Source organism: Gambusia affinis, linkage group LG17, assembly GCF_019740435.1.
Source record: "Gambusia affinis linkage group LG17, SWU_Gaff_1.0, whole genome shotgun sequence".
NCBI lineage: Eukaryota > Metazoa > Chordata > Actinopteri > Cyprinodontiformes > Poeciliidae > Gambusia > Gambusia affinis.
The window spans coordinates 17,198,702-17,423,527 of record NC_057884.1 but is presented as its reverse complement, the minus strand read 5'-3'; the positions used below and the strand labels follow the sequence as shown (position 1 = coordinate 17,423,527).

Sequence of the window (224,826 nt, the reverse complement as noted above, 5' to 3'; positions counted from 1 at the left end):
TCACAGGTATTCGCCACAAAATGTGACCACAACTCCCTTTGATTTGCAGAAAAACGCAATTGTTAAATTTCCACAATATGTCAGAAAAACAAGCAGGTTTTCATAGACTGTCCTAAATTTTGCATGAGTAAGAAGTACAATCTAGAATAATACTATTACCATAACTTTGATATTCCTCTAGCTATTAGATGAAATGTTATTTCACAATGAAGAGCTGTAAAATAACGGTCTGTTTACGTTGACCTCTGTAGGCGGTGTGATCCCTTATCAATCTCAGGAACATTTTATTTGTCACATGATTCACAACACAACAGATCCCCTGTTCTCTCTGCAGCACACCCTCCACCCCCCACCCCCCCCACACACACACACACACTCCATTGTAAAGACTGTATCCATGCCTGCCCTGCTCGCATCTCTGAGTTGTCAGTGTTTCTCTGTTTCTCATGTGCACACACTCGCGGACATACATCACATAGGATCTGGCAGAAAATGGGGTTCTTGTGAGCGAGGCTGGTATGACTCATTGTTCCTCCTGCACTTGGCTGTCAGCTAAAGCTTCTGTTAGCAACTGTTTGGGACAGGCAAAATGACTCATAGTGAATCTTATGCATAGGACCACATGGCTCTGTTTTATTTGGTTATATCCTTTTTTTTTTTATTTCACTTTTTGCTTTCTGTAGAGCAGGAATAAGAAGAATCTGCACTCAGTAATGGCTGCAAATCATTTTTATTATTCTTGAACCTTTTCACATTATTACATAGGAATTTAGTTAACTTGGAATGTGCATGCCAGACCACCTCTTCACATATTCAGCTGCATTTATAAATAAGTTGCCTGTGCGGTCTTAACAATATCCTTGTGAATTTCGCATTGAGTGCATTTTAGGAATGTGCTGAGCAGAAGTGTGTACAGACTACAATGAAGTGCAACTCACTGAGAAGTAGGCTAAAACCTTAGCATTCATTATGCAGATAGGAATCCTGTAATTCAATGCACTGTGTGCGTCATTCGTATGTAAGTAGTGTGTAGGAGGTTACAGCAGGAAAAAAATGCATTAGGCTAATGTGCAGAGGTAAAAACTAAGGGCTCATTGTTTTTCAGCAGCATGATTATTTATAAAATTCCAGATCTCTAATTAAATATCAGAAAAGAAGCTGATAAAATAAACAGAATAATGTGCCAGGGCTCATTTTCTGTCCTTTATCTTTAAGAAAAACTAGAGTTTGTCAGTCAGTCTCGCACACAGGAGGACGAATGTTGGATCCAGATGGCAGAACAAAGCCTGAGGTCGGGTTTAATGAGCAAAGTTAATTACCACATGACCGCTCTGCCGGTCCACTCGCAGTGGACTGATTGGCCGTTATGGTGTGTACAGCACAAGTGAAGAAAGTGCATCCTACCCCCTGTAAGTGCGACACATGTTTGGACAGAAAAACAGCAGGTTTACCTGTTCAGCCAACAAACTCCAACATGCAGTCAAGGTAAACGAGGCCCTCAAAACAGACGGAGTATTCACAACAGGAGGTGCATCAGAAAGATTCATCTTCACCATGTTAATTGATGCATATTTCTGCACAATAACAGGTGCAGAAATATGCTATCATGTTATCTAAGCTGTGTTGAGATTAGATAACAGAGAAATCAACTGTTATTTCTAAGCATGATAAATTAAAATTAGCTCAATAATTTCCTTTTTGATCTATAATATTTTTTTGAAGAACAATTTAAGCCATTATGAAAATATGATTTGAAACTGATAACAGTTAATGTTTATCAATAACCTTAACTGTAAGTAAGGTTATTTATCTGGTGAAACTGGTGAAATTTATTGTCTGTAAAAATGTGTTACTGTGACAGGCCTAGTTTAAAATAAAGATAAACATAAGAGGATTTTTTTTTTTTTTTAATCACACAGATATTGCAGGAAAAGAAATTAAAAATGGTTAAAAAAAAAACAAAAAAAAAACTCCATTTATTGTTATATCTGTACTTAAAAATATGAACGAGTTCCTTTTAAATTTTAGCCAAAGGTATTAAGAGCCATTATGTGGAGTCACAGGTTTCAGACCTCTGATCTGCCAAAAAAAAAAGAAAAAAAAATGCTTTAAAAAGTGCTAGAAATAAGCACAATATGTTTTGATAAATTCAATAACTTAAACTGATTTTGAAAAAGGTTTGAAAAGATTGCATCCAGAATGAGTTGTGCTCAAAGATTAATTTATATTGAAAGCAATAAAATAAGAAAAAACGTAAATGAGGGTGAATACTTCATATAGTTTACCAGTTAGTCACAACATAAAAGCTGTTTTTCTTACTTATGTGACCTACTAATAAAGAAAAGTCCTCCTGTGTATGCAATTAATTCATATAAAACCCTCAAAGGACACCAAAATACCTCTTTGCTCCTTATTTAATGTTTGTCTGTGCTCAGACAGGCAGCAAAGGAAACCATTAGTCACAGAGGTGTTATCAAGCTCTGTTTAATTGTCTCATTCATCTTCCCTGAGCTGCTGAGTCCTGCACAGCTGCCCAAATCCACCGGGGACCCCTCAGGCGCACTCCACCAAAAGAACAAGTTCACTATCACTTACGGCAGCAAGTGGTCCCATAATCTCCCTGTGTGCGTGTGTGCGTGTGTGTGTGTGTGTGTGTGTGTGTGTGTTAGAGGAACTCAAGTAAGGTCAGGAGTATTTCCGGTTTTACTGTAAATGAGCTTCTGGCCTCACATCTCCACAGAACATCAATGAACTTCCTGCTGAGGGTTCAGGAAGTTCATGCATAAATAAAGCAATTTATAAGAATCACATTTAGAACTGATCACACACCTAAGCTAAACTGTGAAAGCTTTCAGAGAGTGTGATGATTGCCTCCACATTTTAAATCCCTTCCACTTTCGGCAGCCCACTAATAAATGTGCTGTACTTTTAGAGCCCAAGCTAATATTTCAGGGTGTTGTCAAGGCGAAGCTTCAAAATATATAGCAACTTTATATAGTTTACCATTTACTGCAGTGAGACAAGTCACAACATAAAAAGCTGTTCTTCTTACTTATGTGACCTACTAAAGAAAATCAGGAAATGAATTCATACACAGGCTGGAAGTAAGAATATCTAAAATTTTAAAACAACTTTTTTTTTTTTTGTTCCTTAAAACTGTAGTATGACTTTTGCAAAAAAAAAAATATATATATATATATATATATATATATATATATATATATATATATATATATATATATATATATATATATTCCCTTATATTAAATACATATACCTCCTACTGCCTGCAAAAATGCACCACTCTGTCACAAACAACCAATCAGGGCTAAAAGTAGGGTCTTAGCAGTATCGCTCAAGCTTGTGTATGTGCTGCTAAACCCTGAGAAACAATTCACCATTACAAAAAACTGTTTATTTGCTGTCATTGGTGGCCAAGCTAACTAGCCTTAGCATGGCGAATTAGCACCAACTATAGGGAAGGAGAAAAACAGGTGCAAGGGGTGAGGGGGGGCATACACAATGAAAATCAACAGTGCTAAGGCCCTCCTCCTGGCTCTGATTGGTTGTTTTTGACTGAGTGGTATATTTCTGCAGTTAGCGCTGGGAAAAGAAAGAGGAGCTCATTTTTGTTATTTTTTTTCACAGGTTACATGTCTTATACTGTCACAGCATAATGATAATTTTAACAAATATGTGAAAAACTTTTTTTATTTTTCAATAAAAGTTACGTACTGAAGCTTCCCTACCTCCCTACTTGTGCCCACAATGATAATTGGATAATCCGCCCTTGATAGGAGCCACATGGTTTTTCTAATTGGTTTATTAAGCATTTCTAATTGGTCTAATTGGTTTTTAGTGATAAACCCAATAATTTCTACTGGGATTACCACATAATTTTCTTTTACTTAAATCTTTTCTCTACTTTGTTTAAAATGACATTATTTCTACTTAGTTCCTTTCTTTTTTTTTCCTTTCTTTCTTTCTTTTTTTTTTTTTTTTAGCAATAACCTTTTCAATGAAAGCTTCTTACATAACACACTCCCACTAAAAATAAACCAGTGGAATTCATTATGATTACATTAATGAAATGATGCGGCCCCTGTTAGTTCTCTTTCATGCTTCCACCCTGACCTGAGCGCTCCTCACACTGAAATAATGCCACAAATAACTACCCACAATGACTATTTCGGGAGTAGCCATGATCCTCTAGTGAATTTATTGTAATTTCAAAATTCAGCACAAGTATCATTCCATGATGGTGCAGATGTGATTTCAGAAGCAGAGTGGGAGGAATGGAGAGGAAATAAGTGGTTTGCGGCAGAGCTGGATAAAGCGCGCCGCTCTTCAAACTCGCCCGCTGCATCTCACTTTGTCTTTCAAACAATGTGAACCACCCTGGCTCCTCCCGTTTCCCATGATGCTCGTTCTCTCATGCTCTCCTTCTCTCCTGAGGGCTGAGGTTAACAATTTCAACATCACGGAACAACACTTGACCTGTTTTTAGCTGCCGGGGTGATGGCTTTGCCCCCAGTGACGTTCAGTTTGGAGGAAGTAGAGGAGGTGGAGTGTTGCACGACGGAACCAGGGGAAGGGAACAAACAAAACATGTTGGCAAGCAGCACTGTTGCATGGGCCTCGTCTGTGCCTATTTACAACCAGAACTACAACTTAAAAGTTCACATCATGTCGTATTGTTCTCAGTGCATAATAACACTATCAGGTTTTGTTCAATTCTGTAGGACATACTGCACAACGTATGCCAAAAATATTTTGAAACTCTTTATTACAGTCTCATTTACGCTCATGAGAGCGACTAAGTCACCAATAGAAGTAATCTTGCTCTGTCTTCAGGCTGAATGCCACTGGGAGACATGTTTGTTTTTACCCAATTAGTGACGATACCAGCGCTTGCAACATTGTAAGTGCCAGCAAAAGTCCTCTCTCAGTTGCGCAAAACTCAAACATATTTTTAGACACTGCAACGAGGGCTCTGTGTTTTGGCTTCAGTGAATGTACTGAGTAGGAGTTGGGCTGTGAGCTCCAGCAAACTTTCACTTCGTCCTTCTCTTGGGGTTTGCTTGGCTCCAACAGTTGAAGACGTAACAAACTGCCCAGAATACTGCCTGCCTTTAATGTGATGAACATGACTTTTAAAAGAGCAGGAAATACAGCATTCAATCAAAAGAGTCATATTCTCTAAAATGTTATAAAGTGTTTCCTGGTTAGCTTAGAATTTAAAGTGATAAATGTTTGGCAGGCTACAAGCAGCAGAATATTTTGTAGAAGGAAGCATTTTCTTTGCAGAGGGAATGTGATTTACTCCAACGTATGTAATCTGATGTGATGTCCATCCATTTTTTGAAACATAAATACTAAACCATATTTTGTGACCACAATTGAGTCTGTGTTATCTTAAAATTATATAACATTCTATAAATAGAAGTGAAAGAATTGAGTTTAACCAAAATGGCAGCTAAATGGACAGTGTTTCAAAGCAAAGGGCATAAGCAGAATGCCTCCCAGCAATAAGACACAATTAGTATCCATGACAAAGTCAAAGTGGACACGCCAGAGTGCATTAAAAAAAAGCGAAATATCATGACATGTCAGCCAAAATGCAATGAGACTAGTTGAGAGGTCCAGTAAATGTGGCTTGACCCTTTTTATCTGACAAGTAACTCTATGTAGCAGCTCACCTGAGTAAATGTAGATTTGAGCCTGAAAACATTCAATCAAACATGGTCAGGGATCCAAATATTTGTTTTCACCGTATTTTGAATATATCTTCTTCTAAAAGTTGATCTAATCTCAACTCAACTGCCTTTAATTGACATTATTCCCAGGAGAAAATAGTTTTCACACCACCTGTAGCAGTAAGTAATGAATCAGTTCAATGCATGACCATTTAAAAAGAGTTCAGAGCTCAGTAATTCCCATTCTGTTAATATTTTTGGAGGGCAATTTTATTTATAGATGCATCACCATCCATTTAATTTATGTTTATGGTTGTGAGTGTTTCTTATGTCCATTTTATTTATTGTTTTTGGTTGTAAGTGTTTCTTATGTCCATTTTATTTATTGTTTTTGGTTGTCATATTCAGATTTTATTGTAGATATTTAAAATATATTCCAGTTCCAGTGTTAATTGTACCATTGTATTACTTGCAAATGGTCTCAAAACAACATTATATTCATCACATTAACTACTGGGACATTTGTTTTTGTTGCAGGCCTAGTTGCATGCAAAGTCAGGAAATAATGTAACTGAAAGACAGCAGTCAATCTGCTTTGATTGCAGAGATATAGAATATATTTTGACATATCTCGAAAATGATCAATCAACAAAAGTTGGAGAATAAAATGAATCTGTGTTAAAACACATTTTCACTGAGTTTTTTTTATAGCTGCATTTGGGAGCAATGATTAACATTTCTGCCCTGGAGAAGCAAGACAACTGGCATGTTTTTCCTACGCAAAACTAGGTTTTATCCAGGTACTGGTCTCCTCCCGCACATGTTAATCTAACTTCACAGTAACAAACCTGTTTCAAGGAAACAGCAACTTCTCCTACTATTGTTTTTTCTAGGCCCTGAATGGTGGAAAAAACAAGCAAATAGTGAAATAAATCAATCTAATTCTCAATATGACTGATTTATTTCCCTGATAATATTTTATGTAATACATTTGTTTACTTATCAGCTTATTTATTTACTTATTTTTGGTGAACGTATATTTATGTGGAGTTGTGTGGGAGCCTCCCTATAAATAGTTTTCAATCTGCTGATTCAAAGTGTAGGTGAAGTTGCCCTCTGCTCTACTGTGGGTTCTCAAGGCAGTACAAAAATGAACCATCGATTTTAGAGAGAATTAGAAATAAAGCCCTCGCATTGGAGTCAAGACTGTGCTGCCTTTGGCTCCATCCTTGTAGTAATTTTAGCTTTTTGTGGATTTAAGCTCGTGATCTGTCAGATACAAGTTCAATTTCACGGTCTGCCTTCTGTTCCAGATATGATGCAGAAAATGTACATCTCAGTGTGTAGGGTCACATACTGTATTAGAAATGGATGTCTGAAGGACAGTTATTACAAGGGGATTTGAGATAAATGTTTATATTGAGAATTAATTGTACTTTTTTCAGTGTTTTCTGATTAGCTTAAAATTTTGGTTTTTCTCCATAAACACAGCTGTGAGAAAGAACTGCAACCTACAGGGTCTTTAAAAAGTATTCATACTTATTGAACTGTTTATTGTTTTTCACTTTATAATGTTTTTGGAATTTTAGAAGACAGACCAGCACACAGCTGCAAAAGCATTATTGAGCAATTTTTTTTGTTTAAGTGGCCCAGTCCAAATCCAAATTGACATTACCTGATGCTCAATCTCCAGTTTAAATAAACTGGTGCTACTTTACTGGTACTTTTGCAAAGAAGTGCAAGCAAAGAAATATGTCTGTATGTTAAACGTTAGTAGAGACACCTGCAGCTGCAGTTTCAATGAAAGGTGGCTCTACATATATCTGTGTCCTGTTTGTCTTGGTTTATCACATGAAATCCGATTAGTTCCACCTTTCTCACGACTATGTTATTTAGAAACTCTCTCATTGGACACAAAGCTAAAGTATTCAAAGCCCTGGTAATATTTTAAACTATACGTTTCTACATTAATCTACAATCAACAGTTGTAAACAAATTCTTAAATTATTTAAAGGACGTAATAAATAAAACAAGTGAGATTTAAAACTACACAGAACAAAACAGCTTTAAAGAAAAACTCTGCTTGTTTTTCTTGTTTCTCCTAAGCTCCTAAGTGGACTCAGGGTTAAAGTTTGGTAATAATCTACTCAATCTTGACCTTTCACAACTGAGCCGGATATTTCAAAAGAATCCAAGCAAGCGGCATGAGTCAAATTTGGTGACACAGTGTGATTCAGCCGTGTCACATTGAAACCCACTGAGATAACGCCACGAGGAGGCGAGTCTTCGTTGTGCTTCCGGCAGCTTCCCTCGAGGGGGAGGGGAGTGTTTTAAGTGTGTGTTTTGTGACTGATAATCATGTTGGCTGTTAAGCTATTGGGCAATTGACTAGCTACGCTCCTAAGCAAACACATACACACACACACACACACACAGTTACAGGAAGTTCAGTCTCTTAAATGTGACTGTCACATTAGCAAGGACATCACTCTTCCTCTTGATCATCCTCTAGGACTCTTGTCCTCCCTTCCTCTTCCTCTCCTTAGTTTTTGCTCTCATGATTGGTTTTTGTTCCTTTATGTTCACTTATCAATGATAAAAGAAAGACACATTCTGCTATGTTGATAAGTTTTTATTTCTGCATACATTATATTTTCTCTGCCTGCTACAACTTTCATATTCAGACAAATTAACCATGCTGTTTTTTTTTGTTGTTTTTTTTTTAAATAAAACTGATCCAATATGCAAAAGGTCTGCACTGCCATAGTCAGAAAATAAGCTGCAGTTAAATTTAAATCAAGTTTATTTATTTGTATAACACAAGCAGCAACAAAACAGTTCAAAGCCATTTTATTCAGTGTGAATCGGCAGAAGCTGGCCTGTTTGGTGGAGAGAGCCACTCCGTCATGGATTAACACAACACCAAGGAGAAAATACTTTGCTGATGATCTCCAAGAACCCATCATTACCCCTTCCCAATCTGACCATTCTTTATAAAACTGAAGGTCCATCATTCTGTAGTGAGAAAGACAACAATCTTCAGAGACAGTGGCAGTTCTTAAGAATGGGAGATGGCTCACTGCTCAGGGCAGCATCTACTTAGGGTCAGCACAAGATGTGACAGAAAAATGTCTGTCTCCACAGACACAAAACGATGTCTTCTAAAATGGCTGAAAATGTTCTTAGATAGAGACTTGTCGGTCTCTCTTCTGATGGATTTGCTTAGAGGAAGATCAAGATTTGGGTAAATAGGAGTGAACGTCCCAGCAAGTTTAACCTCAGATCGAGCAATGTAAGGATCAAAGAAAAACAAAAGCAACTTGTAGAAGCACCATCTTAGACTCAACAGTACCTGGTTGGTACGTTAAATGATAAACTTAATGTCAGCAAAGTAAGAATTAGAACAACTGGGTCATGTTTAGAAATATTTTGCAAGGATAACAGGACATGGCAACCCAGTGTAGGTATGTCAGGTTGCATGTGAGGCAGCTAAAGAAAACTTGCTGTCCTTTTAGGCCAATTAGACAGAAGTGCAAGATGTCTGGAGATAATGAGCAGTTCTCCTCTGTGTAAAAAAGAATTGAAGCAAATTGAAATGATTTTGAGCCATTTGGGTTCTATTATCAATCTGTAGCTGGTGTTTTTTGTGTTGTGCTTGGTTTGCTTGTTGCTTCATGTCAGATTACCTTTGCCCCTTTACAGTGAAAAGAGCGCTGGGTTGTGTTACAATGAAATGTGACTTTAAATTGTTTAATTTAAGAATAACAGTGAATGTCCTACATATATAGCAACTATAAATGTGAGTGGATTTGTTTGCAGATGAGGGAAAACACTCAAAGCTTCCTGTTTCCTGTCTTTAATCCTTGTGTCTGTTCTGCTTACACTGCATCATGTCACCCAGACATGCACACACACACACACCCACCCCTGCCCAAGCCCGCACACACACGCACAAGTTGTGCTCTAGTCCTGGCATGATTTGACCTAGAGCTAATCCTGCTCACAGTCTTCATTCATTCATTTGTCCATTTACAGACACGTTAAGATGGTTGGAGGGAAAACCACAGCCGACTGAATAAACAGAGGAACTAAGAATTCTAAAAGTAGCGGCCCAAAAACGACCAAAAACATACATATTGAAAGACGATAAAAGGATCTCCAAGGTTAATCCCTAAATCCGGTCTTGTCCCTTCTAACATGGATGATAAAAGGCAAAACAAAGTTTTATTTCCTGTGCAAAACCAGCTTTCTGGATGTTTTTCACAGGAAACAAGGCAGCACAGAGACAAATAGGAGAAAAAAAACCATGCGCCCTGACCCACACAAGAGTAAATAAGAGAGATTAGTTAATCTAACATTCAGGTATTTCGAACATGATGAGATTATGCAAACTCCATGTAGCAAAGAAAGACCCCTGACTAGAACATGAACCTAGAAACTTCTTGTAACAGTGCAAATTATTGTCATTTACATAAAATCAAGGGTTATCCTTGTTAAGTGTGGTGTATATTTAGATTCAGCCATCCTGAGTTTATAATTTATAGAAAGACATAGAATACTTCCTCCTGCATTGTGTGACATTGGTCCAAGCTGGAGCTCATCTGGAGCTGCAATGCAGCTGAAGCTGCATTTAGAGGAGTGGTTTCCCTGAGGCAGACACAGACAATTCCAGCTGGTTCTATTGGATTTTATTTGGTGGTATCAGAATAAGAGGGGGTGAATCCACACCTTTCAGAATTGAAGCTGTAAATAATTTTGTCACATTTTTTTTGTTATTGTTGTTTCTATGGTTTTGCACTGCTGTGTGTGAGTCTATCACATAAATTAACTCTAAAATACATGAACATTTCCAACAGGATCAGAATCTATAATTCTGGTACGGTATCATGCTGAGCGTCGTCCAATGCAATAGATCTATATTTAGACACAGACGGAAACAAACTGTTACTGTCAGTCATAGTAATACGACCTAATTTGCATGTTTTAACACACCTTTGATAAGTTTTGGTCAGTAATGTGTTTAAAAATACACACACATTTTTTAAACACATTTCCAAAAACAAAAATAGTCATAATTGCCTTAATCTCTAAATAGCAAGAATTTGTTTGGCCAAAATTATCTTGGTCTTTGTTAAGAAAAATTTAATAATTTCAGGATCTTTTTTTTTCGTACAGAAAGGTAGATGAGGAGAATTAGTGGATATGAAGTTAAGAAAATTATGGATAAGTGTAGAACACAACTACATTTCCATAGAAACCAAAAAATCTATGTTCCGTTAGATGTACAGCTTTCCTCTGAACCAGACACGATGTTAAAGTTTTGACTCATTTTGGCATGTCACTTTTGTATAAACGTCTTTCTAAGCACCAGCCTGTGATATTATCCAGTGATGAGCTCATGCCCAATTTGCAAGACAGTATTTATAAGCGGAGGGCACTAAAAAATATCACTTCCTTCTGGTTATGATCATAAGTTTCCTCCTTGTTCTCGGAAGCTAAACATTTGTATTTTGTCTGAAAATGAGATTTGCATGTAGTAAAAAAGGACAGTGTGCTTGCAGAAGTTTATGTTTGGGCAAAATAGCTTTGGATGTGATCTACCGACTTCATCCTGAACTGCTTTGAATATTCAAAACATAAAAAGAGATTTGAATAGTGGAATTTTTTGTTGCTGCATGTGAGTGAGACTGAATTAAGTGATATCTGTTTTGACTTGTTTTTTTTTTTTTTTTTTTTTTTTTGGCTTTCAATGGAAAAACAATATAATAAAATGAAATGTTATCTGCTTAGAAAAATACAGATCTGATTTCAATCTTCATGGATCAAGTCATTAAAACATTGTCACACATCTTCTATCTACGCACTTCGAAAAAAGTATTGTCTCCTTTTTGTATGCTTGCAAACAATGATTTCATTTATTGTGGAAAAACCCTTTTAAAGCCAACTGGGCTTGATGGTTATATATATAATCTTTAATATAAAAAAATATATGGATGGTCTGAAACAATTTAACAGAAGTTCTAGTTTGTTGATTATTTTCACCGATGGCGTTCCAACATTTATTTTTTTGTGTATTTGTCTTTCTTCTTTTAAGGACCAACTTTTACCCTAAAATGATTGCCTATTTGCTCTTTATTGATCATTTTAGTCAAATACAACTTTGACCTGAAAAATAAACAAAACATTTCTCCAAACGGAAGCTACACTATCATGACCTTAAACACCTTTAAAAAAAATGTTACGCTGCAGAGGAAAAAAAGAAGACCAGTAAGGGTTCATAGTAAGTAGGTAGGAGAGTGCTGCATAGAAATTAGGGTAAATACTTTGTGACCTTTTGAGCAAATTACTTATTAACTCTCACAGTTGCCACAGACTGCTTTGGGCAAACAGGATGGTGGTTGAGAAACAAGCCTGCAGAGTTTTAGCCTTAAACTCTGCTGTGGAAGCTCTCTGAAATGTCCTTCACAGAAAGATAAATCGCAGAACAATGACATCTATTTTTTTGCAGACATAATATTAGAAGAATGTATCAAGCAACAACATAATAATATTCCAACTAGTGAATTTACGGAATGTTCTCTCATATATATTTGAAAATGACCCTGATTGGACCCTAACGTATTTTGTATCAGGATGGATTACTTTCTTAAATGTTAGACATCCGTTTATTACCAGGCTCAAATAGTAGCATACTAGCAAAATACCACAGAAAAAAAAATAAATATTTTGGAGGAAATTATGCTTTAAGGTTTCATCAGCTCTACTGAGTAGGTGAAACAGCTCATAGTGCCAGCTATGAAAACTCATATTGGTGCTGCAGAAGCATCATTGTGCCTCCAAGAGAAAATATAGATCAGCTCCAAACAGAGTAACAGCCCCCACCATGCCACTTCTCGCCCACTTCCGCTGCTTAGCTCATCCCGTTTCTCTCTCTGCTGCCATCTTTCCATAACAACCGTTTTTTCCCCTTTATTTTTAATACAGCTCTCATCTTTCGTTTCACTTGGACTCTTTCTGCCTGTCTGACGATAAACACAAACACGTGATAAAACGATACAAACTGATTCATGAAAACGCGGCAGTCAGTCAAAGCTTAATCGTGGATTATGGGATTAGACAGAGGGAGAAATTCAGAATGTGTATGTAGATGTTGTAGCAATACAAGTGGATGCTGGTGTGTTGTTTTTATTGATACATTAGCCTAGCTTGTCTTTACTGATTTGGATTTGAAAACACCAACCTGCTAATTGTTCTATTGATTACCCAGAGTTCATTAGCTGGGCCTGCAAGACAATTAGTGGCTTTTATTAGACACAGCTGTTACTATCAAAGAAATAGTTCAGTTCAGGTCATTTCTCATCAGGCTGCAGGGCTTACAGCAAAACCTAAATAAAAGATTAACATAGCCGCCAGGCTTGAAACAACGACAGAGCCTTAAAGGGTTAGAGCAGTTCATCACATTTTTATGTTAGGAGTTATTCAATTAATATATAACCTGCAGAAGATACATCTTTTGTTGTTTTTTCTACAAATCCAGATTAGTTGAACCTACTCCAAGAGGGTTTATAATTATGCTAGTACAAATTTCCTTAAAACAGCCTCAAATAGTCTCAAAAACTTAAAAATGGTGTAAATGAAGGAAATATTTGACCAGACATGATTAGTTTTATCCTGTGTGAAACACATTCATGAGAAAGATTTCTTCTCTGACACCTAACAGATTGAATCGCAGTACTTCAAATCCCCTTTTATTGATTATAAAGTAGCATTTGCTTCAATGTATACCTGATTTGCATGGAGTTTTATTTTCCTGTTGGATGCTGATTCTGACTGGAGACAGTTTAAATGTTTTATTCTCTGTACATGTTTTGCCCAGGAGGGTAAATGATGGCGCGCTGCCTTCCACCTCCTTTTCCATTGGAAATCAAAATAGCTTCTGAGTGAGTAACTATTCAATGGCATTAACCACGCAAGACGTATTATTGCAGGAACCGGTTTGAGTACTAGGAGCAATCTGTGTTGTATGTCTCGCTCAAGGACAAGAGGACATAAGGACAGCAGAAATTAGTGTTTGATAAGAGGAAGTGCTCCACCAGCTGTGGCACAGCTGTAAATTGTTACATTCTCTAATAACCTTGGGCTGCTTTAGGTATATGAGCTGGGTTTTTTCCAACTGTGTTGTTAAATCAAACCAAATGGAAGTGACACGTTTTGTGTCACACTGACATTAGACCTCGCCTATAAAAATTTCGGCTTCAAGGTCAAATTCAGCATTGCACGATATCATGAGAAGAATCCCGGATGCTATTTGGTTGCATACTAAACTGTGTTCTGTTATTTACTGAGAGGATGAAAACGGAGCAAGTAAGAGAGGAGAAGAATGGTAGCTGTTTACCCCGTCCTCTCCCTCTTGTCCACTGTATTGACAGATGAAGGAGTGCAGATGGGGGATGTGATGTGATGGGATGAATGGATGGACACCAGAGAGCAGCGGGAGGGAGAGAGCGATGACATCACCGTAGAGTCTCTTTCCGGCCAATCCCCTCAGAGTCCCTCCCCATCCCAACTCCCTTCTCTCTCCACCCTCCCACACTTCTTTGTTGTTGCTACGGCAGCAGCAGCATCCCGCCTGGTTAAGGCATTGTTTGGGGTTGATAGTAATGCAGCATGGTGTACATGTGATGCGTCAGTATCTGCAGTCCAGCAGAAGAAGTCGTCTCCTGTCTTTTCTGTTTATATTCTATCCGATCCAGTCATCCATCTCTACCTCTGACTCCTTTGCTTCGACTCTTCTCCCTACACCGTTCTGCATCTCCATCTTACCATGTCCATGTCAGAGTAATTTTTTCTGTGTATTGTTGTTTTTATTGCCTGTAAAATGAAAATAACAGAATCAGTTATTGGCCCAAATTAGGACACACAGAAAGGACAAATTGGGGATCAAATCTGAATACATTTTGTTGGTATTCAACAACAGTCAAATGCAAATGTGAGATGTTCTTTCAGCTGTTGAATATTCCAGATTTTGAGAGCATTGATGGTAATGTGCAAAAGTTTCAAATGACTCCTTATCTGAGGTTTTTTAAATTTTTTGTTTTTACTTGACATATCTTGAAGTCCGCTCAAAGAGAAAGTGGACAATAAAAAATAAATTTTATCTTTCACTCAAATAATGTCATTGTTTTGTAACAGTGGGTTTATGATGCAAATGTCACTAGAATCCTGTTATGTAATATAGTTGTAGATAAGTGTGTATTATAGCAGGGTAAGTCGTGATACTGAACTTAAAAAAATCCTGTTACATTTAGTATTAGCTAAAGGGTGTACAATATTTTCCAACCAGATTGCTACAGCTTTGTTATTTTTCACATTTCCCCTCTAGCAGTTTTTGTTGTTGTTGTTTTGTTTAAATAAAACTGCTTTCCACAGACATTAAAGGTAATTTTCAACATGGTGTCCTTCTTAAGATATAAAAACCTTATTTCACAGATGAGTGTACGTTTTTCAAATCCACTGTAAAAGAAGCAGTGAAGGCCCGAGAACAGAAACATGCGGTACACCGTAGGCCAGAGGGGTGGGAGATAATATTTACCCCAAATTAATCATAGAGAATGTTTGATGGGACAAATAAGAAAACAAACTCCACTCAGTATCTCAGTCTATTGAGCAGGCCAACAGAAAGACCTTAATCAGCTGATTTTCTATTGTGTGTCTAGTTTTCAGTTAAAAGCAGTTTGCAGTTTATTTCTAATAACTAATAACAGTTGTATTTATGTTGAAACGTTGCTCTCACTGTACAGTATTTTCATTGTATTCTGTATTCTGTTTTTATATATTTTATATTCTGTCTTTGTTTGAATCTACTTGCTTTGATTGCTGTTGGCACTTTGATATTGTTGTGCAGAAATTTCCCCCCAGTGGGACAAAAAAAGGATATTTCTACTCTTCTTTTCGTAGTAGTTTGACTGTTATATCTGTCAAATGTTTTGTTTTGTTTTGTGTTTTTATAACCTTGACAAAGAAAAACAACTGTATTTTTGCCAGGCTGCTGGCAGTGAAACTGGCTTCTTTCTGAGTTGTAAAAATAGTCCGTCTCTTGAGTAATTCATAGAGCTTCTCATGACAAGAAGCATTAGAACCATTGTGACCTTTCTATTGTAGCAAATTATGTTTGTAGAATTATCTATTTCTGTAGAAAAACACAGAATTTTGAGGTTTTATAAAAGTCTTTTGAACATCTCACAAATGCGTCACTGCCATGAACTTCTGCTGTCTTTTCCTTGCATTTGTTGTTCTTTGTTTATTTGCATCTGACAGTCAGACATGACTCAATTAGATGGGAGAATTTGCAACATAAACTAGTGATTACATGAGATATACCTCTAAGTATTTCAAACCCGATTAGACTGTGAACATTTAAAAGCGTCTAACACAGATTTGGATCTGCATATAAATCATAAATCAAATACATTTGCATATTTTGCCACATTTACCCACCCATATTTGTCCCTCCACCTGCTCTCTCTCTCTCTCTCTCTTCCAGGTTGAGCTTGTTTTGCTTTCAGTCTGTTTTTGTCTGAATTCTCTTCCTGTCATCTGCTGCCTCGCTGCTCTCTTTCCCCTGTAACCATGGAAATGAGATCAACATGCAAATACCTGAGCACGCTCTGAGGCTTGTGTGATGGGAGATGCAAATTGCATCCGCTTGTAGGATTACACACCCACGTACACCCAGATGCGCGCTCAGACTTATGCACACACAAGCACATGCACGCAGGGACGTAAGCACTCCCACCTGCGGTCCCGTACCACCGACAACAGACAGAGCCGATGTTATAGATGAGTTTTAAATACTACATGATTAGATAAAGTGTTGGGGAATGTAATAAAACTAAGCACATAGCAATGATAATATAATGATCTATGTGTTTTTTTCCCTAATCTAAAGCAATTTATACTTATATTTATACTTACTTAACTTCTTGAAACACAAGTAATATTAATATTTAAGTTAAGTACAGATTGAAATACCTGAAGTTCATGTCTAGTGCATGCAGGAACATCTTACCGCTTATGAATGTTACTTATGTGATACAATTATAAGGTAATTATATAAGGTAGATTAATATCCATGTTTAAAACTACTATTCACAAATAACAGATATTCATAAACAGCCTCACAGCTTTAGAGCTAGAGGCTCATTGGATGTTTAAACTTACCGATATTCTAAGGTTCTGCTGCAGCTAGCTGTACTGCACTGCTAATTCTAGCCTGTACAGACAGGTCGAAGTCTGGTGAGTCAGTTTCAGTTCTTAATTATGCTCTCTTCTAGGGTTCATCACACTGTTTTTGAATAAACGGCACAGGGACGAACAGAGAACACAGTCAAAAAGGTCAGGAATAAAGTTGTGGTAAATACAAAGTATTGACTCTGGTGGTCTAAAAACAAATACATGATGCACTTACTAGATGTTTGTGCATTAAAACAAGTTTTAAAAAGTAAATCATTCATTTTTTGTTTTTTGTTTGTTTTTCTTATCTTCAATGCCATAAAGTGTAGTATGGTGACGCATATGGTTCTTAATTTAATGTTTTCAGGCTACATAAATTTTGTTTTTCCTAACCCAAGTTTCATTTTTGGCCAAGAAAATTGGATCATTAAATTTTCTTTTGATGAGTCTGTGAAACATAATATTGAATTAAGTTGTTATGACATTTGGATTTTTTCAAGAGTTTAAGAGCTGTTGACTTCTGGTGTTTCATTGTCGCCTTCAGTTTCATTGATGTCTTTTTCTTTTTCTTTTTCTTTTTTTTCAATGAATAAACGAAGACTCTGTGATTGGCTGCTGCTGGTTGACGTCACCTCCGCCGTGACGCGATGTACCCATTCATAAAAAAGAAAAAGAAAAACAAGAAAGAAGAGTTCTTAGGATAGACACACACCGAGGAGGAAACAAGAAGCTGAATGGATACGGTGATGCGCAGATAGAAGAGAGGCGCGAGGGGGGAATCCACCACAGCTTTCTTCAGCTTCGGAAGGCGAAGAGATAAACACCAGAGAAACCCCCGTACCCTTATTCACTCAATCTGCATCGAGGTGCCATGGAAGACCTGGGCGAGATGGACTGCACGGTGCTCAAGCGGCTCCTGAAGGACGACGGCGGCCGGTGCTTGGTGCTGGACTGCCGCTCCTTCCTCGCCTTCAGCGCCGGGCACATCCGAGGCTCCGTCAACGCGCGCTGCAACACCATCGTTCGAAGGAGGGCGAAGGGCTCCGTGCTGAGCCTGGACCAGGTCCTGGCCGGGGACGAGGAGGTGCGGGGCCGCCTGCGCTCCGGGATGTACTCCGTCGTGGTGCTATACGACGAAAGGACGCCGGACTCGGACTCAGTGAAGGAAGACAGCACGGTGACCCTGGTGCTCAACGCGCTGTTCAGGGACTCCCAGGGAACACTGGTGTACCTGCTCAAAGGTAAAATACCTCCCATCTAGACCACCTTTACTCATTCGCTTGGGGATGACTACTGTAAATAAATCAATCAATAAATTAATAATGATAATAATAATAATAATAATAATAATAATAATAATATGCACAGTTATCACGATTATTTGACATGATAATCGATTAATTGATGTCAGATGATGTTAGGTAATATGGAAACATCCATCTGTATGTATATATATATATATATATATATATATATATATATATATACATATATATATATATATATATATATATATATATATATATATACACAATCTCTCACATCCACACGTTCGTAGCTCAGTGGCTGAGTGGATGAGGTAATGCTGATGCGTTGAAGCCACATGAAAACCTCGGTGACACTCTGCACAGCCTGTGTTATTTCACAAGGATTCCTCCGTGGGGAGTGAATAGGGACAAATTGAAACGAGTAATGATAATTTAAAAACATGGAAAATTGGAAAGTCAGGTCTTTAGCTTTATATTCTGAAAGCAGAAGCTGCTGCAAGCCGTGGCGCATCCCCTTTCTTCTGTGTGTGCCTGCATCCTAATGATGCAGACGGCTTGAAGCACAAGAGTCTGAGCGGCTGGTAAACATGACACATCACAGTTAATACAGTTTGACACAAGCCGCTGTGGTCAGACTGCAGTTGATTATTCCCTTTTGAAGGAAATGTTTGAAATCAATTGAAAGATGCTGGTAGATCCTGCTGCACATTCAGTTTGCATGTCTTTATTACTGGTAAATGTGTTCATCAGACATTATTATGATGGTTAATGATATTTTTTTTCTTGTTTGTTTCTAGGGGGATATGACAGATTTTACGCAGAGTATCCCGAGTTTTGCTTAAAAAACAAATCATTGCCGTCCTTCACCAGCCAGTCCAGCATCGACTCCTGCTCATCGTGTGGGACACCACACAACGATCAGGTAAAACTGTCACCCTGTGCTTCAATACATTTCCTGCATTAAGAAAATTAAAACAAGAAACCTTGAACACATTGAAAAACATTGACACTTTTGTAAGGCATCATTGTGATATTTCCTCAAATATTTAAAATATCAGAAATGTATAACATGACCTAATGTGTTTCTGTGTTTCAAACCAAAAACTAACAATGATCCTTAGATCTGTTGAAATAATATGACATATTTATCATTTAGAAGAAAACTGAAAACAAATTTCATGGTAGTTTTGCTTTTAGTTTAGGTGAGCTCATGTAATAATATCCACCAGTTATCACATTCTTATCAATTTGGCTGTAATATTTACAAATTTTGATCGGATTTTCTATATTTTATAAATTTTTACATTCACAAGTTTTATATTCACTTTATTTGCTTGATTTATTAATTTTTTCTTGCAACATTTTAATGTACTAACAGCACGTATGGTTACATTTGTTTTTATGAAAACACTTCATAGAATGACTACTTGGAAAACGTAATAATAATTTTCAGCTGGTTATTGTGCTTCTGTTCCTTGTGGTGAACTGGCTCTTCAATAGCCTGCTTTCAGCTCATAAACAGACATAACCTTCATAAGAGTGATTAGTTTCCAGACTGTATTTGTTTTACGTGACCAGAAATATTGCTAAAGAGCTATATTTGTCTTTCACGAAGACAAGAGAAAAGTCTTGCCGCCTATTTTTAGCAAGTAGGAACATTCATTGTTCTACACAGTTTTCTGGAATCATCCAACCTAAAATTTGTAGTAAATTTATTAGAAAATTGATTTATTCATTTTCCTGAGATGTCAGAGAAACTCTTCTCTTGGTGTGCACTGGCTGCTACCTAATTTAGCTTGTCATCATTACATATTTTGCTAAAGTATACAAATAAAATAAAACAAATAAATGTTACAAATAAAATCCTATGTCAGTTCAGCAGTAGCCTAAATCATTGTTGCTTTTTTTGTGGTGTTTTTAATTCAGGTTATTCTACAGTAAGCGTGTCGGACAGATCCGTGCCTTCTTTCAGACAGATCCCAGGGTTATAAGTGCTCTATTGAAGGACTCATGTTTTATACTAACTTCCATATTTTTACCAGTCTTGGGGCTACTTTAAATTGATTAAAATGCTTTGAATAAGTCACCTAATGGAGTGGGCTGAAAGTTCGGCATCGATTCAGCTCTCGATGACTTCCTGTGACCTAGCTGGCCTTGTTTTTTGTTGGACAGTGATCTGTTTGTTTGAGCCTGCGGATTTTACGCAACTCTCGCAGTCACATGTGCTTTGGGTTTAATTCCCCTGGAATTCACGAGGCCAAGAGACTTAGACAACCCAGCTTCTGTGTGCATGTCTGTGTTCTCATAGAAAATCGCTTCATTGTCCTGTCAGGTGCATTTTTTTTTAATTAGTTTAAGAGAAGGATGCAACTTCCTGTGGCAAATATGATGGAGTGACTGGCCGAGAGCAATGCAGCCCACTCTGCCCCTCCCTGCTCCGCATCTCTTAGCCATATTGATCATTTCCTGACTCTGTGTCAGTACTGAATTCGTCAGCGGCAGTGACATAAACAGACAGAGGTTTTGTCAATAAGCTGTGCTGCCGGTATGGACGGCTGCTGACCCGTTGACCTCTCAGGTCCGGTAAAAGGGGGGCCCACGTTCATTAGGTAATGTGTTCACAAGGGGCTCCGAAAATAAAAGTGAGGAAGAAGTTTTCATAAAGATGGTAGCCAACATCACATTCAATGTCTGATCAACAAGTCATACTTTACAAACAAGTCAAAGCCAAAACAACCTTTATGTTGCTGTTGATTTTTTTTCCATTCTCAAGGAAGTTTTATGATTATTCATAATAAGTGCGTTAGCTCCTTGCCTGGGCATTGCACATGGCACTGAGATGCTTTTGCTTAGAGAGGAGCAGCTGCAAACATGGTCTTCTCAGAGCAGCAAAGCTCTGTGAAACCACATTAAAAACACGTCGATATTTCAGCTGAATTATGTGGCTTCATCAGGGGATCGACATGACCTATAAATATACAACCTAAACAGTTCGACTGTGTTTCTCACACACATAATAAACCCATTTCTATCTAATAAGGAGCTCTGTTAATGCGATTTAGAAAATATAAAGCTGTAGTCAAGTCACTGGGCCTTTCTTTCCAACATGAGCCATTTATTAATAATTCAGGGATGGTTAATGAAGATCTTCCTCATGTTGGTGTCTCCAGGGTGGCCCCGTCGAGATCCTGCCTTTCCTCTACCTTGGCAGTGCCCTTCACGCCTCCAAGAAGGAGGTCCTGGACAGCGTCGGAATCTCCGCCCTGCTGAACGTGTCGGCCGACTGTCCCAACCACTTTGAGGGCACTTACCAGTACAAGTGCATCCCAGTGGAGGACAACCACAAAGAAGACATCAGCTGCTGGTTCCTGGAGGCCATCGAGTTCATAGGTCAGTGTCTGACGGGAATGTGCTTGCATAATGTGACGGGCTGCAATGTTGATGTTTTGCTTTGTGCTGAGTGGATTCCACACAGCATGATGAAAATAGAAATTTTAATCAATATTAAGGAATTATTGAATTAAAACAACATCCTACATCTTCCTGATGATAAGTTATTTTTGTCTTATTTCAAATGTACTAAAATATCTGCACCACACACTGGAACAAACACACTTGGTAAAACGTTGTTTTTGCAGTGCTTGTAACTCATTTTTGATTTTCAGTGCATTATGTATTCAAGTGTGCTTTTATTTTGCATATTGGTGAGTTAGTGTTAGCATGGGCTCTGGTGTCTGTGTGTGTGTGTGTGTGTGTGTGTGTGTGTGTGTGCAGGTGAAGGTTGCTGGTATGCGTCATAGTTAGCTGCTGTGGGACTAGAGTCTGACTCATCCGGTGTTACCAAGTGAACAAACGCGATGCTGGAGTTAGCTTTCAGTCTGTTTGAATGAGAGTGTCTGTTAAAGAGACAAATTAGGGCAAACTATTAAAGAGTAGTGAATTTCAATGCCAGTCTACCTCTTGTCTAATTTGTCTGTAAAAAAATTGAGAAAATTCTTTAAAAATACTGCAAAAATAAAATCCATCCTCATACTTTAAGGTTCACACTTTGTGCATTCAGCCACACAAGATGGAAAATCCAGTTCTTGTAAATCCTGTAATCAAGCCATTACCTAAATCGTTTTTTTTTTGTTTTGTTTTTTTTTTCATGAGAAAGCTAGAGCGCGTATGCACACTGAGAGGGAGCCATAAATAGGCCAGAGGAGGAAGTGTGAAAAAGAGAATGATTCAAATTTTGCACTTGTGTGTTTCAGTTACTGTAAATGTGATTTGCAGCGTTCTCACTTTGAGGTTAGTTATCGGTTTGAGAGTGCAGAGAGGCATAAAAGTGCGTAGGAGAGAAAAACGAAAGTGGTTTTTAGACGAGGCGCCACTGTACATCTGGTGCGGTAGAAGCTACTTGCAGGGTGTAAAAATAATGCACATAAAGGGAGAGGAAAGCGTTAGAGGTTTTAAAGTATGACTTTTAATACATAGTACACATTTACTTGTATATTTATTTAGTGGGAAAATGCATTGAAAAAGCAGAGACATTAGATAATTAAAGGAGCCAGTTATATTGACACCAGGGCTGAGTTGGAGATCTTTTTCCCTTATAAACTAAAAAATAATTTTGAACCTTGTTATCTGTCTGATATTAAAATCTATTTGGTGTTCCTGAACAACTAATTAAGCATGATAAAAAGCAAAACAAAGAAGTAAAAGTGGGCAATACTTTACCGTGATAAATTTCATAAAATGGTAAGAATTTTGATTTATCGTTATCATGATAAATTCCAATTACTGATGTTTAAAATTCCCTCGAATCTATACCTGTTGTCAGGATTGATCATTTTACCATTTGTTCAATGAAAGCATCAATGAATACTAATAAATTTGAAAACGCAGTTACAATATGTAGTTTAGTGACAGAAATTATACTCATTAATGTGATCGGTATCCTAAAGAAGTGCATTACTAATTGGAATGTTTTTCAAGAGAATTATTTGTGTTTGTGGGGCTATAATTGTTACCTAAAAATTCATAATAAATAGTTGTTATCATCACTTTTATCATTATCACAATATTACTGCAAAATATCGTGATAAACTTTTAAATCCATATCGCCCACCCTCCCAAAGAAGAGATCTGAACTTTTCCAAATAACAGTTTTTCAAAACAGGACAGAAACCTGGGCCTTGTGTCAACATGTTTTGGATGGAGATTTGATTGTTTTCATTGTTAGTAAACGTCTCCGAATTGTGATTCGTCTGTTTCCCCAGATTCAGTTCGAGACTCAAGTGGACGAGTGCTGGTCCATTGTCAAGCAGGCATCTCCCGCTCCGCCACCATCTGCCTGGCGTACCTAATGAAGAGGAAGCGGGTGCGTCTGGATGAAGCCTTCGAGTTCGTGCGCCGCCGCCGCAGCATCATCTCGCCCAACTTCAGCTTCATGGGCCAGCTGCTGCAGTTCGAGTCGCAGGTCCTCGCCACATCCTGTGCCGCCGAAGCAGCGGCCACAGCGAGCCCGTTGCTCGGACCCAAGTCCACGGTGGCCAACAGCTCGACGGCCGTCACGCCCACGTCTCCGTTCATCTTCAACTTCCCGGTGTCGGTGGTGAACCCGGCCTACCTGCACCACAGCCCCATCACGACCTCACCCGGCTGCTAATGGACAGCTTTACCCCATATCCTGACTCAAAGGGAGAGCAGACCGGGCTGGAGGAGCTCTCGGTGTCACTGACCTCTGCAGTGTGTCCGTACTTCCACGACACGGAGGCGAGAAGCGTCACGGTGCCTGAAAAGGACCTTTTTTTTTTTCCTTCTTTTTCTTCTTTTTTAATTTCACAAACCAGCCAACACTCAGTCAGTTTTCACGAGAGATTTATTCCAGTTGACCAAAAACGAAATGTCTTTTCTAGACACACGGAGTGTTGGACTGACATCGACTCAAAGACACACTTTCCTTCCAACATGCACAGAGACACACGCGCCACACACACTCACAGAAACCTAACACGGTGAGGCCTGAGCAGCAGCGAACCTATCTTCCCCTCTCTCCCACGCACACTTTCATGCCTGCCGACTGAATAAGCTCAGTATGAAGATAGCTTGTTTCTATGGAGACGAGGTCTTTAGGAGAGGAGATGGACACAGGAAGGAAGGGGGGAATTTTAAGCACTCCCTCTTTCCTCCTCGGGTGTCCCTCCTGTCGCCGGACAAAGGAGATGGATGGAGAAGGAAAGAGGGAGGGAAAAAAAAGAGGGTGACAGAGAGCAGGAGCCTCTTCAGTGACAGGTGTTCTGCCAGGGATCCGACCGGAGCTTCCTGCCCTTCACACGTCCTCTTCCTCTCCTCTCATCTCTCTTTTCATCCTTTTATGCTTCCTCCCTCCTCCTCATCCTCTCATCTCTGCCTCTCATGTCAGACTTGTCCCCCTCCCTCTTTTTTTTTCTTCTCTGGTCTTCGTCTTCTCACTGAGGAGGTTAAAAATAAATAGAACTCGATGCCAAATAAAAAGGCTGGGACCCCTTGTAAATGGACTGGGAAACCCCTGACACCAGAGAAAAGCCCTTCTGCATTATATATAAATATTTTTAGGCTGAAAGGGCTGATATTTCTGGAAATAGGAGGTGTTTTCAGACGGGAAGAATGAAAAGATTTTGGGGATACTTTGCAGAACTGTTGGGATTCTCCTTTTAGATGGAACTCCCTGGAAGATAATCTGTTTAAGTATCGTTCCTTTTAAACATGTGCACGGTGAAATACTCACATTTTTCCCTAAGTTAAAACAAACTGGGTTTCACTTCTTCTCAGCAATGTTTTATCTCTTACAGTGATTTGACATGAAGAACAAAGTGGCTCCTGCTTGGTGCCTTGAAAAAGGTTTTTCAGATGAAAAGCAAAAAATAAGCATTGGTGTCAGTGGATGGTCCATTAAGATGTTTGTGCCTTGTTCATGAAGGTATCCCCCAGTAAGGTTTTTTTGGCATTTATTTTCTGTTTTGTAACTAGAAGACAGTAGACTGATAAATGTTTGTCAGACCCCTGAAAATCCTCAATAGGCATGGGCCGGTAGGAAATTCTCACAGTCAAGATTTTTCAGTAGACTATCCAAAATATATATACATATAGAGTTAAAGTGTAAGTAAATATCTAGAATAAACACCTGCACAATCTTGTTTTTCATATTACTTTTATTAAACCTCATAGATGATTAAACAAATTAATTCACTTGCAAGCTAGCTGACCAAGAACCAGAGCTAGAGTTAACAAGCTCATTTGTGTGGGTTTACTAAATGTTATTTTAAAGGTAAAGTGAGAGTAAACTTCAGGATTTAACTTTTGATGTTTGTAAAATGTTTAGTTTAGTTTTAAAGTCTAATTGTAACAGCAAAATAACAGCTAGCCTACTAAAAGCATGCTAGCAAGCTCCCGAATAGGCCCGGCTAGCACGTTGCCTTAAATTTCAATTCATCTTTGCTAAACAAGTGGTACAATTCTTACACAAGTTTAATGGCACAAAGCACAGAAAGAGACCATGAGACAATTTAGATCAGTTTGTTTACATTGTAAAATATCAGCTTTTCATTCTTAATAAATTAGCAGTGATGTTCCTTCAAAACAGAGGAGTTTAGCTTTCTTGAAAATGAGGGCTAAGTGTGGAATCTTCACAGGAAGTGAACAGAAACAGGTTGGGGATGGACAATGGTGCGTCACTATTCTTTCCATTTTTTACTGGTATCTCTCGATAAAGACTTTAACCACTAGGAATTGTATGGAAATTTTTTTTACAAGTTTTTAAATTGTATCTTTGTCATCCCTTAAAATTGGTACCCGACCCATGCCTATTTCTCATACACATAGAAAATTACTATTTATTAATGCAATTAATAAATAGGTTATTAATAGTATTAAATCACCCAAACGAGCACTTTTATATACATAGAAAAACACAATCAGGAATTAACTGTTGTACTTCAAAACCAGTCAAGCACAAAAAATATATACATCCTCACATCACAATTGGTGGGCACTCCTGCATCACTAACGTTTCAGGCTAAGATGAACACTGTGTTAGACAATTAAAGGCAAAAAAGTTCATTTTTATACTAGACTCAAACCGGAACGCCCATACAGACTCACAAACATGTTTAAGGTTTCTATACTTTTTATTTTTAAAGATTGTCAGCACCTCTTTCTCTCTGTGTAGCACTTTGAAGTGATGCAATACCGTATTTGTAATTTTATTGGTTGATTTGCACATCGTTGGTGATTCCGGACCGGAGTCGATCTTTGTACTGAGAGATGGACAAAAAGGGGGCCAGTGGATGAAAAATGCAATACTTTGTACAGATGTGTGTAGTTTGTATCTGTACGTCTTAATATGCCTCTCTGTGTTCAGTCCCATCTGCATCTCTCTCTCCGGTTCACCATGGCAATATCGACCCTTCAAATGAAAAACATGTTTCCCTCAGTTTCATTGTGGAATGACTGACCTGTGCATTTATTTATTACTGAAGATCTACTGTTGAATAAATACTGTTCTTACATAACTTGAAAGTGACTGTTTTGTTTTATTCACATCACTAAATGATGGAGGCATCATTTAGTGCCTCCATGATGGCCTCACTAAATGATGGCAATTAAAAGTGATAGAAATGCAGCAAATTGTTTATCAGTCATGGTAGCATTCAGGCAAACACAAAGATAACTATATCAGCTGATTTATTTATTTGCATATTTTCCTTGCATAACTTCCTGTCATTTTATTTGGGATTAAAATTGTGATATTTTAACAGAGACAATAAGGTACAGATTTATTTCACTTTCCACAACTATTAGAAGTCTTAATTCTGAAATTGATTGATCAGTAAGAAAATAAAAACAAATGTTAAAAGGAAAAGATTTTCACATATAAAATGTTTTCCTTTGACAAACTGGAAATATTAGCCATTATTTTTGAGACCTGAATGATTCTGGAGTAATTGTTAGCTAGCAGCGCCACCCACTGGTAAGAACATGCAACGGTCATAACTTCAGCCTTTTATGAGATGGCAACGGAACAAAAACAAATATTATCACGATGCTGTTAGGTTAAATGTTGCAACTTCTTTAAAAGTTTAAATTATGCTAAAATCAAGGTATTTACATATAGATGTATCTAACTGCAAACATTTTCCTAAAGATTATTTCCAAGACTAAAAGATCTGACTAATCTAATTACATACTGTAACCCGTCACTAAATTAGGTATAGCTGTAGTTCCAACAAATGTTCTTCCTTAATTATCAACTGTTTTGCGTAAAAAAGAAAGAGAAAACCTCCACTGTAAAATAAAGTTAAAATGATTTTTTATTAAGGATTTTCTTCTGTACAGGAGTTTTTGTGTTTCACGTTAGATCTGTACAACCATTTGTACAACAGCAGGTCGGACATAACGGATAAGGAAATGTGTTATTTCATCTGATGCTTTGGGCAGGCAGAAAGTGAACACGGATTTATTTTACAAACAAACACACAGACCCTCCAGTATATACACAAAAACATGGCTGACGGAGACAAAACCAGCAAGACAGACCATTTAAACTCAACAGCAATTAGTCATAAAAACTGTTTTTTTACAGATAAATCCTCCATTAAAAAGCCCGTCTGGAGTTTTACCAATGTTTAATGAAACAATGCTCAGCTTAATAATGTCATTAAAAATTCTGCATGAACCAAAAACTAATTAAATTTTAGACTGACAACATGGTGATACACAAAAGATTTGTTTACACAGCTTCTTCTTCTTCCTCTCTTAATGTGAGCAGTGTTCATCAGATGGACATTTCCATGCCAACCTAATTTCATGCTTATCAGTTTTTCCCCATTTTCTCCTGCGGTAATTTATTCTGTCCACAGGTTGATTAACGTTCTGGTTTTTTCATTTAATAATGAATTGAATTTTTATTCGTCAAAGCATCTTATTGCTCACTGGATTTATGTCGTAAAGGAAAACTGTCTGATTTTCCCAAAGCGTTGGAATGCCAAATAATGACTTTACTTTCTAAAAAAAATTTCTAATAAAACATACACACACCATTAGTATAAACATGAATGAAATCCTACAGTAGCAAAGAAACTTCTCAGTAATTTAAAAAGAAATGTGTGAAACCAGCAGTCTTTTTTCATAATTTAGCAAAACAAACCAGGTTTCTAAAAAGGCATCATGTGGGAACTCCAGACTTTTTTTAACTTTAAAACTTTGTGCCAGGCTCTTCATATGAAACCTGGAAAAATAAAAACTGGAAGAAGACAAAGGAAGAACATAACAGGGAGGAAGTAAGGGAGGGCCAATGGTATAAAAAATAAAATCTGGAAACATGTTTTTTTCCACAACTGGAAAATGTTGAAGTCAAATTATGCTTTTAAAAAAAAAAAAAAATGCAGGAATAAACAGTCAGTCTGGCTTAACTCTGCAATTGCTTTAATGTGGTCCCATCTAATGTAAAGTATCATTATTAGAAAACAGCCAACAATCAACAGGAGAATATGGTCAGAAAATAAAATAGTATGTATTGTGTACATATAAAACGCTGGAAAACTCTCTGTGTGTGTGTGTGTCAGCCTCTGCTTCATGTTATTGAGAACTTGTGATCACACCAGTGATCTGTTCAGTCTGTGATCTGAATGGCTCAGTGAAATACAGTGAGAAAATTATTTACAACTAACCCACCACCCGAAAGATTTACAGTAATGCCCTCCTGAATTTTACAACTGAAAATAAAAGCGTACCCTTTCACTCGTTAGCACAAGCGGGCGGTTACACTGTTCGGCCACTGGGGGGCAGCAACAGATAACAGCCAGAGAAGAAAGGGACGAGAAGGCAGCAGGTTCATGTAAACAAACACACCTTTCAAACATCTCGGAGACAATACGTGATACAGAATAGTAGTAGTAGTAATAATAATAATAATAATAATAATAATAATAATAATAATAATAATAATAATAATAATAATAATAATAATAATAATAATAATAATAATAATAATAATAATAATACAAAACTAGCTTCACATGTGAATCTGAATGAGTAACTGAGGAGAGGCACCTTTTATCTTCCATCTTTAAATCCGGTACATTCAGTTTCTTCATCTCGATCTTAAACTTTTTTCTTTAAAAAAAGTGAAAATCCATTCAAGAAGGGAATAAACTTATTAAAATTTCACCTCTGAGCTTTGGGTGTTTCTGGCTTTTAACATCAAATTTTAGCAGTAGTAATTAAACTTGGAGCTGGTCTATCCCGCTACTACAGTTTCAACACTTACTGGTGGAAGATGCATGTTTAGGATGTTTACACTGAAATGAATTGTGAATGTTAAAGTGACTGCACTGAAAGTTATGGTCTGGAAAGGCACCAGTAAGTGTATTTTTACATTTCTAAACATTCTTATTGATAAAGTTAGAACTCTTTTAGGTGATTCTCAGAACAGAGAGGAGAGATTTAACACCCAACACCTCAAAAATCTCATATATACTCTCAGATTTAGCCCAGACATTGAGCAGAAACACAATAAAAACATGCAGTACGCTGCAAAAGTCTTCAAACCAGTTAAACTTTCTTACATCACAAATCGTACAGCTACAAATTCCAATGAATTTCAAAAGAAATTTCTGTGATACTCCAACTACGTAGCAGAGGATAACAGTTCAGTAAACAGAAGAATAATCAACATTTTCTGTCCTCTACAACTTCCAAGTTTAGCCCTCTTTACCCTGTTACTACAAAATAAAATCCAATGCAAGTAACTCTCTTCATGTTGAGAGTAGAAGGCCTTGAATGTTTATTGGGGAACATTAGAGAACAGACAGACAAAATAACAACTTTTAAAAAAATTGGGTCATTTCCCTTCGACTTTAAAATAACATACTACTCCCTGTTGGTCTACAAAATAAAATCCCAATTAAATACATTGAGGATTGTGGTTTATAATGTGAAATTGCGAAAATGCTCAGTGGCTATGGATACTTTTGCAAAGTACTGTATGTATTGTTATTTTATTATTAGCGTCCATATTTTTCAGTTTAATGTTTTCCAGCTACTCTGTAAATGAGCCGATTTATCTCAACACTTGCTGCAAAGCTGGTCCCTTTAACAGAGTGCAGTGGAACGTCTGCAGCGTTGGATTGTGGTCCGACTGTGTCCCGTTAGCCTTTGGTTTTTCGCCTCCGGGGTGTAATTTGTCTACAGCGCTCTTATTATTTCTGTTTAGACTCATTTCACGCTGTCTTCTTCTGTCTTGTTCAGTCCTGCAGGGTGGAAATGTTCAGATTAAACGCTCTGAATTTCTTTTCTCTCAGCATGACCGTTGCTAAATTTCTCGTCGTGAATGATTCAAAGCAGCAAAAGAGGACCGGCTGTCAAAACAAACCATTCAAATGTGAGGACAGAATGGATGAGCGGCACACAGGTACCAAAACACTAAACAGTCCGTTTGGTTTTTGTGACTAAGCTGCAAAACGGCTGAACAACTCGTGTCTCCTCCATATTATCACGCTAAATAAGAATGGATTTCTGCCGTCTGCTGACTTTAGACTGAACTTACAGGTAAAGCCCGACTCAGCCTGCTCCATTTCAGCATCTTTTGAGGGATTATTTCACACCGACCCCCTTAGACTCGGCTCCAAAGACTTCAAGCCCGAGGTGTGAACTGTTTATCCCCTCCTTCGCTTACAGTCCGTTTAGGAAATTGTTCTGGTCATCTTCAGTTCCAGCTGTGATGGTCGTTTAGGACTTCTGCTCTGCAGTGGCAGCAGGTGCAGCCAGACTCTCTGGCTTCATAATCTGATAGGTGATCAGGTACTCTGGGTAAGCCTGAAGAACACAGAAAACATGAGCGCGGATCTTAGCTGTGTTATTTCAGCACAAACTGAATCGTTTCCAGATGTAGAAGTGAAAATTCATAAAAATATTTGGTGCTTGATATATATTAGCATACATTAGTGAATTCAGAAATTGCTAAAATTTTCAGGAAAAAACATCATATTCAGAGTTGTAATTAAGCTAAATATACATTTTGCATTTAAGGTAAAAACACCTTTGTCTTTAAATATATTTACCCAAAACTCCTCAATTGACAGCAGTTTTAACTTCACCCAGTTCCATCTCACTAAATGGATGCTATTGAACTGCATTTTAACCACTAAAACGTTTATGTTTATAGTTAAAAAAGGAAATGAAGAATTTGTTTATTTACATCTTTTAATGTATTACTGATACTATGTAGAAAAGCTTAAATGGTTAAACAAAACGGAATAATTGATTACTAACATAATCGTTAGTCACAGTACTAGTGCAGACAACGTAATACCTGAAAATCCAACAGAAAGTATTTAATCTGAATCGTTTTTCAGTTTTGAATTTTTAAAACTGATGCAGTCGCTGCACTGACCTGCTCCCCTCTGTAGATGACGTACTCGGCGTACGCCAGACCGTTGACGCTGGGTCGCCCTATGACTGAGTGGTGACCCGGGGGGGCGTGCGCCATCTTCATGGCGCTGAACTGAAGAAACGATTTACCCAGAGTCACCCGGCAGAACAGCATCTGTCTGCAGACGGAAGGGAAAAAATACATATAATTCCCCACCCAGTGTGCTTCAATCTTCAGTTCACCGATTAAGAGTTGAAGTCCTGAGGAGTGGCTGACCTGTGGCACACGTAGCAGGAGCGGTCTTTGTGAGTGGGACACCCCGTCCCCCCGCCGATCCCGTAGACGTACTGGTTGCTTTTAGAGGAGTTCTCTGCAAAGTAGATCCCCGCCCCAAACATGCCGCCGATGTAGGCGTGTCGCTCGTCAAAACCCTTATGGATGATCGCGTTGATGAAGGGAGAACCTGGGGAAGTGAGAAACTCATTGTTGAATCAGTTCATCCTCTCGATTTATCTCCTTATGGACATTTAAAAAAAAAATAAAAAATCTGTTTAAACCTCATTTTCTGCTTTAGTCAGAAACTTAAACACAAGTTGCTCTGAATGCCTCAGTAAAAGATGTGAAGGATCGCCTCTGATTCACAAAGTTTGAAAGGCGGGGAGCATCACGGGATGTTTTTCCTGGGAAATCTACAATCTGAGAAGGATCTAAGATTACTGGAGCCAGACAGGCCATTTCAGGCATCACAGAAGCCAGATTATTTCCTGGGATTTGCAGCTCTGCAGTGCGCCGCCTTAAAAGAACTACACTACGCTGCGGTGCGGTCCTGAGGGCGCCGTCCCCATCAAGCCGTGTGGTTGAAAGGGGAAGGATGATAAACGAGATCCAATCAAGCTTCCAGTCACGCTGGAAGAAAGAAAACGTGGGAGTACAAAGTTGATCTTCCGGAGCACGAATGGCTGAACCTTTTTGCCAAGCTGCGTTTTGTATCCGTCAACTAGCAGAAAGTTACTACAAACTCCAGGGAATCTCCAATATGGGTGGGAAAATTCTGCCTCATTTTGTTGCTCTTTCTCTCAAATAGTGAAAAGTTTGTAGCTTGGGACAAATTCTGAGGTTTAACTTGTTTTATGGTCATAGTTTTTTGGTTTTTTTTTGCTTTCTGGATCAAATCAGAAAAATAAATATTTTAGAACCTTGAAGTGTATAGTAACCACTGCCTACCTTCACATTACCTTAGAGTGAAAATAACCAGTACAAAAAAAAACACCTGGCCAAAAACTGGCACTGCTAAATTTACTTCACTTAAATAAATATAAACAAATAATTGAGCCACAGGGAAATCCTAACTTTGGCACATAACTGTCAATTTTGACCAAACAAATTGACAGCTGAAGATCTAAATACATCTACATTTATTTTGAGTTTTTAATTGAAAATTTTTTTTATAAATTCATTATTGTATAAATTATTAGCAATAATATGCTGTGTGATACTATTTAAATTAAATAGTTTTTATAAAGCAAAGATATGTTTTCTATACAAAAGTTTACAGTATAACTTGAACCGATGGATAAATTTAACAAAAATAAAATAAATCATTTCTTTTATAAACGGATAAACAAAGAAATTCATTGTTTGAGATAAAATTATACATAATTTTTCATGTTTCTAAAAAATTTTTGATTTTATTTATATTTTTTAATTTAATTATTAAAAACTTGATAACAGATTTAAATGATCTAGATAACAAAATATGTGCATTTATTTCAATCAAAAATCTAAAACTAGGTAACATTTAGATTTGATTTGATTTTTTTAAAGTTTTAATTAAATACATCAACATTATTTTCATCTCATTTATTTTTTTACCATGAAACAGCATTCGCTCATTATGGTGGTTGTGATTCTCGTCAGCGATTTCCTTCTGCCTGTGTGCGTATCTCTCACGCAGCTTCTTGTTCACAACCTTCTGAATCTGCAGAGAGGAAGAAAGTCAGCGGGGAAAGTTGGCAGAAAGTTTGTGCAGAAGTTTAAGGATTTGACTAAATCTTAATCTTTAAGCAGTAGCCTGGTTAAAAAAAGTGATAGTACGTGTCTTTATGTGCGAGTGCAGGCTGAGTGTGAGAGCGTTTCCAGTCTGCACCTTAATGATGTTGTACCGGCTGAAGACTCCGCCAGCGTTGCCTCCGTCGCGGTGTTCTCTGATCGTGCTCTGCAGCTGAGGGCGACATCAACAAGCGGCGGCGCATTAAAAACAAGAACAAAGCAGGCGGGAAAAGTGCTGCTTATCTGCTATCTCAGCTGCTGCAGAATCCATATATTTACTGCGGATGTGGAGCAGTAACTCATTAAACCAAATACCTGAATGGGACCCGAGGGAAATTTAGAGGAATTCAGCAGCAAAGGTGAAGCCTCAGCAGGAATGCAAGAACTGAGCTGCGCAGACTTACAAAAGTATGGAAAGTAGCGATGGAAACGGAGCCGTAATGAGCGAATCACAAACTGGAGTCAAGTCATCTTACGTCAAAAATTACCTGTGAAATTCCAGTTAACATCTGTCGCTTCTCATTAATTTAGGCCCGTTTACACAGATATCTGCTGTCTCCTTCAATCACTTCTTCTCCATCACCGCAGTAATTCAGTCACTGATACTCGGAGTGGCTGCGACGCTGTTTTTTTGTGTCCCGCCTACTCACTCAAGTGTTTTCCGAGGAGAAACTAAACACATATTCATCCTTGAAATGGGAACAGGCGGATGGTGAAGTGAAACGTGAGGACGTGCTTACTTCCTCTTCCACAGATTGGAACTCCTTGTCGTCCGGCGCCAGGTCGATCAGCACCGTGCCCTGGCTGGAGCAGTGGAACGTCAGGTATGGGTTTCCACCTGAACACACAGATTAGAAAACTCAGAACTCAAATGGTGCAAAAGGAAAAAAATCTGAGCATACAATTAGAAATTACATGCAGTATTCTGTTGCACTCTTAAGAATCAAACGCTTCGTTCGTCTTTTAGCTTAAGATCTAAAAAAGCTAATGTGAGGGCAAAGAAAAGCCACACAAAAAAAATATCCAGACTAAAATCATCCCATTTGCAGCAGCAGCATCCTTCTGTTCATCATTATTATACCTAAAAATGTCATGTTCAGTATAAACTACACCAAGATCCCATCTAAAACAATGTCATACGGTGGTGGCAGCATCATGCTGTGTAAAATCTAAACAGGCCAGAATGGAAACAGAACCAAGGCGAGTTAATTAAAAGGAATCTCTTTTGTTTAGACGTAATTCTAAAATGTTATCAAGTTTGATGGATGGATTGAAGAGTGGATATTTATTTTTTTTCCTTTTTTTTTTACCACCAAACTGGGAATAAAATTTGTTGAAAAATGTATTCCACCTTTATGGCTTCAACACAGAAAAACACAAAAGTGTCTAAAAAACTTTATAAAAAACATAAGCTGAGACTTAAAGATTCAGATGATGCTGCAATCTATCACTCTTCCAACATTTATCAGGAACATGAGATTATATAAGCAGTAATTAAGCAATAGGGGTGTGTGTGTGTGTGTGTGTGTGTGTGCGTGGGCGTGTGTGTTGGTGTATTTTCCTGACCCTGCTGGCCGCCCAGCAGTCGCTCGATGCCCTTAATGAGTTTGTGTCTGTGGCCGTAAGCGTTTATGCCGATCTCCTTCAGCTCCTCGTGGCCCATGTCTGCAAGAACATCCAGCGAAATCTGCCCGGAGACAAACGACACGCCTCGTCAGATTTATATTACCGAGAGAACACAAACTGGAAAATAACACACTGTGATGGATCTACCATACCCACAGTAGCTGTACATTTGACAAATACATGCATGCGCATCATTTTAAACCGATCGTAACGAAGCAGCACTCATTAATAACGACAGCAAGAGAGATTCGTGACATATTGGAGGAAATAGGGCTGAAATATTCATGAAATGGGAAGGAGGAATGACGAAAAGGTCACCCAATGGTTGGCAGTAATCACAGAACTGATATGCAAATAAATTATGGCGGCTTTTTCTTCCTGCTCCGCAAATTTGTTCACGAAGATCAGATGGGAGATATGGCTCCTCGCTGATAACGGGAATAAATCAGCGCTTCCTGAACGGCGGTTGTGGGGAATCTACTCTGGCACTCGGCCCGGTCTTTTCTTCCTGTGGAAAAACGGTCGTCTTCCTCTCCTCCTGTTCGTTTTTCTCCATCTGTCTCCTTCCCGTCTCTCTGCCCGTCTTAGCTAGCTCGAATTTTCTAATTAGGACTAAAAACAAATTACAGATGAGGCAGATGGGAATGCCAGGAGGTTTGCAGATGCGTGCCCACAAAAACAAACCGTAGTAAAGAAGACTCATTAAAATGTTTATAGCCCCAGAATAAAAGGTTACAAGATAACCACTGTCTTCAGGTTTGTGGGATTTAAAATGTTTTTTTTTAATCCCGGAGGAAAGAGTCAGTGCCTGTAATTAATAACAAATATGCGCAACGTAAAATGGAAGCAAAACACAAATGAAGTTCCAGAATTGAATGAGTTGAATGAGGGTTTTTTCTAGGGTACCTGCTCTCTCTGGAAGATGTCTCGGAGGTGTTCCAGTCCCAGACTCTTCAAGAACTGGTTGATGGTCATGTCGAGCAGAGCTGCACAGACAGAGACGTCAGTAGGTTCACCAGAGGCCGTTACTCGTTTGAAAACAGCCTAAAACATCATTTAACATCATTTTCCAAAAACTTTTACTGGATTTTTACCCAAAAAATAAGCTTGACCCTTTATATGTTTTCAATATGCAATGATTTACAGATTTACTACGTGTTTAGTTTATTACTAAGTTGATAAAAAAAGGGGAAAAAAGTCATAATTAATTAATTTTTCTGTTTTTATATCAAACAGAGTCAGAATTTGACAGTTTGGACACTGTCTGTGTTAGTATTTAGTCTGTTTAATTCTTAAATGAACATCGGTTGGTCAAATAAGTAAAAACAACACAACCAAGACTTTTGAAACTAAAACCGTTGGCGTACATTCGCCCTCCTTCCTGTCGGACCCCGAAGCTCCGTCAGCGACGCCCGTTGCCCCGGCTGCGGCGATGTCACCAAGAGGCGCGGTCAGGTTGTCGATGCTGCTCGCCGCCGACAGGCAGGATGGAGACGGAGACGGCGAGATGACCACGCCAGCTGCTGCACCTGAACTCACCACTCCTGCGCTCACCTGCGTGAGAAAGGGAGATTTGATTGTTTTGTTGAAACTGGAAGCTGAAGCCAACAGAGAAACTTCACAGAGCGCTCACATACATCAACCAGTTTGACACTCCGGCTGAAGTTTGTGCAGCTTTCATGTCCTGCTGCTGAGCTGCCAGTTTGACTGACGGCTCCGCTGCTTTCATCTCTCTCGCTTCTGTGCGTTTCACACGTCCGATTAGTTTTAGTTTGCATCTTTCACTCCCAATTAAACTGTCTGTAGAGTTCAAGCTCGAGTCTGAAATCCTTTCAGATATTACGCTGGAGCTGACTCTTCTGCTTCTTTTTTTTCTTTTCTTTTTTTTTGGTGCTTTAGCTCAAAGTGCGCCTCCTAAAGATGGCTGCACATGCTGAGATCTAACTGTCTGCTTTATGTGTGTTCAGAAGCCTTCACTTAAACACCGCTGATGGGAACTCACCACAGTGGCCTGCGGTTTCAAACAGCTCGGCAGGGCGTCCGGTGGCATGGCGTCAATCAGCAGCGCTCTAATGTCATCCGCCTGCAGCAGCAAGAAAGGGAAAGTGTGATGACTTGGTAACTTATAAAGAGTTAGATTCCATCTTTGTTTTTTATGCAAGTCAAATAAAGTAGATACAGTTCTTTAAAAAAAAAAAAAAAAAACTGAGTTCATGTTTAAACTGCAGGTTTCTATGTATTTTATTGGAGAACTTTAAAACAGAGATAAAACAATGTGAATGAGCTTTGAAGATATTATAGAGAACCGATTAATTCAGATAGAGAGGCGGAAAACTACAAGTCTAAGCCACCACTTTCAGACTTTTAAATAATAATAAAATAAATATTTACAAACTTGTATCAATAACCTACTTTTGCTTCGCATCTACATCTTGTAGATCTAGCTCAGAGATCAGCAACTTTCTCCATTCAAAAGCCACTTTTGTCCCCGGAGCTACAAAATAAAGCTCGCCTAGAGTCGCAAAAATCAGTTTTCTAAATATGTACTACATAAAATGCTTTAAGAAAAAAAAGCTAAACTAAGATTTTCAAACAAAATAAATCCACAATTACCAGAACAAGTATTTTTCTATAAATACGAAAAATAAAGAAAACTGGGTAACTTAGTCTGAAGCTAGTTACTTTTAAAAGTTTGTTGTTGAACAGGAATTTGCGGGAAAAACTCCTAAAAATGATGGAGGGACCCAAAGAACCACATGTGGCTCCGGAGCTGCAGGTTGTCGCCTCCTGGGCTGATTCATAAAATCCCAATAAAACATTTTGCTGCTAAAGGGGTATGAATGTTTTTACAAAGTGCTGTAATTAGGGAACACCTCTTGCCCACGGCAGCAAAAGGTTTCTGTCCAAGACGAGCTGTGGATTCTCAAATCAAACATGGAGTCAAGGTAGGGAGCATCATTAGTGAAGAAGTACAATCGTTACTCTTACATGTTGTTCACCTGGTGCTCCAATGGTAAAAATAATGAGCTATAATCACTTGGAGACGGTTTTATTTTCATACAGGGAAAGTTTGGACGGCCTGTTGTTACCGTGGCCAGGTCCAGCGGCGTCTGTCCCTCCTGGTTCTTGGTGGTGGGATCGGCTCCGTGGGCCAGCAGCAGGGCACAGAGCTGGGTGCGGCCTTTCTGCGCCGCTTCGTGGAGGGGCGTGAAAGCCCACTTGTCGGTGGCGTTCACACACGTGTTGTACTTGATGAGCAGGGCGGCGATGTCCACGTGCTACAAGGAGAAGTGAAGAGGGACGAGAAGAGAGCGGGGATCGAGACAGACGAAAAAACAAAAAAGGATCAGAGTGGTATGGTAACTATCTGATGTTATGCTGAACAAAAATAACAAAAAAAAAGGATTCTTGTTTCACTCCATGGCTTCCCTCTGTTGTTTGTCCTCGATTTCCTTCCTCAGCATCAAACACACTGTAACGTGTTTATGAGGAACAGTGGGGGATGCCCTAGTGTGTTTACGTTTGTGTTCTACAACGCAGAGCTCATAAAGCTTTCATGCAAACATGTGCTTCATAAGTTTTTTAGTGGCGCCATGCTGACTAAAGAGAACTGTTCCGCTGCAAAACCTCGTGGGATTCCAGATGAAGGAGAAAAAAAAATGACTAAATCACACAACTTTTCTAGAGAATCTACACATAATAGCACCGATTCATACAGGGGGGCAATCAAAGAAGAAATAACCAGATTTGTTGTTATAGTTATCACATTACACCATTTTATGTTAAAGACCAAAAATGTAGTGAATAATTGTGACAAGGAGGAAATCTTACACATCAAAGTTTTGTTTATAATTCAACCCAATGAACATACTTCAATTGAAGTAATAAACTTTGTTGCTTTTACAAGGACTGCAGTAAAATAAAGTTGATTTAAATTTAAGGTCTACAGCATTAAAGCAAATTTCACAACGTATAAAGCTAATTTGTTGCTAAGTCTTAAATCATAGGTCAAAGTTCAAGATGTTAATATTGACCTTCAGGTTTGAGCAGCTCAAATAGATGAGCTGATTAGGGTAGTTTGTAGAATGATCAGGGAGAACGAATCAATAACTTTTATCCCTAATCTCATATAAATGCTAGGTGAAGCATCTCACCCCGTATGAAGCCGCGTTGTGTAAAGGAATCAACCCTCCTTTATCCTGAGCGTTCACGTCGGCTCCGTGCTCCAGCAGATACTCGGCCACCTCCAGGTTGTTGTAGCCAGCTGGAAATCAGCAAACAGCAGAGAAGAGAGAAGAAGCAACACTGTGACGTTAGAGATGAGGAAGCTGGATCAAATATCCATCTGTATGAACTGAAAAGGTAACAGAACATTTAATGTTTTTTTTTTTTTTTTCCTTTACAGGAAAGTGCATTGAGGCAGAAAGTGTACCAGTGTTTAAGAGTGTTCCAGTCTACTGGATGAATGAATGAATGATTGCAGAAACTATGGATGCACCAAATGCTTAGATTTTGAATTGGTCAGATTTTCAGCTTGACCAACTAGTAAGTCTGATTTGATGCTCTGTGGAAGATTTTCCTGAGCGAAGAAAAACTCTTAAAGGTTTGAATGAAGTCCGGGGAAGCATTTCAGGTGGAATTTAAAAGTAAACTGGATTTACATTGAAATAAAAAAATTTAAAAAATTAACATGTCTACATTTGTTAATATTTTTCTTAGCAATTGAAGCTATAATCTCTGTTACAATTATAGCAATAAAATCCTTACAATGGCTGATCAGCTTTTTGCATGATTCAGGAGATATTTTGATGATATTTCTTTGGCGATGTACTCCAGGTCTACATCTAAAACCTAAATTTGCCAGTTTAGGTACTAACTGTAAGGTATTCTGAGATTATTAAACAGTTAAAATCTCATATGTTGACAGAAAAAACAATTAGGTGGAAATCTTAAAAATAAAGAGAAAAAAGGTTTTGAAGAATCTTAAACAAAATCTTTGGATTTTACTGAAAATTTTAAATTAATAATAAGTAAAAAAAACTTGGTTACTTCATGATGTGAATGGTTTTGATTTAAAGGCAAACTAAAGATATATCAGTTATTTATTTTTTTTTTACTAAATTTCCTTTTTTTTCTTTTTTTTACTAAATTCATCTTATTGTTGTTTATGTTTGTTGCAAACTGTTAAAATGTATCACACACACAATACTATTTGTTCAGGAAATGACTTTAAAACTAATATTTTTTAAAGAGACTCCAAAGTTATCTAAAATTCTTAGTGCTTTACAAACATCAGAAATGAAAATTGGCTTAGACAAAAAACTGTAAGCAAAACATTTATCTAAAATATAACTTCTTCTCACAAAAAACACAAAAAAATTAAATTAGATGATCATTTTGAGGAGCTCTATAGAAAATCATAAAAATAAAAACAAAGAAGAAGAAAACAAACTGCAGCTTATTTTTGCAAAAGGGTTTTTTCTATTCATGCTGTTCGTTGGTGTTTACATCCAATCCGTTTACAGCACAGATTTTTATGCCAGAGTTTGGTGCTAAAAGCCACTTAATGCTGACAAAAAGAGCAATAAAGCCAGTTAAAGGCCAAACAAACCCTTTCTGATTTTATACGTCTATAATTTCTATTAGAAACAAAAGCCTTCTCTCGTTTGTACAGATGGATGTTCACTTAGGTATGAATCTCATTAAGCCATTGCTCGTGCCTGTTGGAGTCTGAGAGGTGTCTTTGGTGGAACAAACAGATTTGTTATCGCTCTAACTGATGACACGATGATTACAGATGCTGAATATATAAATAACAATGGGGCTTGTTGAGCCTCGGGGCCAAAATAACATTATTTCTGGCTGGTGAGACTATTTGAGGTCGCCTCGCCTTATCTGTGAGCACAACAGAACTATAAATCTTTAAACATTTGGCTAATTGGGGCATGATTTTAAATAAATACTTACATTTGTAGCTAATATTTGAGAAATTGTACAAGATGCCCTCATGCAGCTGTGTCTGAATGTTATCAGCAATCAGAAACTAAAAGAACATTAGCTTTCTTATGCTGCTCAGACAAATAGGTGAATTCTCCTCTTTTAGCCTCATTTTTACTGCAAGAAAATTTATACCACTACATAAAAACATGAGTGTCAAGTCCTAAAGATAGAGGAGTTCTGGTAAAACACTGATCTAGATGTAATTACATAACTGAGCCTGCTGGCCAGTAGGATGACTTCATCCTGAAGGCTGCAGTTGCGTGGTTGTGTTTACTTCCTCACTGTTGGCAAGACGCAGCGCCGGAAAACAAAGGGCGGCTTTGACAGACAAACTGGAGGAGACTGAGGGAGTGATTGGCATCAAAAATACACCAACTTTCACTTTCTGACGTGTTAAAGGAAACACATTCCTGGCTGCAGTCTAAGACGAGGTTTCCTACATTTCCATTTACATGCTGCAGCATTCTCAGCCCTTTTAGCCCTTTTAGACTTTCTCTTTGGTTGGATGTTGAAGCATGTTGAAGCTTCACTGGACAAACCAAACACCTTCTGCAGAAATCTTCTACATTCAGATGAAACAACAAATTGGAATCGACGTGAGAATTTTAAATTCAAGAAGACGGTGGTGGCAGTAGAAGGCTATGGAACTATTTTGCTGCCCGTAATGCTGGAGCATTGCACAAAATGGAATAATTAATGCCAAAATCCTTAAAAATACAAACCGTAATTAAAAGGCAAAATAATAAATTTAAAGCAATTTGACTGCATTATGTTTGTATATAAAAAATAAATCATTTATGGAGCCAACACACATTGCAAGATGTTGCAATTGGTGTTGGCAGCATCATGTTGTTAGGCTGCTATTGATACACTGCAATAAGTGGACAGTATTGTTGAATTTCAACAATAATATGTTTGAAACTTGGAGATAAACTGGGTGTTTCAACAGAAAAAAAGTAGTAGTAGTCATTTTAAACAGAAAAAGCCTGTTAAAATTATATTTCTGCACCAATATTGTGTGCGCATGTGTGTAAATAATTTTACCTTGAGGACTAAAAACAGCAGAATATATTCAAATCTGTTTCCAGTTCTTAAAATTCACTGCCAACGTTTGTTACATAAGCAACATCACACCACCAAGAAATATTATGAATCATTAAAAAAAACACAGAAATTATTTTAATTCTGATGTTTATGTAAACTTCTGACTGCAACTGCATGCCTTGTTCAGCACTGCAGTCTGCCTGATGAATATTTATAAAAGCTATTCCATAGTGAAAATCCCTGATTTATGTAAACATTTCTCAAATTAATGTGCATAACACGTAGCTTTGATAATATTGACAATTTGGAGAACTATCATTGTGAAGTATTTTTTTTTTTTATACAAAATGCTTAATTTTATGCTTATTATTTTGCAATCCATCTCTTCAAAAGGCAATAATGTTCCATATATATTCATATATATCATTTGTAACCTAATTTTACCAATAAGACCAAATCTGAATATCTCAGGATTAACGGGCCTTTCTGATCTACAGTGTATTGGAAACCTTTGTGATGCTCATTCGACTGGAACATTGTATTTTCACCCACTAAAAGGGATACGAGTGTGTGTGTGCTTTTGAGAACACACTACCTGCCAGGTGCAGCGGCGTCGAGTTGCGTCCCTGCGTGTCCCGACAGTTGATGTTGTCCGGGCTGCACAGCTTCTGCACCCGAGCCAGGCAGCCTTTCTTCGCAGCGTCCAGCAGCGCGGCGTCTCCCCGCAGCAGGTCCTGGATGTCTGTGTCGCCGTCCTTCACCAGGTCCAGGGGCGTGTTCCCGTCTCGGTTCTTTTTTGTAGGATCTGCGCCGTGCTAACGGTGGGGAAACAAAAAAAAATTAAAAATCAGCTAACACAAGTTGGAAAATGCTCCAGAATTATTCATTATAGAAGAAAACACAAAGCCAGTTCAAATGCCAGAGCCCTGATGCCAATAAGAATAAGAGGATGACATTTGATGAGTAAGATGAAGACATTGGACAGTCCTCAAGGAGTTTGTGAGACGGAGAAATGATGATAAAAAGCAAAGATGTGAGGACGAGATGCTCAGTGAAGCAGAAACCACAAGGGAAGAAGACAAAGCAGACACTCTCATCGCTCAGCGTTCTCCTAGGTTACAGTTTTTACTTGTCACGTAATTGGACAATTTAAAATGTCCTCATTAGGACTGGATGTTGTGGGACCACTCCACTGGGTGTCCACCGGTGTCCTGGAACTGTCCATTACCCCACTGCTGGTTCTAAAGCTGTTTGGATCCTAAAATCTAGTGGGAGTTTTATTCCCTACTTTATGATTTCATTCTGACAAAATAATTTATCATCTGTCCAGGAAAAAAAAACCAGCAAAGAAAAGAAAGAAAATGACAAAGAAAAGATGAAATATTTTTGGATTTTAGCAATTGTGACTAAATGAAAGACCTGATGCTTGTCAGGCATCCCAAATAGCAAAACCAGCATCTTTTAAGCTTCACTGAACTGTAAGTATGTTTGTAGGAGTCAAGGTGAGGCTTTCAAAGCTAGAAACACTGAACAAACTGTCAAGCAAGGTGGTGGAAGTATCATGCAAATAGAGAACAGGGTAAAACAAAACGAAGGATGACCAACTAGGAAGAAAAAAATTGAGTAAAAGGGAACAACTTCTTGTTGACCACATTTGCAAAATTACCACATATCAGCTGTTTTACGAAGCCGATTCCATACAAACCAAGGATTGTATTGAAAGTCCTTTATCACTATTTAGTAGTTGAAGGTATGCCTAATTCCCCTAATTTGAATCCTAAATACTGAAATTTACATGTAGAAAATGTAAAAATCTGTACTTGATTCAGTCTGACAGCAAAAACATATTATGTTTTTCAGAAAACATCAAGCGCGTCCATCCAACAACACAGACTGATCTTTAGTTTAGCCTGATTCATGATGCTTTATCAGGGTAAATACAGGTTCAAGACAGATTCAAGATTCAAGTTCAAGACAAATTTAAATTTTTTTATAACCTCTTTAACAGCAACTAAAATAAAATTAAAGACAGAAAAAAACTATAAATATATGGGATGGTTGGGGTGTCATCCAGTCATCTGGTGACAGGTAGGTAGCTGCCAAAGCTATATTAGCATCTGGTGACAGACCAAACTTAAGACTTGTGATTAGTGAATTTAAAGCCAACTTACATTTTTTAAATGACTATATAGACTTGGCAGCTTCTGCATAATAAATATCCTAAAGCAACTGTGAAAGAGCAGCATTTCAACAAGGTAATTTCAAAAATGAATGCCTCTTATTTGAAATCAAAGAGAGTGTTTCACTAGTTCAACCAGAAAACAGTTTAACGTGCAACATTGAGTTTAATAAGCTGAATAAAACATCATCAGATGTGATTAAGAGTGTTAGTAAAAAGGAGTTTTTACACAGCTTTGACAGCAGCTCTCACTAGACTCTCGCTGTGTCGACTTGTGTGGACGTGTCAGGGGAAAAGGAAGCAGTTATTCCAATTAAGAGTTACTTTTAGTCTGATTTAATTGGTCTGCAGTCTGGTCAAGAAAATGACTTATTTAGTGATTTCGCTGGCAAACATTCCACTAATACTGAACAATGAATAATTGATTGTTTTATCAATACAAGGCAGGAGATGTTGTTGAATTTCAGTAAGTGTGCTTGTGCTTCAAAGTCACTTTGATTTAGTCTCCAAAGACAAGTTTGAATGCAATCTAAGATTTAAACGGCCAGCACAACAAACCGCCGTTAAAAGATCTGAATTATTTTTGATGGACGAGGAGTTCTGAGTCCAACCTTTAACAGCAGCTTGCAGATCTCGTATTTGCCCTTTGCTGCAGCTTCGTGAAGCGGCGTGAACTTCCACAAGTCGGCCACATTGACTGAGGCGCCGTGCCGGACAAGCAGCTCAGCCACCTCGTAGTGACCGTAGGAACAGGCGTTGTGAAGAGGAACCAGGCCGCTATAAGGGGGACAGTGTCAAAAATAAAACTTTCTTTGCTAAAACTCTGTATGCAAAAACAATAAATAAATGGAATGTTTCTCATATATTCACACACCCTTTATCCTTAGCATGCACGTCAGCCCCGTGGTGCAGCAGGTACTCCACCACTGACACTCTGTTGTAGCCGGCAGCGAAGTGGAGAGGAGTGGAGTGCCGTCCCTCTAGATCCCTACAGTTCACATTCTGAGCTGTGCACAGCGACTGCAGAGAAACAAGAGGGAGTAAAGAATCAATAAAATCAACATGCACACTGAATTGAAAGAACACAAATGCTTAAAAAATGAATGCAATAACACAGTTCTTTGTTTCAGGGAAACATTTTGAACTTAAACTTAAAAGATTACAACAGGTTTCGAGTGTTGATCCTAAAAACTGTCAGGTAAACAGCATAAGTTGATATCAACGTTCCGATTGTTACTGAATAGAGTAAAATACAGCAGGATCCCATATCTATGACATGAAATAACATTTTACGTCAAAGTTTTCAAGAGAAAATTCATTTTGAAATAAATTTAAAGTATTAAAGAAAAGGTTTACCAGGATGGCAAATATTTGTTACAGTAGTCAAGCTTTGTTTAAAAGTGTTTTGTTTTTTTTCCTCCCCACCAGGGGGTCTTTTTGTGACAGTAGGCTGACAAGAAGGGGGGAATGAAAGAGGGAAGACATGCGGCAAATGTCGGCCAGGTCTGGGAATCGAACCCGCGACGGCCGCGTCAAGGACTAAAGGCCTCCAAATCTGGGTTGCGCTATCCCCTACGCCACCACAGCACGCCCTTAACAGTGGCTTAAACATCAGTTTAGCTTGCTGGATACATTTAAAGATGAAAAGACGAAGAGACAGATTTTAGACAGACAGAAGAGCAGATGAAATGGCGGCAAGATATTTATTTATGTCATTAATATTTCAATGTAGTGATTTTTTTATCTGTGCAAGTTGCTTTGTAAATACAAATGAACTGAATGAATAAATTTAGCCTTTAGATAAAAAACAAATAAAAATTAAAAACTAAAATGTTCTACTTTCATGTTACATATTAATCTAGACCTGGAAGATATTTAACTCAAATTCATACTTTTCCAAGCCAACAGTAGTCTTGGCTGGGTTACATCCCACTTGTATGTATCTAGTCTAAATGTCTCTGAACAAGTGTCCTTGAACAGGCTAATCATTTCTGAAAGCATTAACAGCAGCTTCATAAACATAAACACAGGATTATATTTTTTCTGCATCTGAGCTCAGAAAAATATACAGTGGGTGACAAAAAAAAAACCAAGCCAAAGCATAAATAATAGAGCAGAGCTCATCTCCTCCTCTGCTAATCTGTCAAATCATCTTCCGTTCCGGGCTCAGAGCCTCTTTTGACCCATTTAACAACTATTGTCTAAAAAACGAACATGGAAACAAGCCAGGCATCAGTCTTCTGTCTCCCTGTAGTGACTGTTACCTTTCACTGGTATTTGTTAATTATTACTGGAAAAAAACATAAACTGCTGCATGGTTCATTCAATCATGAGAATGAAGGTTTTATTATTCTTAAAATCAAAAAGGGCAAAAATAAACAAGTCTTTCAACTCAGATTGAACAATAATCAGATGACATTTAACAGAGCAGAAGGAGCAGCTGTAAAGGTCAGGGCATGTTTATTTAAAAAAGAAAAATCACTGGCTCTACTGCAACCAAAGGTTCATAACCAGTCTATATCAAACTGTTTACAGCTGGGCACACACAAGAGTATCACAGCAGGTGTACATGATTAGAACATCATTACTCAGTCTCATTATTGAACGAACACAATAATGAGACTGAAAGCGATGTCAGGAGCCTGCAGAAAGAAGATAGGAGCAGCTTGTGAGAGATTTATAGAGGACATTTAAAACATTTCCAAATCTGGCAGATGAAGACAGCAAGATGCTAAAAGAAATGGCCAAGAACCCTGAACGATCCTGGATCAAGCTCCACCAGGTTCCTGCTATGAAAGAGTGTATCTGTACAGCCAGAAAGAGACCACATTGGTTTGACTTCTTTTAGATGGACAAGGAGGAAAGCTTTACTCTTTAAGAAAAGCATAAAAGCCAGATGGATGTAAACTTCTGGAATGGTGTTCTTTGCACAGATGAGTCTAAAACTGAATAATATGGATGTGCTTGACGTAAAACAAATACATCAATCCAGAAAAGAAAACAAATCAAAAAACACACACACACACACTGTGACGCTCAGAGAAGCTACAAAAACTTTCCATTGCTTGAATTTTTTGCAGGATTGAGTTAACATGTTAGTAAGAAATTGGAAAAGTGTTTCTTGTTTGGAACGGTTCTAGAATCATGGCAGTAGAAAACTTGCCCCAAAATTAACAATGTCGACAACAGAAGTAAAACTGAAGAGCTGCCCTGCAGAAAATCATAAACAACTTACAGTACAGCCAATTTTTTCAGACTCGCTAGCCTTAACATCTTGCATTTATCATGTCACCAAATAACTTTTCCGTATATTAAAGCACAAAATTATAAACTGAAATGTGAAGCCAGCTGTCTGAGCCGATCTGACTGGGACATAAACAGGAAAATGGGCCTAAACACAAGAGCAAATCTACAACACTTAACCTTTATTTATACATGTTATTAAGAACACATTTTTATTTACAGAGGGAAGAAGAACGCATATTAAGAACAATACAATAAATAACAAATATTAGCAACACTGCTGAAGTTATAAAACGTTAAAAGAAATACTGAGACAAAGGTGCAGGATAAAATTTATGTTACATTTTAGCAGAAACATGCAGGTTTCAGTAAGCATCTTCTTTAGAAAACCTTTAAGAGTTTTTAATTATTATTTAACACCTTAAGTGTGCAAAAACAAATGTCTGCAAACTTCAGTAGATTCAACCAAATGCTGTAAATGACTATAATTCCTCAACAACAATGTGAGAGACAGAGCAATTTATAGCTCTGTTATAGCTGCTAACTTTGATTATGCTGAGTCAAGATGTGTATTTATATTTCCCTTTTTATGAACGTTATGTCTTACGTACCATATCTATTTATCCCTTTATGCTTTTGAGGAAAATGTTTACTTAATTTCAGAAGTTAGACTCAGTAATCCTCCAGTGAAAAGCTAAAAAATCATCCATCATTTAACAGAAATGCGTTACAAAATAAATAAACTACCTTGACGGTATCCAGGTCTCCAGCTTTGGCAGCTTCCAGAAGTCTGTAGTCCACATCAGAGTTTCTGACCGGGACGTTCTCTGCAGAGAAGCGAGCCAGAAGATCAATGGAGGCGGCAGAGCCTGAATATGCTTTGGACAAACATCAGTAGGAAAAAACCCCCCATAAAACAAAAAAATAACCTCAAACTCTGTTTTAGGAAGGTATTTGAATACAGAGATATGAGTGAAACAATTTATACATGGGTGATGATCCGCTTTAGAGGATAAATTGCCTTTTTCCTTTAATGCTCATAAAGTAATGTAAAAACATGAGGGGTTTAGATGAGAACACATACATTTTGATGTAATTCATTCATTAAAAAAAGAACATTTTACTCAGAAAATCCTGTGAGAACTTGTAATGTTGAGTCTCTTCAATCCCTAGTCGGCTCACTCAAAGCCTGCTTACCTCCCTGCTCTTTCACAGCGAAAATATCAATATCGACCTTTCAGAACAATTCCCGGATAATCCTCCAATCTGCAGCTGATGCTTAGCAACCAAACCCCAGCACGACCTACACATGTGCTTATCCTGCCACCCCACCAGCCCTCTATTCCCCCGCTGCCCACCCACACAAAGCGCAACATACCATTGAGAATTTGCTGCACGGCTTCGTTTCCCATCTGAGCGGCGGTAAAGCCCTGCAGGGACACCAGCGTGGCGTCCGCCCCGTATCCTAACAACAGCCTGCAGGTCTGTAGGTGGCCTGCAAGCGCCGCGCGGTGCAACGCCGTCTGGCCCAGCGTGTCCAAGGCGTTTACCTGAGCACACAAACATCTCGCTGTTAGGACTCTCCAAGGAGCTGCTGCACTTTATGTACTTAAAACTCACTGAAATGTTCCCATCGTTAATGATTTTATATCCATTTTGGCAAAAAAAAAAAAAAAAAAAGATCTGCATGTGTGCTGGAAAATGATTTCTGGGTAAATTAGATTTTAAAAGCCCAGAACCCGAGTAACCTGCTATCAGTAAATCACAGAGGTGGGAGAATGATGATTAAAGAAATTATATTGCAAAAACATGATGTTTGATCTAAGAAGATATTTAAGATGAGTAAAATGTAACTTTTTCAATTTGTCAAACTTATAATATTGAATTAGTAGCTAAATCAAAAAACAAATATGAAAAATACATTTAAAATGACTCGTTTACCTTTGCTCCATGTTTCTGGAGCACCTCCATAATGTCATTATGAGCCCGCTCCGCTGCTACATGAAGAGGCGTCATGAAACTAGAACCAGAGAGCAGATATGGCAAGTTTAACACCAACTGTTCGCCTCCCAGAAACATTTCACAGATTTAAATACAGATAAAATATCTCTGTTGAGTGAAGCCTCATGGTGGGCTGCCTTGCTTTATGTATTCGTTGTTTCTTTACTTTTGCTTAATCACTCCAGAGTAAATGCTCAAAGTATGTGTAATCACTGTTTGCAAAGAAAAAACAAGCTAAACTGAAATCCAGACATTTAAATATGGATTTTCAAAGCCATAAATTCGAAGCAGACGTGCCAATTGTTACAGCGTTTTATCTATAAACAGCAAAGCTTACTTTCCTATCCATTATTTAACAACCCAGTTCTATTTGAGGAAACATTTTTTAAAGAATTGTGCTTGCAGCAACAGGGCGAGGAGGGGTTGTCTTTGGTAAATCCTTAAAAAAAGGGCTAAACTTGAGAGGTTATGTGGTATTGAAAGCTTCACACCTAGAAACTAGACCACCATTTTCAACCCAGCCTGAAATGATACATCCTTGTAAAAAACAGAAACAGTCAAAACAACTTTTATGGCTAAATTCAGACCTAGCTTATAGTCTTGGTACCAAAATTAATCTTGGACCGGCATCACACTTTCCTGATTAATTCCTTGCATACACTCGGGAACAAACTCTCCTTTGATTATTCGAGTCAGAAAAGCAACTTGTCATCTTCACCTCTGAAATAAATCAGCATCTGAAATAACCTCTTGGCGTTTATGAACGGTAGAAAAAGCTGAAAAGAGCACTCACTCCTTGTTCTTCTCATTAACGTTGGCACCTTTCCTCAGCAGCAGCTCAGTGACCTGTTTCCGTTTGGGGTGTGGAGACGCCACTGCACAATGCTAACAAAAACACACACACAAGAGATTGTTAGACAAATCAGGTGCCTTCAGTGTGTAAGCATGTGACCAGCACAAGTGTGAAACTCACCAGCGCCGTTTCGTGTGTGTGAGGGTGCTTGAAGTTGATGATCTCCAGAGCGAGGGTCTTCTTGGCTTTGGTCATGTCTGCTTCTCGAGCTGCTTGAAGCAGAGAATGGCCCTTAAACTCATCTGAAAGAACAAAGAGAACAAGTAACTATAAATATGCTTAAAAAAAGGTTGTCAGTTTTAGTAAATATTTGAGAACTCCAACATGAGTTTTTTCAATGTTAATCCTAGTTAAACAAAAAAACTCGTTTCACCAGCGTCACATTCAGCCATGCTCACATGTGAGTCTCTCCTTCAGCTCAGGAGTGGGGGCCATGTCCACAGAGCTTTTGCTGTGGCAGTTCAGCAGGGTGGGGTCAGCGCCGTGGCTCAGCAGGAGAGAGCAGACCTCCACCCGGTTTTTGGAAGCCGCTTCATGCAGAGGCGTAAACTGCCACAGATCCATGGCGTTCACGCAAGCTCCATGCTGAACATATAGTGAAAAATGACACAATATAAATAAAAATGTAAAAAAAGCAATTGGATCCTTTGGAGCTGAAATTATCTGTTTAGGCTAGGATTGAAATGATTAACTTGATTAATCAATCACTGAAATGATCATCAACTAATTTAATAGTCGATTAATTTCAGTCATTTGCTGAAAAAAACATCATAATCAGAGCAGCAATTAAGGCAAATATGTAAAACAAATATATTTACATTCTGAATTTAAGAAAAAAACACATTTGTCTGTAAATATATTTTACCCAAAATTCCTCAAGTGGAACAATTTTATCTTCATGTGCTTCAAATTCACTAAAGGAATGCTATGTTATTGGATTTTAAGCCCTAACATGTTTGTTTTCTTATTTAAAAAATACCTTTAAAAATAGCCTGTTTGTGTGTTTACTTGTACCTTTAGCAGCAGCTCAGTAACTTCGTAGTGTCCGTAAGAGCAGGCGTTGTGCAGAGGCACCAGTCCACTGGAAGGATCAAACACAGTCGTCTTTAATAATGTGTCTCTTTAGTTTGAAAAACATTTCCCAGATATGTAGTAATGCTGAAACTAAAGGAATGCTGGCATTCTTTCCAGCAGTTGTTGAAATTAAAAATGCTTTGGGAAATCGAGTAGGGGTGGTAGTCGGTCGATTAGAAATGGAAAAAATGCCAGAATTAGTGATCACCAAGTACCAAACCACTACCATGCTCCGCAAACAAAACACCCTTTAAAGTGGAATTTGTTCCTAGGAATTATAGCATCTGTATCAGTGATTTGCTTTTTAGAAAGAATTGAGGAATGTCTGCTCTTCACTCAGGTACAACAGGAAGTGAGGCTTTAGAAAAAGAACCTGAAATCTACGACAGCCAAAATGCTAAATGAACACTATTTAGAAAAAAAAAAAAATATTTGCTTGTCTCCAAGTGATTAATCATAGAATCACTTGTATATGAGTGACACCTTATTCTAAATTCAGAAGGTAATAAATTCTTCTGGGACTTAAATATGTTTATGTGTAATTCTGACCCATTCTGCCTTAACAGTATTTGTGAGGTCAGACACTGATGACACTGGATGAGAAGGTCTGGCTTGACATTTTGAGGCATTCTAAAGTCAAGGTTTTCTACACTAAACTACTTTGCTGCCCTGCATTGTGCATTGTTTCAGTCGGTTGGACAGGAAGTGACTATCTCCAAACTGTTCCCACAAAGTTGGGAGAATGAACTTGTTCATTTGCTGAAGCATTAAGAATTCCTTTCTAAGTTCAGACCCAATCCATAATCCCCTCTACACCAAGCAATGCAACTAAACATATTACAGTCAGACAAGTGCTGTAGTCCTAGCAACTGCCAAATCCAGACTTGTTCATTAAAATGTCAGAAAGGCATGACTCATTACGCCCGAGAACACATCTCCAATGCTCTTGATCATCGGCGGTATGCTTTACACCACTGCATCCAACCCTTTGCTTTGTACTAGCTGATGTAATGCTTAGGCGCCATGAAAACCAATCCTATAAAGCTCTCTACAGTTAAAATAAAGAGAAGGCCACATGAAGTTTGGAGGTTTGTAGCCCACCAACGTGGAGACCTCACTTCGTCATGGCCCAGCACTTTGTGTCTGACCTTCGTTTGTTCTCAGTGACTTCCACTTTGTTATATCAGCACTAACGGTTGTTGGTGGAACATTTAGTAGAAAGTAATTTTTTTACGATTGAACCTAATACTTACGGCAATATAGTTTATGTGAGGTAGAATGATGGCTAAGAAAATAAAAATCTTGAACTCTTTAGATATTAGAGAAACTTTAGAGGTTACCTGGTGAATGATAAATGTCCCTTCATCTTTTACAGGCGTTACTTTAAAGTTCATATGTATTAAATGCTGCTTGAAAAACAAATTTATTCTCACATAAGATGTTTTGATTCTTAAAAACACAAAGAAAAGCGTTTTTGCACAACTGTTGAGAACATCTCTAGGGATGTTTTCTGTCTTTACCCTCAACTGGATTTAAACAGCTTGTGTCATACATACCCCTTGTCCTTGGCGTGGACGTCGGCTCCATGCTGCAGTAACAACTGGACTATCCTCACCCTGTTGTATCCTGCTGCCAGGTGGAGAGGTGTGGACTGGAGAGACAGAGACAGAGACAGAGAGGACAGGAAAACAGCAGAAAATGGAGAATAAATGTCAGCCAATAGGTTTGTTCTACAGAGTGCGCTGATAAAATGCTAATTTAGAGTAAGTGAGCTTCTGCAAGAGTGAACAGGTCTTTATCCCAACCCTATCTGCAGCCCGTTAGTCTGAGAATAATTTCCTATAAAAGTAAATGAGAGGCCGAACCTCTCAAAACATTAAGATAAGACAGACAAAATACTTTCAGCTCCATATGCTGCATTTCCTTCATTTGCTCCCTGCAAAGGCCCGCCATCCTCAAAGCAGGAGCAACACCCTGCCTGAAGGGAAAACCTACAGCAGTGGGAAGGTTCCAGTCAAACTGCCACCAAGTCTCAGCTTTTTGCAGAACAGGATGAACTAAAGAACCAACTGTGAATAGGACTTGGTTTAAATCTGAAACACCAGCAGGTAGTGGGAAATATTAAATTAATAAAAGAAACAGAATCTGTTTATGGGAGATCCATGTAGAAGCTTAAACATACACCTCTTTTATGCATTTGGGTAGCAAATCAGCCAAGTGATTTATGCCTAGTGACATTATGAGGAAAATATTTCCTTAAACTTCAACAGGGCCTTTTACAGTTCCAGAAAAGAAAACTGAAGGATTCTGAGATTTCATGTCTTACTTTTAAAGTTAGTCTGAGAGTGTTGGAACTTTTAATTTCTGTTTACAATGGCTTTGCAATTAAACAGGAAAATATCAATAGACTTTCTTAATATGGATGATCATTATTGAAATACTTAGAATGTTAAGTAGTTTAACCCAAAACCACGTAGTTTCAATGTTGCAAAGACATAAAAGCATTCATTGACTTTCATACAGATAACTCTAATTGAGGTTATTTTGTGTTGTTTAATTTTACATTTGTTGCAAAGACAAAATAGATTCCTATCACTGTGGTATGCTGTTATGAGAAAACACAAAAACAGTTATTAGGAATCATAAACATAGAAACCGCAGTGTCATAAAATACCCGGATCAAATATGACCAAACTACTTTAGGCTTTCTTCCTCAAATAATGACAGAACAATTTCTTGATAGATTTTATATAGATTTGAATCAAGATTGACATAAAACATAAATATGCTTGAAAATGTTCAGCCAGCCAAATCGATGGGAACACGTCAATGTGTCTACTTTTAGAGTTTTCCTGCTGATAATTAAATAAATGGAGAGCAGCATATGCCCTCCTTGGTGGAGATAATGCAGCGTGTGAAATCTGAATTAACATGTTTGTTGATTTACTCACACTGAGCGTGGCAAAACAACTCTGTATGGCGCCATAACAAGACGACACATTTATTCAAATTTAGATATCACAATGCTAGCACAATGTCCTAGCTTGTTTGCCATTTACTTTTTAGATTTAAAGGAACATAAGCCCATCTAAATCTCAGTGCAGTCTCATCAGGCCCCCTTTGCCTGTTTTTGTTCCACATCTGCCTCCATCAAGGAATCAGTTGGGACCATGAAAACACAGTTGCACGGATCACAACATCAGTCAACCACAATCTGTGAAGCTGTGAACTGAAGCGGCTGACTTTGGAGTAAATAATCCACTGGACTCAGGTGCATGCCTTCAGAAAAGTTCAAAGGTTCATCTCCCACAGATATTTAATCAGGGTTATAATTTCATAGCTTCCTGCACTCACATTAAATCAGTTTTTAATCAGTTTTACTGGTGAATCATAGAAATATTAATACTACTGGATAGTTTGTTAATTTAAGGTATTTGGTACAAAATCTCATTTTATACATTTCAATGGCATGCAGAGCAAAGATTTAATTGCAGCCCTCTTTACTGACTTTGGAAATGATAAAACAGCGGATCAACCCAATCATCTCTAGCAACAGAAACCTCACCTTGGACCTCGAGCCGTTAGGATTCTGTGTCTCTCCCTCTTCTTCCTAGTTGAACTGAACTGTGCTTCAATTTCCAAATAAAACGATAAATTTGGCTTTATATATATATATATAAATGCATATATAAAGAGTATTTTGCAGCAACAAGCCACAATCTAAATCAGTATCTTTTCAGATCATGTGGGAAACTTCTGACATTGCCACTGGTTCAGGAGTGTCACTATGAATCTTTCCTAAATTCTTCAATGCTTTTTGACTCAAAATGCCCTCAATATTGCAGTTATCCCTTTTGGCTTTCCACCTTTTTAAAATACACATTTTCCTTCCACCTAACTTTCCATGCATATGTTCGATACTGCAAATCTTGCCTTAGCAGCAGCCTTGTATGGCTGCTCTCCTTGTGCATGAGTTATTAATGGCCAGCTGCAATGTAACACTTCTGAATTAAAAATCCTCTAACTGGTCTTATGTAACATTCAAATTTTGGCTTTCAGTAGCTTTCAGCTTACAGAAAAATGAACAGAAACCTGCAATAAAAAACATGACTAAGTAATAAATCTATAGTATTTACGAGTTTCAAATATTTTGACTTGGAACAGTTTGGGAGAAAAAAAAAAAAAGCTGTTACATCACATTCCAATTTGCTGAGCTTTCCCGGCATCTTTTCCAACTCTGGACAACTCTTAATGCCCAACGAGCTTCAGAGAAAAAGCAGTGGGAAAATAAATCATGTTCAGCGATCTCTGCTGCCAGCTCAGGAGTTCATCCGAGAAACAGCGGCAGCCAGCAGGAGCGAGGCAATGTTGCAGGGACAGATGGCGGAGACGTATTTACAGGATGTGACAGCGGCGGCATTTGGAAGCAGGACACAGTAAGCGCTTACTCACCATCCTCATCAGTCTCTCTCACTATGCCTGTACCTTAGCACTTATTTCAAATAGCTTGAAAAAAATAAATAAACAGAAGTAAATTGAAAGACAAAAAAAACTGCATTTTAGTCCGTCTTAAAGCATGAGCCCTGAGTTGCATCACAATGCTGGGGTTGCCAGGGTCAGACTGAGTAATTTCAGCTCCGCCTCTTCAATCTGGCAACCCAGTATGAGCCACTACATACGTGTGCGTGATCGAGCCTGCTGCCGCGTTATAAAAATCACAACTGGTTTAAATGATCTTGTTTTATATTAAGGAAGCCAAGATGTTTGTCATTTAAAGCTACAGGCAGGGATTACCGAACATGAGACATGGCAGAAGAGAAAAATAATTTTTTTTTTTCCTTCCTAAATAAAAGCTTTGAGAAGAAATTGGGCAGAAGCCATGCTGTGAGCAAAAAAAAAAAAAAAAAAAAAAAAAAAAAGGAAAAGAAAAAGCAGCTTTTTCTGCCTCTGTGTTTACATAAGCACATAAATTCTGCCAGCACCAATATCGCCAGAAGATCAGATTAGGCCGTTTACACAATTGCCTGAAATGAATATTTCTCTAAATATTACATCTTACGTAAGAGATACGTGTGTTAAAATCCTGAGGGATGTGACAGGTGAGTATTCAGCCTGACACACTGAAATTATGGCAAACTTTTGTTTGGTTTTCACTTCCATTATTCAAAAGGAGAACACAAAGAATGCTCTAAAAGCAAATAATTCAGCAACCTTAATCGAATATGTAATAAGTATTTGTATATTTGTATATATAAGTATATGTATTTCCAAAACATTTTTGTTTTCAAAACATTCAGAGCTTTATGACGGATATTTCTATAGAAGTCAAACTTTAACAACATACCTCGCAAAATAAATTAAGAGAACGACACATGGATGAAGAGGTAAATGTACTAATTCTTAAAATTATTATTAACTTTAATTTCACCGGGAAAATCTCATTGAGACTAAAAATCTCTTTTACAAGAAAATCCTGGCCCAGACTGGCAGCAGCACACAGTTCACAGAACTTTCAGAAGAAAACAGAAAAAGTTAACACCATCATAAATAAATTAAAGATTCCTCACTTAAAAAATCTACAGACTGATGAAAACAGCAACTTTATGGGTTTCTGCAACTGGTTCAAAGAAGATGGAGCCGAAAACTGAAAATATTTGACTGAAAGACGAAAGGAAGGACGTAAATGTCCTGACGGCTGAAATGATGATAGGGAAGAATGGATAAAAACAAATGGATGGATAAACTAATCAATGGATGGATAACCAAAACGATTGCTGAACTAATGAGGCGACAGAACAAGATCAATAAATGAGCTAATGCAGATGGACAAACAGACTGATAAATTGATAAATAGCTCAATGGGACGCTGGATTAGATGAACTGTTGGTTGTCGGAACCAAAGAATGGATGGAAGGAGAAAAGACTGACGAACAGCAAGGATGGCTGAACTGATGGATCAATAGATGTGAAAGATTCATGGATGGATGTTCACCTTTTATATTTATCATGCAGATATCTTTATGTTTGTGCTTTTATCCGCAAAAAAAAAAATGCTTAGCAAATAAAATTGACACCACACTAATTCAGAGCTGAAAACTACCAATTCCAGATGTTTCCAGATTGTGTAGTCACTCTGCATAAAGTTCTTCTGCACGCCAAAACACAGTCACTGTGAAATGAAAATTAGTATGACATGTTTCAGTGGAACCAAGAGTTCCAGTGGCCCACCCAACAATAAAAAGAGCAATCCCTCTCTCCCCAGGTTTTAATCATCTAAAAGCTTTTCAGTGAAGAGGACGGCCGGAGTGGCGGAGGGGAAGAAGATGGGAAGAAAAGCCAAATTAGGGAGGAAGGAGAAGAGTGCAGCTTTCAGTCAGGAAACGATGACTCCTAAGCATTTTGTTGGGATTTCAATTTGAATTCATCAACACGGCCTCTGAACACAAACCGAAAACTTAATGCTGCTTTCATCTTAAACGACATGAATATAAATTATTCTCAAAATAACTGGATGTTTAATCTACAGCTGTGGTCTTTCCCCTCTTTGTTTCCCATTATTCCTCATCCCTCTTTCCATCCTACCTTTTCCCTACTTTTCCTTACGAGCCTGTCAAGCTGTTTCCATGACAACGGTGACGGCTGGCTGTCAGCAGTTGCCATAGCAATGGGAAATGATGTACTGGGGAGCGGTGGGTGGATTTGGCCCATTCTATTTAGTGTGGTTGAAGCGCCTGCATGTGCAGCCAGGTTGCTATTCTTCAGGTCTCCCTTTCAGATTCCACACAGTGAATTATCGACTCAACACAAAACAGGAACTCACTATGGAACGAAGGTCGCACGAAAAACCGTTCCTATACTCAGGTCAGGGCTGGAGCTCATTCTTAACTGGTTCCTTAAAAAAAAAACAAAAAAAAAACTAAAGCATCTAAGAAACTATTTGGTTTTTGCACGTCATGAGGCAGAAAAACCATTTCTGTGTAAATGTTTGATCTTCACACTTTTGTATTTTGAATCTGCAGGGATTACAGAGTAAGAAAATTGTTTTTCTACTGTGGGTCTCACAAGTGTACACAGCCCAGAGAAAATTACAGGATTTTCAGCCCAGGGAAATTTTGACAAGGCAAATACCACCAGAATCACAATAAGTCATTTCCAACATTTATTCATTACTTTTGGTGAAGGCACCAATTCATTGCACAATTATTACCTCTGGTTTTGGATACTGTTCAGCTGGAAGAATTTTTACTCACTTTTTTTCTCTTATTTTCAGACAATATGAAACAGTAGCAACAAGCTGAGTAGCATGTCAAAAACTCAAATAATACCTAACCTCTGACTCCAAATCCCAGCAGACCAAAGGATAAGGAAGTGAAAGAAGGATGAAGTTCAAATCATCTTTTCCATTGATCCTAATCAGAAAGGATTATATACCTGACTGTAATGTCTCTCGTTTTGTTTTTCTAATGGCCAGATGGTGATTTATAGAGGAGAATCAAAAGAATAAGCAGTTGTGATGATGTCACTGTGCTGTCTGTAAATTAAGCTGATAGCATGTTTGTGACAGTCATGATGCTGCCATAGAGTAAGAGGATTCAGTTAGAGGCTTTTTCACATCTGTTGCGACTGACTGCTACGAAAGATCCACCCTGCCCACAGTATCACTATCCACCACGACTCACTAAAGATACTTGGATGGTGTCAGTTATGACAACATTTAATTTCCCTTTTTATAGGGTAAATGTAGAATTTTTGAGTTTTATTGAATAAATTGGCTGCATCCTTAAACAAAAACCTCTTAATTCAATTTTGATTCCAGCATTCAGTTTTGGCAATACAACTAATTAATTAAATAGAATCCAGTGATATTTGCATAAACAGTCCTAGTACAATTTTCTTGACATTTGTTCAATTGCATCCAATGGCTAAAGCCTCAATTTGCAAAGAAAAATTACAAATGACCAAGACAAAAGAATGAGACTTAAAACTGTCACACTGTCAGCAGACATCATGCTGGTGGTGAGTATTTTTTTAAGACAAACTGAAACAGCCTATGGACAACAAATCTTCCCCCAGAGGGCGACATTATAAGGTTCTTTGCAAGCTACTGTGGATGCATACTGCCAAGTCTGACAGGTTTACAATAAAGAAAACTGAATGATGAAATGAAATGAAAAGGGGATCCAACAATGTTTGAGTTGAAGCATGTACACACTGAAGGACGGTTTATACTTCACAAGTACAAAGGATATTGGATTTCTTGATGCTTGTTAAAGTTTTTTACAATGACATTCCTATGATCTTTATAGATAAAGATTGACTTACACTCTGGTTTTTAGCAGAACGTATAAACCAACAGTCGGTGCCACTGATTTAAACAAGAACGAAGCACTGTTGAGCAAGCAGATTTTCCATCGGTTCCAGTTTGACGGAACGCCCTCCCGCTCCTCACCCGAGGTGAAGTGAAACGCAGCATCATCTCAGGCATGAAATTAGAACTTTAAGAACAGTGTAGTGTTCCTCTAAAGTTTGGACTTTGACGGCAAAAGTACTCAGGTCAGGGCTGGACATGAGTAGGTGGATGCTCTAACAAGATGAATAGTGTCAGATTACTGGATCAATAAACATATTAGCAAAACTGTCTGTGCTTCCTCTGACTGACACTCACACACGCACGCCCGCATGCACGCACACACACACACACTATAAAGCCGCTGACAGCTCTGCCCTGCCAGCATCTTGGAAGATAAATAACCCACAGCTAGAGCTCTCATCTTATGCTCTTCTTGTGCACTCATGCAGCGGGACACAAAAGCACATGAGCTGGTGTCCAAGCCCACACTTGTCTATCGTATCTGCTCTGCCTACCACCTAGAAACGCTGCCTTTCCAAGGACATTACAGAAAAAAGTTCAGTTCAGGCTTTTAAGAAAATCACTTTTGGAAGCCAACATCCTTTCTAACTTTTGCTTAGACTTAAAGTTAAGTCCTGATCTACCTAAACAACACAGTTAAAACTGTTTTCCTATAATATGCTCAATTTCCACAATTTCACTTAAATAACCTAATTACTACGGAAACAATCTCCAGCTTGGAAATGTTAGCTTTGTGCCTCCTTAATTATCTTCTGAAAGAAGACAAAACGCTACCAAACAATCTCAGGAGTGCGTTTATGCAGCGACGACACACTCTTACAAAGTAATTTGCTTAGGAGAACTAAAGCAGCTGATAACTGTTATTTTGCAGTTGAGTCACCAAATCCTATAAAGTTTAGCTTAGACTAGAGCAAAATGTGCAGAAAATATAAAGCTTTTCTATAACTTAGGCAAATCATGATTCAAAGAGAAGGTATGGCAAGTAAAATGGTGCATTGCCATTAAATAGTAAATCTAAAGGTGCTGGTGGTGGTTAAGTGTTTGGCATTATATGAAATTCTCCATCAGCAATCTGTGAAAGCTTGAGTGTATATAAAAAGGCAGTTTATACTGTAGAGCTTCACAGAACAGAAAAACTATATTTGAGAACCTCATTAGAAAATGTCAAATATCCATTGTTTTGGCGGTTAAAGTTCATCCCTAAGATCTACATCTCTCATCAAAAAGAAATTATAAATCCTGCCAGTAAGCTTGAAGCTCTCAACAGGATGGGCCTATGATAAAAATTTAAACAGTGCTCCAGTGAATTTTTTTTTGATTTTCTCCTTCAGATTTCCAAAATTTGCTTTTCAGTCATCTGGCGCTTTGATATTTCCACCAGCGAGGACTGGACTGGGGTTGGCCAACGGATCAAATGTTCACAAGATCTCTGCAAAGTCTCACATCCAAAACAAATGGACATTGACAAGAAACCCAAACTAGAAGCAAATAAAATTGAAGAATATCGAAGCAACGCAGCTGATTCATTTGAGAGGCTTCAGCCATCTAAGAGGACGGTAAAAACACAAAACAGGCCCCACTGCTAGCAGTGGGAGGGCAGGAAGGAGGAAGCATTTTAAAGAGCAAGCGCTGTTGGTGGTATGTGAGCATGTCTGTGTGAGCAACAGGATCAATGGAGGTAGGTTGATAACATTCTCCACTCAGCTGAGGGAATAATAGCGTTCTGTGATAGGTCCTCAAACATCTGAATGCATGTGGTAACACACTAGCACTCAACAACTTTAAAGGAATGCATTCAAAATAAAACTCATATATGTGTGTCTGAGGGATAAATGTTGAAAATGTCCAGCTGCATTCCGCATATTGCCCTAAACATACGTTTCTCCTAACAAAATAAGCAGGAAAGATTCGGAGGGTACATAATTTCTGCAGTGGTTGGAGAGGAATTATGCAAATCCTTTAACATCACACTTTTAGAGTTGGTTCAAACTGAAGTTATTCTCTATCTGCAACCAACAATTTTAGGATTAATTTTACATCAAGTAAAAATACCACAATAAAACAAAAGGAGGCATAAATCCAACCGCAGCTTCTGCTTAAACAAAACATTTTTGTTTTTACATGTTATCCATAAAAGAAATTCATTTTTATTTGCCTTTTGATTCACAGACTCTAGACAAAATCTGGAATAAAGATTCACTGAATTTTGTAGAAGTGTTTTAATAGATTATACCTAACTTGTATCAGCTGATGAATTAGTCAGGCCATCTGTTCCAGAAGCTAGAAAACTGGAACTAATTACAATAGTGCCAGGAAGTACCCATTAGAGTCTACAGCATGATGATCAGTGTCTTTCTTGCATAGAAATATTTCAAAACAGTCAATTTTCTCTTAGTGAGGGAAAAGTGTTGCAGCTTTCTTATGAACTGATTGGCAGTTGCGAACAATATGTCAGAAAAAGCGCTATATGACTGTCACACAAAGGCAGAAAAAAATGTTCTCAGTTTCTATAGCTTCTCAGTAAAAGGCCTATGAATAGAAAGGTTTTTTTTCCATTTTAAAGTTCTTAATTTAACTTTATAAGAACCTTGATAAGCCTATATTCCAGCAGCCAACCCATGCAAATTAAAACTTATATTCAGTATGAGCCACTTTAACTTTATTTTCTAGCTTAGTTAGACAATGGTGCTTACCAAACTAAACTGTCTTTGTGTATACGGTAAAGGAAAGAGTTAGATAAACCTTCCCTGTAAAGTTTTAGCCATGTCTTCCTCAGATTTCTGTCTTCCCAGTATTTTCCATTTCTGGATTTTTAGCCATTTTTTGTGGATTTCAGGATGTATTAGGGTATCCAGCTCTATTTTTGGTTTTATTTTCTTTAACAATGTCATAATTTACACAAAGCACCATTTAATAGGGAGGCTTTATGGCTGATTTTAAGATGGTGAACTGCTCAGGTCCTACTGCAGCCAATCCTTCTCAAACCATGACTCTTCCACCTCCGTGCTCCATAGTTGTAATGAATTTATTTTCCTCAAATGCTGGATGTGATTTATACCAGAATGTCATTAAAGCCTTTACCAAACAATCTTCCTTCTGAAAGTTTCACACAGTTTTCCATCTCACCATGGTTTTAACTTACTTCAAATTGGGAACAACTTCAATAATCCCCCATGAGTTACACTGATTTCAAGTGGTAGGTAGAGGAGGCACGCAGCTTGTAGCCGAGTAGATAGGCTACACATAAGCAAGTACAGAAATGGCTACCAGAAACCAATTATCTCTGCATTGCTGTTAAAATGAACTCAGCTCCAAAGCATCAAAACTGGTCACATGTCAAACAAATTATTTACCCAACAAACTGACATGAGTAAACTTAGCTGAGTTTAGATGGTATTACCCCTCTGCTCTGCACATTGTCGCCTCGCTGCTTCACCGCACCTAATTCCAATAAATGAACCTGCTTGTTATCGGGTTCTGCAGAAGCCTACTAAAAACACATTTATTTGAATTAGGTGTGATTAAGGACTTAAATATAAAGGAAGACAGCTATACGATTAGTCACCTGAGCATAAAGTATCCAATCAGTTTCTTAACTCCCCAAATGCTCCATTTCATCACTGAAGCACTTGAACTGTGTGTGTTTGTGCAGGAAAGTCAAAAAGACAGAAATTGACCATTAGGTGGCTCTCCACATTTACAGGAAAGCTTTATTATAATCAATCATTCGGATCTTGGAATGCTCTGTCATGGCTGTGATGATTACTAATGGAGTGCTTATGAGAATTTGTATGTGTCTGAATGGATTGTCTCAGAGTGGCAATTTGACCATAACTTGTTATGGTGCCAAAACAAATCCTGTTAGGTTCCGTAGAGCAGCTACTTTTGACTTGCAGCTCCAAATCTGAGTATGAATCAAGCAAAGTTTAATTGTACAACACGTTTCAGCAACAAGGCAGTACAAAAGGCTTTACATCATGAAAAGGTATGCTTTTATACATTTTCTATGCCCAGACTTTGGGCCTGATTGCCAGAGTCCTACTCAGATCTCCAATAATACGTCACGGTCAACCGTCTCGAATTACAGAAGTGCTGCAAAGCTATATCTGCTTCAACAAAAGTAAAGTGGTAAAGCCTGATGTCATTAAATGAATGTCTAGCTAAAGCCCCTGATTCATCCACCACTCCATACTCCAGCTTTCTGTGCATGCTTTGGCCTATATTACTCTTGAGGTTTGAAAGTTGTACACTCAGGCATTGGAAAATACACAGTATTCTCATCCATTGCTTATAAACAGATGTTTTAAATAGATAGAACAGATATATTCATGTGATATCCCAGGTTGCTTAAAGTTTGTCTCGTTGTCGGCTAACAGCCTGCTGCACATCTTGGCCTTTTTGAATCAGATATCAGAAGGTCATGTTGTGCATATTTTAGCATTAAGAGGGAAACACCTATTTTTCATGTTTTGTGAGTGCTGAAAGTTGCTTTGGACTGTTGCAGCTGAGGCAGAAACTCTGTTCTGCTACACTTGCTGCTCTATAGGGGATATGGAGGAGCTTTAGGAAACAACAGGACGGCTAACTGAATCACAGAATGATTCTTCTGCTGCAGTTTCTCCTAGCTTACTTCTGGCATCTTAATGACCCCATGTTAAAAACAGGAATGTGATCCCAGAATGGCTTCAGGTTTTCTGTGTATTATTTTCAGTTCACTATTATTTAGATAGCCTAGTAAATGTTCACAAGACACCATCTCAAACAAATGTTTAGGAGCTGGAGAAAATCTACTTTTCTTTAATCTAAGGATCACTGATGCAGCTGTGACCACTCCATTTCCCCCACACCCCATCCCATGCTTTTATAATGAACAAATTATTTGAGTTAAACATTTGCCCATTTAGAGTCTTAGTCTTTAAAATGAATAAAATCAGTGGAATGAATATGCTTTAAAACTTTATTGCTTTAATGCACAGTGAAATAACTAAATTTCATCAGAGTTGCATTTGCTTGCTATTGATGTTCATGATGCCGCAGTTTCTCCAAGCTGCAGAAGTTTCTGCAGGAGCTCCAACATGCTGCTCTAATATGGGTCAGAGGAGTTACTCTGGTGTTCTGATAACACACCACCTTTCTCAAATTTTCTGAGAATTTTTTTTACATCAGTGGTTATGACATTTTGGTTTTTGTCTAATTTTTTTGATGAAATAAAAATACTGTAGTCAGCCTAAAATATAGCTTAGGTAAATAACATGTGACTGTTATAACAGTTACATTAAACATTGCTGACAATATCACAGACAGTACACCAAAAACTGTGTTGTTCCATCTAGTCAGAAGCAGCAGAAAAAAATATTTTGGGCTGCACAACTTCACTGGTACTTACTAAAAGTTGCCACATTGATTGCGGTTACAGTGGACACATGCCTGTTTGCAAGTTCAATCATTTGTAGATTTTTCTGTGGCAATTAATTCCCAACTGATTTTTTCTTAGATGAAACCTAAAATTAATCTTCACCTTCAATCTCCAAAAGACAATTCATCTAGGGAAGCTGAAATATTTTGCCGCAATCCTACTTGACATGCTATTGGATGTCAAATCAGGGGCACTGCTCTTTTTCCTTAGAGCTGATTGGCTGCGATTAAAAACAACAACCTGTAGACATTAGATTCTGCTGTAGTGCTGCTCTTTAGTTAACAGGACGGTCAATCCCTCTGATCAGTTGTTGAAACTCTGCTCTTATAAACCCTCATTCCGATCTATTGTAATTAATAGTGCAGTCAAAAGTTATCAGATCTCCTAGAAACATCCATGTTACTTCAGTAAACCAAGTCAAGATGCCCAGAAAATCATAACCCAAAGGTGAAAATTTCAGTTATTAAGCATAGACGAGAAAGCAATGCAAAACTGAAACAACAAGTATTGGTCCAGCTTGGTGAAGGAATGTAATAAATACATTTTCAACATGAAAGACTTATTCCTTTAACACTCAGTTTCTCAAAGCTGAGTATTAATTAATTTAATACTTTTACCCACAAAGTATAACTCAGTAAATCTCTCCTCTCAGCTCCACTGCGGTTTAAATTAGCAGCTAACTTCCCAGAACACAGCGTGGATTAAATAGACCAGGCAGGAAAACATATTGCACGCTGTCTTTGTGAAGCAATTAAAGAGCAGCGCAAATGAAGATTGTACAGGAGAGGTCGCTTCATTGTCTGTCTGAGGACAGTTTTTATTTTCTGGATATAGCTGCCATAATGTACTCATGCTCCATTAAATTCAAGCAATTGGAAATGATCTCATGAGTGTGTCTCCTGCATCTCAGAAGATTTCATATTGCACGGTTTTCCCCGGAGGCATCACCTCCCCGACAGGGCGCGCGGACCCATCGCAGCAAGGAGATGCTCTCTCACAAATGGATATGAAGGCAATATGATGAACACGAGCTACAGCTGAGCACCATCCGAATCCCTCAAGGACCCATAATTAGAGAAAAAAGCCTCTTCTAGGCTTCTGTGGCATTTATTTGACAGCCACCGAGAGTAAAGGGTAAAATGCTCCCTTTGGGTCCCGGATTGGCCCTGCAGTTGTCATAGCCACTATAAAACTCAGTGAGCCTCGATTCAGTGTCCAATAAACTAGAGTGATCTTTTAAAAGAAAAGTCAAAATCTGATCACTGAGATGAAACTGAGCTACGTCTTGTTTGAAAAAGACTGGAGTTAAAACTTTTTCCACTTGAGCTTGGATGATTTAAACGCCGTTTCAGAAAATGTCTGACAATGTAAAGAGATTGTGCCCCGAGAGACACCAATGAGGATCCACTGGGGATCCTAAAATTGTTTGGGTAATGATCTCTGCTGAGTGGAGCCTCGTTGTCACTCTGCTGTCAAGATAAGGCGAGAAGACCAGACAAACGGGGCTTTATATTTCTGTCAGCTTGGAAGGCAATGATGTGGAGGACTAGAGGGACTTCGCCAACTAAAGCCAGAAGCCACTAAAACCAGAGAGCAGTCTGCTTTTCCTTCCACCCATTCATTCAGGGAACTAATCAGTCATAAGCCAGACGTGTTGCTGTAAAGCAGCAGAACTAAACCCAAAGCTCAGGGCTCCCAGCAGATGCTGGAGTCACAGGATGATAACACAAAGCTTCTTTCCAAAGGCCGGCGTACTTGTGTTGTACCTAGAATTTCATTTAGCAAACCCACATTTACCTCATGCCCTCAAGTCTAACCCCAGGATTCTTTCTGCTTCATGGCTCATCAGCAGCAAATCGAAGGCAGACTGCTTCAACTACTCGATTAAGTTAACTCCGTTTGTTAAGAAGCCCGTTTTAAATCTGCTTCTTTTCTAGATTTGTACTTGGGACTCATATTTAGGAAGTGAAGGTGGTTATGTATTTGGACACATGCTCCAACTTACGACAAAGAATTGTTGTTTCCACTGCAAACAAATAAAATCTATTGAAGATGAAGATTAATTTGGACCAATCAGATTCTATACTACTGGGTATGATTTGTCTGTTAAGCACCTTGCAATTGGTGCAATTTCAATAAAAGTAAATCCAAAATTTATTAAAAAGTAGGGTTGCATTTTCTGACGGATCACCAATATTTATGAAAAAGCCTGGCCTGCTGATATCAAATTTGGACGTTATCAATCTTTTGTCTGAAAAATCACTAAATATATTAACAAAGTCACTAAATTGGCAACAGTGGGATGACTAGTGTTAACTGTGCGTGTGCGGATTTGACCTGGTGATCTGTCAGTCTCTCTCTAGGGGTGGGCGATATGGATTTAGAATTACATTACAATACAAGAAATGACAAAACACTATTTATCCCTTCATTTTTGGATAACTGTATCTCTGTGAATGGCATTTACAAACTTGGATATTGCTCTTGAAAAACTTTCTTATATGACATAGGCTTCATCAGGATGTTATTTAAAGAAGTGAGAAAGTGCAATTAATTATATTTTCAAATTTGCTTACATTACACTTGTGGAACAAAGTAGGAAAATTAATAAAAATAACACTTTCAATAGAAGATTTTTAACATCATTAATTTAAATTTAATCAGGACAACAGTAAATAAAAATTCTTATGATACAATAAAGTATCAGCTGATCTCCCAAAATTAAGGAATCTGAGGCTGTTGCCAACGCTGCTCCACTGTTGCCAATTTAGCAACTTCTTTGCTATATTTAGCTAGTTTTAAGGCAAAAAAACTCAAGACAAAATCAGAATTGGCAGGTTAGAGTTTTTAAACATCAGTGGTCAGCCAGAAAATTGGTGCACCCCTAATAGGCATGCAACATGACAAAACTTGTCTGAAGGGGGAGAAAAATACATCAGAAAAAGCTTATTTTTCTGGCCAAGACTCTGGCAGGTTTTTATGTGCTATGATGCATCATTTTTGTTCAGCATGAGTGCTAATTTATTCGGAAAAAAGTTGTGTCTCCATCTATTCATTTAAATGACTGACAGCCAAGAAAGAACACTAATGCCTGCTGGTGAGTGCTCAGATTATTTAAAACAGGCTCACAGCTGTCATACCAGCATTTGTTTCTCTTGGGAAAAAAACAACAAAAAACCACTAGCCGGGTGGCTTTGTAACCCTAATGACCGTCCAAAAACGCAGTTGCATAGATGACAGTGATGAGCTCGTTACTGCTTTACAGTCCCTCTGTGCGCGCACTTTGACTCTTACCTTGCGGCCGTCGCTCGCATGGCAGTTGACGTTGAGCGGCGTAAGCAGGGCCATTAGCTTCTCCTCGTTTCCACTCCTGAAAATGTGCACAAACCAAGGCACACATTAAGTAGAAAAACAACCACCACCACAGAGGTTTAGAAAAGAAGCAAGACTGGAAGAAAAACATTGGAGGGAAACGTTATCAGAAGCTTGAGACTGAAGAGACCCCGGGAAATGTTTGAATGTTTGGGGAATGATTTGAAGGCGCTCTGTCATGCTGAAACGCCCAGAAGATATTTTGGCCTGACTAAAGGGATTTGATGTTGATCTATGTTTTTGGCTTTTAAGGTCACTGCTCTGGAATTCGATTGGCCATCGGGAGATGCAGCCAGGACAAGTGGAGTCATGCCTAATCTCCCATACAAAAGAAGAAGGTTTCAACATGTTGGTAAAAACGTATTGCAGCCTTATTATCCAAAAACCATCTACTATTGTCTGTCTTCTCCATTTCTCTTTGCTTCAATAATTCTGATTACAACCACCAGCCAAATTGACATTTATATCCTATTCTCTGACTTTAAGCTCTCTATCACTCTTCCATCTTTTTCCAACACTAGCTGCCTTCCTTCTCCCTTTTCAATCAAATCTACCTCCCATCTCTCCTGCCCTTTTGTACCTCTTACTCTACCTCTTTTGATCTGCTCCCTCAATCTCTTTTTACAGCTTTTCCCTGCTCAACATTGCTTCAAATCCCAACATCTTCTCAGCGTGACTGCAGAACTAAAAGCCAATCACAACTTTAAAGAATAGGAACCTCAGAAATCTAATTTTTACATTCTTGCTATCTCACAACTTTTACAGAAGGTCAACATCAGGACTTTCAACAAAATCTCTTTCATCCTGATATTTCAAACAATCTCTAATGCTCTTAATATTTATGATTCTAGAGTTGTTGTGAGAACTGTTCATTTAGAAGCATTCCATGTCAAATAATGCTAAACGCAGTGCTTTTGGGCAGCTTGCGTTTTCTTTAAAATCTTCCCAAGGAAAGAAGAGCAAGTTTACAGAGCAGGATTTCTCTTTTCTGCTGTTCACAATGTGGTTTGGAAATTCAAGGGAAACAACTGAGACATTCAGAGGTCAGTTTTAGGAGAGGAACACTCTGGTCTCAGAGTGATGTTCTCGGCTCAACAATAGTTGATTGTGGAAATATATATGGAGGTTTGGTAAAGGTCCATATTATTATTGCTGATGGACATAAGGTGGCTGACTTGGAGATCCTTTGTCTTTCCTTTCACTCAAAACCCCTTCTTTATACTCAGTTCCAGATTACTGATAGATATTTTATGAACTACTCCAATTAAGCAGCCTAATCAATTGATAAGCAATCCTGTTAAATATGATGTGACATTCTAGGATATTGTAGAAATAATAAAACAAGCATGTTCATATTTGATGCCTCTATGCAGCAACTACAAGGTAAAACTTTTGGTGATGTTTTTTAGCTCCGTCTGTTCAGTCTCTACAAAATGAGCTAAGCTTCTTCCCTCCGACTTTCATCTCATTAAAGTCTTTCAAACCTCCTAAGCTCTTACTTAATGACTTGAAATAATAAAAAAAATGAAAAGCAGGCTTTTCCTTTACACCTAGATGTGATTATGAAGCTGAAATTAATAATGTTACGCAAACTTGAAAATATCAACTAATCCTTTTGATATTTAAATCTAATGCTGTAGAAAAATCTTTTGTGCCATACGAATGCCATTTTTCTGTCTTCCTTTACTACATACTATACTACAGTCTAACTTATTTTAGCTAAAAATGCATCAAGAAATTCGCTGGCGACAGAAATGTTTAACTTGACCAGTCCTGACAGGTGACAAGTTGCTTGAAAACTCAAAATTCAAATAATTTCCCGATCAGTGAATACGCCAAGAATATGTTCTAACATGTCCAACAAATTGCAACATATTTGGTTTGGAAGCTGGAACTGAAGGAAGAAAAAAGCTTGTTTCAGTATCAGAGAGATAAAGTAGGTAGGCAGAGAAGGTAGGGAAGATGAAGGAGGAAGGAGCACAAACTGAAGGTACGAAAAGAAAAAAATAAAGGCACAAGCAAAGGAGGGAAAAATATACAAGGAGGGAATAATGATAGAGGAAACGGGAAAAATGGATGGAAAACAGGAAGAAAGGAATACAAACTGAAGATACAATGGAACAAAAAGGAACAACAAAAGGAAGAAAGGATGCAAGGAAGGAAATAAGACATGACACAAGAAAGAGGGATGGGGGAAAAATAAAAAAGAAGGAAGGAAGAAAGAAAGGAAGATAAGGAAGGAATGAATTGAAGACACAATGGAACAAAAAGGCAAGATACAACAAAAGGAATAAGGTAGGACACTAGAAAAAGGGATGGGGGAAGATGAAGGGAAAAAAGAAGGAAGAAAAGATGAACACAAAGAAGAGAGGATTTGGTATTTTAATAAAAAAAGAATAAAATCAGAAAAGTGTATTCTTTTTTAAATGCTGAAATCAAATTCCATACTCTTTCAGACTGCATAGAAACCCGGCATCTGCTTTCTAATCCATGCAACATTTTTCCTCCTAGCAGTGCGTGGGGCCACAGGGCTCCTCCCATGCCATGCATAACTTTGCACAAACACAAACAGAAGCCCTATCTGGGCCATAAATAGATATATAAATAAACTAGACAAACATCTACATTCTGTAGGCCAAACGTGGGAGTGAACTGACTGAGTATGACCCTAAAATAAAGGAGGAAGTTCCTCATAATGACAGGGTGATAAGGCAGTCATGGGCTCAGCTGGGAGACGAGCTGAGCCCATGTCTGGATTTACACATAAACAGCCCTCTGACCCCCAATACACTGGGGTACGTCCATTCTAAACCAGCTGCTTCCTTATATGTGTGCGTGTGTGTTGAGCTTGAAGAGATGGAGGGAAAGGAGGGTGAGGAGGGTTCTGTTGAGGCATCAAGCTCTCCACCACCCACACACAATCCCAAATCGAGAGCTACTTCACTTCCAAATGGGAGAGCCTGGCAAAAACGGAAAAAAAAAAAAAAACACACACACACACACACAGCCCACATGAACTGCCTGCAACCATAACACGCCTCGAAAATGAACAAGTGTCGCTGGCCCACAAGCACCGGGCTCTCTGAATCTGAAAATACAGAACTGGTGTGGGAGCTGAGTGTGTGTAAGTGTGTGTGTGCCTGCACTGAGCTGGAGAAAAAATATTATCAAACAAGAAAAAAAGGACAAGATGGATTAAAGAGGGATGAAGATTAGAATAAAAACAAGGTTGGAAGATTAATGGATAAAAAAAGAACAAAAACCGAGCAAAAGAAAAATATTAGCATGATTTAAAAAGGAGGAGAAAACAAAGATGCAATAAAGTATTTTTTTTTTTAAAATGCATTAAAAGGCTTGAAAGGAGGATAAGAGAGGAGAGAAATGAAAACAAAGAGCATGCAGAGTCTGGTACTCACCTTGCCGCCTCCAGCAGCTCATCCTTCTTGTATTCACCTAAATGGTTACAGAAGATCATGGTGTCAGACAGTTTCCCGGTAATGCACATCAGCCACACTGACACACACATGATTGAGCAAACAGAACAACCATGAACAAAAGCACATGCTATCTATGGGGGGAAGACACCATCTTTCCCATTTCTATTTAACCCCCCCACTCTGGTTCTCCGTCTCTGCCATTCTCACTCAGTGCGCACCCCTCTGGCTACGATGTGTTGCCGGCAGCGACCACAGCACGTTCATTGTTTGAGCGACGAGAAGCGGACCGGCACGCGCGCTGCCTCCGTGAGTCCGTATGTCCGTCCGTCCCTCCCGTCTTTAACGCGTCGCTGTGGGGAGTCTCGGCCGCTGCTCATGCTGCGTCCCATTGTGTCCCCCGCTCTCAGTCATCTGTCTCCCTACATCCGACTACCTTTGTTTTTTTTTGGGGGGGGGGGGTTTCTCTCCAGTGGACTCTGGGGGCGCAGTTATCATTTTTTTAAAGAAGGGAAATAAACAAACCCCTCCCCCTTATCTCTCTCGCCCTGACTCCCTTTCTATCTCCTGCCTCCCTGCTGCTACAGTCACAACATTTACACCTTCCCATATGTGTCTCTCCTGCCAGGGACACTAACCTTATCCACAAATTATCTTTTTTATTCATCCATTTATGAAAACAATAACAATCGGACGGAAAATGGAAGATTTTTTTTTTTACTATTATTATTAATTCAATAGAATAAAAAGGAAAAACCTCCTTTTGTCAAATTGTATTCTTTTCATTAGTTAGGAACTGCTTGTTTAAAAAGGCAAGTTAAACAAAATAACATTGATTGAACTATTTCTTTCAAAACTTGCTAAAATAGAAAAGAAAGAAATTTTCTGTAGCACCATGGTCAAATTGCTTTCTTGTCAACTTCTGTCAAGGTATGGGCGAGGTAAAGATCACTATTAAAAATTCATTAGTTGCTAAACTAACTATTAACTATTTACACGCTGATTTGTTTAATTGTGACACATTTCCACAGTTTTCTGCCCATCATTTTGAAATCTATTCAGTACTACGACTAAAGACATTACGGACTGTTTTATTCTATCGGGGTGGACAAATTTTCCGTTATCTTGACTTTTTCTAATCGTTATTAAAACTTTGCATTAATAATGATGACAAACTGCAGAGTAAGATATTTGCAAATCATGAAAGCAATGTAATGTTGGGATTTAAAAAATATTTTTCCTTTTTCGTTTCATAATGCAATAATAAGCATGAATGTCTTTAAAAATATACTTAAATGGAGAATATTTGGAGTTATTCGATGATAAAAATGCAATATTTAATGTATCTGGTGGATTTTTATTTTTTTTGCCCGTCAGGCAGTGACTGCAGTAAAATGAAACTACAACCAGGTCATTACTAAAAAAAAAGACTGCAAATAGTTTTTAAAGTTTTTATTGCTCTCAAAATAAATGTTGTTGCTTTAAGGATCCCCTCCCCCCCCGAACCTGCAGCTGCATGCACACAGACTTGGCAGATGTTACACAGGATGCCCTTCTTGATGCCACCCGCTTTGATTTTCCCCAGGAAAACTCAGATTAAAACCGGAAATCTTCGAGGCAGCAGCCGCCTGCTCCGTCACCCGAGCCACTGATGCCCCCGTTAACACAATAAATACCAGCTGTTACCATATATTCTTCTGAAATGTAGTTGCTATTTCTGTGCACATCTACTGTTTTGTGGTAAAAGAAACTAAAAATATATAGCACCAGTTTGTTTTTGTTTTTTTAATTCAAATATTTAGCTATGATGCAACTTATTAACCATGGCAGAATACTAATGCTGCAAAGAAAATGACTAATTCTGATCATATTAGGTCTCATGTACTCCAGAGAGTAAAAACACACCTATTAAAACTACCACTGCTACTTCTACTGAAAAATTAACAAGAGAGCAATTCTAAATCCAGAGCTGCTTAAGTCTCAGGAAGAGCCATAAAACAGAAATTAGAAATGGAATCAAAAACTCGAAGGGTGAGGACAAGGTGATATGGTATGCTGGAGCTAAATGAAAGGAGAATGGAGAGGATGGGTTTAGAACGTGAAGCAGACGGAGGGGTGGAGATGTGTGACGACTGAAGAAGAGAGGAGAGGTTACCAGAAAGGGGAAAAAGTGGGGTAGGAGGATGGAACAAAGGATTACAGATGAAAGAGAGAAGGGATGATTAGGGATCTGGAAGCTGACATGCATGGATTTGACACAGTATAATTGGTGTAACAGAAGCTGGAGCTGAACAGGGAGAGACAGAGGAAAGTGGGAAAGAGAGAGAGAGGGGGGGTAGGAACAGGCAGAACAAGAAAAAGGTCAAGACACTAAATTTGACTTCTAAGCCATTTTTAAGCTGAGAGGTTCTATTTCCCATAAGTAAACCGACAGCCTTTGCTTCAAGTTGGATTACATTTGTTATGCAAATCATTCTCCATCTCACTGTCAGTGATGTTTTTTCACTGACAAAACGATTGGATTTAACTTTTCTACATAATTGTATATTCATCGCCACAATTTTATTACCAATCAAATTGCATTCTAAATAAAACTACAGCCTTGGAATCCAACTCCAAGGCTTGCAAATTCAGAGAAAATACAAAAAAATAGAAAATCCAATAAAAATCTGCATTATGTTATATTATGTGGCCAGCAGGGAAAAAAATCTTGTTGGAAAAACAGATGTTTTGTTCTTACAATAATTGCAATTCTCTATTTATTTGTCACCTGAGTAAATATTTTCTTAAGTTCATGTATTGGTTTCTCTCCTGGTTGCCTACAAAAATGCCTTCAAAAACATTCATTAAAAAGAAAAAAATCAATTACACCAACTCGAGTCTCAAGAAATTATGTTCTGCATTCCGATTAGAAGAAAGTGTTCGTATTTTTTAGAGATACTCAAAGAAGTTATTTTACCATAAATGAAAGTTTTAACAATAAATGTTAGACAGTTCTAGAAACTGATAAAACCCATGGACTTTAGTTTTTGCAGCCAAGTCAAAACGATTTCCACTCTGCGTATTCAAGTGTAATGCTGGGACAGATGCACTTTAGTCCTTCCCCACTAAACATGGATGAAGAGTAGAGCGAGTTTATAACTGAAAACAAGACTGTACCATCAAGTCATCCCCCCTTTCTGATTTGCTTATTAATTAATCTTTGAGTAAAGCCAAAAAGGGAGAAAATGTATATTATTCAAAGCTGGTGAGACTCTCTCAATGTTAACATGGATGCAAGTTAAAAGGACAAATTAAACATGTTTCATGACAAGGGTAAAAAAAAAAAAGAAGCAGAGAACGATGTTAGGCTCTTGCTTCTTTAAAACCAGATTGTGTGATACGAGTCTCTGAGTCACAAGTCATAAACCGCATGCTAATTTAAGGATATTGATTTCAATTCTACGTGTGCTACACTGAGAAGTAAATCATATGAAAGTGTTTGGTGATCCACATCGTGTAAAGCTGAATTTTAGGGGGTATGTAGGAACATGTTCCAGAGAGGTAAAGTGTGTGCATGAGGCTGACCCCAAACAAAAGACACAAGGACATGTTATAGCTCAGGACAGGCCAGCAGCCCTCTGAATGATGATACTGTGTGTGGCCGTGTGTGTGTGTGTGTGTGTGTAACTTCCTGTAGACATCAGCAACCATAATTTAAATCCCAGTTCTTGTGTAACGAAGGGCCCGATTGTGCATTTCCGTATGTGAATCTGCAAAGGTGAGATTTTATTTTTCATTATTTTACAGGCAATAAGGGCCTAGTATACAGTGTGTGCATTAAGCAGTTCCACCAGAGCAGATGATGCTTGCTGAGAAACAAGTAACCTCACAGCCCAGCTGTCTGCTTCCGTGGGTTAGTGTGTGTGTGTGTGTTTCAAAATCACACATCACTTATTCTACAAGAGGTTTATCTGCTGTTACACAACGACCGGCTCTGAGTCAGGAGATGACCGATGTACTTGGAGCTGCAGCAAGGTCACAAGAGCTGACGCTGTAAGTGGATCTGTGTGCAAGGAGACCCTTCAAAGAGAAGGAGGGAGGGTGAATAAATGGGAGGTGGATTGAAATTTGTGAAAGACTGTTGTTTCAGCACTCACCTCTTACATCATGTGATTAATTGCTTCACAAAAGTGCACCAAGGAGAGCTGCTCTGGATTAATAATGTGTTTTCTGGTCACCACCTCCACCTTCTCATTTGAATGTAGATGCTGGCCGCTACTAAAAACCACGTTGTGGGATTTATCCAAGTTCAGCAGCTAAATCTCCTTAGAGGAACCTTTTGTTCAGTGCATCCAGAGGTTAACCACAGTACATTTGCTGGGTTTCCCCATTTTTTTATTCCTGAATAAACATTTCAAGGACTCAATACGTCTGTGGAAGCTTTAGTAAAGAACCATCAAACATTTCTTGGTCTCTCTCTGGTATTATGTGCAGCTGGTTGTTTTAAAATCTTTGCAACAAAATGCTTAGTTTGATTTTAAAGTGAGGTAGAGAAATTTAAAAGCAGGTCGAACTATCTGAAATATAACATGCATACTTGGAAATGCCTACATTTAGTTGAAAATGTGTTTTTTTGGGAAATAGTGGACTTGATAAATGTCAACTTTAACATAGCACAGCAGGTGAAGGTATGTTCAAAGCCAACCAAAGGTGTTGTTCTGGAGAAGAATCTCTGGAACAGAGCCACGTAAAGTTACAGGACATTAGCAGTCAAATGTGCCAATGGCTAATGTCTGTGCAGCTACAGGTAAATGGTTTTACAGGACTGAAAAACGTGTATCCCAAAGGAAAAGAAAACAAAGAAGACAGTGAATTACACGTTATTCACTGTCAAGAAGAAGGGCCAGAACAGTTCAGTCATGTGGAGGTATTTTGGCTATTTAGTGTGCCCTGCAAATTAAGTTGAGCACAAGTTCCGACGAGGTCATACAAAACCACCGATTTGTTTTATCACCTCAGCCAGTGCCATCTGCCAGAGCAGGCAAAATGTAAAACTTTACAATCCCAGACAAGAGCGAGTGCTAACCCCTATAAAACACCCAAACACAGAGAAGCAGCATTCACTTTTTTTTCTTTTTAATCATGTAAAGCACTTTGAATTACCCGTTGCTGAAATGTGCAGCAAAATAAAAATAACCTTGCCTAAAGGGAAGCAGATGAACATTAGACATTTCCTTTTAATTATACTACTTTCAGGATAAATTAACCACTCAATGAGAAGTAAGGCTACAAATACATTTTGTGTACCACAAAAGCATAATCTCTTCTTTTGCATAAAAATAACTAAAAACAACTATGCTATGTTTTGTTTTTTTCCTTTTTGGACAGATGACCTTGTATAAGAGTAGACCATAGCGTAGCAGTCCTGACTGATTCACGTAAACGAACAGTCAAGCAACCGATTTCCTACATTTGATTCATGGCAGCTTTCCAACCACACCGGACAGCTCAACACAATGAGACTCCATAAAATCACAATCGAACCATTAAAAAGATTTATGGCATGTTTACATAGTTCTCTTTCTAGTCTCCAAATTTTATGATAATTCAATATTTCCAAATGTATCCCACTCAAATTATATTGAGAATCAATTTCAAACCTGCAGAATCTTGAAAGAAGATGAGTGATGCATATGGATATGTCTTTTATACCCACACACTCAAGTCCCTGTCTTCATTTTCATGTAGATTCACTGAATTTTTATTCTAATTCATTTTATTGTCAGTCTACTCTTGCACAGCAGCTGACCATCATTCATTTTGAGTTGTGGAGCTGTGTAGCGATGTGGAAAACTAGCCAATTTCAGTTGCAGGAAGAGAGCCAAAATGGGGTGAGTGAACTCTGAAAACACATCGCACACATAATAAAAAAATACATATTATTTTTGTTTTGCCTCTTTTCACTAGGCCATCCCTTTTTTTGTTCCTTTTAAGATAGTGAAAGAAAAATCTGTCTGGGTTTGTGAAAGAGACAGAGCATCTCAGGGGAACTAAGACAGGGGTTCATTCATCACAGGGGACCAATCGAACAGCAGTCCTCGTGGTAATCAATGGGTTTGTCTCAGATAAGGAGCTGAAAGCAACACAAATTCACTTTCTCTCTGTCATACACACTTAAAGGTGTGAGACTAATCTGTGCATTAGCAGGAGGGAGTTTTCACAGCGGCTCTTTGTGTGCATGATTTCCATATGCTCCCGTCAACCATCCCTTTTCTTCCGGTTTCTTCACATTCACTGGAAGTCGCATCAATTCATCTCTTTATCTGTCAGCCAGACCAGAAGGCATCTTCATCTTCCCTGACACTGTTTTGTTCCCCCTTTTGACGTCAATAAAGGTTCTTTCTTTTCAATGGCGTTCTCTCCATCTCACAGACGCCCATGGCACCTCTAACTACAGTATCTGATCATTTTCCGCCTGCGTTCGTTAAAGAGTGCAGCCCAATTTTCCTCTGAGTTAAATCTGTCTGCCCACTATGGACCTCTCCGCACAGCGTCAATTTCTTTTTCACGTTATTTACAACAGAGAAGTGTTTGCTCATGTCGGATCCTCGCAATCTTGGTGCCGCAGAAGCACTAAACCTGCATGGAGAGACAGGAGCGCAGCTTCGAATAAGTTATATTTGTTTTCCCTTTTTGTTCCAGTCACACCATACCAGGAGCTTCTCTAGAGCTCTGTTGGTGTAAGAGGCAGCACAGGGTGGACACAAACTCTAATTGATTCCAAGGGACAAGAAAAAATCTGTCTAGCAGGAGAAAAAAAAATTAGATTAGTAGATGTTCCAGCTGTGACAAGATGACAGGGATACAATATAAAAATGTCTGAGAACCATTAAATACTCAGAGGACACATTTTTCTTGTCCATTTTATGCCAGCTAGCAGCTCCATCAAGACAACCTTTCTGTGTTTCTGTCATCTGGAACTTTCTCCAGAAGCTGAAAAGATAACCGTGGTCATGTGATGGTAAATTCTTGAGGAACTAAAAAGCTCGATTAAGGTTGTTTATTTTCGGATTTTTGTCATTCAGATGAAGTTTCAAAAGAGGTTTTGAAGATTTAATCTTAATGGTCGCATGAGAAACTTATGTAGCAGAGTTCAGTGACAGCTGGGGGTCATCTTTGGTTTTGTGTCGCATTTTAAAGTTGAGAAACAGAACGCTGCATTTTGCACTTAGTTCTGCATAGAAATATTCTGCGAGAGTTCACATATAAAAACGCTGCATTTGTTCATTACATGTGCTATTTACTGAATGTTAATAATTCTGTTTACTTTCCCTTTTACACTAATGATGTAAATTCATATAGCACAACAATTGGCAGTGGCACATTAGTGGTAAAACAAAACAAATAAATGGTTGTAGCTGATCCTGAACTATGCTAGTGACAACAGTTTTGAGTTTGTAAAAATTGTTTAAAAAAAAAATACATCAGTGGCAAAAAATACATATTTTTTCTAACAAATTAGCACATTATGCTCACTTTGTGTTTGGGTCAGGATTGTGTCACTACCTGGTGACTTAAGAAACAAAAACAAATGCATGCACTGCATCCTACCTTTTCACACAGTTGAACAAATTTGTTTAGGTTTTAGGTACCATTTTGTGGTATGTGAGAATAGCATTATTAAAGTGTTAAGGTTGTAGAGGAATCAAGTAAGCAGGTGGAATAACAAAAAATGAAAACAATTCTGATTTGTTTGCTCGTTCCAGGCTGCTTCAGTATGTGGAACCTTGAAGAAAGGCTGCAATATTGGAAAACACTGTGTCACACTTTTTGACATATTATTCCCAAGTGAATCCTGGACCTTCACAGGTCTGTAGAAACCAGTTATATAAAATGTCACATTGATGTTGTCTTGCAGTTTCTGACAGATACTGAGCAACCCTACAACCCTCTACATCTGTCTAAAGCTTTGCATCAAAGAGAGAGAAAGTCGTCCTCTTCTGAAGTCTATTCCCTTAGATCAATTTGTAGAGCAAAAAGCTGAAGTCCTGCTTTGTCAATACCAATTTAGAACGGACATCGAGAGATATGCCACCTCTGATGTGACAGTCGCTGTGATTCTTTCAGCTTGAATGAGCAGCTGTAGCTCAAAATACGACGTCTCTCTTTCTTGTCATCCAGATTACAGTGTTTTCACTCAATGAACACTCCAGTTGTTTCCACAGCACTCATAAAAATACAAACACATTGCTTAATCAGTTAGCTACCCAATTCACAATAAACAAAAAAACCTAAGTCAATAAAACAATAGAATGATAGAGGATGGATACAAGAGTCAATTTGGTTTGTAAATATATAAGGTATAAATATCAGCTACAGAGAAACTTAAATTGGTCAGACAATTATAAGAAGGGTACTTAAGAACTACAAAACGGCTGCAGATCTGTCAATTGAAAAATATGACATCTAGGTTGCACTGATGCAACCAAATGAAGTTCAGCTGGATCAGCTCTGCTTGATGACCAAATACTCATGCCATAATAGTCCAGGTTAAAAATTGGCAATTGGAAATCTACCATAAAAGTTTGATTGGTGGATCTCTCAATTAAGAGTTTTTCAAATTGACCTTTTTTTCATTTATTGTGTTACTGCCACTTTAAGTAAATTTACATTTTATGGCAACTGGAGCAAAACGTTTAACTTGAGTTGTGGGTCTGGTATAAGTATGAAAAACTGTGGATAAAGGAGAAATACTTCTGTATATGTCTGAGTGTGTGTGTTGGCCTAGAGAAGCGAATTGATATTCAAGGCGAAGAAGCAGCTGATCTTTGAATAGCAATGGAGGTAATTAAGAGGAGCTAATGGACTGTCGCTCTTTTTGGTCTAATTTCTCTTCTGAATGAATATTCATTCCAGCATTTCGTTCACTCCAAAAATCTGAACACTCACAGTTCACACAAATGAAAATTAATTGTTATTTTTGTCTCCTACATTAAAACCTTTCAAACTTCAATATTTTTACTTTAAGTGGAACAATTCAGAAGTGGTTAAGACTTTCTAGGAACCCTCAATTAGGATTGTAGGGTTTCTTCTCTAACAGGAAACTAAATGGGACACAAATTTCCTAATGTTACATGATGCCAACTACAAAAACAAGAGTAGAAAATAAGACTGACACTAAAAGTCATTAAAAACTACTGGTGGAAGATAAGATGTTTACATTTTTTCAAAAATCTAAACATACTAAATGTAGATGCTACATTCCTTCTGTTTTTGTTTCGCCATTCAGATATGTAGACCAGCCTTTCAAACTAAATATATGTCTCATAAAAATAAAAAACAGCCCACAAGACACAAGTTATTCGCTGACAATGAATAATGCACCACCCATATTTAGTTGCATTATTTTAAGTTGAGAGAGTTTATTGGTAATTATAGCAATGCAAATAGAGAAGCATGAAGGTGTGAATATAAACATCCTCACATTGCATTTGTTTTTCACGCTTTTTGCTTGTTATAGCTCGTTAAAAATGGAACAGTGTTAAGATTTTGAAGCCATAGAGATTCAGTCGGCTTCTAGATGGTTCTTGTGAATAACAAACGATGTTAGGTTACTTATTGGTCTTTAGAAGTTTAATAGAATCCACTTTCTACAATTGAGCAGTAAAACACCAAGAGCTTAGCAACATTATTAACCCAACGAGTGACAGATGGATGTAATGAGCTCAGCAGGGGTTTTTTTTCCTCGCAGTAAAAAAATCACTTAATTTGGCTGAATATGCTTGATAAACACCTATCCTCATACTGGATTTAGAAAATTTTGGCAGTGATGTTTGGCAGTGTAATCTTCACTTTAGCGTGTGGGTGGTTGGCTGAAGATTACCCAACAGTTCAACTGAAAGGGTTTCGAGTCATGTGCTCCTGTCAGATTGGCAGAGGATGGGGCCAAGTGTAATATTTCAAGTGCTGAAATGGAATAAGTGAAAGTAATCAGAAACAGCAGCGGGGGAGAAAATAAAAAACTATGGACAACGTGTCAAAGAGAGTGAGACCAGAGACTGTGGCTGATGAAAAGATGAAGAGCGAAGGGGGACGTGTGCTGTAGTCGCAAGCTCATTAAACACCACATTAGCTGATGAGGAGGAAAAAAAGTGTGTCTGAGAGACCATTGGATCCAAGGGGGAGTGTTCAAGGGCAGACGCAACTTGATGAAAGTGTCCTAATCACTGCTTTCTGGACAGAAAAAGATCAATCGGCAGCGACAGAGCAGACTGATGTAAAGGAAAGTTCCTGCAGTGATCCAACATTGGCTCCCCTGAGACTTCTCACATCATTACTTTGTTGTTTTTTTCCCCAATTACTTATCCACAGTTTGCTAAAGTGATTTTTCAGGCTGTTAGTGTACAAGTGCCTTAGCTAGCTGTTGCACTTGGAATGAACCCAAGCTGCAGGCATAACCGAATATTAGCACCAGTCAGTACTTAGAAATTATTTTTAATTAACCAAACAACTGAGTCAAGTCATTTTCACATTAACAGAAAAGTGATAAGACAAAGAAACATGTTGGAACAAACCACTGACCTAGCAGTATGAGAAATAGAATCTAGTTCTCTGTATATCCTAGAGAGGAGAATGTAAACCAATTTTCCTTTATATATTTTTGTAAAGTAGGTTAATATGAAAAAGATGAGTCTCTTTCAATATAAAGAACTTATGACAAAGTTTGCATTTGGAAATAAATAGAACAACTTCATGTGCAGCCATTAGGACCTGTTCACCATTCAGTATCACTGAACTTAGTTTCTACTGAAGGCTCCTTACCTTCAGTGAGTAGTGTGCTTTCCATTACCTCATAAATACTTGATACCAAAACTGATTACAGCCCAATCCCCTTTGAGGAACATTATTCTAGATTTTACCAGCTAATTACAAATTATCATAGAATCTTACCAAACCCGTTCTATAAACTTTGCTGAACATGTAGAACTAATTACTCACCATTTATGATTACAATGACAAAAATATGGATGTTATGATTTTATCACTAATAATTCCCCATTTACCTGCGAGAACTGGAGAATAAAAAAGTGACCTTGTCCTCTGAGTTGTAAAAAGAACTTCAAATCAAAGCTTTGACCTTGCATGAAAGCAATTCAGTTACACACCAGTTCAGTGATTTTCAGTTCAGTGAATAGATGCAGAAAAGTAATGGATGTGTCTGTTTTTAAGCTCTAAGGCAGCTGAGATTAAAAGAGATTTTTTTTTTCATGATAGGAATCAGGTAAATCAAAGCTATGATTCAAACAAACATGACTCAGTCAAAACACAGTTTATGTAATTAGCTGAAAGCAGTTTAGTAGAGATGTGGGGGGTTAAGAAATGCACGGTTTAAAAATATACTGATTGTGTAACAGCTCCATGTTCCCTATCATACTAGAGATGGCAAATAAAAGGTTAGTGTTAATACATAAACACTCCAAAAAAAATATCTAAGAGGAAATGTCAAAACAGCCTGGCTATAGAAACATATGTGTAAAAATTTCTACACCATAAAACAGCCTGTTTATCTGAACATAAAGGTGTCTGGTTAATACAAATTTAACCAATATTGAGAAATTCAAATAATATCCTGAATAGGATTTGTGTCTAAAAGTTAAGATTTTATATATCATGAAATGTTATATACAGCAAAAAGAAAAAAAAGAAAAAACAATGCTGCATTAAAATTAAATGTAAAGTTCAGGGGTACATCGATAAATCTGCATTGATTTATTAAATGTTGGATGGTTGGGATCAGGTGTTAAGAGTTTAGATTTATGGGTCGAGCCAGAGCATGACCCATAATTCCGGCAGGACCGGACCAAAATTATTTGCTTGATGGTCGGGTCAGGTAGGGCTTGGGCCAGACCTGGGCATTTTAAGGCCCGCGGGCCAGATATGGCCCGTTGGGCATGCCTGTCCGGCCCGCGTCCCCCCAGTCAAAACAAAACACCGTATTTTCGTGTGCATGCGACACAGCTGTCTTTTATTTTGAAAGGGCTTGACGCACCGTTTATGAATGCACGTACGTAAATGCTAATGCACAGCAACAGGTGATGCTAGCAGCCGAATACACGATCCCCACAAAATGTCATCTCACGGTAAAAAAAGAAAAGTTGATTCCGAATTCTGCATTTTTAACAAGGCATGGACAGCGAAATATTTCTTTATTGAAGTCAAAGGCAAGGCCGTGTGTTTAGTTTGTGGTGCGCAGGTGGCTGCGTTAAAGGAATATAATATCCACCGTCACTACGTGACCAAACACAAGAGATGCAAGAACTTTTCAGAGAAAGAGCGCGTCACTGAGTCGTCTGTACTCGTAGCCAAGTTGCAAGCTCAACAAACACTTTTTACAAAACGCCTGGCATCTAGAGGAGCTGCAGTCAAGGCAAGTTTTGTCATATCCCACAAGATTGCTAGGAAGAGCAAACCTTTCTCTGACGGAGAGTATATTAAGCAGTGCTAATATGTCCTGAGAAAAAAAGACGCTTTTGAGAACATCTCCCTCTCCCGCCGCAAACGTAACGAGAAGGATTGAGGACATCGCGACGAACCTGGTGCTGCAACTGAAAGACAGCGTGAATGATTTTGAGTACCGGTATTTTTCCCTGGCTTTGGATGAGAGCTGTGACATACGGGACACTGCCCAGCTGCTCATCTTCGCGCGGGATCAATGCAGAATTCAGCATCACGGAGGAGCTGGCAGGCATGCGGTCAATGAAAGGGACAACAACAGGGAGTGAGCTCTTAGTAGAGGTAAATGCGTGTCTGGAAAGCTTGGGTCTGAACTGGGACAAACTGGTGGGCGTGACAACAGATGGGTGTCCAAATCTCACAGGAAAAAAAGTTGGTTTATTTAAGAGAATCCAGGACAAAGATACTTGAAGCTGTCTATTCCTTGTAGTATTTCAGTTTTGGTTCTTACAAGTTTTCAAGTCATTACAGTTTCATTTTGTAATTACATTTTGTAATGAGTTATTTTAATGTTACCTAAAGTGATATTAGTTTTGTGTGTGTACCTCTTTAAGTTTCTGCTATATTTAAAGTACTTTGTGGTACTTGTTTTCCCATTCATTTGCATCTGATTGGAGGTACTTTTGTGTTAGTCCTTCAAGTTGCAGCTCTGCAGGTTCGTCAGGCTTTTTCCAACACTTAAAACCATTTATTGCTCATATATGCAGTTGATCAGTTGATTAATATAACACACACCATTTCAATTGTGGAGAGATTAAAAAGTTAAAAATAAATTCACATGTGATATTTTTTTAAACTATTAATTTGATAGTATTAATTCTTACTTCAGCCAAACCACAAATTAATTTTCATTAATATTTACTGAATATTCTTCTTAACAAAAGAATATGATTTAAATATTTTATTACAACAAGAGGTATGAGAAAATGAATAATGAGTCAAGATTAAATTTGAGTCATTGCTGGATCGGCCCTCCAACATATTTCAGATTTTTCATGCGGCCCCCTGAAGAAATTAATTGCCCACCCCTGGCTTGGGCTCTGTGAAGCTTTTAATAAGTCTGCAATACATCCAGCACAGAGAAAATCAAACAATAATATACAATACAAAGTTGTGGTAATCTACTTACTATTGAATTGAATTGAATAAAGGAGTTGGCAGCTTACTCAGTTGAGGAAAGAAAGGGACAGAAGTTCATTAGACTGTAACAAGTGCAGCACACTGGCACAAAGCACACACAGCTCCACCGTGCTGCGCTCCTATCAATCACTCTGCGTTTACAACATGCCACAAAATGGTGCCGGAAGATGTTAAACAAAAGCTAAAAATGGGAGAAGTTACACTGCTTACTCAAATTATGCCCTAAAAACGAAAGCAGTAAAAACATAATTATAATATGCCGGGTTTATTTAGGCTCGGACATACAATTAAAGTTAATTAGTGGATTTGGATCGGGTCTTTGTCACATTGTCTACGGGTTTGGGTTGGGTTGGGTTGGGTTGAATTTAAATAATCAGTCAATACTTGCAAGTAAAACTGATCATCACCACCTCCACAAGTCAGGCTATTTAAAGGTTGTGCTCAGTCAGAAAAAAACAATCTGTGCACCCCAAGACAGGTTACATGTTCTACAGTAATATTATGTAGCCTTAACCGTGTCTTCCTAACTGGTATTCAGAGCCAACCAGTGCTTGTTTTCTTTGTAGGTTTTTGTTCCTACATATCCACTGTTCCTAAACTTTGAAAAGTATTTGTTACAATAGTAACTGTGCAGTCCATCATCTGCTGTGCATAATTGATTAAATGAGCACCTCTAGAGTCACATTCTCATTCACCTTTTTCACAGACAGGAGCTCCTTGAGGTTGTGCTGAAAATTGTGTTGCTTGATCACAGAATGCTAATTTGCTCAGGCTTCTTTAACATGCCTCACCTTAAATCAGGCCGAACAAAGCAGATTCACTCCAGTAACTGATAAACATCCATAATTAGCTCCAGAGGTGCTTAATAATTTGCCAGCAAACTATTGCATGTTCTGTTTAATCACCTGATAAGTATAAACATAGGGAGGTTTAACACCACAAATAAACAAACTGTTTTAAAAGCAGAGCTGAGCAAAATTGCATATGCGTTGAACTAAAATCTTTTATGATATTATTGTGATAAAGTAGAGCCACTTTTAGAGAAGCCATTTTCTTACACATTTTATTTCACATTTCTATTTGAGTTTATCATGTCTGAGAGCAGCCTGTTGGATTTGGCAGAGCAATATAGCTAATTTATGACTCAATATGAGCTTTTATTGCTACATACAGAACCAGAAAGCCGTGCTGCAGCAGAGCATAGAGAATAGAGCAAAGCTTCTAAGTGGAGAAAAAGAAAACGGAGCCCTTACCTTTACCAAGGCAGAATTATCCTTCAAGTAAACACATGCTATTTGATCTGGGGGGTTTTTCTGAAAACAAAATGTCTTTGGTAAAAATGTAACAGCTTGTATGGAACCGTGACCCTTTATCCATTAATAAAACAACCTCTCCATGCATCGCATTAAACGCACCACTTACTGCAGTAATTACAACTGTAGGATTCTACCAAAATGGCAAAAAGTGTGGCAGGATGATAGTTTATGTAATTAGTGCCTGTCAATACAAATAAAAAGACAGGTTGCACTTTCAAGACATTACCTGACTGAAGTCAAAGAAAAGCAGCAACAATTGGCTGTCTTTACACACAGTAAGATAGCTACTTTTCAATCATCATCTGCGACAACAGAAAACAGCTAATAGTAAATGTTTGAATTATTTTATTTAGTTATTTTTCATAAGAAACATTTCAGTTACAGGATCAGAGAATATTTCAGGCTTGCTGGGATAAATGGACACTTTTCCAGATTCGCACACCTGTTTTAGTCCATTAAGCAATGTAATGAGCAACCTTAGATACAAAACGCTATGCTCAAAATATCTTCCTGAACATTGCAAAAACAACATTTTCAGTTTATTTATTAATGGCACTAATGGCAAGTTCTGATGACGTACAAAAGATTTTCTCCGATCCAAAATAGGGTTACAATTACAGATACAAGCTCAAAAATGGACATCCAGTCCCACCAATGGATGGCTAAATGATAGTTGATTTCAAGTCTCTCTCTGGCCTGTTTGTTGATGTGTTTCCTGGTGATTTGTACCATGTACAATGGGACAATCAAAGACTGACATCACACAGTACTGGACTCACCCCAGTTGTTCAGATCAGCCCCATTTTTTGTTTTTCTCCAATTTATCTTATGCTGTGGTCTTGTGTGCTCTCTGTTAAATGACATACTACGAACACTGTACTAACTATCTCCTTTAGTGACAGTTTAGCCATTTTAGAGTGCCGTTTACATTGTCCTATAGATTCCTAAATGTCCCTGCCCTCTGAATCTGTGTGAACACTTGCTTGTCTCACATGTCTCTGCATTAAACCTACATTGACAGACAACCTAGTTTTACTCCATCTTCCCTCACTTACTGCTTGGAGTTAGGCAATAGCCCCCAAGAGACAATGCATGGATGAACTGAGTGAAGAAATAGGAAGGATGGAACCTCTTAAATCTAAGCCTAAAGTGTTTAGTTTGCAATGGTTAAGTGTTAGCTGTCAGATGTTAAAAAACAAAATGTTTAAGATATCAAGATAATTGTTTTTGTTTTGTTTATATAAACAGTAAATCTGTGCTGCTTTCCGTTTACTCCTCCAGTAATTTTGCTGTAGTTTTTTTTTTTTTTTTTTTAAGAATATTAAAGTCCAGGTTGGTCAACTTTGGTTGTGCTGACACCTCGATCATTATTGCAGCATTTTTAATCCACTCTGAAGTTGAGTCACTCTGCATAGGATTGCTTATTGATCCAAATGAAGGTGAAACCACCATTTTCATTGCTATTTCTAACTTTCTAACAGAATTATAGATTTTTTTTTGTCCCTATAGATTCCAATGTTAATATTGTTTGGGGGGTAAGAAATGCTAGAGATGACTAATACGTTTTAATTGCCTCCATGAGTTGTTGTCCCAGTTGTAGCTACAATAGTTGCTTCTACATAAACTGAATCAGCATGGACATCCACAATAATTAAATCACCACTGGGTTCTTGCTTTGGACAAGAATGAACTTACTTATAGTGGCTCCCTTTATATCATCATCTTACATCTTTCTTAGTTGAAGATTGTGTTTGTCGAAGCAAAAATATTGTTTTGCAGAGGTTTCTGCTTAAAGTTTCCTTAATATTTTACCACTTCACATGCCATCATATTCCACAAGCACACTCATATTGACTTCATTGAGCATATAACATGTGGCAACACTTTCTGTACCAACTTAGTTCCCCTCATGTTAAATCCACTTCGACAACAGCTGTGTAGTTAGCTACAGATGTGGTAACATTTAATAATCCTGACACCAACACCAGACCTTGCCAGCATAAATAAATAATTCTCCACAGGATCATTGGCCCTCATGTTCTGCCACAGTCTGGCTCATCTCTGAAGTGTTCAGAGGTCCATCTCATTTACCACAGATGCAGAACAATGGGGACTGATGATGCAAGTGTGTGCAAAAACAGATCTGATGCTGCGAAAATCAATAAAGTCAATGTCAAGAGCCATCGTGAAGAAGAGCTGATGAGTTCTGTTAGAACTTCAGGATTTTAATGTATTTTTACTTGTGTAGCTAACAAAATGAAGATAATTTAGTTAGAGTGCTGTGTAAAAGTATTTGGCCTCTTGCATATTTCAGTCTTTACTACTCTGCCAACTTTTAACAATTAAACTGAGTAAATCCATAAAGAGGTTTATAAATTATGAGTAATTTATTAAACTATACTTAACCGATATTAAAACAAGTAATAACCTCCACTTTTTTAATTCACTAATTAAGAAAATACCTATAAAAAAATCTCTAAGTGACAAACTAAAGTGTAAGTTTTGGAACGGACCATTAAAAGTCTTGACTCAAATACAATTGAGATGCTAAAAAATAGCCTATGAAGCTAGTTTTTTCGAAGAACTATACTTCAGGTTTTTTGATCGAGGCTGTATGTCCTTTATCCATTTTTTATAAATCTGAAAGCAAATTACATGAGGCGAGTTGACGTGTTTTAGACCAGAAATGTTGGACGGTTTTAACTTTGAGTCAGCCAGTATTTTGCCTCCCAGTCACTAATCAGAGCTGATAAACTAAAATCGGCTAATTTAAATCTCTGGCTGATGGATTGATGTATCTCTGCTTGAATATTTACCAGTAAGTAGATCAAAGAGTATTCCTGCAGAAGCGCATCATTGCATGGCTTGTGAGCTACAATGCAGTGGGAATAAATGTGTAAATTTATATGTATTATTCTAATCACTCAATCACTGAGAGTTTCCGTTTCTTTCTCATAATCTACAAAATACATCTTTCTGCTCCCTGCTGAGTAAATGAAAAGAATGACATGGCCGATTTTTCATATCACACTAAAACTTGTACTTGAATTCTAAAGCAAAGCCAGGTAGAGAGAGCTTTTATTTCATTAAGTAATAATCAAATTAATTTAATTAAAACTGTATTCTCAAGGCTTTTTGTTTGCTCCATCCAAATGAAAGCTTTCCAAATAAAACACCAAACGAGAGGGAACTTTAATTTGATACTCTTGTATGTTTAATGTATTTAATTGGGTATTAAGATTCATATTGTAGCAGCCACAAAGCAGAGATGCTGCACCCTTTGAAAACCCAAAGACTTCAACGTTCATGGTGCTCTCTGTGGAACCAATTTATAAAAATGAATTCAACTGAGATGCATGACTCGATTCCTGTGCACACAGGCTGCTATTTTTGTTTGGATTTACCTGCAGCAAAAGTTGGGTTTTATTTCCAAGGAAAATTCTTATTTACCAGAACTTATATAATGTTTACTCGAATCATTTAGGTCGCATCATGTTAGCTGAAGCTGCACACTTATGATGATGAGGGTAGTCATGATAATGATCCTTGCTCCACATACCAACGGTGCAATGAATGAGAGGTGCCAACTCCTTCTGGGCTCAAACTGCTTTCATGCTGTTTGCAAAATGACAAAATAAGCTGCAAGGCAAAGACTGGAGAGGGACCGGGAAAGTAGGAAACAGAAAGTTCCTCCATAGACAGTGGCTCTGTTGAGCTGCAGACTGATGAATGCTGTTTGAGCCAAAAGCAGCTCAAAATGGGAACAGGAACCTTAAAGGTATGGGAAGTGTGAGAAATAAATTGTGCATACGGTACGCAGAGTGTGGGAGATGTTCCTGTGTTCCTAAACAGTTGTAACAGTTGAATATTTCACACAAATGCAAGGTGCAATGTTTGACTTTTCATTTTAATGTATAAGAATTGGTATACATTTTTCATTATTTATCAACATAGAATATTTTCTTTGTCTTTCAGAGCCACTGCAACAATATTTCTTCCTGGTGTGCACCGTATGATGTATAGTCTGAATGACAATAAGATTGTGTCTATGGATGATAGATAAAATGGAAAGGTGACACTGCCTGTAGCCCCACAGTTACGGACAGAATGCTAAATGGGCAGAAGGGGAAAACAACAAACAAGAAAGTAGGACAAAGGAGCAGCATAACACAGAGAAAAACCAGAACACAATCTGTCTATGTGTGCACTATCCAGTATAAGGTTCACTTTCTAGTCCAAAGTTTTAAGAATCTCAGCTTTTTTACAGACCATTTTTGATAACAAATAAAACACAAAGTAACTGGATGGATGGATGGATGAATGAATGAATGAATGAATGAATGAATGAATGAATGAATGAATGGGCTGTAGTGGATCGATGGATGGATGGACATATTTACCAGGACACTCTTGTAAAAGAGATTTCTCATCTCAAGAAGTTTTTATCCTGGTTAAATAAAAGTTGGTGATGATGATGATTCATGAATGGATCTTTTTCTCATGATAAAAAAATAAATAAATAACTTCTCACTAAATGTAATACTTAAAGACTCTTCCAAACTTTGTAGGAAGTCTGTGCATGTGTGTGCATGTGTGTGTGTTGCAGATGACTGACCTGTGAGCACGGCCTTGGCGGAGGGTTCAGCCAGGTCCAGGGCGGACTTGCCGTCGGTGTTGCGGATGTTGGGGTCTGCTCCATGCTGCAGTAGCACTGTGCAACAACAGGGCAGACACAGACAGTAGCTGAGCTCCTGAACTGACACGCAAACTCCCCGACAAACACTTCCACTCAGTCCCCATCCTGACGCTCCGCCTCCCGCTCCATACACTGGCCTGGCTGAGCTGCCACTTCTTTCCCCAGCTTCCTCCTCTGCTGGCCCTCTCCCTCCAACGGCCAGCGCTCCAGGACCTCCGGGCAACGTTACAGCATGCCCTGCTTCGCGCTTCTCCTCCTCCCCGCCTCTTCCCCCAGCAGCTCCTCCTCTGTTGCTAGTGCTGCTCCCACCACTGCCCCCGGGCACCCCTGCCCTGTGAGCCATGCCGCTGATGTAAACAGACATGTCAAAACAGAACAGCACCGAACTGCTTCGCTGAGACACTCCGCCGCAAAATAACAGTGGGACCTAATTAAACGGCAACGTGACAGACCACCAAAAACATCGCACTTCCACGACATCGGGAAGGGGGAGCTTCCGACTGAGCAAAACGGATAAGTAGAGAGGAGCAAACCGGGGGGGAGCTAATCGAGGCATCGGCAGCGAGGAAGTGCGAGCGGAGAGACTCTTGCCTCTCCAACTGAGTGAGCGATGCAGCAGAGAGGAAGATGAGAGAGAGAAGAAAAAGGAAGGAGGGAGGGAGGAGAGGGGATGAGAAGAAGGGAAGGAAAAGCAAAAACAAGAGGACTGGGAAATAGCGGCAGATCGGACAGAAAGATTCAGATTAGATTGAAGGAGGTGAGGATAGAAAGAGGGAAGAGAAGAGAGTTGTGTGCCTTGCAAACAGGTATGAGCTGAATAATAAACTCTGCCTGCACTCCGTTTTGCTGTAAATTAGCTCTTTTGAGGGCGCCGATGTCAATTCTCTGCCTCCTGACGTGCCACTATTGTGATTGTTGAGCGGCTCCCACTGCACATGCCCTTTGACTCAGAGGTACTTAACAATGCACTGCTAAAATCCGCCAGAGAGGAAAGAAAAAACAGAGACGATCGGGCATATACTTCTGCTCTCGGACTGAGACAGAACATAGCTGCTTCTTAACAACAACTAGGATTCAGAGTCATAATCACAAACCTTGTGTGTTAATGGGGAAGGAAGTGACAGAGCAACACAAAGTAGCACACAACTGAACTGGAAGACAACAGCTTTTCAACATTTGCTCTATATTCAAAACGCTAAGTGATATAAAACTAACACCACTCATAACCCAAGGAAATGACAGCCTCATGCAGTGGGACGGCTCTTCTTCAGCTGATCGGAAGATGGAGAAAGCTAAAGACAGAGCAATGGTGGTTGATTCTGTTAAATGCCACTAGAGGCTTGAAATTGGTGAGAAGGTTCTCCTTCTATAAGGACAACAACACTAATTTCAAAGCTAAGATCAACCAATTGGCATAAATGTGACACATGCGAGACCATTTATAGAAGAACTCTGGAAAAAAGCTATTTGGAAGAACATACAAGGCGCATGTTACAACATATGTTGAACGTGATAAAAAAAATAATACAAACACAATTGACAACATAAAATGTGGCTCAGCTTTTCCTCGCAATGAGAAAAGCAACGGGGGAGCAGCTCACAAAAAATTGGAATATCAAAGTATTCCAATTTTTTAAAGCCCTCCTTCCTTACAGCCTAACAGATTTAAAGACATTTACAAACACTTCTGTCTTTTTAAATTCATATTCCACCTTAGAGAATTAACAAATATAGGGCTCTTATTGCCTCCTTGGAGTTTGGGACACCTGCACTACCTCACTGTGACTTAAAACTGATACTGGTCTTTGGTTAATTTTAATTGATATGGTCATAATTTGTAAAACTGGTATTGCAATTAAAATATTTTACTTACATCATTGTTCATAATTTAGAAAATGCCTTTTTGCTGCTCATTATGTTGTGACTGAATGAATGTTTAGCAATGCAGCATGGCACTTTTTTTTATTGTTTTGTTCAGTTTCATTGTTTTTGTCAATTTTAATTCATGTTTTATAAAAGTGCACCAGAATTATTGGAGAACACCCATTTATGAAATGTAGATTACATTTATGTAATGGTGTTGTATCATTTATTTGCTTTGCCTTCTTGCATCCCATCAAATTCAGAAGTTGAATGTAGCTCAACTCAATATATGATTGGTCCAAATAATCTGTGTCAATGCTTGAAAGCTTCCCATGTGTTCTCGATCCAATCTGAGCATTATGTAGCAAAGAAGAATGGAAAACAAAATGTAAATCTTTTGCAGGGTTACATGACATTAGAAAATTCTCAATAGCCTACATCAGTTGTGATTTATGACCATTTTCTCTTATTTTTTCTCATTGTGCTTCCAACATTTTTAGCATTTTGGTCAGTCATTAATGAGCATCTGCTGCAATGAGATTCTCTCCAACTGGCAAAATATTACATCAGCATGTAAAACACAGAAACATCACACTTCGAATATATTAGCAACAGTGACGTGCGGTGAGGTTCTTGGTTGGTGAGGCACTAACTTAATCAAAATCATAAGACACCCCACCCCCCCCCCCCCCCCCACCCCCACATACGGAAAATTTCGAGCAAGCGGACATTGAAGGGCAAAAATATTATGCGTTCACATGCCATCCATAGTCGTGCTGCCGCGATAGCATTCCTTTAACTCAATGAAACTTGGAAATATATATATTATTAATTTAGTGCTATGATGCACAGCAAAGGGGAAACTCGTTGTAGTATACCTCAAACCACCTTTTTCTCTCTCTGCATTAACCACGCTACACGTAGACTCGTTAGCTAGCTGTCTCTTACTCTACAGACAAGGAGTCACAATGTCTGGGATCATGAGCGCCCTCTGCCAGGAGGCCAGAAAACTGCCTGCCTCAACTCGAGTCTGATATCTGCCGTTTCTGATCGCTCCTCAGCCCACGAATCACATTACACACACGGTTGGTGACAACACTGCACATTATATAGATAAGCGAAATGATGAAAAATCAGTTCATTAAATGTTTTTTGACCATTTTATTGGCGACATACAGATAGGAGGAGAATGCTCCCATCGAATGGCAGCCGGTTCAGTTACGGAGAAGTTGCGCAATCCCAGGTGAGGCTCAGCTCGCTGCTGGCTCACCAGCTTCGCTTTGGAGTATTTGAATGGGAAAATGCGAAAATTCAGCGATTTTGAAGAAAAAATAATCAACATTGGTTAAGCTAAATGAAAAATAAATACTTTATAGTACAAAACAAGGTGAAAATAGCAATACAGTATAATTTATCTTATTATATTATTCTTCCATGTTGACAGGCGAGTACAGCACGTCACTGAAAGGTTATTGCACTCTTTGCTTTATGAATATTGCGCACACTGATATTGGGATGAAAATACATTTGCAATATATTGTATAGTCTTTGCCTCTACTAGTTATGCAAAGTTGGTAACGACATACTACAAAAGAGATTAAGTTGACTGTGTGTGAACTGGGGGTCTGCGGATAAATTTTATAGATTGCAATATTTTGTGTTGGCCCATCAAATAACATCCCCATAAAGTCCAATAAGATTTGTGGTTGTAACATGACAAGATCAGAAAAAAGCAACATGACACTGTAGGTCTACAACTCATCCACAGGATAAATCCATGCCTATAAAAATGGAAGTCTGATTTCAAGCAAAACAAGCTCAAGCAAGCTAACAACTCCAATTCCATCAACAACCGTTAACATCTAACTCACTTTCTGTTGAATCTCCAAAGATTATGCTTTTCCCATAATAGCTGCTAAAGCCCTCGCCAAACAACCCAAATCCTTTTTTTATTTTTGTGCGGGATTAGTTTTCAGGACAATGTCAGATTTGCAGCCTTATGACAGACAACGTCTGTGCTAAGGCATATAACTGATACAAAAAGAAGTCACACACATTTACATGGGCTTCCTAGTCCTGCAGCTTTTAAATGTGTAAAATGACAAAAGGAAGACATTAATAAAAGCAGTTCTTCCTAAGTACAATCACACTTTTAGAAGTGAGAAAATGCTGTGCTGTGGCGCGACTGTCGATAAGAGTTCAAATAAAAGCCTTCTAATAAAACTTCTAAAACTGTTTCAAAATGTAAAATTACTTATCTCTACTGCAAAATAACTAATTTTTCCAACTTTTAAATGCAGAAATATGAAAATGACATCTGATTTTTTTCAAGTGTGGGTGCTTCATCACCTAGTAAGAGAGAACCTCAAATCTTTTATGTGCTAAATAAAGCATAAAGCTTCTGAAAACTAGTGGCAAACATATTCACAGGCACCATCACTAGCTAAGCCAGTAGCTAAGGCAATTATAATAATTAGAAATCAAAATTTTTAATGGAGTTTTTTGTTATATCAGTGCCAGGTTTTACATTAGTTGCTTGGTTTGAAATTAGTGATACCAAGGGACTTGATTGAACACCCTATTCTTCAAATCCGATAAATTAACGCTTCCAATATAGCAGGGTGTCCCTTCTCCATTTGGCTTCAAACCAGATTATAAAAGACTGATGATGGACATAATTTACTGGCTTTACTTCCATCCATTTTCTTTACACCCTTGTCCCTTAGAGGGGTCAGGAAGTGCTGGTGCCCCTCTCCAGTTAATATTCCGGGCGAGAGGCGGGGTTCACCCTGGACAGAACACACAACCGTGCAAACACACACACTCAGACCTAGGGAGAATTTAGAGAGACCAATTAACCTGACAGTCATGTTTTTGGACTGTGGGAGGAAGCTGGAGAACCCAAGCATGCACAGGGAGAACGTGCAAACTCCGTGCAGAAAGACCCCGGGTCGGGAATCGAACCCAGGATCTTCTTGCTGCAAGGCAACAGTGCTACCAACTGCGCCACTGTGCAGCCCAGCTTTACTTCCACTTGAATGCAAAGACAAATTATGTAGACAATCAACTTCAAGTCAAATAATTCTTGTAGACAACATCAAAACAAAAAAACAACTGTTGGATGGCCTATAAAGTCACATATGTGTTATTAAATGGAGGTAAAACTGGTAAGTCAACCACAGAACTTTAAACATTAGAAAATAAATCTTAACAGATACAAGGTTGCCATGTGTGTATTTCTAATTATTAGTAATGCCATGTGTGTATTTCTCATTATTAGTAATGCGAGCTAAAGTTAAATCTTTGTGTTCAGGGTCCACCCTTTAAAACCACAGATCTAGTTATCGCTGCATTATGCTATAATCAAGTTTGTAAACATAAAGAGAGCTGTTCAAAATGGGTAGCTGTAAAGCTAAGAGTGCCTATGTGTTTTATTAAGATTAATTTATGTAGTAATCAAACCTAAAAAGACTGATTTACAATAATAGTTTTCAGTCAGAGGCTTTTTCAGAGTCGATGTAATACTGACTGCCTAGGACTACTCTTTGAAGGACTTTGGGTAAAAGGATTAGGACAAAAAATTATGTATTTTGTTAAGGGTAATGAAATTATGAACTGATTAGTTTTAACCTTATAAAGCTGAAAATGAAGAAGGATTTAATTTATCAGCATGAGTCCTAATCAACAAAAAAAAACAGAAGAAAATGAAAGCTATTAAAGTTTTCTAAGAACTTCAGATGACATTATAAATTCAGCAACTAAGATACACAGATCTGCAACTTATGGTTCATTGTGTTTTTGGCTCAGATTTCTTGAACAAGGGTTTTAAATAAACCCAGAAATGATTTGAAATATATTATTCAGTGACCTTAATTGAAATCTTCCAAAAATGAACAGCTCAGAGAAATGCCAAAATTGAAATTTGGTATCAGCTGGAAGATTTCCAATCATTGAATCTGTAGAAACAACTTTTCTTCTTTTAAAAATTAACAACTTGACAAAAGGACAGCCTGCGCATTGCGCAATCTTGTTCATAGCGGATTCTAAACTTAATCTGCTTTAAAAGGAGATTGTACATTCTTTGTTTTGTTTGGCGATAAGACTGAAATATCTAAACTCAACAAAAGTACACAACTATGAGGTGAGAAAAGCAGTTTTAAAACATGACTGTTTGAAGAAAAACACATTCATTATCATCACGAATATTTGTATTCAATACAGCATACCATTGCTCCCTTATTGCAGTGACGGACCCCCCTGTTACTGCAGTCAAGGACGTTCAGATCCAGCACAGGAATGACAAGTAGAAAGTGTATTGTAGATTTTTTTTTTTCCCCAGAGGGGTGAAAACGATGAATGCTGAACCTTGAAGTCCTGAAGGTGCCAGAATTTTATTTTATAATGTGACCTTAAAATGTTTGCTTTTAGCAGGTTCTAACCTTCTGACAGACTGAACTGTATGGAGGTTTTAGCACTTGATATTCTCCAAAATGATGACATTCAATTGTTCACATAATGCACATGGGTATGCAGTGGCATTTCCACATTATTTTAACTTACAACCCACAACTTAATGCTATGCATGATTTATTTAAATCCTGGCTTTGCACTCTCCTGTACAAGATTAATTTTGTAAGATTCAGATTTTAAAAACCCCCTCTTTTCTTTCTTTTGATGCCACTGTGAGGGAAATGTAAAACCAAAACATTACAAACATAAGGGATGGTTGGTTTATCTGTATTGAAATCAAGAATAGTAAAAACTATACATTTTTTGTTTATGCCTCCTGCAGCGGCTTTGGGCTTTTTGCAGTACATCTGGCTCTCTGCAGCCTTAAACCCAATAGTGCTAATCTTAGAAGTTTGTTCTTTTTCCTACTGATTGCACCTAGCCTCAAAAGAGTTTGCAACAAAAGTGAGCCAGTGGCGAAAAAGACTGTCATCCAGCCAACTGGTGGCATATTTTCACTTACCCATGATGGACGCAAAAAAAGCTAGCTAGCACAGAAGCCAATGAATATGTTTACGCACGACTCAAACTTTGCTTGACAGAAACATCCAGCAAGATTTTAAAAAAACAAATAAATTTTCGACATTATATAATGTTGCCATGACAAAATTTAAGACTTCCTTTTTTAAAATAAGAAATATGTTAAGACGTTTTTGAGAATGCACAAACATCCTGGATTGAGATGGATTCTAATGGATGTTCGGTTGGTTTTTAGTGATTTTTACAACAAAAGCAGTTTAAAACAAAAACACTGACAGACATGTTTGTTGCTCATCTGTTTATTTTACCCAAGACTCATTCTGCTAACCCAAAACTGCGAGGATGGAGACAAGAAAAGAATGGATCAATCAATATTGTCAAATTTGTTTCCTGCCAGCTTCAGTTTATGGTTGACTGACAGGCATCTAGATGTGATGTCAGATATGTCCAAACAAAGGCCAGGGCTGGCGTGGAGTGAAGGAACCAAACACCTCTGTAATGCTTTTGAGGCAGCCTCTGAAATACTAATGTGAAATTCCAGTGAGACACAAAAATCAATGGCCTCTTCTCCCCAGGATGAGTATAAACACTGATGCAGTAATTGCAATTTATAGGATATTTGGTGCTTTATTGTAGATGGGAAATGAACGCATCCAGCCCGTGGGTGGTTCATTACAGTTTCTAAAACAAATCTGTGACGCCACAAAACTCAAGGTTGTGTCCTGATACGCACACACACACCTCAACAGACACAACCACAAACATACACTTTATGTTAATGCCAATGCAGATTTTAATATCAAGTATTATTCATGGCATTAACTAAAGAAATGATGGGATGTATTCACATCACAGTTTTTATTGTGCTGAAATAAACAAAGCAGCACCGTTTTTTTCTCGTTTTGTTGCCTTTGCATATGGTCTACTTTTGTCTTAGAAGGCAAAAAGACAGTAAGCTTCGACATTTACATTCACCGTACAGTGAGACAGTAAACGGCTACCATTCACACAACCATTTGTAATGTTCAGGCGTTGGCATCTGTTTTTGTGGGCTTACCTATGCAGACATCAATCTTTCCCTTAATAGCTGCTTCGTGTAGCGGCGTATAGTTCCAGTTGTCTCGAGCGTTGGGGTCAGCGCCTTGACACAGAAGCAAGGACACCACCTAAAACAGGATTTAGAGTTAGATCAATACCATATTGAAGAACCATATTTTGGTTTTACAAATTTACAGAATTAGGTATCCCGAAGTATTAGCAAGGCTCCAAGCAGGGCTGCACAAAGTACAGAAAATATATTGTTTTCACAGCATGACTGTATGCAATGCTAACAAAAAACATGCTTTAACTGTGATACATTTAAGCCAATTACAAAAGTAGAATGCATTCAGAAACACAGATTGATTCTTGTTGTTTTAATCAGAATGCAATTGTAGAGTCATTACAAAACTACAACTTAGCTGTTCCTTCTCAAAAATATCAAATGTATTCAAATGCTACTTTTTTCAATAGAACCACGTAGGGAACCAATATGAAAATTTGGGCCGATATTAATACCTTTGTTGTGGTCGATAACCAATATTACCGATAACGCATGTGTTATACGTAATATATATTTTCCATCCCTGTTCACCATGTCTTTAAAACATCAAAAACTACAGACATGAGTTTGATCATTGCAATTAAGAGGCAGAAGGGCAAAAAAACATTGGTAAAATAGTTAAAGGTTCGCACCTCAGAGTGACCAAAAGAGCAAGCATTGTGGAGCGGGATGAGCCCCCCGTCGTCTCGGGCGTGCACGTTTGCGCCTGTTTGAAGCAGGTGATCCACCACATCTTTCCGTCCAAAACCTAAGATAAAAAATAAAAGTGGGCAGGGTGCTGATTAGAAAGAAAAAAATGGCTAGCAGCATGCTATTATTGAGGGAATTCAGTTGCAATTGTTAAATAGTCTCACACTTTTTGCTGTGACGCTGGTCTATTTGCATACATTCAAATCAGCCAGTTGTGTCATCCATGCTGATGACCATATCAAATATACACAGTTTGATCTGGGTGTTGACTCAAAGGTAATACTTAGAGATGTGTTATGTCACTTTTATGACACTGTTGAGGCTGAATTACTAAGAAGTCAAGTACAAAATCACATAATGATTCACTGGAGAAACAGGTTAAGATAAACGCTGGCTGATAAAGCTAACATTTGACCAATATTTAAAAATAGGATCAGCTACGTATCGTTTCTGTGCTGGACTCAAAGCTCGCCTTCAGTCGGCTGTATCTTAGCAGACAATGCGTTCAGGCTGGAAGCTCTAATAGTTTCATTTAGACAGGGAAATCAATCTTTTTTTGAAGGGTGTGTGAGGAAAGACGATTGGATGTGAATCCCCTATAACGTTTCCACCTCCAAATCTATGGAGCCAAAAAGCAGAAAAAAGCAGCTGCTTCAGGGAGTTCATTTCACCCCACCAGTACACATATGTAGCATTTTATCCTATATATGGTTACTGCATAATATTCTCACAGCATGACAACCTTGAGTAAAAATAGAAAAGAATGTTTAATTACGACAGAAGACCAACAGTTAATCCAAACTGTGCTAAAATACTCTAAATGAATTCATTATTAGAGTAAATCATGTTACTAAAATTGTGTTATTTTGAATATTTCTCACTATTTTAGTTATAATGTCTGGACTGAATAAAAAGTATACAATGAAAACCTAAAATCAGAACTTTAATAGTCGTTTGGAAAAAAACAACCATTGTTTATTGGTCCAATTAATTGGGGAGCAATACATGGGGTAATGGCCCTACTTTGGTATCTGACTCAATATTGCTATTTGGTGCTAAAATAAAGGGCTATTTCACAGTTTTACACTCAATTTTATTGTTTATTTAATTTTTGAGGGGCAATCAGGAGTTCTTGTCACTGTAGGGAAATTAACATGCATTCATCTGCTTGATGTTTGATGGAACAATGTGGATTCTCTATTCAGCTTGTTCAGATTTAATTCTAAATAAATTAAATGAAAATTAAATGTCATTGGATGTCATTATGTTCTTTTAAAAATGACGGGTAAAATAAATTATGACTTTTTTTTATTCCATCAGTCAAAATGACGAACAACAGAACTGACCATCCTGATCTCTAAATATCGGCATTGGTCATGGAAACCGATGTTAGTCAAAAGTTAAATATTGACCAAATTTCGACAAATCTGAAAGTGACGTGAAGTAAAATGAAAAATCTGTACTTTCTTTATTTCTGTTGTTTTTCACTCCGAAAGTTGCCTCTTATGGAAGAAAACTTGTTGCACGTGCACACAGCGATTAAATGCACTGGGTGCTCACACTTTTTCTGTTCTTGTAGCTCTCTGGCTCAAAAAAATAATCTTTTCATAGCAAAACAAAATTGATCTTTCGTGATGTTTTTATATAGTTACCTGCAGCGAAATGCAGGGGTGTCGATTTGCGTCCAGACATGTCTTTGGCGTTCACATTCACCGCATCTACGAGTTTCTTGACTCTGGAAACATCCCCGTTTCGACAGGCTTCAAATAGCTCTCTAAAAGCGCCGTTTGCATCGCCGCTAATAGTGCTGTTGCTGCTGCGTGGGTTAGCACCGCCAGAGTCCGGTGTAGAGCCAGGGCTAGTCTCGCTTCCCTCGGTGGTGGTCGGGGAGCTAGTAGTGCTGCTGCTGCTGTTGCTGTTGCTGTTGCTGCTGCTGCTGCTGGGTGTGAGGGCCAGAGCCGGGGAAGTGGTGTTGGGAGAGGTCGGCGCTACCTCACCATCAGCCACGTTTTCCATTTCTGCTCCAACGGAAAGCGGGGAAGCATCTTCGGCGGGTGCAGACGGGGAGTCCGGCGGGCTGACGGATATATATGCACTGCGAGGAGGTGAGGACAGCAGGGCGCTCAGCTGCTGCTGCTGCTGCTGCTGCTGCTGCTGCCGCTGCTGGGAGGAGCGACGAGGCGTCGCCATTTTCACAACACAACAGTCCCCAGCAGCAACAAAAACACTGCTGACAATTTCCTGCCAGGAAAACCAAACTTCCGCTCGGGATTACCAGGATAACAGCTGCTTGGCAAAAACTCAATAAATGAGACATAAGTCATCTTTCGTGGATGTTCACGAAACAAAAATTAAAAATTAAAAAAGGAATTTATTAAATACTTTATTAAGTTGTTAGATTTCTAAATAATGTCTCGTTCTGTTATATTCTGTAATTATTTTATGCCGGATTTGTTCTTTATGTCAGTTTTAGTGGTTCATAGCTGCTATGTTGAACAATATTATTGACATATCTGGGAGCATAGATAGTTCAATTTATTTTCTTAAAAATAATTACAGACTGCTCGGTGGCTCAATTAGGTTTTCCCAGGCTTCCTTCCAAAATCCATAAACAAAACTTTTAGGTTAATTGTTCCCTCTAAATTCCAGTTTGGTGTAAATGTGTTCGTGCATGGTTGTTGGATGTGATTCTATGTATTGCCCTATGAATAGCCGTCTGCCCAGGTGTAGAAATCAATATATTTTTTTTTCTTTAACACTTTCAAATTTCTAAAGGTAATTAAATAAACAAACAAAAAATCTTAAGGTCCAAGGCGTCTGCAATATTAACAATAAGGATGTTTAAATGCACTTTTGAAACAGAAACCTTAAGCGTGTATCCAGCAATGTTACAGCTTTTACACTTATGTGCCATCAGATGGCAGCAGAAGTTCTAGAATAAAGCCTTGTTAGGTTTAGCTTTTAGGGCATGCCTTGAAAATGTTAAAGATGACCTCAAACAAATGTGACTCAATGTTAGAATATTATGAAATCCAGCAAACAAAATGTATTGATATATGTTTAGACTAATGTGTCTGTCAGTTACCTCTTTAGCTTTTTATAAGCTCAATAATTGTCCCAGAACTAAGCAAAAATGATTAATACAAATTAATCACGTGTCCAATATCTTTTGTTTAACAACTTTTTAAATTAATCATGAAACATCTAAAATGGCATCATTGGCATCTGAACACTTTGTCAGTCAGCTCGTCAGTCGAAACTGTAAACTTGTAAGTATTTGGCAACAGTTACAGGAAACAACTAGATCAACCTACTTTTGCAAGGCTAACCTTAAAATCAAAACATAGACAAAAAATCTGCTAGGTTGTTCTGTGTACATAAAATGAGAGTACACCCTCTTTTAGTTATTGTGTTTACATATCAGAACCTATGCCATCGCCAATTCCACATTAATATTTTTAAGATAAAGTAAGACAGACTTTTATATTATTGGTGCAAGTAAGTAAACATATAAAAAATTAAAATAATTCATGTGAAAAAATAAAAATGTATTATTGTTTATTTACATAAATATGTATTTATCCCATGGTCAGTTGGCAGGTAGGACTATTTTTAGCAGCAATAACTTGAAGCTGTTTTTGTATGACTTTCTAAGTTTCCCAGATTGTCTCCTTTATAACATTGCTTCAGTTCACTGAAATTTACCAAAATCACATTCTTTACAGATCGCTTGAAAATGGCATTTGAATTAGTTTGAGTTCTGGATTTTGACTGGGTCGTTGCAGCATTTTGATTCTTTTCTATCTATTCTACCGTGTTTGGCAGAACTGTTCTTTTGCTCACTCAGTTTTATCTATGATTCATCTATGGGGTCACACATTTGACTCCAGAATACTTTAATATTCAGAGGATTTCATGGTCATCCTAATGATTCCAATGTGTCATGGTTCTATATCAGCTATATAGCATGAATCTTCTCTTCTCTACCACCACGATTGAGACTTAGCAATGGGGAAATTGCTTGGACCTTCCCTTCTGAGAAAATCAGAATTATTTTCCTTTGGAAAACACTTGTCACTTTTCATTGATGGATTAAGATTGTTTGTAGATGGCATTATAACATATTCCACATTGACGGGAAGCGATGGTTGCTCCTGTAAGTTTACCGCTAATGTTTCTGTCCTTGGCATCGTCTTAAAGACCTGCATGCATCAGACAAGCAAAACCTGTGTTCTTGCAAAGTTGGTCACACTGAGGACGTCACAAAGGATGAAATTATGAGGAAATCACATAATTCAGTGATGTGGACAGTGTTTGGACTTTTGTGAGTTTCATGTTAGTAATAAAAAAACAACAACTTGGTGACATCAGATTACAGTCACAATGACAATGCAAAGTCAGTCTGGTTGGTTGAGATGCCTGCCATTCCTTTGCCAGCTGCTCTTTATGTGTCACAACTCTCAAAGTTCTGGGAACAAAACTACAACCAACCTCATGCACCGTCAGAAAAATGTGCCCTCAAACTTGGAATTTTGCACTTTTAGTGAAAATATTAGCATGAAGTACCAGTCAATCAATGATTGAGCCCAATCAGTTAAAAAGGCAATTATTTTTCAACTACACAAGATTTAAGTCACAATAAGAAAAAGACAATTTGCATTGGGTTAGAATCTAACTTTCCTCCTAGAAGTTCATCTGTTTTGTTGATAGTTGAGAGCTGTATGAAATTAACAGATGCTTTTGAAGGAATCTTGATATGTTTGGAATATTGAATGCATATCAATGGCTTTTAGTGAGCCCATTGAAATTCAGAAAGAGTATTTATTTTCATTTTAGAAAAGAGAAAGATGCTTGAGCACAAATGAGCCGACGTTATCTCAAGAGAATCCAGCAGAACAGTATTCCTTCCTTCCATTAATAGTTCTCTTGCAGCCATTTTGACCTTTTCAAACTATAGTCAAAACAAGACTCTGTCTCTGAAGCTTTAGATGAATTTGTGAGAAGTTTTGAAAAGACTGGCAAGATGGAGACCACTGATCACTAATCTTGGGGTGGCAAAGCAAACCTAAAAACCTTAACACATGTCTAAAGCTGTGTAATGCTGCTGTAATAAAATGGGTACACTTTACATACACACAAATATACACAAATGTAAATTAATAAATTAAATGAATAATAAATCTCACTCAATATCTTACTAATTGGATGATGGGTAGGAAATTCACACCAGAATTCCTGAAGAACCAAAGTGATACAAACATACCAAAAACCCAACACAAATCAGTTCATAGACTATTGATCCTGTCTTATAAAACTTTACTAAATACTTAGTCACAAATACTTTTTTGGTTTTGACAGCGTCAATATTTCTCGTGTGTGGAGGAGCTAGACACATGTATTGCTAACGTTTGAGTTTAACATGTCCTTCCACACAAACTGCCATCTAAGCCCAATGTTATCTCTATGATATTGTTCTTTCCAGTTGAATTCAAATCAGGTCATTTACACAGCCATTCACTTTGTCGCCCTGAAACCTGTTGAAAGTTTCTATGACTGTGATATTTATTTTATGGTTTGTAGAAAAATCCACTCTTGTTTTATTTCTAGATTTTTGATAATGATTTCTTCACTCATCCTTTCCTTTTTACTTATGCCATGCTTTGATAATATGAAAAATACTTTAAAGGCCATCAACTAAACCAGTTGGTGTTAATTTAAACTGATAAGCAGTGCTTTCTGAATACTGACAGATCTGAGAGATTTTTCTTTTCTTTTTCTTGCCTTTTTGTCGTCATATACTCAATTATTTACTTTTTTAATGGCTTAGTTTCTGGACTTGTTTTCATCTTGTAGCCTGTGTGGATTAGATGGGTGTTACTTATAGTGTGAATTTCAATCAGTAGGGCAATTTTCATTGCATTTGAGAAAAAATATTGAGGGTTTATCTTCATTCTGACTGACTATTTGAAACGTGTTATATAACTGGTGTGTTCTTTATCAGATACGCAAATTTGAAACAGAAAAAGGCCCGTCGAAACTGGCCCGTCCTTGTTTTTGGTAGGTGAAGATGAAAAAAAGAAAAAGAAAAAAAAAGCCCCGCCCTCCTCCAGCGCGGTGCGCCGCACCTGTCCTGTTTAGAGACTGGAACAAACTGGAAAGTGTCCTCCCACTGCAAAGTTTCAGTCAGACTTGTTTTTAATGCCCCCACTCATAGCTGTCAAAAGTCAGTCGCACCTAGTCTCTGAACACGAGGTTAGGGACTGAAAACAACCATGCAGTCGTTCTCTAGAAGAAGAAGAGATACAGAATGGGTCCGCACGACGATGCGTACCCCGGGGATATTGATCTTCGGAATAGTGATGGCTCCCTGCGGATGGGTTCTGAGTCTCGTCACTACTGTGGCCCCAAATTGGAGAACTCTTCAAGGTTTCACCAATCTTCCACCTAATCGGGTCTATGAGCAAGGGATCTTTGACGTCTGCATCGCCGCCACAGCCAGTGAAAGACAGCAGTGTGGTCAAACGGACACCACTTACTTCTCGAACAACATCATTCAGATTTCTAAGGGTTTGATGTTGGGCTCCCTCATTGTGAATCTGGTGGGGATTGCTTTCGCTATCCCGGGGTTGCGCTGCTGGAAAAACCAACCTCACTGGGCGCTCTGCACCGTGGCCGGCGTTCTTATCTTCTGCGCAGGCGTACTGACCCTCATCCCTGTCTCCTGGTACACTCACATCATCAAAGACATCGCTACAGACACCGCGCGGATAGACATCCGCGTCGGCTACTGTATCGTACTGGGCTTCATCGGTGGAATATTTGAAGTCTTGGGCGGCATCGTTATGGCCCTCGGTTGCTGCCGCTGCTGTGGGGGGAGGAACCGCGGAGAGAGGCCGATTGAAGATGTCATCGGCCCCAGGAGCCAACCGAAAAGGGACCCGAGACGCGTGGAGGTGCCGAGCCTGAGCCGACCCGCGAGTAGCGTCGCCAGCAGCTATCCGGCCTCAAACAGGGACTCCGTCGATGATGACATAGATGTGTCCTTCCCCAGGGCCAAGAGCACCGGGGCCCGCTCAGGAGTCAGCAACCCCTCCTTCACCGGCAGACCCTACGATGCTGATCTATGAGACCCATTTGAGTTAGGGAAATAAGTCAGAGACTTGTTATAAAACGGGGGAAATGACAAAATAGGGAACATAAAATGAAGAGTATTGTAGTTTTTAAATAGGCAACGTATCAAATATAAAAGTTACATTTGAACAAAAAAAGAGTATGTCTAGCATCAATCCCTTATTAATGAAGAAAGCATTTTTGTAAATGCTGCTGTCTATGATCTTCTCAGCTTTTGTACTTCTGTTTTATGTAAATACTGTGTTCTTATGCACTTTATAAAAGGCAGTCTCTGTTGAAAGAAGCTTGGATAATGTGTTGCCATTTGTTCTGAATGTCTATTAAATGTGCACTCTGCTTCCTTACTGAACCCTTGTTTTTACTTAAAAGTGCAAAGAATTGGAGATGTTTGCTTTAGGTGGAAATTTGTGTTTGCTGTACATGTCTATTGGTTTAGGTAAAAGCTGGGTGGAGCATTTGCTGTTGGAGCAAAATATGATGAAAAATATTTGCAATGATGATAAAATTAGAAATAAATGGCTAAGGACAATGTTTTCGCCTCCCTCAGCACAAAGAAACAAAGCAATGGCTTTCTTTCCAAGTTGCATTTTACATTTCTCTTTTTCTCACTTGCACATGTTGACTGGCTTCTCCTGCCAAAGTATACAGACAATGTAGTCTGACCTGTCTGAGAGGCTCGGCTCTTTATGCAACTTGTACAACAGCATTATTTTCTTTGTTCAAGCCAAAAAGGAAGGTGAGGTTCCTGGTGTGTCTTTTGTCACTAAATGGTCCTGCAAGAAAATGCAGTGCAGTTCTTGTAGAACCTGTTATTTAAGGCACAGTCTCAGTCAAGCTTAAATGAAAGCATTTTTTAAAAATACAAACACTCTATTCAAATTTACAACTTCATAACAATGCATTAAAAAAACTATTGCTTCAAAACTCAGTATATTCAAAATTGTATATTTGTATAAAATTTTATACTTAGAGTTTATGGATTTGAAATGTTATTTTAAAAGAGAAACAAAATATGAAGTATATTCCCCCATACAAGTAGGAGTCAGGTTTTGATTAGCATTGCAGTTTTGGAGGAGTCAAAGAAAAAAAGCATGCTTCAGCCCTGATCAGTGACATATTTCCTGAATTTTTTAAATCTATATGAATCAGATGTTTATTCTCTGAGACCTCCTGATAGTCAAATTACTCCATGATGTAAACACTGAATTAACAATATTAACTGTTAATTCAGTGTTTGGAGATGGTGGAATACTATGAAAAATGTATAACCACAACTTGAATTTAATCAAAATTAATACTTTAGCAGTTGCATACACAATGACATTAAAAAAGTGTATTTCATGGTAGTCAGTAGAATATTTTTAGCAAGAAAGGTCTTGAGGGAGAATCTGGTACAACACAAGAAATGCTAATGCAACAAAACAATTTTAATTATAATTTTTGTGCTGGCAAAGTGTTAAATGTAGTAATAAACCTACACAATGAAACAGGGTGATGACTCTCTGCTTTACAGATGTAAATTGTTATGCATACATTGAATACCCAAGAGAGTGCTAGTTTATGACAAGTGAAGGCGTGTGTGAGGTGTGGTAAGCATATTTTCTCACACCCTTCCAACACCTGAACAAAGTTAAAACCCAGATATTTAAGAAATGAAGTTTTCTCTCAATGCTTGAATATAGTTCTCTTAGTGCTAATGACAGTTTTTAATCCAAGTCCAGACTATCCAAAACAAAGCAAATGAGAAACGAAAGCACAAATCTAAATGCAAGAAACCTAACCACCCAAGCATAATAAACATCAACACAGGACTAATGGGGTCATTGAACATTTTAAGTAGTTTCTCAGTAACTTGGAGGCAGAAAAATCTGACTGTAAACATTTCGTCTAATCTGATGTGTGTGTGGTCTGACTGCTGTGATGTGAGGTTTTAATCTATTTTTTTGTCTTTTTCTTTCATATACAAAAACAAGGTTTTTAATCTCTAATTGTATTCATTCAGTTTCAACTTTATTCTATCCATCTGTCTTTTGAGCCATTCAATATCAATCCATCCTTAAATTTGACCCCTGAAATCCATCTGTTCATTGCTCATCAATCCATCATTCCATGATTTCATTCATCCTTTGTTTGATCCAACATTACATCAGTGTAATGTCAGTGTCTACCATTCACTGACAATCATTCACTCCATCCTCCATTTTGTATGTTTATTATTATTCTATCCATCTATTCATCCATATTTTTAATGAAGTCATAATTCTTGGTTGCAGGAAATGTCCTCCCAATTAATATTGTTTTGAGTGCTGGGTTGGTTGTAATGAGAGTTTAGCAAAAAATATAACCACCTGTGGCAATTATTCAGTATTTATTTTCTAGTTCTTTAACCATCAGCCATCTGGAGACACTTGGTGATTCTTCTTCCACATAAAATCAGATCATGTCTTCTGTGTGTCAGGATTGTAAGATTATCAATATTATTCAACTGATAAATCTTTCCTTCTGTAGTTTATTGGAGATGCTCTTTGGTTTTCATAGAGAAACAAGTTGATTCACTTAACAAAATAACTAACACAACATAAAATTAGTATAAAAGAATGTATTGCAGGAGGTAACTAGAAGTTACATTTTGGCTTGTCAAGATCAACCAATGGCATTAATATATTCAGTAAAAAGTTTGAAAGCAAAGCACTTATGAAACACTTTTATCATCATCCCTCTATTTGACCAATGGCAAGTTTTTCACACGACCTAAAATACCTTTCTATTGAAAGTTTGTCTGCTGCAAGGTTTCTACACTTGGATTCTAGCCAAGATCAACTTTGTGTCTTCACAAAAATATATTCCCCAACAGCAAGTTACGTAATGAAAGTGCTATAGTACTGTTAAATTTCCTATTAAGTAGGCAGAAGAGTCAATATTAACATAAAGTTTCAAGTTTCATGTCGCTGCGCACCAGAATCGTGAGGTTTGCCCATTACTTTAAAAACACGTGTTGACATGGCATGAGTTTGATCTTGTCTCAGACACTTTCTCAGGTAACCAAGGTTACCTGACCACGAGCAACGTTGGTTGCTCGTGGTCTTGTATGACTACTGGAGTTTATGTATTGGAGTTTATGTGAGCTCATCAATCAAATACAGAAAGACCTTAAAATGCAGCTTGTACCTACACCATCTAACTATCCTAGTCAATGACTAGTAATTTACAGGATTACTTCTAAATGAAATAACACCCTGCTATATTATCTGATCCCCTATATTTGTAGTAGTTTATGTAATATACAAGAAAGTCTAACTTTCTGACCATTTTAAATCTCACAATATTTTTTCTTTAGTTAAGAAGAACACTATTTTACACATTTTACACAAAGTCTAAAGAATTTAAAGGTACTTAAAAGTAAACTGTAGAGTATTCATAAACATATTTAGGCAGAAGATTTATTTCATTTTTCTGAAAGACATGTCAATAATAATGGCATAATTTTGAACAAAATTAGAAAGCAAAATATGATTACCATAACTGCATGTATATTTATGAGCAGCACATATAGCCCAAAGTAAAAACCTTAAAATTCACTTATATTAAGGAAAGGCAGTCAAACAGTCAAAAAAATCAAAAAAGAACACTTAAAACACTGAAAAACATGTGTGTTTTGTTAGCTTGTCTCTTTTCAGCAGAGACCTTAGACCTGTTATCCTGTCAGTCAACTGGTCTGTCTGCAAGAGAAGACTTGGCTGATTCCTAGAGAGAGCAGTGAAGCAGACATATGCAACATGTCTTCACTGTTGTCGAACAAGGTGAAAATTTGATGGACATTCATTTTTTTGTGAAAAAAATGTTCACCCACTTAACCTTTATAGTAGGTTACACATACATACACACACGTATATATACATACACACATAACTTAATATTTCCAATCACAAGCTTATGTAGAGTATCAGTGCCTATAAATATTTCTGTAGATTAAAACAAACTTCTTAATTAATTTTTTAATCTTATTGGTAATTTTGAACAAACTAGATGGGAAAACAAGCAAGATCAATTCCCCAAAATATAGAAGTCATTTTTGAGGAACATGAAGGCTACGAATAAATGCTTTAATCGCAAAATCCCTGCTCGCCTCTAGGGGGAGACTACAAAACGTTATTTTAGACACGATAGGAAATCCATTTTCTATAAAACACAATGAGGCATTTTTGGGTAAATATGCTTTACGAGAATGTTTAAAGAAAAAAAAATAAATTTAACATATGTGAATGAAATATGAATAATGGTCAAAGAAAAGTTAATACTTCACAAGTTAATTCTAAGAAAGTTACATGAAATAGTCCATCCCTAATTTATTAGGTAGAAATTGACAAAACACCTTGAGTTTGCTTTTGTATGCATAAAAATAATTTACTGTTATGATGATGGTCAGTGGTCTAGCTTCCCCTTGACCGTTTTGCAGCAGATATTCCCCAGTTTAGCCCACATCATTCCTTAAGCAGATTGGCACCACCTGCTGGAGGAGTCTGGTAGGTTCTGTGGCTGCTGTACTGTACAACATGTCAAGGTAGGTTGGCAGTTTATCAAAACAGATGAGCAAGAGTATGCAAGGACAGGATTAACACACTAAGCTTTGACAAAGAGCTTATATAGAGGATTTGATAGCAACAGGAAACTTGTTTAGGACTCAAGTGATAAATTTTTTGAAGTGTCCTTGAATGAATGCCACCTTATTTTGTGAGGCATATCTGCCGTATCAAAAACCGCTTCTGTTTTTGAAGCAGAAATTTGAGGTTAACACGGCTGAGCAGGAGGCATCTGAAATCAGATATCTTTCAGCATACACCCAACATGCCTGTTTGTGATGGAAACCCGGTTTCTCATGCTTGTGCTGTACGTTTCCAGGGTTTTGATAAAGATGTATTCTGTTTTTGCTTTGTAGTTTTAGGCAGAGAAACTACTGTAGACACAACATGCAGTTTTAAAATGCTAGCATAATTTAGTTTTGAAAAAAAAAGTTATACCAACTGTATGAACTCTGCAGATAAAGTACATTCCAGCTATTCCCTAAAACTTAACACTTGAGACTTAAAATATGAAATGATTTGGACATCATATGCATCTAAATGGCCAAATCAAAGTCTAGAAATATAAAAGGATTTTCATCATCAAATTTGTCAGATAATGACAGATTGGATGGTAAATCTTGAAAAATATGAGTTGATTTAATAATTAGTTATGTGTGGGCAAATTCAGAATAGACAGTCTAATTTATTGAATGGTTTTTAGAAGTTAATTTCTAACTGCAGTGACACTGTGCAGCAGAGACTGACTTATAGGTGTGCTGCTTCAAGAAATCTCAAAGTCAGCAATAAAAACAATACAAAAGCTGACAATTTTTTTTTTTAGAAAGAAAGGGTTTTATAAACTTTATTAGAATAAAAAAAGACAAGTGTTTTGTTGTTTTATACACACTGTTTAAGGGTGTATAGAAAAAGCACTTAAAAAGTTTATTCCATTTTCCTTTTTAGATGGATAAAATTAAACTCACCAGAATATCTACTGAGAAATTAAGGATTAATAACCATATTGTGACAAAACAGATGTTCAGCAGCAGTGGTTAGAAATGTGTCTAGTGACTGTAAAGTATTGGAGTTTGTCAAAGTCGGATTATTAAAGCAGAAATCTACAAATGATCTGTTTAACACTCATAGTTCAGTTTTGTACAAGAGAAAGCTATTTTTCAAACATAACTCATTTAGCTAATGTCTTCTATACATACACAAACCTTTGTTTTACAGGTGCTCTAGAGTGTATAAAGTAACTATGCTACTTTAAAATGGGTTTATCTTTGACATTAGAGTTTTATGGGGACATAGAGTGCAGTCATCATGTTACCTATAGTAGACAACCATCTGAAGGACCTTAGTTCTTAGAAATAAAGGTTCTGACCAGACAGTCAAATTAGTGGCTAATAAGAATTGAGTTGGTTCCAAACTGACTCTTTGACTTCTCCAGACATCTCAAACATTTAAGAGGTGTTTAATTGAAGCTAATTTTATATGCAGTTACATGACAGAGTCATGATCTGATCCATGAATTAAGACTTTACATGGATCAGATAGTTATGTAGAAGGAGGACTGTAAAAAATATTGCTCAAATATCTGATAAGTAATAACTACCTCTTAAAAAGAAAAATATTGGCTGGATACTTACGCCAAACAAATGCTCCACAGAACAAAACAAACACAAACAAATGATCTGGTTAACAAAATGACAAAGAAAAATTTCAAGAAACAGAAGGACAGAAAACTATACAGTCTAGCTTTGCATTGGTAGTGTTTGTAATTATTATGGGACATAAAACAATCAGTTGTGTGCATAATCAAGAAATAAAATGGATTAAAAAAATTATGATACTGCATTTGACAATGATCAAATGGACCCACATATTTTTCTAAGTATAAAAAAGTCAGTAAGGTATGGTGTATTTTGTGTCAGGACAAGCAGACCAAACAACATACCAGTACAAAAAACAAAAACAAAACACAGACCAAATGCACTAAAGTGGTGAACTACACAGTACATAAATGATTTCCAACATAAAACTATGCAATTATGAGTACATTATATATGGTTTACAGAGATATCCAAACCTTATGACCTTGAAAAATCCTTGCTAACACCAGTTAAATACAACAAGCTGGTTGTCATGAGATCAATGCCTCCGCCCAAAGCTCCTGCTTCATCATTCAAAGTGGTTGAACATTTGCATAATTGTGCTGGAAGACTGTGCATGAAAGAAATGTCAAAGGTCAAAGAGTGAGTTTAACTTGACTATAAAGACATCAACAGTGCCATGATTGTAGAAACAAAATCCAACATAACCTCATATTTGTCCTGCAGAAAACATTCGTATAGAGTGTCAGCTGAACAAAGCAAACAGGCTCAGGAGTCAAGGTGCTTCAGTAAATTCAGTGTTTGTGGCTTTAAGAGGTTGGAGCACAAAGTCAGTTGCAGTGAGTAAAAATGCATATCTGCTTTCCGTTTGGAAGGGTCACTCTTAAACATCCAGGAACACGATGGGGTGGAAATTGTCCAAGACATTGTTTACCTGGACAAGAAAGAGAGACATTTGGGTTTCAATTAGGTTAGTTTTAGTTATAGTAATTTAATTAGAACTAGATAGGCTTTTTAATCAGTGTAATTCTATCTTCCTAGTTTATACGTCCCCTTTTCAATGCATTTTACATTAATTTTAGTAATTTGTTAGCTTGAATTGTCCAATATAAACAAGTAGAAATGAGGCTACAGTTATTTTATGTTTATTATATTTTACTTTTAGAAAGATCAACAATTAATTACTTCAGGCTTGTAGCAATGTTATCCAGTAAAGTGATGTTTTTTTTTTTTCATTGGTAGTAATATTGACAGTATGTGTGATGTTAGACTGATACATTTAATTACCCACATTACCCAAGTAAGAAGAAATATGTAGATACTTTCTTAGTTGCAATCAATATCCAAAAATAAGAATCTGCTTAGATCAAACATGCTTACCTTAGACATATTTTGTATTTATCCACATTAAACTGATACGTTGTAGCCTTGTGCTGCCAGTTGTCTTCTGTTGACAAAAAAAAAAAAAAACATAGTGGGACTGAGTTAATTTTCTTTTTTTAATACTGTCATACTTTCCATTAAACACACCAATGGGATGAAAACAAATCAATGAGTTTCTACGAGTGCAAAACTGCAAATGTCCTGAAGGGGCAAACTACAAAAGGCAACTCTACTGGAGAGGCAAACAAATTCTCCCCCAAAAAACTAAAAACACCATACAGGACATACAAACTGATGTATAAATTTTGAATAAAGAATTGATCATGAGAAAACAAATATCTTGAAATAGATATGAAGCTTAATATTCAGACAGCTATACAATCCTGCATTCCCCAATTCTAAAAAAAATAAGAATTCAAAATATTTAATGAATGCTACAAATCAAGCACCAGTGAGTGTTCTCATTTTAGTCAACAAAAGAAATGGATAAATCTTTTAAACAAACTACATTAAACAAAAAACATTTTAAGACATTCTAAACCACAATAATTTATTTTATGTAATAAGTCCAAGTACCTCTTATTCCTCTTTTGCCTCTGCCTCAGCTTAGCGAAGACAAAAGCGAAGATCACCAGCCCGACGATGACCACAATTGTGCTTACGGTCAGTGGTACACTCAAATGCCCATTGACTGTTGTTTCGCAGAATTCCCCGCTGTAGCCCAGATCACATGTACAAACCAAATTAGCATCGCCATCTGGAGGAGACACACAGACTCCGTGGCTGTTGCAGTGGCTTTGTCTGCAGAGGTCCTGCTCCATGGTATTAGAAGAAGTTCAAGGGGAGGACAAAACACACTGCAACTTTGTAAAGCTAAGTGGAAAGCAGAAGGAGGGAAGATTATAAATAAATGGTTAGGACACACCTTAAAAGACAATGACAAGCATTATAAGGGTGACAAAAACAGGAGCTGAAATGTCTTGAGGACGGCTTGGGGCAATGCTCCTTTTTAATACATAAGAAATCCTTACATTTCTGCAAAAAATAAAAAACGCTAGAGCACATTTTCTCTTAAATGTCACTACATTTTGTCGTGCAAAAGCTAAACTTTTTACCAAAGAATTTGTTTAAAAAAAAAGAAGAGCAAAACTAGTCAGAAAACAGGTTTGACAAGAGTGGTCAGAATGGACAGTGTGGAACCCGACTCTTTTTTTCACACTTTGTCTTACAAAATGGCTCAAACCTTTTTAAAAGGCAAATTTCATAATTAGGTCACCGGATATCATTTGTAACAACTAACCTTTTAATCAGCAAAATTTACCATCTCCACTTTGTTTTAGGGCCAGCTTAAATATGCTTCTAAACTTTTTGCTTATCACTGACAGTACAAACATTTTCATGTTGCTACAGTTTCACAGAGTTTATGATCTGTAACCTTTTACCCTAGAGTCTTATTCAGAAAGGCAACTGCAGGGAAATATCAGAAGGCGTTGCCTTCCACAGAAAAGGACATTGTTTGGTGATTTAGTGCCCTGCCCTTAAATATTTTAAGGGCAACATCACAAACAAATTATTTACAAAGTTTACCAGCCCATTTAAAGAAAAATACATTTAAAAATGACTTTACGCTTTTGCCATTTCTGCATTGAGCTTAAGGTCCTATTTTAATCGGTAGACTTATCTGACATGCCATTTCAATCTATAACCAGTTTTCTGTCTAAAAGAGCTAAAGTAACTTGAAGTTGCCACCAGACAGAATCCAGATATGCACATCAGTTACTACACAACAATTTGTGTCAATCTTCCACTTATGAAATAGTATTGCTTTGGTTAGTATAGCTTTAGAGTGCTGCACCCCTCTTCTGATGAAGAAGTTTTAAAATAAAAATATATAAAAAAACACACACACACACACACACACACAAAAAGAAACTCACAGAAGCAAGTAAGAAAACTCTGGGATCTTTCAACACGTGTGCTGGAGGTTTTGTTGCTGCCGCTGGCTCGTCCAGTTGCTAAAGATTCTTTCAACTTCCGTTGCAGTCTGATCACCTGGGAAAAAAATGGGCGGAGAACAGAGGACGAAAACTGAGTCCTGTGAACAAATGCCTGTTTTTTTTCCTCCCACAAAGAAAGAAAGAAAATCCCCTCCTCCCTTTCCTCACATGAACCACATCACACAAACATCCTTTGTCAGGGATTTCATAATTTGACATGTCACAAGGTTAAATCCACCTCGTTGCATGTTTCGGTTTGCTAGTGACTCATCCTGATTTCCAAAGCTTTTTGGATTTTTGCATCGTTTTCCACAAAAAAAAAAAAAATAAATAAAGAATTTTGGAAATAACTGTCACGAGAACATTGGAGTGAAAGTGGAAAGAATTTAAATAAGCACAAGGAAGAAGAGAAGAGGTCCGTACTTACTGAAAATATTATATCCTGATCAGAGCGGTAACAGTAGGTGAGTGAGGAAGCTTTGGCGTGGGAGGAGCAGACAAGTCAGAGCAGGACTCACCTTACAAGACATGACAGAATCAACATGTCTATGTGCACACACTCACACAAGTGTTGTGTAAGCCCAGGGAACCCTTATGCAGACCAGACTGAGAGGCAAAAGCAAATTAAGCTTCTGTGAACTATACAGATGGCAGTGCAGCACTTCTGAACTGCATTTATATATCCATGTCATACCATAACTAAGTAACACATGTGCTACACTGGTACTGTAATTGCTCACTGCTGAATCCAAACACAAATTAGCGAGCACAAATCACAGTCATTAGAATGTGGTCATTGCAACAAGGCTGCAAACTGATCTACCTTTTTCCTTATTACTACATAGTTTTATTTGCGAAGATAATCTCAAGGATGAAAACTGGTTTATGTGCATCTGATTTCAACTCTGGTATCTACTGTTGTTACATACCCCCCTCTTTTCTTTTAGTCAAGTAATCTTAGACAAGGATTATCAGCACTTCTGATGACAACAGAAAAAAGGGAAAGGAATGGTTAAAGGGAACTAAACTATTTCCCCATGAAGCAATATTCAGTGACAAATAATCTCAGGACAATGGGCACTTTTGTTTGTACAACAAAAATGCAACACATAAATGCAACAGGAAGTTGGTAAAGCTGTTTAAAATTAACACGAGTCAATGGTATGACAGTCATGAACCCGTTTGTGTACTGGTTTTAGTGTTAAACAGTTAAGCAGGGTTGATGAGTTTGTGTTGCTGAATCCATTGCTTCAATGCTAGAGATTAATAATGATCATAAAGTTATTCCACCAATTAGTCATATTCTCAAAGTACTAGAAATGTTTTGAAAAGGTTAAGCAATTGAGTAATAGTTATGTATTAATGAAACAAAGTTGAATTTTCACAGCCCCTATAAAAATAAAACAAAATGAAAGCTTTCTTTGTGTTTGTACAATATCAATTTTATTTCAGTCTCAAAATCAAATTAAGAGGCAGCTTTGGTCTAACAATAATAAAAAATGTTCAAAACGAATGTCGCATAAAGTTTCCATATTAAAGAAAAATACCTAGAAATGTAAAAGGACCAAATGCAAATATATTTTTGGAATAACTTTTAATATGTTTGCATCTTAAAACGGTTTCTTTCTTCCTTGTTGAGTATTTACAGAGGACACAGAGTAAACATTGCTGGAGTCAACACCCATAAAAGCCAACAGAAAAGCCATTCATTCAGTTCTTGAATAAACGGAGAAACACACCCGCAGTGTCTTAAATGGGTTCAACTGGCCATTTATTCTCTCACCAAGTCAGGTGTTGGTCACATTTTTACCGGAAACAGATGATTCTCATTAAAAGGCCCAAGAAGTACCAGCTAACAAGCTGAAAATAGCATTTTTGTAACTAAAACAAATTAGTACGAGTGTCTGTTCATGACTTGATTGGTAATTGACAGACATTTCAATCTTCAAAATAAAGTAGCTATTTGATGAAAAGATGGTTAGTCTGCATGGATGAGGCAAGCTAATCAGCTAGCAATAAGCAAAAGAGTCTGAAAGTAAGCTACGTTTGATAAAATGCTGTTTAGTTACTCAAAGCCAATGCGTCTTTTGTCATGTTACATAAAGCTTTTTCCCCCTCAAAAACACTTTCTGGCAATGTTAACTTGATAAGATATTGCCTCAGACCAGTTCATTTCAAGATCAATGTCTGAGAATGCATCCGTGCACACCTCAGGCTATAGAGCATGTTTTAAGCCGGATTTTTGTTTTCACATGCTCTGGCATGAGGCGGAGTCCAGAGAGGATCATGTATGACTCAATGCATACATGCTCCTGCAGTGTTTGAGGATAGTAGACATGCATCGACTACTGAAGATTAGTAAACTTCAACGAGGAACAATAGGCTCTATTTTACACATGAAGTAGAATACAGATCTAGGTTTCATAACATTTTCTTTCACACAAGTGGAAAAATGCATTAAATAAATATACTTGGATGTCAATAGTTTGGTAAACATGTGGCTGTTTGGAGCACCAGTAATGCTGATTAAACCATGCTGAGCTATAACACTTCAGCAGACCAGATGCTTATTGCCTTCATGCCACGCTGCACAGATGCAATTTATGCAAAAGAAGTTGCAAGCAAGTTTTAAGGGCACATTCAGTGTATGAATACTCTACTAAACATGAGCCCCATCCAAGTTCAAAACCTGATTTTCAGGTTTTTGTTAGCCGTTAGGAATCAAATCACTTTGTAGGAATAGAGTTTTTCAACCTCAGGATCTGATTTCATATGCCATCTGTATGACTGCGCATGATTACATGAGTCCTTGTGTTTCACACATGCTTTGTACCAAAAACAGAAAGCTGAAGTAAAGTCATCCATAAAATATTTGAAACTGGTTTGTCTGACAAAATGGTGTTTATATGAAGGCAGCACAGAAACACGGCTCTTCCTATGAATTTCAATATAATGGGCAACAATTAGAAGCAGGAACCAGATTGTTGGATAATGTTGCCATGAAGTTGAACTGACAACTTCATGGCAACATGAAGTTAAAACAGAAGTGTTACTAAAACATACAGGCTAAACTGGTGGCAAGAGGAAACAAGCCTCCAAATCATGCAGGTGATTAGTAGTAGGGTTGAATAGAAAAGTTCAGTTCTGAAAATCTTATTATTGAAATAGTCTGATCAGTTAAAACATCATTGCTCTAAAGCCCATTTCTCAAAATTTGCAGTTAATGTAGATGAGGGCAGTTTCATTTATGGCAGATTTTTCTCTAAATCACAACAAAAATCATTTTAGTTCATGTTTTTATTATACAGTAAAAGTTTAGTTCATTTCATCTGCAGTTTGTTCATTTAATTGGCAGTGGGTTCTTCACATCTACAGGAGATTCCAGCTCCTGCAAAAGAAAGGTTTGAGACATTAGGATATTTGCAAATCCAACAAGCTGCAAATCTTTCAAAAAAGTGTAAGAGCGCATATTCTATACTCTTGGATATGTTTTTACCTCAGAATCAGAATCCTGTTCATCTGGAATAGCCATATTTGTCATTAGGTTCTCTTTATCTGCTGACGTATTTCTCATGTTTTCCCATCTTCTGTTTAAACAAAACAAGTAGTCAGTTTACTTTTGATTTAGAAGGCCATGTGTACTTTAAAGCATTTCACACTCAGAATTTTAACTGTGTGCAAGATAATTTATAATATCAGATCAGTAAAGTCAAGATGCCACATAAAATATAGTTATTGACAAACTGCTGGAGATTAAATGCTTTCTGGTTTTACTAAAAGAAGCAAAGTTCCTGCCAAAGACATGACACTCGTGCTACCTTTTAGTGAAGATGAGTGCACCCACTACTACTGCAAAGACCAGACAAATGGACACCAGGATGATTGCTGGGTGACTTTGTCTTTGTTGAGTCTGGCAGAATTCTCCCTCGTAACCTTGTAGACAGTGGCAGCGAGTGACTTTGCCCTCTGTGATGCAGTTGCCGTGGCCATTGCAGAGCTGGAGATCGCATGATGCCAAGACTTCATTAGGCACAATGGCGTTTTCCTGAGTGTCAGGTTGGTGAAGGGAAGGCTGTGAGGATTGGTCACCACCAACTATGGTCCCAAATAAGGCAGATGCTGGACCTAAAGACAGATTTAGAGTGTTTAAAGTTAACAGCCCAACAAAGACATTTAAGACCAATAGCAATTAGTAGGTAATTAGTCATGAATTTGCAGTTGCAACACAGTATCTCATCCTCATTTAAAATCATTGCAGCATAATATTTGGATTACTTTTCAAGAGTGTTAAATATTACTAAACCCACACAACAGAATTAGAGTAGGCTTTGTGTAAATTAGTCAAACATGAAAATATATTTTACCATCATGATCTTGATGTTACTAGTAAACGGTTTACTAATGGAAACAAGTTTTATTCTCTGTAGTAAATGTAAACTCACAGTCCTGTTCATCTGACTGGTCTGGACAATCTGCACGCCCGTCACAGAACTTCTTGCTCCCGATACACTTGCTGCCATCTAAACAGGATTCCTCTCCAGAGGGGCAGGAAGGAAGTGGGACGCAGGAAGTGTCATTGGCACTGTAAAAGCCCCACGCACACCTACAAGTCCGACCTCCTGGATAAGGCAGGCAGAGGTGGACACATCCACCGTTGGCAATGGAGCAATGGTTGCTTCCTAAATGAAATGGATAAACACAGTTGGAGCTTTTCAGTAGCAGAAACTGCAAGTATTTACAGTACATTTCCTTGCAAAGGAGGACATCAGTCAACAATTTAACAAACTAAAGAAAAAGCAGATTCTTAATCAGGGTACCAGAGTATTAGGAAAACTAACTACTTGTTGCACCAAACTCATGTTTTACTATATTATGTCTCTACTAGCTTTTAATACAAGTCACTAAGATCCATTTGAAATGCACAAGAGAAAAACCCCCCAAAAAAACTGTAGTACAAGCTGATTGATGCATTATTGGCATCAATGGTGTGAATGCATGTATAAATATAATTGACCACCACATATCACATTAAATTATTTATTTCAGAGTCTGTTAGTTAAAGCACATTAGCATAAAAAGAACTAAAACAGATTAGTATTGTATACAATATTCTTCCAGTCATTCTCAAATGAATAACATTTAGGATAAATTGTTTCCAAGCATTGTGTGACCACCACCCCAAAAATATTATGGAGTTATAAAATGCAAGGTGAATGGAGTTGGATATAATACTTATGGAAATTTGTGCTTTTTTCTAATCTAAAGCATTTGCATGGTAGTCCATTTTGGTAATTGCTTTTTGAAAGATTCTATGATGTAAACTACAAACTGTGTTACACTTACCAGACTGGGTTTCATTGTTGTAGGACCTGATTTCGGATATTTTAGTCTTTGTTTCGAACCACAGCTGCTTCGGTTGGAGTCCATCACTGAACCACAATTTGCTGACATCTGCATAGGATAAAAGTGGCATTTAAAATGAAAAATTTCTGAAAGAATTGCAGCACAAAAAAAAGTTTCAGGGGGAAAGGAAAACGAGATTAGATAAAAATAAAATTTGTGATGCCATCTGCTGGATGAGGTGGAGAAACATTGGTCAACAATAGTCAATTCCAAGGACCAAACTTGCTCCAATGAGAAACTGCATCTCAAGCATCTGTAACAGAAGTCATGTTTCTTTCTTACCTTTGGCTTGAGTGACCCAAAAGAAAGAGTTCTCAATAAGTGTGAAAGACACAAGCAGATTGGGTCCCGTTTTGTACTCCTTATACCCCGAGCCATCCACTCCAATAGATCCTATTATTCCTTCACCTAAGAAAACAAAAAAACAAAAAAAAAAAGCACTTAGCTGATGCAGGAACAAAAGCAATGGAAGCATTGAATAAGTTCAAACTTCTCACCAGTGTCAGCCCAGTAGATTCTGGATCCATCATTAGTGAAAACCATGGAGATGGGAATGCTTAGCCGCTTCCACAGCACTACTTTATTACGGCCGTCCATCCATGCACAGTGGAGCTCCGTCTGGCTCCTCGAACCCATTATTACTATGGCAAAATAGCAGAGCCTACCCGAGGAAGGATGGAGGGTGATTGATGAAACTCCCTGAACAAAAATGAATTAAAATCTCAATTAAAATCTAGGCTTGCCCTGACTGAAAATCTGAAGTTGTCTTTGTACAGCCAAAGGCCATGAAAATTTACAATGAGAGGTCCTTGCAGCAGAGAGGTGGTGTGATTCTTGAGACGTGATGTCACATGTATGTCTGGCCTCTTCATGCTGCTCCAGTACAGATTAGAGGTCACCCAGTCCACTGCCAGAGCAGTTACCGAGTCATCCTTTTAGGATTTAAGACAAAAATGTTTTATATTTAAACAAACCACAAACTGCATTTTTAAAGATGTAGTGGTCAACTTTTATAAAATTGTGTTTAGATTTGTTAAAAATCTTGTATACTGTCCGGACACGAGTCTGAGGGATCAAAACAAAAGGCTCTTCAGCCTCCTTCCAGTGGTCCTACTGCAGAAATGCATTGTGTTCAGAAATCACCAGTTAGAGTCCGAATGAACGTCTATTTTCAATTATGCTCATGTGTATTTACTGCAGCCATGCTAATGGTAGAAGAATAACCTAATGTTACAGGAAAAGTGTTTATCCATCTGTGGCAAAGTGCTGTAGCTCAGAGAACAAGACTGGGTCATTTTACAGTCAGGACACTGAGTTTTGACAAATATGTAAAAAACCCATTTATAAGTTACTTACTGCAGCTTTAACCATTAAGGGTTAAATGGTCAAGACATTTCCCAGGAATAGTACTCATACCTGTAACTTTATGATTTGTCCAGCAAGCACAAGCTCTGGTTTTGATAGGGAGTTTGAGAGTTTTAGCACATCCACAGATCCATGTCTTAAATAAGCAACAAACACCAAGAGCTCTGAGAAGGAGATGTCCAGACTCATGGCCTCAGGTACTCCTGGGAGATTGAAGTCTCTGCCATTTGGCATTTTCTGCAGTGCGATTCCATAACGCCGCATAGAGCGCAAGTAAATCTAAAACACAAAAAATATTTTGATTAAGCTTTATGGAAAAAAATAAATAAAAAATGTATATACAAGCAAACACCAGTTCTTTACCTGAGATATTTTGTTGCGGGACAAAACCAGGATGAAAGATGACTCTTTGGGAAGAACGCAGGTCATTCTGTCCTGAGAAAGAAGCAAACCTTTTGGACATCGACAAACTGCAGCATTTACTGTCAGAGATCCAGCTCTGGATTTTCTTGGTGCTGGAGCCAAAAGACAGAGATTGGAGCATTGGAGATGATCACAAGGGCTTGATACAGCTGGCTGGGAGAGGGCATGCATCAGCTAAAGAAAGTTAAAATGGTGACATTAGTTACAGAACTCAATACAACTTTGCCCACATACAAATGTACTCATTAGAAAGACCAACTTTTAATCCAAATGGCTGCCCAGGTCTCTTCAGAAGAACCGTTTGATTCTTGCCAGTTTTCTTGTCAGCTGAACGAACAGTTCTTCTCTTGGTGTCGGACCAGAACATGTGGTCGCTGAAAACCGCCACAGAAAAAGGGCTTGGAGTTTCTGTCAACTGGAGGATCTGGTAAAAGAAAGCCAACAGGATTTTGTGTGATTCATGGAAACTGAAAGTAAGAACTCAAAAAAAATCTGGTAGAAACTGCTAATGAGGTCATCTAATTATTATTGAAAGAAAATCACATTTTATTGGAATTTGCTCCTTTGTGGGAGTGGTAGGGACGCCAAACCCATGTCTTCTAGTTTGATCAAATGAGTGAAAATGAACCTTTCAACCAACATGGTGGAAAACCAAACCTGCACATTGCCCTAAACATCAAAACAGTGATGTGGGGCACAGCTGTTCAAGGAGGCATAATGGATCTGCAAGTGAATAGCCTAGACATTTCTTTTACTGGTTTTCACCCACCTTTATGTTGTCTCCATCCAGCGAGGCTGAGCCTATGCAGTGCAGCTTCTCATCAGCCCAGTAGATCCTGTCATCCAGGAAGTCATAGGCCAGACTGACTGGCCAGCTCAAGTCCTGGCTCACCACTACTTTCCTCTGAGAGCCATCCATACCAGACTGCTCAATTTGAGGGATGCTGCCAATCTCAGACCATAACATCAATCTGAGAAGAGCAATGACACAAAAATGCTCAAATATTTGTCCTCAAATTTTAAACCAGACAAATAAATAAAGTCGTACCCCTTGTCTGGTATCAGGACCAGTGAGCTTGTCTGCTCCAGGTTTTCTCCAAGAACTACAGTATAGTCCTGAGATTTCACGATTGAACTGCTTAGTTTTATAGCCAGAATCTGTCCAACCAGTCTGTCCACCCAGTACAGGTTCTTACCAACCCAGTCCACTGCAATTGAATCAGACTTCACACCTTGATTTAATATAAAAAATAAAAAATAAAAAAAAAAGTAAAAAGTTAATTTGTGAAAACTTGAAATAATTGTGGAAATGCAGAAAAGAACAGATTTACCTTTGGTCAGTGTCCCTTTGGTTTTAGATTTCATGTCAGCCCAGCGGATGCTCTGGTGGTCGGGGCTCTGCCAGTAAACTCTCTGCTCAGCCCAGTGAAAATCCAGAGCAAAAACGGGCCGGTCAGCAGAGGAGAGAAGCTGCAATGTACCGCTATGGACTCCAAGTATTAGCATTTCGGACTGCACCGAAGCCAAAAGCAGAGGCTCATCTACAAATTTAAAATATGATTTCAATTAAACAGTAAAATAATTTGATGGTTTTCCTGGACTAGTTTTACACTTTTTCCCCCCCAGTAGAAAAATCTGTACATGCGCAAAACTGTTTAATGTAAATGGCAACCAGTTGTAATTGTGTTGTGAAATTTGCAAGAAACATTGACAGTTGGCTACAAAAAACAGCCATCTTTCAATTAAACCGACTGGATTACAGCAAACCTAAATGTTTGGATTTAGGTGTAAAAAGACAATGCAATTTTGTAATTCTGACTTGATGCTAGAAACATTAAGTATTTAATGGCTTCTTTAATGTATATTAAACTGTCAGACAAGTTTAATTAATGTACATGCTACACAAACCACTAATTAAATGCAGAGATTTGATTTAACAGCACCTTTAGTCTTGCAGCTTTTGTTATCTGGCTCAAGGTAGAAGCCAGGATGGCAGAGACAGCTGTAGGATCCTCGAGTGTTCTGGCAAAGGTGCTTGCATGAAGTAGCTGGTGTTGAAGTGCACTCATCAATGTCCATACAGGACTTTGAGCTCGACTGCAGCCTGAAACCGGCACCGCAGTAACACCTCTAATGTAGGAAAGATAAAACGCAACCAAATATGTGCATTAGTCCTGCTGTGCCACTTTAAAAAGATCTAAATACAGTTAAAGCTTTTCTGGACAGAAATTCAACACCAGCAGTTCATTACTAACCGGTCCATTAGGGGTGCTGACACATCTGTGGTCGCAGGTAGGAGCTGAAGGACTTGAGCAGTTGCGTTGAGCACATCCCACACCTTCATCTGAGCCATCAATACAGTTGTTGATCCCATTACACACCAGTCTGGTTTCCAGACATTCTTTGCTGCCACATTGGTAAAGGTGGTAGGGGCATTTCCTTTGGGTGCCTGTAAAATAGTTTTACAGATTTTCCACACCAAAGGAAGTTATACATTACTTTGTCATAATGGAAAGACAGAATTTACAGCAATTTTCAAATGGCTTCTGTAAAAAAATAAATACAAACTTTGCAGAGCAAGTGGTCTCAGATGTTTTGATTAATGATGCATTTCAATTTTTGTTTACCTTTGTTTCATAAATGTGGAAACTGCATTTGTAAATAAAGTTACTCACATTTATCCTCATCCACTCCATTGTCACAGTCTTCTTTTCCATCACACCTCCAGGATTGAGGAATACACAAGCCGCTGTCTCTGCACTGAAATTGGTACTTCCTGCACTTTGTTGGAGGGTTGTTGCAGTTCTGAATAAAGGATTATTAGACAATGTTCACTCTCTCCACAATAAGGAATAAAGACCCATCAATGTTCTCACATTCTCATCCGAGCCATCTTTACAGTCCTCTTCTCCATCACAAAGCCACTCTTTCTGCAGGCATTCATGGCTGTGTGGGCATCGGAGCTGTGCCGGGCAGCGAGGGGCTCTTGGGCAGCCCGCCTCATCCGAGTGGTCGTGGCAGTCAGGATAACCATCACATTTAAACGCCTCAGAAATGCACTGCCCACTCTCACAACGATGCTGATCTGGAGCACAGGCTACCGAACCTGCAACAAGATGAACTCAAATAATGGATTCTGGAAAACTTGTGCATCAAGTGTCTAAAGATTACAGCTAAAATGCACCCACCACATTTATCTTCATCTGACCCATCAGTGCAGTCCTTTTCTCCATCACAAAGAAAGTTCTTTGGAACACAGCGAGTCTTATTGTCGCAAAGGTGATGGCAGCCTTCAATTGGTTTTGAGCAGTCCGTTTCATCCGAATGGTCCTGACAGTCGTTCTGCCCATCACACACCTGCTCTTGTTTGATGCATTTTCTCCCATGAGAACACTGGAACTGTCCTGATGGGGGAAATATACATTTTCAACATCCATGTTGGTCCTCTTGCACACCCACTCACCATTTTCTTCCAATGCATAACACAAACCTGGCTTGCATTGCTTCTCACATCCCTCCTCATCAGACCCATCCTGGCAGTCATGCTCTCCATCACAGACATGGCTGTACATGATGCACTCCAGGCCATTTTTACACAGCTTGAAACCCGTGCGGCACTTTAGAGGCCCGTGCCTTGTTCTTGGTGCATTAAGAGGAGCTTTAAAAAGAGAAAGGTTCAGTTATATTCAATAAACTGCACTCAATGTCCATACAGGATTTTGAGCTCAACTGCAGCCTGAAACCGGCACCGCAGTAACACCTCTAATGTAGGAAAGATAAAATGCAACCAAATGTGCAAATTTACTTTTAGGGGAAGAAAAAAAAAAAAAAAAAAAAAAAAAGGTGGACCTTACAAATGCAAAGTTAAACATTTACAATGTGGTGCTTAGTAATGCAGGAAGGAAAAAACAAACAAACATTAGTTTGTGTCAAAACCAAATTAGTACTGTACCTAATTTCAATCCTGTTAGCATTCCTACTTAAATTATGCAAAACCCATTTTTATTGCTGCAACATGACTTCACTTTAATTTATCATTTTTAATTAAATGTAAAGGTGTAATTGTAGACCCTAGGATTATTTACTCAGAATGCCAGAAAAAGCCATTAGCGCCCAAAGGCATTGAACACACTCCACAAGTTAGTTTTTAATCACTCACTGCCAGGAAGTGTGTTTATATTCAATTTTCCAGTTTATGAACAGTGTTCCATTATTGCTCTTACATGCAGACGTAAGTTCTGATTGGCACTGCTTCTCATCTGAACCATCTGGACAATTGTTACGGCCATCACACACTTGAGTCTTTGGGATACACTTCCTCTGGTCCTTGCACAGGAAGTCTCCTAATGTTGAGAAAAGAAATAGTAAATAAAAGGAGTAATCTTTATGAAAATTAATCCAAAAATGTCTACATTCCAAAAGCTGGTTGCAGAACTCAGTTATGCCATCAGGATATGATTTAAACAATGTTTGCAGATGTGGCCTTGCCTGGGTTTTCACATTGAACTACGCATTCCTTTTCATCAAAGCCATCTGGACAATCACTTTGTCCATCACACAGTTGGTGTTGAGAGATGCACTGGGATGAGCCTGGGCACAGAACTGAAGGAGTGATGCAAGCTGATGTCGAGGCAACAACAGGAAAATCTGTTGGAGCAGAATCTGAAACAGAAAGTCCAAAAATTAAACAGTTGGAATTTGCATGCTGTGCAACTAAGTAAGCCTTACTCTTGCTGCAAATGTTACTTTTATAATAGCTTTTAACCTACTAATTGACATTGCCATTAAAGAAAAAAATAAAAAAATAAAAAAAAAATAAATAAAAAAAAAAAAAAACACACCTCTGAAAACTTACCACAGTTCAGTTCATCCGTTCCATCCAAGCAGTCTGGCTCTCCATCACAGAGGAACTTCTTTGGGATGCACCGTTTGCCATCAGCACAACGGTATTCACAGCCCTTTGTTCGCTGCCAGCAGTCCACCTCGTCAGAATGGTCCCGACACTGTGGCTTGCCGTCACAAACCTCATTCTGAGGGATGCACATCTTCCCGTGGGCACACTGAAACTCTCCTAAAAGTAGTGTACAAACATGACCAACTAGAAACATTTCAGTTTTACAAATGAGTTAATATAACCAACCTTCGTCACATGTTTCTTGGCATCCTTCTTCATCAGACTCATCCATGCAGTCAATTTCTCCATCACAAACATGACTAAATAAAACACAATCTTTGCCATCTTTGCATGGCTTTGAGCCCATGCGGCACTTTAATACACTGGACATAAGTGGTGGTGCAGTTATATGCCGACAGTCAGCTTCATCTGAGCCATCATAGCAGTGAGAGCGGCCATCACAAACCAGAGTCCTAGACACACAGCTCCTACGGTCCTTGCAGAGAAAGTCGGCTACAAAAACAGAAGAACGTTTTGCATGTTGAAAAGTGAAGGGAAAAAAAAAAAAAAAAAAAAAAAAAAAAAACAAAAAAAAACTTTACTCACTTCTGTCAGCACACTTTTTCACACAATTCTCATCAGATCCATCAGGGCAGTCTCTGATCCCATCACATAACTGAGATGGGTTAATGCATACATTTGAATCAGGACACAGAACTGAAGGGAAACTACAGAACTGTTTGGGGGATGGGGATTCATCAATTGTTTCTGCAGCATCTAAAAATGTGGATCAGAGAAAACATCAAAAGCTTAGCTAATGTTTATGTCGAAAGTTTTAGAATACACATCTATTTTTAAAAATTGTTCTCTGCAATCTTAAAAAAAAAACAAAAAAAAAAAAAAAAAAAAAAAAAAAAAACCTACCTTAGGTCTATCTATCTATCCAGACAGTTAAAAATTGTGCACGAAGACAGTTTTCTTTAAAGTTTGCACTTTTACCATTGAACACTGACAATGTCTACATGTTGGGTAAGCAGACTCACCACACCCTTCTTCGTCTGATCCGTCCCTACAGTCACTTTCCCCATCACAGACATGGCTGAAGAGGACACAACCGGTCCCATCGCGACACATTCTAGACCCCATGCGACATTTCAGGGCCTTTGTCTGAGATGGTCGAGACTCTACTGATCGACAATTAACCTCGTCTGAGCCGTCGATGCACTGGGAGCGACCATCACACACTTGGTTCCGTGGAATGCAACTTCGACGATCTTTGCAACGGAAATCAGCTTGAAGGAAAAATTTTTTTTAATGAATTTACAGTTTAATATGGTTATAACTCCAGTAAATTAAGCTCTGAGGGGTAAATGAAGACACTATAATCATATTTTAACCACTCACTGCCTGGACATCTTCTCACACATTTTTCATCAGACCCATCAGGACAGTCTTTCCTTCGGTCACAGATCTGTGTGGCTTTGAGGCAGATGGAGGTTCCTGGACACAGAACTGAAGGGCTGGTGCATTGTAGAGTGGTGGTATGCTGACTAAATCGTTTGGCTGGTTTGGGAGATTCATTCATGTAGTCATTATCCACAGAACTTTGGGCATCAGTCTCTGTAGCACCTGAAAGTGATGAGCAGTTATGACATTTAGCGTCATCTTGAATTTCATCCTTTAGAATGTAAAATGAGCCTCTAGATAAACTCACCACATCCTTCTTCATCTGATCCATCCTGGCAGTCTGCCTCACCATCACAAACATGGCTCAAAAGGACACATTTCATCCTGTCCCGACAAAGTTTGGAACCGAAGCGGCATTTTGGGACTTTTGATGGTGTTTTAGGAGCCACCTCGCCATTCTGACAGTTCACCTCATCTGAGCCATCGTTGCACTGAGAACGCCCGTCACATACCTTGGTTTTAGGGATGCATCTTTGACGATCATTGCAACGGAAGTCAGCTGTGGTGAGGGGGAAAAAAAAAATATATATATATATATATATATATATATATATATATATGTGTTCTGCAGCCACAAGGTACCTTTATGCTAATCAAAGACTATCAAGTCCCCAACAACTTCCAGGACCACAAGTGTCTACAAATCTATCCCTGCAACACCAAACACCAATAATGTTCAGACCAGTCATATTTCCAGTGTCTACATGACATAAGCTGAGCTTTGGGTTAATCTTCAGTGCGAGACAAAGCTGTAGATCTGATGGCACAATTTTAAAAACAGAGTTGAGGAACTTCCCAATTTAAAGTTGGAGAAAAAGACAATCAGTTATACCCCTCCAGGCATCATCATTGCCTGAAATGATCACAGTGATTCTGTAATGAGGCCCTCATTACAGAAAATTTAAAGAGTGCAAGAAGGCCAATTACTATGATGTTAGGCAGACAAGAACAAACCATATTCCCTGCTGCAAATTCAAGCTACACGCAGGGGCTTGTGAGCATGCTCAAGCCTGCCCAATGCCCTTTCCCTGGGCAACTCCAGTGCATCTCCTCAAGTAGTACAGCATAGAAATTCAAGCTTTATGTAGAAGACTACACATAAAGCAAGCTGAAATCGCAGACCCCATTCAGACCACTCTTTGTACCCTTTATCTGGTACAAATAAAAGGTATTTGCAAGTCCACCACCATCACATTGCACATGGAGATTATGGGTGCAGGTGGAAAGGGCTTCCTGTTCCCATTTTAGGTCAAGCATCATTAAAACTATCAAGATAATTAAATTTTTGTGCATCTCTTACAATTTCTTATAGATAGCCTGGAGTTCATTTTGGCCAGCTCTACTTACTGTCATAGGGACATCGATTGACACATTTCTCATCAAAGCCATCAGGACAGTCTCTTGTTCCATCACACATCTGTGTTGATTTGATACATATAGAAGAACCTGGACACAGAACTGACGGACTGATGCAGGGTGGATTAGTTGGAACCAGAGCTACTTCTTTAGTGGGTGTGGGAGACCGATTTAAGCTCCCATTGTCTAGAGAAAATGGAAAAATGTTTTCTGTAAAGTCTTAAAAGGATTGTTGAAGTTGGATTATTTATCCCAAATTAAATGAGATTGAAAAGTAAAAAGACGATTAGTTGATAAATACCACAGCCTTCTTCATCTGATCCATCGTGACAATCTTCATCCCCATCACAAATGTGACTCATGAGGACACACGACGTACCATCATCACACAGTTTGGACCCAAAATGACATTTCAAGACTTCAGTACGAGCAGCAGGGGGCGTTGCGCTTTGACAGTTAACCTCATCGGAGCCATCATTGCACTGAGAGCGACCGTCACACACTTGGTTCCGTGGAATGCAACTTCGACGGTCTTTGCAGTGGAAATCTGCAATGGAGTTCAATAAGAAAATCCAGAAGATGCATCATTACATTTCCATGTTGCATCTTTAGTCAATGCCTCCAATTGTATTAAAGCAGGAGTTGAGCAACAATGAATAAGCCCTTAATCACTTACAGTTAGACAGACATCTTTCCACGCATTTCTCATCGTATCCATCTGGACAGTCCCATGTTCCATCACACATCTGTGTTGTTTTGACACATACAGAAGTACCTGGACACAGAACTGATGGACTGGTGCACGGAGGCTTAGTCAGAATCTGAGTTACTTCTTTTGTGGGTGTTGGAGACAGAGTCAAGCTCTCGTCTAGAAAGTAAGAGAAATGCCCTGTGTAAAGTCTACAAGTCAAAGTTAAAATATTAATCCCAAATAATTTGTGCAAGTTAATTAATGTAAATACCACATTCTTCTTCATCTGATCCATCCTGACAGTCTGGCGCTCCATCACAAATGTGACTTTGTAAGACACACGATGTCCTATCTCGACACAGTTTGAACCCAAAACGGCATTTCAGGATTTTAGTAGGCGATGCAGGCTGTGCTACACTTTGACAGCCAACCTCATCTGAACCATCGTTACAATGAGAGCGACCGTCACACACTTGGGTCTTTGGGATGCAGTGCCGGCGGTCTCTACAGAGAAAGTCCCCTACAGAAGAAAAATTAAAAAAGGTACAAGTTAGTTTTCAGTTCACATTTTAAATATACCAAGTTATAATAGTAAATATGCATGTGCTTAAAGATTTGAACTGTTTTCATTTAATAACTGCATCTTCAAACTCCACTTACTTTTAGAAGGACATCGTTCTATGCACTTTTCATCAGATCCATCAGGACAGTCTTCCTTTCCATCACACACTTGTGTGTGTTTGATGCATATAGATGAACCTGGACACAGAACTGAAGGACTGGTGCATGGAGGCTTTGTGGGAGGTAGTGTTACTTCTTTAGTCAGCTCTGGAGATTTACTCAAGAGCCCATTTCCCATAGAATCACTCTCTGAATCTTCAAGATAAGAATCAGACAATATATTTTTAATGAATAAATGACAGCATTTGTGATCCAATTAAAACTTCTAGATTCATACCACAGGCTTCTTCATCTGATCCATCCTGACAGTCTGTTTCTCCATCACAGATGTGGCTCAGCAGAACACATGCCGTCCTGTCGTTACACGGTCTGGAGCCAAAGCGACATTTCAACACTTCTTTTGGAGCTTCTTGAACCTCTGCGCTCCGACAGTTCACCTCATCTGAACCATCAGTGCACTGAGAACGCCCGTCACAGACTTGGCTCTTTGGGATACAGCGCAGACGGTCTTTGCAACGAAAGTCAGCTGCAAAAGATGATAGAATCAACTTGATTACCCCATAGATAAATCACCAACCAGATCTTAGAATCTCTGCATCTTCTCATTTTCAGATAATTGGAAAAAAACAAAAAAAACTGTAGTCAGATTTTCAAAGTGAGGGATTGTTCTACAACCTAACCTTGCTTCAACTTTCTCCACAACCACTTCTCTGAATTGTCTGCATTCCTGTATCTTCATGAGGCAATTTGTTCTCCAATAAACCTGACCTTCTATACCTTTACAGATTAAATTACACAGGTGTGATTTAAGAGCCCATGTACTAATTTACCAACTCCTGAGCAGTTTGTTGCACAATTTTACTTGGAGTGAAGCTGAACACTGCATAGTTACAAGTTGTGGAAACAAATAATAATAAAAAAAAAATCCAACTATTTCCTTCACAATTAAGTTTCTGGTTCTAATGCAACAAAACGTGAAAGCATAAAAATGTGATTTGTACAAAAGAAAAACTTACTGTCAGAGCTACATCTCTTGATACATTTTTCATCAGACCCATCAGGGCAGTCCCTCTTTCCATCACACATCTGTGTGCGTTTGATGCATATTGTTGACCCTGGACACAGAACTGAAGGACTGGTGCATGGAGGCATAGTTGGAGGCTGAGTTACTTCTTTAATAGGTGTAGGAGCGCTAATAAGTGGCACATTTTCAACAGCACCGTCTAGATTAAAAACAAAAACAAAAAAAAGACAAAAATCAAGTCTGACTCACATTTGCATTGCAGAAGTAGTTTTTGGATAAATACCACATCTGTCTTCATCTGATCCATCCTGACAGTCTCTCTCTCCATCACAGATGTGGCTGATAAGGACACATCCCAGACCATCCTGACAGAGTTTGGAACCAAAGCGGCATTTTAGGATTTTATTTGGAGCTGCAGGAGGCGCTTCACTTGGACAGTTGAGCTCATCTGAGCCATCGTTACACTGAGCGCGACCATCGCACACTTGACTCAGTGGGACACAACTTCGACGGTCTTTGCAGCGGAAATCAGCTATTGATGACAAGAAGAAATTCGCATGAGTTTCAATACACTTGATATGAAATATCTTTAACAATGTGAATTTTGGAGCAGTAAAGTGCTTAGGACATTTCTTACACTCATCGGGACACCTTGTCACACATTTCTCATCAGATCCATCAGGACAGTCTCTCTTCCCGTCACACATCTGTGTTGGTTTGATGCATGTAGAAGAACCTGGACAAAGAACTGAGGGACTGGTGCATGGAGGTGTGGTGGGAGCGGTTGTTGTAACTCCTGTAGTGTCTAGAAATTATACAAACAAATTGTAATTTAAACTTAATTTTATTTAATTCACAGTTAGGAACTCTATTTCAACTCCCAAATTCATTGCTCATAAAGTCAACTGACTCATTCCAAGTGTTACCAATAATCCTCCCTCTCAGCTCGTCTGATAATGTCAGTGGTTCATTTAATGATATGTCTTGCTTCTCACGTCGTATTCAGAATTGAGTGGTACTGGACACATTTTAATATTTGCTAGACATGCATGCAACACATTTTCTTCCATCAGCAAGTTAAGAATGCCATTTATTTGGCCCAATTAATTATGGCCACTATCAAAATGTCCAACATTTTTAGATGAAAGCAGTTCTTGTTTGTCCTGCACAGACTTCAAACATTAAAAATCCCAGGTGGGTTAAAGCTTTAGGTGTTCAGGATAAATATTTACCACAATCATCTTCATCTGATCCATCCCGACAGTCCCTCTCACCATCGCAGATGTGGCTCATGATAACACATGACAGGCCATCTCTGCAACGTTTGGACCCAAAGCGGCATTTTAACCCATTATGAGGTACACCTTGAGCTACGTTTGGACAGTCTACTTCATCTGAGCCATCAAGGCAGTGAGGGCGGCCATCACAGACTGAACTCTTTGGCACACAGCTCCAATGATTCTTGCAGAGAAAATCATCTAAAAAAAAAAACAAACAAAAAAACCCCCAAAAAATAAAAACACCCACATACATTTAGTGTACACTGTAAAATTTATACACCAAAAGAAGCACTGGCAAAATATTTAGTGCTTACTTCTTAAAAGGCATCTCTCTGCACAGTTCTGTTCATCAAAGCCATCTGGACAATCTTTAACACCATCACAAAACTGACTCTGAGAAATGCAAATGTATGCCTTGAAGGAAGGGCAGAGGACAGAAGGGCTGAGGCAGGCCGACAGAGTGAAGACAGGAGCTTTGGTAACAGGAAGCTTTTTGTTTGGCTTTGTGGAACTTGTGGGTTCTTGAGTTGCATCTTGAAACAAACCAGAAAACTTGTTAAGAGCTTTAAGTTCTGTTACTTGTTTTTAAACAAAAACCCCTAAAATTTGCTCAACTTACCACATCCCAGTTCGTCAGATCCATCCTTACAGTCTGCCTCTCCGTCGCAGACATGATTGTACAGAACACACTCTGTGCCATCTTGACACGGCACTGAGCCGCTGCGACACTTCAAGACATTTGTCCGTGATAAAGGAGCTGCAACTGTCGGACAGTCAACTTCATCGGAGCCATCGTGACAATGTGCACGGCCATCACACAGAAGGATTCTGGGAATACATTTTCTTCTATCCATGCACATAAAATCTTCTAAAATTACAACAAAATGTTTTGTTACTTTGTGAAGATGCATTCCTGTATTTAAAACCCGAGTTGGCTATGAAAATGCATCATATATATCTACCTTGAGGACAGGCACTGACACAGAGCTCCTCATCATCTCCCTCAGGGCAATCCCTTTTGCCATCGCAGAGGAGATTTTGTGGAAGGCAGATGGATGACTGATGGCACAACCAAGATGGCACATTGCAGACTTGGGTATCAGGTACTAAGGAGAAAAGTAAATATTGACAATATTTCTAATAAGTGCGCTCAAGTTAGAATTTTATTAAAGCAAAACCTCAGGAACAGAACGGTGCCTGACCTGTTTGAATATCCCCGAGTGCAGGAATAATCCTCAACACTGGACCTTTCACAGAAACTGATTGAATTTTGCTCCCGTCCCGCCGATCCCACAAAGTCATCACTTTGTTGGAGATTGACAAAAGGAAAGGCTCAAAAGCAGCCACTACTGGGCCCGAGATGTTCCACCTTCTTCCTGCTTGGTGGCTTTTCTCCTTCAGCAAACTCAATGTTGTCAGACCTGGAAAAGATGACCACACATACAACCTTAACAGATCACACCTATGAAAAGTTTTCTATGCTTTGAGACAAATTCATTCAGTAGTTTGACATCTAATGTTCCAATAAAAATAAAGTGGTTTTAATTACTTGAGCTAAAAACAGCAGCACAACTAATTTGTGGCCTAGAATCCAACATTATGTTTAATTCCTCCAAGTCATGTTAACCTTGCAACAACTTCTTTATACACAGAAATTGCTAGGATATAAAATTCTACCTTTTTAAAGACAATTCTTTAAATGCTGGCAATACAAATGTTCCATAAACAAGTCACTGCAGTGATGAAAAGCAAATTTACTTTTTTCATGCTGCTTCATAATCCAAGCAAAATCTATAGCGAGAACTTTGTCCTCAGAATCTAAAACTTGCTAAATACTGCAACATTTAAGCAAATCAGGGCATTTAAGAAATTTGTCCCAACCTCCTCTTTTAGAGTTCCAGAGGAGACTGCTGGCTCTGAGGTCAAAGGCGATGTTCCATCTGACTCCTCCTGGTATCCGTAGCAGCTCCTCAGGCTTTTCTCCCATCATCCCCATGCCAAAGATCCTATCCTCCTCCAACCAGAACATTCCACCTCTCAGCCAGTCCAGGTAAAAGCTGCTGATCTCCTTTGTGGTGTGGTACAGCTGCTGTGGGTAATTACTACTGGCTGCACTGGTACCAATGATGTTCTGGTCACATGACACCCAGAAAAGGTTGCCACTCCTCTGGTCCACAGACAGCAGACAAACTAAAAGTGAAACAATTTATTTCAGTTAAACTCCATGACAGCTATATACATTTTTTGCTACAATTTATCTTCTTGCAAATAACACCTGGCAGAGGTGTTGAAATGAACTCCGTCTTGTCCAGGGTTAGCTTGGTGCGCTGAACATGGCCAGTATGGTTGGCCCAGTACAACCAGTCTCTGAACCAGTCAACATCAAAAGACATGATTCCTTCTTTTGAAGAAAACAGTTCAGTTTCAGAGGACTCTTTGCCTTTAAACTCCAACAAGTTGATTGTTGTTAAGGTGCCATATAAAAACCGTGGATCTGTAAAATAAAGTACAGAAATTCTTCTGAAAATGCAGCCCCTAATGAGTGTGATAGCACAAGCTTTAAAAACAAAAGATTTCAATTATGTTCAAAATCTGATTCACTTTGTACATTCTACAAACAAAAGTTGTTAAACTTACATTTACATGTCCCATCAGGTAGCAGTACTTTAAAATATGGACAAGCACAGGTGAATCCAGCAGGGTTGTTTTTAGTCAGTTGACAGAGTAAACAAGAAGTCTTGGCACAAGGAGAAGCGCCTAAATTTTTTCAAGACAATTGGAGGAAAAAAAATATAAACATTCTGGTATATTACAATACAATTTAGTATTAGAAGTTGGCATTTTTCCCTCAGCATCAACATATAGAAAGACCCATTTTAAATCCACAAATTACCTTTTGGTTGTTGGAGCTCATGGAAGACTGACAGCAGAGGCAAGTCAGTTTTCCTGATAAACTTCTTTGGTTTTGACTGGTCTTGGGGAGCCTGCCAAAGCCCCTTTTGATCAACCCAGAAGAACATGCTTTCAAAGACAGCGAGGCTGGAAGCTGGTCTCTTGTTAAAGAGTCCTATGAAAGAGTATCGGCCAGTCCCATCTGCCTTCACCGTCTCTACGGACTGAAAAAGACAAATGCTTAAATGTTTAGGTTGTCAGTTGCTGTATTTTTGCACATTTTGTTGGTCTTCAATAGAAACACTCAAAATGTTGATATTTTGGTCCAAGTCTAGGAAATCAGAAAATAAGGCAAATCAAGTGTAGTGGTATTTTAGGCCACTGCTCAAGTATTTTCAGGGTCTAGAGAACTGACATTTTAAACAGCCTTGGTTTTTGAAGAGGGATCACTTTGTCCAAGTGTTCTTAAATTAGAAATGCTACAACATCTAATAAAATATCCAGGAAAGTATTAACCAACACTACAAAATATCAAAACGTCTAGCAATAGCTGGAGAGTTGTCAAGACTTTTGAGAAAACTTTAAATTGAATTAAAATGAGCATTGTAAATGAAGCAAGACACTGAAAATGAAACACTGATTATACATAGTATAGCAGTGTTATTGCTTCTGAATTGTGCCATGTGACGTTTACCTAAAGACTGACTGAGTAGGAACTCTGGGTGAAAAGTACAAGGACATTCAAATAGCCAGTTTAGAAATTTTGGATGGGCTTTTACAGTGTAGTTGAATTTCCAATGTAACAAAAAAAACAAAACAAAAAAACATCCTAAACATGCCTCAAATGATGACCATCCTATAACGTTTCTTTCCAGAACTTACCCTCTTTGAGTCACTGATCCAGTAGAGTCTTTTAACGGCTACATCAGATGTGAGGCTGTGGGCGAACTGGGCAGTAAGAACCACAAGAGTGCTTCTGTCTGATCCATCCATCCAGGACCTCTCTAAAGTCACTCTGTCACCCAGACCATCATTGATCCAGAACATAAACCTAAAAAGGATATAAAATAAGTTAAATATTGTAATAATTGACAAAGAGCATTTAAACAGGTAGTTGTACTCGCCTCTCAATGGGTAGAAGCACCAATTCTGATGGACTGACATTTTTGCTCAGTAAAGCTGTAAAGCTTTTATCAGATGACTGCATGTAAATTGACTCAGTCTTCTTATTAGTCCAGAACAGGTATCCATTTAGCCAATCACAGGCTAAACCTTTGATTCCAGGTGGTCCTGTTTTATTACAAACATGTGTTTCCTTTTATTTGGCAGCTTCATCAGGAATCCAAGAATGAAAATGGTGGTAACACAAACTTAAAACACGCATGCACTCACCAGTAAAAGTTGTCCAGGTGTTTCGGCCATTAGTTTTGTAAATGCTCCCGCTACCATCAGCCCAGTAGAACCACCCCCTAGTAATGTCGTATGTTGATGCCACTGGGTCTGACACTGGAGCCTTGATGGCTGTGAACTGTTTGGATTTGACATTCAGAAGTCCTATACTGTTCCTCTGCATCATCAGCAGTTGGGTAGCATTACCTGATGGATTCAAAAACAGCACAAGTTGTACAAAGTGTATGCGCTTTGGTAGGATAGTTTAGTGCTTTTTCTGGGCTTCCAATTTATTTTTTCATAAAAGTATTTAAATTCTACATATTAATTTTGTCCAAAATAAATGCATACACATTTAGATAAACATTTCCAATTTGAAAAAGTCTTTACCTAAAGCTTGACATGTACTGTCTCCGCTGAGTTTAAACCCCTCTCTGCAGTGGCAGTAGTAAGATCCAATGGTGTTTGTGCAGTGATGTGCACATCGAGGAACAGATGAAGCGCACTCATCCAAGTCTAACAATAAAAATGGGTTTGAGTTTCAAATGCAAAATGGTTGAAATTGGTTATGATGCACCATAAAAGCATTATGGATAAACAAACCAGACATTACAGACATTTTAATTCAACACATTCAAAAAGGAAGGATCATTCATGACATGCATAGTACAATGACCCACTCACCTTCACAAACAGCACCATTAGGGGAAAGCTTGTGTCCAACAGGACAAATGCATTGAACTCCCCAGGATTCATCTGTGCATATATGGCTGCAGCCGCCGTTATACATAGAGCAGGTACGACCTAAAGCGAATGCAATGCAACAGCGGTTACAAAGTGAAGACAGGCGTGTTTACAGAACTTGAGTTCTTGTAATCAAGCTTACCGCAGGTTATGGGCTCGTCACTGCCATCAGAACAATGAACATGTCCATCACACCTTTCCTCAGCTGACAGACACTTTCCCTCAGGACACTGAAGGCCATTCTCACTACATTTACCTGGGAAAAAAAAAAAAAAAAAAAAAAAGACAAAAACAACAATAAAAACCCTGTTGGTACAACCCAACCAAGAAAGACTACTGAAAATCACTGCAAGTCAGAAAACACGTTTTTAATACATACTTGAAGGGTTTAATATTTCACTTTCCAACTACCCCAGAAAACTTTGATCTCTTCATCACAAAGCATCAAAAAAGCCCCAACAGAAGATTTGATTGGCAATTACTAATTAAGGTGCTTTCTGCATCCAAAGGTTTGGTCCCCTTTGTGGAATTACAATATTTCTAATATTCATTTCCAGTCTGAAAGATCTCAAACATAGCCAATGAAAACCCATTTGGCACATTTTATTTTTCCTAGAGAGCAAGTTTTCTTAGGAAAACTCATTTAAGTTACTCTTACAACAATTTATAGATCCACACAAACTGTTTCAGCCCTTGTGTCTCTCACCACAGTCTTCATCAGAGTTGTCCATGCAGTCGTTTTGTCCATTGCAGTGCAGTTCTTTGGGAATGCAGATGCGGTTTCCACACAGCCACTCAGAATCCAAGCAGCCCTCTGTGGCCGGACAGTTCTCTTCATCAGAACCAGTGGGACACTGCTTCTGTCCATCACATCGGGCTGACATGTCTATGCAGCCCACAGAGTCCATGCATGGAAACTGACCAGCTGGACAATCCAAGTCTGTGGAGGCTGATTTCAACATGAAAAAGTCAAAGCAGATGTCATGTAAAATCTGACAGTTCTTAGACAATCTCATTTTAAGAGTTTGACATACAACTACAGTCCATTTCATCTGATCCATCCAGACAGTCTCCTTCTCCATCACATCTCCACCCAGCAGTAATACAGGTTCCATCATCACACTGCCACTGACCCTCAGAGCAAGACAATAGTTGGCCTACAGACAAAGACAAGGTTAGAGTGCATATTAGAAGAGTTGGAATCATAGCCTCTCAGTACAGATTATGCTAACACCTAAATTAAATGATAGAAAGCACAGTGCAATTTAACCTCTTTCTGAAAGAATTTTTCACACTTGCTTAAGCAAAAAAAAAAAAATAAAATAAATAAAATAAAATAAATAAATGTTAAGAGTTTTTCCCACTTGGGTGTTTATCAAAAGACCAGTTTTACAAAGTCACAAAAAGTGAATAGTTCAGAATTAATAAATTACCTTAAAAAAAAAAAAGTTAAACAGAACTGTTATTGGGAAGCATATTAAAAGATTATATAAAAAGGGGCAAAAGCAACAGGGATAGTTGAGCCCACAAAGAAGACGTGCTAAACGCCTCTTAAAACAGCTGGCTTTAAGAGAAGCACCATGTGCTTTAATTTTTCTATTTAAACAGAAAAATGTTTGAAATTATAAATATACTAAAATACCTTAGTATACTGATTTCTGCGTTTCAAAACTTTAAATGAGGAAACAAATCCTTCTTGAAATTAGTCTTACAATTCAGGTTTGAGAAAATAATTTTTGAGTTTTCATTATCTGCCAGTCATATTGGAATAAAAAACTAAACAGAAATATTAAATAAATCACTGGGTAATCTATTCATTACAGCACCTATAATGTGGGCTAACGAGGAGACGTCGCAGGCACAATCCCCATTTGACTTATCTCTCCGTTTATTACTCGTCTATCAGGAACTCGACGGCTTTTAGATTTTTAAACGGCGAATTAAAAGAATAAAAATGCAGACATCGAGGACCTTGCAGATGCCGAGCAGATTTTTGAGTTGTTTGTGATGGAATAATAAAGTTAGGCTGGAAAAGGATTAGTCTACTTTTCGACTGGAATTGAACTTACCTGAGGAAAATCTTAGATTCGGCAGAAAAATGAAGCAAACGACCAATCGCAGGTCCATGTCGGCCCCGCGACTCATTCGAACTAACATCAGCACCTGAGATGAAGCTTTTAATCAGTTTCGTGCTGCTGCAGGTGTTTGTGATTACTGCAGAGAAGCTGACATCCGGTCAAATTTACCTCTTAAAATGGTAGAAAAGTCAAATTATGCAACTGAAACATGCTGTTACATAATTGCATGCATGTGCCTGAAGCAAATACATATTTAAAAGTTTTAAATAAACAGAAAAATGTTTGAAAATAGAAAGTTGTTTTTTTATTTATTTATCTATAGGCCATCGTAGTTAATCTCATAAGGAGCTACATATTATGCTAATCTTGACCTATTTTGTTAATAGTGAGAGTCGGATGAGGTTGACAAATAAAAAGCTGCGCACATACTGAGAGAAACAGTCATTGCGATATCAGTCTTTGTTATATCAACAATAATATCTAAGGCTGACTTAATTACTTCTCAGAGGAAGGGAAAAATATTGGAAAAATATCAGAGTAATAATCTTTTTTTCAGAAGGTTGCTAAAGAAACATTTACATTTCCCTCCTTCAGTAATAACTTGAAATATTTTTATTGTTTTATTTTGAATGTAATGTAGCGACTTTTTTCGACGAGAACAAACCAGTAGCCAATTAGGCTTCGGGTTCTTTGTGCCGATGATTTATGAATATATTGTGAAAGATAATTATTATGCTTTCTACATTAACTTAAATTAATGTATGAATATTTTTAGAGATCACAATTTATGATAGGCACAGATTTAATAATCAACTTCAGTTTTATTGTGGGTTTATACATCACCCCACAGCTGTGAGTCTAGATCTTATTAGCGTGCAGTTAAATGTACAGATTTTTCTTCTTTCTTATGTGAACATAACATTGTCCTTTCTCATAAAATATGGCTCAAAATACATTTTTGCATGTTATTTATTGGTTTCCAAATACTAGAAATGTTAGCCTGTATAGTTTTGTCTCCACGTTTTCTTTTTTAGAATTTGTAATGCTTTTAAATTACAGGTTTTGTATTCAAATCTGCTCAAAGGGCCCAAATTGTATACCCCTGATTAAAAAACAGCTGGCTTCATCATTTCAAATCTGGCATATCTTTTGTCTTAAAACAAAACTCACATGTTTATGAAAAGCAAAAGAAATTATTTGGATCAACCTCACAGTTCTTTTTCTATTTGATCTTTTTGTTCCTATAAATAGTTTCTTAAGCACAATGTTTCTTTAACACAAAGACCACTTAACTTCTTAGCAGTCCTGTTTGCCTTATAAATGGGTGACAATTAGCAGGCCTTAATGTTGCTGTCAGAGTAAACTTTTCATGTGATGCAGGGTTGGAGGACACATATTTCCCTGTCCAGTGACTAAATACAAAAATTAAAAAAAAAATGTTGTTTTCGATGTATGGTCTAATTTACATCAAAAAATTCTGGAAGATTGCAGGCAGACAACTTTTAATTTTCTTTTCTGATGAACAAAGTATTTTTTGAATTGAGGTAATTTTTTTAAATTGTGTGTCTTTTTCACAGACTGATGTATTTTTTCTTTACAACTGTCAGTCACTTAATTGCATCTCTCAATAAAGAACATACATCATCTTCTAGAGGCGGTGTTATTAAAACAATTCCTATAGTGTTAAAAGAATTGGTTTACATCAATAGAGTGGCCAAAGTGTAGACTTCAATACAGGCCAGAAAATATTTAAAGAAAATGCAATAAGAAATGTTATTCAAATATGACTTTCCCTATAAACTCTGAGAATTAAAATAGCATTTTTATGATTTCTTGTTTTGCTTTTGAACCCCCGCCTCTCTGTGTTTGCAAGCTCTTCCCTACAGACTCCAAGCATGTCAAGGCCTTTGATACAGAAAGCGCTCCTCCACCTGATTAACTCATAATCTCATTAATCATTGCACTTCTAAGGCCTGTAATCTCATCAACCAATATTTTTGTTAGAGCTTCCTATCAAGTGGGATCTGTGACGCACAGAAAAGCACCCACTAGCTCCTTTTACAGGTTTCAGATCTGGTACACTACAAAGAGCATTTTGGTTTCGGTTCATAACGACCTGCCACATTAAGGTCTTTGGATCAGAGACCTCCGCGCCTTGACGCTTATCTTCAAAGGACTACGGGATGAAAAGGAGGGATTATAAAACCGTGTTTTAGCAGCACGGGGACCAGTCTACGTCTGCTCGTGAACGTATCTTCATCCTAAATGGGAGCTATGACCAGTCTCACTGTGGAGTTTGCGTTATTTCTTCTGGTGGATTTGGTTTTGAGTCTCTGTGCGCAGCCATTCCACGGGATGCGTCCCGACGCGCTGTTCCGAGGGATGACGGGTCGCTCCGTCGGCTCCAGACGCGCCGGAAACAGGCTTCCTGTGTACATGATGCAACTCTATCGGACGATGAAGACCGAGGATCGGACCAGATCTTCGGCAGACATCAGCAGCATCAAGAGGGAGGATATCCCCGTCCTCCACGAATCTGACTTTGTGATCAGCCTAGTAGCTAAAAGTGAGTAGTACTCCTATTCAACATAATAGTGAAACATCTGTCTTATTGTCTTAAGTTAATAGGTAGAAAAGCTATTGCATTCTATTCCTTTTTTTATTTTTATGTATTTGACCAACAAGTTCCAAATAAGATGGAAAATATGGAGTCTTCTTTTGCATCTTTGTCTAAAATTCCAATTTCTTTTTCTCCAGGTTGCCATCAGATCGGTGAGAAATGGTCAGTTATCTTCGACTTGTCCTCCATGTCTCCAAGTGATAACATCCACCTGGCTGAGCTCCACATCCGCCAGCCTGCCTTCACAGAGTCTTCCACTGCCTCCGTAGACATCTATCACTCCAACTGGGAACGATGTTCTGATACGGACTGCTCTGAGAGCAGGCTGCTTCTGGGACGCCTGAGAGCTCATCCAAGCTCAGTGGTCTCAACCTCAGCATGGAAAGTATTCAACATGACCAAAATGATCCGTCGCTGGCTTTATCAGGGACCCCCAGTTCAGAGAATGGAGGAGGTTTTAGCTCAGGTGAAAAAGGATCAGGAGCAGCAGAGAATCCAGCACCCAACGGCCGATAGGGTGATGATAGTGGTCTTCTTTAGGCAGAGGCCACGCAGCCAGCAAATGCCAACACTGATCCGCACAGCAGAACACTCCAAGTACATCAACCTGGACAGGGTGCCCACCACCAGGATGAGGAGCCACAGGGAAAAGAGGCATGGACAGAAATGGCAGAGACAGAGAGACCCTGCAAAGGAGGAGGAGCAAAGTGATCTCTGCAGGAAGGAGGACATGTGGATGGACTTTGAGAAGTTTAACTGGAGCGATTGGATCATCTATCCCAAACGGTACAATGCTTATCGCTGTGAAGGGACATGTCCTACACCTGTAGATGAGATCTTTGCTCCAACTAACCATGCATACATGCAGGTAAGACTAAAATGCTGCAGCCTACATATCTAATGATACCTATTTGTGGAGATGTGATCTAACAATTTTCTGTTTTTCCTTACAGAGCCTGTTGAGGTTACATCACCCAGACAAGGTACCAAGTCTGTCTTGTGTGCCCACACGCCTGGCACCACTTTCAATGCTGTACTACGAGAACGGGAGGATGGTGATGAGGCATCATGAGAATATGGTCGTGGAGGAGTGTGGCTGCCACTGAGGACAAACAAAAAGTGGATGAAAACACTACAGGCACTTTACATCTAATCTCAAACTTGGACAAAAGCAAGAGAAATGAAATCAATAGCTGGACTTGAGAAGGACTCTTAACAGAAGCACTATTAGATTTTTACAAATACATCAAGTTCTGCCTTTTATGGACAAACTGTACTCATTTTATGTTCAGTAACTTTATTTTTTAATGCCAATGAAAGAATAAGAACAGTGGACCTGGAATTTTTGGGTCACACTGACCAATCTGTATGTTTGCTGTGTTTGATAATACAATAAAGTAAGACAATTTTAAATGAGAACTGTTATGTGTTTTATTACAAAAAAATTGTTTTAGAACATTTTGGATAGCACTGACCCTGTTTCATCAGCTTTTTCCACCCAAAAATTCTGGGAAAAGGTTCATTTTAATACTAATGTATATTATATTATTAATGTATTTTTTTTGTATTGCAATATATGACTGGGTTATATAAAAAAGCCTTACCCTGAAATCATCAACTAGCCTCATATATTGGTCAGTTTCAGCAGTGAGATGTTTCTTATTTCTCAGCCAGCCCTTGGTGGACATACTAGTGTGTTTTAGGTCAATGATGTATTGCAGTGTCCAGTTTTGCTTCAGCTAAATTTTTTAATGGTTGCATACTTTCTGATACATAGTAAGAAAAAAAAATCACAGAAAAGAAACAATAGTTTAGTTTTGGTTAAAGAATGCACTAACAGTGACTTTTAATGGTGTTCACAGTAAAAAAAAAAAAAAAAAAAAGTTCAAAACTCCAACAAATGTAGATTTTACAAGCTTGTTGTTTGTGAAAATTATAAGCTTATTATGTAACATTTTGCAGCCAAAAAATATTTCATTTTACCATCTTGGTTGAGGTTTCATTTTCCATTAAAAAATGAATGAAATGATTCTAAAATGATCTTGGAAATTAAGGAACAAACTGATGAGTGACAATAAAATACAGTCATATATTAAAAGACCCCCGCTAATAATTTATGCAACTTCACAATCACTTAGTGTTCAAACACCTGCAAGTAACGCAATTAAATTGACGAAATTGACAAACACAACGGGATCTCAAAGTATGGAACTTTTATCTGCTGCCCTCATGTGGCCATAAAAGTTATCACAGATTGCAAAACTAGGTTCCCAACTACACAAGTCCTATTAATAGACTTCATATCATATTATCTTCAAAGTAAGTATAAGTCACATGAAAAAAACAACAATGACAATTTAAGAAATTACATGTCATACATTTAACAAAGTGAAAAAACAGTTTTAGTAAGTTAATGTTTTAGGTTCAACATTTTAGCAAATACTTGACATTAGAAAAGACATGATTGTTTTCTGTCAGATTATAAAGCTGACTTAGACTGGATTTGTCGTTTCCACCATTTCATAACCACATAAATGTTAGCATTACTTCATTGCTGCTAACATTTAGATGTCCATTTCAAACTGGGCGTCTTCTGCTGTAAGAGAGGAAAACAAAATTACATTTAGCTGACAGAAATAGGAGAGTACAAAGTCAGCTGGTAAATAAAAAACAGTACCCGAGTTCTCCTCTGTGTTCAGGCTGTGGTCATCTGCGTTGTTACTGGGTAATTCTTCAGGCTGGTTTTCATTACTGGACAACTCTGGGTCAAGCGGCCTTGTGACTCCGGGAATATCGGGAAGTTTGGGAGGCGTACGGGTCAGAGGAGAGGTCCGACACTGGAGCAGGAACTTCCTGTCGTAAATGATTCTGGTGCCTGCAGGTGACAGCAATAACACAGCAGGCAAAAGTTATAAGAACATTTATTGTTGAGTTATATTTTAAACAGGACTAGAAAAATCTAAGGATTCAGCAGCTGGTTATGGAAGTATTTTAAAGTGTGCTATGTAGGTTTGTTTCCACCAAGAAAAACTTTATAAATGGTACAACCATCTAAAATTCCACAATAAATTTAATAAGTTCAAAATACCTTATGGTGCAACTTTCACCTATTATCACATCTTTAAAGTTGTCTAAAATAAATGTGTCGTTTTTTTATCCAAAGTGTAGCTACAAAGTATTAGTTGCTCCCATAATAATCTACTTTGGATGACAACTGTAGTTAAAAAAAAAAAACAAAAAACAAAAAAAAACAAAAGGACAAATGTATCATGCCAGAACAAGCATTTTGTTGCAGATGGATACATTTTCTTAAAATAATTGATGGCAAAAAATAAACAAAACAAAAAACATTTGGGTTTTTCTAACATAGTTTGCCATCTTTTTAAATTCATAGTACGCAGGACAACAAACATGCTGTCACCTTTTCTCAAAAGCAGACTTGGGTGCACTCACTCACCCCTGCATATTGTTGAGTCGAATAAACACACATTCCTATTTCATCACTTTGACTGCAACGATGCCAGACGCAGCCTTGATTTCATAAAGTCAAACACAGAACACAGAATGAGATAGCTTTTTTTTTTTTAGAGGAAAGATAAGCAAGAAAGATCCTTTTTCAATATTTCAGACCAAAGATGATTTATAGATCCCTTTTTCCAAAACAATCTGACCATTTTGTAAAATTTTGTGTTTATTTAGTGCCAATATTTGTGGCATATGAAAATTTTTAATTTGGAGAAGTAGTCTTTCTTTCTTTATGCACCTTGGCAGTTGGTGAAAATGTATTAGAAATGTTTAGATCTCAAATCTTAATTTGACAGTTTTGACATCAGGATTTAGACAGAACAAGTTAAAACAGGAGCTTATTTATTTACATATTTAATACCAAACTAAAAATGTGGTCAAATCCATTTGATTTCTAACAATCTAACAGGCGTTTTATATATTTCAGTTTTATCTTCCAACAAATGTGGGGAGAACGAAGTAAAAAAAAAAAAATGTTCAAAGGGCACCATGTTTTTTTCAGTGATTATTCTACTACAATCAAAGGATTTAATTTATTTTTGCATTTTTAGAAAACATTTGATAGGGGTGCAAGTACTGTAGTTGTTCAGGGCTGCATGTAGAGGAACATAAATGAGTTAAATAAATCTTGTAATCTAGAAAAGATAAAAAAAAAAAAAAAAGGTTGAAATGCATAAAAAATGCTGTTAGTCAGTGACAAGTGAGTTACTATTTTCTATTCTATAGAAAATTGTAACACTATGACTGAGAATCTAGACTTCAGTACCAAACTTTAATGACGTTGTGTATTATCTGTTGAACCGGTCTGAGCTGGTAATGTTACAGAACATGTTATCAATAAAAACGAGCATGTGCATCCGAGCCAAATTTTCACAGCAAGTAGGACGGGATAACACTGGTTAGGACTTTGTGCAATAGCATTAATCCTAAAACAAAAATATAAATATGCATACTCTTTTTATATAAGTTTTCATTGCCAACATCGACATACACTTTAAATGTAAAATGAATATTAAATTAACACAATACAACTAACAGTAAAACATTATTTTGTTTTACAGCAGTAGATTAAAGGCTTTCTGTTTAAGATAGCGTTGACTGTGAACACAGGTTGCATTTCTAATGTTTAACCTTCTGTAATTATTTCAGAAAAATACATTACCGTACCTATTATATTGTAAGGTGGAATAGTGGTTGAGTTTTCCAGTAATTTAGGTCATAGCAGTTCTTACAAAATTGTGCCAACATACAAAACACAACAGCTGAGAATAAAGTAGTTCTACTGTTCTACTCAATATCTACAGCAAAAATATTGTCCATTTCATCACTGAAGAACAGTTTTGAATACAATAATAAAAAAGCAATAATATAACTTTCAGTGCGTCCTTTAAATTTGAGTTTTTAAAAGAGACAACTGAATTAATTTCTATAATGTTTAGTATTACACCATTGAGTCCTCCTCTTGTAAACATGTTTCTGCAGCAGCTGAAACAGCCGCACTATAAATAGTTTATGACTGACTGCATGTTTTCCTTATCTGGTTAATGTTACTGAATCTGAAGTTTATAATCTAATAATCCAAAAACAAACGCGCGCACACATAAGCACACATACACACAAATCCTAAACTTTCCACCATCTGTCAGGGTCCAACGCATGTTTACCTCCAGGCGTGGTGCTGAACAGAGTTCCTCCCGGGGTCGTGGAGTACTCCTTGGGCATGTGGGCTGCATCATGGATAGCGATCCTCCGGACAGCCGGGATCTCCAGGCTCCTGGAGGCCTGTCCCGCCGCTGACATCTCACACACAAGGCAGCGTCAATACCGCGCACGGCAATAATAACGTAAAAGCCTCTGATTTCAATGAGTTAGAGCCGACACTCCACGTGGCTGAGAGGAAAAACTCTAAACAAGTGACAGCGTTTCTACAAAACATCACGTGAGCGCAGCGCTCTGATTGGCTGAAAACAGGGGGCGTCAGAAAACGGTGGTTTTGGGTTATGTAGTTTTTCCTTTGCTGGCTGTCAAACCAGCTAAGCATTGATGTGTTGAAAAAAAATAAACAAGTTGCATGAATATTTGTATCAAACACCTAATTTTACTTTTTCTGAGAATCATGGTGACTCGACTCAAGGGTGAGGAAGTATTTTAATTAAAACTTTATAATACCATTATGTATAATTAAATGTAATTTACTGTAATTACATCTGTATATCCCCATTGTTATTGTCTTGCACATTCAGAAAAAAATATATACATATATTTTGTCCATACAAAGTAGGGCACATTGGATACAATAGATCTGGTAACATCAATTTGCAAGTCTTGAAAATCAATTAGTCTTGATCATTTAAACATTTGTTTTAGATTTAAATTCACAACTGAATTAACATAAGTACCCAGAACGTTTGTCAATTAAAAATATTAAAACACACAATCATTAAGCATTTAACTACAAAAGAAACTCAGACAAAGTTATGTCCCATCTTTTCTGTTTATTAAGTCTTGTAAATGGTAAGAGCTGGTGTACAGGGTAACATGATCTATACATATCTTCATGTTTGATCGAAAGGCTTGTATACATATTCACGTTTGTTTATCCTCTCCAGGACAATACAAAAGAAAAGAAAACAAATGGTCATAGCTACAAAGCCTCTACATTCCCCATAATGTGGGTGTCGGCCTAAACTAGATAATGCTTAAAGAACATCCATAACAACTCTATGAGGGTGCATAGCATTCTAATTAAATATATTTTGTCATATATTTATACATACATTTTTATAAAAACCATCTTTTTTTGTGCATGTGCGCAGTTGCATTCCTTAGGAGAGTTATATGATATTGCGTTTACACTGTCATGTATCCAGTCTAAAGGAGTATAGGTGATCTCTATTCTTTGCAACAGTTAATATTTTACAATACTCATTTTAAAATACATTGTCGTAGGTTACACACCCTCTTCACTCACGTGCTTCGTAGAAATGTCTTCTTTCGTCTTCTGATTCGACAAGGTTTGGATTCAAGTGTTGTCATGCTCACACTTTCACACCAAACACACAAACATGGTGGCAGGGACGCTTACCATAGTACAAGAGAGTTCTTCTCAAAGATGAAACAAATTTAGAGAACAAGAAAAATGTTTAACTTATTTTCTTATAAGTGAGCAGTATAAGAAATTTGAGGAGTGGTGGTTCTTAATATGGGCGCCACAAGCTCTCTGAAAAGAAAAAATCAAATGAAGAGCGTGTATCAATGATTTGCATGTTTGTTGGCTGCAGATTGAAACCCATCCCAGAACTGCCACTGAATGTGAAGGAAAAATCTGTTTGTATGCAACACAAAAATAATGTAATATCAAATGCATACATCTTTGAGATTTTAGTTTTGCTGAATATAGTGAAACCTTACAGGTTATTAAGCACAATGGTATCCTTTTACCTCTTAGGGGCTGGCATGGGTAATGATAGATACGCTAGCCTCAAGTTGAGTACTGTTTTTATTTAAGTATTTCAAAAATAAGCTGAGCTCATTCCTTTTTAAAATTAAGTTGATGTTTGGAGATTCTATTGAGAGCCCACCGCATGGTCTTTCATCACCCACAGAAGGGTCATGAACTCCAGTTTGGGAACTTTACAGCTGTCAACCTTCTCAAATGTATCAACTCTCCTAAAAGAAATAACAAAAAAACAGTGTTACAAATTATTTTACACAATCTGTGAAACTGATCTACAAATTTTGGCTTTGTGCCTCATGTCATGTATTAGGTCAAATGGTTTACTTTTAAAGCTACCATTAACAATAAAAGCACTAAATGGTGGGGGTACAGAGTGAATATTTGTGGTAGTGCTACTTTAACACAGGTACAACACAAAATATATTTCACATTGGAGTACAGACTAACATAGTGCTGACTGATATTATTTGTACTCTGAAAATTAGTGAATAAAATATAGCTGAGTGATTGTGAGAACCTGGGCTCTGTTTCATCCAGATAAAGCAGATTTAGTGAGATTGTACAAAGTTTCCAAGGAGCATTCTACACATTCATTGGGTAAAGATACATAAAAGTCTTTCAAACAAATGAATCCTTTATTGCAGTAGCATAATCTAATAGAGAGTTAGAGAGATGATGATGCAATGCACTATAACAAGATTTCAAGTGCTGTTAAAAGAGAAACATTGGTCAGTATGACTGCAAGAACAGTCCATTTACATTTATCAGTTAAAGTTACATTAGAGCTTAGCAAACTCTAACTGTTCAAGTTTGTGACAGATGGACTGACAAGATATTCTTCCCCCATGCCTCACATTAGCATGTAGATAAAGTCCAGTGGTTGCTATGGAAACAGTAACCCCAAAATGCTACTCACTGAAGTAGTTCTTAGCTTAAAATTTATTTTATTTCTATATTAATTGATAGAGGTTCCACTAATTGTGGCACAGGTTAATTCTGGAGGCAAGATTTTGCCTCCCCTAAAGTTAGATTTCTCTACAATCTTCAGTGTAAGATTATGCTACTGCCAGTAATTTTAGAAAGTGCTGGATTTCAATTCAAACATAAAAAAAATCCTAAAAAGATATGAATAAATAAATAAATGTAGTCATCTCTGTGCTTATGGTTAGTTTTTGTTTGTCAGCTGTTAAAATGAAGTAGGATAAACACTGTTTATGTGTTAGGAGGACTCATTCAGAGGCATTAAAAACTACTTTTTGGTCTCATCTGAATCAATAGAATCTGACACACATCTGTACACAAACCTTTCAGTTTCATGCAGTGCCCGCAAATAATAATAATAATAATAAAAAAAATACATAGATTTCCCTCTTCAAAAGGACTTCAAAATTCACAATCCTCGTTTCCGGTTCTCCTGCCTAAATTCATCCTCATTTTACATCGAGCGATCCGTATTTCAAAGCCATTTTCATTTTACATTTCAGAACAAAAAAAACCTGAGTGTAAAATGTGATAAGGTATAAAACATGTGCTATTATCTGATGAAGGTTGCTTGCATGGAGAGCATATGAAAAATATGTGCATTCATTCTGTGCTGCACTCATTCAGGCTACAGTAGCAGTTACAGTACTTGTGGGATAAAATAGTGTAGAGACGCTCCAGAAATGTGTGCTACTGTGATACAAAGTCTACATAGTGCTGCTGTCCGGTTTCTGCATAAAGTGTTGAAAGATACATGACTTTCAGTAATGTGAGCTTGATTTTTTTTAAACGTGTGAAACACTAATAGCCTTAATAAATCAGTGAAAGCAAAACTGATTTTGGGTGACTCCATTTCAACAAACACACTTTTTAAAAATAACTTAAGCAAAATTAGATTTTCTACATTAGTGCTTTAAACAATAAATAACTATAATAAAAAAAATACATCACAGATCATAATTGCTGAACAAGCAATCCATCTTTTCTTTTTGTTAGGTATTATTGCTGTGGCAAAGCTGTCTGACATTCTGATATTTCAACCATATGTTTATTTTGTTTGTTTATGTGCTTTTTCATGTTCTATATCTGAATGTACTGAGGTTTGCAAAGGTATTTATATAGAACATTTTGTCATGTGACAACCACAAACTTCAGTATATATTTTGGGGATGTTTTCTGACACATATAGCACTGTTTTTGTCATTTGTTGATGGAAAGAGCATGGAGCAACAAGAAGCCCATAGGGGGCACTTTAAATGAAAAATGATGACTTTAAATGAGAAAATGAGTTTCAAATACAAAAACAAAATGTGTGAAACCTGTAGTTGCAGGGTCGCTGTTGAAAATGCACCTTATACCTTTTTATTTGTAACAAAACATTAACAACAACATATACTTATCCTTTCACCTCACAATTGAGGAATACTTTCTGTTTCACCAATACATAAAATCTCAATGCAATGCATTGAAGTTTGTTCTAAAATGAGAAAATGTTCTCAATGTATAAATACCTTTGCAAGCCACATATAGAAAGTTCACGAGTCTGGGGTCAGTGATAACCGGACAGTCACAGTGCTACCTCTCTGTCCACGCTTTACGCTTTGTCACCTGCTACTTCACTCTTGCCGGGAATTTTCGAAACAATGTCTTAAAAGTCAACTTCTTCAGTATTTCTTCTTTCTATGTCTTTTGTATTGAATGGCTAAATAAAAAATTTGACAGCATGGTGCCGCAGCTGACACAAACAGAGAAAAAAGATGGAGCGGAGAAGTAAAATGGATAGAAGAGACCTGCGATTTTTACTGCATATAAACGAGGGCTACCAATAAAAATGGCTCAAAATGAGATATGCTACCAAGAAAAAACAAAAAATGTTCATAAGGAAGGAAAAAGTTAAGATATTTATCATAGAGCTGCTGTGCAATGCCGTCAAGAAACCAACTCATTTCCAAGAAAAACATTCCGATGTCTTTAAAACACATTACTCCTGACGACATGAGGGAATTAAAGAGATTCAGTTCTCTACGAAAGTCAAACAAAGTGGAGAACCAAAGCGGACATATACTGAAGAGGAAGTTAACTCGTTTAAGGATAAATCTAAATAAAAACATAGATACACGCAGACGAGAACTCACAAGCGGGAAAGAGCCAGCGGCTTTCTCTTTGCACAGGTCGAGCACGCCGTGACATCACAGAGACAACAAGCCAATCAGGGGAGGGCAGGCGAGGCTCAACGCAGAGCTCGAAGCAAGGTAACATGCGGCAGAGCAATTTAAACACACACACGCACACACATGTCCACAGAGCATAGAGTGCATATATCACATTAAGAATAAGAGGAGAAAGGGTCCGATGACAGAAGCATTGGCTCAGCAGAGGCTTTGCTGCATATACAGCCATCCTTTGAGGGACTTTATGTTTTTTTTTTAGTGTTTTTTTTTTGGCTGCAGTGTTAACTGACTCAACTTGCTGACAAACGACTCCAGTTAGTGGGGATGAGGTCCTTTAAAAAGACCTATGACCCATGCACGGGCCGGCCTCTGTACCTTCAGTTTTTACTCCTTCAGTTTGTAGATAATGACAGTTCAAAAGGTCAAAGGGCATGCACCAGCAGTTATCATGCGATTACAGTTCACAGGAAGCACTTTGTTGCTTTTTTTCTTAGTTGTTTTACGAACATTAGTTTTTTTTTGTTTTTCTTTTTGTATAAAAATGAATTATCATGCCTCTGTTTAGTTATATTTTTCTTTACAAATGTTAGAAAACTACAAGTTCAACTCCTCTTTTTGTTCTCGTCTTCTTTTGTTTTGTGGTGCTTCATGATCACAGGTTGAGGATGTTTCTGGTTGTCCTGGTATGTTTTCTCCACTTTCTCCCCACTTCTTTTTCATTTCCATCTTCGTTCCGGTCGTGTTTTTGTGGTGGGTGTTTTGGCAGTGGGTTTCCGGTCCTGCAAAAAAAACAAACAAACAAACAAACAAAAAAAACAATAGAAATATAAAAACGGACTTAATATGCATACAAAATTATTTTGGCCTTCTAAAATTTTATGATGAAGACAATGATATAATCAAGTTTTCAGAAAAGGCTGGGAAGCTGTGTAAAATGCTGCTAAAAGCAGGAGGTCATGATTTGAAAACACTGAAACACAGAAAACAGGACAAATGAGACATTTATTTAGATGGATTTGGTAAATTTGCAGCAATGAATTTCAAAATGAAAGAATCTGAATATATTCATTGACAAATTCCTCTAGAGTTGATAATAGGTGGTAGTAGTGCCACCCACATATTAACCATAGTATGGCTACTGCATAAAAGAATGTAGGCTGCCACTAGTGCTAGCATGTTCACAGGAGGCAGTCAAAATAAAAACACAGCAGTCTCTTTTCCCACAATATTTCCATTTCTAAATGCTATAATTTTCCATACTCAGATTTAAGCTTACTTTGTTGTTTCTTTTTTTCGTAACTTCTTTTCTTTCTATGCTTCAACTATAGTATGCTTATTTAGGCTTAAAACTACTTTATTTCTCTTCTACTTTATTTCCTAAAGTTGATTTAAAAAGTAGCAATCCGTCATTTCTGAAGCGTGTTCATGGCAATCATCTGGAATTAACCACTTATATTTCAAATAAAAACGGAAACCCTTCCTGTCTTTGTATCTCATTTGTTTACTATAGAATTTAAATGACTGTCAATTCAATCCAGACTGTGCATTTTACACAACAACCAAACATTTTCACTCAAAGCATTACAAAAAGGGATTCTAACTTGGAGCAACACAAATAAAAAAACAAACAAATAAAAAAAAATCTAAAAATAAATAAAAACAAAGTTGGTGTAAGAAACTATTAGGCTCTATCAGATTAGCAGCCACTACACAGGTTATTGTCCAAGCACTGGGATGCACAAGTGCTTGTTTTGTTGTCCCGTACCTGAAGGACCGGGCAGTATTTGTATTTCAGTGTTTAACTCTCCGGAGACTGGTGCGCTGCAATGACTGAGCACCCTTCCTTACATCCATCCCCACCTGGAGCAAGGAGGGCAGGAGGAAGGAAGGAGACAACACTTGGACCAGTTAAGTGCTGAAACCAGAGTAGGAAACTAACTATGGCTCACATGTTCAGGGTCTCAAAGGGCTTTAGCAGTCAACCAACCAAATCAGGCACCGAATTAACTCATTTTGTCTTTTGTTCCATGTGAAATTTCTCATTCTTTGAATGATCTGAGTCATAGTTGTTTTTTTATCCATTCAACTGTACAAAATTTCTTAAACCAACATGAACCAAAATCCTTGTGGCTTCTATGTATGATCTTCTGTGTGTTTCACTGTATGCAGCTGACCTACAATGACAAGATGCGAGTTCAGACTTGTAGTGTTTGTGTGATGGTATGGGTAGTGTGATATTTTGGTATCATGATAACTTTGAGCAAATCCCCCATGCTTTTACTGTGCTGTGAGTTTAAAGAAGTCTCTTACACAATCACACCTAATCTATTTTACAACATCGTTACAACTCATTCTCACACATTTTGCTCAGCTGGTAAATGCTACTCAAGCATTGACAATATTTTTCTACTCAACAAGATCCTGCAATGTTTAAAAAACCTCAGAAATTAAACTGAACAACTGTATTGTTGACAAGCTTTTGTGTACACAAAAACACACTAGAGGTAATGAAAAATTGCCTGTATATTTCTGAAAGAATTAATAAAAAAAGCTTGCAAGTATTTATTTCAGAGACTAAGCCTATCCTTCCACTGGCTACTGTATATTTATCTGTAAACCAACTTAAAACCTAAAGTAGTTAATTTGATACTATCTTTGAAAAGAAATGCTGTCCAAATACAACATTTGTTACATTGTTTAAAACAGACCAATATCCTATACGCTACTTTTAAATTAATGATTTTACTATGTGGAATGAAAATAATAACATACATGAAGCGGAAAATTCATGTGTCTCATGGAAAATGGGAAACAAACAGTCATCTTACTTTTCTAGAAAGCGCAATTCCACGTTCTTCAACAAATTTTCCCTCAGCAGAGAAGTCTGCCTTCTCTTCTTTCTGAACAAAGAAAAGATAATAAAATACAATCAAACAAATGATTTATATCAACGTTGAATGCTTAAGATGCTTTCTTGAATCTGAAAGATTTATGTTGAACAATTTTTTCGTTTGAAAAAATCCTTTCAGTCTGGGTCTTTGCATTGATCAAAATGACCAATCATCAGTCCTGATGATTGTTGAGCCGTTTAAAAAGATTAAAAAGTACAGATGATTGTGATTTGAGAAAAGTAAATGGCTAGATAGAAATTTGAGTATTCAAAAAAAAAAAAGAAAAAAAAAAGTTAACGAAATGAAGATGTTTTCCCTCTCCAGGTGCAGGAAGCGGCGGGTGGTCGGCATTGCAACCTGACCTGGCCTCGCCTTTGCTCCTGCTCCCAAGCTTGTTGGCCAGTCTCCTGATGAGAGAAGCCCAGCCCCTTGTCAAAAGGCTGCGCGCCCTTCAGGAAGTGCCCACTCAGCACATAAGAGTAACCCGTATCACACACCGGAGTCAGTAGGGCTTCCTGGGCTGTTTGCAAGCCAGGCACACTTCCATCATGTCCGGATGATGCCGAGCCCACCCAGCCCTGCAGGGAGTCCTTGTCTGGTAAGTATGGCTGAAATGCTCCACCTCCCACCATCCTGCAAAGAATGAAGCACAGTTTGAGGTTATCAGGGGAACTATGATCTCATAATGCGTTGAGACAGTGCATGACGTACCGGTTGTCCCCATTGTGTTCCGGTGGCCTCAGCCCAGTCATCTCACCAGCATACATCTGCTGGCCTGCAACAAGAGAAATCCCTTCCACTGAGCCCAGCCCCACACCACCAACTCCTCCTTTAGTTCCTCCTCCCACAGCCACACCGTCCCCTCTCCTTGCGTCTGACCTCTGACCTCCCAGTTGCCCGTTCAGATTGACCTTGGGAACAGCGCCACTGGCCCTCACCCTGTCCAGTTCTGCCAGTGCACTCGCTGGCTCTTGTGGCACTTCCTCCTCTTCTACCTCCCCCTCCTCCTCCTCCTCCTCTTCCTCCAGCTCCATGATGGAACCACTGGCCCCACTGGCTCCGCTGCTTGGACGGCCCAAGCTGCAGGGCAAGGAAAGCGTCGCACCCTCAGAGTCATCTGCTCGACTGCTACCATCTAGCGATGAGTCCTCAACTGTGACCAGCGAGGGGCTAACCCCTGCCGGCCACACCTGAACATCCGACATCTCCATTAGTGTGTCTTCCTCCGTGGTGGCAATGGGCGCACACTCCAGGCTGGAAACTTCCTGCCAGTACGGCTCCACACCCAATGGAGAGGGCAAGCTGTACTGCATGGAGGCTGGGGACACAAGCTCCTCCTGCACCAACCCATAACCTGGAAGGAAGACAGGGGCGAGACAAGAGAAACACTAACACCGAGCAGGCACAGCCATGGGGAGGGTCGGGAGGTTGTACGTCGACTGTTTCTTCAACCTACTTAAGAAACAGTGGAGCTTAGCCGTGTCCCAATACACAAGCAGAGACTCTACATATTACGAATTTGGACTGATCAGTCAGAAATACATTTTGTCTGATACTGCATTTCATTAAAACCAGGCTCGGATGACAGGAGTTTTGAAAACCTCAATGATTTTAAATGTTGGGATGTTCAGAATTAGCAAGAGGAGCTCTTTTAATGTGCAAATATAGAAACATTAAACAAGTTTTGATAATTAAATGCTTGAAAAGGAAGAGTCACTTTATGGAAGAGCTACCAGGTCATGCTGACGACAATCTTCAGAGTGGGTAGTGTTACTGAGGGGAAAAACTTCAAAGTGTTGTGTATCACTGAAATGTTTGATAATGGGAGTCACATAATGTCCAGAGTTGCCTATGCTACTAATAAGGAAACTGCATTTCTAATGTGTTGTCAGTCTATGCCATTGTATGTCTGAGGCTCATCGAAGCAAGGAGACAGCAAAACTATCAAAAAATGCTGAATATGGAAATGTTGGCAGCGTTTCATTAATGTTCGAGTTAAAGTAAGGATCTATCTTGTGAAACACAAAGAGATTGCTGTTTCAGTTTTAGCTAGCTGTATTAGTCATGCTGAATTAAATACAAGTTGCTAAAGAAACTTTACAATATCGATGCAATTTTCATTTGGTCTTTTAGTAATAATAGGATGGTAAAATCCTGTTTTACATACTACATTCTTACACACAACTATTCCCCTAATATAAATCAAGGGCAAAAGACTGAATTATATTAATTGATCATTTTTAAAAATAATGAGAAATGGCTAAAAGCATTAGCAGGTCAAAGCATTGGAAAATCAGAGACTGGAGCTTGACCACAAAATTCTGATCCAGTAGATCTCTATTTGTAGATTCTCCATGCTGATGAAACACAGATTAGCTTTCCAGCTAATGACTAGCCACAGTGGGGCAAAAAGGCAGAGTTGATTTCTACAGTTACAATAATCTGAGTCATAAAACAGAGATAGTTTATGCAAACCCTATTTTAGATAAAGTAACCTATTCAAATGTTGGAAGGACAAATTAAGCACAAATTGGTTCAAAGTTCCTGTTATCTGAGTTTGATTTTCTATGTTTAAAATTAAATGCAGAACTGCAGCACTCCTGCAATTATATTTTATCTGCATGCCCTTGAATAGAACACAAGAACATTTTAAATTAAGTTTTTTTTTTTTTTGCAGTAATACTTTGACCAGTTGATGTAAGAAAGTTAATCTGATGTAAAGAATTCAGTCCAGGTCTTTGTCATTGGGACACAGCAAAATGTGCAAGTTGTGAGGGCATACAGTAAGAGCTTCGTGGATCATCCTTTGTTTGTGAGGTGAATGATGCAGGGCTCTTGATTTTTATTTTCTTTTTTACTAAAGAAAGAAAGTGAATTCCCAGAACATAAACTGTCCCAGGAAAGAAAAAAAGAAAAGTGAGGGTAGCTACATGTTGATTTTGGGGTTGGCACGATATTCATTTACATTAAAGCAAGGATATCCGTTTTTGTAGAAGGATCTTTTAATTTTGCCCAATTAAAGGCCTTTCATTTCATACAAATCAGAAACTAAGCAAAGCAGCTTAGATGATTTGTCATCTCTGCAATATTATTGTTATAATGTAACACAATGAACAAAAATGCTGTGAAATATCTGTTATCGTTCCAACCCATGTCATAAGTTCCTGAGTGGGACTCAGCAGTAGGCTTTGCTGAGAAAAATGCAAGCTAGAAAAATTCTTGCATTCTCCTTTATTACAGCAGCAATTCAGAAACATGCATCCTACTCTATACCTCGGGCATTTAAGTACAACTCCCTCCACAAACACTCACACATACACAACTATACATACTCACATTAAACACAGTTAATAGATTTAAAACTAATTTAATTTAGATAAACGGTGGAGTCATTAAAAGTAGTTAGTATTTTACCTGCAGAAGACAACTCCTTTAAGCTGTAGCAGTTTGTATGCTTCACTTAATTAAAACATATCTGGGGCTCCACTTCCAATTAAAATTGAAGAAATAAAAAGTTTCAATGCATACTTTGACCAGAATAACAACTTAATTTAAAGGTAAAAATCAATGAAAAACATTCACATGAACTTAGCTCATGTTTTTGTAGTGCATCGCTTTTATAACAGTTCTTACACAACATAAGCTAATACGATTTTCATAGTGAATAACGTCAAACCAATATGCAGATATTCATCACTGCAACCCTCACAGTGGCTTAAACGTTTACAAGAATGTGTGAATGAAATGAGATTTTTTTGATCAACAGTGGAGCAAATCCACTTTTATCTGACCTCTGAATAGTTGTTGGATCATCAGAAAATTATGGACAATCTCTGCTTAATCTGAGGTCACTGAAAGAGTTATCTCCTGCAATTAAGATAATAACCACAAAACAACTTTTCACAGAAAAGTGAAAAAAAATCTTCAAAAAAATCCAAACTGCTTCTTTAAGTATATGAAAGATATTCCATGTTTTCATATATTTTTTGTGTGTTTGAACGCCATTTAACTTTTATTATTAATTTGAGTGCCACCGATAATTAGTTTAGGTGACTAAACTTTTCATTTGCTTTTCAGAGACAGTACACGAAAGACACAAACATACACATTCAAACACAAAATTGTATTAATACAGTTTTTGGTGGTAATTTTAAAGTTAAAAAAAGTAATTATGATTTTTCTAATAAACACCTTGTACACTCTGAATCTCACTTGATTCACAATAAACATTTGTCTGTAGGAATTAAGCAAGGGAAATTAAAATAATTTTACATTTTAAACTTTTTGGAATGTAATTTTAATTTTGGTATTACTTAAAACATTAGCTAAACAAACGGCTGAAAAAAAAATGGACAAAATTAGAAAATTATTATGCACGTCACTTCTACCAATTTCTTGTAAAACTTAAGTCAAAAATATCTTCATAACATGGAAAACGTGAGAGGATTATAGTTAGGATTTCTTATTTAAACATATGCAATGTTTACATTAGTGAAGGTGAAAAGGTCTTCATCCAAAATCAAGCCCAAAGTATATTTGTGAGAAGCATATCCATGTATATCTAGAAAATTACACTTTTAAATACCAGGGTTCAGCTTAAATTTTAATAATGAATGCAAATTAAACATTTTTAATGTTGTCATTCATACCTGGCCTCACTAAAAGCCTTAAACTATATTTAATTCAATCTTAATTTTCAAAATGTTGTTAATTAATTTTAATAGCAAAATCTATTGACTGTTAGCTAAAAGAATGAAAATGGATTCAGAAAACATGTTTTACGTGATTTTGTCAGAGATTAACTGAAAAAGCTAAATATCAAGAAAGGCATACACAATAGTTAAACACTAATGGATGTAGATGTGGTAAAGGTTCCCAAACTTGACATATTTAACCAACATGCTATCAAGTTTGAGCATAGATGACATGTTTTTGGTGCTTAATGTGTCATTTAACAGAGGTGAAATTCAGCGGATCTGCAGCTCAGAATTTTTTTTTTGTCTTACTTTTATGTTAAAAGCAGTACCCATTATGGCCCAGTAATGGAGATGTGAACATTTTGGCATGAAGTAGCTTGAAGCCTTACAGCTTAATTAAATTTTTAGAACAGCTGACACATGTTATTACAGAGACTATCTATTATATAACCTCAACACGTTTTGGCACCCGTGGTAAAAATGTGCTAAAAGCCTTCACACAAATTCATCTTTTATTACAGGAGCTTAATGTCACACTGAGCACAGAAACAAGAATTTCAGTGCATTTATTACTTTGGAAAAATATGTGTTTCTTATAATGAAACCATTATACCATTATAATGATTGGTACCAATTCATTGGAGATATAAATGTAATTGTAGAATATTTTAATTTAACCTTTAGTTTCTAAAGTTGATCAGAGCATTTCTCTGAGGTTAAATAAAAACACAAAAAAGCTTTTCCTGTTCCACCTTCACACAGATAAACGTAACATTGAGTGTGTTACCTGGACTGTATAAAAAGTGATGGATATTCATGCAAAACATATGGTCAAGTTTACACATAAATAATTCAGTGGGCACAAAAATAAACTTTTTGCTAAGGAAATTTCTGTTCCACCTCCTGAAACCTTGTTCTGAAAACAAGAGATCCTGGAATGGTCAAAAATCTAGAAGAAGACCAAGTGGTATCCTACAGCCAAAACCTGTTATGAGTTTGTATAGAGAATTAAGAGTCGATGTGCCAACAATTGTGACACTACTGATTTTGCTAAAGGTAATTATTTTCATGGGATTTTCCTCCTGCTGAATGAATGTATGCAAAGCAAAGACAAATTTTGTCTACATTTTTCAGTGTGACTTAAATCTACTGCATTAAAAGAAGGATTTCAAGGTATTTTAAAGCTTTCAAGTGGCAATAATAAATTATTATGGCTCTTTATGTGAGTGAAATACTTCTTTGTGATGCATTTGGTTTTTTCCAGAATTTATTGACTTATGAACTACAGTGTGTGTGTCTCTGGGATGGAACAGGGCCAGGATGGTAAGAGCATCAGAATGAGGGTGAACAGGAAGGAATGAGTTAGAATGGCAGCTTGAATGAGTTTAGCTGAGTCAGGGTTAGTCCTTCCTTTTTATTCCTGCTGTTAAAAACAAAAAACAAAAAAGACACACACACACAAGTGTCCAAGGCACAACACATGGTGAAGCACAGATTAGCTCAACTGAGACTGAAAAAGCCCTAAAATCAAACAAACAAAAAAAAGGACACCACACTTCACAATACACTGTTTTAACAGTGCTCAAATAAAAACACAGACTCACAAAACTACACTCATATTCTTTTATATATAATGAATGAAGTAGTTTTTTTGGGTCACAGGTGAGGTTAAAATGTAGTGCAATAAATCCTGAACATCCAAACCATACACAAACACACACCCTCACACCAGTATCCCTGCCGGCAGATAATGTTTCAACAATGCTGAGAGTCTTTCAGACTTGGGCAAATTTTTGGATTAAGTTCAGTAAAAAGTGTAAAGACCCAACAAACCCTCCTCAGTAACACTGACCTCTTAAAATATTAAATACAATTGTATGATTAATGAGTTTGCCCATGAAAGAAAGACTTCATGTTGCAGCAGCATTGTTCTCTGAACATTATGTGCGATGCAGAAGTCAATGTGTTAACAGCATATTGTTAAAATGACACCATTTATTTCACAGTAAATGAAAAGAAAACACTTTTTGAGTTAACTTAGCATAAAACAAGATTAGAGTACACCCACTGAACAGAGAGAACATTATACACAGCAAAGATTAATTCAGACACTGAAAGCATGCCATGCACAGTTTGATGTTAAGAACATAAACGGCAAACTGCAGACACCACAATTCACCAGTACAAAATCCTCATCCACTCATACACGGTATCTATCAGAAATGTACATATACTCATCATCAGCATTAATAATATGTTATCTTTGAGCATTAGTTGCTTCCTTAAACCCTCCTTTATTGGTACTGGACTGGAAATACAACAGATGCAAGATCCAAGAATTAGATTTTTTTGTTTGGTCAATTTTCTCTACTCCAAACAGGTTCAAAATTAGAAATACAGGCCCAAATATATACAAACACTTTATTGATATTGATATAGATGTATTATATTTAGAGCTTAATGTAAACCTGCAATGTGCTTTTCAAAACTAGTAATGATGTGTGGCCTCATCCTTTTAACCACCCTGTTGCATCTGCATAAGAACAAATACAACTGGGTGTTGTAGTTGCATTTATTTATTTAAGTTAAGCCCATAAATGTTGTAACTTCAGGACATCTTGAAATAGTGCAAAAATAACTAATTCTGAATTCTTAATTAATTGATTTTAATAACAATTTTTAATATGATGTCACACAAGGAAGTAGTGTTTGACATGCTGCCTTAAAATCCACCCACAGGAATGCCTCTGTTTAATTCAAATGTTGTGAATAAAGTTGTTAGTAGCTTACAAAGCCATGATATCATCATCAAGGCTTGTGAGGAAAAAAAGGCAGTGAAAAAAAGTGTCTTTATATACAGTGTATGTAACTATCTGATTTGAACTGAATTGATTTGGGCCAGCTTGACTAATTTTTAATCCTGTGTGGATTACAAACAATAACCAACAACTTCCAACTTGTACAACTAGTTCCTGTTTTTAGGAATGGCTGAACCATTAATGGTGATAAAGTGCTGATCTCCAATTGAACTTTATGAAAAGGCATTAAAAGGATGAGTAAAACCCAAAAATAAATATGATGCTCAAGCCTTTGATGTGTGCATGTAAACGTCTGACTTAACCCATACGTAAAAAATGCTTTGGAAATAATAACCTCACTCAGTTAATCCAACATATTTTCAATATTTATCTGCTGTGCAAATAAGACTCAAACCTAATTGACTGTATCTAAACAAATGAATCTTTTAAAAGCTAGTCTGAAACAAAAAGATCACTTTTATGGTTACACAAACTCACACTCCAGTACTGTAACAGTAAAGCATGCAGCATGCACGTGCACAAACAGTAGTACACACACTGAGCTGTGGATTTAAAGAGGAGGAGAGGGTCCCCACTTGACTGAACGAGGGAGGAGCACGGGGGGAAATAAGATGACAAGAGAAGAGGAGGCCCAGAGGTCAAAATGAGGTTCTTATGAGGTCAGAGGTCGGACAGGTAGAGCTGTGAGGAGGAAGAGCAGGAGAAGGGAGAAGGGAGAAGGAGGAGAAGGAGAAAGAGCAGGGCAGCTGGGCAGCTGGTATGTTGTGTCACAGGTTCAGAGAAAGAGGAAGAAGTTGGACAGAATCCTGAGGAAGAGAGATCATTCCAACATCATCTGCAGTAAGATATGTGGAATGTTGTCTTTTTCTCAGGTAAAAAGAAAGCAAGAGTGAGATAGGAAGAGTGACAGACAGAAACAAGGAATGAAGGCCCAGAGCACATTTTCATTTTGTTCAGTTTTGACTCTTTTATCCATCCCAGACATACACACAAAGATATGTATGCACACGCACATACTTATGTGCACACATACACAACCAGTCCCAGATGTAATCCAGACATCTATAGTAAATGGAAGGAATTTCTTGCACGGTGCATTGAGATGGTACACATACCCTTGTTTGTATTTTTTATTTTTTTCAAATCACAATCCAAACACTTCAGTATATCTGATCCTGTTTTTATGCGTCAGACCAACAAAAAAGATTGCATAATTGTAAAGAGGAATAACATTTTTTAAACAAAAATCTGAAAAGGGTGATTAGAATTTGTATTTATCAATCTATACCTGGAACTCATCCTCTGTGTTATGCCTCCACCAGCTTTATTCTTTGTTTTTTCAGCAAAAAACGTCCATCGGATTGGTTTGGAAGTATTTGTGTATTAAAAATTTCAAGTCTTGCCAGAAATTCTCCCCTGTTGTTACGCCTGAACTTTCCTTAGACCATTAGAACACCTGAATATAAATATGTTTTGTTTCAAACTACCTCCACTCCAGTCTCATGTCTCTTGAAGCCTCTAACAGGTTTTCTCTCAGGACTGGATGAATTTAGCCACATCATCTTCCAATCAACTGAGACCACTTTCCCAGTCTCTGTTTGATAAAACTGCCATGTTCCCTAGCATTGATGGTGATAATGGGCTGATCTCCAGTACTGTTTTTTTTTTTTATTTCTTTTGCCACATACAGTATTTTGCTTGTGGGACAAAATGTTCTCATGCTCGTTCTGCGCTATACACGGCTGGTAGAAAACTGCAAGTAAATTTTAAGGCTCTTGTTTAACAAAGACATTTCCATTGTTGCCATGTCAACTGGTTATCCCCCCTGAACCATGGATCTCTGCAGTGCTTCATGAAATATGTAAAGCCTTGGCTACCGTTTTATAACCTAACCGTGCTTTAAACATCTCCATAACATTACTCTTCTTCATGCTGTTTGTTTACTAATGCTCTCCAACAATCCTGCACTTTAATTTGGTGATTTTTGAAGACTGTACAGAGTAAAGGGACCTGAATATGAATGCAGCTAAGTCACATTTTCAGACTTTTATTTGTAAAAAGATGAATTAATTAATCACTTTCATTTACTTCAGTGTCATGCACCCCTTGTTGGTCTGACACATAAAATCCCTATCAGATACACTGAGGTATGTGGATGAAGGGTCAAAAAATGTGGAAAAAAACTTCAAGGGATATGTTCAGAAGACACTGTGCTTTTCAGATTCATACCTTTATGGCTGTATAGCCTTAAAATCCAAAATATAAAGGAGAGCTATGATGGTTTTCCTAGATGAGTAGAAACATTATAATTCATATCTAAATTATGAGGTGGAACAAAGTGTAACTTAAAAAGAAAAAAAGATGGCTTGTGCCCCGGTGAGAAATGCACAGAGGCGGTGTTAGTGCATGCTGATAAAAGCCATTTTCATGGTGGGAGAATGACACCATTCCTCAGACCTCAAAATCATCGTCTGAGACTCATCATCATCATCATCATCATCATCATCATCATCATCATCAAGAGCAGCAAACCACCATGCAGCCCCAGTTTCTGATCAACTTACCCCTTCTGAAAAACGGGGGTCTAATAACTCTTGGCTTGTGCACTATGCGTGAAGGCCTTGTGTCCGTCATCTCTTGTGGGGCAACAGAAACAAGGCACAATGGCTGTTACCCACACTCTAACGAAGCAGGCAATTTTTCACAGATGAAGGGGAACGGCAGATCACTTTCTGGGCCTCAAACAGGGTAAATGTTTCACTTGAATAGCAAGTTGATGTTTGAAAACAGAGATTTTGGCTGAATGCCTGTTTCCTCAGAGCTTACTTTATGTGGTTATTTTCTTTTTAATAACCTTTGCTTCCAAATTACTTTTAACACTGGGATATTGTCAGAATTGTAATTTCAAACCATTGTAAATAGAATTAATATGAAACAATAAAGAAACCTTCATTTTCTCCTTTAAACTCTTATCTCATTGTAGAAGGGATTTTGTGATCATTAAGGCATCTCCATCATCATCATCATCATCATCTTCAAGATAATCACGAGCAAGCATAAGCTATTGCAATTTAAATATATAAAGGTAAGCCTTTGCTGATAGATAAAATAGTTTCTCTTAAATTCATGCTATAATATGTTTATGTTTCTTACCATTAATGACACTGGGAGACAACAATGTAGAATCTCTGTCAGCCAGACGACAGGCCCCCTCTTCTGACAACCCGGGCCCCTGTTGCGGGGCCTGGCCCTCAAGTGAAGACACAATATCTGCACGGTCAATGTTCTTCAGAGCAGTGTACAAGCTCTCCACTAAGCAGCACACACACCAAAATGAAAGAAAATGACAGAAAAGATTTAAAATGAGAACATGTCTTACAGTAAAGAGTCTGTAAAGTTACACTTTCAAACTCTTTCTGAGTTTCTTTTAATACAGATCCATTTGTTTTGCTGCTTGCTGTTGGTTGAAATCTAAAGCCTTTCCACAGCTTTAAACATTGTATTTAATCCTCAGAGTAAAATGGTAGTCAGTTTAATAAGACTCACTTTTGGCCCTTTTGCCCTCTCTGCTGAGCCACAGGTTGAGAAGGGCGGAGCTCTGGTCCAAAAGGGAATTTGGATTTTCTACGCGGATCCTGTTGATGTCGTCAACACTAAACTGAAGCTCTCGCGCCAACTCTGAAAGAAAAAGCAGATAAAATAAACTGGATATCTGCACCAGTAAATAAAGACATTATGATCACTTACAAATGAAGTAAATACCACAGGTTATCTCCTGGTTTGTAAACTGTAAGTCCACTTACAGTTTACATAATCTGACAAGGGAATTTTTCCTCAGGGAAGACTGAATCAAATCAGTCACTAGTTTGTGTTTACTCACTGTATTTGTTTCAAACTTGTAAAAATCTGAAGTTACTAACCTGCCCAGCTTAAGCCTAGCTGATCAGATATGATGTTGATTTTGATCTCAGTTCTCTCCATGGCGTTCACTGAAGCTAAAGAGAAAATAGGAGCAGTTTAGGACCCACCAAACATCATGAAAAGACAGAGTCAAAAACACCAGATTTCTAAACGCTCTGAAGATTGTAATCAGAAATGTCTTGATTCCAGGTTTCCTAATCCTCACACAATATGATACATTCATTAGCATTAGAGTCCCTAGGAAGATTTGTTTTGTGCTGGTGATTTTAAAACATTACCATCTTATATTTATATTCACAACTAGCAAATATATTGTGAACATATCTGACAGTGAATATTATTTTGCTTTTTGGTAAGACTAGTTATTAAGTTTTTATGAGGCTCAAAGTGCTAAGTTTAAGAAGAATTAAAGCATTTTCTTTCGGTTTTTTTAAGATTTTGTATCATGAGCAACTGGAAGAGCATTAAAATATGAGCTGAATTATTAAAGTCACTAAATGAGATACTAAGCACGCTAATGTTATCCTAACACTTCAGCAAACTGCACGGAGACATCAACAAGAGCAATTTAAATGTATGCAAAAATAATATAGGTGGTTATTTGAACAACCAATAACTGCCTCACTTTCTTTTCATTTATAAAGGAGAAAATGTTTTGTTTGTTTTTAAACTAATTTGTAAGTTATTTTAATGGATATTAGTGATATTAGGAATTAGTTCAACTTTAAAATGCTATCAAATTGCTTGCAGTATAAACCTTTGTATGTGTGGTATCTGCATCAATAGGCAGTAGATATACCAACTTGACTAGGTGGTAGTTTAAGGTGAATTTCTGACAATCTCTTTGAGGTTAAAACTTTCCTGATCAAATTAATATCAGGTTTTTGCCTCATTTTGAGTCTGCCCTACAGAAACTAAAGTTCAAATAAAAAAAACCCCTGTTACAATCAAGAAACACAGACAGAATAGACTTAACCATTCATAATGTCATTGGAGAGTGAGTAAAATGCTGTGCAATCAGAATACTATTGTAGTCCACATAACATTTATTAAATGTAGTTTGTGAATTCATGTCAAGGTTCTCAAGAACATAGTATAAAAAATGTCTTTTTTTCAATGCCTTTGTATCAGGGGCTAAGACATCCTGACAAAGACATCCAGGATTGTAACATTTGATCTATCCTTATGAAGTTAAGCAAAGTATAGCTATAAAAAACGTTATAAGATTACAGCTTGTCATGTGTGAACTAAAAAGATTTAAAACTGAGCAAAGTTTCTTGTTAAGATGTAATGATAATACATACCTTTTCTTCTCTGTCCAGCCAAATAAGCACTAACCACAACAGTGTTTTTATCCAAGTAATCATCACGGTTAGGACTTATTGTGGATAAAAAGATGTAAGACTTTGGGGTTCATTGAAATGTTAGTCCCATAGTAGCATTCCGTAACCATTACAGAGGGACCAAGGTGCAATGTAGCAGCGCTGCATACTCAATAGACAGAAGAGACCTTTTCTCCTCCCTCAGAAAACCACTTTTTTTTTTACTTTAAGAGTAACCATTATGCATTTACCAAAAACCAGTATAAAGGGCTCCTCTGTCTAGCTCCACTGGGAGGTCCTGCTCATTCTCAGTGCTCATAAGCTAATAGTATCTGCTGCCATGCCATTGGATGTCGCAGTGGAGGCACCAGCGCCATGCTTAACCAATCACAGAAGTCGTTGTTCGAACATCCAAGACACTCAGGAAAGAATAAGTCATACTTTCCAGGTGCCATGGAGCTACTTCAGGCCATGTTCCAGACGGCTGCTTGTCTCTCGGCCTTACATTTTTGTGTGCTTTCATCGAACTGCACTGCCACAAACTCTGGGGCAAACTGTACAGCAGTACATTGCATCCAAGGCTTTAGTCTTTGTGCCATGCGTGCACATGAGACAAATAGGGGCAGAGAGGGTGGAGTAGGGGCAGATTAGGGAAGCGGGGGTCTGGGCAAAAGGGCAGAGCACCATTCTGTGCCCATCTCCAGTGTGTGTCTATGAGGAGAGGGCTGAAGTACAGACAATAAAAACGTACCCACACCAGGCTCGTTCAGTGCACTGTAGCGCTCTCTCAGGGCCAGAGGGGTTAAAGTTCGCCTGCGTTCCTCGCTCCCAGCAACCTAAAATAGGGACCAAATAACAATGGTTTCTTATGGCAAACAATAATTGTCTGGAAAACATGGAAACGACAATAGTAAAATAAAACATTTGACTCTATAAAAGGAATAAAGCAGCCTATAAATTGGTTTGCATCTCTGGTAACATCAAAATCTTTGAAATAAATGACATGCCTTTATTTTAGTAACATCCTATCTTTGCTACAAATTTTAAAAAGTAATATAGATACAGGCCAACATAATCAAAAATGCAACAGAAGGCACAAGCTGTTTTAGGTATGTACCAAGAGAGTTGTCATTAAATCTACTATGCCAATATGGAAAGCAAATTATAAGTAAAAATCTTCAAAAATGCAAGTCCCTGTACTTACAAAGACCTCTTTAAGTCCAACAGTAAAAGTGAAATCCTGCAAATTTATCAGAATGTTCTAACTGGTCACATTTTTAATGTGATATTTTTGAGTTATTAAATTCTCAAGATAACTAAAAATAACTATTCATTATTAATCCTGTCCTACCCGAGATGTGTACTAATTCTTAACCCAGTAAGAATTTGGCCTCACAACCTTCATTCATTAACCTTTCATGTTCAAATGTGTGCTCATGTATCATGGCAAGTTCTTACCTTGACACAAGGTGGCATAGTTATATTAAGGTTACACAAGACGTGTTGCGAGTCCTCGTACTTTGTGCATTTCCTCAGAAAAGACAGAAACCCAGTGGCTTCCTTGTTGCTATCTCTGACCTGGCACATATAGATGACAGAACAAAGAAGAAAAACAGCAGAAAAATAGATAGAAGTAGGTGGAGAACAGAAAGAATGTGAAAGAAAGAGTGCACGAGACGATGCACATCAGAAAATATTAGAGTGAAGCAGAGAAAAAGAAGGGAGGAGTAAGAGGAAAGGACAAACAGATCACAAAGAGGAGTTAGATCTCTCCGCAGAGCCTCGAAGGTCGGTGCGCAGTAACATTGGACAAGGAGCAGGGGGAAACAGGGATGGAAGCAGTCCACAGGCAGGCAAGAGAGAGAGAGATTTACCTGCACATTTTACCTGGGCGTCTGTCAGATCAGACAGTTACAGAGTGACCATGAGAGAAAGAAAGAGAGACAGTGAGACAGACACGTACAGACAGGCAAGGCCGCAAAGATTGGAAGGCAGGCAAAGAAAGTGAGGGAGACACAGGGCATGCAAACAATTACCCAAGAGAGTCAGGGGATAGATAGGTAAGTTGTTTGTTGCATGGCTACAAGAATTTAGGTAGGTGACACTACATAGTACCATATGTCACACCGATGGATATGGATGAAAAAAAAAGAACTGACTGTACTTGGGGAAAAAGAACACTGTACAGCACAATGAAATTACATCAATATGGTCACAGGACAGACAAGACAAGGCTTACACACAGAATTCCATGTAGTTTTCAAAGACTTTGCTCCCAAGTGTGAGCTAAATTAATCTCGGAGCTCCATCAACTTGGCTGACTCTTCTGGATCAGTTTACACAACATTCATGTATTTATTCTTCTTTTCTCTGCACATACAGATTTGACTTTGTTGATTTAAGATCACCTAAGAAAAAGTGTTAAAAACTGGTATTTATGCAGACTGCTAAAAATGATAGCAGTCTTTTAAAAATTCAGAGTTAAACAGATAACTTTTTATGAATGTGTCATTGCAGGGATAATTTATGTGTATCTTTTTAAATTTGTTTTGCTAAAGGTTCTGGGAAAGCAAAACATTCCCAACCATTATTATAGATAAAAATAAAAAAAAAGCATTTTTGTTCAATTTTAGAAAAGTTTCTCTTTTAGTTGGTTTTATTTTTTTTCTTTGTGGTGACACAGTTTTCACTCCACTATTGTGTCTGGAGGATGTTCATTTAAAAACTAAGTAAACTGCTTTATAAAAAATGTGTCAACAATTTAACAACTTGTCAATATGAAGTGACACAAATAATGGATGTGAAAACTTTAATGGTGGCGATTCTGTGAGAATTTCTGATGCAGTAGAGAACTATATCCTCTGCTGTACTGTCAGAACTTGGTGTCCCAAGTTTTCCCAGACATTAAACATCATTTCACGGCGTTCTGAGATGTGAATGTTCAAATGGTGAGAAAGGTTCAAAGATTTCAGTGTTGCATAGAAAAATATAATATTTGAATAAACTTAAGTTCCAACACATTCTGGCTTTGAAAGCTGGAACATGTGAGGAGAAATCTGACATCTGACAAAACTCCTATTCTGCCTCAGTCCTTATCATTCAAATTTATTCATTTTTATCACCAAACGTTTCCGACAGTATGTCCAAGTAATTGTATCATTCTATGATAAACAACATGCTTTATTTTTAAATTGATCATGCTAAATTCACAATAAAGACAAAAAGGTTAATTAAAAATCACATGTCCTCCATATAATATTACAGAGCAAAACCTATTACACAATTGGCATAAATTCAACTTTTATTGTTTGCATAAAATTTTCAGGTGGGCAATAGTCTTTTTGTTTAAAATATTGATCATCTGTAGAAAGGATCCTTGGTGTGTTAAACCCAAAAACTAAAAATAAAATCAAAAACCAAATGGAATGAATGGCAAGTGATAGAAAGTTAGGCAAGTGAACAGCCACATAAAGACAGACCTTGACAGAAACAGGCAGTCTGTTGTCTCTGAAGGCCTGGAAGCTGAAGCTGCGAGGCTGCTGAGTGGCCTTCCGGATGGGCACTAAATTCCCAGAACACTCCAGGTGCAGCGGCATACCCTCCATAAGCTGTGTAAACCATGCCAATATTAGAAAACAAGCAGGCTATGACCATCCACTTTTAAATATATTTCTAAATGTACATCTCTGAGACTGATAAGTAAAATAAGGGAGGACATAAAAAAAAGTCAGTTCTTTGCCTCTTTTTCTTTCTGTCAGTGTGATTGCTGCTCTCTTTTGCACTTACCTCGATATCTCGACTTCGGGCCACCTCAGAGAAGTTTTCGTGCAGTTCCAGAGTCTTGTCCATCTTATCATCTGTCATGCAGTAGCAACGCAATCGACCTTCCCGAGCTTCATTCATCTTCGCAAAAATGACAAATTTGGCCATGTATGGGACTGCCATGAGCTCCTTGTACAACAAGTTGGCAAAGGTCACTGCCTCTGCTGTACGCGGACAGTCTGCCAGCCAGAATCTGGATGGGAAAGAAGAACAAATGATTCACGCCAGTAGACACTAAATGTTTGCACATAAAAATGGAGAAAAAGAAGGGTGGTAATAGATTTCCTTTCTTTTCACAAAGTTCATGCTGAGTTGCTTACCTTGCAGACACGTTGGTGGTGAAACTGGCACAGCTACTCGCATACATCAGCTTGGTGGTTCCAGTAATGTCCTCCCACTGAGCTGGAGCTGTTCCACCTAAGTAACAAAAACAAACAGTGAGTTTAATCTGCAAAGACACAGCTTCCTACAGTCCTTAGCAATTCGAAGTTGGACTTTTTTTTTTTTAACAGTACCTATAACACTGCAGAGAAGGCGCAAGCTGGTGGTGTCCCCCTCCCCCGCATCACGTGGACTTTCCCTCCAGGACGGAGGTAAAGGAATGCGCAGACCAATTGGGCGGTGGAACTTGCGCCGCCGGGGTTCGATTGTAACCACCGGGCTGAAGGTTGCCTGGTTTCCCAGCTGCCTCGTTAGCAGTTCATCAGGGATTGGTTGTGCCTGAAATTTATTCAGGGGGACAAAAGATTCTTAAGAAAACCCAGAAAAAAAACATGACTGCAGGAGAGAGAAAAAAAATCAGAAAAAAATAAGAAAAACAGTGTATCAAGTTTCAAAGGATAAGTGTGGAACTAATGCTAAAAGTGAACCGAAGAACAAATGTGCAATAAACTGAAACAACAAACTCACAGCCATACTCACACATGCAACAAAGTCATATTTCACATCTGACCCAACTCAGACCAGTGCATCAGCTCAGTCAGTGTGGCTCACAACTTAAATCAGGCAACTGAGGAGAGACGAACGGCTGGATAAAAGCAAAACATAAAACAAACCAACGTAAGGCAAAGCAAAATGCAGACTCATGCAATCTATTTTACATTGACTGTTATCAAGACAAAAAAATGTTAATAAGGTATGTAACCAAAACAAACAAAGAAAGAAAATACAATGAAAGCCCATGTTACGTACAACAAAAAAAGATTGCATGACTGGTGCCTTATACAGTCCATCATACGGTTTTATAGTCAGTACTCCAGTTTAAACAAGCTATTTGAAATTTACACTTGTTCACACACTTATTTCATGTTCACTGCAGCCAGAAATAACTATGGTATAGAGTGACCAGGAGTTATTTGTTTATTTTTAGACTCTAGTGCATGTGTTGTGTTAAATTTGTCAAAAGAGTTTGGCAAATTTCTTGTGTTTGAAACAGAAGGGTTGAGACGCCAATTTACAGCTGAGAAAAGAAGCGACTTATGATGCTTAGATATTCTTAAGAGGGCAGCACAGTGTCAACATGAGTCCTGAAAACTAAAAGTGTAGTATATTCCCTCATTTGCCCAAAAGAGCAGCTCAAAAACATAAATCAATGAAAGCCAACATTAAGCCAGCAGGTGAATGTACCACTACAGACCACAAAGTTTCTCTCTCCCCAAGACAGTGTGACACATCAAACAGCCAAGGAGTTATTTTTCTATGCAGTTCTGCAGAAATGTCCACCCATCTCTTTACCTGCAATCCCAGCCTCACTCTCTTGGTAACAGCCGTCTCAGGGAAGATTGCTTCCACGTGGGGCACCAGCTTGCTGGTGAGCCGGCCACCTTCAGGGCCGATAAGATCACTTTCCTGCTGAATGCGAGAGACTACAGCAAAGTAGAGGGGGAAGTCGGTGGAGATGATTCGACGTATCCTCTTCTTCTCCAGCTCCTCTTGACTTTCCAAGTCTACAGCAAAGTGAACAAAGGTCAGAGGGAGGCAAAAAGATGGATTTTTATTGGCTTAATGTAAATCAGGAGAAGCTGACTTTCAAAATTTTCTGAGACAGTGGCCTTGAGAAAGTTTCCTTTGAGGGTTGCATCTCAAGATGATAAGTGACTTTTCTGATAGCATGCAAGCTGCTGTGGAAAACAGTACCTGTTCAAATGAAACTGACCTTCATCCATGCCATTCAAAATGGTTTCTAGCACTTCATCTCCATAGCGATTGCGATGCTCTTTCCAAACGGAGCCGTTTTCACTTCGTAGGACCACAAGCTCCCGGTCCCCACGGGCCAATGAGGCAAAGTGGGGGATTTCCACTATGACAGGCCTGTAGAGGTAAAAAGTACTTTTAAAAGTCTTCAAAGTCTTTATAAACTTTTCAGTTTGAATCAAGAGTCTTCAGTGAGTTAGAGGCAATTACATATTTATACTGGTAAAAGAAATTCTTGTTTTTCAACAGAATAATACAAGGTACTTCTGTAATGAACAAAGACCTCAGGAAAGCAAAGGCAAAGAGAATTAAGAGGCAAACAAAGTCCAACCAGACCCGTGACAAGCATGAGCAGAGGAGGATCTGCAGGGATGATAGGTGAGAGGAAAGAGGTGAAGAATGTGGGTGGTGAGAGATGAAAACAAGGACAACTGAGGACATCACAAGGGTATAGTAGGAATTACAACAAACCAAACTGAACGGACCAACAACGCTGTCCAAAGTCTGAGTAATAGACCAATAAAGCACAACATTATGACCAGAATGCAGTAATGTTACAAACTGCGGAGCACCGTCTGTTCTAGAACATTTTTATTGCAACCGGCATTGACTCCTGAGCACAAACTGACCTAATACAAGTTCGACTCACCCCAGAAACTGCATACTGGAGGGTCCCAGGGAGATGATGCGACTAGCCAAGCCCTCTCCCTCCACCAGTGGAGGAGGTGTCGTCAGTTTCTGGGGTTTCACAAGACGGCAGGTGATGCGTGTCGGTGCGGCGCAGGTGCGGGGAGGGATGATCACCCGCAAGCCGTGGTGTCTGCTTCCTCGCATAGAGCCTCCACGTGCATCCACCATGAAACTCACCAGGAACCTGGGCATTGTTGGGTGACAGGTGGTTTTAATGCAATAGCACTGATAAGAGCTTTTAAAATAAGCAATTAAAGGATTAATAACTGATTAACTCACCCTGTGTGAATGGGGCTGGCCACAGGGCTGACATTGTCTGAGGTCTCTGTGGCCGGACTACTCGGGATAAGAGAATCCTCATCATACTCTTTTGGTAAAGGGATGGGTGTATGCTGAGAACAACGATAATAATAATAATAATAAAAAAACATACACAACCACGAATGGTAAAGATTAAGATCCAGAAAAGGAACAAGGAAGAAAATAAAATGCTTAAAAATGCTTCATAATATAAGAAATGTAAAGAAAGGAGAGAAACAGCCAGAAAAACTCTTTTAAAATAATATTTTATTGAGGAACATAAGCTTGTTAAATGTGAATGAAGCTGAAGGATACCTGGTCGAGCTGCACTGTCTCCGGGGACACACAAGGAATCCTGGGAATGGCAGGGGAGTATGGCCTGCGAGGGAGGAAATCAGGAAAATCAAAGGCAGAACACAGCGACTTAATATTGCAACGCAGTAAAATATTAGATAGGTAATTATGTTTTCTGTATCTAATGGTCAAGAACAACCATGTGTATGCTTGCTCTTAACAGGAAAGCATGATGTTTTATGACAAAATATGGAGTGGCATTCAATTGGACAAGTAAAGCTAAAGTTTTATATATAGACAGACAATAATGGTAGAGCTAACAGAATCTGATTTCTAACTAGTCATAAATAAAAGACCAGTTCGAAATCCGTACAAGGTCGTAAACTTGGTTGACCTAAACTTTTTATTGCAGTTTGATTAACAATAGCATATACTGACAAAAACAAATCTGATTCAACATGTAGAGAAACTAACAATCTATCCACTGAACAGCGAGGACCTTAAACAGTAAACATCTGCATAACTTTAGCTTTGAATCAAAAAAGATCAAATTTAATCAGCATGTGTAGTTTAAATCTCAGAAACCTGACTTACGTGGTTCCAGTCCCAGCCTCAAAATCTCTGAGGGTTTTCTTTGGGGAGAGAAAGTCATCATCCTGGTCTTTGAAGTCATCAAGTTTCAAATAGCGTGCTCCGTCCAGCCCGAGCAATTCATCTCCTGTTGACACAATAAAAAGGAAGAGGAAGGCTGAAAAGTGAAGACAAAAAAAATCTCAAAAGGTAAAAAATTGGTTGTGAAGAGAACAGGATTAGGAGAAAGAACAAGGTAGCCCATGCAAAATGGTGGCCGATCTCATCTCCCAAGTTCTATAAATTTCCTATAGCAAGAAAAAAAAATTATATATAGATGCATGCCAATATAACTTGTTTGTTGTGTATCTTAAAAACTTATTTATAACACTTAAATGTCAATAATTTCAGCTGATTTCATCCAAAAGGTTAAGACAGTTGGTAATCCCTTCGCCTTAGAGAAACCACAGAGAACAACGGCCACTGTAAACATTGTAGTCCAAGCAATGGAGTCAAACCAACAACACTGAGAACAAATGGAAATTACAGAAGTGGAAAAAAAGAAGAGTGGTAAGACAGTGATCATTAGGACAGCTTAGTACACTGCATGGAAGGGAGACCGCAAGGCAACCTGGTGACAGCTGGGTTGTTTGTGAGCATGCCGATTTAGGATGAAATAACGTGGTTCTGTGTAGGAGAAAACAACTCCGTTATTAAACAGAAATAATATTGGAAATAATATGTATGACTTCTAAATTAGGCACTTAAACAGACAGGGATGTTTACAGACATCCATCAGGACAGGCTGTTCCGCAAACGCCAAAAACATTAAACAAGACCAAGAGGATTGAAAAATGAGGCTGATGTGCAACTGCCTGTGCTCATATCAAACAGCAAATGGGGTTGTGTGTTGTTTTCAGGAAAGTCACAGCTGCTGCGCAGCATGTGTTTAACTAGCGGGTCAATTAAGTTGCAAAAAGAAGAGCAACATTATATTGGAAGAGAGCCATTTTTGACGAATTGGAATACTGTCCATAATAAACCCATTAAAAATTGCATCGGGTGCCGGTGAAAGCAAAATGAGACATTTACACATGCTGATGAAAAGCAGGAATAATATTTTTTCAATAAATTTCTGAAGAAGCTGGAATAGAAAAAAGAACAGAGATACAAAAGAGAGGATGAAGATAAAGACAAGAAAACAGTGCTGGAGTTGAAAGACAAAGAATAATTAGAAAGACAATTAGTGACGCACAGAGATAATGAAAGTAACTGCGATGACGGCACACATTCACTAGCCATCGGACTGGACAAGGCAGAGAAACGGATACAATCATACCTAAAGTTAGCTGGCAAACTCCTACAAAACAAATAGAAGGAAAGGTTATAAACTGTATACATATAAACACAAATATCTATAGTGGCAGTTTATATATTTCCCATGATGTTTTCCTCTAGCTAAATAAGAAAAAGCTGGAAATAAACACAATATAAGCAACAGCACCCTCCACTATTATTGGCATACTTGGCAAAGATGAGTGAAAAACAAATTAATCATACTTTGGAAAAACATATTTATTTAAGGGAGAAACAAAGCTTACTTTAGAAAATTGTTTTTTAACTATAAAATCACTGAAGCCACAATTATCAATAACACTGAACAATTCAAATATAAAAATGTGCATTTCTATAAAAATTTGAGATAAAATCTACTTTTTAAAGTGAGGTATGGCCCAGAGGCACACAGTACATCATTCAAACCAATAATTAAAAGGTACACATAGTTGAAACATCATAAAATTATCTTAAAAAGCAAACAAAACAAAAATTTGATAAAGTGCAAGATTCAAACTTAATAAAATCATTTCTATTTTTGTAAAGCTGTGGCGATTAGGAACAACAATTACAATGTAAATGATTTCCTGTTGCCCTGGGATGAAAGTGTGCCATAAATTTAAAACCTGAGAGAAAACATGTCTGTAAGAAAACTGATGACTAGATATAACATTAATTTACTGTGATGCCAATAACTGTGAAAGATGCTGAAAACTGCATGACATAACATAACTCTAACAGAAAACTTACCTTCATCTTCAGAAACATCCAAAATCTCATCTACTGTCTCAGGAAAGCTCATCCGATGCTTCTCTGTGGTCATCTGTGAAAAACCAAACAGAGATTAAAAGTAAGATGAAAGGTGGGAGTAGAGAAAGAAAACATTGCATTCACGTTTTTTCCAAGAATTTGATTTTTTTTAAAAAGTTACATTTTTGCTGTGAACCTAATTTTGAAGCTTGTTACTCACAGCAGAAACAGATTCCTCTGTAACCAGCTTTAGCACATCGATGACAGAAATATAACCCAATCGCTTAGCGATGCCAAGAGGAGATGTTCCATTCTGCAATATAGAAATAATCTTCAGGAATTTTCTCCTTTTCCAAATAAGATATCAGCATATTTAATTTCTATGCAGAGGTTAGAATTCAAAACTGTTAGGTGCAAGTAAATAAAAAAAAACAAAATTGAATATCTTACTGATGTGATCTCATTAGGCATGGCTCCATGTTTTAGTAGTAAAGTCACAATGTCAGTGTGGCCCTGTTGAGCTGCTTGGTGCAGGGGGGTGTAGCCCATCTGCAGGAATACAAACAACAAATGTACGTTCATTCAAAAGAATAAAGACATAAAGCAAAGTTCTTTGCTCTTAAAGTAACAGAAGAGTTTTACCCTTGTTTTGGCATTCACATGAGCCTGCTGCTGCAGAAGAAACTTCACCATCTTTATGTTTCCATAGTGACAGGCCACATGGAGTGGGGTATAGCCCATCTGAGGGAAGATAAGAAAGACTTCATGAATAGTTTCTAATTGCCTGATTCAACATGATTAATAAATCTAAAATGATTCAGACATGGCAACAAAAATGCATTATCTCAACAGGACACACCTTCTTGACAAATAAGACCTTTATTTATTAAGAGCAGTTCAATTATAAAACATAACAACTAATGAGCACATTGGCATAAATACTTTCCTATTTAAATATATTCACAGTTCTGTTAGCTATTGTCATTTTGCCTACTATTTCCAAAAGCCTATGTTTGCCTAAATGTTTGACACAGTGTAAAAGTAACAAAATAACCATAAAGATTATTCACAGCTTTTGAATTTCATCAAAAAAGTGCAGATTATGTCTTAGCTGTACAATTTACCTACTCCTTAAAAAACACTGCTCTAGTTAATATGATTGTTCATGTCACTGGCTATGAAAAAATTAATGCCATCTGATGAAGATCCATTATGTTCAAATGGCTCATTCTGTATTGCAGAAATTACAGTTCACATTTTTCAAGCCCAAGCCAACCCTTTGTGCTGGAGACACAGTTTAAGTCTCTTATGCCTGAAAAGTCCAAATTTTATTGAATGCGTATTGTCTAGTCTGCTGGTGATGCTGCCTTTCTTTATGTTATCAAATTAAATCAAGTAGTTTCATGCTTAAATCTAATTTAAAATATGACATTTAAGAAGAATCTTTTAAAAACCAAACTGTTTCCATTTCTTTTCTCCTCCGTAACATTGCTACAGTGAACATCATCTTAGTTAGCACCTCTACTTATGAAAACAATGAATCAGACTGATAGACTTTCTTCATCTCAAGTCCCTTTTCTCAGTTTTGACCTCTGTCAAGAATGAGAATTAGGCAAAAAACTATGAAGCAGCATACTGTTTAAATGAGCGAATGATTCCACTCTGACATTCTGATGTCAGTATTTTATCAGATCCAACGAAACTCGTCAACCAATGCCCTTGTCCGGTGGTGTGAATTACCCGTGAAGCAGCATAAACGGATGCGCCCTGCTTGACCAAAGTGTCTGCGATCCCCACATGACCCTCCTGAGCTACGAGATGCAAAGAAGTCAGTCCATTCTGAAAAGCAACAGCAAAAAAGAACCAGCCAAGTTCAGTTTAGCTTGCCTCTTTTACCACCTTTTGTATATTGAAATACAAGAGCTAAACATTTAGTTCCATTTTACCCTACCTTGTTTCCTAGGTTTACATTTGCCTGTTTGGAGATGAGCAGAGCCACCATATCGGGCCGCCCCTCCTGTGAAGCCAGGTGCAAGGGTGTGATGCCTTGGAGGGACTCTGCATTTGGGGACGCTCCGTTCTGAAGCAGAACACTGGCCACCTCCACCTGGTTCTGCTTGGCAGCTATGTGCAGAGGAGTGTAACCGTTCTGGAGAAATAGACAAAGGCACACACACCAGTATTGACATTGGTCTTTGGAATGCATGTCCGAGTGTAACACACAGTAAATACTACTAATAATAATGCTTCTGTAAAAGAGCTCTAGCAAGTACAAGGACAGGTTCAAGAGTTTTTCCATAGGCTGAGGGCTTGTGTGAGCATGTGCACACTCATCAGTGGGCATCTTACTCGGGCAGTGCTGTGTGCAGATCCTCCCTTGCTGACCAGAAGTTTAACAACATCCAGGTTGTTGTGATGCACGGCCACATGAAGGGGTGTCAGACCGTTCTGTCAACCACACACATATACACATGTAAACATATATAAACCTAGAGATGTACATACACAAATATGACACAGAAACATGTGTGCATGCATGTATGGGACACATACTATGGTAAAAAGCAGATAAAGCAAAATTTCCTCACTAAGGTTTGACTATTGAGGCACAGGAGTTAAGCAATGACTCACTTTCCCTGCTGCATTTGGATTGGCGCCTCTTTCCAGAAGAAGCTCTGCTACATCCACTTTTCCATATTTCGAAGCTACATGGAGAGGAGTGAAGCCTTTCTGCTCCAGAGACGGGAAAAACGAAACACACAAAAAAATGTTTGACAGATACATTTACACATTGACACTGCAGAATGTGACACCACGATTTCATAATCTACCCCACCTTTGTCATCTTCACTTGTTGAGCTCCTGCGTCTAATAATATCCGTATGGTGTGGACGTGTCCTTCACGTGCAGCGATGTGTAAGGGCGTGTGACCTGCAGTCGTCGCTGAGTCAGGGTTAGCCTTGTGCTCTAGGAGCAGCTTGACCAATTCCTTGTGGCCCATACGAGCCGCACAGTGTAGGGGTGTCTGGTCATCCTACAGGGGGATAATAATAGTGCTGAAATTGTTTTACATAGCAAATTAAATCACAATATTAATCACAGCCCCAATACAAACTTAATTTTCAGAACCTGAACTCAATGTCTTTGTGAATGCTAAAAAGAGCCATTAATGAGAAAGAAATTTGCTTTTCTTAATAATAAAAGTACAAATGATGATACCTTTGCCTTTGCATCCACTTGTGCTGCATTCTGTAGGAGGAACTGAGCCACTTCACAGTGTCCTGCTCTGGAGGCCATATGGAGGGGGGTCTCCACTTTCTGATGCATACAGTGCAAAGAGACACTTAATCGAACTGCTCAAATATTCAACTGATGAAATTTTTGCTCTATTAAGCATTAGACAGTTGATACTGATGATCAATGAAAAACCGTGGCTAAAATCAGATACTGATTGGATAATGCACAGAACCCATTTTTCCATGAGTCATCCAATTTCAAATTTCTGATGTTTCTAGTCTTTAGTTGAGTAGTTTTCTACAGAAGCATCTAATAAAAATAGCTCTCAATTTTTTTTCTGCATGATAGCAATACACTTCCGTAGTTTTCTCATTATATCAAGACAATGAGATTTTGAACGCGATAACAATTTTGTAATTTCATTATTTTGACATGACAAAAACCTTGACTTTGTTTTGTTGTGCCAATTATTTGATGATCTCATTATCTTCAATAAATAAGCACATCATTCTTTTGTGATAATGTTTCCATATATTAAAAAAAATAAATAAATACAAATTAGGCTAATTTTGTGATCATTTCATTACCATGAAATAATATTATCTGGAGCTCATTTCCCCCCGCCCAAAATAAAATACTGTCACCTTATGTTGACATAAAGTAAATCCAATATCAACTAAAAAAAAAATATTTGTAAGTCTTGCGATGAAATTTGCGGCTGATGTAAATCCTCACTCAGTCCTGTGACAGCCCTGGTTATTTGAAGGAAAGGACCTCTTGCCTGCAACAGACTTTATGAGACCTTAGCCCCATATAAGCTCCTTCCCTCTGATCAAGGAGGACCGGATGTAAAGGGGGGAGGCTTTTCTCTTCCCTCTCTTTGCCATGCATGTCCCCAAGGAACCAAATTTATTTACTTTGCATTTAGTCGCGTAACGGTTTCTGTTATTTATCACTCACTCACTTTGCATTGAACATGTTCACTCATTTATATTAACATGACCTACTTTAATGACTTCATACATCTTTTTCTTTTTTTGCTATTTTCTCTAAAATGAGTAACTGGAAACCATTCTTTCACATTTTTGTAATAGCCAATGAGTCAGGTTGTGACAGTGTTGTACTGGGTGATGAAACCGGATGCAACACAAGACCTACTTATTTTTGTACCACAGTCCCCCTTTTAAATCAAATAAATAATTTCTCTGTTTTTAAAAGAATTATGGTAGTCCACTCATACTCCTGTAACAAACAAAAAATCACATCAAAATTACACCCATCTATGAACTTCATACATGATATTTAAAAGTAAATACTTTTATCTTTTACATAAAGTTTCTGGATAGTATTAAAAATGTGATAAAGATGAGTCTCAGTGACTGATGAAAATAACCTGTTTGGGTTCAACATATCAATGGTTCTTACCACATTGGAAGCATTAGGTGAAGCCCCTCTTTGGAGCAGGTTCTTTACTATGTTTAGATGGCCCATGAAGGATGCTACATGAAGAGGAGTGAGACCAGACTATACACATGAACAGAAAAAGACAGAAAAAAATCACTGTGATTTAAATAGGAAGCAATACAACCATTCTTGTTTATTTTTAGTGCAGTCAAGCAGAAGAGACCTTTTGAAAAACTTTGAAAAATTAAAATAGATGGTGTTAGTTCTTGAATGAATTTCCCAACCAATCAAAAATGAAAGTCTGAGGCAGGATTAAATACAATGCAGTTACAGCAAACAGTGTGTGCTCACTCCTAAATGAAAATGCATAATTAAAAAGCAATAGAAAACTGTTTAGAAAAATATCCTATCTAACGGCATCCTTTCTCATAATGAAAACAACATTTAATTAATATTTTTTTATTTTAAATTTAGTACTTTTAACATTATTTGAGTAGGATTATGATTACATGTTTGAATGATGTTTCATTTCAAAGTTGTCCAATTGAACTGCCAGGTGTTGTTTTCTATTTGAAAACTTTGACATGATATTTGGGCTCATCATCTCACCTCTGTGACAGCTTCCAAGGAAGCAGAGTGCTTTAACAGCAGGTCCATTGACCTCATGTGGTTCTTCTTGCAAGCAATATGAAGAGGTGTGAAGCCATTCTGAGGGCACAAGAGACAAAAAAAATGTTCAGGACTCATTTTGAACCTTTGAACTAAGTTCTGTTTTATAAACAACCTAATGCATAAAACATTTCCAGCAGAAAAACTATCAGATTACTCAATGTGAAATGGCTGGGTTAAGTTAGAAAATTTCACCCAAAACAAAACAGAAACTCACAAGAGCACGAGCATTAGCTTTGGCTCCTTTGTCCAGAAGGACTTTGGCCATGCGATGGTGACCGCAGTGGGCTGCTACATGAAGCGGGGTTAGATGGTCCAGTGTGATATCGTCAATCTCAGCATTGTATTGCAGTAGCTGCCTGACGCAGTCCATGTGATCCCCCTGAGCTGCCATGTGAATTGGGGACAAACCATTCTACAGAAGAAAGAAAGGAATATAAGCAAAAAAGGGTCAATTTGGAAGACATGGAGGCATAACATTGGTCTGAATGTTGCTTTCTTAATAGTGGAAAATTTATTCCGAAAATCACCTGAAGAAAAGTCATAATAATGACTAAATAGAGTTATTAGTCCCTTTCAAAGAAACACTTCAAGGTGGGATAATGGCCCCTTTTTGCTATTTCAATGTGTTCAATGTGAAAGACCAATCCGGAAAGGAAGACCGAGGTCAACCCTCCTCTATTATGCCCCTAACTCATCGAGCCTAGTACTCACAGCTCCACACCAGCTGATTTGTAAGAGAGCATGCCGGCTTTGTGCACTGAAGAAGTGATGCAGTGATGAAGTGCAGTTTGTCAGCCACAGGATTTAAGAGCATCAACAAGATTCAGAAATAACTTCTGACAACAGAAGCAGGAAGGTGTGCTACATCACCTAAATTTGAAGCATTTCCTGTGGTCTACTTCACATTCACCATCATTGCTTTGAAAATAATGGGATGGGGATACTTCATACTACGCTGCCAGTAAATGTTCAAAGGCAGTTGGTCTTTGGTTTAGAACAAAAATGTTTTGTGAAAGAGGCATATTTCTGACAACCGTTTCATTTATTTGTTGTGTGACCACTTTTACTATTTCAAGTTATTATTTGTGTTGATCATCAGCTGACAGAGAGAAGAGAAAGTGGCAATAATGTTACCTTAGTTTTAGCCTGGATGGGAGCACCGTGTTCCAGGAGGATTTCAATAACGCGAACATGACCGTTCCGGGCTGCACAATGAAGAGGAGTCAGCTCATCCTGCAGCAAGATAAAGGAAGTCAGACGTAAATATAAAAAAATAGTTAGAAAACCATATCATTTAGCATGGAAATTTATCAGAACACATAACCAGCAAGCAATGGGATGGTTTTGTGCATCAACAAGCTCCCATGAAAGTATAGTTAGACTGGAGCTGAAATGTCTACCTTTGTTTTGGCATCGATCTGAGCTCCTCTGTCCAGTAGCAATTTGACCATCATCATGTTGCCCCTCCTGGAGGCTATATGAAGAGGTGTGATTCCATTCTGGAGAACACATGAACTATATAAGCTGCTGCATGTCATAGGTCACAACCATAAAAACAAAAAATGTTGAAAAAGTCAGTGGAATAAATGTAAGTTTTTTTGGGGTTTTTTTGGTCACAATACCAGACAAATGTTTGGATACAACTTCCCATTGAATTGAATAAGAAGTTGTATATAGTGTATATCTCTGTTTAGGATCATCATGATGCTAAAATACTCAATAATTACTTTTTCAGCTTTCTTACAGAGGACACATTTTGATGTAAAATCTCCTGATTTTTCAAGGAATCCCTAATGTCATGATCACAGAGAAGGTTTTTAGGGCTTTTGGTAGAGAAACAGACGTCTGGCATTGTAGATCCTCCACTTTACTTAAAACCTTTTATAGGTCAACTGAAAAAATTATGCCACTTTCCGAGAAATTTTCCCAGCAGTCATAGCACCATTTCAGAAGATTTTAGAACCACTTCATGCCACTCGATCATCCAGAGGTCTGGCTCAGTCACATAATGCACCACTGCAAAGTTCTACCAACCAGACAATGGGGTTCCATGATGCCCAAAACTTTAATGTGTATCTGGATCCTGAATATGTGTTTATTGTGCTTGGTTTTCTTTGACTCTTACAATTGATTCTAAGTTTATGAAACTTTCACTCACATTTCATTACATGTTAGAGTAGTTGTAGTAAATTACTACATGTTGCCACTGGGCTGCATAAGAATATATAGTGATTCTTTGAAAATTTCCATACACTTATAATATTTCTAATGGTAAAAATGGTGAATTTCACTGATTTGTGTCAGTGTTATTAACATGTTATTAGTTCTGGATACCTAATTTGAATATGTTTAATGGTCTTACATACATAGGACATTTTTACCATTAGTGACAATCAGAATAATCCCCAAACAATAATCACAAATATTATAATAATAGTAATTATTTCCCTATTTTTAGCAAATTTCTGCTATGATGGTTATTGAAAGAGAAGGAAAATAGCTGGTGAGCAATTCTTCTCTAATAGAAGCGATGAGGAGGACTTTTATCCATTTCTCTACAGCCTATACAGTCTACCCATGATCATCATGGGCCCTTTGCTAGATATTATTGGATGCCGATGAACTGGAGGATCAAATCAATTTCCCTTTATCTTGCCGGATAATCAGAATGTGTAATTATATAAAATCTATGGGTCGGTAGTGGAAGAAGCAAGGGAATCTATATTTTTTGGAGTCTACGGTAGAGCGTCAGAGATGGTTATTATATGTGAAAGTTTGCTGAAACACTGTTATTTTGTTGTACCTGGCTCATGCAAAGACGCTGCAGCATTTTGATCTAATGTTTAATGCATCAAGGCTCAGGAAAACTGACCTTGGGGGTGAAGTTTACATTTGCTCCTCTGTTTAGCAGCAGCTGCGCTACACTCATGTTTTCATAGTGAGCTGCGATATGTAGCGGCGTGAAACCAGTCTGCAGAGAAAAGGAAGTGAGAACATGAAGATTAGAGAGACAGAGAAAGAGAGAGTTAGAACAACATTTCACACATTTATTTGTATTTTAAATCCGAATCTACCCTTGCAACATAACCACTAAGACTTACTTAAAAACTCCTGTACTTTTCCTCTGATTTTCCTTCTCCATCTTGTTTGATTAATTTGCTATTTTCGTTACACAGCAAACCTGACATGAAGGAGTGCATACCTTGCTAAGTACATCGGGGTTGGGATCATTTTGCAGGAGGACAGCGGCGGTGCGAGTGTCGTCGTTTCGTGCAGCTATGTGAAGTGCTGGAAGGCGGACCTTCCCCTTCGTGCCGTAGTTGATGAGCAGCGCCACGACGTTTTCATGGCCCTGCTGGAGGGCCACCGCGAGGGGCGTGAAGCCATCCTGAGGGACAGCACAGATGATGGAGGGGAAGAAGTAAGGAGAGAAAAGAAAATGCTTTACAATACAACAGACAAATATAATATATAATTATTTATGAGCATGTGCCAGTAAAATACATTACTGCTATTTGTATTTTTCCTTCTGTAACTTGTTGCGTTTTATTATTGTTACAGCAAGATATTTAAGCTTTTAGATGAGCTGTATGCCAAAGTGAATTTGTAAAGTGTTCATAACATTGTTATAAAATAAATTTACTCTTGGCCAGATATTGATGAGGATTTTATTTCTCTTTTCAAGTGAATGTAAAAGAGTCACTGAATGAGGTGTAGCTATGATTAACTTTATGCACTCTCTTTGTTTTTGTTTCCAGTAAAATATTATCATGATTAAATTTTCCTTTTTAGATCAATAAAATATTTTTGAATTTAAATGTGAAATTCTATTCCACAGTTTGCTTTGGATGAATAAATTGATACAATGATTAATGACATGGACTATATTTTCTTTTTTTCTTCTTTTTACCTACTGTTTTTAAATGTTAAACTTAATATCACTGCATTACAATTTAAATTTAATTGAACAGTCCAGATTGTTCCTATATAAATTGTATTGATCTAAGCTGACCTTGGACTGGATTGACATCTACATACTTTAAGTTAGACCTTTTCGTCTTAGGCTGAAGTTTTGTTGTATGCTGGAGCCGTATTAATTAATATTCCAAAATGAATTGAACTTTATCTAGAAAAATCCATTATCGTTTCTGCAAAAGGGAGATGATCTATTTTATTCACATTCCAACTTTGCTTTTGTCACATATCTAATATATTTTATATATTAGATTTTATTTCTAATTGTATTGATTTGGTCTGTAATGTTATAGTTAACATAATGTAACCATAACCATTATTTTAACATCGATAGGAATAAATGTTGCTTTTATGTTTAAATATAAGATATTATGTTATTTTATTCCATTCTGCTTCATATTTTTAATGAAAATTGTTGTATTTTTGTCCAAGCTCTTCATACCGTGAGAATCTCAAACACACATACCTCAGTTGGGAGACTCTGATTTGCACCGTTCTCAAGCAGAAACTTGACCACCTCTAAATGATTCTCCTGTGCAGCCATGTAGAGCGGACTGAAGCCTTTCTGTTTGGGCAACAAAAACATCATGTATGACACAAAAACAAATGCATGTAGATTTCTTTGTCAATTTGTTTCTCAGGATCATTTGAGTGAGATTCTTAGAGACAATTTTTCATTACAGCCCATAAACCTAAATGTAGAGGACACTGCATAAATATGCAAACAAGATTTCACTTTCAGCAGTTTTCAGCAGAAACACACTTGTTTATCCAGCTTTAACTGAGTAACAGCTTTGAGAGACTTACATGTGACTGAGCATTAACATTGGCACCGTAGTTGACGAGCTCAGCCACCACTTTCTCCTGCCCTGCCAGAGCTGCGATATGGAGAGCAGTGTTCCCTTTCTGGAGGTCACACACACACAGAAAAAAAAAACACGGAAGGTCAGAAAAAGGAAATTAAAGAGAGTGAGAAGACAATTATGGCAGCCTAATGGCCTAGATCTCCACACTTAACACTGAAATACAAGCTCCAGAAACAGGTCCAGTGTAATTAAATTTACATTTTAGGCATCAATATCTCTGTGGAGTCACTAAATACCTCCGCTTGAGCTACAGTATAAAGGTGAAAAGTGGACATTTTCCCTAAATCCATCTGACAAAAAAAATGTCACAGATTACATAGAATTACATCACTGACACCAGCAATATCTTTAATCTCTCTTTTGAAATAATATTAATAACAAAAAACATTAGAATAAATAATCTGCATACATACAGATAATCTAATTCTGGTGTCACACCCAATATTCATGACCTAGAGCTAAAGCTAAAGTTTTTAATGTGCTAAGAGGTCAGATTACCTTGGTGGTTGCTTCCAGTTCAATGCCAGAGTGCAGCAGCTCCAAAACCATTTTGACATGGCCCTCTTTAGAGGCCAGGTGTAACCCATTAAGACCATTCTTAAGAGAAAAGAGAGATGAAGGTACAAGAGAAGAAATAATTAAAAGTCTTACATCAACTCATATCAATAAATTAAAACAATAAGTTACTCAGTTATTATGATTATTATTTTACTATCAGCTGTTTTACACATTGCTCTTGGCTAGACTTCTTTTATCTTCCTATTACAATAATTTGAATTATTCATGTTTTAGCCGCAGCTAGCCTGCTGTAATCAATCTCTCCACAAGGGGTCACTGTGATCCATTCTGTTCTCAGACTTTTCATCGTACTGCAGTGTCACTCTCTTCAAGTGGGCAGCTCCCTGTGTAAAGTCTGCACACAGTAATGGGGAGAAAGCTGCGTATTAGTCTCAGTTACACACTCTCTTATCCCGTCTTCACACCACAGACTTCAGGAGTCAAATGTGAGGCCGTCCGTCACACATCTAAACTAATTTATAAGTTAGAAAATACAAAATACAAACACTCATCTGCAATGGAATGAAAAATTTATCGGTGGTTAAAAAGCAGTGGCAAAACCAAAAGAAAGTTGTTGAAAAATTGGTTTCTGCAAAACTCAATACGGAAATGTTTCAAAGAAAAGTGGGCAAAACATTCTCCACGATAATGTTAGAGAGAATAGACGATAAATGCTTTAGCTGCTGCAGCTAAAATTCCTTTGCAAAAGTCAAATTCTTTGTTGAAGAGAGAGTACTTTAGTATATTACGTTAAGTTTTGCTAAATATGAAATGTTATTATGCATCAACAAAATGTAAACCCAAGAGAGACATATCAGGACGTGGTAGAATCATTTAAATCTAAACTGATATCTACCAGAACACACTGGCATTATTAATCAGCTAAAGACAAAAAATGTCTTAGTGTTATTTTTGTCCAGGTCATCCTTGTAAATTCTATTTTACATGTTGTCTTTCCTGGTTAAATTAAGAAAGAAGAAAGAAAGAAGGAAAGATTAGAAAAGTATAAGAACTAAGTACACCACTTCTGTTTCCATGTTTCCTTTTGGGGATGTTAAATGTTGATTGTTAACTAGACTGGAGTGTTGTTAATTATACAATGTAGAGAAAAGGGAAAAAAAATATTTCAGATGATGGCTGCCAAAGGTGACTTTATAAGTCACCTTTGGCAGCATTTTGGCTTTGTCCGTAATACAGGAGTAATAGTGTGGAATCAATGGTGTGTTTTTGATTAAGTAAGATATAAATTGTTCTAGAACCTACAGACCAGATCATATTTATTACATCATGCAATGTGAAACTCTTTCCTCCACAACTACAAGATCTGATTAACATTATTTTCTTATAGATGTGTGTAGTTTCTATAGCAGACATCTTAATTTTCTAAAATATGTGCATGTATTGAGTGACAGTCACAAAACTTATTGTATTACAATTAAAGGTAATTTGATGTCTGAACAAATTCAGGTGATGGCAAGAACATGAAGACAAAAAGAGAAAAGGAGAATCCTAAAAATAGCCCACAGGTTTGTGACTATAGCAAGGACACAGAGCCCAATAAATCACAAATAAAAATACCTGCCCTTATGTCAACGTGGAGTAAAAAATTCACAGAATGAATACAAAAAACAGGGAAATGTGGTTGTTACAGGAAACGTCTTGTGAATCTGGAAACGTGAGCATCATTATTAGAGGAATTTAGAAGATTTAACCCATTATAAATCCTACAATGCAGGATTTATATTGGGTTAAGGTCATTGATAATGTATAGAAAGTTTCTTTGCAGCTGGTGAAGGGTCTTTTTATTTGTATTGCATCAAAATGTGGAGTTATTTTTTTAAAAATCTGATGCACACTCATGGGGATGTGAAAGAACAACTAACAGAAAAACGTCATTGTGGATGCTACCGTTTTTGATTCTGAACAAATGAAACTAAAATGTATCAGATTATTGCTCAAATAAAATTTAAAACTAACAGGATGCTTGTCTTTATTTTCCACAATTGTGGTTTTGCTGCTGTTTATAAATTCATTGTATTTATCTCATGCTCTGAAGAAGATGCTGAAGACTTCACTTTAAATTCAGGTCTGCTGCAGAGTTCAAATGACATGACAGACATGCACTATATGCATTTTTTAATCTGCAGTCTCTACAGTACAACACTGGCAGCTAAAGTTGGGTGTTCAATATGACTTCAGTACTGTGAATATCAACCGTTTGGAAGACCAGGAATTTTTATGTATGTATGGTCAAACTTCATTGTTTTATGACATTGATTCAGACAGGGGCAGAAGAACAGGAGGTAAAACTAAACATTTATGAAACTATAATTTAATATCTCAATTATTAATGCACGTTAGACAAAGAAAGAGAAGAAAAATTATCTGGAGCGCATGAATCTTTAATTGTCTTCATAGCCTCTGATTTGACTCAATTTGCTGATTCTCCACACGAGTGTTCCACTGAGATTTATTGTCCGGCGTGTCTAAAGTCATACCTCTACTTTAAAGCATGCATCTAACTTAAATACATCTATATCTTTTTTATGCATAAGAATTATTTGACAAGAACAGTTTTTCTAAATCTTAACATCTAACTAGACACAGAGATACAGTTTACTGTCTCCAAACTAAAGTAACATCTTCTTCCTGGGAACTATTGAAGATACATTATGAACTTTATATTTTAGCCAATTAAAGTAACATATTAACTACTTCACAGACGGTGGTTATCTGAGAAAAGATTAGATACTTTCTGCATAAGTGTAGCATTAAGTGTGGTGGATTAGCTGCATAAAGACAACTACTTTACAACAAGTTACTTCAAACATTCATTGATGAAAATATCAATGAATGTTTTTCATCTTAGTGTTAAAAATACTCTGTTCTTTCATCAATATTTTTATTGTTATTGCTACTTATATTGTCAGTTATTCTTTCTGAAACATTATATTAAATAATATAGAATACTCTGGGTTCATAACATCTCTTAAAAGTGATTAATCCTGCTTTCAGCAATCATTCCTGAAATTTGTCAACAATGCCTCTGTTTTACTACGTAACAGTAAAATAATCACTCAGAATAATAAGGAATCCAGAGCCTTATTGAAATCAGAAAAATTATTTTCGGAGTCAAAATGAAATCAGAAACCTATGGATGAAGCAGGTGAGGAGCTAAAAATGCTTTACAACACACAGAATACAAATCAAATGGGCTGCACAGGCAGAAAGCCTAGCAACATAAATCAACAACCACAGACAGAGTGTTATAAATCACAACTGGACCGCTCATAAAATGAGTTCAGAGCAACAAGAGAAGAAAAGCGAGGAAGAGACTAAAAATCAAAATACAACCATTAGGCAAATATAACACTGAAGGTCAAATCTTTAGAACAAACTAACCACCATGGATGGACTGAATGTAAAGGGAAAGTTTTCTGTGTGACTGCCAAAAGGTCTCTAAAATACTCAAAAATTAATGTGAAGTTAAACCAGCTGATCTGACACAGGAAAAGCCTTTTTTCCTACAGAAATTACAAGTCCAATAGACAAGAGCAACGAGGAAAAACTCTTAACTTGTCTCTGTGGGTAAAAACACTGTGAACATGTCTACTCTGCAGCGGTGGAAACTTAAAACATTAATAAAAGAAATAAACCATTCCAGCCATAGCAGGCAGCTTTAACACTCTCTGCTTTAACAGTGTTATTTTTTACTTTTCCGTGAATAGGTGGAAAACATTTATTTCATTTAACTACAGTCTTAGCTAATAATGATAAATAATTTTCTTTTATAAAGAAGTAAAAATGTCAAAGTGCACATAAAGGCGACAAGACAAGAAATATTTTGATGATATTCAATAGAATATTCTAATTTACACAATACTAGTTGTATATTAAGTTAAAGTTTCGAGTTCTTTTAAACCCTCTGAAAACTAATTAAATCTTCTAATCTACTTTGACATGTAATCCATTGTCATGTTTACTGAAGTCTTGCTCTCACCAACACACATAATCATATTTTTTGGATAAGTGTGACTCAGTCAGCACAGGACATCTTACTTGATTAGCGATGTTGATGTTTATCCCGTTCTTGATGTGATCCAGGGCCTTGTCCAGATTCCCTGATCGAGCTGCACGTAGGAAGCTGGTGGCTGCATCCGCCTGGGATGGAAACAGATAACAGACGACAATCAGAGCCTGTTGGTAAAATGTATTTAAGCCTTTCGCAAAAACAGATTGTGCTGTCATCAAAGGTTACGACCAGAATGATTTTTAGCCAGTTTGTTTTTCAAATAAAGCCACAAAGGTTACAAGTAAGTCTGCAAAGACTGTGGTAGTAAGAATACATACATTACATTCTTTTCTCCTTTAAACACAAAAATGTCAGACTCCTTGCAGCCCACTTGTGCCCACGCTATGAGTTTGGCAGGCTGTCTCGGCACTTTCTGCCACGAGCTCTGCTTTTTTCTTGTGTGTCTGATCTCAGCCAGGAAAAACTCATGTGGTTTGTCTTTTGGCCTGTGTCAGTGTTTGTACGCCCACTCCTAAGTTCATTCATTGACAGCTAACGTAACACGGCTGCCCTGAACAATGAAATATTTTCATTTCCCCTCAAGAGGAGATAACTGATGCCTGAGCTGTAATCTTGACCCTGCCTCCACCTCTGTCACCGACTAAATTATGAATCTGCTGGAGCTTTTTATTCCTGAGTGGTTTAATTATACTGAATCGTTGAAAGAAGCACAAACCTTTTCAGACCAAAAGACATTTTACTTCTTCTCTCCTCACGTCAGACTTATATAAGAAATTCATTAGTGGAGATGCATCAGACAGCTATCCGTTTCTATAAATTAAACATTGCTTTAGACTTTTTTGTGTATATATATATATATATATATATATATATATATATATATATATATATATATATATGCATATGAAAGATTAAAACATAAATTGAATTAATCTGCAGCACAAACAGTTATTTTCAGCTCCAGTCAGGAATAATTTGAAGAGAATAAGTGAATGGATTCATTTTGCACTCATAGGGCTATAAAAAAAAGTATTCAGAGCCCTTGAGTTCATTTTCTCATGTTTCATACTTTAAAGATACAGAATGTAGCTTGTATAAATTGTATTTTTTTTTCAGGTTTGTTAAAACTGTCACAACCGTAACAGTATGTTACGAGACAATTAGTCTGTAATAAAAAATAAAAAAATCAAGCTCATCTACCTTTAGATGTGTTGTTTTTAAGTACATGGAAGACATAGTTTTCAGCTCATTCTGTTTCTTCCAAAGCTGAATACATTTACATGCTTTGACAAGCAATATGGAGCCAAAGGTTGTTCATTGGTAACTCCTTTGATGTTTCTCTTCATACTGCTTTGTTCTGTTAGTGACATTTACTGTCCTGTGTACAGTTTCCACCTGTGTCACTCCTCACCCTCCTGTATTCACACCACATTACTGCCTCATGACATGCAACATTTTCTGTCTGAATTCAGACAGGGGCTTTGAATTTGTTAATGAGTCTTGGTTTGTGTTGCTGACAAAAATCTAGCATCATCCTCAAAAGGATGGTGCTAGAAAACCAAAGGAGAGTTGGTTTTCATGTTGCTCCAAGGTTACAATCAATCTCCCTTCCTGTTTGGCCTCTATCTCTGATGCTCCAATTTAATTCTTCTCTGCTCCCATCGTCCAACCTTTCACGCCCTTTTCTGTTCTTTAACTGTATTTGCAATCCAGCTGTCAATTGCATCAAGTAATTTGATTAACTGAACCTCTCCCTTTGCATGACTGAACAGCACAAATCCTCTCTCTCTAACCTCCCTGTAACAAAATCTATTTTTCTTCAAATTCCCTATGTTCAAGTCAAAACTATAAAATGTTGAGTTTTTTTTTTCAAATTCTTTATGGACTCACCTGCTTAACAATTTACTGTATTAGCAATATTAACTTGCAGTGCCTTACTGCTGCCTGACTACTGTAAGGAATAATTTTATGTCTGTATAACCTGCAAATAATGCGACCGATTACTATGCTTGAGAAGAGACAGTTTATCATCCATTAAATAGAAAATTTCCTTCAGCATCTAGCAAGAAGATGCTATAAATAAACAATAACAGTTAATACAAATAGTTGTATAAAACTTTCCCCATCTGAAAAACATGAAAAAAGACCTGTATCTAATAGCTAATAGCATGGGAAAGGTACAGTTTTAATATGAAAAAAATAATCAAACTATGATATTTGTGTATTCCACAGACAGCAAATATCCATGACTACTTAACTACTAAACAGTTGAACTGTTCAAACAGATTGATTTTTCCCCTAACCAGAAAAAGAGAAGAGCAGCTGTGTCTATTTACATAACTCCTAATGTAAACTGAAGCAGACAAAGCAGAGAACAAAGAACAACAACTATTTGTGGCTCCTTCTTTACCTCTGAAGTCAGAACATGGATCTTAAATTATGCAAAATCTAGTTTTTATTAGGTTTGAGTTCAATTGAATTCCCCATGTTTCAGTTTCAAATTGGTAATTGTTAACAGCTAACAACTCTGGTCATTGACAAGCTGTACACCATTAGCAATAGAAGCTATTATGGTTTAATGATAACTATGGTTTGCAATACCTTATGTGTTGTTAATAGTAGCATATGGACAAATAACTAAGAAATACATGTATAGTCCTACACTTTTGGAAAATTTAATGAGACACAATCAGACAGAAGTGCAAATCAATTTGGAGAACCGCTTGTTCTCCAAATTGGAAAAGCCCCCTTCAGGGGACTTCCGTTCTACATTTTTAAATTTTACTTCCGCTTACACCACTATAGTTGCTATGTTTTGTTTCCAGTACAGTCTACAGACTGATAAGAATAACAACAATAAATAAAAAACACCACCATTCATATTACCTAAAGGTATGTCTTTTTACTTTAATTTTAAGAATTGATGTACTGAGACAGAATTGATAGACAAACCAGAAATGATAATAATTATCATCTAGTAAAAATTAATTCTGCCAGAAAGCAAAAAATACCACCTCAGATGATAGCCAACGTAAATAAGCCTTGCAACAAATAAGTGATAAGTATACACACAAAACTGAAAATGAAGAAAAACAACTTTTTTTAACAACAGCAGACCTTAAAACCCAGAGAAGTGACTCATGGAGGAGTGCAAAGCTAAGTCACACATTTGAGACAGGAGCAAAAGAAACTGGTAGAGACATTCGAACAGAAAAAGCCACGTGAACATTTGTTTAAATACTCAATATTATATCATGGTCACATAAATGGAAGGAGTAAAAAAAGAGAAACCCAGATGGAGATTGATTTAAAACTATAAATAAGCATAAAATGCTGCAGCGTTAGACAGAAACCACAAGACAGATTGTTAATATGGAAATTTTAGCTGATTCTAAATGAAAAAAAAAAAAAGACATTCTAAACATCAGAATGGCACATCTTTAAACTTTGTTAATTATAACTGTTAAAATGCCTATTTTGACTGGTGATCAGGTCTGTTTTTGTAATGAATGTAAAGAGTGCTGTGCATTTGTATTCACTCAGGAGAGACTCAGACGGAGAAAGACAGCGATTAGCGCAGCACAGCTGGAAAGCGGAAGATGCCATGGATGGAGGTCCTTATCAACTGGGGCTTGCTCGGTGATTGGCCGTGACGTGGTTTGGTCCAGCGTTGATAGGCCTTCCAGTTTGAATTTACGCCAAGGCTTCATTTTAGCTACTTTTAGTCTAATAGTGACAAATTCAGTGCAACCAATTTTTGTCAATTAGGAATCAAATCATTAATGAAGTAAAGTCATGTGTGACCAAGAAACACAGCAGACAGGTCAGGGTTCAAGTTATGGAGAAGTTTCAAACAGGGTTATATTTAAAAAACATTAATGCATCATCCACATATGGAAAGATTATAAACAATAAACTCCATGTCAACAGAGTCTTTCCTGGAGTATCCTGACATGGACATTTTGACCAAACCAAACCCTAACATAAGCACATCAGCTCGAACGTACAAACTACCCTTCAACTTCACAATTATGCATTGTGTTGAACTTTCAGATTGAATGTCATTTAAATGCACTTAAACAGTTTGAAATACATAAGAAAATTTAAATTGATATGTCTTCTTTAATAAAATTTAAAGCAACGAAGGTTGTTTTAAATGGATTCATGAACGGTAGCCAATGAACTAAAGCACTAATGGTTTTAAGCAGTGTCTACTCCATGACACTACAGTATTTTATCCTCTTGAGCTTAATGATTTCTCAGTGTCAAAGCTGTCAGTATTTTAGAAACACTATAATTCCAACAGACCCTTTATAAACTGCCTCTCCTGGAAAAATCTGATGACTTTGTGCACTCTGGCTCCTCTCTGACAGAAGTCATTGGCAGAATCCTAAATATGTAAACTTTTTCCAGTGACAGCTCCTGTCAGTTCTGATTTTGAAATAACTTCTTGTGTCACTTCAAGTTCTGACCTCTCTGTGCATTTCAACATGAATCTCATCTCTCAGGCACCCAGATTTGGAAGAAAAAAAAAGATACAAGCTACTGTCTTAAAAAGTAAGTAAAATGTTTAAACATTCACTCAAGTCACAAGACTTGGGTAACTCTAGGATGACTCTTTTTACTTATGTGACTTTGAATGTAACATTTAAAAAAGCTCATATGAAATAAGGGATGACATTTCCACATTTTATGGGAGGGAAGAAATCAAAAGGCTTTTACAAAGCAGTGGATTCTGCATCAAAGAGCTTGTGCCTGTTAGATTGAAACCAATGATGCACAAACCAAAGCTTGGATTCTGGTCTCTCAAATTACTAAAGTGGACATTAACTGATTATGTTTGAGTATGGAGGAATGGTGGCTCTTTGTGGCTGAGAGCCTAAACAAGAAAATCATTCATTATGATTAATACACAAATTAAGACAAATTACCGCCACAAACTCATGCAGATACACACACATGCAGACAAAACTAAAAATAGTTGCATCAACGCTACAGTATGTTAGTGTTGGCAGCAGCAGGGAGGGAGATAGATCAAAGTAATGAACCCTCATGGGCTTTAGCAAAGACACACTTCAACTACAGGAGACAGATTCCCAAGAAAACCTACAAACACACAAGAGAGTGTGTGTGTTCACTCGCTTACATACACACATATGTAAGCGAGTGAACAAGTTTTTAAGATTCTGACAGCAGGATGAAAACAACTTTAAGCCTTCCAGACCTTGGTTTAATGCAGAGCTAAAAGAAAAAAAAACAAAAAACAAACAAACAAACACAGAAACTGATTTTAAATGAACAAAGCTGTATAATTAAATACACTCATTCTGTATAACATGGCATGTTAGTTCTGCTCAGCATATAAGGAAGTTGATTTGCATCGACAACCAGGGTAAATGAGAAATACAAAGTATTGTGCAAATTCTTATGAAATACTATAGAAAACTGTATCGCAAGAGAAACAGTCTGAACAACCTATACATTTCACATTTCACGCTGAAATGTAAAGTGTGGAGACTGCACAACACTCTGACTTAGATCAATTTTATCACTTTTGTATTGACCACCAGCTCACAACAATATCATATCAAAGCACATCAGATTACATAGAATGCTTTCCAATTTATTTGATCTAATTTCAATAATTTCAAATCATGGCCAGTTGGATTGTGGACAACTTCAGTCAAACAAAAAAAATAAAGTTGCTTGGATTCATGAACGGTATGAATCGTTCATACCAAGCTTATTTTTGTAAAATAGACATAGGATAATGTCTCATAAAAAAATAGTCTTTGCCACACAATCAGATGGTTGGAAGTCATCCCCCAAACCCAAAAAAGCATCAAAACATAACTAACTTAAGTTATGCTTAGAACTGTGTCTTCCTTGTTTCTTTACACCCCACTGTATTTATATCAACATATTGCTTTTCAGTTATGATCCAGGTTCTACATATATTACATAGAGTATGAACACGTTGTGTTTACATTCCTGATGCACAGTCTTTTCTATTTTCTTCTTTTTTTCTTGTTGCATGCACATTTTCTTTCAGTACTTGTAAACAACATATGACATTTTAATTGTAGTCTATGATCTTCAACTTCCATCTAAAAAACAATCTGCAGCACAAAGATCTATGAATGTTTTTAAACCGGTGTTTGCACAAACCGCTATGAAATATATTGGACAGGAGTGTTTTTAAGAAGACAGAAATCTTGTAGTCATTAATGAAAGATAATGACTACAGATAACCTATCTGCAGAAGCCTACTTAATAAATGTGTAGGATCCTCTTAAAAGCTCTACCATACTGCTTTAAATCTGATCAAATAATATTGAGGGTTCCGGATTGTTTTCTGTGTAAAACAAGGTATCATCCCCTTATAGAAATGTGTGAACTCATTTACCAGGATTGCTCACACACCAGAGTTAACACCATGCTCGGGGTCTGGACAAGAAAAAGGAACCTCCACACCTGGAGGCGCCATTTGTGGGAAAATACAGAAATGTGGAGCACAGGAACAAATGTACTGAGGCAACCTAATTCATCACCTCACTATTCCTGGCATTACTTATTTCCCTTCGGTCACTTGAAACATTCGCTAATTCCCTCAATGTAGTTTTCTAAATATTATTTTGTTCAGAAAATCTTAAGCTAAACAAAATCTAGATTGCTGGAATCACGCAAAATATATAAATATGTTTTTAAAGTAGGTTTTCCGTGTCTGAACTCTGATTTGTTTTGAAACAATATTGATATTTAGAAGAGGTTCATGTTTGATCTTACCACACTTGCCATAATGACTGGCACTGGCGGTAGAGACATTAAACAATATTAAACTAACTATGGATTTTGAGCTCTCAGACTCCAAGATGACACTTTTCTTGCAGCTTTAACAGTGAGCTGTGTAATTTTCTTCCCCTTCTCTTTCAGTGAAAGTGAAATGAAAGTGATCAACTTTTTGTTTGAATGGTATGTTTCCTTGTCTTCCCTATTTAAAAAATTGGCTAAGCAAACGGTTAAACGGTTCATTCAGGCTAATATATTTCACAGAACCCAACATTCTCCTTCCTCCTCAGAAAAGATGGGACACATCAAAACGAGGATCTTCCTGTTGTCTCTGTGCTAAAACAGAGCTGCTAAATTATTTATAGCTCCTGTCAGGCCACTGCTTCTGCAGCCCATTACAATCAAAGCATACTTTTTTCCTGTTTTTGTATATTGACGCACACGCATAATGTGCACGCTGTCATACTGCATGCTAATGCTCACGCAGAAATACATCACACATGAAAAGGACAAGAAGCAAAATAAGTGGAAAGCATAGAGTCAAACTCATCTTAATTTTAAACCTAAATACAGTCGTTATCTTATGAAACTTGCTTTTGATATTCAGGGTCCATTTTAAAATGAAAAATCTAATTTTGAAACGTCCACTCTGCAAATAAATTTCACCATCATGGGAAATTGCAAGAAGATTTTATGAAATGTGTTACATGACATAACACAGCATGCTAAACAATACTACAACCTTTTTGGAGTTTTTAACACGTCTGTCTTGTTTACTAGAATAATCTAATTCCAGAATCTTATGACTTACTTTTTAAATTGCATTTTCTTACCAGTTTCCATTCACAGTTTATCCCCATATTCTGCTCTGAAGACTAGAAATAAGCTCTATTTACAAAATGAGATTTCTGCACTATTCAAATCAAGTCTTTTCTGTGGCAAATGGAAGTGAAGCCTCTGATGACTGAAAAAAAACGACAACATTTTCTAAGCAGAGTCTTTCCATCTAGTATGAATTGCAAGACTATATACTAGATGGCATTGAGAAATTGGATAATGTAAAATCTTGGTGTTTCACATTATCAACATGTAAACTGTTATGAGCTGCTCTAGATTATTAAAAAAAAATAGCTGTCTTTATTTTGTTTTTAGAATGACTTTGTAAGAACCTGTTAATCCCAGTGTTCATATGTTAGCTACTCCTTTACTATTAGAATTTGTTTCTTTTTACATTGAGAAAGTGACCGTTTATTGTGAGCCGTGTTCATCATCTGTATTGAAAGACTTTGTTGTCAAGTCTTCACAGTTAACACTGTCAAAGGTAAATAAATCACAGCATAATGAGCAATGTATAGAGTAATTGAAAGAAAATATTGAATGTCTATAGGTAATTATTCAAGTGTAACTATTTTTAACAAACCAGAAGGGCCTTTGTAAAGGTCAACATTATAAAGATAAAGCAATGAGGAACAGATTATGAGCCATATTTTGTCAACACTCCATGAATGTCACTGGCTAATAATTCAAGGGCATAATTTCAAAGGAAGTTTCAGCATAAGACATATCATCTGTCAGAGCTGGGAGAGAATATGTACAGACTCGTTTCACTTCTTTGTTACACAAGATGAAGATTGCAAGTCAAGTCTTGAGTTATTAGAGTGCAAGTCTAAGTCTTGAGTGTTACATCATGTTATAATGTTATTTCCATTACAGTTAGGAGTATTTTTCCTTGTAGCACATGAAAAGAAAGTGACAGTAAGAAGCAGCAAAGTGAATCATTAACCCCACCCTGGAGTCCCCAGTTCACTTGAACTTCTTCAGTTTTTTAGCTATCTATCCATGCCTTTCACCTCTTTATCGCTCCTCTGATCCTCCACCTTCCAATCCCCCTCCGCCCTCTCTTTCTGTTTTTGTAATATTTCAATATTTATAAGCACTGCAGAAATGTTGCTGGCAAAGCATGCTGGGTAAAGCTGCTTCTTCAAGCCTGCTCCTGACGTCATTACTCAGTGTTGACATTCTGGGCTCCATGCCCTGCTTCAATGTCTTTACCAAAGTGAAGTTCCCTGCCAGAGCAACTGATATATTTTAGCAGCACACAGGAAGCAGTGTGTCATCAACCAGCTCTAGAAATAACCACAACACAGACTTGTTCTACTGATTTTGATTTGTTAGTGGCTGGTCATTTTCTCTTATTAACCATCTTCCAATCTTCCTCAAACCATTTGTGGCTGAAGGTCTGTTATCATGAGCTTCGTACACACTGGACATACTCAGTCACTGCATTTGATACTTGTGACTACAGTTACATAAAATCAGTAAAACTTATCATATATCTTACCAGACTGAAGACAGTCTGCCGTCTACGTCTCATTGTGAGCAGGAGCTCGATATTTTAGGAAACGCGCCTCTTACACAATAAGCCTCCTGAAACATAAAACTGGAGCTGAATGCACTATTTTTGTATTTAGCTTCCAAAGAGCTAGACCGTCTCGCAAAATTTAATTAGCAGTGTTTCAGAAATACTTTCAAAGTTTACATTTGAATTAATGTTGCTTTTTATTTGCCTGTTTCTGTCAATGTTAGGTATTATCCAAAAAAATATACTTTTTTTTGCTTGTTTGCTAAGCTGCTGGTTGATCATTGATATAAAAAGGCTCGTAAGCTCAGGGTGACGCGTCCCTAGGGTTTTCTTGTTAAGCTTTTTTTCATTGCTTTGCAAAGCATGCCTTTCAAATACAGTTCATCAGATGGAGGTTGCTTTTTCAAGTTTCCTTCTAATTTTGTTCTAACTTTCTATTTTTTAAAAGACAAAACTTGATGTCACAAGGGATTTTTCAACTATTTGGGTTTTAATGCCAGAGTGACGAATTGCTTAGCACCACTTCTTTCTGTTTCCAGTACCGCATGCACCGACTCTGGCATTGAAAAACTACTGCTGATTGAACCAAAAATAAGCTTTCATGACAAAATGAAGACAGGCTCAGAGAGACCAACCAAAAATGAAAATGTTGTGAGCGTCATGGTTTGAAATGCTTTGTTTGTGGTTTGCTGTATCTACAACAAACAGTAAAGTCATGCAGCTTTAACATCGTTCAAAATAACAGAATCTCACTGTCTCTCCAACTTTAGCCGATTCCAACTTGTTGTTTGGAACTATAGCTAACAATAATCAGAGATATTTCTTTCCAAAAGGCTGCCAACATTTCCCAATGCATCAATTTCCATGACAGACAGACTGGTGGAGATCTCAAAAGAGTAAAATCTTTTCTGGGAGATGTTTAACCATACTGAGATTTAATGAAGGCAGTGTAAGGTCAATTCACTCCTTTGCCAATTCGATGGAAGGTTCCCAGGATGAATACAAATAGGTATATGTAGCAGATGGCACATCTATTTATACCAAAAAAGTCAAGTTACAAACGACCAAAAAACAACAGTACGAAGTGACAGAGCACTGACCAGCACCCACATGAGTTCAATGCTCTTTTATTGCATTTTAAAAGGGCAGCTGGTGTACCTTTGTAGAGAAAGTTAGGAGTGTATAATCATTTTAAGTAGCTTCTTGTACCTCTTGTGCTCCTTCTGATTTCAGTTTAAAGCATCTCGATTACACTGAAAATACATAACTGAATTTCCTTTTCTCTGTTACAAACTCCACCCTGAAGAGTGCTGTCAGTCTAATTCCTAATTTATGATTGGAAAAAGATTGAATTTTTAAGTTTCTGACAACCTTGTCAGAAAGTTGGTAAAAAATCCTCCAGCTTTGGTCCCCATGCTGGTATTATTTTGATGAGTTTTTCCAGGGGTGTTGAGATAAATTATGTGATTTGCTCTGTAAAATGTATCTCTGTGGCTCGATCATCTAGAAATTTACAACAGATGGAAGATGAAACATTTACTGCAGAGATGTTTTACATCACATAATAAAATGGGAAAAATCAAACTGTTTCATTCATAGAACAAGCAAATAAGTGCCTCTTAAATCAACTCTGTTGCACAAGAAACGCTATGGTGGAAAAACATGATGGATGAATTTTCTGAATTTTTCCAGTGACTTTTACATTGTATTCATTAGTTGGAGACAGTTTTTTCTAGCTCTGACACCTGACAAATATGCAGAAACAGCAAAAACACAGATAGAAAGAGCAACTAAGAGCTCCTGTGTCTGAAAGTCTTATGTGTGTAACTAATGCACAGCATTCAGCTGCATGTTGACTACGATTCCAGTATACTTCCCATCAGACTCACATCTGCTATGACAGGAAAAAGCAGACAGCAAATAGTGGAGTTGGAGTGATAAAGGATAGAAACACATGAAGAGAAAATGTGGCTTTACAACAATAATTCACTTTAAATTAAGGTAAAAAAAAAAAAAGACATAACATGATATTAAATAATATAAACTAGATCAAAACACAATTATTTGCCTGGACACTCCTGTTCATTCAGGCATTTTTTCCTGCTTAATGCCATTTATACATTGCAAACAAATCTTCAAAATTTGGTGGGCATGAAAAATATTGTTGGTGAAAGAGAAAAGACTGACGTATTGATGAATGTGTTATAAATTGTACTTGCTTTTAAAAAAATATAGTATGGAAAAACAAAAAAGCGACAGAAGAGGAGTAATATGCTGAAGTATCCTTCTCTGTGTGTGATAGCAAAGATGGACTTCCCAGAGCGATGAATCCCCATAGAGAGGTTGGCTTCTTGACTCGCTTTGCGCTGACAGGGTGATGTCAGGGGGTCATGGTCAGAAACAACACAACAGCTCCACCGGCTTGAGGAGACACTATAAAGAATCTGAACCAAGGTCAGTGGTATCCCGACAGAAACGCCAGGAGGTGAATTTACGCAGATCTTCATGTCCTGCTAGGGCAGTTGAAACATGACTCAGTCCCAGCTGGTAAAATTTGTATGTTCGAAGCTATAACCTCAGCATTTACAGCAACGCATCTGTAGTTCATCAACTTGTTCATTTCTCTGTGAATAGCTGTCGCTGGATATTTTTTTGCAATCGAGACAGAAAAAAAAAAACGCTTTACACAGCTCTTTATCACGGCTCAGTCTGTGCTCCCACTTTGGGTTTCAGTGATCATATTATTCTGTCTCTGATTTAAAAGTTCAGTGTCATTGGATTTGGCCTTCAACATATCAAACAAAGGGACATTTTAAAAGCGACAGAGACTTGTTTGTGATGTATTTTATGAATCATCTTGTGTATTCCTGTTTTTATTGCATTAAAAAATGTTTCAGATTTTCAGAAATGTCACCTATTCAACAGGAAAACTTCACAATTTAGTGTCAGTATGGCAACAAGAACGTTTTTTTACAGCTAAGTTAAAAAAAAACCCTCTGCAGATGAATTAACCTCCTTACCAGGAAAGACACTTTAACAACATCAAGGTATCACTCAGTCACACGAAGCCTCTGTTACATGGTAGATATCATGAGAAATTGTGGCTTTGTCCTGGTGTTTGAATGTGTATGTCCACAACTAGAAATGTCTGATTGATGTTCTCTGCAGGTGCTCTTGTCCCATCGACGCGTTGACAGATTAACCACCACATCATCGGAGATTTAAAGCTGCGTAAGGCTCTGGTGCATAACAACTACTATAACTGAACAAATCTATTCAGCATTTACCGGAAGGCGGGTAGAGATGCATGTATAGACTTGAAATTTGTTCATATTTTATTGAAATAAGATCATGCAACCAAATAGAACCATTCAAAAACATAAATGTTTTTAACAAAATTACCTCCGTCAGTATTATTGCCACACCTGCTTATAGTTTCTTAAATGTAGAACTCCCTTTCGCCCTGGGACAGCACTTGAATCCAAGACTCTTGGTGTTGGATAATTAAGTTGTGTGGTATTTTTCACTTGTTTCTTCATTTTATCAAATGTTTTGGGCTATTTCTCTGTCAAAAGATTCAATCAGAGCTCATTTTCAGTTCACTGGAAGAAGCTAACAGTAATTTTAAATTTCCCGGTATTATATGTTGATGATATCACATACTTTAAAGTTTTCAGGCTCTTTGGAAAAGCTGGATAGCTTACTCTCATCTCATCAAAGCACACATCTTAAGACAAAGTCTGTGTAGAGTTTGTTAACTCTATATGTTTACATTTGTGGAGGTAGGAAAAACCACATTTCTTGACATGCCTCCCTGGAGATATGTGCTCACATAGATAGTGGATGTTTTTTTAACAGGACTTAATGATTTCAAGATGCCACTCTTTATAGATTTATTGTGCATGTAATAATAGCCACAAGAACTTTAGTTGCAAAGCTTTTTTATTGTAGCGTTTGAATGGCATGTTTTCCTGTCTTACCAGAAGTGGCCAGTTTTATGTGGAATTTTTTTTCCCCTGTCATTTAATAAATACATTTAAATGAAATGTAGTATTTGTTGCTTTTATTTAGTGTGAGACTCTCTTATACATGTGAAGCAAGTGTGCTTAAAAGGTACAAATATAGACCTGCATAATCATGATTTTGGACCACATACTTACTGCAGACATATTTGCATAAACACACTTTCATCACTTTCATGCTACATCATTTTTGACTTCTATGCCAACAGGCGGTCACAGAAGCTGACATATGCTCCTCACTGCAGGATGTAGACTCCAACATACACAAGCCTGCATGTCAGATTAGCATTAGCAGAATGTTGGGCACACAAAACAGAATGGTCCAAAGCAACTCAAACCAACTGTAACACATTCATAATATCTCCTAAAAGCATTTGAGACACCAGAGGTTAGCAACATTGTTGATGTCTTCCATTAGCATTTCCATTCAGCCTGGTACTAGCAGTTGGCTATAGTAGAATCCCTCGACAGGACAACACTCCATAAAATACATTTTTCTTCACTACTTTTTGTCATCATTCTGCAAAATATGAGCTTTTTTTTCCTCATTTCTTATTTGAAAATATTTACTCCACAAAAGTGTAATAGTTAAATATGAGTAAATTAGAGGTATTAATTCATCTTTGCAATAAAAAAAAAAAAAAAAAAAAAAAAAATTAATAACATATTTTTTTAATTGTAAAGGGTGATGTAGGTTGTATGTCTCTAGACAAATTGCATTTATTATGATTAAAGTACAGAAACAGTTGACCAATGATTCCACCATCCTTTGACCTGCGGCATTCCTGTCACATCTCAAATGTTTTATCTACCTTGGCCAGGAACTCCTGTGACTCTAGAAGTCAGATGAACAGGCAGCTGGAGAAACTGAACCAGAACAAGGCTGCAGGTCCAGATGGTGTCAGCCCCAGAGTCCTGAAGGCCTGTGCAGAGCAGCTCTGTGGGATTCTGCAACAACGCTTCAACCTTAGCCTGACCCAAGAGAAGATTGAAGATGTCCTGTCTTGTACTTGACATTTCCACTTTATGAAGGTCCCGGACAGAATCTTGCTGCCCCACCCAAGTAAGCAGACAATCACATATCAAGACACCCGGCAATTTGCTTATCACTGTGGCGCTAAAGTTGATGACACCATCAAACACTTGCTTCAACAACCCAACTGTCAACTGTTCAAAGTAGGCAGCATCGTGAGAATCATGTTCTTTGATTTCTCCAGTGCACCTAATACAATACAGTCTGATTTGTTCTGTGAGAAACTCCAAAAGACACAAGTGGACAAGCTTTTGGTGCCTTTATTAACGTTCTTAAATTTTAAATGTTTTCTGTCTTTCTGTGGTATCGTTTGCTTCTCGTATTTTAAGCTACAATAAACTGACCTGAAACCCTTCAACGCTACAGTTCAGAGAACTTCAGGTTGAACCTACGGCCTCCTGAAATGCATCACTGATTATTTGTATTTGAAGAAGCTCTGTTGCTGGCTAAGTGACAAGAAATCAATTCTGCTTGTAGGAAACACCATTGTTTGTAGCGACATGTTTACAGTACCTGTGAGGACCTACACTTAAGCTTGAGCAAATGAGCACAAGCCTCCCCACTGCGCATGTCTATGTAAATGACAGCAGGTCATCGCTAATCACCCAGTGGGTGGAGACCCACACCAGTAAGTATCATTCTGAGAGACTGATGGGTGTACAGGTAGGGGGGCTGATGGAGGATCAAGGAGGAAAAAAGTCACAAGAGACGGCAGAGGACAAGCTAAGAGGAGGACACGACTACCTTCAGCTGTGAGGCTGCAACTAGCACGATGACTATGAGGAACCCTGTAGCTGCTAAAAATAGCAATGACACAGCAATTACTTTACAGAATATAATGCAAAGCTGCATTTGTTAATGCTCTGGACATTTGCCTGGATCACATCGATTTTTTAATCACAAACATTTGAGATTTGTAATTAAAGTTGCTAATTACACAGCTCAATTTACTTTCAATTCAGTTTATATGTAAAGGGGCAAGTTACCACAAATATAATCTCAAGGCACAAATATAAAATCAATTAGTTTCATTCCTGGTTATTAAACAATGCAGCGAAGTTGGTTACATAAACTCATAGAAAGGTTTTCCATCCATGACAATAAGAAAGAAATATGCTGCAACTGATAGTGTGACTTCAAATGACTCACTGCTCCATAAATCAGTCAACAGAAACATTTCCTCATGACTCAGCATTCAGGCTCTCACAGAAAGGGTCATTTTAGCCAACAGGGAGATATTCATCAACTCAGACAGCAGGGTCAGGCCTGATGTGCAAGGTCCAATATGTTCTGCAACTACAGCCTGTCAGCTTAATGGAAATAGGAACAGATATGTGCAATTAAAATTAGGAATGTATTGATTGCCCAGTAGGAAACTGAAACCGGTTGGATTGGCTTGATGACGGACAGAAAATGAGAAATTGGTTAATTTTTATTTTTTTTTTTACAGGAATCATGAAAGGAAGAATTTAACATCAGATATGTTTGTTAGTTTGCTTCATTGTTATAATGGAGATTGCTTTTAAACTAAGGACCGGTTAGTATTGTCTATTAGATAATAACAATGTTTTGGTGTGTGAAAGAAAAATTTAATTACTAACAAATTATTGGCCAGTTTATAAAGGTACTCAGAGTCAGACAAAGTCAGATCTTTAATTTGGTGCTTTTTTGGGCAAAATATTAACAGCAGTATATTTTCTCCTGCTCTTCCTAACACCTGGTGCCACTTTTCACATATTAATGTAGTTAGTCTGAACACCGCAACACACATTTTCCATTTATGCACACTGGGAATATCTATGTATGCTGTCTGTCCCTTTTTATTGTGACCCTAACTGAGAAATACTGAGATCAAATATCTCTACCCACATGTTACTTTTATAGAAAGTACACCTGGCCCAGCAATGTAATGCCGAGCTGGATCTTTTAAAAAAAGAAAAAAGAAGATATTTTGGTTTTTGTTACTATGTACATTGGGCGCTCATTTTATTTTTTATTTCTTGTTGAAACAACTTCTAGAAATGTGTCTTTGTGTTTGTTCGTGTCTCTTCTCTGTCATCTTGACAACCAGTCACATCCTGGTTCTGCTAGACGTTTTATCCTGTTAGAATGCAGTATTTCCTTTTCACTGTCACCACATGCTTGCTCAAGATTAAGGGTTCTGACAAAGCCAATGACTCGATGCAATCTGCTGGTCGTCCTTGAATAATTAACCTGTCATCAAATGATCAACTAAATCTGAAAGCATTGCATTCTAACTTTGGTTGTGTATAGTTGCGTTTAAATCTCACTGCATGATTGGATGGTGTTGGAATGGACAGGATATTGAATATATAGTGACGTTTTTGAGAATTTCTGCAAAATAAACAAATAAATAGAGTGAATTAAATAAAAATAAACCCAACCTAGCTTCCAGAACAAGTCTTTAACATGTTAAATATTAAATATGGCATTTTAAAAATGGAGATTCTCCAGTTAATCACATTTTCACAATTTTAAGTCATTTAAAACATTACACATTTAATTTAAGGTTAAATAAGTTCACTGAAATGCAGTATGAACTATTCCCTACACTCATTGTGAACAGTGAAAAGTAGGGTAGCAGTCACATAGTGTCACAATGGGAAGATACTGAGCTATTTTCAAGGCTCAGGCTATAATAATTCTTATGCACAAGGGAAAGCTAAAAATATGGGCAAGACAAGCTGACACACTGCATTTACAGAAAGCTGCACTTCATTCAGAACGCCATCAATCATCCTTCACCCGTCGCTGATGCCTGTTCTCTGAGTTGTGCATTGAACATGTGACCAGAAAAGTGTGCAGCTGTCTACTAGAAACAGCCCGCACAGTCCCAAATGTCAGGTTTGCGCAAAACAAAGAAGATGGACAAATTGAATGGATTTTCTTCCCCACATGCAAGAATACCAGAATGATTAAACCTGTAATTACTACTGCCTTTGTCCTAACTATAAGACACAGCACTACTGGGAAAAAAAATAGAACTAAGAATAGCATTCTTCCTTCATGAGTATATTACTTCAAACATTTCTACAAACTCAGAAACAGATTTTTTTAGTCATGTCTTAAAGTTGAGTCATCTTCTCTATTTTTACAAAAAAATCATGTAAATTGGTATGCATTCAATTATTTTTTGTTTTTTGCATGTGCTGAGTTGAGTTTCTGACTTTCAATGAAGGCAAGAAGGTCACAATCCAAATCTAAGATTAATGTGTTGATTTAATCTATGCTACATGCATATTTAAGTCTTTGTATGCTTTTTCTCTCACCTTGGTCGTCTTCCCTTTGGGAGTACTGGTGTAGAGCCAGCAGGACACACCCAGTCAGTCAGTCATAAGACCTTAAAAAAGCTGACTCAGACTTGCTGCTTCATTACAATCAGGTCATGAACGGCGGTTTAAGCACAAGTACAAGACTAAACAGTTTTAAGAACTCTGGAGAAAATTTGGTGAACATTACTCTGAAGTAAATTCGTAGCACAAGTGAGACAAAGCAAATGATGTTGAATTGTGATTCTCCATGGTTTGGTCAGATACTCATTCATCTGTATAACCATACTTTTTCTCAGTGATTCCTTAAACCAGCAGCGCTGCTGTGAATGATTCATACAGTGATTCACAGAGCGACAGCTAAGGCTAATTATGCTGATGAGAAATCATCTGACTGTGTGCAACGAAAGCAAATGACTAGTGAAAGGTCAAAACTATGGAGCACAAAAACCCAAATAAATGTTTCTGCTAACAGGAGCATTCATTCATGTTAGCAGGAATAAATGTTCCTATATTTTCAACTTTCCTGAGTTGAAAATATTGGTTTATTGATTCCGTTACTTATGAATAAACAAAAACATATCTATTTCTGTTTTTTTAAACCAATAAGGTAAATGGAGGCCCGATTCTACTTTTTCTTTCTACAGACTTGTAACTGATTTATTCTCTTCAAATGACTGTCAAGTGCACAGAAGAGAACTTATTCAGCTGTTCTGTTCATGTCCCTACAACTCATTTGCACATTTGAAACACTGTAAATATTTTACGTCGTCATTAATCTGTCCATTCAATGAAGCCCCTTTGAGTTAGCAAAAACTGGAGCATAAGATTTGACCACTTTACCCTTGTAGTATAAAAAGGCAATCAAGAGAGCAGTTAATGAAGTACGATGGACGATGCAGACAGCGTGGTTGAAACACAGAGAATGGTAAGTGATCAGATTAAAATGGAAGAATGCAGCTAGATGTAAGCTAAATCGGAGAAGCAGACACATAACTGATGGAAGGAAGGGAACAAAGAGTTGTAGTTTTATGTCTTCCATCTAGAGTTTAAAATTAAATTAGCAATGAAGTATTTATACAAGTGCAGTGTGGATTTTCCAGCTCGTTGCCTCTGTGTTCAGTGGAACGCAGTGATATAGCAAGCAAACACGGCATTTTGTTAATTTTCCTCCTCAGTAAAAAGTTGTTATTTTTCCTCCTTTGAGTCAGTAACCTGGTGTTTCCATTAACCCAGCTGCTATCACTGAAAGAAAAGCTTGAATGAAGGTCAGATAATCATATAATATTATTTAGACCTATTTGGTAGCCCCAATCACAAAAATGACAACAATTTACAAATGTGCTGCTTTTTATCGATGTTTTCCTTTTCATTTTTTATTTATTTATTCATTTTATGTCTGGGTGCTTTTATGAAAAAGTTGTTCATAACTGAAAGTTGTTTATGGTGAAAGATGAAGCCAGAAAATGGAGACAGCTTTCTATCTTTCCTCAGACACGTAACTCCCCCTTTCACCGTGCAGAGATACAAAAATCAAATCAGTTACGGCAGTTACATAGACGTATGTTTGAAGAAGTGGGAAGTAGGAAGAAATCTGGAGTTTTATTGCTTCAAACCCCAACTTTGGTTCCAGAGGTTTTGCAAAACCTGTCAAATTTAAGAATCATAATATTTTCCAGGTATGGATAATTGTAAAGAAAAAAATGAGCATGAACAAAAATGTTTACAGATATTTACTGGAACTGTAAATATCTCATTTAAAAAGTAACTATCACACTAGCTGTCACATTTTGTGCTACCAATTATTTGACCCCTAAATGGTTTTAAATTAGCTGATTTACCATCTAGTAGATAGTAAGAGGAATTTAACTTTCACAAATTTCAATTTAAAACTTTTGATTGTGCTTTGTGGATTTATTGTGTTTTCAATTAAATATATTCCATTATCCATAGTGGACCAAAGACTAGCTTGAAAAATATATCAATCAATAAATAGTCTTATAAAATAACTGACAAAGATTTAATTTACTGGATGGTGATTATTGCAATTCATTTAACTGGACTTATACTTTCAATAATTTAATAAGTTAGTCTTTGTCACATTTTGTTTTGTTGGCAGCCAGAAATCAATTTCATAAAATAAACTCAAACATGCAATAATGTACTATTCACAACCTCATGATTTCATTGATGGCATTTTGAAGAACATCATAATTTTATTTATTTATTTTTTTTAATTTTTGAACATGTAACCACTACATCCATTAGACATTGCATGCACTATAAAATGTGCTCAGGCCAGCGGTGGAGGAAAGTGATGGAGTCAGGGTGTGCCTGGGAGAGGCTGCTTCAGTGCATTAGTTGGCTCCTGTAAGCCACATGATCCTTGCAGACCTTCAGGAGCTCTAATTCCATTACATAATGTCATGTTACAGCTCTAAGTGCGTGTGCGAGTGTACATTCTTTGTCTATATACTAGAGTGTGTGTGGCACTGTGCCTGTCCACATCACTCACTTTCACTTTTTCTCTAATTAATCCAAAAAAATGTTAGGGATTTTGCTAATAAGCTCAGATGGGTCAAACAGATCACTAGTATTGAGTAGTAGTGAGTATTTCCACATGTGGAACGCTTAGGGAAAAATAAGTGTTCGAGACTGTTTACATGGATCAAGTTTAAAGATCATTGTTTAAAAACAATAAGTTGTCAGCGATCCACAGTGTGTTTGTGGGCCACATGTGATGGATTAGCTGCCAGTACTGCTACCAGGTTCTTCCACACTGCATCCAGGACTCAATATTAAGTTTAATAATGATAATAACCACCACAATCTCACTGGGGAAGTTGTGGGCACGGTAAGTTATGCATAATGGAGAGAGTATCTTTTTTTGACACACTCCAGAAGATCTCGCAAATATCCTGCTCAGAATATGCAGAAATCCAGGACTCGGTGTAGGAGGCTCCAACTCATATCCCAACAACAATTTGTGTCTTACCAGTAATTTGTCAAAAGTACAATCTTGCATCAACAAGACACTCACTCGTCCACCGCTTCAACCATCAGCCATGTGCTGAGTCCATTCATAATTACTACAGGGACATCTGTCACTCTAAATTACCTAAATATTACAAAAGACTTTGCTGAAAGTCTCCCATCCTTTTCTTATCCCATCCCATCAGGCCAGAGCTACACACTATCACTTGCAAGCAGCGATAGAGAACACTCATTTGTGGAAAATGCTGGCAGGAAAGATGCAAATCTTCAACATTTTACAGTGTAGTATTGTAGGTATATAACTGAAAGAATATCTACCAAGACTAGCATTAACAGAACAAAATGACTTCCACAGATAGAAGATATCTGACCAGACATACTTTTATGCAATGCTTTTGATCTGCAGATCACACAGTGTCAGTGCTCTAGATAAAATTTCACAGAGGTTTGATGACTTTCCTCCATTTGTGCTTGTATTCTGGAATCATCTATGTTGTTTCGCCAGGCACAGATCCGAGGAAACATCAGACAAAGTATCGGAGCAGGTGCTTAGCTAGCACACTGTAGTGGTGTGTAGACAGATAGAAAGCTCTGCTCTCAGATGCAGTGTAATCCTAGGCAGCCAGGTAAATATAGCCTGTGGCAGCTATGGGTTGGTCATGAGTGCTGTCTGCTCTGCTCGACCTTGGCTCATATACTTTTCCTCTCTTCAAAGGAGGGGAAAAAAACACAATCTCTAGAAGTGCCTCCTATGTACACTGATGTGCAAAAATATGTCAAACTTTTATGAATCTGTGTGGACGCTTTTTTTTCTCACCTGCTTGCCTACCTAGAGTTAAGCAATATTAAACAGCTAAATATCTATACAACTATACAAACCTTTTTTATTCAATCCTGAGTAAGAGTACACCAAGATTAGCAAACGTTAATGGTCTACACTTTTATTTTTAAAGATGTGGAGACAAAGAAACAAATGACTGCAAACTGTTCTGCATCTGCAAAGCATTTACCTTAGCCAGCAGAACTTTTCCTGCTGCTATATCAGGGCTCATCAGTTCAGGGAAGTGACAGAAAGATTAGTTAAAGGGGGACAAGTAAGGGAGAGAGATCCCATGCTTCTGAGTTTGATTTACATAGACTGGAGCTAATTAATATCTCTGAACTCTAAGACCTGCACATGCCTCTTCTCCTCTCTGTCTCTTTGACTATGCACTTCAGGGCATGTAGCAAATATTTCAGAGAGAAGGAAGACTGGTTCAAGTTAAGAACACAGTGAAAAGGCCTGGTTGCTGAGAGTGGTTTTGGTGAGGGAGGATGGCAGAGCTGCATTTTAGCTATGAACATTCCATTATTGCTATATTGCATATGCCTTGAGCTTATGAAACCCAGCAAAACACTTTAAACAAATGGGCAACCCTCTCTGTCCTTACTGTTTCTACAGCGCATTACAAAAGTACTTGTTTCTGTTAAGTCAAGACAATGTTTCACAATATTGAAATTCTCTTATTTGCTTATCTAATAAAACATTTTAAGTGTGGCATAAATTTGTATTCAATCAGCACTTTATAGAATCCTCTTTCGTTGCAGTCACAGATGCAAATGCAGGTGCTATAGGGTATGTCTCTATTAGACAAATATACATAAATAGCAAAATCAGATCAACTCACATAACTAGCTCTGTCCAAATCTGATACTATCAGAGTCAGATTTGGATAGATTTGTTGTATCTAAGGCAATTACCTAATGCAATAGTATACAACTACATAAGGGGCTCATTTTCTAAGGAGGAGCTGCAGATTAATTTTATTTAGTAGGTTCTTGCAGCAGGTACTTCCTAGAGATAAGTTATTGGACACTTTTAGCTCATCGATATATTGCTGATTATGCAAACTCTGGAATATGGCTCACTGCCAAAGAAACCTTTATCATGAAGGCAATGAACTGCCAAGGTTAAAACAACATCCTGTGCAACATCAACAGTTGAAGGGAACCACAGTTCCTACAGTAAATGTGTTCTTAACATGCTCCTTTCTTTTAAAATAAACAATTTGCTGAGAAAAGTTAGCTAGAATCATGAAACTTTCAAGTTTCTGCTGCTACACCAGGACAAAACACTGCCTCTTATGAGGAACACAGCAGATCTTCAACTGGATTCCAACAATTCAAGTACAAAGTCTATTTTGGTCAGAGAATACAAAATAAGCCAATAGGCAGAGATGCTTAGTGATCAAAGGGAGACCATTGTCTGCTTGTTTGGGCTAAATGTATCTACAAGCTTCATAATGGCAGATGCATCCTCACCATTTGGCATTCAGAACAAATGATCAGTTTTAAGCTGAGATCCAGTAAATAAGAATAAGTCTGTAGTCCCTGAGTGCTGCAGCTTTCTTCTCTGCAAACACCTGGCATACTCCACAGTTTCCATTAAATGTTTGATATCCAACTCATTTGGTGCAATTTTGTCATCCTGTGAAAGCATGCTTTCACTTCCAAATGCATTTGAACAAACACAAATACAAATACATCAAATCAGACTCTTTCTTTAATGGTAACCCTATGTTGTACATGCTGCACCTAAAAACCAATCAGAATCAGGATTCTAACTGATCCACAAACAAACAGTCCACATTTCTCAAACATATCATTATAAATCACCTGAACACAATAGCAAGGAAGCACAACCTCAGTCAAATCTGCACTTAGTGGCTCAGTTGGAGGAGGAGAGTGAATGTGAAGATGACTGAAAGCCTCACACTTATCTGATATTATTCCATGTATCAAGTTTGTAACAAAAGGTTTAGATGTTACATTATCAACATTTGTTATATTTTTCTTCAAATAACACCTGCAGCCCAAAAAGATGCACAAAAGCATTAAAACTGCATCTATTATTAGACTGTACCTCCATCTTCCCCCTCCATTTTCTCCCAGTGAGAAAAAAAAGATGCAATATGGGGGAAGACAGCAAATCTAACTCTGGCAAAGCTTTTTGAGAGAGAGTAGAGCTTGTTTAGGGTTTTACGCAAGGAAACAACATGTGCACATACATATAAAATACTGAATCTCATTAACGTGAAAAAGCTGCACGCACTGCAAGGGTTCTCAGGTAGAAGAAATGAATGGCATAGTGTGTTATTCTGCTAACAGCAGGTATTAGTCACATCCCCACTGGTATTAAGAGCCATTTCCCCCGATGGCTAAATATCTGACGGAGCAGACAAAACCTGCACCAGAGCATCAATGCTTGACTGGTTACACACATACACACACACGCACACGCGCACACACACGCTGAGCCTACAAATCCATCTGTGCAATTATACTTGTTCAATTGCGTTCCAACTAATCATGCACAATGTTTGCAGTGTGACAGAGCCTGCGAGGGGGAGAACGACAGGTATGATGGGAAAGATGGACACAAGGATGTAAGCACCACCTGCCCAGCCTCCTGAGATAGAACATCCGTACCTTGCGTCTACGGTCTCTGGATCGATTCCTCTTTTTGATCTTCTCCTCCTCCTTCTCCCGCTGCTCCTGGGCGGCGGCCTCTGCGAGGTCCTTGGTCTTGCGGAGCTGCTTGGCAGCTTGCGCCATGGTGCCGCTGCTACTGCTGCCGCTGCTGCTGCTTCTGCTCCAGTCACCGTCGCTCCAGCCCTCCTCACGTTTGGGATCCCTCCAGCCGTCCCCGTTTCCTCCTGTCCCCCGAGCTTACCCCGTCACTTACCACCACCTCCTTGTCTCTGGCCGCCACGGCATGGGTGTGTGTGACGAGGTGACCGGATATGTTTCTGTGTATGCAGATAATGTTGATCCTGCAGCAGCTACAAGACAGCTCCCCCTATCCCCCGCCCCAGCCTCCACAAAAGGAAAGGATGCTACAGCTAGTGGTGCTGATGCTGCTGCCTCATCCACTCAGCTACAGCACCGCACTGAACTGAGCTGCCTCCCCTCCCCCTGCTTTCTTCTCTGCCTTCCTCCCTTCTCTCCTCTCTCCTCCCTTCTGCTTGCGGAGACCAGTCACGCAGTTTTATGTTCAGCAGCGCCGTGGGGATCCTGCTGCAGAGCTCTCTCCTTTCTGTCTGTCAAGCATCCTTCTACTCAAGCCGCTCCGCGTCTTTTCTTTCTGTGTGACACGCATCTTGTACATGAGCTGTTGCTGCACATTGCATAAGTGAGGTACAAAAGGAAAAGGGCGCCAAAGACACGGAATGCCTCCAAATACCCTCACGTCTTTCTCCACTCTGACTGTGACACCTCCTTCCTGGGAATAGATGGAGAAAAGGGGGGAAAATGCATGAAATAGGTGGACAACACACATTAGGTGACAGAATACAGTATTTATCACACAACATATTCAACGCATGTCTTGGTCATGCGTTGAATATGTTGTGTCGGCATGGAAACAATGTCAAGCTGCTTTTATCACGTTTTAGTGTCAGAGAAATTAAAAGAGGTAAAAAAAAACAACAAAAAAAAACAACATGAACTGGTCATTAAAATTGCATGTCTTCCCTCTCCCTCTTTTTGTTCCACCGCTTACCATCACATTAGAAATGCCCACATGGATGTTTGATGCTGGAGTTCAGTGGCTAAAATGTAGAGGATTGAATAGCTGGCACAGATTTCAATATTTGACAGATAATTATTCACAAAAACGAAAATTTAAAGTTCATTACCAATAAATTCTGATTTTTTTTATTTATTTTATTTTCATCTGACAAGACAAGAATCTCTCTGATGCAGACTGTAAATTTGTATCAAGGGGAACAATAGTTTATTTTAACAATCACGCCAATGTTCGTTCTATTTTTTCAGATGGCAGAAAGATGAGACATTTAATAAACTCTTTAAAAATGTTATGAAGCAAAATATATTGACCATTGCTTTGAGTACATGAATACTAATTGGTTCAGCAGCTTAAAATAGAATGGGTTCAAAATGTGTCTAATGATTAATTAGCTGCATTTATTGTTGACTTGCTATAAAAACATAAACAGTCAGGCCTGTTATATATTATATGCCTGATGAATTTTTTGTCATATTAAGATAATATTAACTTATTGCAGTCCACCCTGCCAGGTCTACGTAGCATTTTGAAAATATGTAAGGAATGTAAATATTAATACCGTATCATCTTAATGGTCAGTAATATTTTATTAGTGCTCCATGGTAACACCATACATACAAGGTGATGAGTCTCCGTCATGATGTGTTTTTTGTTGGTAGACTCAAATGTAGACAAGCAGAGATGTCAAGTAACACACAGTTCAATCAACCCCAAAGACTTAAAATACAAAGCTAAACAGAAATAGAGCTAAAAACTGCTACATAACCTTGCATCATTTTTCATTCTTCCATGGTATTTTTGCATTTTAAACATAAAGGAACAATTCTGATGTCTGGAGCTTGCTGTAGTAGATTCAAAGAGAAGTTGCAATGTCATTACTTAGCCATTTAAGATTTTATTCACACAAAATGTGTAAGCAAAGTTTTTTTGCCAAACCAGACAGTGTTGCACTGTCACCAGAGAGAGTTATGTTTAAAAACACAAAGGTGCTTTGTTTATCTTCAGGATGTCACGCTCTACACCTTTAAGTACTAAAGGGGTTCAAGTCGATGATGTCTGATGATTTACTGCTGTTTGAAGCTTGAAGGTAGATTGCAACAGTTTTTGCATTGACATTATTTGTATTACTCTACCACCTGGTGGTCAAAAGCTGTTATTACTCTCTCTGTGCTTTTTTTTCTTTCTTCTCAAACATAAAAGATTGCTCAGGCTTTTAATGAATGTTAAAAATAACTTCTGTATAGCTTCTTTATAAAATGTATTTTTTTATACTTACTGTTATTTTATCAGATGTGTTGGAGAGAAGTGAATGTATGTGTCGTAAACATTTAACAGCAGATATGTTTTATTAAGAGTATGATTGGATTTGTAATGCCATTTTATTTGTATTATTTTGATATGTGTCCTAAGTTCATATAAACAACATAAAATCTTTTTATATATCTTTATATTTATTTTTGACAGTGTAATAAACTTTTCAAAATATATTTCTCTTTTTGGCATCAGTGATTCTTTCATACATAGATCTCAGTTAAATTTGTTTCTTTTTTGCATAAATATTACATCCTATGTTAAAAATGTCTCTAAAATGTCCTAAAACTCCTTCACACCACACTTACCTTTCTGTCATATGCCAGTTGGCCTCACTCCAAAATATACAGAGTGTCCTGAAGTGTTTGTCCTTGACAATGACGTGTGCTTACCTCAGCATTAAACTCGCTGGGACTCAGCCAGTTTTGCTCTGGACAATGTAATGTGCAAAAAGTAGATTGAAATGCTGTAGTCACTGCAGCAAGGGACATATTGTCCACTTCACCTTGATTTAAACTTTCTATTTTTGTTATTTTCAAATGAATTAAAATGTGTTGGTCTATTTACTTATGCATCAATTACAGAATCTGCTTGAGAGTGTCAGATTTGGAGAAGTATATATTATAGTACTATAAAGGTGTAGTAAGTTTTAAAGAATACAGTGCAAAACATGTTTGCTATTTTGTCAGAGAGTAATAATATTCTTAAAACGTGAGTAACTGTCTCTGGACGTTTTCTGGTTTTCACTTGTTTTATTTGCTTGTTTTTATTCAGAATTATTTTCATTTCAGTTAACCTTTACAAGCAACCACTCCTGTGCCAGATTAAAAAAAAGAAAACATGCTCTCCCCCTTTAACTCATATATGATAATTTTTCTCTTTGAGACATTGTTAATTTGCTGCAAATACATGCGACACCCTAGTTACTCTTTTCTTTAGAAGAGGTCAAAAATCCTTTTTTTCTGTTTTTGTTCATTTACATCTTCTATTCGTATTAGTGGAATAAGAATAGACATGGACTGCTTCCGCAGTCTAGGTCAATCCATGCACTGACACACTTTAAACTGTAGGTGACAGCAAAGTGTTAATGTTTATATTGTGGAAAAAATTATCAACCACTATCCTTTACAGGGCAAATTTTAAAATGTTTGCTACAAAACTCTGCCTCTGCTCTCTTTCTGTGGAAGACCCTGGATTCTAACTTACGCCGTGCTGAAATTCACAAATAAGAACAATTAACTCATGTTGTATTTCTAGTGTATAGCATTGACACATAATTGTAATAAAAAGGACTTTAGTCTTTTAAATATTTCAACTGTTGAACCACTGGGTTTTTCTGTTTATATATATATATAATTTTGTCCAGTGGAATTTTTCAAATATATGCACTCAGATAGATAGATAGACAGACAAACTGGCAGCACAAGGATGCATAAATGACTTACATTAACATAAATTAAATAATTCTTGGTCTACTTTTTACTTTTTATCAGTTGTCTTTTTATAAATTGCTCCATTATTGATTAAATCCTTGTAATGTCTGGTGGTGCCTTTTTGTTCCCACACATCTGAAAGACAGAAATCATTCTCTAAATTCATTTATGGCTTCAGAAAAAAAGTGTTCTAATTAAAACTTTTGCTACAGATGATCGTCCCTCCATTAGGAACCATTGATCACTGGAGCAGAGCATGCCAGACGCACTCTGTGAGAATCAAAGTGCTTTGGGGGGTGAAATGCATTTGGCAGTCGCCCAACAAATTATCTCAGTCACCCATGCTGAAGCCAAGGCGTCAGAGTACTGCAGACCCTCGTCCTGCCCAGGAGAGGAATAATGATGGAAAGACTTGCACACACAGGAATATCTTCCTGGTTTTAGTTCAGTCTCCTTTTATATTGTCTTTTTATATTGCCAAGCTCAGCTTGCATATTCATCAACTTTATTGCATTTCCCCTTAAACACACGACATCCAACACCGCATAAGCATCTAAGGACAGTTTTTGAAAACAGAAATGAAATTGAAATGAGGTGATTATCTCTAAAACAGTCATGAAGAGTTTTAACACCAATGCCTTTGTTTCTTTTGGTGCTGCAGGAATGCCTAATTCAACCTGCCAGGAATCTTGCTGACCTCTGAGGCTTGGATTACCTGGCAACGCCCAGAGAGAGCAACTCACAAGCACTTGAGAACAAGACCCGCATTGCTGCCAATCAATACTAATCTATAGTGTCTTGTATCTTCTCTCTCTCCTTCTTTAGAATTTTACAAGATCTAGATTACAGTAAATGTGTTTACCATGCAGTGTTTCAGCAAACTTCAATGTTCCATAGATTAGCAGGTGCTGCAGAGTTGCCAGGAGTCTGGTCCTCTTCCAGTTGCACAGTCTGACAGAGTGGGCGTCTCTCTTTACTGCAGTTGTAATCTTCAATTTATGTCAGAT

At 37.7% G+C, this 224,826-nt stretch overlaps 7 protein-coding genes and 1 long non-coding RNA gene across 17 annotated transcripts; 3 read left to right on the top strand and 5 right to left on the bottom strand.

Moving 5' to 3' along the window:
• The first annotated feature begins 17,566 nt into the window (after positions 1–17,566).
• On the top strand, positions 17,567–26,730 carry dusp4 (dual specificity phosphatase 4). Its single transcript, XM_044096342.1, has 4 exons — positions 17,567–18,169; positions 18,994–19,118; positions 21,367–21,586; positions 23,458–26,730. Exons 1-4 carry the CDS (start codon positions 17,800–17,802, stop codon positions 23,844–23,846), a joined length of 1,104 nt encoding a protein of 367 aa, XP_043952277.1. The 5' UTR covers positions 17,567–17,799; the 3' UTR covers positions 23,847–26,730.
• A 780-nt stretch (positions 26,731–27,510) lies between these two features.
• Positions 27,511–102,778, bottom strand: LOC122819546 (poly [ADP-ribose] polymerase tankyrase-1-like). Its single transcript, XM_044096341.1, has 29 exons — positions 102,195–102,778; positions 100,485–100,600; positions 99,808–99,916; positions 91,818–91,913; positions 72,234–72,270; positions 68,740–68,815; positions 53,215–53,309; positions 51,599–51,665; positions 50,983–51,169; positions 50,705–50,826; positions 50,525–50,616; positions 49,672–49,750; positions 49,109–49,280; positions 48,478–48,557; positions 45,362–45,507; positions 45,099–45,264; positions 42,904–43,123; positions 39,419–39,528; positions 38,354–38,542; positions 37,267–37,347; positions 36,632–36,818; positions 36,171–36,250; positions 35,205–35,325; positions 34,379–34,476; positions 33,736–33,810; positions 33,462–33,567; positions 31,866–32,052; positions 31,611–31,767; positions 27,511–31,033 (listed from the first exon to the last, which is right to left on the bottom strand). The coding sequence occupies exons 1-29, from the start codon at positions 102,730–102,732 to the stop codon at positions 30,947–30,949; spliced, it is 3,876 nt and encodes a 1,291-aa protein (XP_043952276.1). The 5' UTR covers positions 102,733–102,778; the 3' UTR covers positions 27,511–30,946.
• Positions 102,779–106,756: 3,978 nt separating this feature from the next.
• cldn23.1 (claudin 23.1) lies at positions 106,757–108,017 on the top strand. The gene has a single exon (XM_044096340.1). It carries the CDS (start codon positions 106,815–106,817, stop codon positions 107,667–107,669), a length of 855 nt encoding a protein of 284 aa, XP_043952275.1. The 5' UTR covers positions 106,757–106,814; the 3' UTR covers positions 107,670–108,017.
• A 5,051-nt stretch (positions 108,018–113,068) lies between these two features.
• On the bottom strand, positions 113,069–117,717 carry LOC122819544. The gene is made up of 5 exons (XR_006368627.1): positions 117,656–117,717; positions 117,169–117,283; positions 115,808–116,104; positions 115,229–115,295; positions 113,069–114,782 (listed from the first exon to the last, which is right to left on the bottom strand). It is a non-coding gene; the product is annotated as an uncharacterized LOC122819544 (long non-coding RNA).
• Positions 117,718–120,510: 2,793 nt separating this feature from the next.
• LOC122819542 (low-density lipoprotein receptor-related protein 2-like) lies at positions 120,511–143,010 on the bottom strand. 2 transcript variants are annotated; one of them, XM_044096337.1, is made up of 55 exons: positions 142,907–143,010; positions 141,872–141,994; positions 141,544–141,786; positions 140,980–141,093; positions 140,778–140,897; positions 140,484–140,609; positions 140,097–140,300; positions 139,829–139,994; positions 139,587–139,755; positions 138,706–138,928; positions 138,450–138,569; positions 138,088–138,306; positions 137,694–138,002; positions 137,015–137,233; positions 136,775–136,918; positions 136,432–136,680; positions 136,127–136,345; positions 135,765–136,010; positions 135,170–135,337; positions 134,816–135,064; positions 134,525–134,731; positions 133,786–134,034; positions 133,488–133,703; positions 133,099–133,347; positions 132,813–133,004; positions 132,438–132,683; positions 132,128–132,322; positions 131,028–131,279; positions 130,718–130,942; positions 130,357–130,605; positions 129,920–130,090; positions 129,560–129,826; positions 129,275–129,490; positions 128,908–129,081; positions 128,643–128,762; positions 127,910–128,077; positions 127,608–127,823; positions 127,296–127,525; positions 127,095–127,224; positions 126,675–126,868; positions 126,363–126,549; positions 125,751–125,960; positions 125,468–125,651; positions 125,189–125,390; positions 124,679–124,843; positions 124,360–124,593; positions 124,048–124,275; positions 123,429–123,563; positions 123,129–123,330; positions 122,914–123,039; positions 122,572–122,679; positions 121,671–121,907; positions 121,047–121,353; positions 120,725–120,815; positions 120,511–120,616 (listed from the first exon to the last, which is right to left on the bottom strand). In XM_044096337.1, exons 1-55 carry the CDS (start codon positions 142,992–142,994, stop codon positions 120,569–120,571), a joined length of 10,548 nt encoding a protein of 3,515 aa, XP_043952272.1. In that variant the 5' UTR covers positions 142,995–143,010; the 3' UTR covers positions 120,511–120,568. The 2 variants fall into 2 exon arrangements, with proteins under 2 accessions (XP_043952272.1, XP_043952273.1); XM_044096338.1 differs by having other exon boundaries at positions 136,432–136,677.
• Positions 143,011–145,163: 2,153 nt separating this feature from the next.
• LOC122819543 (nodal homolog 2-A-like) lies at positions 145,164–146,893 on the top strand. The gene is made up of 3 exons (XM_044096339.1): positions 145,164–145,481; positions 145,673–146,403; positions 146,489–146,893. Exons 1-3 carry the CDS (start codon positions 145,181–145,183, stop codon positions 146,639–146,641), a joined length of 1,185 nt encoding a protein of 394 aa, XP_043952274.1. The 5' UTR covers positions 145,164–145,180; the 3' UTR covers positions 146,642–146,893.
• Positions 146,894–147,234: 341 nt separating this feature from the next.
• On the bottom strand, positions 147,235–151,007 carry LOC122819541 (eukaryotic translation initiation factor 4E-binding protein 3-like). Of its 2 annotated transcripts, none has more exons than XM_044096336.1 (3): positions 150,725–151,007; positions 148,213–148,410; positions 147,235–148,128 (listed from the first exon to the last, which is right to left on the bottom strand). In XM_044096336.1, exons 1-3 carry the CDS (start codon positions 150,858–150,860, stop codon positions 148,100–148,102), a joined length of 363 nt encoding a protein of 120 aa, XP_043952271.1. In that variant the 5' UTR covers positions 150,861–151,007; the 3' UTR covers positions 147,235–148,099. The 2 variants fall into 2 exon arrangements, with proteins under 2 accessions (XP_043952271.1, XP_043952270.1); XM_044096335.1 differs by having other exon boundaries at positions 147,239–148,131.
• Positions 151,008–151,211: 204 nt separating this feature from the next.
• On the bottom strand, positions 151,212–220,444 carry ank1b (ankyrin 1, erythrocytic b). Of its 8 annotated transcripts, none has more exons than XM_044096326.1 (45): positions 219,977–220,444; positions 196,045–196,146; positions 191,926–192,024; positions 191,369–191,467; positions 191,028–191,126; positions 189,789–189,974; positions 189,459–189,557; positions 187,987–188,085; positions 187,721–187,819; positions 186,801–186,998; positions 186,524–186,622; positions 185,936–186,034; positions 184,493–184,591; positions 184,110–184,307; positions 183,905–184,003; positions 183,623–183,721; positions 183,225–183,422; positions 183,014–183,112; positions 181,916–182,014; positions 181,724–181,822; positions 181,494–181,586; positions 181,274–181,346; positions 180,528–180,548; positions 179,213–179,336; positions 178,640–178,703; positions 178,304–178,416; positions 177,984–178,208; positions 177,297–177,451; positions 176,876–177,087; positions 175,657–175,861; positions 175,462–175,558; positions 175,106–175,334; positions 174,799–174,927; positions 172,778–172,897; positions 172,071–172,155; positions 169,997–170,071; positions 169,623–169,754; positions 169,230–169,388; positions 168,641–168,712; positions 159,272–159,914; positions 159,058–159,193; positions 158,923–158,967; positions 158,498–158,569; positions 157,435–157,529; positions 151,212–156,448 (listed from the first exon to the last, which is right to left on the bottom strand). In XM_044096326.1, exons 1-44 carry the CDS (start codon positions 220,100–220,102, stop codon positions 157,461–157,463), a joined length of 5,742 nt encoding a protein of 1,913 aa, XP_043952261.1. In that variant the 5' UTR covers positions 220,103–220,444; the 3' UTR covers positions 151,212–156,448; positions 157,435–157,460. The 8 variants fall into 8 exon arrangements, with proteins under 8 accessions (XP_043952261.1, XP_043952267.1, XP_043952262.1 ...); XM_044096332.1 differs by having other exon boundaries at positions 159,272–159,335; positions 219,977–220,318; XM_044096327.1 differs by lacking the exon at positions 157,435–157,529 and having other exon boundaries at positions 219,977–220,318.
• Between the last annotated feature and the right edge of the window lie 4,382 nt (positions 220,445–224,826).

Bases quoted from the DNA above. Each gene is read 5' to 3' on its own strand.
- LOC122819543 (XM_044096339.1), top strand. From the start codon at position 145,181: ATGGGAGCTATGACCAGTCTCACTGTGGAGTTTGCGTTATTTCTTCTG. The intron at 145,482-145,672 runs GTGAGTAGTACT...CTTTTTCTCCAG, and splicing joins GATCAGCCTAGTAGCTAAAA to GTTGCCATCAGATCGGTGAG. The intron at 146,404-146,488 runs GTAAGACTAAAA...TTTTCCTTACAG, and splicing joins CTAACCATGCATACATGCAG to AGCCTGTTGAGGTTACATCA.
- LOC122819546 (XM_044096341.1), bottom strand. From the start codon at position 102,732: ATGGCGACGCCTCGTCGCTCCTCCCAGCAGCGGCAGCAGCAGCAGCAG. The intron at 68,816-72,233 runs GTGAGTACCAGA...GCACATTTTCAG, and splicing joins GAGCTGCTGGAGGCGGCAAG to GAGTGGAAACGAGGAGAAGC. The intron at 33,811-34,378 runs GTAAGCACGTCC...TGTCGCCCTCAG, and splicing joins TCCAATCTGTGGAAGAGGAA to CTGCAGAGCACGATCAGAGA.
- cldn23.1 (XM_044096340.1), top strand. From the start codon at position 106,815: ATGCAGTCGTTCTCTAGAAGAAGAAGAGATACAGAATGGGTCCGCACG.
- LOC122819541 (XM_044096335.1), bottom strand. From the start codon at position 150,860: ATGTCAGCGGCGGGACAGGCCTCCAGGAGCCTGGAGATCCCGGCTGTC. The intron at 148,411-150,724 runs GTAAACATGCGT...TGTCACCTGCAG, and splicing joins GTTCAGCACCACGCCTGGAG to GCACCAGAATCATTTACGAC. The intron at 148,132-148,212 runs GTACTGTTTTTT...CCTCTCTTACAG, and splicing joins GAACACAGAGGAGAACTCGG to CAGAAGACGCCCAGTTTGAA.
- ank1b (XM_044096326.1), bottom strand. From the start codon at position 220,102: ATGGCGCAAGCTGCCAAGCAGCTCCGCAAGACCAAGGACCTCGCAGAG. The intron at 184,004-184,109 runs GTGGGGTAGATT...TCTCTGGAGCAG, and splicing joins AACAAGTGAAGATGACAAAG to AAAGGCTTCACTCCTCTCCA. The intron at 159,194-159,271 runs GTACGTCATGCA...CATTCTTTGCAG, and splicing joins GAACACAATGGGGACAACCG to GATGGTGGGAGGTGGAGCAT.
- LOC122819542 (XM_044096337.1), bottom strand. From the start codon at position 142,994: ATGTTAGTTCGAATGAGTCGCGGGGCCGACATGGACCTGCGATTGGTC. The intron at 137,234-137,693 runs GTTGGGACAAAT...CATCTTTTCCAG, and splicing joins CTGGAACTCTAAAAGAGGAG to GTCTGACAACATTGAGTTTG. The intron at 135,065-135,169 runs GTAAGAAATGTC...TGTCATCAATAG, and splicing joins GACAAGGTGTCCCGATGAGT to CTGATTTCCGCTGCAAAGAC.
- dusp4 (XM_044096342.1), top strand. From the start codon at position 17,800: ATGGAAGACCTGGGCGAGATGGACTGCACGGTGCTCAAGCGGCTCCTG. The intron at 19,119-21,366 runs GTAAAACTGTCA...TGGTGTCTCCAG, and splicing joins GGACACCACACAACGATCAG to GGTGGCCCCGTCGAGATCCT. The intron at 21,587-23,457 runs GTCAGTGTCTGA...CTGTTTCCCCAG, and splicing joins GGAGGCCATCGAGTTCATAG to ATTCAGTTCGAGACTCAAGT.